Here is a 288,358-nt window from a genome sequence, read left to right as displayed (position 1 = left end):
CACCTCTCATATTATATCACTGATTACATGGTCCATGACATCACTGATGACATAATCCACAGAATCTCTGATGCACCCACTTGCACCCCATATAGCCTTTTATGCGCTCACTCCAACTTCCACACTACCTTTCCAAACCCATTCACACACCCATACCAGTACTTACAAAGCCACTTACTGATTTTTAGATCAGCACACACATCCACTCACTCACCCATACAGCCGCTCATACACCCACTCCCTCACTAATATAGCCATTGACATATCCACTCATACAACTGTACAGCCATTCACACACTGAGACAGTCATCCATAGGGCTTCTCACACACCTACTCACTCACCTCTACAGTCAATCACACAGCCACTGAGTTACCCATACTGTTACACACACGCTCACTCACTTACTGTTACAGATGATAACATGTACACACTCACCTATACAGTCACTGATACAAGTACACACTCACCTATACAGCACACTTTCACATTCACTCATGCACCCATACAGTCATTCACATGCCCATCACTCACCTATACCACTTTGCACATACCCAGTTACTCACCCAAATACTACTGACACATACACTCACTCACCGAGAAAGTCATATGCATACAAACTTACCCATACATCACCTCATACATGTACTTACTAACCCATACAGCCACTGATTCACCCACTCACGTATCCATGCAGGCAGTCGCACGCATCTGCACCCACCCACACAGATACTCAGACACCCATAGAGGTACTCAGACGACCAATCACTGACCAATACAGAAACTCACATACTCACTCACAGACTAATACAGACATTCACACAATCAGTCACTCACCCATACATTCACTGAGACACCTAATGCCTCACTTATACAGTTAGTCACACACCCACTAAATCATCCAAACAGGCACTCATACACCCACTGATTCATCAATGCACCTTGGTGTATATATATTTAATGCAATAATGGCAATGGCAGTTCGGTCCAGACTGTTCTCATGAGAAACAGGGTCAAGACTGATTTGCATATGGCTAGGTCCAAACTGGGGTGGCACAGTGAGCAAAAGAACAATGCATTAAACCCAGATCTGTGACTGGGGGGTGAGTGTTTGATAAGTTTCAGCACTCCGTGCATCATCTTGTTGTATTTGATAGATATATTGAATGTAAACCTTTTTAAAAACACTCACAGTCACTGGATGATGTCATCAGTGATGTCATTTGAGATGCCATCAGTAATGTCATCAGTGATGTCACTGACCATGTCATGAGTGATGTAATATGTGAGGTCATAAGCAGTGTATTGCGGGGCTTGAGTTATTGTTACCTCAGAAAACTATAACAGCTGAAATTCTCCGGTTTTATACGAGTGAAATGTCATACTAACTTTAAAGTCCCTCTAACCTTTGGTTTTCCGTGAATATAGATCTATACATATTTTTATATTACATTAATTATATACTTAAAGGGAAATTCTAGTTAGTCAGTTAAAACATACCATTTAAAATAAAGCAAAACCACTGACATTCACAACTTATCATCATCTCAAGTAACTATAACATGTGCACTAAAGCAATTACAACCCATGCCCCTGCCATTCATAGTGTTGTCATCAGTGAAGCCATTTCAGATCTTGCAGTGATGTTGTAAATCATGTTATTAAACATGTCATATGTTGTTTAATTAGTTGTGCATGTGCATGCTGAGGGCATGAGTTACAGTAACTTTAGGGCATGAGTTTTCAAATACTTGAGATAACTATAACTATTGAATTTCAGTGATTTTGTTAATTTAAAATGGTACGTTTAACAGACATTTTCAACTTAGTATATTTTTCATTTTGAGTGAATTTCTACGTTTTTTCTTTAGTGTAAAGTAATACTTTATAACAATTGCCTGGGTTGGGCGCAGTGCCTGGCCACTGTGCATGGCATGATGTTGACTATGTAATGTAACACTACAAAGGGTGCCATCTTCAGTAAGATGGGCCTAATTACTTGATCAAAGGGTCGTAACACCAAAAAATAAAAAGCAGCTGGACCTTATCAAAGTATCAGCACATCAACGTATATAAAGCAGACTTATTGGCTTTTTCAAAAAGTCACAAATAGCTATAATCAAATGTGTATTTTATAAACATGCATTGCAATGTTTAATATTAGGTATTGCCACAAAGTATTTTCAATAAAGTAGTTAGATAAAAAATGTGAGGCCTAAGTACTAGTTTGCGGTGCTGTGCCTGCTCTCCACAAACACGGCACCACCAAAGCCATGCAAGGACCACCAGCCTGATAACGAGTTTTTCTCGATCAGGCTGACGATCCTTTTGCCGTTCCCATGGCAGTGCCCCGAAAAAGGGTACCACAGTGGGAACAGCAAAAATGTTTTGTCCATGCCGTACTGGAACTCTGGTTAATACAGACAGACATAGAGAATGTATCCTCATGGCGAGGGAGGAATGGTGGGGCATATTATCAAGGGGGTTTATCTCCGCTTTTTTGGCTTTAAAAGCCAAGAAAGCGGAGATAAAATTATCTCCCTATTACCTAGCTGTCGCTAACACCAGTTAGCGACAGCTAGTAGGAGATAGCGAGCATCTTGGGCCCCACTTTGCATGTCAGTGATATTTAACACTAATGACATGCAAAGTGGGCGTGCCAAGATGTTAGCGACTGGAAACAGTCGCTAACATCGCTATCTCCTATTACCAACTTTTAGAGATATTCGCGCTAAGCGCGAATATCTCCAAAAGCTAACACCTGCCCTGAGCAGTTCTTAGCCATGTTATCCAATGGGAGGTGGATAACATACATGGCTAAGAGCATTCGCTCGGTAATGCATGAATATCGCTGACTTTTCAGCGATATTCATCAATTGCGGCCGATTTTTATCGCATTTGCGATAAACCTTGGTAATACCAAGGTTTATCTGCGATAAAATCGCCGCAGCTCTGCAGTAAATTTTTGTCTCTAACCAAGCAGTAGCGATAATTATCGCTATTGCTTGGTAATATGCCCCAATGTTCCTCCACCACCAGCCTTCTGATGGCTGGTGGTGGAGAAACTCGCAATATGCTGAGCAGGACTGTGCCAGTCCCTCTCAGCATATTGCATTGAGTCTCTGCTGCTCCATCGCCAGGAAACAACAGTTCCCTGGAGAAGCAGGTGGTCCTACCACTGCTACAACTACATGTAGTCATAATACGGCAGCCAGGCCATCGCGTGTGTGGTGGTTTTTCAGCCACCACACTCTTAAGTTCAGAATAAAATTTATTGAAAGTAAAGAGGTGTCAATACAATAAGACAAATGATACAAAAGAGGAGCAAAATAAGCTGCCACCACACTCCTAATCGGGCTCCTAATCTTTTTCAACTTATTTCAGGCCACAAAGTGCCACCAGAAAACCAACCAATGTAGTCTGGGTGTTATTTTTGTTACAATGGTGTAATCAGAGTAATTTGAGAAATTCAATTTTATCTTTTTTGCAAAATTGCCAATAATAACGTAATTACATCTGTTTGCATTATTAAGAGTATTTTGAGGAAAAAAATCCTACTGCAAGAGCACATTTGTTTTGCTATTTGTGCTTCATCTTGGACACGAGGGTGCATTTTCTGCTAAGAAAATAGCGCTAGATGCTGGAAGTAAGTTGAGGTGAAAATTCTACCCCAACAGCACATTTATGAGTGCACATGCCCATCTTGGATGTGAGGGGGATCATTTTACATTACAAAAATAGCACTAAATGATGGGAATAAGTTGGATGAAAAACATACCTGAAAAGCAGATCTTGCAATCATGTGCAGCTGCTTGTGGTCTGCTGTATATAGCATTATTTCTTAGTGAAAAATGCATTCTCGTGGCAATTTTGTACACAAGGAGGGCTTTTTGTGCTAAACAACTGCTCTAAACACAGAAATACTCTTCTTGCATAGTTAAGCGCAATCTTGTGGAATTTTCAGGTTATTCCACATGATTCTGCTACACTGAATTACATGGGCTACACCCACCACTAATACAAAGGTTCCATGTATTCCAGATGAAGAGCTGAGTGTCCTTTAAAAAGTATGGTAAGCTCTCCTGGGGTAATCTATAAAATGTGTTTTTTTTAATTTCCCTGCAGATCCTCACACAACTTAATAAGAAAATATTTATGGTGCCCCTGCACCTTCCAGAGGCACCACCAGCATATTTAGTTTTTTTTTAAGTCCTTGCAGGGCATTTTGGGAAGCTGGTTGCTTGGAGTAGTGAATAAAAAATGAAGTGGCTCCTTCTACTCAGTTATTGTTCTTTTTATTATTATTTTCCGATGCCCTATCACCTAGGACACCCAAACTTTATATTACCTTTAGGGCTGCAGGAGGAGCCCCAATGCCCCTTGGTCCCTGCTTCCTCCCCACCATCATGAATAGTGTGTGACGGCATTAGAGACCTACTATTTTAAAGTGGGTACACCGCTTCCCACCTATGGTATGCACAACATGGCCAATTGCTTTGGAGCTATGGGGAGACCCCTTGGCTCCTGTCGATTCCCTAGCTAGCACCCATCCTTAGTACCAGTGGGAGCCAAGTCCATTGTTTTTCTGCTGCCCAGGTGGAAGCAGCTTATTTGTCTACTCCTGTCCAGCAGGAGCAGAGTTGTTTTACCTGATTTAGGGAGTGCAGGCAGAGTATGCAATTTGTTTTCCACACTCTCCCAGGCAGGGAACACAAGTGTCCCCAGAGATGGGATCCCTGGGGCACTGCTTTTATCAGGCCCCAAGGGATGGGAACCTAGGCGCCCACCTATGGCTCGGGAGTGGGGCCTTATTCCCTCCTCCCCATAAACAAACTGTCTCCAGGAAACCTATCCACCAGGACACTGCTGTTCTCGAAGGCTCAGGATGCCGGCCACACTCCCCCTTCCTAATACAAATATTTTGTCCGCAGGTGTTGGAATCCCTGAGGCCTTTTGTAGGCATGGCAAGGAGGATCAATGATTTACAACCACAAATGGAGTCGCAAAGCATTGATGAGTTACCAGTCCCGATTTAGTTGTGGGAAGGTATTCCGTTAGGATTAATTTCCTTTGGGAATCCTGTTGCTGTTCTTGGGTGGGAAAGGCAGTGGTCTTTGGGACGTCTGACTGCTCTGAATAAAGTTTTGGAAAGCAGTCGCAGGTATGGTGGTGTTTTCTTACAAATCACAAAAAATACTCCAATTGACCGCGAGGTGGTGAGTTGTGTAAGCAAGTGTACTGTACCTGCGGCAGAGAATGGGGGAAAGAGACTCTCTAGTGTAAGGTTGTACCTAACCCAACCATGAATGTAGGGAAAACACAATTTTGTTTATATTACCCTCACACACCCTAGTGGTGTCATGCTTCATCATCGGGTCACCCTGACCCCTAAAAGTCAAGGTGGGCTCAACCACAGCATTGGGAGCTCTTTGGATCTACTGGAAGAGTGGGGGTTCTAAAGATAAAATACCTCAGGCAGATCCCGGTTTCCCTTTATTCTTGGGTCTGTCTGGGTAAATAAAAATCATTAAAAATGGGGTCTTGTTGGAATATTATGGTCCTAAGACCCTAGTGCCGACATGTTTCAGTCCAATGTGGCCATGAAGGTCCAGGACTTTTCTTCAGCAGGCCTCTGAGGGTTCGAGCAGAAGGGCTCTGAAAGCTCTTCCACAGGCCCTAAAAGAAAAACGTAAGAGTTACCCAGAGGGCCCTATTTTTGTACCTGGTGCTTTTTTTCTAGTTAGAAATTTCTAATGGTTTCTTTGTGAAGTGCATAGATTTTCCTGAATCCCCCACCCCTGGCTCAAAAATGGCTGCAGGAACAATGCAGTAGTGACAAGCCCTTCTTGTGAAGACAGAGCATGGCCTATTCAGTTGCGAGTGGGGCTGTGCCCAGCTCTGTCTCCATCCTGCAATAGATGACCCATTCTGGCACACCTAATTCCTCTATTGTGTGACTGTCGAAAAGGAATTTCCTAAGTCTGACTGACAGTTACAAACATTCATGTAAACCAGGGAGGCTGCAGCCACCAAGTGGCTAGGGGCAGAAGAATGCCAGCTTTGTAAAAGTGACATTTTCAAAATGGTAATTTAACATGCAATTTTATCATTAAAGATGATGTTTTAATTACATTTTTATAGATAACAAACACAAAATACCTATCTGTACCCAATCAAAAGATGGTACTTGTTAAATGTAAAAAGGCAACCAAATTGTGTTCTATGGGACAGATAGACCTCACAGTAGTGAAAAACAAATGTAAGAATTTTTCACTACCAGGACATGTACATCTTAAAAGCACTTGTCCAACTTCTTAAGTACAATTCCCCCTGCCCTTTGGGCTGCCTAGGACCTTCCTTGGGGTGACATATGCATTAAAAAAGATTTTAAGGATTGTCAAGCACGTGATAATACCAAGTTGAATTGGCAGTTTACAATTCCATTCTGGCAGGCCTGGGGCATTTTCATAGGGGCTACTTATATGGGTTGCACAATTTGTGCTTCAGGTCCACTATTAGCATTTCATTTACAGAATATACTACTCTACAAGGGACTTAACCATAAATTAAATATGCCAATCAAGTCTAAACCAAGTTAACTATGTTTAGGGGAGTGTGCTCAAACACTTTAGAACTGGTTAGCAGTGGTAAAGTGCACAGAGTCCTAATGCCAACAAAAATGAAATTCAGCAGAAAAATTGCGAGAAATAGGCAAAATGTTTGGTGAAGACCACACTAAGTTTGACAGGTCTGGTATGTGCCCTCCCGAGCTGAAAGTGAGGAGAATGACCCAAACTCCTGGTAGTTCTTATAACTAAGGTAGACTAACCTGGCTAGAACTTCTGTATTGGAGTGGTCTGACCCAGGACGGTGTTCCATTTTGAAGTCCAGTCCCTAAAGGGAGATAATCACCTCATCAATTTTGGATTCTCACCCTGTATCTGCAAGAGCCACTTGTAAGGCCTGTGGTCTGTCTGAACCTAGCAGTGAGTCTCAAACAAGTATGGTCTCAGCTTCCCCAGTACCACAATACAGCAAAGTCTAACTTCTCAGTAGCACTTCACGTCTGTTCCCTGGCAAGTAGAGTCCTAGAGATGAAAGGTGCAGGTTGGTCTAGGTCCTCCACATTTATCTGTGATAGGACTGCCCCATTCCATGCTCTGAGGCATTTCTTTGGAACAATGAATTCTTTGGCGAAGTCAGGGTCCTTAAACACAGCGGCTGTGCACATGGGCTGTTTCAGGTAATCAAAGGCTTTCTGACAGGCCTGTGTCCAGATCACATTCTTTGGCAGGTTATTTGAAGTCTGTACAGCCAAGGGGGCAACAATGGTGTCATATCCCTTTACAAACCTCCTATAGTAGCCAGTGAGGCCCAGAAGGCCTTCACTTCAAGCTGGATTTAGGGGGCTTCCAGGCCAAAATAGTTTCTGTCTTGGCATGGAAGGGCTACACCTTTCCCCCACCCACAAGTTGCCCAAGTAGACCACAGACCCCTATCCTAACTGGCACTTTCTGTCCTTGATAGTCAGGACTGGCCTATTGCACAGCCTGAAGCACTCCCTGCAGGTGAAACAGGTGGTCCTTCCAGCTGCTTCTGAAGACAGCTATGTCATCAATTTAAGTAGCATTGAAGGCTTCCATCCAGTTGTATGCTGTAACCACTACCTCCTAAATCAAGCATGCCTAAACCATGCATGCTAAACCATGACGAACCTAAACCTTGAGGTATAAAACCACGTCTTATGTCACAATTCAATTTAGTACATTTTCACGTAAAACAAAAGAACCATTAAAATTCAAACTCAGCATGCCTTAACATCAAAATTATGAACATAGGCACACATTTTAAGAAAAATAGAAATTTTGAAAAAAAAAATCCAATTCTCCTAGGCAGTATTTTATTTAACAAACTTAGAAAATTCACATCTAGTCAACATTAAAATTTATTATCTGCGCCCTATTAACAAGACACACTAAAAAAGAAGTCCTTCTACTAATTCTACAAATTTGACACACTAGAATGTTAACTAAAATGCTGCTGCATTGAACGGTACATCAATTTTACTGCACAATATAAACTGATTTAAAAAAGCTGGGGGCATATTATCAAGGGGGTTTATCTCCACTTTTTTGGCTTTAAAAGCCAAGAAAGCAGAGATAAAATTATCTCCCTATTACCTAGCTGTCGCTAACACCAGTTAGCAACAGCTAGTAGGAGATAGCAACCATCTTGAGCCCCACTTTGATGTCAGTGATATTTATCACTAATGACATGCAAAGTGGCCATGCCAAGATGTTAGAGACTGAAAACAGCCGCTAACATCCCTATCTCCTATTACCAACTTTTGGAGATATTCGCTAACACCTGCCCTGAGCAGTTCTTAGCCATGTTATCCAATGGGAGGTGGATAACATGGCTAAGAGCATTAGCTCGGTAATGCATGAATATCGCTGACTTTTCTGCGATATTCATGCATTGCGGCGATTTTTATCGCATTTGCGATAAACCTTGGTAATACCAAGGTTTATTTGCCGTAAAAATCGCCGCAGCTCAGCGATAAATTTTTGTCTCTAACCAAGCAATAGCGATAATTATCGCTATTGCTTGGTAATATGCCCCCTGGTTCTCACATAAAATACACTATAAATAAAACAGTTTCCAAAACATATTTTGTATTAAAAAAAACATAAACTCTGCAAAAACATATGAAATATAGCCATCCACCATTTTGTCATCAGTTCAACTGGCGATACCACAATGAACAGACTCATCAATCGCAGCTGAGCAATACACCAGTCATATACAATCCAGGAGTGCCATCTACTGGCCTCAGGAGGTACTTTTTTACTAAATTAATTATTACGAGTGTTCAATAGAAGAAGAAAAAGTAAAACGACAAAATATTTTTACCTTAATTTGCAGACTTTGAAATGGGCAATTCAGACAGCCTAATCTAACTCTTACTTCAAAATTAATTGATAACTGACATGTAAGTACATTGCTTATATCTCATTTTCATTAAAACAACAAATCTCTTCAAACAAACCCCCTAAAAAAAGCTATCAAGCAGACATCAAAATAAATTAACTTGTATATTGAATACCATATAGCAGTACTAATATCAACTAACCTCCTACCACATTTTGAACAGGGAGTCAAAGATAAAAAAAAACCTGAATGTAGTACAAATACTAATGTTTACTGCTCGCAAACTGCTCCATGTGCCCCCAAAAAATTATCCACCTGTTAATGATTTAAAAACCGTAAAAAACAAAAAACTAAAAAATCCTGAAACAACATCTTCAAAAGCATACTTCTACAATTTCTTTTTAAATGTCAGAAATCAATCCAACACACGTTTTTAATTTGTCCCTCTGTAACCAACATCAGTACATAGTAAGTTCTCCAAAAATTAACTACCATTAATAGCACATGTTCCAAAATAATATTCCAAAACCACTGGGTACTTAGCTCAAGGCAAGTGCTGGACAGTAACTGGGTTCAATTTTACATTCCAATTCCACTGGGTACTTATCTCAGAGCAGGTGCTGGACAGTGACTTGGGGTCCAATGTAATATTCCAGCTCCACCGGGTACTTACCTCATGGAAGGTGCTGGACAGTGACTAGGGGTCCAATTTTATATTCCAACTCCACCGGGTACTTACCTCAGGGCAGGTGCTGGACAGTGACTTAGGGACCACTTTTATATTTCAACTGCACAGGGTACTTACCTCAGGGCTGGTGCTGGACAGTGACTAGGGTACAATTATATATTCCAACTCCACCGGGTACTTACCTTGAAGCAGGTGCTGGACAGTGAAGTGGGGCCCAATTTACTTTTCCAACTCCACTGGGTACTTACCTCAGGGCAGGTGCTGGACAGTGACTTGGGGTTCAATTTTATATTCCAACACCATCTGGTACTTATCTCAGGGCAGGTACTTGACAGTGACTAGCTGCCCAATTTTATATTCCAACTCCACTGGGTACTTACCTCAGGACAGGTGCTAGACAGTGACTAGGGATCCAATTTAATATTCCAACAACACCAGGTACTTACCTCAGCACAGGTGCTGGAATAACCCTACCCAGACTATAACCATTGCATAAACAAAATAGTCAAAATCAAACACACTACATCCTAATATTTCTTAGTTTGTCAACAGATTATACAAGAATGGTATTAGCAGACAAGCTACATATGTAAAATCTAAGACTGGGAAAAATCTTTTAAAGTATGGTGGCCACCTCTAGTGCAAAGACAGATCTGTTGAACGAGGAGTCATCAGAGGTGTGTGTAATATTTCTCTTCCCATTGCACAGGCAGAGCAGTTACTCTGGAAGGTACCATTGTTAGGACAACGGACATAACCACTCTGCCTCTGCAATGGAAATTGAAGTATATGAACATGTACAACAAATTAAACTTCTGGCATACACCTCTAGTGAAAGCTGTGGAACCATTTTAAGAGAAGTAGTTCAAAACATCCAGTGCATGTTGCAGGTAGCTTGCCTTCCCTCTCCAACCTTAGACAGATGGTTCAGAGGCATAAACTGGCAAGAAATCCCCACCATGTAACACACCGCAGCTTTGAATCCATTACCATTCCTCCTCCTTTAACTCTATCTTTCTCAAATGAATCTTTTCTCCTATATGATATTGAAAACCCTCAAAAAAGAATGAGGCTGAGGTAGAAGGGGCAAGTGCTATAGAGAATGGTGATTCCCAAACAAACACTGTTAAAATGTTGTCCTGGAACATGGCTGGGCTTGCAAAAAAACTCCAGGAACCTGAGTGGCAGGATTACATAGATAAATATGATCTCTGCCTCTTTCAAGAGATCTGGCATTGGAACCACTATATAAGGTGGGCTATAGAACATTTAGCATAGAGGCCCAACAGCCCAAGAGTGGAAGACCCTAAGGTGGCCTCCAAATATGGATTAAAAATCATGTAAATGTTTCTATAGAAATTTTACCCACTGATATAGATGACATACTAGGATTAAGTTTAAAATTCCCCAATAAGTCCAGGTTGTATCTATTTGACATATATATAAGACCGAGAGAGCGCTCAAACCTCGAAGGAATTATTGACTCGATTGCACCTAATGGACCCATTATAATTGGTGGCGACTTCAATTGTTGCTACGAACCGCTAACGGGTCTGGAAACTATATTCGAAGAGGAAGATCTAGCCATGGGCATCCCAATACTTATAACAAAAAGGACCATGGGGTGTACCGTTTCTGCATTGCAGATACTTGATTTTACTATCTAGAAAGGATTATGGTCTTGTAATGGAAGATGCCCTTCTGACCTTTCATGTTACCTTCTCAAGGGGCCATTCGTCATCTCGCATTGATTATATTATGGTGAGCGGTGCATACTGGGCTTATGTGAATGATTTTAGAGTGGAAACTAGGAGAGACAGCGATCATTTCCCTTTATGTTTAGTTCTGGAAGGGAAATACTTCCTGATCCAATCTGGAATAGGTACAGAGGCTATACAGCCCATAATGAGCAATAATAGAAGGGCATTAAAATGGCCATCTATAGTGGGAAAACGTGAACCCCTTACTTTTATTTAAAACATTTTTAGTGACCTTTAATCTTTCTTTTTAAATAAGAACTCGGACGCCACACCAATCACCCAGATCCACCGAATGTTAGTAGAAAATATAAAACCCTATCTTAAAAAAGCTGGGAGAGGGAAAGTCGCTTATAATAATAACACGTTAATGTCTAATCCTTGGTTCACTGAAGATTGTACAGTCGCAAAAAACGCCTTATCAAGGCTATAAGATCGAAAGAGCCTGAGGTAATTAGGCAAGAAAGGAGACTGTACAATCACGTATTAAAAGTAGCTCACAGGAATTGGGAGGATTCAAGTTGGGAGGATCTGATAGTTGCTGCGAAGGCAGGTGATCAAACTTTATTTCAGCGGATAATTGCAAATGGTAGCAAGATAAGCAAGCCGGCCGAGGATTATAATCTAGATCCACATACATGGTACAGACACTTTGCTCAACTATATGCATGCCCGGGACCACCAGCTAGAGACCAGCTAGGTATCATTGAAGAGTTAATAATGTCAAGTGAGATTGAATCACTATATTTTAGTATAGCAGACACTGAGTTGGCTTTAGCTGCTGTTAAGCCATCCAAAGCCCCTGGCCCAGACAATATTCCTGGAGACCTTTTTAAACATGCCCCTGAGGTGTGGGCCTCCTATATCAACCTGGTATGCAAAGCAATTAGCAGAGGGCAGCCCATACCTCCATCATGGAAGGGTGCGGAGATCGTCCCGATATACAAGAAGGGCAGCAGGGACGATCCCGCTAATTACAGGACTATCAGCCTGATAGATATTATGCAAAAGGTTTATTCCAAACAGATACTAGACAAGTTAAATGTATGGTTGGCTGAAAATTAAGTACTGTCCCCCGTGCCAGGCAGGGTTCAGAAAGAGAACTAGCACTATAGACCAAGTGTTTATGCTAACTATTGCCTGGAAATATACTCGGCTAAGATCTGGTCTTTTGTATGTTGCCTTTATTCATTTAAAGGCCGCATTTAAGTCAATCCCCAGAGATCTGCTTCGGATAAATCTTTGCAACTTCGCAAAAGAGCGCTGTGGTAAAGGGGGGAGCTCACAGAAGAAATACCAGTGAAGAGAGGAGTACGCCAGGGGTGCGTCCTAGCGCTTACTTTGTTTCTCCTGTATTTTAATGACATGGTTGAGTTCCTACAAAAGTCAGACCATGACTCCCCAAAGTTAGGAGGTAACCATATCTGCGCATTGACATTTGCAGATGATACTATTTTGTATGTCGCAAATACCTAGGGGACTGTAAAATTTGTTGAACAAGCTTGACGAATACTGTAAATTAAAATGCATGGAAATAAACCCAGTACGACTTTCTTTGCTCGTCCCGATTTCTGCCATGCCACAGTGGAAAGGAGGTGGCGGATGAGAAAAATGATAACTCCTTTCCAAAATATGGTCTGTGAAGCATATTTAATGTTCCCATCTCGGCTTAAGGTAATAGATAAGGGACAGACTAAGATCTTTTTCTCCGAGATTAAAGCGCAGGAGTATCTTGAGGAGATCAAGCAAAGAAAAGGGGGCACAAAAACATGGTGGTTGCGCTAATCCAGACAAAAAAAGTTTAATAATAATCTGGATCATTTGATCATGTGAAAGGAAAAAGCAAGAACGTTTGTCTTAAATAAAATAGCAATGGTAGAATGGCATAAAGAAATAGATGGTAACTAGAGCAGGGGAGGAGGAGCGGGTGGCACCTGGGGCTACAGCTGTCACGCATAGGTCAGGACTGACCTATTTGGCTGTAAGGGGGGCAGGGGAGGGAGGAGGGTGGGGGGAGGGGTACAGGGCGCTTGGACGATTTTTGTTTAAATATTTATGTACAGGGAAGATTTCATGTAATATGTAAAATCCAATGGAGGGATAGTTTACTGCAAGGAGGAGATGATAGAACAATGTGTGTTGTTAATGGTAACTTGTTGGGACAGGTAACTGATGTACATTAATGGGTACGCGTATAATCACTGTAAATGTTTGCGGATTAAATGATCGATCCAAGAGGCAACGGGTGGCAACATGGCTAAGATCTCTAAATGTGGATTTGGTGTGCCTCCAGGAAACTCATATAGCGGGAGAGCAGGGTCATTTGTTAGATCAGTTGAGATATCAAGTACTAGCCTACACTAAGCAGGGTGCAAGGAGTAGAGGGGTGGCAATTCTGTCCAAACAAAGGGATCTCACAATAAGGAGAAAACTTGAAGATCGATGGGGGAGATGGGTCATTATAGAGTATAAAATGAATCAGGAGTGGTTTACTTTAGTGTGTGTATATGGCTCAACGGAAGATGATCCCGACATCTTCGATTTTTTGGACTTGGAATTGTCCACATGGTCACCAACTATAATTTTAGCTGGAGATTTTAATATTAATGGGGCAGGTGAGCTTGGACTGGCTTCTAATAGGGGGTATCAGGGTAGAAAAAAGATGGTAACTAGAGCAGGGGAGGAGGAGCGGGTGGCACCTAGGGCTACAGCTGTCACGCATAGGTCAGGACTGACCTATTTGGCTGTAAGGGGGGCAGGGGAGGGAGGAGGGTGGGGGGAGGGGTACAGGGCGCTTGGACGATTTTTGTTTAAATATTTATGTACAGGGAAGATTTCATGTAATATGTAAAATCCAATGGAGGGATAGTTTACTGCAAGGAGGAGATGATAGAACAATGTGTGTTGTTAATGGTAACTTGTTGGGACAGGTAACTGATGTACATTAATGGGTACGCGTATAATCACTGTAAATGTTTGCGGATTACATGATCGATCCAAGAGGCAACGGGTGGCAACATGGCTAAGATCTCTAAATGTGGATTTGGTGTGCCTCCAGGAAACTCATATAGCGGGAGAGCAGGGTCATTTGTTAGATCAGTTGAGATATCAAGTACTAGCCTACACTAAGCAGGGTGCAAGGAGTAGAGGGGTGGCAATTCTGTCCAAAAAAAGGGATCTCACAATAAGGAGAAAACTTGAAGATCGATGGGGGAGATGGGTCATTATAGAGTATAAAATGAATCAGGAGTGGTTTACTTTAGTGTGTGTATATGGCTCAACTGAAGATGATCCCGACATCTTCGATTTTTTGGACTTGGAATTGTCCACATGGTCACCAACTATAATTTTAGCTGGAGATTTTAATATTAATGGGGCAGGTGAGCTTGGACTGGCTTCTAATAGGGGGTATCAGGGTAGAAAAAGGAGAGTTTGGTGTTCATTAGGTAACCTTGTAAGGAATAATGCTCTGATGGATGTATGGGGGACAATTTATCCTGATAAACAGGGGTTCACTTATTATTCAGCACCTCATAGGGTATGTGCTAGGCTAGATTACTTTTTTGCTTCAAACTCTCTTCAATCAAAAGTAAAAATTGAAAAGCTACCACGTATAATCTCTGACCATAACCCTCTCGTTTTAACAGTAAGCCTTAGCAGTAAAAGACCGGATCGTATTTGGACATTTGAGAGGGGATTGTTAAAAGACGAGGCATATATTACCCATATGAAAGAGTGGATTACTGATTTTTTAAATATCAATAGAGGTAGCACGGAAGCTGGGAACGTTTGGGATGCATTTAAGGCAGCTATTCGAGGGGAGACAATAAGTTACAGTGTAGCGAGGCGGAGGAGGGAAAGGCAAAAAGATGAAGACCTTATCAAAGCAGTGATAGAAGCAGAGGACGAGTTAACTAGTAATGTTATAAAGGGAGCACCTCTAGATCAAGTATTAATAAAAATAGCTAAGGCAAAGATGGAGGCGCAGGAGAGCATAGCTAACAAAGCTGCTAAACATACTTAGCAAATAGAGAGAGATGCTACGAGTTTAATGAATCTGTGGGACATACTCTTGCTATACGTACCAGGCAGAATATTTCTACGGCTCAAGTGCGAGGGGTTCAGGACGAAGCAGGAATAATAGTCTCAGATACAGAGGGAGTAAGAGAAGTATTTAGAAAATTTTATACCTCATTATATAATCAAGAGAACCCAACTGACACCTCTAAGAAAGGAGATTACCTCCGAGATATCCCAGTAACAATGTTATTGGAGAACGAGGCAAAGGGACTAGAAGACCCTTTGAGTTCCGATGAGATTTTTACTGCCTTGACTAGTCTACCCTCTGGGAAGGCTGCAAGACCTGACCAGATCCCAGTAGAATTTTTTAAGATTTTTTGGGACACAATTAAACAGGATCTTACAACTACAATGCAGCAGGCGCAGGGAGGGACATCCATCCCGAAAAGCTGGGCAGGGGCAGATATTGTCATAATTTTGAAAAAAGCAAACCAACTGACCAACCTGGATCATACAAACCCATAACATTGATGAATGCGGACACAAAAATATACTCGAAGGCATTGGCTCTTAGAGTTGCCAAAGTAATCAATAGACTTGTGAGCATTAACCAACACTGGTTTATACCGGGGAGAGGCACCACCAATCATATACGAAAAATCATTACCCTTCTTGATGCTGCAGAGGTAACAGGAGACCCGATGGCGATTATGGTATTGGACGCAGAAAAAGCTTTCGATCGGGTCTCCTGGGACTTTCTATGGTATATATTGAGGAGATTGGGCTTTGGAGAGGGAATGGTGAGAGCGATGCAGGTATTATATGAGGCCCCAACCGCTCTCATTCGAGTAAATGCTGGATATACACTTCCATTTAAAATAAAAACGGGAACGCGACAGGGGTGCCCCTGCTGCCCACTCCTGTTCGCTCTCTATATGGATCCGTATATACGCCGCATAGAATTAAACAATAATATCTGCCCAGTAGACACTTATGGGACCCAATGCAAAATTCTGGCCTACGCCGACGACGTAGCGATTGTGACTCCTAAACCTATGGAAGCAATGGTAATGGTTGAGATGGAAGCCCAACAGTTTGGAGAAGTGTCAGGTTACACTCTTAACACCCCGAAAACACAGATTATTAAAAACTGTAAAGTACATTGCTTAGATAATCGGGTGGTGGAAAGCGGAGTATATTTAGTGGTAACAATTACAGCGGATCTAGATAAATTAGTGGAGGCAAATATAGCACCTATAATAAGTAAAGCCAAGAAGGAACTAGACAGGTTACACAACATACATTTTTCAATAGTAGAACGAATATAATCAAAATGATTTTTTTACCAGAATTGTTATACCTATTTAGGGCTATACCTTTATTATTTGAGGCGAAATGGTTCAAAACTTTGGAGCATATGATAAACCGGTTTGTCTGGTCGCATGGAAAGACCCGAAGGGCATTGAGATTTATGGCTCTACCTAGGGAGCTTGGGGGGATGGGCCTTGCCAGACTTAAAACTATATTACTGGGCGGCATCCCTTCAATACATGCCAGGGTTATTAGGAGGGGGAGAAAATGAAGGACAAGATCAGTTAGGAACCCTAGCAATCTACACATTGGTTTTAGGAGATCATGCTGAGAATCTTTTCTTGAAAATTACTGACCATAGTTACTTTAAGGGAACTAAATTTAAAACAATCAAAGCAGCACATAGGATTTGGACGTCATTTGCGAAAAAGTTCGGCCTTGGTAGATATAATGCTTACACTAGGTTTAAAAATAATCCTAATCTCCCTGATGATATATTCTCAGGAGTGGTTTTTAACAAGTGGGCGAGACTCAGGATTACGAAGGTGGGGGATATTATGGGAGCACAGGGGGTAATGCAATTTAGTGGTTTGCAGGCAATATATGGTTTAGATACGACTCATTTTTTTAAGTATCTGCAAATAAGGAGCTTTATGATGACAACAACTGGAGGGTTGGAGGGATTTAATTTGAATCCCATTCTGGACATTATAGAGAATGGCACAGAGGGTACAATAAGAAGATTTTATTCTGAGTTGATAGAGCATCAAGCTGATGATTTGGAAAAGTTTGAGAATAAGTGGATACAGAAACTGGGGGTTGAGAAGAAATGTTTTCATAGATCATTGGAATTGGGTCAGAAACTCCTGTGTTCAGCACCACTCCAGTCACAACATTATAAGACTCTTTACCTACTATATCACACACCCGCCAGGATAGCGCAATGGGGAGGTACAGCTGGAATTACATGTCCAAGATGTGATAGTGATGAAGCTGATCTTGTTCATATGCTCGCGACGTGTACCCATTTAAAAATCACCTTTGATGAAATCGAACTATTTCTTAAAAATTCATTAAGGATAGAAATCACACTTACTCCATCAGTGGTAATGTTTGGAATAAATACGAGTGCTACCCAGGTATCTTATGAATATTTCATATTCTTGGCTATGGCTGTTCTGAGACTATGTATTACCACAGCTTGGCTGGACCGTATACCACCCACATTCCATCAATGGTTAATGAAGTTACTGATTATCTATAATCTTGAAAAAGCAATTTATACTAGGAAAGGTGCAACTGGCAAGAAAATAGGTAAGGAAATATGGGAACCTATTCAAAGATGGAGAGACATAGATCCAGGATAGGAGCTATTAAAAGTAGTTTCTTAATGACTAAATTATTTTGTTGGATTTAAGATGTTATATGTTTTTGATTATATTTGAGGAAACTATATTAGGACTGTAGTGTTATTGTTTACGCCTCTTTATAATGTATAGCTTGAGATACACTGATGGATTATATGATTTGGATTAACCTGTCATGTTATATTATTTTATATGTTAATTTCTACTGTACAAATATAAAATGGGAAAAAAATCCAAATAAATACATTATAAAAAAAAAAAAAATATATATATATATATATATATATATGTGTCTATTAAGCCCCACAAACGTTTTAAGAGCAATAATATGCTGAACGGTGCAATTTTAAAGAGGGTCCACAGTTTTGTTTATCTAGGGGTAACAATTGATTCGAAACTTTAATGGTATCCGCATATAAAAAGATCTAGAACCATTTTATTGCAAAATTCAGCACCCATCCTGAAAAAACTCCATGCATCCGTGACAAAGGCATGGAAGTGTATAGGTCCAGGGCCCAAACTGCCGCTTTGTATGGCTCAGAGCTGTGGAGGGGCGGCAACTTTCTACCCTAATTGTGGGAGAAAATAGGGTTTTAAGAGGGATGATTCCCATCCCCCAAAATACACCAGTGATCCCCTTTATGTACGATCTGGGGATAAAACGTGTTGAGCACAGGGCAGTTTGGATAACGTTGTCATACTGGATCAGGATAAGGACTATTGATGAACTTCGCACTTACAGGCAGGCGCTGGGTGAATTACTTGTACTAGATATCCATGTCACTTTCCCCGGGCTGGCTAACATTCGTAAATGACTCTTGGAGCTGGGCCTAAGTAGATTCTGGGAACATCCTAATATGCTGCATCAAAAAGGGAAATTAAAAACATCTACTGGAATTTTATTATGCACAAAGCCACTTTAAATTGCGGATCAAGTTCACTTAGAACTCAGTTTTTATGTTTCAGGTAACTCCCCGCTTTGAATTATTTCTAGACGAAATTGAACCCCAACTTGTGAAGATACTATATCTGAAATTCAGATATGGTATTCTTCGAGTCAGAGCTTTTACATTTAAATGGGGACTGTCACAGAATGGGGGGAAAGATTGTAAGTGTACAATGTGCCACCTAGGAAGACAAGAGGATATTTTTCTGCCCCGCCTACATTAATGCTAGAAAAAAGTGGATAAAACCGTTGGGCAGGAATTTGGGCGTTAGGAAATTTATTGATATGTTGCATATACTAAAAACTGATAATACACAGCTCATTGTATTTGGCGTTAGTAGATTTTTATTGGCTATCAATTTTATGAGAATAAAGAAAGGGCTGAAGTTTTAACTGTTCACTTGTACTGATAGCACTAAAGCACTTTACTATTTGAATTGCGTACTGCAGGAAGGCTTTGTTGAACATGCTTTTTGCACTTTGCACTTGAAGCTTATTGTATTTGGTGACAGTAAATCCTTATCGGCCATTGATTTTATGACAGTGAAAAAAAGAGTTGAAGTTCTAACTGTACTAATGGCACGAAAGCACTTTATTAATTGAATTGTTTATTGTAGGATGACTTTGACAAAAATGTTCTATGTATATTGCACTTCATCAAATACAATTGCGTCAAATGTAAACATTAGAAAACCCATGTATTGTATTTTAATTTTCTACAGGACTAATGTATTATCCTGGTTTTATGTAACAAAAGCAATGTTTTACTGTTCTTTTATGATTCTATGAATCGAATAAAGATGTTTTTGACTTGACTTGACTTGAAAACCCTCAAAAAAGAATTTTAATGTTTAGCAATAACCATAACCTTGTAAACCTAAAGAATAGTCCAATTTCGATGATGGGTGGCACATTTAAATCAACACCCCATCCATTTCCACAAATGTATACTATTCATGCTGATAGGAATAACATAACAGTTCCTCATGTGTATGCTTTGCTGTCTGGCAACCATTCCTCAAGATACACTGAATTTTTCACAGAGATAAAAAAAAAATCCATCGATAAAATTCCTGAAAAAGTAATAATTGATTTTGAATTAGCAATGATTAACTCTTTAACAAAATGGTACCCTGATTCCCAAATCCAAGGATGTTTCTTTCACTTTTCACAGGCAAATTTGTGTCAAGCAGCAAATTAAAATTTGAATTCTGAAAACTAACTACTTTAAGTTTTGTACCACCAGAAAGTGTAGATGAATTCTACACTTCCATTACCAAATCTAACTATTTTACACAAACGACCAGATGGCTTCTTGGACACTTTGGTGCTGACCCAGAGGTCCACCTTCTTAGCAAACTTCATGGAGTCAGTAAGCTTACTGTCTTCTAGGCATTTGAATAGCTCTGTAAAACAAGTATTGAGCATGTGTTCTCTCAAAATTAAGTTGTACAGCCCAAAAAAATGATCAAATTTGCTATCCGTCACCCAGCTATTTAGTGCCATGCTGGAGTAATCTAAAAAATCCGCCCGAGACTTGTGTGGGATTTGTTGCTGTCCCTGAACCTCTGATAGTATTTCTCAGAGCTCAATCCAAATTTGGCAACAAGTATGACTTTCATTGGAGCATACTTTGTCTGACCCTCTGTATCAAATGTGAGAAGTGTGTCCCTCCCCACTGGAGGCATGTACTTCCTTAAGCTATCCCCCAGTAATCTTATGGAACTTTGTGTACTCTCATAGCTACCTCATAAGCAGAAAACCATAATTAATACCATCTTACACTAAATATTTGTGCCCCAGTTCTTGCGGTATGTGGTCCCTCACCTCTCCAGTGAACCCTGCAGAAATGCTGCCACAGTAGTTACTGCACTCTGGGATCTGTCTGGCTTTCAGAATCCGCTCCTTCAGTACCATCTCATGCGCCAGCAAACGTTTCTTCAGCCTCAGCATTCTCTCCAGGCAATGCTCTTTCTGCTTCAGTCCTTCTTTCCTCTGCTTTCAGCTTCATCTTGGGCAGCTGAAGTTTGAGCTCCATCTCCACCTTTCTGTCTTCCAGCTCCTCTGAGGACAGGCCTCTGGCATGAACACTGCTCCCTGCCCCATTCTGGGAATTTGTAGGGCTTGGATTGAGTTGGGTTCTCCTTGCTGCGCAGGACCCAGGGCTGGGTCCTCAGTCTCCTCATCCTCTGATAGAGCTCCTTCCTCCTTCCTCCTCATTATCAACATCATCACACTTCCTCCCAGGCTCCGAGGGCTACCAGGAGATCCAGTTTGGTAACTGCCTTGTCTGCCTTAAGTCCCTTCTGTTTGCAAAGCTTCTGCAGCTCAACCGTACTGAGGGTGTCAAGGTTGCACAGCTCCATCTCCATAATGAAAAGAAGAAAGGTAGGGCAGTCAAAATTAAAAAAAGAAGAAAAGAGGCAATAGAAAACTAAGAAGAATTTTAACGGGTCAACTCTGGTTTAAAATTATTTATCTGGTATTTTTGTGTAACACAAATCACTGCATAGTACTGCACAAGTCCTGATGAATACTGCTGTACATCAATGTGAAGGAAGTAACCCATTTAGGGCCACCCCCGTTACTAATGACTACCTCTCAGCTTTCCATACTAATGAGGAGTCGGTCAGACAGTAGACAATACAACCCAATAACAGTTTATTCTGATACACTCAGAGCAGAGCCCCATCTGCCCAGCCGCTGGGAGTGCTGCAGCAGAAACTGAAATCGTCAAGATTAAAGATACATTATGTATATTTCATAACTGGGCAAAAACACACCCACAGTGGAATTTTCCAAGCATGTGCAGCTAAACAGCAAAAAACTGTTTCAGTGCTCATATCTTATACTGATTGATTGAAGGCTTTATTTCGATTTAAAAGAATATCATAAAAGCATAATACAATGAAGAAAATCAATATTTACATGCACATTCAATTTACACAATAAAAACATTGTATAAGCAGTTAAGGCAAGTATTAAATTGACAGGGCAAGCCTTTTTGAACGAATTATCCAAGACCATTTCAGGAACTTGGATACACCGCAAACAAACAAAGTGCGTGTGTCGGACATTAAAATACGGAGGGCCACTTTGTGTTGCCGAGTGCCCAAATGGCTACATAGTGGTTTGAACCACCACCGTCGCCTAGGGGCTAGATAGGCCGGACATTCAAAAAAAAGATGGGCAACAGACTCGACACGCGTTGGACATGATGCACAAAAAGGAGATCGCTGGTAGGGAGTTTTCCACCCTGCTAACAATTCGTTTACAGGGAGCGTCCCTATTCTAAATTTAAAATACAGGGCTCGATCTAGGGGGTTTGATAGGATATCTAGATACAATTCATAAACCACCACATCCTTAATATTCATAAAATCTAAAGTCGATTTGCAATGTTTAGAGTCTGTAGAGTTTTTACAAGAGATCCAAGTCCAGTATAGTTTCTTTAGGACGGCTTGGGGGGGGGGGGGGGGGGGACCGGGACGCCCACGCCTCGTTGAGACAGATGACCCCAAGCAAGCGTTTCACGTCCCTCAGCCACTTGATCTTGGACCAGCCCTCCATTGCATCACCTCTAACAGAGCTTCTGCATATGAGGCCAACTCGGGCCCACGCCACAGGCGAGCCCAGAGTAGCAAGCGACGTAGTTGAGCTTGGTCCTTAATCGATTTACAGCCCAGATCCATTAAAAAGGGTATGGAAGGGGTGCTCTGGGGAAGGGCCATCAGTTCCTTCAGAAATTTACACTCTGATCTAGCTAGGGTTTCAAGGTTGCACGTACCGCATAGCTCCGCCCCATACAAAGCAGCACTAACCCCTCTTGCTTTATAGATCTCGACTACTGGGGCGATCGGCTTAGTTGAAGATGAGCGTTGCTCCTTTAGGAGAGCACCAACCACCCTTTTATGGCCAAGTATCATTTTTTGGATGTGCGAATTCCAGTGCATTGAATCAGTTTAGCAGATTCCTAGGTAGTCGAATTCGGCCACCCTCTCCAAAGGCATGGAATTCAGCACCGGGGGGCGACCAATTTTTTGAGGGGGGTTCAAAACTAAAAATTTGGTTTTATTGGTGTTGATAATCAAGCCCCTAAGTGTGCAGAACTCCTGGAAGCTGTTAAGGAGGCTCTGCAGGCCCAAAGGAGTCTTTGAAATAAGGAGGGTGTCGTCAGCAAAGAGTAGTGTGGGTATACGCTTGCCCGCCAAGGACGGTGCATCTGCAGAAGTTCTAAGCAGATGCTCGACCACTCCGTTCACATAAAGAGAGAACAGAGTGGGAGCTAGCACACATCCCTGACGAACACCTCTCCCCACAGGGATCCTGTCCGTTTTATCTCCATGCGTGCCCCACCGCACCTGAGCAAAGTTGTCAGCCCCATCTCCGACAAAACCCTCCATAGCCCCTCCCTTAGTACTAGGTCAAAGGCAGTCTTCAGGTCTATAAAGGCCAAGTAAAGACTGCCCTTGCCCAGCAACACCACCTTCCAGTACAGAAGAACCAATCTAAAAGCTTGTTCTATGGTCCCTGTTCCGGAGCGAAAGCCAGCTTGGTAGTCCGACAGAATGTTGTTGTTGTCTACCCACCGAAGGACCCTCCCCAAAATCACTTTGCCCGCCACCTTTTGGGTTGAATCAATAAGGCTTATAGGCCTGTAGTTTGCAGGGTCGTCCCGACACCCCTTTTTGAATATCGGGACGACCTCCGCCCCTTTCCACGATTCTGGGACAGGAGCGCCATTATTAATAGCGTTAAGCAAGGAAGATATACAAAGTATCATCGTCCCAGGTTGTCCCATCTGGGCCCGCACCAGAAAAGGGGGAAAGGGCCTGTATCTAGCGAGATAGCTGTCAACTGACATAAACAATGTGCTAATTACTGAAACAAGACTAACGTGGCAGAAACAAAACTCTAAGAGAAACATTTCTCAGAATTTAACTAAATCAGTTTCGAACAGCCTTAAATGGCATCCAAATAGACAATAGTGCAGCAAATGCTAACTTACATGATGTACTAGAAAAGCATAAACAATTTTCTATTCTAACAGACTCTCCTTTTAGCATTAGCTAAAATATTTTTCTAACGGCAATAAACTATGAACAGTAATACGATTTCATTAGTAAACAGGTAGGGGCACTTGATACCATCAACATTAGAAAATGAAACAGTGAGGAGGGAGTAATTCTCAAAAATGTCCTCATCGATGTTTATCATATCCTCAACATCCTTTTGGATACTTACGGCAGCATTGCTGTCATGAATTGATATCTTCTTTTTAGGTGGGAGAATAGCAGGGTAATAGGAGCAGCAAAAGGGAAGACACCGAATAAGGGCACAGCAGAGCACTAATATTGCAATAAGATAAATCACTTTTTCAAGAATCCAGCGCCAGCTGTCAAAAAGAGACCAACCTCAATTCCCATTTTCCATTCCTTTGACCTTTTCAAAGACATCTAAAATGTGCTTGGTAATATTCTTTTCAATATTTTTGATCCCAACCACACACATGATCGATCACTATCTTGCATACACCACTACTCTTAGCCAAAATAAAATCAACTGCATACCTGGTCTGTTTAGGATATATTAGCATACTCTCCAACTGAGTGGTTGTGTCATGCAAGGCTGCTACTGTGGTATTAGATAAAATTTGCAACTTGCATCCAAAATATTCTCTAGCTTTCTCACCCTTGCTTATAGAGGTACCACCCAACGTGTAAATGGAAGAAAGAATGTATCCAAATGCGATCCCATTACTATATCTATTGACCTCTATATCGGTCACTCCCTCACAGAACTCCTTCTTTAGAGTCCTTTTAACCAATTGTACATTAGGTTTAGCATTCTAAGAGCTACATCATCTATACCAATGTGGACATTGGAATATGTACCATTAGACAAGAAATAAAACACTGGGTGTGCATAAATCGTTACTTCGTAATCTACTGCTGCATATCTGAAGCTCATTCCAAAAGTACTCGGATCTTTATCATTCACCAAAGGGATTGTATTTTTGTACAGCACTATTCCTGAACAGTTGATATACAATGAAGTGCCAGTGCTATTCATGGTGGGGCAGCAAGTAAGATAATAACCATCCCCCTGGGTGACTATCAATTCTGTGTAATGCCAACCCACCATTGTGACATTCTGTTTTTCCATGTAGAAATTATCGCAATATGTATCGTTATCACAACCTGGATAACCCATTCCCAGTGGCTTTATATGATATACACATGGACCCGGGTAACCAAAACCAAATACTTCTTTCACTTCTGTGAACTGGGGTGGCCAAGTATAAGTATAATTAACAAGTGGCAATAGATATGCAGTCCACAGACTAGTAACAGATTGAGTGGAGCAACAAGCTGTCTCTTCTCCAAAGAATCTCTTCAGAAATATATTACTTGGGGCTGTTCTTTTGTTTCTTTTCGAGAAGATAACCTTACCCTTACTGCGAAAAGGTACCCCTTGATCATTTTCCAAAAACTATGATACCCTACAAAATCTTCATATCAACAAAACCAAGAAAACAACACATATCATTTTGTTCTTCCGTGTCCACATTGTATTATGCCCTATCACAAGAACCATTGGCTGCTCTTCATCAGCAAACCTGGATGCATAATGGATTGCAAAGAGGCAAAAGTGCAAAGATAATACACAAGTTCCCAGTGTCCGTCAGAGCCTCACTGGTACAGATTCCTATCTTCCATCAATAAGTTGGTGCTCTTGAGCACCGGTGGTAGGGCTTGCTCTGCCCTAAGCTCTTTAACAAATACCACATCGATAAAGGTGGTATGCCTTCTGGGTATTCCTCTGGTCTCCCTATCTAATGTTCAAACAAAAGCAAGGGCAAAGGTGAAGTAAGCACATAATTCTCCACTAATTTCAATTAATTTAGTTGGTACTGTGAATCAGCACTACCTATCTTGTGCAGTCCACCCCTAATTTTTCTTCTCCTATTACTCAGCCCCAGGCACTGTGTGATCAATAAACAAAGGCTCCTGAATAGCTTGAATCTCCGAGGAAACAGCCTCATTCAAAACATTCATTTTTCCCTTATCTGTCTGGGTCCAGATCAACTGGGCATGGCTGAAAAGAACAAACCTGGCCACCTGCTCGCACTCTGTGTCACTGACGCCTTCTTTCACCCACTGATCATAAAGTAGCGCCAAAGGAGTCCTCCGACAGTGGGTGGCATACACCTGAACACAACCTCATAAGAAGGCAATCCTGTCCTAGAATGAGCTGTTGTTCTTGCTCACAAAAGAGCTAAGGGTAAAGCATCTGACCATTGTAACCCTGTTGTCTCTTGGATTTTTGCCAATTTCAGTTTGAGAGTACCATTGCACTTCTCAACAAGGCCAGCTGACTGGGAGTGGTTGGCAGCATGGAATTTTTGCTTAATGTGCAACCCTTCGCAAATCAATGTATTACTTTACCATTAAAATGACTTCCGTTGTCACTCCTCATAACTCAGGGCAAGCCGAAACGAGGAAACGAGTACCTTCACAGTTGTAATGGCCGTATTATCTTTAGTGGGGTAGGCCTCAATCATTTTACTGAATGCACATACTACCATCAAAGCATACTTAAGATTTTTGAATCTGTCTAATTCGATATTGTCCATTTGAAGGACTTCAAAAGGAAAAGTGGGAGGTGCAAAATTACCAGGTGGAGTAGGGGTGCCCTTCCCTGGATTATGCATCATACAAACCATACAATATTTCACCAAAGTTGCAGCTGTCTTGGAGATGTTATCAATATGCGGCATGTGCCATAGTCAACACAGGAAAAATATATGCATCCGGCACCATCCATTTCTGTTTCCCCGATTTAACAATTCAACACCCTTCCTCATTGAACTTTGCTGTACTCTCTTGCCATTTAGCCAATTCCTCAGAAACCCTCCTAGCTGGACCTGCAATGAACATACATTTCATTTTACTTCAGGATGTTTCCTTAGATACCTGATCTGCTACAGCATTTCCTCTTCCCACATCTTCTGTAACCTTTCTATAGGCACTGCACTGAATTATTGTCAATTTCTTGGGGAGCGTTAAAGCAGACAAAAGTCACAAGATCAAGTGGCCATGCTGGATCTTCGTTCCATTAGATGTATGAAATCCTTTTCTGCTCAAAGCTGGACAAAATTATGGGGACCCCAAATGAGTACTGGCTGTCAATATAAATATTGACAACCAGTCCTTCACTCAATTCGCAAGCTCAAATAAGGTCAACAACCTCAGCAGCCTGTGCCGTCTGGTAGGGAACTCGTGATGTCTCTACCACCGTCTGTAATGTAGTAATAGCATAAGCTGCAGTAGTGGTGCCATCTGGTAATTTAAAACAAGAGGCATCGACATATAGTTCCCCTTAAGGGTCAGATAAGGGGACATGAGTCAGGTCTACCCATCCTTTTATTTCTTCCTCTATCTGGAAAATACTGTCATGTTTGTCGACTGCATCATTCTCAAAAGGGAGGGGTAGTAACGTGGTTGTATTCAAAGTAGTACATCGTTTGATCGTAATATATTTAGCCAACAATGTCATTTCATAGCCAGAAAGCTGTGCACTGGTGAGGTGCTGTGTCTTTGTCTTATTCAAAAGTGTATCCACAGCATGGAGTATCATAACTGTGAGGTCTGTATCAAGTATGAGTCCAGCCAATCGCTTGATCAAAGTGGCCACAGCCGAGACTGCTCTCAGACAACTCGAAGGGGCCCTAGCAACAGGTTCAAGCACAGCAGAAAAGTAAGCAGAATGCCTCTGCTTATTCCCAAACTTTTGTGTTAGGTCAGGAAGTACGCAGCCAGCCAGCAATCTTGTGGACATAGAGCACAAATGGTTTGTTATTAATTGGTGTGCCAAGTACCGGAGCCGAACAAAGCACAGTTTTTAATTGCTCAAAAGACTGCTGACATTCAGGTGTCTAAGGCAAAGGCTCATGCACTACTTTCGTTGTTAACCCCTTCGCTGCTAGGCCTTTTCCCCTCCTGTGCTAAGCCTTTTTTTGGCGATTTGGGGTAGTGCTCGCTTAGGCCCTGTAACTTTTTGACCACATAAGGTATCCACGCCAAATTTGCGTCCTTTTCTTCCAACATCATGTGGATTCTAAAGGTGCCCAGGGTTTGTGGATTCCCTTGGAAGGATCCCAGAAATTAAGCAACATACAGTGAAATGTTAGTTTTTTTCAGAAAAATGGGAAAAACGGGCTGCAAATGAAAGCCTCTGGATTTTTCCCTGCACATGTTATCAAAAAAGGGTTTGTGGGGCTGAAATCTTCATTTTCTCAGCTTTTAGGGAATGACAGTCTTTTGTCAGAGAACCAACATTTTTTACACAGTTTTGGCATTTTTCTGGGACATAGCCTATTTTTGCTATTTTTAGAGCTTTCAACCTCCTTCCAGTTAATGGTAGAAATGAGTTTGCAAGCAATAATGGATCCTGAAAAGCTATACATTTCCGAAAAGTAGACAAAATTCTGCATTCAGAAAGGGGTCATTTGTCAAAATCCATGAAGGTTTCTTTATAGAAACTAACAGTTAAATATTTGAATAATTGAAGATTTGTTGAAAAAAACAGCCTTTTGTCTCAACATTTTCACCTATAACTTCTTGTAATTTTGACAGCTCTTGGAAAGCAATATACCGTTACATTTGTAAGTCCTTCCTGGTTGTGGGAATATATAGGACTTGTAGTTTCACCAAGAACCCGACGAGCCCAGACCCAAAAACTGAGCAGCAACTTGCAATGGTATTTTATTATTTACTGGGTGTAGAGCACTTATTCTTGGAAAATGTATACATGGAAAAATCTGTAGGAAAGACACCTATGCATTTCTGAATTGGGTACAAATTATAGAGTTTAGAAACAGTATATATTTGCACATTTTCAAAATTGGGAATACTCATACTAGCATGAGAATTATTGGTCATTTTTCAAAAAGATTTTTTTTTTACACAATGTCTTTCATTGGGAAGGGAGAAATGCATGAAAACTCAATTGGTAATAACAGTTGATTTACAAATCGGAATTACCTTAACTCTCCCAATAAAAACGGTACCTCACTTGTGTGGGTCGGCCTTGTGCCTGGGACAGGAAACGGCGCAAAATGCAACGTGGTCACACCTCAATTTTGCAGTTCAAAATTGACCCTTTTATGGCAAAGTGCCTATCTGTAGTTTCTGCACCCTAGCTCTGCCGGCACCTAGGGAAACCAAGCAAACCTATACATTTTTTAAAAATAGATACCCAGGGGAATTCATGATGGGGTGACTCGACTGCCTACCACCAGGTTCCATTACACAGAATCCCTTGCAAAGCTAAGAAATTGACAAAAAAACGAATTTTCCTCACATTTCTGTGGTGGAAAGTTCTGGAATCTGCGTGGATGAACACATTTCTACCCACCCAGTGTTCCCCCGGGTTTACCAAAAAAAATGGTACCTCACTTGCCTGGGTCTGCCTAGTGCCTGCGACAGGAAACAGCGCAAAACGCAACGTGGTCGCACCGCAATTTTGCAGTGAAAACGTGCTCTTTTTTGGCAAAGAGCCTACCTTTTGTTTTTGAATCCTAGCTCTGCCGGCACCTAGGAAAACCTAACAAACCCACACATTTCTGAAAAGTAGACACTTGGGGGCTTCCAAGGAGGTATGGCTTGCGTGGATCCTCCAACGTTCCTTTACCCAGAATCCCTTGCAAACCTTGATTTTAGCTGAAAAAAATCAGATTTTTCACACATTTTTGTGTGGGAAAGTGTGGCATCACTGGGCTCACACAAATTTCCTCCCACCCAGCGTTCCCCCAGGTCTTCCGGTAAAAATGGTACCTCACTTGCGTGGGTGGCTCAAGGACCCTCGACAGGCAAGGGCCCCAAACCTAAGGAGGCGACATCCAAATAACCTATCACTAAACAACCGGGTTTTGCAAGGGGGTTCCCAATGAGTTTTTGGCCCGGGGCTCGACGGCCATCTGAGGGAACCTACCTAACCCACACATTTCACCCGGGGGAGTCCAGCGAGGTATGGCATGCGTGGGTCCTCCAAGGTTTACCTACCCAGAATTCCCTGCAAACCTTAACATTTTGTTAAAAAAACACTTTTTCATACATTTTTGGGTGGGATCTCTGTGCCGGCACAAATGTCCTACTGCCCAGCGTTTCCCTTGTTCTCCCGAGTGAAATGATACCTCATTTGTGTGGGTGGGCCAAAGGCCTGTGACTAAGGTGAGGTGCTTAATTTCTCAGTCCCAAACACTACAATTTTTTAAAATTCATTTTTAGCCTGTTCTGCTTTGGGGCACCCACACAAGTGAGGTATCATTTTACTCGGGAGAACAAGGGGAACACTGGACTGTAGGACATTTGTGCCGGCACGGAGATCCCACGCAAAAATGTATGAAAAAGTGTTTTTTTAACCTAATTTTAAAGTTTGCAGGGAATTCTGGGTAGGTAAACCTTGGAGGACCCACGCATGCCATACCTCGCTGGACTCCCCAGGGTGTCTAGTTTCCAGAAATGTGTGGGTTAGGTAGGTTTCCCTGGATGGCCGCCGAGCCCCGGGCCAAAAACTCATGGGAACCCCCTTGCAAAACTCGGTTGTTTAGTGATAGGTTATTTTGATGTCGCCTCCTTAGGTTTGGGGCCCTTGCCTGTCGCGGGTCCTTGAGCCACCCACGCAAGTGAGGTACCATTTTTATCGGGAGACCTGGGGGAATGCTGGGTGGGAGGAAATTTGTGTGAGCCCAGTGGTGCCACGCTTTCCCACACAAAAATGTGTGAAAAATCTGATTTTTTTTAGCTAAAATCAAGGTTTGCATGGGATTCTGGGTAAGAGAACTTTGGGGGATCCACACAAGCCATAGCTCCTTGAAAGCCCCCGGGTGTCTACGTGCTCAGGGGGCTGAGATAGCCCACTGAGCATGTAGAAAGTGAAACTGAAATGAGCCTAAAGGCTCATTTTAGTTTCGGTTTGTGTTCAATGACGACAGCGCGACGTGCGCGCTGATCGTCATTGAACAGAAACCAGGGAGGGGGCCTCGGGAGCTGGGGAAGCTCTTCCCCAGCTCCCAAGGTCAGAGGGGTGAAAAGGAAATCCCTCTGCTGTCTGCAGCAGAGGGATTTCGTGCCCCTGGCCTCATGACGGAAAGGTTCCGTCATCAGCACAGGAGCACCGATGCTCATGACGGAACCATTCCGTCATGAGCATGGAAGGGGTTAAAGTAAGCAAAGTTTTGATTAGTAGCGAGTAATTTGGTATCCACTGACGACAGTAGGAAGTAATACCTATAAAAGCACGTACGTCTTTCTGAATTAGTGGAATGGGCATTTTAACAAAGGTACTGATACACTCAGGGGTGAATCTCCGACACTGCTTTCGACAGTAAGTTTAATAGCCTTGAGGATCGCAACAGAATCTAAAGCTTCTGCTCGCCAGTGTAAAGCATTTTTCAAATCAATGATAGAAAAGAACTTAGCAGTAGATGTAATCATCAGTAAGAGTGTGGTGATATCAGGCACCACTGTAAACACCGGAACTACTATTTTATTAGCCTCTCACAAATCAATCACAAAGCAATAAACATCATCAATGCCATCAGGGGAGCCCAAAGGTGTCCTCTTAAGAACCGGAAGGATAGGGCTGTTACAAATATTGGCAGACATTTCCTCAACCACTCCCTTTCGTTTTAATTCCTGCATAATTTTAAGAAGGGCCTGTTCACCTGCCTGCTGTATCTTATATTGAGGAAAGGAAGGCAAAATAGCATTATCTTTAACCTGTATAGAAACTGGTGGTATCTGCAACAGACCCACATCTGTATCACCTGTAGCTCATAGCGGGGTCGGTACCTCAGCAAATTCAGCTGGAAGGGGTGCATCCTTAGACAAACACCGTCTAGCACTCACATACGGCCCCATAGTAATATAAACACCTGCAGGGGAGCAATAGATAGTAGCATGTACTTTCTTCAACAAGTCCAAACCCATCAAGTTTTCACCACAGTTGTAAGTTAACAAGAACGCAGATTCCACAGTTAGAGGACCAACAGTCAATTCAAGGGGTCAGGAAATGGGGCTTACAATCGGTACACCTGAAATATTTACTGAAACATTATTACGATCAGAAAGAGACACGTGTGGACCATATGTTGATAAACAGAACTCTTTGTTGCACCTATATCCACCAAAAATTCCTTAGTCGAGCCATGCAAATCTTCTGTGACATAAGGACCACACAGATCTACAGGTATCTGAACTGGTCCCTCACTCTGTCGCTGGCTGTCCTAACTGCAAGACATACCTGTCACATTATCCATGTCATAATCGTCATGATAATATTGTCCATCTCTGGGGACGTCAAAATTATTATTATCAGAATGGCCTGTAGAACTCCCAGCACTCTAACTTCTGTTGGTCCCACGACTTCTACCACCAGAACCTCACCCTCAAAGGGATGCAAACTTTTGTAGAAGCACAGGGCACTTGCTATGCCAATGTCCTACCTCTGTACAATACGCACACTGATTTGTGCTGAGAGGTGTCGCAAAGGGCTGCCTAGTTCATGGCAATTGTCTAGAAGGACCACCTCGTCCCCTGCTATTTCCCCTAAATGCTTGCTGGAACAACACCTTTGTCTTTAGATCCTTATGCTCCACCCCCGGCCAACATGGGTCTTACAGAATTGTACTCAACATTTGTTAAAAACTTCTCTGACAAAACTGCATGTTTACATTATCTGCTCAAGAAGGGTGTGAGTTTTGTTTGGAATGTATAACACCAAGAATGTTTCAATCACATCAAAAAGAGATTTGTGACACCAATGTCCTGGCTCCCTTTGATGTCAACAATACATCCATTCTCACCGTGGATGCCAGAGCCACTGGGTTGGAGGCAATGCTATGATAGTACAAATCTTGGTCCGAGAGGACTGTAGTTTTTGCCTACAGGACATTGACCGGTGGTGAAAATTACTATTCAGTAATCGAATGGGAGGCACTCACTGCATCATGGGCCGTGAAATACTTTTGAACCTATTTGTGGGGCATCAAATTCTTTCTCAAGACTGATCATAAGCCCCTGATCAAAGTCCTCTCCCCGGGGGTGCTGGAAAAGGCTCTGTGAGTCTCGCCAAATTAGCATCCAAACTCCAAGAATTCCAATACCAGGTGGAGTACATTCAAGGGTGGAGGAATTTCCAAGCTGACTGTCTGTCCAGAATGTCGGTTGATTGGCGCACTGTCACTGACCAAAATACCTCTGAGTTTGATGAGGATATTACTGTAGCCTCTGTAGACGATGCTGTCTTTGTAGGTGAAGGTGTGTGTGATGCTTGTGATTGGGAGAGTGAGATGGGGAATGATCACACCTTAGAAGAAGTAGTCAAGTTGTTAAAGTCTGGTCCCAGGAGGGAAAGTTGTCTCTCAGTCTCTGTCCTTCCCTTTGCTAAAATTATTAATGAATTATCACTAGGCAGTAGTAGCGTTTTAGTCAAGGGAGAGAAATGTGTTCCCCCATTTGGTGTCAGGAGGAAGCTCTTAGCCTTAGCTCATGAAGGTCATCTCAGCCAGACCATCACACTACGCCGCCTTAAAAGTCACTTCTGTTGGCCTGGCCTAGATGCTCAAGTTGTGGATTGGGTAGAAACCTGCTTGGTATGCAAGGAACATGAGAAGAGGCTAAAGGTGGGTTGCAGGTCCAACAGCACACACATTGAGAACCCCGGCTTGCCCTGGCACAGCATTTGCTTAGATGTCATTGCCCCCATGGGTGAGCTACATGGGAAAGACAGGTTTGGTATCGTAGTGGTGCATGTCTTTTCCAAGTGGCTGGTGGTCGAGTTTACTAGTGACGTCACTACAGAGAGTACCATCAAGTTTTTGGATAAATTGTTCAGGGACAAGGGCATTCCCTCTGTCCTCGTTACAGACAAAGGGACTCAATTAGTATCAAGAGAAATGCAGACTTTTTTGAGGGGGTGTGGAGTCTCCCACGACCGCCCCTCTCTCTATAATCTCCAAGGGAACGGCTTGTGTGAGAGAGCTAATAAGGTGAAGAACGAGTTCATCCGAATGGCCTCCACCAATGGTTCGGTTGTACGCAAGATGGTGAAGGAAATGATTGAGCATGAGAAAGTAAAATAAAGCGTTCTCATCTCAAAAAAACATGCATAGAATCCCTTACTTGTGCATGCAATCTGAACAGCAGATTAGAAGTACTAGTAGTAGTACGTGACCATGACCAATGGGTTCTCTGAGTCTTACAGTTGCACCACCAAGCAGTCAACAAAATATATAAGGAAAGAGGGAAAGCTGACTGAAAAACCAGATGAAAGGAAGCTACAGACAGACTAATTCAGAGAGAGACAGTTTGAGGTAAAATACAGACACTAGTAATATAGAAAATAAGTAAATGGGATAATGCAGGAATAACAAGAATTTAGAAATGGATAGATCGAAGAGGATTTAGGAAAAAAATAAAATTTGGAAATGGATAGAAATAAGTAATTTAAAATAAGGAGCTGTAAACGTTGGAGAAACATACATTAATGTTAACAACTGGAGGATTTACTGGGGCCAAAAGAACCATCGGCTGAGGAGCATCCTACGCACTGGGAGGCACCTCCAGCTCCCTCACCTGCCTCGGATGACCTCTTTCCCCTGGATTCTGATGTAAGACATAAAGAGACAAAAAATGATGGGTGGTAAATAAATAATCTCTCCAAAAAGATGTTTGACAGGAAACGACAACTGCAATAACATTGAACTTCCCTAAATAAGATTGACTAGAAGTAGAATAATATTGCAGACCGTCCTATCTATTTATTCCACATTTCCTAAACCTACCTAGCCTGCCTTTTCCAAAGACTTTGGAATTACTAGGAAATTGCAATGAAATATGTTTAGTTCTAGGTTCCAATCTCAGTCTGTTAGAATTGGGGATCTCTAGTTGGCACAGGTAGGTACTTGTGACAAATAGGGACCCTCTCTTCTAGTCAGAGTAAGGGGGATTACATTCCTAAAATAACCCCTGCTCACCCCCATGGTAGCTTTGCACGAGCAGCAAGGCTTTATTTCAGAGGGTAGTAAGTTAAGCATTTGTGACCACATACAGTAACCACACAAGGTTTTATATCAAAAATAGGTATATTTTATATAGAGTTACCACAAGACCAATAAACGACAAAAAGAATCCACAATACTATTAGATTTCAAGAATTCTGGTTAAAAGGCTTAATTCAAGGTTCTATGCGAGTCGGTAGCCCTATCCGGCTAAAGCGTTGTTGAAAATAACACAGAGTCTAGCAAATCCAGCAGACCACATTGGTATGGCCCCACTCAAATGTCGACAGACTCAGTCACAGTACCTTTTAATTGAGGCGGCCGTCACTAATGTGCGAGCTGGTTCCGGTGTTCGTCGCGGTGCAGAAAGGAAGCGTTGCAGGACGTGGTGGCCCTCGATGCGGTGCAGGCAGCGGCCCATTGAAAGAGTCGGTGGTTCCAAGGCTTGCGTTGCAGGGCGAGACGGTGCTTCCTTGCGGTGCTTGCGGTGCGGCGAACGAGAAGGAGTTTGAGAGCTAGCGTCGATCAGTCCGGACAGCGGTGCTAGTCAGGTGGTGCGACGCGAAGCGTGCTAGGTGGTGCCCAACTCCGGTGCGATCACAGGACTCGAAGTCAGCAGCAGTGACCAAGTCGGTCAGACCAGTTCGATTCGGTGTAGCGAGGCGTTGCACGTCGCAGTGTCCACCAGTTGCGGTGCAGGCTATGGCTCGGTGATGGTGTCAGAACGGAGTCGGTGAGCGCAGAGCTTGCATTGTTTGAGCCGGACGTTGCTTGATGCGGTGCCTACAGGACACCTGGCCGGTCGTGAGAGTCGGTCACAACTGCCTGCCTCTGTAGCCACTGAAATAGCGTTTCCAGCAGCAATCCACAAAGGCTTGTGAAGTCTACTGGTCCTGAGATGTCGGTCAGGGGGCAAGCTCTCTTTCAAGCCCTTGGAGATCTTTCACAAGTTGAAAATAAAGTACACAAAGTTCTTTCTCCTTCCTTTGGCAGTCAGGCAACCACTGCAGGCTAATGCCCCAAGCAGCACTTCAGCTTGGGAATAGTTTCTCCTCAGTTTCTTCAGGTTCCTCTCCTCAGCAAAGGTTTCTTCTTATACTCCAAAAGTGATCTAATTTCTTGGGATCAGGGTCCCAATATTTATACCCCAAAATCCTTTGTTCTCTGAGGGGAGAGGGGCCTGAGCCCAGTCCAAACCAGTTCTGAAGCACTCTGTTTACCAGACTTCTCCTTTCCTTTCACAGTGCAGGGCAGGAACATCAGACACCCCACAGGAGGTGGAGCCAGCCTTGTGGAAGGCAAGTAAGCCCTGGAGCACTTTGTTGACAGGCTTCCTTCTTATCTTTCAGTGTGCAGGGCAGAGACATCAGACACACCACAGGGGGTGGAGCCAGCACTGTGGGGGCCGGGCACAGCCTTATTCAGGTCCCAAGTGCAACACCTCCCTCCCATCTAGATGCAGATCTCTCTATTCACCACTGGGCTGACTCATTCTGTCTCCTGGACTCCCCTAACCCTGTCACTCAAACTCCAGACAAGGAATACACAAACTAGCAGAGGCAGGCTTAAATGGTTAGGCAAGCAAATACCTACTTTCTAAAAGTGGTATTTGCAAACACAGAATATTAAAATAAACGTCACTAAAAGATGTATTTTATTATTCTGAGTCCAGGCATACTAAACTCGAATTGCTACCATGTTCTCCGAGTCTGCTTGGATTATAAACATGTAAGAATCCAGCAGCACATTCTGGCCTATGGAGAAGAGGTAGGCTTGCAATAGTGAAAAATGGAAATGGCTGTAATTCATTATTAGGACATGGCACACACAAATCAGGGCTTATCCTACCTTGTACTTACAAAGCACCCTGCCCGTGGGCCTACCATAGGGGTGACTAATATGAAGTCAAGGGAGGTTTAGGGACTGGCAAGTGGGTGCACTTTCCCAGTCAGCATGACAGTACCAGACTACACGCAGGCTCTGCAATGGCAGACCTTAGACACATTTTTCACGACTGCTTCTGTGGGTGGCACAACCAGTGCTGCAAGCCCACTAGCAGCATTTGGTTTACAAGCCCTGGGCAGACGCAGTGCACTGTACTAGGGTCTGACAAGGAAACCAAATAGTCAACCATGGAATCACTAATTAATACATCACTTTACAGTAGGGAGAGCATATGCACTTTAGCACTGATCAGCAGTGGTAAAATGCCCAGTCATAAAATAGCCAACAACAGGTCAGAAAAAATATAGGAGGAAGACAAAAAGCTCAGGGATGACCCTGCAAAAAGGGCCAAGTCAAACACAGTCACAATCATTCTCAAGCCCCTTTGATGGGCCAATTCACAAAGTCTGCATTTTGTCTTTACATGTATAAATAAATGCATGGATACACCAATTTGGTTGGTTGCTTGTCACTGTACAAGCTACAACGACGGTTCTAAGAACTGAAGTGAGAGGACGCGTGCCTCTAAATTAGTAATACTAACTACAAGTATCTTAGTGATAGGACAAGAGTCTCTAGTCTGCATTACTTAAGTTCTTACATAATCAGCAAAAGCAAGCTCAAACAAGTATGATTAGGTAGCGCTGAGCACCTGTTTAGAAAAACAATCACATCATATAAGATTTGTAAACGTAACTTACCTGTATATGAGCAGCATGCTTGAAATTTGGGAAAAATATTAGCAATAACATAGAACACACAAGTAATATTAATGGTAATATTTAGCTACCCGCCAGATCCACACCCTCAACCCCAAGCAGGTCCAGCAGGTGCTGATCTCATACCAGTATGTCAGATCACTGGTGCGACAGTCGATTTTGGGTGTGCCAAACCCAAGAACAGCGATACACTGCCTGGCCTACTCTTCCCTAGCGCTGTTGACTCTCCCAGAGTCTGTACCCAGACCCAGGCCTGCCGCCTGCTGCCAGGCTCTGGACTCCTGGTAGCTGCCTTTTATGGAGAACTCTTCACTACCACGATATTGGGGGGTGGAAGAGCTCAAATGTAGAAAGTATAAAAAACCAGGAAGAAAAGGGAAGAAAGTATTAAACAAATTAGGAAGAAGTAAAGAGAAAAAAAAAAGTACTAAACTCAACAAAAACTCCTAGTTCATATACGGCATGATTACACAGCAGTGCATGGATATCTAAGGTGCCCAAGTGCTGCAATAGATGCACACTGTTCAGGGAGTTTGGCCTGCAAGTGTCCTGGTCCATGTAAGGAGTGAATACACTGCAGTGCACAGAAATTTCCAGGTGCTGCAATAGATGCAAGCGGTTCCTGGAGATGTGTCAAAGTCCCTATAAGGAGTGATTACACTGTAGTGCGCTGATGTTGAAGTGTTCAAGTGCTGCAATAGATGAAGTATGTTCCTGGAGCTTGGCCTGACAGTGTCCTAGTCCTCATATGGAGTAATCTCACTACATTTTTTGGATGCTGTGGTGTCCAGGCACTGCAGCAGATGCACCCTGTTCTGTGAACTTGGCCTGAAAGTGTCCTAGTCCACATAAGGGTGATTACACTGATGTGCATGCATGTTGAAGTGTCCAGGTACTGCAACAGATGCACTGTGTTTCATGAGCTTGTCCTGGACGTGTCCTAGTACGCATAAGGATTCTATACACTGATGTGCATGCATGTTGAAGTGTCCAGGTACTGCAACAGATGCACTGTGTTTCTTGAGCTTGTCCTGGAAGTGTCCTAGTTAAGGTTTCTATACATTGATGTGCATGCATGTTGAAGTGTCCAGGTACTGCAATGCATACACACTTTTGTGTGAGCTTGTCCTAGAAGTGTCCTAGACCATATAAGGCATGATTATATTGCAGTGCATAGAAAGTTTTCAGGTTCTGCAATAGATGCATGGGGTTCTGGTAGCTCGTCCTGGAAGTGTCCTAGTCCATATAAGGTGTGATTATATTGCTGTGTACTGATGTTGAAGTTTCCAGGTTCTGAAATAAAAGCACGCTGTTCTGGAAGCTTGGCCTGGAAGTGCTCTAACCCATTTAAGGAGTCATCACACTCTAGTGTGCATATGTTAAAGTGTCCAGATGATGCAACAGATGCACGCTGTTCCGTGAACATTTCCTTGAAATCTCCTACTCCGCATGTGGAGGAATTACACTGTAGTGCATGCATGATGAGGCTATTCTGGAAGGCTCGGCCTGGAAGTGTCCTAGTCCACATAAGGAGTGAATACACTGCAGTGCACTGATGTTTAGGTGTCCAGGTACAGCAACAGATACATGCTGTTCCATGAACTTATCCTTGAAATGTCCTACTCCGCATGTGGAGTGATTACACTGCAGTACATGGATGATGAACTGTGCAGGTACTGCAACAGATGCACACTGTTTCGTGAGCCTGTTCTGGAATTGTCCTGGTCCATCTAAGAAGCGATTACTGTGTAATGCACAGGTGTTGAAGTGTTCATTACTGCAATACATTTACCCTGTTGACAGAGCTCACTTTGTCTCACATGAAGGTTGAGTTTAGCAATGTGATTCTTTGCAAATAGACTGATTCCAGCAGTCTTCACTGTCTCCACTGCTTAGACTGCAATGATGTGTAAAGGTGAAGGTTCCAGATCACTTTCTGTCTTCCACACAGGTTCTTTGAACCATTCCATGTTGATCTGCACAGTAGCTGGTTCCAGAGCTGTTTCTGTTCTCTGGCAAAATGTCTATCTCTCGCAGGGACGACCGTTGGCTGTGCACTGCGCTTAGAAAGCTAGGCCCTTGAGACTTACCTAGAGCATGAAGATTGAACCTTTCACTTCATCTAATAGACAGACAAACCCCTAGAGGCACAAGGGCCGTTGGCAACCTGACCGCCCTGTTACTGTGGTGGCCAGTATATTCAATATTTTTCTTTAAACACAGTTGCAGAGTGACTTACTACTTTTTAGGTCCTGACCAATGCCGCTGGATCCCTTTGGGGGATCTACTTCAGGCAGAAACATGTTGACCTCTACCAGGGATATATTTGGTTGAATTCCTAGTCCTCGCTTTTAACCTTTGTCCCTTCGAACACCCAATTAAATTTTAGTGGATCCACTGTGACAATTTTAGCATCACTTTAACTATAATTTTTTGCACTCTGCCCCCCACTCACCTTTTCCTGTCGCTTATCTAAGGGAAAACACCTCAGCTCCTCCCCTCAGGGAGTTGTAGCCCGCACCTTGGTGTAAGGAGGGATTCCATTTGATGAAGCATGTCACCTAACGGTGAGTGAGGGTTCTCGTCCTGAAAGAATTTCTCCTTCCTGCTCTCTCTGACATTGCCCTCCTCCGTTTCTCTTCCTCTCTCCCCTAATCCTACACTCAGCCAGGCATACCTTATGTGTTACTAAAATGTCAGTCTCGTCGTGTGTGCTGGTCTGCATAGAGGCTGGTTCAAGCCCTCTCACAAAACATCAGTCTAGCTGTTTGTGATAGACTACAGATGGGATGTCTACTGCAGTCTCTGCCTGTCTCACAACAAATGTTTTAGTTTAACCATGTATGCTTGTCTGGAAAGAGGCTGGCTCCAGAGGTGTCTCAGCCTAGGGCACTGTTACAGTGAAAGCAGATAACAAGCTACCAGTGCTGAAAGTGTGCTCCTCTGGCAGCTGCTGTGGGAGTCACAGACCACACAGCATGGGGTCATGGTGTGCAATGACTTCATTGAAACACTCCTGTGAGGGAATGTCGTAGAACTGGAGTAATTTGTTTGTTTTTACCCATTTACATAACGTGAATTTGGCCCACTTTAGGTAAGCACCTGATTACATTAAACAAGATCGGATTCTTTTTTATCTTTAATGGAAGGGGAGATTAAGACATTATGGGGCATATTAGCAAGAAACTCGTTAAAATGATCACCATTTTAGCGGCAGGAAACTGCCTCTAAAACGGCGATAATGGGCTTGCTAATATGCGTTATAGAATTCCAATAGAAACCCAGTTTAGATGTCCTGCACATCTAACCTAGGCTTCTATTGGAACTCAATAACGCATGTTAGCAAGCCAATTATCGCTGTTTTAGCGGCAGTTTCCTGTAATACAGTAATACTTCATGATTTTGTCATTGTAACACTTGGTCATACACTGTTGCCATTGGTTGCATCTTATTACTACGAGTTTGACACCCAAATATAGCAATAAGTAACAGAAAGGGAACAGTAATCCTTTGCTAACGGCCTTCCACTGCGCAGCAAGATGGGTCGCTGCATTTTTAGTAACATTTGAACTGTTTGAGCTGGAAACATTATTTTGTTAAAATTGCAGATTAAGCAGCACATGAAGGATTAAGGTGAAAATGCTGCATAATTACGTGTACCGCACCCCCGAAGTTGTGCAAGCATTTCACAATCCCTCCTGCCATTCTTTTATTTCTCTTTAAACATGGATACCAAGACAGTTTTCAGTGTAGAAGGACCACAGTTTATTCACATCATAAGCTGGTACATAGGTTATCACAATGGCATTGGCAATTAACTGCTCAGCTCCTAGTTCAATGTCACGTATTATGTTAAAAACTGGGTATACAGTGTATGTTTATTGTAAATTAATAACCATAACCTTCATAATCCTGCCATGCATCCTCTTTAAAGTCATAATGTCTCTTTATTTCTATTTTTTTATTTTTTAAATACCCGGAGAAACATATTATAAGTCATACAAAATAAAAGCAGACATATACAAGTATCATGGATTAGACTATATGGTTATATATCATTCATAAATTAGCGATAACAAATTAGCAATAAGAACTTCATAATTAATACAGTTCATCCTTATTTATAATAAGTTATATACCAGTCGCTACCCATGAAAAGCTGAGGATAACTGCCAGAGGATATATCCTAAATTTAGCTAACAACCCTTCCGGTGTCTGCTGGCCATAATTTAAAACAGTATTCTAAATTGGTAAATTGGAGCTTAACTGATTATAGGTAGTCAGCAAACAAATTGATTATGTAGTCAGTGTTGTTCTTCCAATCCATAATAGGAGACCAACATTTTTTTTCCAGCTTCCTAACCTGTCTGCCCCTTCATTTATACAATGCCATCTCTTGATTATAGATACGCAACAGCCGGGCGAGCCAGGTCTGAAACGACAGGGGCTCCGGATCCTTCCATCTGGCAGCAATTAAAATCCTAGCAACAGCTACTGATACAAATATATAATACATCTGTTTGGTACCCATGTCACTGTTGCTATCATGTCCTAGAATCATCAAGGTTGGAGGAAGATTGATCCTACACCTCCATAATCCTTCCCTGAAGAGATCTCAAGATCATCCGGGAGACTGTCCAGCAGCATACTATAGATATTTTGTAGCTTACAAATGGCTTGGACAATTACCTTAACAAGTAGTATTCTATCTAGGGATATAGCCACCCTACAACTGTTGAGGAAGTAATGATTGTTAAGGATGTCAAACCCTTGCTACAAAAGGGCAAAAGGATGGACATATCTGGTCAAGGAGAAAGAAATCCCCTATTACTGCCAGTCCAAGCTGCTCCCACTGTCTTCCCATTACATTGAAAAATAGAGGTGGAAAAAGGGAGGGACACCATAGGGGTGTATATCTGCTATATTTCAGGATTTTCATAGATTTGCGTGCCTTGCTCCATACTTTCCAAGCATTAAGTACTACTTTGAACCAAACTTTTTTATAATAGCGAGGCTCCAGCTGTCGCTGCAGGAGTCCATCATCCTTTCTCCCTAGAGCTAACTCATAGATTGTAGGAAGGGCACTATTACTTCCTGATCTGTCCTTTCAACATTATCTATAGTAAACAACATTTGCATTTGCTGTGAGAAAACGTAATATTAGGGAACAACAGCCCACCCCATCCCTGTGAGAAAGACAGATACTTTAGTGATCGTCTCACCTTCCCATATTGCCAAATAAAATTTATAAAAATGGACTCAAGAATTTTCAATATTGTTTCATCTACAGCCACTGGCAGTGACCGAAAGAGATAAAGAATCTTAGGAAGCATTGTCATTTTCAGGACATTGCCCCTGTCAATGGTTGTTAAATGAAGCCAATTTATGTGTTTTAAATCTGTAGATATTTTTCTAGCCAAGGGATTAAAGTTGATCCTACCGTACATGTCTACCTTGGGACTAATGCAACATCATGATACATAGCTGTATCCACCCAACTTGGATTTTGAAAAGAAATATTGTCAGTACAGATAACTTTTGTTTTACCTTTATTCAAAGTGTAACCTGAGGTTTGGCCAAACTCTCCAGCCACAGATTCGATTTCCCTGACTGTTCCTTCAGGATCAGTGGTGGTGATAGCAATGTCATCGGTGTATGCAAGCACCTTAGTTTCGTATCCTCTGCAGATGATCGGTTTTATCCCCTGGTTATTCTTGATCTTTTCAATTAGTGGGTTTATATAAAGAGCAAACAAGATGGGAGAGCAAGGGCACCCCTGCCTGGTTCCCCTCAACACATTTATGGTTTCTGACTTTTACCCCAGATGTTGGAGTCATGCATATGGTTTGGAGTACATAGCTTTAATAGCAATGATCATTCAGGGGCCAAAACCCTTTAATTCAAGTATTCCCCACACGAACCCCATGCCACCCGATCAAAAGCCTTCTTGGCATCGAGGAGGACCATAGCAATCTGTCCCCATGTTTCGGCTGTAATATCAAATAAGATTATAGCACTCCTTACATGGTCTGTTGTTCCTCTGCCTGGCATGAAACCATGCTGCCAGGGTGACACCAGATGGGCCATGACCCTCCCCAGTTGGCACGCCAACATTTTAGAGTAGATCTAAGTGTGGGAATTTATCAGTGATATCGGCCTATACGAGGACGGCTAGTCCAGAAGTTTGGCCTTCTTGGGAAATATAATGCTATCAGTGCCTTCCCAGGACTTAGGTGGAAACCCATTGTGTTTTACCCCCTTGAACAAATCTAATAAAATAGGGGCTAGCTGAGGTTGGAGCATCTCATAGAATTCAAGAGGTATTTTATCAGGACAAGCAGCTTTCCCAGAGGTAGATAATGTAGGGCTACTAGAACCTCTTCAAGTGTCATATCCTCTTCCAGCTCATTCATGACGGTTTGCTCTACTATGGCACCAAGATCTGCCTCTGACACTACTTAAGAGATATCCAAGGGTGCCCAACATTTTCTTTGTATAATGCCTGATAACATTTCTGAAACACTCTGAGAATGTTACTAGTTTCTAAATAAGTTCTTCCATCCTTCCTGATAGAGGTTATCACACTTATAGCTGCTTTCTGTCGAGGGCGCAGCAAAAGCCTTCTCCCAACAGATTTTCCGTACTCATATGTCCAGTTCTTTTGAGTTTGGAACTCTGTGGCCGACCTTCAAGTTAGCTAGCTGCTGATCTCCACTTTTAAGGCGATATTTTTTAGATGGGTTTGTGCCACCCCTTGCTCCGTGCAATATGAATCATGTGTTCTTGCTCGGCCTTAGCCAATTCCCTCAGCAGCCTCTCATTCTCAGCATGGCACTGTCTTTTCTCATGGGCAACATAGCTAATAATCTCGCCCCTCAGAGCGGCCTTAAAAGCATCCAAAACTGTATGTTGTGATGCACTATATCTAATATTATCGCAAGACCCCTTCGTCCAGTTCCTAATATGCTCGACAAAGGATACATTTGCCAACAGTTTCCTATTGAATGTCCACCTATAGGGACGCTTAGTGGCCATTTGAACCTCAAACTCCAAAATCAGAGGACTTTGGTCAGAGAATACCTTTGGAAGCTTCCTAATATCAGTTTTACTTCCCAAGCCTGCTGTTAGTAAAAAATAATCAAGCCATACGGATTTCTTATGTTGGCAGGAGTGATAGGTATAGCCCACATCATTTGGATGCTTGATGTTCCATATGTCTACTAGACCATGACTATCTATAAGGGAAGACAAAGCTCTATATGCACAAGGTTTTTCCCAGAAATTGCTGGGGTCATCGATTCTCAACTGCTTGGTGTATGTTGAGGTTTCCACATATGATCAACAGGTACAGCCTGGAAGCTAGCTCGATCTCAAGATCCTCGAATATTGCCCGATCATCCTGATCCAACCCATATGTTACACAGACTGTAAGTCCTACCTTGAGCTCAACCAATGCTCACCTCCCCAGCGAGTCCGAGTGCTTATACCTAATTGGCCCTATTTGGGATTTGGCTAATATTACTAACCCCCCCCCCTAATATCTGACTTCCGAGGAACAAGACAACAAGTTATACTCCATTATTGCCATCAACTCCCTCTTGTCCCCTGGGATATGTGTCTGCTGCATACAAACAGTATCGGGGGCAATCAACCTCAGAAACATAGCCACCCTTGTCCACATTGCCTTATCATTCAGCTCTCCAACATTTACGGAGAAAATAGTTATTGTACCCATCCAGTAAATTCTAAAATAAAACTATACTAAGCATGGGCGAATTTTGCGAATTTGCAATTCGTGAATTTGCGGATTTGCGAATTCGCAATCTGCAAAATTCGCGAATTTGTGCGAAATTGCGGATTTTGCCACCTTCTCGTTTTTTATGCCCTTCTGCCCTCTGTACCACTTGTTTTTGTGCCTTTCTGCCCTCTGCCCCACTCATGTTTGTGCCCTTCTGCCCTCTGCCCCACTCGTTTCTGTGCCCTTCTACCCTCTGCCCCACTTGTTTGTCCCCTTCTGCCCTCTGTCCCACTTTGTGCCCTTCTGCCCTCAGCCCCACTTAGAATGGCGTCGGCAAGCTGTCAGCGCCATTCTAAAATAGCTACAAAGTCAGCTTCAACAGGAAGCACTAATAGATAAAGTAAAGCAGGTGCTCGAGTTGAAGCTCAAATTCAGTTACACAATCATTAATCACCCCAAGTTTGGGGTGATTAATGACTGTGTAACTGAATTTGAGCTTCAACTCGAGCACCTGCTTTACTTTATCTATTAGTGCTTCCTGTTGAAGCTGGCTTTTGTAACTATTTTAGAATGGCTCTGGCAGCTTGCTGGCAGCTTGCCGGCGCCATTCTAAAATAATTACAAAAGCCAGCTTCAACTTTTGACCCAATCCGTTCCGCTCGCGGATTTTGCGGGAAATTCGCGAATTTTGCGGATTGCGACTTTGCCGAAAATCCGCAAAATCCGCGAGCGGAACGGATTTTCCGCCCATGCTTAAACTATACCAAATACTAGATAGATTGTATTCACCTTAATTCCAACTCTGGATATTTTTTTAACTTTGCACCCCCCACACCTGTGCTCTGCCCCATGCCCCCGGCTGCCCTCCCCTCCCCCTTCAACCTCCCACCGAGGTCCACCACCCAGAAGCCCACTCCAAAAACAAAACATCACCACTGGAGTGCCTTGCTTCGGGCCTTGCTTTTCCAAAGATTGCTTGGTCTAGAAGCAAGATTCCAAAGTAGACGAGAATAGCCAATGGTTTAGAGCCCTCGCTAAGTGGTTGCCTCAACACAAATGGTACTCTAAGGGCCAGCTGACAATTTCCAGCCTGGGGAGGGCTGTACGTAATATTTCCACCACATATGGCTGAATGTCTCACCCCTCGACCCCCTCTGGGACTACTAACAAGCGAAGGTTGTTGCACCTCTGCCAGTTCTCCTGCTCTTCCATCTTCCATTATATGTCTACCAGCTGGGATTCATGCCCCTCCGATTTCAACCGAGTGGTGGCAAGATCTGTCTAAGTCTGGGTAATTCTAGTTTCTAAATCGGTCAGATGCAGTCCAGTGGCATGGCATGCCTTCGATAGTTTTCTGACCACCCCTTGCACTTTCCTTAATGCAAACTGAGCCTTGCGGCTATCCTGATGCATCTCAATGCGATGCAATAAAATCACCTGATAAATAGCGTCCAGTGTAGGAGGGTCGGAGCCGCCCATGCCTTGTGGAGTCCCTGAAGGGGAGCCGGTTAGGTTTTCTAGTAGGTGTATAATCCCAGGCTAGCTCCTTTCCCTTGGATACTTGCTGGCCAGCCTTCTTGCCTGTGTAAAGGGCTGTCATGGCTCACCCTCTTTGACCCTCCTCTGGGTCACTAACATACTCACTAAAATCAGATGAGGAATCAGACCCATCCGCTGACTACTCAGCCCCTTCAGACAACTAGAATAAGTGGGCACTGTGCTCCTTTTCCTGGTTACTTTTACCGGGATCTGTCGCTCCACTACTACTGCCATAACTGCACAGAACGTAATGCTTGAGCATTCATTGCATTACTTGAATGTTACTTGAAGCTATCATTTTGTACAGCCTGTGGGGGCAAACTCAGGTGCAAGGTTCATAGCTGCTCTTAGAAGCGATTCAGGTGCATCTTTGGCTGCCACTGGGCAATCCAGGCCCTCAATGGTTGCTAGGAGCCCACCCCCAGAATTGAGTGCATTCCTATCATCATTATTGACCATTAGAGAATCTGGAACAGTAGGACCCCCCTTCCATGTTCCCTTAGTAAGGGCTGTAGGCAAAACAAGAGAAGACGCAGGGGTATCTTCGTCTTGATGAAGAGTGAGGAGCCCTTTTGATTTTTGGCCATCCTGTATCTCAGGCTTGAGCACATCCTTCGGCATCTGTGGTACAATGGATACAGTATCTGGCCGATCCAATTCCCTTGATTCCGGCGTATCCCGCATTTGCTGGTCATGTCTCCCCGCAGCTCCCTTCAGGAGATCAACCACTGTGGGGCCAGCCTGACGTGAATTGTCAGCAGCCCCACTGCTCACCCTCCTCTCCTGCTCGACTTCCTGGGTCAGTGGGTTGCATCTTCGACCTGGCCGTAGGGTCGGCCCTCCTGTATTCTTGCTCCCTTGTGCTCCTGAACCTGACGCAGGCCGCCTGGGGGGGTGAGCGGTATTCCACTTCAGAGCTCCGCCAGTATCTTTCGTCCTCATCTCTGCTGTTGTGGCAGCAGTACAGCAACTAGGGTAGTCTGAGTTTCTCACAGCAGCTTCCACAAGACGTCTAAAGACGAAGAAGCTTCCCAGAATCAGAGCCGCTCGGGGAAGATTCCTGAAGGTTTTGGGCTCCCTGTGGTAAGTGTCAAGGGGCCAGATGTAGGTAACCAAATACCGGTCAGTAAGGGCCGAAAATCGGTATTTTCGGCCGTTACCGACCGGTATTTGGCATTTGAGATGTAGGGGACAGAAAATCGTCCGATTCGGTAAATATACCGAATCGGTAAATTTACCAATTCGGTAATCTTTCCGAATCGGTATATTTACCGAATCGCTAAATTACCGAATCGCAACGGTTTCCGATTCGGTGAAATTACCGAATCGGTAAATTTACTGAATCCGTAAATATACCGAATAGGTAAAATACCGAATCAGTAAATAAGAAGAGGCAAAAAAGAAAATCAAGATGAAGGTAAGCTCTGAAATACCGAATTTGCCTGAAGTTCGGTATTTAAGAGTCGGTATTTATCATGGATTCAAATCAGGTGGTAACCAGGTGCAGACTATAAAAAAGGACCCAAAATGCAATACTGTTTGCACAATGGCGGCATTCTATGTCATTGCGAGACGGCTACGGCTACAGGAGGAAGGAGAGAGGGAATGGCACAGACAGGAGCAGGTCTACAGGCAGAGGATCCCCTTGATCATGCTGACAGAGTGTCGCAGGGTTTCCGTTCTCTCACAGAACTGTGCACAGAGATCTAGAACCTGGGTGAGTTAGGGTGACCCACAACTCACCTTTGTTTCAGAAATCCCCTTACCAAGCTAGCTACAGTGTCACATCGGTAGTAAATACTTCCCAATGTCTTAGACAATCCAGAACATGAACTTAGAATACCTCAGGTATCGTGGAACACATGAACACTCTTTCGTTATATAATCATTACAAACCGAAACTGGGAGGCAGAGAACACACGTGCAAGTTTGAAATGTTTATTTTTCAATGCAACATTCTCAAACGCAGTATCTTATATAATATCAACATACATATTATAAAAATCAGAGTTAGCAGCATAGTCACTAATCCATAATAAGCAAAAGGTGATAGCATGTTATGATGCAGAGATCTATATAATTCTGTATCACCTATATTTCGCGCACCCTAATTAGCATATTATATTATATCTAAGAAGGTCTCATCTGGGTTCTTAGCAGGGCGGACCCATACCTCTAATTCTCAGTAGAAGGAGATCACATCAACCGCTACCAGCTCTCAGCATGTGAAGCATCAAGTGTGTTGATTCATTCCCTGTAACTGTATCTTAAACCCACGTAGAGCCAAATGTTGGCACAAACATTATTTGTGTTATGACTAACGTGGTGCGAGGATCAGGCCTACAGCAACCTTGTGTTAGGTTATTCTGAGAGTGTGCAGTTCTCAGTGTGCAGACAGTTGTACCAAGTGTACCAAGCACGACTGATATCAGTGCAATAACATATTATTCTCAAATAAATCACATCTTTCGTCTAGGTTAAAAGCTGCAATAACAATTAGGTGTCGTGTGCAAACTGAAGCAGAAAGAAAATATGGCGGCGACTTTCTTCATGGCAAACTGTGGTCTCTTGGGCGTAGAGCCTTCCTGCTGCTCTCCAACGTTTCGCGGGCGGGGCTGACCACGTCCTTGTTGGCCACCCCTGCCCCTGCCGCCCCCTCCACCACCGGTTGACGGAGCCGATGAGTCCTGAAAGGAACGAGGAGAGCGTTGGTCAGAAGCCTGAAACCTCTCAGGCGATTTAATCATCGCGCGGTCGCGCAAATCATAAACTCGATCCGACTGCGCAGGCAACGGAGACGCAGGAGCAGAAACCTGTGTTTGTTGTTGTTGTTGCTTACCCTGATTCTGCTTTTTAGGCCAATTTTGCTTTTTGGACTTTTGTTGACCACTAGCTTCCGATGTCTGACCCTGGGGCTGTTTCTTCTCCTTATCCGGAGAAGCTTTAACCCCCTTCGCATTGCGGCCAACCATTTTGTAAGCAGTCACAATAATCTTTGCCAACTGTCGGGGTCGGTCGGCCTCTTGAACCAACGCCAACGCGTTAGCCACCTGAAAGTTCACTGCATCCCCCTTGACATTCGCAAGGATCAGATCGCAAACTACTTCAAATGAGCCACACAGGCGCATGCCCAATTCAACAGCCGCCTCTGGTCCGTGTTCGTCTTGAACACGTTTAAGGACCCCACCTAGATTGGTCACAGACGGGGAGCCATAGCACCTCGAATAGACCGCTGCAAAAGTTTTTCCCCAGGTTTCACAGTCAGCAAGGTCAGGAGCCAGATCTTTCGGCAAACTTAGTGTAAGAATCCGGTGTTTATCACCCGGACTCGTATTGGGAAACACAGCTTCCAGTTGGCCGAACTTCTCCGCAAGCCAGAACGGAAAATCGTCCTTTTCCTGGGGTTTTTTACCCATCACGGAATTTACCATGACCGGATTGATTTTCAGACCAGCATGTTCTGCACGAAGCTGTGCGCCCCTAGGGGCCGCGTCCTGAACATTACGGCTAGTGTAATGAACAAGTGCTCTAATCACTTCCACCGCGACTTCATGAAGCCGCCGCAGATCTCCCACGTTACAAGTGGCACGTCTGGGGTGAGGAGTAAACCCAGCCAAAGCGGGCCACGGAGTGCCCGGAATGGACAATGGACCTAACCTCGGAGCGGTTAAAGCGTGCGGTAGGGCGCCACCAAACCAAACTCCATGCTGCCAAGCGTCAATAGGAACTTCCAGTGCTCTGTACGGAGCGTACGCAGCCGGTACATCTGAAGCAGTGTACGAGTGGAACACACCAGAATTAGCGTCCACCGGCGGAAATGTCACCCACGAATAAAACAGTTCGTACGGGTAAGCATGTTCCGCACTCACCACTAGAACCACAGCCAAGCCCTCTAGAGGAACATCATACATCCGCAAATGGTCACGCACCGCAATGCGACTATGCTGCGGGATGTCTACGGCTTGAGCCATGTCAGCACAGGAACTGGAAAAAAAACAAATAATACTTTGTAGCACAACTGGGTAGTAATCCAAAGAAACCGTTTTAGATAGATTCAAGCTTGAATAAGACCCATTTCAAAAATAGGTAGGTTTTTCCGACACTGCCGTTTTCCGGAAACGGGAATGTAGGCGTGTGTCATGATATAAGGCCAATCAACGTATGGGCGCCATGTCGCAGGGTTTCCGTTCTCTCACAGAACTGTGCACAGAGATCTAGAACCTGGGTGAGTTAGGGTGACCCACAACTCACCTTTGTTTCAGAAATCCCCTTACCAAGCTAGCTACAGTGTCACATCGGTAGTAAATACTTCCCAATGTCTTAGACAATCCAGAACATGAACTTAGAATACCTCAGGTATCGTGGAACACATGAACACTCTTTCGTTATATAATCATTACAAACCGAAACTGGGAGGCAGAGAATACACGTGCAAGTTTGAAATGTTTATTTTTCAATGCAACATTCTCAAACGCAGTATCTTATATAATATCAACATACATATTATAAAAATCAGAGTTAGCAGCATAGTCACTAATCCATAATAAGCAAAAGGTGATAGCATGTTATGATGCAGAGATCTATATAATTCTGTATCACCTATATTTCGCGCACCCTAATTAGCATATTATATTATATCTAAGAAGGTCTCATCTGGGTTCTTAGCAGGGCGGACCCATACCTCTAATTCTCAGTAGAAGGAGATCACATCAACCGCTACCAGCTCTCAGCATGTGAAGCATCAAGTGTGTTGATTCATTCCCTGTAACTGTATCTTAAACCCACGTAGAGCCAAATGTTGGCACAAACATTATTTGTGTTATGACTAACGTGGTGCGAGGATCAGGCCTACAGCAACCTTGTGTTAGGTTATTCTGAGAGTGTGCAGTTCTCAGTGTGCAGACAGTTGTACCAAGTGTACCAAGCACGACTGATATCAGTGCAATAACATATTATTCTCAAATAAATCACATCTTTCGTCTAGGTTAAAAGCTGCAATAACAATTAGGTGTCGTGTGCAAACTGAAGCAGAAAGAAAATATGGCGTTTAAACATTTAATAAGCACATGCTAACTTAACACAATATATAGAAACGTAGTAACCATATGACAAGAGGCAGAGATACTCCAGAGGTACAGGTTGGAGGAAGACACCATCTTGGACCTCATCAGGGACCTCCAACGACTGTTGGAGCACACTACCCCAAGGGCACATGCCATTCCACCCCACGTGCAGGTGCTGTGCAGCCTACACCTGCTTGCGTCAGGGAGCTACCAAAGTGTTGTTGCTGCGGTAGGTGGTGTGACCCAGAGCAGCCTGTCCCGCTTTTTCAAAAAATTCCTTGATGCCATGTTACAGAGGATGGACCATTATATATCTTTCCCTGCAACCCATGGCGAACTGCTCCAAACTAAAATTGACTTTTACCAGATGGCGCATTTCCCTAATATAATTGGCTGCATTGATGGCACCCACATTCCCATTTGTCCCCCTGCTGCCACTGAATACATATATCGGAATCGTAAGTCCACCCACACCATCAATGTGCAATGCCAAGTGCGTCATCACTGACCTGGTGGCCAAATTTCCTGGGAATACCCATGACTCCTACATATTCCAAAACAGCGGCATCTATGCACGGCTGACAGCAGGGGAATTAGGCGAAGGATACCTCCTAGGTAAGACACATTGTGCGACCACATTAACATAAATTGCAGTAAGAAGTACATGTATGCATGTGAGTAATGTATTCCCATTTCCTTGTAGGGGACAGTGCATATGCCCTACGCTCCTTCATCCTCACCCCCTACCTCAACCCCTCAACACCCAGCCAAAGGAGATATAACAGGGCCCACAAGAGCACAAGAAATGTTGTTGAGTGTACCTTTGGCATGTGGAAGAGCAGGTTCAGGTGCCTGCACAAGAGTGGAGGTGCCCTGCAGTATACCCCCCTGACCTGCTGCAAAATCATTGCTGCCTGTGCTATGTTGCACAACCTTGCTGTGAAGAAGGGCACAGAGGTGGAGTTGTCAGACTTTGAGGATCATGACGACGAGAATGCTGTGCCTGAAACACAACCTGCTGGAGTGTCAACACCAAGTGATGGCAGATACAGACGTGAGGAGATTACAAGCAACTATTTCTGAGTGAGTAATGAGACACAGACAGGTTGTGTATGGGAACAACATATTTTAATGTTGCATCAACGTTCAAGCACTGCAGTGCAACAAAATAAACATCATACCCGTGGGGACTGTTTGTCCCGGGTTACTTCACCCATGACCGGTAATGTTACTTGCAGCCGTGCTTCCCAGAGCCACTAGGGTGTTGGTCGCTTGGTTCAGTGTGCCCTGCAGCCTCAGCTTGGCGCCTGCTACTCCTCCGTGGCTCACCAACAGTGCTTGCCATGCTGCTCCGGCTACTAGTGTTCTCAGCCTCTCACACATCCAGGGCAGGCTTCTGTGCAGTTTGTGCAGTTTGTGAAATCAACAGTGCCTCTAGTGCACTTGTAATTCTGGCCATGCCCCTGGTGACCTCTGCTGTATTTTGTGTCAAGGCCTCCTGCATATTTATGCCCCTCCTGCATAGCAGGGATTTGGCAGTGGCCAATCGATTGATGGACGTATTGTGGACACGGGCATCCCTGCGCCTTGTGTGAGACTGACTTTCATGTTTTGAGCATAGCTGGTTAATAGAGTTGCTCATCTGCTGCATCCCTGCTGCAATGTCCGAATTTGTTTTAGCTATCTCTTTATTTGTGTCCACAATGTCTCTCATGCCCTTCCCCATGTCTCCTATAGGCTTGGATGGATTTGCCCTGCATCCGTTGTATGCGCACTATGCTCCCCTCCAGCCCACGGAACACAGTACCCTCACCACGCCCACCTGCACTGCTGGGTCTGCGTTGTCCTCTGCGACCAGTGACTGTCTCACTTGTGGACTGCAGTGCAGCTGACCTGACTTCTACGGTGACTTGATCCTCACCCTTACCCTCTGCTGCCCCCATTAATGGTAGTGGGGCCAGAACACGCCTCCTGGCTGGTGGGCTTGCAGGAGTGGACTGATGATGTGATGGTGAAGTTTCAGGAGAAAATACCAAGGGAGGGGATTGTGAAAGCTGTGGGGAGTGCAGAAACTCTGGGGTCTGTACAGTCTCATCTTCATGGGAGATGGCAGTCGTGTCTCCTTCCTCCTGCGAGGCTTGCACTTGGCTTGAACCTGCATCTTTACTCTCCTCCCTCGCTGGTGCAGTCCCTTCTGTCTCACTGGGTCAACTGCCTGATTTGGCCCCTAGGTATGAATAAGCATATATCAACTGAGTGCTACTGTGTCACAATCACTACAATAAATGCTTTACACATTTCACTGTCTTTTATCTGCATTCAGTTCACTCACTTGCTGATGTCTAAGCTGTTGCACATGGTCTTACATTTGCTGACTACATTTCCCATCATGCATTGTTACTGTATAGTGATAGCAGTACTCGAGTGGGGTTTGCTGGTACATAACAGGGTATTAGGAAGCAGGTTGGTATGGGGTGTTATGCAGCGCTTGCGTCTTACCTTTTTTTGCAGCAGCTCTGGCTGAGCTGTCCACATCTCCCAGTCCGCGGACGCTGTCTGCCTCAATGGTTGAGGCCACCAACTCCTCCAGGTCAGTCAGGGGGGGCGCTGTGTTCCTGCCTCCACCAGTTAGACCTGCCTGCTTATGGATATCTGATATTTTTTTCTTGGTGAGGCTCTTGAGGTCATAGAACCTTTTTTTCAGATCCTCTGTATTCCTGTGGGTGACTCCCACTGCATTCACTTTTTCTGCAATTTCGAGCCAGATTTTTCTTTTTGCAGACTCTGGAACAGTGAGGGAGTGTCTGCCAAAAAGTTTGTTGTGCACCCTCACAACCTCCTCCACAAGTACCTGCAGCTCTGTGCTGCTGAACTTCATTTTCCTCTTTCTTTCTGCCTTCTGGCTTTCACTGCTGCTTACCATGTTTGAGTTGAAAAGGTTTCAAAAACTCTCCCTGCTGCTCTGTGACTCTGCTCAGCTCTGACTGCCTCTCCTGAACCTTCTAATTAGTTGCAGCTGCCTGGGTAGCCACTTCCTGGTAGGCAGAGGGAGGGTGGTAGCACCTGATTGGCTGTTTTATTAGGTTTCACTTTTGCTTGCTTTCCGTTTCGGATTTTACCGAATCGGTATTTACCGATTCGGTATTTACCGAATCTGTATTTCCCATTCATTCTTATGGGCCTTTTGCCCATAGGAATGAATGGGAAATACCGATTCGGTAAATACCGAATCGGTAAATACCAATTCGGTATTTTCCGAAAGTCAGATTCCGATTTTTACCGATTCGGAAAAAAATACCGATTTTTTTATCTACATATCATTTACCGATTCGTGAATACCGAATCAGTAAAATTCGGTATTTAAGAATCTGTAAATTGGATTTACCTACATCTTGCCCAAGGTAATTTAGTTGGAAAACAACCAAGGGTCAGCATGCTGCTGTCAGTCACCTATGTGGCTGCCATCTTGCTTCCCCCCCATAAATGTCATCCACAATGTCTCTTTAATCAAACTGCAGTGATAGCTCTCTTTCTGTTGATTACTTGATGCAGCAGTTCGCAGCTTCAAGGCTTCCCTTGCTACTGAATGTCTGGAGTTTGTGGGCTCATGTCCATGCCTGGGTGTCAAGTGATGTGACTGCCAACCATTTCATATCCCTTTAGTTGGCCCTTAAGTGTCCCTGCCATGAGGCATACCAAGGACCTAGTTCAGGCCATTGTCCTTTTACGCCCTTTTGTGCATCTATTTATTGTTAAAACCTTATGCCTCCCTGCCTTGCTGGTGGGGGTTTACCGACCTCTGACAAGCACCCCAGAATCATAGAGAAACTCCCCAGTTTGAGTGCCCTACAATATTCAGGAGGAACCTGTCTACCCCTATGCTAGACAGGTGAATGTTGTTGTCTTTGTAATAGGCTATCATTCTCATGTAGATGAGGCCATTCCTCAGGAACTCCAACCCCATGCCTTTGCAAGACTTGCACATTGTTATGTTCAACTTTTACCTAGAACCCTCTACCTCTCCCTGGTCCAGTGCGCTATAATTCTGACCATATTATGTTGCGGGGCGCACCGGAAGTTATTAGGTTGTCAGATCTGCCTGGGTGACCTCAACAAGGTTTTTCACCCCATTGTACAAGCTCATTGCCCCAAGATAAATTACCACCACAGCAAGGTTCATGTGTGCCCGTTGCGCTTCCTGCACCACAGGAAGGCACTGGCTTCATTTCATGTCAGACTTGCCCAACCATATAACCTTGGTATTACACAGCCATACAGCATCCTGGTGCCAGCCCACCGCTGTTTCCTTGTGTAGTTTGAGTGACTCACTATCCATTCTGTTTGTTTTTCTGCTCTGGTGCTTGCAGTGAGAGAGTAGCCCTGCGTTAGTGCAAAGATGGCCTGATGAATGAATGGAAATGCTGAGGATTTTAACCAACCATGTGCCTGAACACTTTCTCTGCCATGCCAGCGCCATCACAGTCATGACTGCCCTGACATGGAATAAATGTGACCCAAGTGTGCAGGTGAATGGCCTGCCCTCGCCAGGGCTTGGAGCATCACTGCGATAAATTGAAATCTTTTCAGGAAGCTGCCATCCCAATGTATGAGTATGAATTGGGTGTGGCCACCTTCTATTTTGACATGCTTGTATCTGTGGGTCAGGCAAATTAAGCAGTGCTCACTTGCTGCAGGATACTCCAGCTGTGTGTGCTTCCTTTTCCCATTCCTGGTCATTTTTTTTGACCTCCTCAGGTACAGCATCAAATGTGTGTCCCACATGTGTATGTCCTCCACACGGAGTCAAGCCAAGCCCAGGTTTGCTCTTGACAGCGTTATCAGTTTGCTCACCCTGAATGTCCTAAAGAATGTTAGGGTGAATGCCACTCTAATGAAGTGTGTCTGATTCATAGGTCTCCATATTCCCAATAGGGCGTGCAGTATCGCCTTCAGTCTCTCAAAGTTATTTGGTAGCCTGGTGTCACAATTCTTCAATTGCATGCAACCCTAGCCCTTCATTGCCATGTGGCAGTAAAATGTATTTGTTGGGTCAACCCCCTGTACAGTTTCTAGTGGTACGCTATGGTACTCAGGTGTGATTACACCCAAGCTGTGGACTTGCCATGCCTGGAGGACCATTGTATAAACTCATCCAGCCTTCCACTGGTGTAGGTTCTCACGTACCCCCCTTGCCCCATCGAAACATTCCAGACAGTTATAATTGGTGGTCATGGTTTTTGGTAGGGGTGGGCGGTAAACTCTGCCCCAATGGCAGAGTTTGTGGAGTTGTTGTCACTCCATGCTCTGCTCAGAGGGCAGAGTTCGGAAAAACTCCACTCATAGTGGAGTTTAGCAGCACCCACCACTATGATATTAAATAGTGACTTAAAAAAGATCGACCTATGTGCATGGACATCTTTCAAGGATTGCACCACACATCAGATTATAAAGCGACTACAATGCCATCCAATCCACCCTTCAGGAGGTTTGTTTTGGGGCTGCTCACTCATGTTATAGTTGGCATTGGGCTCCTAATTTCAGTCTCACTTAATAATGTCCGTAAATTACAAGGCTGCCTCTGAAAAGATCCTGCTCAAGTGGCAATGTCAGATGGTGTTTACTGCCAAAGCATGTCACCAAACTTGGGGACGGAAATGAGTAGTGATGGGGGTCAGCATTGTATCTGCGCATGGCTATGCACTATGCTTAGAGGATCGCAACACCAATTCTGCAAGCATAGGTTTGTACCATACCCTTGAATTCTTAGCCAGCCCCTCTCTGTGCCCGCTTTCTCTCCATTTACTTTTCTGTTGTCCTTTACGCTGCCACCATTCTTTCCTTCTTTCCTGTCACTGCTGTCCCTTTCTCAGACCCACTGTGCCACTCAGTCCTCACCAATATGACGAATACTATTTGACAGTGACTTCTCAGTAACAACGCAATCAATCGACTGGGCAGGTTGTGGTGCATGCAGACGTTTGTTCTATTTTAGTATTTCTGACGTGAATGTAGTCAAATTATTCATGTGTGGGGTGTACGTCATTAGTTCCTATCCCAACTGTCTACAACAGGGGTACGCACGAGCAGCGGACAGATTTTAAGAATGCCCTGGAAAAATAATTTCTTACATTTTGAACAGGTGCGCTTACAAGATGCTGGTGCAGGATCGCAGCTGACGTGGTGACATATTGCAGGTTCTGAACGCTGCATGCCCCCAAACTTCAGATGTGCGCAAAGTAGAAGCGGGTGAGTGGAGCACCAACTCCACCCGCTTGTGGAACTCCAGGGATTTCCAATAAATTTTTTTGCAACTCCACGGAAATCTGCGTAGTGCAACTTTTTAAGCTCTGCCCACCCCTAGGTATTGGTGCCAGGGCCCTGTCAACGAGTATCACTAAATCAGCACCACAGCATCCCATACATCTGCTGGTAGTGTTGTCATCCGCTTGTTTACCCATTGCCCCAATTGGCAGAACCTGTCCTATTAAAATGGAGAGACCGAGTCAGCAATTGAGTTGTCACATCCCAACATGTGCCTAGCTTTAATAGTTATGTTGCTTTCCAGCTGGCAGCCCACTAGATGTTGAAACAGCCCTAGCACTCTCACTGAGGTTGCAGCCCCTAGATGTATTGCTTGTACCACTGCGTGGTTGTCTGACCAGAATGTCACCTGCCTGTTTACCAGGTGCTCACATCACATTGTAAATGCCACTACCATGGGGAATAACTTCAGCAGCATCAACTTTTCTGTTAATTCTGCCTTGTGCCAGTTTTTGGGCCACCTGGTGATGCACAATGTAGTGCTCAGGATAGCACTGAAGCCCTCGCTTTATGCCACATCAGTGTACATAGTCCACTGCTCTGCTGTCACCAAGGATGACCGCCATACCATGGTCCCATGAAACTTGCTCAGGACGTTCTGCCACTGCTGCAGGTACCTCCTGACCCCCTTGGTAAGCCAGACCCTGTGGTGCTTCCATATTATGCCCTTTGTCATCCAGGCCAAATAGCTCGCAAATGTGTGCCCCGTAGGGATAACCCTGTCTGCAATTTGAGCATCCCCAGCAAGTTTTGCAGATCTTTGAGCGTTGCTTTTTTCTTAGCATTGCCTCTCATCCTGCCTGTCACTTTTTGGTATGGATATCTGCTTACCCCCTCTCTTGAATCCAGCTCTATCCCAGAAATGTCAGATGTGTAGTGGGGCCTTACATCTTATCCTGAGATAGTGGGACCCTTACCTGTTCTTTCAATGCTATAAATTGTTCCACTATTTCGCTGCATTGTTCAGTGTCTTGTGTGTTCACAAATTGGGAGTCATCCAGATAATGCAGTTTTCCCCCTCTTGGCATCTGTCATACAATACCTATTCCAAGAATGTGCTAAATGCCTCAAAGTACACACATGAATTTGAACAGCCCACGGGCAGGCATTTATCATAGTAAAAGGCAATGCCCAATTGAAAGCCTGGGAGGAGCTGGAAGATGGACTCTATATCTGTTTTCACTGTCAGGCCTCCCCTACCCATCGCCTTAGCAGGTCAATTGCCTAGTCCAGCATGCATAATACCAGGCAACCACCCTGATATAACCCATCATTCACTGACCCTCCCTCCTTGATTGACATGTGGCTGATGAGTCAAAATTGGCCTTGCTCCTTTTTGGAGACTTCTCCCAGTGGAGATACTATGAAGTCCTGTAGCAGTGGCTACTCAAATGGGCTAGCCACGTGGCCCAGCTAAAGCTCCCTATCCATTTTACGTCTAGCCACCTTGGCATTGTCTACGACAGATTTTAGGTTGTTGCAGGGCCTCATTTCCACTAGCCCTATGTAGGGTCTGCTAAAGCAACTCTTTAAACCTTCGGCTAGCAACTGTGCAGTGTATTTTTTCTGGTAATGGTTGAGTAAAATGATAAGAGATCAAAAGATAATGGGGGAAACATGCTACTCCTAGTTCCCCTGTGTTCCTATTTTGTGCCTCACTGTTACTTTCTTTTCAGTTCAGAAAAGATTTTATTGAAAGAATAAGGGTGTCAGTATACAATATATACCATTCATCATTAATCATTACGTCACATATTTACTCCAACAAAAATACATCAATTGCATTGAGGAATGAAAATGATGAGAATAAAATGGGAAAGAAGGCATATGGATAATGTTGAAGTAAATCATAAATGAACCTCTGGAACGTTCATGGAGGTTTGAGTACTTCTTGTTGAGAAGGCTGAAGTGAGGTAAAGTGCTTAGCACTTGTGTCAAAAAACGAAGTATCAGTTGACCACAATAGATTGTGTTTCATAGCCATATATAAAGGATAAACAAAGGAAGTATCTAACCTATGATTATGGCAAATAGCATACCACCAAGCCTTATAAGAAATTTTTGTGAAGTCATTCCAATTCCTAGTAATTTGCTGAAAAGCAAACACTATTAAGAGATCAATAATTTTGACATTGAGTGTACGGTTGCTCCATATAGGCGAAAGACTACCCAAAAATATATGAGTGAATGAAAAAGAACATTTGATGTCAAATATTATGTTGATCTGAGACCATATGCGTTTCCAAAAACGATGCACATGTGAACATGAGAATAATATATGTAATAAATCAGCATTTGGGGACGAACATGTCCAACAAGTATCCGATGCAATGGAAAATCACTTACTTATATTACTCGGGGTTAATAAAAGCCTATTATATACAAAAAACAATGTTTGTGTTATGTTAGCTGGTCTCCAATACTTTCGTATCTTAGACCAGATCTTGTTACACAGAGAGATTGACCAACATGCATTAAAATCTTGCTTCCAAGCAGTCTCTGTTTTGTCTAACTTTGCCTGTGCATTGCAACAAGTAATAAATATTGGATGCTTTGGGAAAGGAATGTAGTAGGGTGAATAGGTGTGTAGATGAATCTGAAGTATAAGTATTGGTGGTTGTATTGGAGAATTGAGCATATGCATCTAGCACAGCCTTTTTAAGGAGAATTTATTTAGAGTGGAATGAAGCAGGTAAACCAAATAATTGCTTAAGTGTGGGGAAGGGTGTAAACTCTGTTTTTGAGAATAATTGATAAATCCAGAGTAAGTCTTTTTGTATCCACGTTTTCCAATAGAAGGGTTTATTACGTATTAACAGAGTTTTGTTGTGCCACATAGTTGAGCTAAGGAAAGAATCAAGATTCTCATGAATTGAAGGGGAAAGTGAGCTTAGAAGCTTAGAAGTAAGCTTTATTATAGGAATAGAAAGGGATTGAGGTTTACGAGAGAAGGAAAGGTATTCCTGAAAAGAAAAAGGGACTATAAAAGAATATTCAACTAATGTCCATAAAGGACACTCTTCTGTGGAATCAAGCAACCAATACGATGCCTGACGTAAAAGGAATGCTTTTTGGTATGCAGAAAAATGTGAAAAATTTACTCTCCACTCTATTTGAGAACGGATTAGTTTGGAAATGGATACACAAGATTTCTTATTACTCCATAAAAAGGAAGAGATGATGGAGTTGATTTTTTTAAACAATTTCATAGAGATAGGTACTGGGATGTTGGAAATGGTGAATAGTACTATAGGTGAAAGCATAATTTTTATAGTGTCTAAACAACCCCACCAAGATAAGTAAAGAGAGTGCCATTTAGTTGTGAGCTCTGACATTTTTTGAATGCATTTGTTCATGCATAAAGCCACTGTTCCTGGTATTGAGGGCGTGAAATGTAGCCCTAAATATTAAATATGATTGGGGCTCCATGTTAAAATAGAGGGGGCATAATCCGCTTTGAAAGTATATTTTTTAAGGGGCAGAATTTTGCACTTGTCACAATTCAATTTATAAACAGAGACTGAGGAAAAGGACTGTACCTCTGCCAACAGCACCAGAATCGACTCATTTGATCTTGAAATAAACAGCAGGATATCATCAGCATAAGCTACAAGTTTAATATGAGATGTTGGTGTGTCAAAGCCATGAATATGTGGATTTTGACTGATTTTTGAAAGAAAGGGTTCCAGAGCTAAATTAAAAAGAAAAGGGGACAAGGGGCATCTTGGCGTACTCCTCTGCCTAAATCAAAACATGGGAAGATTAGGCCATTAGTGCAAACAGCACTTCAAGGGTTAGATTAGAGAAGAGAAATTTGAGAAATTAATTTAGGGCCAAAACCAAACCATCTGAGGGTAAAAAATAAGTAGGACCATTCAACTGTATCAAACGCCTTCTCCACGTCCAATGCTATTGCTGCAAGGGGTTGCTTTAGATGTGAAGTTTTGGTGAGAATATTGAAAAAGAGTCTAGGATTGTCAGTGATAACTCGGCCCTTGACAAAGCCTGATTGCTCCTTACCTAATAAATGTGGCAAACAGAAATCTAAATGAAGAGCTAGTGCTTTGGAGAAAATGTTATAATCAATGTTGACAAGAGAGATAGGCCTGTAGTTTTTGCAATGCATTACATCTTTGCCCTTTTTAGGTATGAGGCATATGTGTGCTTCTGAAAAGGAACAAACTGAAATTTCCCTAGAGCAAAAGGAGTTATCAGGAAATGTAGTTTGGGTAGTAACAATTTGGAAAAGTGACGAAAAAAATCAACAGTGAAACCATCTGGTCCGGGTGTAAATGTAAAAATTGATACTTGTATAGCACACTACTCACCTGCAAGGGTCTCAAGGTGCTTGTATGAATACCGCTGTGGAACCCATATTGGCTTTCCCTGTGAGGCGTCCACTTCTGGGCACCCCAAGGTGGAGGCCAGGCATCCTTAGCGTTGTGGAGATTAAGCAAGCTATTGCCCAGAGTTGCAGAGTGGGACTCCATGATTGGAATAGGCACCAAGGCAAGAATTATCAGGTCCGTGGAATTTTTGAGCCCAAGACCTGCCGAGGCAGGGAATTGAACCTTGGTCCCGGGCTAGACCTCTGTATCAGGGTCTGCCGCTCTAACCATTGAGCCACACTTCTCCACTGCTTTTTCTCTTGTGAGATGTTGGAGAGCATCCAAGAGTTCCTGTTGCGTTAGGTCAGATTCTAAGGGAGATAAGTTGGGAGGAGCGTGTTGAGGTTTTTGTATGGTGGAGAAAAATTGTTATATTGAGAGGTCTGTGGTGGTTGTTTCCGAGGAATGCAATGATTTGTAAAACAAAAAAATTCATTCAAAATTTCTGCGCCCTTAAATTTTATGACAGTAGTTTCATCGTAGATAGACTCTATGTTTAGTTTGTTATTCCTAGTTTTCAAATAGTTAGCGAGATGTTTCCCTGCTTTATTTTTACCTCCATAGAATTTTGCACTAGATTTCAATAGGTATAGTGAGGCACTGTCTGTTGATTCTTTGTTAAACTGTAACTTTGCCTTTTGAGAGCATCTAGAACATCTTTTGAATGAGATGTATAGTAGGAGTGTTCCGGTCTCTTTATATCTTGAAAAAGAGTGTTAGTGTGATTACTTGAATTTTTGCGTTCCATGGCCACATAATTTATGATAAAGTCTCTTGCTGAAGCCAAAAAGGCAACCCAAATAGTCGAGAAGAATAAAGAGTTATTTTGGTTTAGTGAAAAATATTCATTTAAGAAAGTGGTGAAGGAAGAGGTGAATACTTGATCCAAAAGAAGAGTACTATTAAATCGCCATCTTCTGGGAGCATTAACCCTGGGTAGTATGTCCAGGCTAATTGAGATAGGGGCGTGATCCGATTACAATATTGGACCAATTTGTGCATTAATAATAAGCGCTTGTGATATGTTGTGGGAATCAAAAAAGTAATCAATTTGTGATTGAGTATGGTGGACGGGGGAATAACAAGTATATTCTCTAGTAACAGGGTTACATAATCTCCACGCATCTAGGAGTTTATGTTGGGTGATAGCATGAACAAAATATTTATGAGGTTTATTGGGTATGAATGAAACCTTGGAGTTTCGATCTATAAATGGGTCAAAAATCTGAATTCAGTCACCCGCAAAGAAAAATTGTCCTCTATTCAGAGGGTGATTCGCTGTGCTAATGAGGACCAAAAAGATGAATCACCACCTCTGGGAGTGTAAACATTAGGAAAAGAGACGGAAGCACCCCTCACTAATAGTTTAACACTTAGCCAGCATCCATCTGCATCAGACTCCTGTGATATGCATTTATTAGGAAGCGATTTACGACATAGTATCATGACTCCATTACGTTTACCATCACCTTGGGAGAAGATAACTTCCCCCACCCAACCCTTTTTTAGTTTCAGTGATTCAACATCTGTGAGATGAGTTTCTTGATAAAAAGCTATGTCAGCCTCTAACTTGTAGTGGGTTAAGACTCTCTGCCTTTTGATAGGAGAGTTTAAATCTCTAACGTTCCAGGAAACTAAGTTTAATGACATGACATGTCAAAATAGGGGATATATGAAGAAATAGAACAACAACAATCCAGTACAATGGAACAATAATAGAAAGCATAAAAAAGAGGAATCTCTTATAAATGATCATTCTAACTACAAGGTAAAAGGATAAAAATGAAAGTCAATATAAACAAACAATAAAATAGATATGAGAAAGCATTTGGGTGCATTTACACAAAAAATAAGTCATGAATGAGAAGAAAAATAAAAGAAGCAAAGCGAGCAATGACAAAGATATTTGAGGATATGAAAAGAAGGGAAAGGATGTCAATAAAAAAGACATCTGAAGGAGAAAAGGGATTGAAGTAAAGTAAGAAGCAGGAAGCAAGTATATACAAGAAAAAAGTAGGAAGACACGAAATAAGAATTTTAGTGACATTTGACAAGAAGATGAAGGGGAAATTGCAAGGGAAGCAGGAAGAAAACATAAGGATACCAAACAAAGGTAAATGGATATTATACCTACACAAAGAAGGTTCAGGATAACGTTAAGAAGTCAGGAGGGGTGGAGCCACATGGACCACGCAACACCTCTGGGTATGGCTATATGGTGGCTTAGGGGGTAATCACGTCATGGAAACAGGAAAAGCTGTAAATGTGAAGAATAACAGATATTAGAACAAGTTAGCAAAACCGATACTGAAAAAGAGATCAGTATAAACAAAAGAGATAACCAAACGTACACCAAGGTATACTGAACATTAAAAATTGTCTAAATCCAAAAAGCAGTTCTCATAGGATGAACATTACTGTACCGAAGGAACAAACATGAAGAACCTGTAAGAAAAAATACAATAAGTTAAATATTATGCAACGTTGAAGGTCTTGAGAAGTCCATAGTTTCCGTCGTGCAAGAGGTATGAAGCTTTGTAAGTGCAGCGAATCTTCATAAGTTGTTGTTTTATTTTTGTATGTAACCTTAAAAAGGCATGGATGTAAAAGGCCGTAACGGGCCCCCAACTATCGGAGATCAGATCTCATATTCAGGAAAGCCTTACGTATATTAGCAGTAACCTTAGCATAATCCTGGGCAAAAAATAAGGTCGAACCTGACCAAGTTGTGCGTTGAGCTGACTTAACCGCTGACAGAACTTTTAGCAGATCCATATACTCTAAGGAGTATAAAAGAACTCTTCTTGGGTTTTGCAAAGATGAAGCATTCAAAGGAACACGGCCCAATCTATGTGCACGTTGGATGTTGAGGACTGTACATTCTGGCATATGAAGCAACTTGGGAAGGAAAGTCTTGAAAATGGCAAGAGATTCCGTACCTTCCGTCCCCTCCGCCAAACCATAAATACGAAGATTATTCCTCCTATTGCGGTTTTCCATATCCTCCATCTGTCACTGGAGTGTAAAAACTTGAGATTTAAGCTGAAAAACATTTGCGTTGGTTTCTTCAAAAGGTGAATACGCTGTGTTCAACTGCGCTAAGTCTTATGTGAAGTTAGATCAGTTCTCATTGAGGATTTGTAACTTGTTATTAGTCTCCTCCATAAATGGGAGCAAAGCTCTGATCTCTTCCAGCAACAACTCCATAGATACAGGCGAAGCTGATTTAGGCAGAGAGGGGGGTTCTTTTTTTAAGCGCTTAGTATTTGTTTTCCCTGATTGAACAGGCTCCATGGTTGTTGTAGAGCTCTCCAGTAAGGATGAAAGAGGATCTTCTAACTTTGAGAATTTGGTGAAGACTTTTGAATTTTTAATAAAAATGTGCTTCGGCTTAGGATGCTTGGAGAGAATCCCCTTCAATCTGCCTATAAATCTCAGGAGAAGACCAATTGTCAAGAAAAATGATAAACGACAGACTGCCTTTTCAGACGTAAATAATGAGTCCCTCGGTTAAGGAAGCAGAACAGCAGAGTAACAACATTCTTTGATATAGCAAGTAGCAAAGTATAGGAATCCACAAAATGGCTGCCAGGAACATAATCTCCTCAGGTTGCTGACAACAATGTCATAAAACAGCAAAAAAGAGAGAATAGCTGTAGCAATATACAATTTGTAGGAGAGGCCAAGAAGGGAATCCATGTCAAAATGTGCACAATGAAAAATAACTGCTAATTAATAGTCCAATAGGCACGAAGCTCCGTGAGTCGGGAAAAGACTTAAAATGGCGGCCATGATAACGCGTACCGCTCGTAGGAATTCAAATGGTAAAAATAAGCTGCTCCAACATTATATTTAGGGGCAACAAAGCAAACCGGAAAATCAGGATATGTTCAGCGGCCTCTGGTGCACGACAGCTTTGCTTGAAATGCCGAATTAGCGTGAAACCTCCACGTCGCACCGGAGAGCCTCACCCGAGCGCCCCCATGCTCCTCGGGCACCAAACCAGGCCGCCCTCGCTGTTACTTTATTAAGACAACCTTTTTTTATTTGCTCTTTTTACCCTTCCTACGCTTGCTGGCCAGATGGCTCCCACCGCAGTTGCCGCAAGCGTGCTTGAATTTGCAGGCCGCACCCCATTTGCACTTGCCCTTTTCAAGCTTCCAACATGCAGAGGGCTGTGACAATGCCCGGTTGTCCTTTGCCTACTGTTTCCCTCTGTTGCTCTACTGGTACCACTCTGTCTTCCACTTTTGCCTGTATGGACGAAAGTGTGTCCCCACCCCCTCTAGCAAAGCAACCACATTTTAAATGAAACCTGCAATGTCCTAATGGTCCGAGTATATGATTGGACATGTCTGCATTTTTGCCCTAAAGCCCTTATCATTCTTTGACAGGGTCTTCCTCTTGCACTTCCGCTGCTCTGCATGCACTTTCTGTTCACACAAAAACAATGCAGCCGCGGCATGCATTTGGGAATATTTTGACAAACAGGCAAGCCAAAGTGCGAAATGCATGTAGCCAGTTCTCAGTTGACTTCTCTAACCTAGGCTTGTGCCCCTCTCGCATTTCCTCATCTTTTTTATCCTGCAGCCCCAGGTCCAGCCCTGTCTGTTTTACCTCAAGTAGTGAAAACATATTGATGAACTGCTTCCACCATATTCAATCCTTAACAGCCAAGGGAACCAAGCGTGCACACCCGTCTTGTGCACTATTATAGGTGGGTCACTCTGGGAAGGCCTAATATATTTGCTGGCTGGCTTGCTTTTTGCTCCTCCCAGTGCACACTGCCTCCCCAAGCAACTGTTGGGTCCGCCTCCCGCATGTAGTGCGTCCCCAGCCATTGGGTGTCCTGCTTTGCCTCTTCCTGTGCCTTGGCACCCTGGGTACCCTACTGATCTGTGTGGTTGCCGGCTGCGCTGTCTGCGCCTGACCTATTGCATGTAACATGGCACTTTTCTTTGCGGTCAGAAGCGCTGTGTCCAAGTCCTATCTTGCCTTGGCCAATAAAAATGGACCAGCCACGCAAATTGTGGAGGAGGTGATGGCCCTAGTCCTGCTCCATGTCATCACGACCAAGCTGAGGGACCAGTGGGAGGTGCACATACAGAACGTGCCCAGTGGGTTGCCCTGGTGATCTGCATCCCATAGTTAGCTATCCCATTTGCTTTCCCGTCAATCCTAGCTGTGGCCTGTCTCTGTGTCTGACTGTCTTACCCCCTGCCCCGCCCCCCCCCATTTGTGTGTCCTGAATGTATCAGTGGCAGAAAATGAGGGGAAAAAAGAATGTCCTTCAATTCAGCAATTCTGCCTTATTTCTTAAGGGGACAAGACCTCAAGCATGTACAGGTCAGGGATATTACCCTGGTGCCTGGTCAATCGGTATTAACAACAAATTCTTGTTGTTAAGAAACCCCTCACCCTCATGAAGCAGGTATTTCCACCTGGGCAACTTTCGCTCACCATAGGCACAATATTAGTGATTCTGATTACGATGATAAGAAATGCCTCACATTGCTGTGTTTCCTTTTCAGATACTTTACGAATAGGATCTGTGCGTATATTGATCCACTACATACACAACGCGCTTTAGGGTGCACGTTGATATTCCTACACACTACTGTGGCCACGTAAGCTTCCTGGCCCCGCACACTATTGGTCCTGAAGAAAGCCTCATGACTATCGTAGAAGGCTGAAACTAGTAGACCTACACCTTTTTGACTGCGATATAGAGGAACATTTCACCCTCAAATATATCATATCCATATTTTTACCCATGCCATAGGATCCTTCCATTAAAACTTTTAAAAGGGCATTTCCTATAGGCATTTTTAGCACATAACTCACTACACATAGCACTTTTCCCTTGCACACGAAATCCCGCTCTACTGTAGACAGGCGTTGCAGCACAGCTGGATCGCACTCGGTGATCCACCTGGGCCCCGATGATGAAGCTTGCCACTTACTAGGTAAGTGGGTGAGGGGTTTCTTAACAACAAGAATTTGTTGTTAATACCAATTGACCAGGCACCAGGGTAATATCCCTGACCTGTACCTGCTTGAGGTCTTGTTCTCGTTGTTCTAACATATACTTTTGGGGAAAAGGGCAAGCACCATTGTCTATTCCTCTCTCTCTTGTTGCTACTGATTATTTCTCAAGGGGACATGCACAAGACCTGAGCCCTTGATTCTTTTTCTGCTATTTATTGTGCGCACAAGCCCCTGTCATTCATATCAAGTAATCCCCATCAAAGCAAAAGCCATCATTATAGCTTATTAAAAACTATCATCACACTGCATGACCGGGCTACCTGCTGAAGGCCTCACACATGCCCTATGGAAAAGAGACAATGTGAGTGGAAGGTCCTTGCATGCAAGTCGGGCACTGTCTTCTCACAGAGGGCCTGACAGCAAAGGTGCAGTCTTCCATCTGTCATTGACACTGATGCAAGATGGTGGAACCAAAGGACCTTTGAGTGCACACAGCATTCCATTCAGTCTCTCATAGCACAAGGAAGTTGTTGTCATTCACATTTTCAATAAATACCCTCTCGCAAACGAGCTTGCTTTGGCGCCATTCATAGATCACTACGTGCGCTTCTGAGTGGGTGAAACAATAGCAAGGAGTGGGAATAGACGTGCCCTATAGTTAAGCATTCTAACTACATGCATGGTCTGTGGTTGAGGCGTATGTGTCTGTGTATACATTGTATACGTTGTGGACTTAGTGCTGACTGTTTGGTCGGTAGGAAGTCATAGGCACTCTTCTGTTTTCTCCATGTAGGCAGCATGCATGGAGAAATGGCATCCCCATAGATGCCTGTGGGGTCGGCGTCCCAGCCAATCTCAACACTGCCATTGCAGCATTGTGATTGGCTTAGGGGAGGAAAGGGAGGGTGCCTGCTTCCTGGGACTCAGAGCAGAGAGAGAAGGAGACGCGACACGGGACCGGAGGCGAAGGTAAGTTTTAATTTGTTTTTTAATTAATACCCCTCTCCGCACGACCCCCTCTCATGCGCGCCACCCCTTCCCCCCACCCACGAGTCATACCTGCCGCAACTGCCCATGAAGGTTTGCATCAAGCAGCAGCTGTCTTTATCTGTAAAGAAAGGAGATTCCAGAAAGGCAGGAATCTAAGGGAGTAACAGACCTAAAGTTAGGGATGTGGCACTACGGCCAGAGCTGCCGACCTTAGAACAGGGGAACTGGTTTCGAGGCTGTGTATCAGCTCAACATCCTGTGATTCTGCACATATCACTTACTCTCAGTGCCTACTTCTTTTGTTTTTGTTTAATTGAATGTGACCTTGTGTAATGTAACTGGTGCTCACATAAAATGCTTCACCACCTTCGGGTCAAGTTCACAGTGAATAAATGTGCAAAAAAACAACAAATAAAAAAAACGTATGAAGAGTGGGAACTCTAAGGGGATGGAACAAGGGTTCGAACAGAGTGCAAATGTGTGACATTTCTATATTTCACTGTGCGCCCATTTGTGATTTCTACATGTCTTCTGTGTAATACTTCATATGGAGTTAATATTAATGAGTAATGGTGCAAACATGAAACATGCACTAAGTCACTGAATGAAGGCTCAGACATAAACATGCTTAATTGTCACAAATGCTGACACATGGTGGGCATTCTTGGCACATTAGAGCCCAGCCCTGATGTAATGCTTATACTGGCATAAAATTGATAATTCCTGTCATTTTTATAACATTGCCACGAGTGCTAAAGTTATAGGTTTAAGATTTGTTTGATGTAGCTACCTCCATTCCTCTGCTCCCACATTCATTAATGCACTCACTCTGTTATCTATCCATGCATTCATTCAACAGTTCATCCATGCACATACTTAGTCACTAACCCCACCCACTAATTATCAATGCAGTTATTCATGTATCCATTCATTCACTCCATCCAATAGTTGATACATTATGATATTAAACTAGTCATCCATTTACAAAACCGCATCCACAAACTCGGTATTTATTGAAGAACATTCATTTATGCACTCAATCATGCATCCATTTGTTGAAACATTCTTGCATTTACCCACTCATGCATCAGGGTACCCATACATGCACACTCCCTAATCAGTAGAGAACACTCACTTATAAAATGGCCAGCCCTATTGCCTTTACCAACTAGTGTTTATGAGTAGATCAGCGATGTGCAGAGAAACATTTTAGAAAGTCATGATTTTTTTCTGATTACATGTCTACATTATACATGAGCATATTTCCTCATGCTTCACACTGTTTACTACTACTAACATTAATATTTTACCTTACAGTACACTGTGCCAGGTTTTATCATGCCCCAATAAAGTTATAGGCGTGGCTTGGCTGTGTGCTCATGAAACACACTCTTCAATAGAAACCATTCAAAGGTTAACTTGGACTGCCTGTGGTTTGGCAAACTCTGTGCAAGTTGGAAATCTCAAAGGGAAGGCGTGTACAAGTTTCAGCATCACATAACCTCTAAACTCGTGTGAGACGACTAGAGTTAGGAGCCGTGAAAAGAGCTGAACTGAACCGAGTGAAGAATCTACAATGGCATCGAAATTGTTTTATTTTGCAGTTGCGTCTGTTCTTGTGGGATATTATTTTTATATACCTCTTCCAGAGAACGTCGAGGAGAGATGGAAAATAATGTTTATAGATTCGACTATAAGAACAATTGTGCATTTGGTAAGTTCCCAATCGCATTTTTGAGACCTTGCTAGTTAACTTTAACCGTAATATTTAGACCTTGCAAAGTCATCTAAATAGAACGTGTTTTCAATGACAGGCAAGTGGACATTTGAAAGGGGACTGTTTGTTGGCACGATTTTTACAGAAATTAAAAATATACTTTCGATACTTTTCCTAGTAGTAAATAAAGTGGCAGCTATGGAGCTGTTTGTGAACTGTGTTACATAAAAAAATCCTCACGTGACTTTACTCCGTTTCCATGGCGCAGTTCCTTTTACTCATTTAAATGTATGATTATAAACAGATTCATTGAGTATTCGATTCGACAAATACAGGTCAATCATAGTTGAAATAACGCACATTCAGCTAGATTCATGAAAGGAAATTGCGCTCGCAAAGGGCCAGATTCTGAGAATCTGGCCCTTTGCGAGCGCAATTATTGCATTTGGGATTCATTATCCCAAATGTAAAAATCGCTATTTGCGAAATGGCATATTTGCGAGGAATTGCATTTAAGGAATCTCTATTAGAGATTCCTTAAATGCAATTCATTAACCAATTTTAAATTGCGAATTCGCAATATTTGGCCGCTATTTACCACGAAGTCTGACTTCGTGGTAAATAGCGAAAAAATAAAAAAATGCACTGTAGTGCATTTTTCTCTGTTGCATGTTACACACACACATGTCCTTTGGACATGTGTGTGCGCAACACCTGTGTAAATTTGCATTTCAGGGGTGCTACTGGGTGTCCTTTGGACACCCCTGGCACCCTTGAAATCGCTATCTTATTTGCGATTAGCAAATTGCTAATCGCAAATAAGGAATACTCCCCATTCATTCATATGGGCCTTTAGCCCATAGGAATGAATGGGGAGTTATTCCTTATTTGCGATTAGCAATTTGCTAATCGCAAATAAGGAATGTGTAGGAATCGCAATTTATTTAGCGATTCCTACATAAATCCCGTTTTGCAAGTCCTTAATAGCGATTCCTTAATAATCGCTATTAAGGACTCGCAAAACGGCTCTTTGATGAATCTAGCTGTAAAGCCGTACACACTCATGAGGGTACACTTAAAGCGCTGTGAGTATTCACAAATATGTTTTTTAAAACTGCTTTTTGGCACCATTTGCACATGTGGTTCTACCTAAATAGTGACTGAAGAAAATAGTACGTGAACACAATACTGTGTGATCAAAATATTGTGACCACAAAATATTGCCCAAATGAATGTAAAATATTTGGAAATATTAATATAGCAATAGTATAATTTAGATTTTAAATCGTAGGTTTTATTGCATGATTGTGCTTTTTTAAATTAAATGCTAGTTGATTTTAATTGAATATTTTGGGGGTTTTATTAGGAATTTTAATGGATATTGTCTTACTTTCAGTATGTAATTATTAATGTGCATTAATGACTTTATTTTTTGAATTATTATGTATTAGTTTGCACTTTTATTAAAGTGCGAATTACTGAATACATTTTAGCTTCGGGGTGAGGCATTTATTGGGTACGTAGTACTTAAATAAAAATAACTGCATATTGATAATAATGTATTAATGCATTATTGATTCGATTTTTTGGGGGATATCATTTTATATCTAATCATAATTGATTGATACTATAATATTTTATATATTATTTAGGGCCTGCATTATGTTTCACAGTATTTATTCGCTAAAACCTCAGCAGGAAGCCTGCAGCAGATCCCAATGGCCTTGGACCAACTGAATCCAATAGACCCTCGGCTGTTAGAGCACTTTCCCACACTTGCATTAGCAGAAGTTGAACTATTGATTCGCAAGATAAAATCTGGGTCCCCTTCTGACCCTATTCCAGCTAAAGTTATTCCGTCTTTAGCTAAACATCTGTCTCCCTCAATGCAATCGCTTATTAGTCTCTCCCTAACAGAAGGCCACATATCGCTGGAGTGGAAAGTTGCTCAGGTCAGACCAATCTGCAAGAACACTAAAGTCCCGTGGACGGATCTTTCCAACCTCTGCCCTATTTCACTCCTCCTGTCCTTGAGCAAACTTATGGAGGAACATGCCAATACTCACCTCTCCATTCATGTCGAACTGACAGGATGTTTAGAACCCTCCCAGTCCGGTTTTAGGCCCAAATACATCACCGAATCAGCATTACTAGCGGTCACAGATAACATCAGGATGACCCTAGATAAGGGTCATTCTATGATTCTGGTGCTGTTGGACCTATCCGTGGCTTTCAACACAGTTTCTCACAATATTTTGATCAAAAGACTGAAAGAGATCGGATTAAGAAAATCAGCCTTACAGTGGATGAGGAGCTTTCTATCAGATCGCTCCCAGATTGTCAATTCAGGCCCGTATCGTTCGGCCCCCAAGGAATTGTCCAAGGGAGTACCCCAGGGCTCATGTTTGCGCCCCACATTGTTCAACATCTATATTGCTTCCTTGGCCAATCTCCTGAGGACACATGGGTTTATTCCCATATCATATGCTGACGATAACCAGTTACTCTTTCCATTCGATAAATTCACCTCGTCGGTACAGCAGGCCTCTAATGGGATGAGAGCCATATCCCACTGAATGAAGAATAATTTCTTCCATTGTAATGTGGGAAAAACAGAGATTATGCTCTTCGGAGAGGCCCCCCTTCTATGGACACCAGCTTAGTGGCTGACCAACCTAGGCCCCCATCCCTCCCCCAAGTCAACAGTCAAAAACCTAGGTTTCCGTCTAGATCAAGCCCTTATTCTGAAGAAGCATGTTGCTTAGACAGCTGGTTCCTGTTTCCATGTTATAGGCCTGCTCCGTCGAGTCTTCCCTCTGCTTCCTGACTCTACCCGGAAAACTTTAGTCCAGGCGCTGGTATTAAGCGGTCTGAACTACTGCAACGGCCTGTTGATTTCCGCTAATGACGCCTCACACAGCAGACTGCACGTAGTCCAGAATACGGCAGCACAGTTGGTCCTTAATGCTCCCTTTAGGACCCCCTCTGGCCCTCTTCTTATGAAGCTGCACTGGCTCCCTATCCGCCAACGGGTCAGATTTAAAATCTGCTGCACTATTCATAAGTCACTGCTTAATCTGGGTCCCTCTTATCTCTCAGAGAAATTCATGCTATATGTACCGTCGAGATCCCTCCACTCGAGGGCCAAACACCTTTTTGTCGTGCCTCGAGTAAGAAAGGCAAGATTAGGAGGAAGAGTTCTCTCCCATCTTGGCCCTCAATACTGGAATGAGCTTCCCATGTCTTTGAGACAGTGCTTGGATCATCTACAATTCAGGAAGCTGCTTAAGACCACTCTTTTCTGTGCCTGATCTTGCTGGAGCTGCATCATACCCTCACGGTCCGCCCTAAGCGCAGAGATACCACTTCGGGGGTCGATTCTGGTGCTATACAAGAAATAAAAATAAAATAAAATAAACCACTACCTGTATAGTATGTTACATTCGTTATATTTGATAAGGTTTCCTATTTTTTGCATGTTTTGGTTCTTTATATGTTTATTTTTGTTTTTTCCATTGAAAGTATATTGGTGGAATGCAGGGTCAGTATGTTCTCAAATACAGTTAACTCATAATCAAAGAAAAATGTAAATATTTTTATCATAACAGATTTTATTACATTTACTTTATATTTGTAATCTTTGAGATGCTGTTTATTTTACATTTTATTTAATACATGTGCATTTCTTACATATTTGTTGATTTTGTAAAATATTTTTTTGATTTTTAAAAATGTTTAGTATATTTAAGGTTTCGATTTTTTTATTTAAATACATACAATAATGTTTATGCTCATTTATATAATTTGGCCGTGTTGTATCTGAGTACCCCAATGTATGAATTTCCGTGAGGTTAGTAGAGTGGGCATAGAATAGTAAAGCTGACCCCCTAGGTATGAAAGTGCCTCATTGTTAGACCTTAGTTAGAATATTAAATCTGTTCCACCTCCTCCCAATGTTGGAACTGTCCGCAATGTTTGTTTAACTGGAGGTAAAATATGAAATCTACCCCCTCCAAAATGAGTGCACTGACCCATTGTTTCACAGGAAGAACATAGAATAGATTTTTTCCTCAAATTATTGCACTTCCTCCAATATTTGTTAGACTGTAGTTAGGAACATAAATATGATACTTCCTAAGTATACACTTTCATCAATGTTTGTTAGGCTAGAATTAGAATGAAAAATCTGGCCCCTCCATTAATACACTCTTTCCAGCGTTTTATAGAGTGAAATAGGAATATTTATTCTGTTCCCCCCACCAATGTCTGCACTTTTTCCAAAGTTTGTTAAACTGTGCTTCAAATAATTCACCTGGCCCTGCCTGAGGTATCATTTCCCCCAGTGTTTGTTAGACTGAAGTTAGAATAGTGAATCTAAACCCCCCAAGCATATCAACTTTCTTTAATTTTAGTGTTTGATTTGTAAATGTATACTTTTCCCTACTTTTTACAGGAGTTTAATTAGAATAGTGAGTTTGAATAATTTTGTATTTCTTTATTTTTTAATAACTTTGGTTTGGAGTTAGGATAATGCATGTTACTTTATCCAGGAAAGTATTTTTATATTTTGAGTATATTACATTTAAAATGATATATTATTAAAACATTTAAAATTTATTTCTTTTAATTAATTATCTATTTGTATTTTTTAGAATATTTAATATTACTATTCATTATTTACTATACGATAATATTACTATTCATTATTTTTCAAAACACATCAATTACTTTACCTCACCTTAATAAAAGGATTAAAGAAGCAGACTATTGCTTCTAAGTCATTGTTATTCTCACTGGGAGGTTGTTGCACAGGTGTGGAGCGGGGTCCTGTGCCCACACGCAAAGCACCAATGCAGCTGGTAGATGCTGCCACTTATTTATTTATTTTTAATTTATTTTAAAAGTTTTATGTAGCGCTAGCTGGACCCAGAGGTATCAGAGCACTTTACATGATCAGGATAGTATAAGGCAAACATGGTATAAAAGCATAAAAACAGAAAAAGCAGTGTGAAATATCAAAGTAAAAAACAACATAATTACAAGTCAAGAAGGAATGAAGGAATAAAACCGGAGCTAGAGCAATACATTAACAAGTAATTTGGGTAAAGTGGAGTACAGGAAGAGGGATATATATTACTGAAACAAATATGGTATGGTGAAAAGAGATCAGGAGTCGGGCACATGTTAGGATCCCCGATAGTAGTTAAAGAGGTGGGTTTTGAGGTCTTTTTTTAAGCTGGCGTAGGAGGGGTTACAGCGCAGGTTTTTTGGGAAGGTATTCCAGATAGTAGGGGCATTGCCAGAGAAGGAGCGAGATTGTGTGTTTTTCTTTTTATGCAGAGGCGGGATTAGGAGGAGGGCGTTGGTGCTTCTCAGAGGACGAGTGGTACCAGCGATGAAGAGTGTCTTGGAGAGGTACTGCGGAGTGTTTTGTTGGAGGGCTTTATGAGTAATGCAGGCAGTTTTGTAAGCTGATCTCCCTTCGATAGGGAGCCATTTAAGAGATTTGAGAGCTGGGGAGATATGATCCAAGCATTTGTAGTCCGTGATGACCCTGTCTACAAGGTTGAGCACAGCTTTAATTGGAGCAAGGTGGACCTTGGGGATTCCGTTGAGGATGGCGTTGCCATAGTCAATACGTGAAAGAACAAGTGATTGTACTGCAAGTTTAAAATCATCGGTGGGTATGAATGATTTGATTTTCTTGAGGTGACAGGGAGTGAAGAGGGCTCCTTTGGCAGAGTTTTTGATGTGAACGTTAAGGGTGAGGGTGTTGTCAACAGTAATGCCAGGAGATTTGATGGAGTTTGACAGTGTGAGTGAGCAGTTGAATACGTTAAGGTCTGAAATCCATGATTGAACAAGGAGAGGGTTCTTTTTAGGGGGGAAAAGAATGATTTCAGTTTTATTAGGGTTTAGTTTGAGATGATTTGAATGGAACCAGGATTGTATCTTGTAAAGGGTGTTATTCAGGTGTAAGATGCCAGCATGAGTTTTAATCTTGTAATAGATTTGGTTGTCATCGGCGTATAGATGGTAGTTGATACCTGCTTGTTTAACCCTTTCGATGCTGATGACGAGCTCAGCTCGTCATCAGCCACGGGTGGCGTGTGCTGATGACGAGCTGAGCTCGTCATGTAGCGCGGCAATTACAAAAATGCAGCACACCGCAAAAATCGCCGCAGCAGCGATGCGGTTAAGAATGAGAGTGAGGGGTTCCATAAAGAGGTTAAAGAGGGAAGGAGAGAGAATAGATCCTTGGGGGACTCCAAGGGAGACTGGAGTGGGTTTAGAGAGACAATTTTAATTTTTATTTGCTGAGTTTGGTGTTGAAGGTAAGAGGTGAACCATTTGAAAGCGGTGTCATCAAGGCCGAAACGGGTCCTAAGAACATTAAGTAGGGCTGAATAATTGAATGTATCGAACTCTGCGGAGAGAACAAGGAGTTGAAGAAAGCAGGTATCGCCATTATCAAGTGATTGATGGATGTCATCTATGGCATTGCATTGCCGTTTCGGTGCTGCAGCCTTTCCTGAAGCTAGACCGAAGGGGGTCAAGTAGGTTGAAGTTTTCAATGTGTTTGTCAAGTTGTAGTAGGACACATTTTTCAAGAACCTATGCGAGAAGGGGGAGGTTGATGATACGGAGGAGATTGTTTAGGTCATTTGGGTCAGCATTAGGATTTTTAATTATGGGCGAGATTTGTCCAAGTTGAAGGGAGGTGGGGACACAGCCCGTGGAGAGAGAGGTGTTAATGATTTTGGTCCAGTAGGGGCGATGATGTGCTTAAGGGTAGGGACAAGGTTGGAGGGTACAGGGTCTTTTGTGTAGGAGGACGGTTTAAGATTGCCAATTATTTTGAGGACTTCTAGCTCAGTGATGGGGAGTAAATTGTTCTTTAGTTGTGATTTAGGGGAGTTGGTAGCCGGTGAAGTGGTAGCAGGGAAGCCAGTGGAGTGGTTGGGGGGGTAGAGAAGTGGGTGGGTGAGAAGGGTTGTTAGGGAGCGGATTGGAGGGTGGTTGTGTGGGAAGGAAGGATTGATCAATTTTGGCCATTTTTTCTGAGAAGAAATCGGCAATTCCGTCGTATCTGGCTGAGGAGGCTGTCATATTAGGAGATGCTGGGGAAGTTTGGTTACGAATGATATTGAAGAGTTCCCTGGGTCTGTTTTTGGCACGATCAAGTTGAGTGTGGAAGAAGGATGCCTTTTGCTTGAGGATGTGTTTTTTGTACGTGGATCTAGCACAATTGAGACGTGCAAGATAGGAGTGTAAGGGATGGTGTCTCCAGGTTCTTTCCGCTAGTCTGAGTGCCCGTCTTTCATTAATAATCTTGGTATTAAACCAAGAGTTTGAGGGGGTGTTTCTTTGGTTTTTGAGTTTAGGCGGGCCAGTTTGTCAAGAATACCAGTGACAGTATTATTGAAGAGGTCAGTGAGCTCATTTGCATTTTGTGAGTGGGGAATGAGGAGTTTAGTTTGGAGTTTAGATTGAAGAGCGCCTGGGGGATACATTTTAGGTTCCTTGTCAATTTCTTAGGTCTGTTAACTTTAGATGTGGGGAGGCTTGCTGAGGTATCGATGGTGAACAGTATAAGGTGATGGTCAGACCAGTCAATGGGGATGATATTGGTCACGGTGGTCAGATCTTCGTTAGACAGAATGACGTCAAGTATGGATCCTTTGGCCTGTGTTGGGGATAAGCAAAGTTGTTTGAGTTCACTGATCTCAAGGAGAGTAGTGAAGAGGGTGATAGTGGGGTCATTGGTATCGTTCCAATTGAGGTTAAGATCCCCAAGAAAGAGATTTTTGAGTTGGATAATGCAGATTTCGTCAGGAGCTCAGATAAGTCCTCAATGAAGGGCTGTGGTGGTCCCGGGGCGGATAGATGTTTATGTAGGCGAATTGGGAGGATGTTTTGAGTTGACAGTTCAGCTTCCAGGTATTCGCATGAGTAGCCTGGTTTAGTGACAAGAGATATCTGAAAATCATTTTTAAAGATAATGGCGAGACCACCCCCCACTCTGTCTGGTCTATCTTTTCTAAGAATAGAGTATCCAGGAGTGGAGAGTAGGTCAAGTATGCTCGTTGAGTGGTTATTTAGCCTGGTTTCTGTGAGGAATGCGATATCAATGGATTCACTCAGGATTGTTTCCGAAATTTCCGTGGCGTGTAAAACAGCGGATCGACAGTTGACGAGCATGCACTTCAGTGGTGTGGGGTTGTATATGGATGGTGGGCACGAGGGGATTGACGTGAGTTGGGGCGGTGGTCTGGGGTAAGCTGGGGAGGAAGGGGTTCTATTAGTACCTATGATAACAGGGATGGGGCGTGGTGGAGTGGAGGGTTTGTGGTTGGTACATTAGGAAGGTAGGAGTTGCATAGGTCGGCGAGGTCAGATGGGGATAGATGGTTAGAGGTGCGGTGAGGTCTGTGCATACCCCAGCAGAGAAGGAGCGATCTCCACCTGTTGTGTGTGGTGTGAGGGATTTTTGAAGGAGGGTGGGAGGGGATTTTATGGTGGGGGAGGGTTTTGGCGCTGAGGAGGACAAAATCTTTCCTGAGTCGTGCCAGTACAGTAGTTAAGCTAGAAAGGTCATGTTCAATGTTTTGTATGCTCTGGGCAAATAAGGCTAGGTGAGGTGTCGAGAGGGTACGGTCTGTGTTATTTGTGGAGGGTGGACTAGTGTGTGAGGGGGTGATGGGGAAGGAGATGTGTGGTGGAGGGCGATGGGGCTGGGAGTTGTAAGGGGTTCGATAGTCAATTTAGATCGGTCATATTTGGTGTTGTGTAGGTTCTGAGCCATCCGGTTACGGGGAGGGATAGAAGGGGCGTAGGAGAAAAGAGGAATATGGTCTGGGGAAAGGGAGTGGTCTTGATTAGTTGTGGAAGGTGGCCGGTTGTGTGGGTGGGGAGATTGGGTAGTAGGTGAGGAGTGAGGGGTGACAGAGCTGATAAGTGTCAGTGGAGGGGTTAGGTTGTTCAGGGGGCACAGAGTTTCTGATGAAGTGGGTGCTTGAGGGGAAAGGACGGTGGAGTATCTGAATGGTTGGGTCAGGGGGAGAGAGTTTGGGGGGTCAGGGGGAGGTGGGGTCATAGGAGGGGAGTGGTAAGTCAGTGATTGGGAGTGGGGGATATCATTATTCAAGGAGGGGTCTGAAGAGAGGGAGTTTATGGGGGTAGGGGGAGAGAGGGAGATAAGAGGGGGATGTGAAGTATGTGATTGGGGATGGGGGATGTCATTAGCAGTAGAGAGGTCCAAGGAGGAAGATAGTGAAGTCCATTGTTGGACGACGGAGTTAGTTGGGTGGTTGAGAGTGGAGGTAGAGCAGGGGGGAAGGTGTAGGTAGAGGTATGAGGGGTGCTATTCGTTTGGAGAGGTGGAGTGTTAGGCGATGAGTGTTCGAGGAGGAGGGACATAGTGCTGAAGTGGAGTTTGAAGATGGAACGTTGGGATGCCGTGGCTTATATGAGGATGTTACCTGTTTTGACGATGGAGATGTCAACATCACCATGAAAGGCTGGGGAGGGAGCGGTGGGTATTTTGAATCCATAAGGTATTTTGGTTGATTTCGAGATTGGTAGGTGTTGAAGGAAGAGGCTCTCCATTTGGAAGGGGGTTTGGAGTAAAAGATGTATTAGGTGATAATGGGGCAGGTGAAGCTGATGTAGTTGTCAACAATGAGTGTTTCCGGGTTACGGATGAGGAGTTTATGTTTGAAGTTTTTTGTAGCATGTTTCCAGAGACTGGGGGGGGGGGTAAAGAATGATCCAGGAGTTAGGGCCATGTTTGGCAAGAGTAGCGTCCTGGGGTTGATGGATGGTGCTGTGAGGAGGCATGTTAGGAGGACGAGGGAGGAGGACAGCGTGAAGACAGGGAAGTTAAGGGGATGGGAGTAAGTGAGGAGAGGAGGATTGGAAATCAAAAAAAGTGTGGGGGGGTTCTGGGAGAGAAAGGTAGGGCAGGATCAGGAAGTAGGGTAAGCAAGTGAGGAATTGGAAACCAAAAAAAGTAGGGGGGGGCTGGGAGAGAAAAATAGGGGCAGGATCGGGAAGTAATGTAAGCAAGCATGGAGTTAAAAACCAGGCGCAGATTAGAGAGCAAAAGAGATTACATCACTAAAATGAAGCAAATAAAATAGTAAAATAAACACGATAAATATGATGATATTAATAGTGGTAATATAAGAAGGTAGGTTAAACAAATGAGGAAATTGAAGTCAGAGGCAGATTAGACAGCAAAAACAGATTAAACATTGGTAATATGGAGTAAGTTAAATAGGTAACACAAACACAATAAGTATGATGATTAAAACAGGGGCAAGATAAGAAGGTTGGTTAAGCAAAGGAGGAATAAAAGTCAGGAGCAGATTAGATAATAAAACAGGTTAACATCACTATCATGGATCAAATTAGATAGGTAAAAAAGAAAATAAACATGTTGGGGGTAGATCAAAGTCCAGGTTAACATCGCTAGCATGGAGCAAATTAGATAGGTAAATAAGTAAATAAACACTTTGGGGGGTAGATCATAGTCCAGGTTAACATCCCTAGCATGGGGCAAAGATCAAAGTCCCTTTCCCTAGGTAAGGTGGGGTACTGGGTCCTATTCAGTCATGATTGCAAGAATGTAGAATGTAGTGACTGCGTAGTCCTATGTCACTTTCCATAAGATTGTATCCGGAGTGTTGATCTGTCCTCTGTTTCCATGAATGAGGTTAGAAGCCTGCCTTTTTGAGGATGGGGTCAGGGGATGTATCCCTACGGAGCCCAAAATGGGGTCCCAGTGCACATTAACCCTCAGGCATTGGGATTAGATTAGATAGGGATTAGATCATCTCAACCTGGCAGATTCGAGCCCACGATTGCGCCGCTAGATCAAGGGGCACCCTCCACCTCACCACTCCGAGGGCCGGTCATTCCTCACTGAGCTCCGCAAAGAGGCCGGACCCTCTAACCCTAAAAACTCAGTAGAAGTGTGCATTAGATGACCAAAGTTATAAAATAAAGAGACTCAGGCTTATTATATCGCCAGTAAACGTTGGGTTGGCGAGCTCACAGTACAGCATCTCAACTCCTAAACCTCCACAGTTACAGATGCTGTTGGCATTCTCAAACATGACCACTCCTATTTCGAAGGAATTCGTGGAACTGAATCTAACTCTTTCATTTATCACTTTTGCATGTCCAAGGTGTTACAAAAGGCAGAGACAATAACACATTTTCAAATGTCTATTGAAAAGATCTAATCTTTGAAAGTAACATATAAACAGCAATTATTAGACAAATGAGACACATCATTATAAGCATTACTTGCATGGCTAAAAACACTAACAATTTAACCTTGTTAATTGTTCCAAATAATACTCCTATTTATCACTAATACCCCTACTCTAGAGAGAGCATTATAGGAACACCCTTCTACCAGACTCAGTTGGAATGAACTAACCCCATACCTTGTTATAATGTCTCGGAAGGCCAGCCTCAATGCATCAAGGAAAGCACTCCCTCTCAGTGTGCAAACCTGCACACATCTCTGCTTGCACAGCTATCTTGCTTGTTAGGATGAATGTCAGGGCCTGCGGAGCTGCATCTCTGTCACAGCTCTCAGAAGCTTCCATGATAACTCCGGTGTGAAGTGCCTTTCACCGGATTCTAAACAAACGCTGTTAAAATAATGAAACACCAGCCTTATTGCATTCTGCTTAGTGATGCAGAATAACATCTTTACTAAGTCTGGGGGAAAAGAGTCATCTTCTACAAGCACATAATGAAGCAAGGACAGTGTGGTCTCTTATGTGTATCCTGGCAACTAACAGCGCAGACTACAGAAAACCAATCTTTACCCAAAAAGCATGCATGCTTGGCATTTTATTGTATTAGTGAAAAACATGTTCAAACCACCATCTTAAAAAGATGATAAGTTAAAAAGAAAAACTAAAATAGCAACTAAGTATAATGAAATACACAAGAAGTATCTAGGAGTCGAAGAAAAGAGCTCTAAACACAGAAAACCTTTTGACATAACAAAAACCAAGTATTGTGAACCAGATTGTTCAGTAACACCACGTGGTTCAATAAAACACAGTGCACGTGATTACTCTACTGGGAGACACATACCCGAGGGTAGGTGAGAATTTTCCCATCAGTTGTCGATCTGTTCCACCACTTTCACATCATATGGGTTCTCCTTATCCAGGAGTTAGTGCAATCACAGTCACAAGAGTATAAAAGGACTATGAGAGTAAGAAGACCCTTTCTTATTATCTAGTGGGTGGTGTCAGTGTAATATAACAACTGAAAAAAGCAGTGCAAATAAGTGATTAGTGATAGAATAAAATTGGGTGAGGCTGAGTAGAAGTGGAAATTGTAATGATTTCTCTCAGCTCCCCAAACATAAAAACAATGGTGAATAAACAGATATAACAAAATATCCGCTCAGCAAAAAGTGGTCAACATGTTTCTGCATAAATGGAAAGTGCCAATGCATTCATCAGGACCTAGATGTTGCTACTGCTGTTGAGTTTAGTGAAAAAGAAAAAATAGAATCATATCACTTGTTTTGCAGGTTCAAAGGACTCCGCCACAATCTAGAATATAGCAAAAAACACAGTTGATGGAAAGAATGTAGAACAATGTCATACATTCACCCCAGTACAAGGATCTGGGCCTAAATCCATCGTTTTTTTGCACTCCACACCACCCTGGGTTAGACACTGGCTATATGCAAATCAGCTCTGACCCTGTGCCTCATGGGAACAGTCCAGTCCGAACTACCAAGCCATGTCTTTCCCAGACCGGAATCAAGCATCCAAGGACCGGTTTCTGGCTATCAGCCTTCATCAGCCTGGATAGCTTGACTCCAGTGGTGTGGAGAGCCTGGAACTCACGTCTGAGCATACCCAGCACACTCGGGGTGAAAATTGCATAAAACACAGTTGATGGACAGAATGTAGAACAATGTCATACATTCACCCCAGTACAAGGATCTGGGCCTAAATCCATCGTTTTGTTGCACTCCACACCACCCTGGGTTAGACACTGGCTATATGCAAATCAGCTCTGACCCTGTGCCTCATGGGAACAGTCCAGTCCGAACTATCAAGCCATGTCTTTCCCAGACCGGAATCAAGCATCCAAGGACCGGTTTCTGGCTATCAGCCTTCATCAGCCTGGATAGCTTGACTCCAGTGGTGTGGAGAGCCTGGGACTCACGTCTGAGCATACCCAGCCCACTCGGGGTGAAAATTGCAAAAAACACAGTTGATGGACAGAATGTAGAACAATGTCATACATTCACCCCAGTACAAGGATCTGGGCCTAAATCCATCGTTTTTTTGCACTCCACACCACCCTGGGTTAGACACTGGCTATATGCAAATCAGCTCTGACCCTGTGCCTCATGGGAACAGTCCAGTCCGAACTACCAAGCCATGTCTTTCCCAGACCGGAATCAAGCATCCAAGGACCGGTTTCTGGCTATCAGCCTTCATCAGCCTGGATAGCTTGACTCCAGTGGTGTGGAGAGCCTGGGACTCACGTCTGAGCATACCCAGCACACTCGGGGTGAAAATTGCAAAAAACACAGTTGATGGACAGAATGTAGAACAATGTCATACATTCACCCCAGTACAAGGATCTGGGCCTAAATCCATCGTTTTTTTGCACTCCACACCACCCTGGGTTAGACACTGGCTATATGCAAATCAGCTCTGACCCTGTGCCTCATGGGAACAGTCCAGTCCGAACTACCAAGCCATGTCTTTCCCAGACCGTAATCAAGCATCCAAGGACCGGTTTCTGGCTATCAGCCTTCATCAGCCTGGATAGCTTGACTCCAGTGGTGTGGAGAGCCTGTGACTCACGTCTGAGCATACCCCGCACACTCGGGGTGAAAATTTCAAAAAACACAGTTGATGGACAGAATGTAGAACAATGTCATACATTCACCCCAGTACAAGGATCTGGGCCTAAATCCATCGTTTTTTTGCACTCCACACCACCCTGGGTTAGACACTGGCTATATGCAAATCAGCTCTGACCCTGTGCCTCATGGGAACAGTCCAGTCCGAACTACCAAGCCATGTCTTTCCCAGACCGGAATCAAGCATCCAAGGACCGGTTTCTGGCTAACAGCCTTCATCAGCCTGGATAGCTTGACTCCAGTGGTGTGGAGAACCTGGGACTCACGTCTAAGCATACCCAGCACACTCGGGGTGACAAATTGCAAAAAACACAGTTGATGGACAGAATGTAGAACAATGTCATACATTCACCCCAGTACAAGGATCTGGGCCTAAATCCATCGTTTTTTTGCACTCCACACCACCCTGGTTTAGACACTGGCTATATGCAAATCAGCTCTGACCCTGTGCCTCATGGGAACAGTCCAGTCCGAACTACCAAGCCATGTCTTTCCCAGACCGGAATCAAGCATCCAAGGGCCGGTTTCTGGCTATCAGCCTTCATCAGCCTGGATAGCTTGACTCCAGTGGTGTGGAGAGCCTGGGACTCACGTCTGAGCATACCCAGCACACTCGGGTGAAAATTGCAAAAAACACAGTTGATGGACAGAATGTATAACAATGTCATACATTCACCCCAGTACAAGGATCTGGGCCTAAATCCATCATTTTTATGCACTCCACACCACCCTGGGTTAGACACTGGCTATATGCAAATCAGCTCCAACCCTGTGCCTCATGGGAACAGTCCAGTCTGAACTACCAAGCCATGTCTTTCCCAGACCGGAATTAAGCATCCAAGGACCGGTTTCTGGCTATCAGCCTTCATCAGCCTGGATAGCTTGACTCCAGTGGTGCGGAGAGCCTGGGACTCACGTCTGAGCATACCCAGCACACTCGGGGTGAAAATTGCAAAAAACACAGTTGATGGACAGAATGTAGAACAATGTCATACATTCACCCCAGTACAAGGATCTGGGCCTAAATCCATCCTTTTTTTGCACTCCACACCACCCTGGGTTAGACACTGGCTATATGCAAATCAGCTCTGACCCTGTGCCTCATGGGAACAGTCCAGTCCGAACTACCAAGCCATGTCTTTCCCAGACCGGGATCAAGCATCCAAGGACTTGTTTCTGGCTATCAGCATTTATCAGCCTGGATAGCTTGACTCCAGTGGTGTGGAGAGCCTGGGACTCACGTCTGAGCATACCCAGCACACTCGGGGTGAAAATTGCAAAAAACACAGTTGATGGACAGAATGTAGAACAATGTCATACATTCACCCCAGTACAAGGATCTGGGCCTAAATCCATCGTTTTTTTGCACTCCACACCACCCTGGGTTAGACACTGGCTATATGCAAATCAGCTCTGACCCTGTGCCTCATGGGAACAGTCCAGTCCGAACTACCAAGCCATGTCTTTCCCAGACCGGAATCAAGCATCCAAGGACCGGTTTCTGGCTATCATCCTTCATCAGCCTGGATAGCTTGACTCCAGTGGTGTGGAGAGCCTGGGACTCACGTCTGAGCATACCCAGCACACTCGGGGTGAAAATTGCAAAAAAAACAGTTGATGGACAGAATATAGAATAATGTCATACATTCACCCCAGTACAAGGATCTGGGCCTAAATCCATCGTTTTTTTGCACTCCACACCACCATGGGTTAGACACTGGCTATATGCAAATCAGCTCTGACCCTGTGCCTCATGGGAACAGTCCAGTCCGAACTACCAAGCCATGTCTTTCCCAGACCGGAATCAAGCATCCAAGGACCGGTTTCTGGCTATCAGCCTTCATCAGCCTGGATAGCTTGACTCCAGTGGTGTGGAGAGCCTGGGACTCACGTCTGAGCATACCCAGCACACTCGGGGTGAAAATTGCAAAAAAAACAGTTGATGGACAGAATGTAGAATAATGTCATACATTCACCCCAGTACAAGGATCTGGGCCTAAATCCATCGTTTTTTTGCACTCCACACCACCATGGGTTAGACACTGGCTATATGCAAATCAGCTCTGACCCTGTGCCTCATGGGAACAGTCCAGTCCGAACTACCAAGCCATGTCTTTCCCAGACCGGAATCAAGCATCCAAGGACCGGTTTCTGGCTATCAGCCTTCATCAGCCTGGCTAGCTTGACTCCAGTGGTGTGGAGAGCCTGGGACTCACGTCTGAGCATACCCAGCACACTCGGGGTGAAAATTGCAAAAAACACAGTTGATGGACAGAATGTAGAACAATGTCATACATTCACCCCAGTACAAGGATCTGGGCCTAAATCCATCGTTTTTTTGCACTCCACACCACCCTGGGTTAGTCACTGGCTATATGCAAATCAGCTCTGACCCTGTGCCTCATGGGAACAGTCCAGTCCGAACTACCAAGCCATGTCTTTCCCAGACCGGAATCAAGCATCCAAGGACCGGTTTCTGGCTATCAGCTTTCATCAGCCTGGATAGCTTGACTCCAGTGGTGTGGAGACACTGGGACTCACGTCTGAGCATACCCAGCACACTCGGGGTAAAAATTGCAAAAAACACAGTTGATGGACAGAATGTAGAACAATGTCATACATTCACCCCAGTACAAGGATCTGGGCCTACATCCATCGTTTTTCTGCACTCCACACCATCCTGGGTTAGACACTGGCTATATGCAAATCAGCTCTGACCCTGTGCCTCATGGGAACAGTCCAGTCTGAACTACCAAGCCATGTCTTTCCCAGACCGCAATCAAGCATCCAAGGACCGGTTTCTGGCTGCCAGCCTTCATCAGCCTGGATAGCTTGACTCCAGTGGTGTGGAGAGCCTGGGACGCACGTCTGAGCATACCCAACACACTCGGGGTGAAAATTGCAAAAAACACAGTTGATGGACAGAATGTAGAACAATGTCATACATTCACCCCAGTACAAGGATCTGGGCCTAAATCCATCGTTTTTTTGCACTCCACACCACCCTGGTTTAGACACTGGCTATATGCAAATCAGCTCTGACCCTGTGCCTCATGGGAACAGTCCAGTCCGAACTACCAAGCCATGTCTTTCCCAGACCGGAATCAAGCATCCAAGGACCGGTTTCTGGCTATCAGCCTTCATCTGCCTGGATAGCTTGACTCCAGTGGTGTGGAGAGCCTGGGACTCACGTCTGAGCATACCCAGCACACTCAGGGTGAAAATTGCAAAAAACACAGTTGATGGAAAGAATGTAGAACAATGTCATACATTCACCCCAGTACAAGGATCTGGGCCTAAATCCATCGTATTTTTGCACTCCACACCACCCTGGGTTAGACATTGGCTATATGCAAATCAGCTCTGACCCTGTGCCTCATGGGAACAGTCCAGTCCGAACTACCAAGCCATGTCTTTCCCAGACCGGAATCAAGCATCCAAGGACCGGTTTCTGGCTATCAGCCTTCATCAGCCTGGATAGCTTGACTCCAGTGGTGTGGAGAGCCTGGGACTCACGTCTGAGCATACCCAGCACACTCGGGGTGAAAATTGCAAAAAAAACAGTTGATGGACAGAATGTAGAACAATGTCATACATTCACCCCAGTACAAGGATCTGGGCCTAAATCCATCGTTTTGTTGCACTCCACACCACCCTGGGTTAGACACTGGCTATATGCAAATCAGCTCTGACCCTGTGCCTCATGGGAACAGTCCAGTCCGAACTATCAAGCCATGTCTTTCCCAGACCGGAATCAAGCATCCAAGGACCGGTTTCTGGCTATCAGCCTTCATCAGCCTGGATAGCTTGACTCCAGTGGTGTGGAGAGCCTGGGACTCACGTCTGAGCATACCTAGCCCACTCGGGGTGAAAATTGCAAAAAACACAGTTGATGGACAGAATGTAGAACAATGTCATACATTCACCCCAGTACAAGGATCTGGGCCTAAATCCATCGTTTTTTTGCACTCCACACCACCCTGGGTTAGACACTGGCTATATGCAAATCAGCTCTGACCCTGTGCCTCATGGGAACAGTCCAGTCCGAACTACCAAGCCATGTCTTTCCCAGACCGGAATCAAGCATCCAAGGACCGGTTTCTGGCTATCAGCCTTCATCAGCCTGGATAGCTTGACTCCAGTGGTGTGGAGAGCCTGGGACTCACGTCTGAGCATACCCAGCACACTCGGGGTGAAAATTGCAAAAAACACAGTTGATGGACAGAATGTAGAACAATGTCATACATTCACCCCAGTACAAGGATCTGGGCCTAAATCCATCGTTTTTTTGCACTCCACACCACCCTGGGTTAGACACTGGCTATATGCAAATCAGCTCTGACCCTGTGCCTCATGGGAACAGTCCAGTCCGAACTACCAAGCCATGTCTTTCCCAGACCGTAATCAAGCATCCAAGGACCGGTTTCTGGCTATCAGCCTTCATCAGCCTGGATAGCTTGACTCCAGTGGTGTGGAGAGCCTGGGACTCACGTCTGAGCATACCCCGCACACTCGGGGTGAAAATTTCAAAAAACACAGTTGATGGACAGAATGTAGAACAATGTCATACATTCACCCCAGTACAAGGATCTGGGCCTAAATCCATCGTTTTTTTGCACTCCACACCACCCTGGGTTAGACACTGGCTATATGCAAATCAGCTCTGACCCTGTGCCTCATGGGAACAGTCCAGTCCGAACTACCAAGCCATGTCTTTCCCAGACCGGAATCAAGCATCCAAGGACCGGTTTCTGGCTAACAGCCTTCATCAGCCTGGATAGCTTGACTCCAGTGGTGTGGAGAACCTGGGACTCACGTCTAAGCATACCCAGCACACTCGGGGTGACAAATTGCAAAAAACACAGTTGATGGACAGAATGTAGAACAATGTCATACATTCACCCCAGTACAAGGATCTGGGCCTAAATCCATCGTTTTTTTGCACTCCACACCACCCTGGTTTAGACACTGGCTATATGCAAATCAGCTCTGACCCTGTGCCTCATGGGAACAGTCCAGTCCGAACTACCAAGCCATGTCTTTCCCAGACCGGAATCAAGCATCCAAGGACCGGTTTCTGGCTATCAGCCTTCATCAGCCTGGATAGCTTGACTCCAGTGGTGTGGAGAGCCTGGGACTCACGTCTGAGCATACCCAGCACACTCGGGTGAAAATTGCAAAAAACACAGTTGATGGACAGAATGTATAACAATGTCATACATTCACCCCAGTACAAGGATCTGGGCCTAAATCCATCATTTTTATGCACTCCACACCACCCTGGGTTAGACACTGGCTATATGCAAATCAGCTCCAACCCTGTGCCTCATGGGAACAGTCCAGTCTGAACTACCAAGCCATGTCTTTCCCAGACCGGAATTAAGCATCCAAGGACCGGTTTCTGGCTATCAGCCTTCATCAGCCTGGATAGCTTGACTCCAGTGGTGTGGAGAGCCTGGGACTCACGTCTGAGCATACCCAGCACACTCGGGGTGAAAATTGCAAAAAACACAGTTGATGGACAGAATGTAGAACAATGTCATACATTCACCCCAGTACAAGGATCTGGGCCTAAATCCATCCTTTTTTTGCACTCCACACCACCCTGGGTTAGACACTGGCTATATGCAAATCAGCTCTGACCCTGTGCCTCATGGGAACAGTCCAGTCCGAACTACCAAGCCATGTCTTTCCCAGACCGGGATCAAGCATCCAAGGACTTGTTTCTGGCTATCAGCATTTATCAGCCTGGATAGCTTGACTCCAGTGGTGTGGAGAGCCTGGGACTCACGTCTGAGCATACCCAGCACACTCGGGGTGAAAATTGCAAAAAACACAGTTGATGGACAGAATGTAGAACAATGTCATACATTCACCCCAGTACAAGGATCTGGGCCTAAATCCATCGTTTTTTTGCACTCCACACCACCCTGGGTTAGACACTGGCTATATGCAAATCAGCTCTGACCCTGTGCCTCATGGGAACAGTCCAGTCCGAACTACCAAGCCATGTCTTTCCCAGACCGGAATCAAGCATCCAAGGACCGGTTTCTGGCTATCAGCCTTCATCAGCCTGGATAGCTTGACTCCAGTGGTGTGGAGAGCCTGGGACTCACGTCTGAGCATACCCAGCACACTCGGGGTGAAAATTGCAAAAAAAACAGTTGATGGACAGAATGTAGAATAATGTCATACATTCACCCCAGTACAAGGATCTGGGCCTAAATCCATCGTTTTTTTGCACTCCACACCACCATGGGTTAGACACTGGCTATATGCAAATCAGCTCTGACCCTGTGCCTCATGGGAACAGTCCAGTCCGAACTACCAAGCCATGTCTTTCCCAGACCGGAATCAAGCATCCAAGGACCGGTTTCTGGCTATCAGCCTTCATCAGCCTGGATAGCTTGACTCCAGTGGTGTGGAGAGCCTGGGACTCACGTCTGAGCATACCCAGCACACTCGGGGTGAAAATTGCAAAAAAAACAGTTGATGGACAGAATGTAGAATAATGTCATACATTCACCCCAGTACAAGGATCTGGGCCTAAATCCATCGTTTTTTTGCACTCCACACCACCATGGGTTAGACACTGGCTATATGCAAATCAGCTCTGACCCTGTGCCTCATGGGAACAGTCCAGTCCGAACTACCAAGCCATGTCTTTCCCAGACCGGAATCAAGCATCCAAGGACCGTTTTCTGGCTATCAGCCTTCATCAGCCTGGCTAGCTTGACTCCAGTGGTGTGGAGAGCCTGGGACTCACGTCTGAGCATACCCAGCACACTCGGGGTGAAAATTGCAAAAAACACAGTTGATGGACAGAATGTAGAACAATGTCATACATTCACCCCAGTACAAGGATCTGGGCCTAAATCCATCGTTTTTTTGCACTCCACACCACCCTGGGTTAGTCACTGGCTATATGCAAATCAGCTCTGACCCTGTGCCTCATGGGAACAGTCCAGTCCGAACTACCAAGCCATGTCTTTCCCAGACCGGAATCAAGCATCCAAGGACCGGTTTCTGGCTATCAGCTTTCATCAGCCTGGATAGCTTGACTCCAGTGGTGTGGAGACACTGGGACTCACGTCTGAGCATACCCAGCACACTCGGGGTAAAAATTGCAAAAAACACAGTTGATGGACAGAATGTAGAACAATGTCATACATTCACCCCAGTACAAGGATCTGGGCCTACATCCATCGTTTTTCTGCACTCCACACCATCCTGGGTTAGACACTGGCTATATGCAAATCAGCTCTGACCCTGTGCCTCATGGGAACAGTCCAGTCTGAACTACCAAGCCATGTCTTTCCCAGACCGCAATCAAGCATCCAAGGACCGGTTTCTGGCTGCCAGCCTTCATCAGCCTGGATAGCTTGACTCCAGTGGTGTGGAGAGCCTGGGACGCACGTCTGAGCATACCCAACACACTCGGGGTGAAAATTGCAAAAAACACAGTTGATGGACAGAATGTAGAACAATGTCATACATTCACCCCAGTACAAGGATCTGGGCCTAAATCCATCGTTTTTTTGCACTCCACACCACCCTGGTTTAGACACTGGCTATATGCAAATCAGCTCTGACCCTGTGCCTCATGGGAACAGTCCAGTCTGAACTACCAAGCCATGTCTTTCCCAGACCGGAATCAAGCATCCAAGGACCGGTTTCTGGCTATCAGCCTTCATCAGCCTGGATAGCTTGACTCCAGTGGTGTGGAGAGCCTGGGACTCACGTCTGAGCATACCCAGCACACTCGGGTGAAAATTGCAAAAAACACAGTTGATGGACAGAATGTATAACAATGTCATACATTCACCCCAGTACAAGGATCTGGGCCTAAATCCATCATTTTTATGCACTCCACACCACCCTGGGTTAGACACTGGCTATATGCAAATCAGCTCCAACCCTGTGCCTCATGGGAACAGTCCAGTCTGAACTACCAAGCCATGTCTTTCCCAGACCGGAATTAAGCATCCAAGGACCGGTTTCTGGCTATCAGCCTTCATCAGCCTGGATAGCTTGACTCCAGTGGTGTGGAGAGCCTGGGACTCACGTCTGAGCATACCCAGCACACTCGGGGTGAAAATTGCAAAAAACACAGTTGATGGACAGAATGTAGAACAATGTCATACATTCACCCCAGTACAAGGATCTGGGCCTAAATCCATCGTTTTTTTGCACTCCACACCACCCTGGGTTAGTCACTGGCTATATGCAAATCAGCTCTGACCCTGTGCCTCATGGGAACAGTCCAGTCCGAACTACCAAGCCATGTCTTTCCCAGACCGGAATCAAGCATCCAAGGACCGGTTTCTGGCTATCAGCTTTCATCAGCCTGGATAGCTTGACTCCAGTGGTGTGGAGACACTGGGACTCACGTCTGAGCATACCCAGCAAACTCGGGGTAAAAATTGCAAAAAACACAGTTGATGGACAGAATGTAGAACAATGTCATACATTCACCCCAGTACAAGGATCTGGGCCTACATCCATCGTTTTTCTGCACTCCACACCATCCTGGGTTAGACACTGGCTATATGCAAATCAGCTCTGACCCTGTGCCTCATGGGAACAGTCCAGTCTGAACTACCAAGCCATGTCTTTCCCAGACCGCAATCAAGCATCCAAGGACCGGTTTCTGGCTGCCAGCCTTCATCAGCCTGGATAGCTTGACTCCAGTGGTGTGGAGAGCCTGGGACGCACGTCTGAGCATACCCAACACACTCGGGGTGAAAATTGCAAAAAACACAGTTGATGGACAGAATGTAGAACAATGTCATACATTCACCCCAGTACAAGGATCTGGGCCTAAATCCATCGTTTTTTTGCACTCCACACCACCCTGGTTTAGACACTGGCTATATGCAAATCAGCTCTGACCCTGTGCCTCATGGGAACAGTCCAGTCTGAACTACCAAGCCATGTCTTTCCCAGACCGGAATCAAGCATCCAAGGACCGGTTTCTGGCTATCAGCCTTCATCAGCCTGGATAGCTTGACTCCAGTGGTGTGGAGAGCCTGGGACTCACGTCTGAGCATACCCAGCACACTCGGGTGAAAATTGCAAAAAACACAGTTGATGGACAGAATGTATAACAATGTCATACATTCACCCCAGTACAAGGATCTGGGCCTAAATCCATCATTTTTATGCACTCCACACCACCCTGGGTTAGACACTGGCTATATGCAAATCAGCTCCAACCCTGTGCCTCATGGGAACAGTCCAGTCTGAACTACCAAGCCATGTCTTTCCCAGACCGGAATTAAGCATCCAAGGACCGGTTTCTGGCTATCAGCCTTCATCAGCCTGGATAGCTTGACTCCAGTGGTGTGGAGAGCCTGGGACTCACGTCTGAGCATACCCAGCACACTCGGGGTGAAAATTGCAAAAAACACAGTTGATGGACAGAATGTAGAACAATGTCATACATTCACCCCAGTACAAGGATCTGGGCCTAAATCCATCCTTTTTTTGCACTCCACACCACCCTGGGTTAGACACTGGCTATATGCAAATCAGCTCTGACCCTGTGCCTCATGGGAACAGTCCAGTCCGAACTACCAAGCCATGTCTTTCCCAGACCGGGATCAAGCATCCAAGGACTTGTTTCTGGCTATCAGCATTTATCAGCCTGGATAGCTTGACTCCAGTGGTGTGGAGAGCCTGGGACTCACGTCTGAGCATACCCAGCACACTCGGGGTGAAAATTGCAAAAAACACAGTTGATGGACAGAATGTAGAACAATGTCATACATTCACCCCAGTACAAGGATCTGGGCCTAAATCCATCGTTTTTTTGCACTCCACACCACCCTGGGTTAGACACTGGCTATATGCAAATCAGCTCTGACCCTGTGCCTCATGGGAACAGTCCAGTCCGAACTACCAAGCCATGTCTTTCCCAGACCGGAATCAAGCATCCAAGGACCGGTTTCTGGCTATCAGCCTTCATCAGCCTGGATAGCTTGACTCCAGTGGTGTGGAGAGCCTGGGACTCACGTCTGAGCATACCCAGCACACTCGGGGTGAAAATTGCAAAAAAAACAGTTGATGGACAGAATGTAGAATAATGTCATACATTCACCCCAGTACAAGGATCTGGGCCTAAATCCATCGTTTTTTTGCACTCCACACCACCATGGGTTAGACACTGGCTATATGCAAATCAGCTCTGACCCTGTGCCTCATGGGAACAGTCCAGTCCGAACTACCAAGCCATGTCTTTCCCAGACCGGAATCAAGCATCCAAGGACCGGTTTCTGGCTATCAGCCTTCATCAGCCTGGATAGCTTGACTCCAGTGGTGTGGAGAGCCTGGGACTCACGTCTGAGCATACCCAGCACACTCGGGGTGAAAATTGCAAAAAAAACAGTTGATGGACAGAATGTAGAATAATGTCATACATTCACCCCAGTACAAGGATCTGGGCCTAAATCCATCGTTTTTTTGCACTCCACACCACCATGGGTTAGACACTGGCTATATGCAAATCAGCTCTGACCCTGTGCCTCATGGGAACAGTCCAGTCCGAACTACCAAGCCATGTCTTTCCCAGACCGGAATCAAGCATCCAAGGACCGGTTTCTGGCTATCAGCCTTCATCAGCCTGGCTAGCTTGACTCCAGTGGTGTGGAGAGCCTGGGACTCACGTCTGAGCATACCCAGCACACTCGGGGTGAAAATTGCAAAAAACACAGTTGATGGACAGAATGTAGAACAATGTCATACATTCACCCCAGTACAAGGATCTGGGCCTAAATCCATCGTTTTTTTGCACTCCACACCACCCTGGGTTAGTCACTGGCTATATGCAAATCAGCTCTGACCCTGTGCCTCATGGGAACAGTCCAGTCCGAACTACCAAGCCATGTCTTTCCCAGACCGGAATCAAGCATCCAAGGACCGGTTTCTGGCTATCAGCTTTCATCAGCCTGGATAGCTTGACTCCAGTGGTGTGGAGACACTGGGACTCACGTCTGAGCATACCCAGCACACTCGGGGTAAAAATTGCAAAAAACACAGTTGATGGACAGAATGTAGAACAATGTCATACATTCACCCCAGTACAAGGATCTGGGCCTACATCCATCGTTTTTCTGCACTCCACACCATCCTGGGTTAGACACTGGCTATATGCAAATCAGCTCTGACCCTGTGCCTCATGGGAACAGTCCAGTCTGAACTACCAAGCCATGTCTTTCCCAGACCGCAATCAAGCATCCAAGGACCGGTTTCTGGCTGCCAGCCTTCATCAGCCTGGATAGCTTGACTCCAGTGGTGTGGAGAGCCTGGGACGCACGTCTGAGCATACCCAACACACTCGGGGTGAAAATTGCAAAAAACACAGTTGATGGACAGAATGTAGAACAAAGTCATACATTCAACCCCAGTACAAGGATCTGGGCCTAAATACATCGTTTTTTTTCACTCCACACCACCCTGGGTTAGACACTGGCTATATGCAAATCAGCTCTGACCCTGTGCCTCATGGGAACAGTCCAGTCCGAACTACCAAGCCATGTCTTTCCCAGACCGGAATCAAGCATCCAAGGACCGGTTTCTGGCTATCAGCCTTCATCATTCTGGATAGCTTGACTCCAGTGGTGTGGAGAGCCTGGGACTCACGTCTGAGCATACCCAGCACACTCGGGGTGAAAATTGCAAAAAACACATTTGATGGACAGAATGTAGAACAATGTCATACATTCACCCCAGTACAAGGATCTGGGCCTAAATCCATCGTTTTTTTGCACTCCACACCACCCTGGTTTAGACACTGGCTATATGCAAATCAGCTCTGACCCTGTGCCTCATGGGAACAGTCCAGTCCGAACTACCAAGCCATGTCTTTCCCAGACCGGAATCAAGCATCCAAGGACCGGTTTCTGGCTATCAGCCTTCATCAGCCTGGATAGCTTGACTCCAGTGGTGTGGAGAGCCTGGGACTCACGTCTGAGCATACCCAGCACACTCGGGTGAAAATTGCAAAAAACACAGTTGATGGACAGAATGTATAACAATGTCATACATTCACCCCAGTACAAGGATCTGGGCCTAAATCCATCGTTTTTATGCACTCCACACCACCCTGGGTTAGACACTGGCTATATGCAAATCAGCTCCAACCCTGTGCCTCATGGGAACAGTCCAGTCTGAACTACCAAGCCATGTCTTTCCCAGACCGGAATTAAGCATCCAAGGACCGGTTTCTGGCTATCAGCCTTCATCAGCCTGGATAGCTTGACTCCAGTGGTGTGGAGAGCCTGGGACTCACGTCTGAGCATACCCAGCACACTCGGGGTGAAAATTGCAAAAAAACACAGTTGATGGACAGAATGTAGAACAATGTCATACATTCACCCCAGTACAAGGATCTGGGCCTAAATCCATCCTTTTTTTGCACTCCACACCACCCTGGGTTAGACACTGGCTATATGCAAATCAGCTCTGACCCTGTGCCTCATGGGAACAGTCCAGTCCGAACTACCAAGCCATGTCTTTCCCAGACCGGGATCAAGCATCCAAGGACTTGTTTCTGGCTATCAGCCTTTATCAGCCTGGATAGCTTGACTCCAGTGGTGTGGAGAGCCTGGGACTCACGTCTGAGCATACCCAGCACACTCGGGGTGAAAATTGCAAAAAACACAGTTGATGGACAGAATGTAGAACAATGTCATACATTCACCCCAGTACAAGGATCTGGGCCTAAATCCATCGTTTTTTTGCACTCCACACCACCCTGGGTTAGACACTGGCTATATGCAAATCAGCTCTGACCCTGTGCCTCATGGGAACAGTCCAGTCCGAACTACCAAGCCATGTCTTTCCCAGACCGGAATCAAGCATCCAAGGACCGGTTTCTGGCTATCAGCCTTCATCTGCCTGGATAGCTTGACTCCAGTGGTGTGGAGAGCCTGGGACTCACGTCTGAGCATACCCAGCACACTCAGGGTGAAAATTGCAAAAAACACAGTTGATGGACAGAATGTAGAACAATGTCATACATTCACCCCAGTACAAGGATCTGGGCCTAAATCCATCGTATTTTTGCACTCCACACCACCCTGGGTTAGACACTGGCTATATGCAAATCAGCTCTGACCCTGTGCCTCATGGGAACAGTCCAGTCCGAACTACCAAGCCATGTCTTTCCCAGACCGGCATCAAGCATCCAAGGACCGGTTTCTGGCTATCAGCCTTCATCAGCCTGGATAGCTTGACTCCAGTGGTGTGGAGAGCCTGGGACTCACGTCTGAGCATACCCAGCACACTCGGGGTGAAAATTGCAAAAAACACAGTTGAAGGACAGAATGTAGAGCAATGTCATACATTCACCCCAGTACAAGGATCTGGGCCTAAATCCATTGTTTTTTTGCACTCCACACCACCCTGGGTTAGACACTGGCTATATGCAAATCAGCTCTGACCCTGTGCCTCATGGGAACAGTCTAGTCTGAACTACCAGAACCCGGTCCTTGAATGCTTGATTCCGGTCTGGGAAAGACATGACTTGGTAGTTCGGACTGGACTGTTCCCATGAGGCACAGGGTCAGAGCTGATTTGCATATAGCCAGGGTCTAACCCAGGGTGGTGTGGAGTGCAAAAAAACGATGGATTTAGGCCCAGATCCTTGTACTGGGGTGAATGTATGACATTGTTCTACATTCTGTCCATCAACTGTGTTTTTTGCAATTTTCACCCCGAGTGTGCTGGGTATACTCAGACGTGAGTCCCAGGCTCTCCACACAACTGGAGTCAAGCTATCCAGGCTGATGAAGGCTGATAGCCAGAAACCGGTCCTTGGATGCTTGATTCCGGTCTGGGAAAGACATGGCTTGGTAGTTCGGACTGGACTGTTCCCACGAGGCAGAGGGTCAGAGCTGATTTGCATATAGCCAGTGTCTAACCCAGGGTGGTGTGGAGTGAAAGAAAACGATGGATTTAGGCCCAGATCCTTGTACTGGGGTGAATGTATGTCATTGTTCTACATTCTGTCCATCAACTGTGTTTTTTGCAATTTTCACCCGAGTGTGCTGGGTATACTCAGACGTGAGTCCCAGGCTCTCCACACCACTGGAGTCAAGCTATCCAGGCTGATGAAGGCTGATAGCCAGAAACCGGTCCTTGGATGCTTGATTCCGGTCTGGGAAAGACATGGCTTGGTAGTTCGGACTGGACTGTTCCCATGAGGCACAGGGTCAGAGCTGATTTGCATATAGCCAGTGTCTAACCCAGGGTGGTGTGGAGTGCAAAAAAACGATAGATTTAGGCCCAGATCCTTGTACTGGGGTGAATGTATGACATTGTTCTACATTCTGTCCATCAACTGTGTTTTTTGCAATTTTCACCCCGAGTGTGCTGGGTATACTCAGACGTGAGTCCCAGGCTCTCCACACCACTGGAGTCAAGCTATCCAGGCTGATGAAGGCTGATAGCCAGAAACCGGTCCTTGGATGCTTGATTCCGGTCTGGGAAAGACATGGCTTGGTAGTTCGGACTGGACTGTTCCCATGAGGCACAGGGTCAGAGCTGATTTGCATATAGCCAGTGTCTAACCCAGGGTGGTGTGGAGTGCAAAAAAACGATGGATTTAGGCCCAGATCCTTGTACTGGGGTGAATGTATGACATTGTTCTACATTCTGTCCATCAACTGTGTTTTTTGCAATTTTCACCCCGAGTGTGCTGGGTATACTCAGACGTGAGTCCCAGGCTCTCCACACCACTGGAGTCAAGCTATCCAGGCTGATGAAGGCTGATAGCCAGAAACCGGTCCTTGGATGCTTGATTCCGGTCTGGGAAAGACATGGCCTAGTAGTTCGGACTGGACTGTTCCCATGAGGCACAGGGTCAGAGCTGATTTGCATATAGCCAGTGTCTAACCCAGTGTGGTGTGGAGTGCAAAAAAACGATGGATTTAGGCCCAGATCTTTGTACTGGGGTGAATGTATGACATTGTTCTACATTCTGTCCATCAACTGTTATTTTTGCAATTTTCACCCCGAGTGTGCTGGGTATACTCAGACGTGAGTCCCAGGCTCTCCACACCACTGGAGTCAAGCTATCCAGGCTGATGAAGGCTGATAGCCAGAAACCGGTCCTTGGATGCTTGATTCCGGTCTGGGAAAGAAATGGCTTGGTAGTTCGGACTGGACTGTTCCCATGAGGCACAGGGTCAGAGCTGATTTGCATATAGCCAGTGTCTAACCCAGGGTGGTGTGGAGTGCAAAAAAACGATGGATTTAAGCCCAGATCCTTGTACTGGGGTGAATGTATGACATTGTTCTACATTCTGTCCATCAACTGTGTTTTTTGCAACAATCTAGAATATAGTCACGTCAAAAGGGAAAGGTGTGAAAAGAGACACACATTTATATGAAAAATACACTCATCAGTAATTGTATTTTGTTTGCAGATCATAGTTAATCAGCTTATAATCATGTCGGTATATTTTTCAACATGTTGTCACTCACCCAATTAGTGTGGGGATTGCACCTCACCTCACCTGGCTGCAGCTCAGGTAGTGAGGAGCACCGCTCTGTTATGAAAAAACACATATGTACGTGAGCATTCAACTGTTTTTCCATATGGAAGTAAAATCAACCCCACTGATCAAATTCCAAAAGGCACTGACGATCATATACAGTGTCTTATTGTACATCATGATATCGACATTTCTCATAGATGGTTAGAGTCTCACCACTAACTGCCAGACAAATTAAGTTAAGCCCTGCTGCTTCCACTTCAATGATCAGATCAGGGAGAAGCAGGGAGAAGTAGAGGGGCAGAAGGTGGTTAAAGCGGTATTTCAAACAAATATTACTGCAACACAAATGCGTATCGTGTCATTGCAGAGCACCGCGACCCCATGTCCATGCAAAACATAGAGATTAATATCAAGCCAAGTAGTTGTTTGTTATATAAGTCACTACTCGGACGAGTGATTGTTTGTTATTTTCCGAAAGCACTTGTCTAGTTTGTATCGCTCGAGTCTAAAACTCAGTTTCCTGCTTTGCAACGCGTGTAAACGGCAAATATACCAAAAAAAAGGGCAAAACCGTTAGTCTTGCACACCTATCCGTTGGTGTCTCCTGGCGTTCCTCTGCGCTTGACTGGGGAGGCACCGAACGGATGAGGAGCGGCTTATTTTTTTGCTCACCTGATCACACAAAGAATGCTGGACTATGTGGATTAAAGGGATATAACATCAGCTCTCGAGAAATACTGTTGTTTCAATTCTGAATTAACAGTTAAGCGGATGCATTAATACAGGGATTAGATGGAATTAATTCACAATGCTGGATATGATCCACAATGTCGAATTTCGACCGATGCAAGCATTTTCGATTATTTTGAATGGGACACAAATCAATCTTTATCCCGGTTCTCACATGATCGTGTTTGGGGATGCTGGACTGTGTAGTCCAAATGGTGTAAAAAGGACTCTTAATAAAAACTGTTATAACGTTACAGGTTTGAATGTCAACTTGGAAAGATGTTATTACACTTACAGTTTGACTGTCAAACGAACCCATTTACCTTTCCTAGACCTTACCATTAGGTCCAGTGCAGAAGGCCTAACCTCTGAACTTTACAGGAACCCTATGTCAGGGAAAGGTTTTCTGTGTTTAGAGCTCTTTTCTTCGACTCCTAGATACTTCTTGTGTATTTCATGTCTTTGCTATTGTGATTTTGTATCCCCTTTTTGTCAGCATCTTCTCTGTGGGAAAAGCAACTTTACCTCCGATCCTATTTAAGAACACTGACAGCCAGGACAACCAACCACTGCACCTGGGCTCCAAGGGCCAGGTAAAATTGAACTGACTGTTCTGGCCTGGTCATGGGATCCTCACCCTCTCTACCCTGTGAGGGGGGAGAGCAAATCAACCTCTAAGTGACCGATTGTCACTAGTAGTTTTTGTTGCCATTGAATGCAATGTTAAATGACAGCTGTATTTAATGCACTTGTTTTCCATTGCTTTGGAAATTCATAACTCTGATTATGCTAAAAGCTTTATTTTGGTGTGTGTATTTATATATAATTATGGTCTATTTTTGTAATTGGTGTTGGATTTCTATTGATTCATCTCAATTACTTATGAGCCATAATGGTACTTTAAAAGGCTTACTACATGTCCCTCCAGTAAAGTCCAACTGCTCTTTGGCACACTACCTGGACTTCGCTAAGGATTTATTGTTTTGAATCCACAGATCATCTTTGAGGCATTATGATAATATTGCATGGTAAGACTACCTAACCATACCACATAATATTCCACTTTCGTACAATTATAATGACTGACTGTAAAGACCAATGCTTCTAGATGATGCAATATCTTCATTACAATAAACTACACCCCACCATTTCACCTATAGTGGTGAAATGAAATGAAATTAAATTAAATGAATTAGCATTTATAAAGCGCATGGTTACCCGAAGGCATCCCAGTGGTAAAGTTACAAACAGCTGTTAATGTATTGCTTTCAATAGTAATTGCATTACTGTCAGTGAGTAATAATTGCATTACTGGATAAATTCTGCCCAGAAAGGATTACATTTATAGTACGGATGTAGAGCCTTCCTATACTGTACTTTTTTTACTCTACTTTTACTCAGTGAGCCTTAAACATTCATATGGGGGTGATTTGCCCTCCAGGACCAATACCTCCGCTCCAGAAATGAAAATTAAATTTTTGTCAAAGCCATTTTTTGAATGCGTAATGATGTCAGCGGTGGCTCCTCTGCTAAGGCAGGGGAGTGTCCCCCCACAGGAAAAATAAAATGATAATAACACCATGTTATTATCATTATATTTTTCAGTACTGGCTCTATTGTGTTTCTTTTAGGTGCGGGCCGGTGGCCCACAGAGCAGGGGGAGGAGTGGAGGGCACTTTCTAAGTGCGCACGTTGGTTTTCCTGGCCGTCTTGGGCCGGCCAAACAGACAAGCGCACTTAGCATGTCCTCGACCCGGCTGTATTGGATAGCCAGGTGAAGAACATGCACAGGTTCCCACTACCTATCTGAGCACTGAACCAGGCCGCTCAGACCAATCACAATGCTGCTGTTGTGCTGATGACAGCAGCGCCAAGATTGGCTTAGGGGTGTCTGGGAGCCTCTGTGCTTCCTGCATCGACCAAATGACGTAGGAGAGGCAGCGGGGGGCAGGTAAGTAACATTTTCTTTTCTTTTTTTTAACCCCCCTACCATCCCCACCACTACTGCCCCTTAGCAGCCACTACTGGATGGTGTATGTAACACTGGGCAATATTTCTGCTGCAGTTGAATACATGGAAGTATGTGTTCCACGTGGTGTCTATGTTAATCCCTGGGGGGCACTCAAGATGTTTACCCATCACCAAAAGAATGGAATATTTCCCCTACTGTCTGCATTAATCCTTTCAAAAATGTGATTCCAAGTTATGCCGCGAATAGGATTTAGGGGAAAATATGTGTAGACGTTCTGGTCGGCTGGGATTACAATTTCTGTCTCAATCAATCATCAATCATGCCATTTATAAAGCACACTACATACCCGTGAGGGTCTCAAGGCGCTGGGGGGGAGTGTGCTGCTAGTGATCGAAGAGCCAGGTCTTGAGGAGTCTTCTGAAGGCCGGTAGGTCTTGGATCTGCCTTAGGTTGGTGGGGAGGGTATTCCAGGTCTTAGCGGCGAGGTGGGAAAAGGATCTGCCCCCAGCGGTCTTTCTTCGGATACAGGGAAGTGTGGTGAGGGAGAGGCTGGCAGAGCGGAGCAGGTGGGTGGGGTAGTAGAAGTTGACTCGTCTGTTGAGGTTTGCTGGGACGGTCTTGTGGAGAGCTTTGTGTGCGTGGATGAGGAGTTTGAAGGTTATCTTGTTGACGGGGAGCCAGTGCAGGTCTCTCAGGTGGGATGTGATGTGGCTGCGGTGGGGGATGTTGAGGATCAGACGTGCTGAGGCGTTCTGGATGCGTTGCAATCGTCTCAGGAGCTTGGCCGACGTTCCTGCGTAGAGGGTGTTTTCGTAGTCCAGACTGCTGGTGACAAAGGGCTGGGTGACTGTTCTTCTCGTCTCGGTGGGGATCCACTTGAAGATCCTGCGGAGCATTCAGAGAGTGTTGAAGCAGGATGAGGAGACAGCGTTGACCTGTTTAGTCATGGAGAGGGTGGAGTTGAAGATGATCCCCAGGTTGTGTGCGTGGTTGGTGGGTGTTGGGGCTGTTCCTAAGGTTGTCGGCCATCAGGAGTCGTCTCAGGCTGAGGGGGTGGAGCCGAGGATGAGGACTTCCGTTTTGTCCGAGTTCAGCTTCCGCCGGCTGTTCCTCATCCATTCGGCGATGGCCTTCATTCCTTCATGGAGGTTGGTTTTGGTGGTGTGAGGGTCTTTGGTGAGGGAGATGATCAGCTGGGTGTCGTCGGCGTAGGAGATGATGTGGTTGTGCTGTCTGGTGACATGCTCGAGCAGTGCCATGTAGATGTTGTACAGCATCGGGCTGAGGGAGGAGCCCTGGGGTACGCCGCAGATGATTTTGGTGGCAGTGGAGCGGAAAGGGGGGAGGCGGACACTCTGAGTTCTGCCGGAGAGGAAGGATGTGGACCAGTCCAGGGCCTTCTCTTGGATCCCGGTGTCGTGTAGGAGTGTTCATAGTGTGCAGTGGCAGATCGTGTCGAAGGCGACTGAGAGGTCCAGGAGGATGAGGGCAGGTATTTCTCCGTTGTCAAGCAGGGTCCTGATGTCATCGGTGGCGGCGAGGAGGGCGGTTTCAGTGCTGTGGTTGCTGCGGAACCCGGACTGGGACGGGTCCAGGATGCTGTTTACCTCGAGGAAGAGGGTCAGCTGTTTGTTGACGATTTTCTCAGGGACCTTTGCTGGGAACGGGAGCAGGGAGCAGGGAGATGGGTCGGAAGTTCTTAAGGTCTTTCAGGTCCGCCTTGGGTTTCTTGAGTAAGGCTTTGATCTTGGCATGCTTCCAGCTTTCTGGGAAGGTTACTGTCTTGAAGGAGATGTTGATTACCGGAGATGGGGTGCGATAGCTGTGCTGGCCTTGTTGAAGATGTGGTGAGGGCATGGGTCTAGCTGTGATCCGGAATGGATGGTGTTCATGATCTCGCTGGTGTCCTCATCGTTTATTCTGGTCCATGAGAGCAGGTGGTGGTCGTGGGGGCGATGGTTGTTGAGGCGGTCGTGGCGTTGAAGCTGTCATGGATGTCGGCGATCTTTCAGTAGAAGAAGGTGGTCAGCGCGTCGCACAGGTCTTGCGAAGGCGGAATGTTGTTGGTGTTGGAGCTGGGGTTGGAGAGTTCCTTCACGATGTTGTGTGGACGAATTTGTCCCTGCACTTTCCAAACCTTTGGATGTGTGATGGGATAAAGCGTATGAATGGGATGTTGACTCTCTAGCCTAATTCATATATATTTTTTGTTTTCAATTGCAGTAACTTTACCTCGTGCGAGGGGAATTACCTCCACACGGACGAATATCTATATGTTTTGATCCCCGTGAATTGACCAATGTAAGGTAATAGGGGGTGTTTCGACTGGGACTGATAGAAGTCCTAAGGAAGACTGGTTTGACCCTGTATTTGGGGGCATGTTGGTACGGTCGAAACATGTTGACAATCACAGCAGTTTAAGGAGGGGTGTTAAGAGTACCTAGTTAGCTCTAGACACGACCATCCTTCACGATTTTAACCCTGGCAGGGGGACCCTCAAATAAAGTTGGAATATAGGATACCCACGAGTCAGTTTTAGTCACTTTTTCACTGCACCTTGTCTATCACTGTTCCCAGTCACTTGATTAGCACCTATTAGGACTATTTTTAAGTTGTTTTTCTTCCCATTACCTATGCTCCATCATGTGCTTGGCTACAGCAGAGTGTATTGTAAGCAGACCCGATGATGAAGCATGTCACACACATTTGTGTGTGAGTGAGATCAGTTTTTTACAACATTACAATTTCTAGCCAGTATTTCTACACAAATGTACCTCTATTAAAAGCTAAACACAACCGCATGGAGAATAACTGTACAGATCAGGTTGTATTCCTCATAATATACCCTTTTCCATGGGGCTTAATGCACAAGTGTATCACCTGCTCTGAACAGGGCGGCTAGTATAAGGTGGTAGGAGAGGAGGGAGGAGGAGGTATGGGGAAAACCGTGTCTAGTATGGTGAGGCATTACTTGCTCTAACTGTGTCTTTCCTGAGGATCAGGCGGGGTGTAGGGATTAGGAATGATCTGCAAGGTTATTCTACCTGCTGAATTCTCGGGCTAGTTAAATTGAGTAGTTGTTTCTGCACCTGCTAAATGCAGGTGCATGAGCAACAGTTGACTCATGATGAGCCTCAGTGCTAAGCTTCTCTGCCAAAGGTTTCTTCCAGTATAACCCCTTCTACTAGCATAATTCTCTGTGGGAAACCATACACATCTCTGACTGAAGGTGTTCAAGACACACGCCATCATTGTGGTCTATATGATGCACATTTTTTACTGCACAGCAAGAAAACCTAAGCAAAGTTAATGAAAAAGGAAATCTTTGTTTTGTGTATTCGTGAACATGTAAGAGAAACATAAAGATGAATATTAAATTACATTGATGTTATAGTGTTCATTTTAAACACCATGCTCCTTTTTTATATGTTAGCACCTGTAAAATATTTTATAAAAGCAGTTGTTAACTGGTGGTCCGGGGACCCCCAGGGGTCCACGACGCCTTCTTAGAGGGTCCGTGACTATGTTGAAAATTAAATATTATTTGTCGGTTCATACATTATGTATAAATAGAGAAGCAAAATTAAATGTAAAGGAATTTGAAATTGGAGGCTAAAAATGAAGTTGATATCATTAGTTTTATGGAAGCAGTGTAAGTACAACAAACCAAGGGGCATATGTACAAGGGGATATTGCCACCAGAACATCACTTTTAGCAACGTTCTGATGGCGATATGCCATTCTCCATATTTACAAAGCAGTGTTGAGCCACTTTTTGTGGCTTAACGCCGCCTTGTAAATATGCCCTCTTTTCACGCACCACTTAAGCGTGAAAGGGATGTGCAATGCGCATTGCTGAGGGCATTCCACAGCAACACCCATTGCTTGTTGACGCTACCCCAGATTGACACAACTGGGGTAGCGCTAAAAACTAAGGCCACGTTATACCTGGTCTTTGAATGGCGATACGAGGAGACATCACAGTACGAGGAAAAATTATTAACTTCTTCTTGTTTTTTGCTCTTTCTACGTGTGCTGTTTTCTGCAGCACCAAATTGTCATTATTTATTGTTTATGTGCAGGAAGGTGTCCCTTCCTGCATATAAATAATCACATAAACAATCGCCTCCGCAGTGCCGGCACCCTAGCTAGCACTAGGCAGCCGTTTTAATTCCAGTGCTAGGGGAAACACATGGGTGGCACTATATTTTGTAATTACAGCGCATCCCTTTGTTTTGAAAGTGGCGGGGAGCGGCAATTCCAGACTTGACATAACACCACGTGCCGGTATTTACTTGCATATATACCCTCGAATTTAATAAGGTTGTTGTATGGCCTCAATGAAAGTATTGACCAAAAGAGAGCATACATTAGGAGCCAAAGAGACCACGTGATGCAACAGTCTAGAATAAAAAACCTAATTTAGAAAAGCTCCAATCTTCCCATTAGAACTAAAATTTCGATTTTTCCATTTGTGTTTCTATGTTTGTTTTTAAATTAAATTCAATCAAATAGTAGAAATTGGTTAGGGCATTTCTCACTTCCAGTAATGACTCTGTGGGGTCCCTGGATTTCAGGAAGGATTCAGTGAAGTCACAGAAGTCAAAAGGTTAAGACCCACTGTTTTGGAATAAAATCAATCAATAAACAAACACAGAGGCTAAGGTATATCTATTGCTGGCAGATTTGTATGTGAATGATGATAAAACTCTATAAATTCATGTGTCGAACTGAAAAATAGTAACATTGTTATTTTATTGGGAAAATCCTGATACACCACCATAAATCTTGAATCGCAGATATGTTTACCTATTACAAATCACGTTATTGTATTTGTCGCCTAATAATGATCTACTTCAAGATTACAATTATTTTACCCCTAGGTCGAATTTTTTGAGATGACTGGGATATCACATTACGTGGACATTATGGCTATTCTCATGTCTTCTGGAAAGGTTCATCCAAAGTCAGATGAAAATCTTACAGTGACTGTGGAAACATTTAATAAGGTTCCGGTTTGGTTATATGTTCCAAAAAAGTCATCGAATACAAGAAGGAGAGCAGTGATTTATGTCCATGGAGGTGGTTGGTGCTCGGGAAATCCACGTAAGTATTAAAATTCAAACAAAAAATGACAATACCTAAGGAAAATAGTGTAATATTGTGTTGCTAATTTAAAATCTATTAAAGTGAAGCACAAATATTCCCTAATAATTTAATAACATGTATTATTTCCAATGTAATGCACTCCTGACAGGAGTATAAATGCTCAATGATTCGTTTTAAGCAACCCCGTGCATGTCAGTATTGTGGACAGGTGTGCTTGCACATGGACTTCATGACGTGCACACCAGGGCTGGGCACCCCATTCATTAAATATTAAACATTCACTCGTGCAGCTGATAGCTGTTGCCAATTCTCTACCAGATAGCCCCAAGTGATTCCGTGGCTCAATGAGTGTGTGCCAAAGGCCTGCTGGTCTAGCACAGGCACTCAGGGGGCTTTTAGGGCCAGATACAGAAGTACAAAAAAGAAAAAAATACAACACAAGAGACCTTCTCCATCTTTGTGCCCAGGATATGGAACAACCAACCCATCTTCACGATGATTGCCCCAGCCCTTCTCCCATTAAGGAAGGAGATTAAGACATAGTAGGCCCCCTGCATATCGAAACTAGAATATCGAGGTATACAAATATCGAATCCAAAATATCAAAAGGTAAGTTTATATCTTCAACGCCTAACCACCATGACGTACCAACGTACCATGACAATATACAGATTTGCGGAGTTAGGAATAGTAAATCTACACGCACTTACCTTGCGATATTCTGGTCTTTGATATTTTGTCTGCAATATTCTTGTATCTCAATATCCTTAGCATCGATATTCAGTAATACAATTGAAGACACATACCTTTAAAGAATACTGCTTTATGATGCAGTGGCAGTCCACTGCAGCAGGTGCTACCACTCCAATCACACAATCACTATGTATTTGCCTTGGTCCCTGTACAGTGCTTTCCTGCCTTTCAGCTAGGTTAGTGCCATGAAAGTATCACATACATACAAGCATGCATTCAAAGTAACACGTAAGCTATGGTTTTAATTGAAAGCCTCAGATCTTTTGAGTTTATTTAAGGAATCAATTCCCCCATTCATATATCCATACAGTGGATCTATTTTTTTTTTGTCCCCACCAACATTTTTATGATGCACGGAACTTAAGTGAGATTCTATAAATTTCGCATGGCTGCCATTTCACACAATTCTTGAGTGTGAACTGGAAAGGGGAATGAATTGGGGAGAAAATCTTGCTGCAAACATTTTCTCCCAAAATCGTTCCCCTTTCCAGTTTCTCACAATACTTTTTAATGAATGCTCTTGTGATCACATTTTCGAGTGAGATACTTTGAAGACAATTATATGACAATCTAGGTAATTTCATGCACTTGCCTTAAAAATGTATACAATTTTGCAAAAATATGTAGACATCCATACTTATAGTCCTTTCCGTCTCTGAAAAATGTAACCTGGGCATAGATTGCTCCTTATTCAAACTCGAAATAACTCCTGCCCACGTGCCCTCAAATACCTCTCCCGTCCCTAAAGTTCCATTCAGCTCACAAAAAAGCCACTTTAACCATCTTTCAGGAAACTAAATTGCACACCTGAATTTGTGTGCAACTGCTCTCGATCTAGAACAGATATTACTTAAAATTAAACTGTATTGTCATTGATATAGTATCCTTCTTCACCTCACAAGACCCAACATTGTGTGGACTGACACATTCCTCCTAAGCAAGATGCTAGAGGAATTCAGGCTCTCAAACAACTACAGAAGTCAGGTATTTAGTGTGGGAAAGTTGGTTTCTGTTGCAGTACCCCCTACTTTTAGCCGGATGCACTTTTCCTTGGTGTGCCCCGAGTCCATGCCAATCAGGTTCCCAGGGCCTGTGTTCTTTCCCCAAAAACCAACCCAATTGGTATCTCTGGCCACAGGTCAGCCCCTGGTAAATGGTACCAAAGGTACCCAGGGCACTGTGACCTGAGAAGACCCCTAAGGGCTGCAGCACTTATTGTGCCAACCTTAGAGGCCCTGTACCCTGACACACACACACTGCCTTTGCAGGCTGAGTGTCTTGGTGCAGAACAAAACAGAGAGTCGACATGGCACACATCCCTGTGTCTATAATAGTGTTGATAACCTGCACACCTTATTCAATTCTGAATCAAATTCTAATACATTTTTTAATCAAAAAAGATTTTTAACATTTTTCAATGGTGCAGCCCATATAAACCTGACTAGCCCCCGCCAGGTCTGAACAATACTATGAAATTCAAACAGAACCTGCTTGATCATAAGGACGCACTTTTCACATACCCAATAAGGTGCTATGTAAGTTTCAAAAAGTAATACATTCAATCTCTATTGCTCAAAATGCATAAATATCCTTCCATGGATCATTCTTGTCAATGTCCTCAATTGAACACAAAATTCATAACCCAAGATTTTTTACAGTAAACACTGGTCCACAAGAAATTAGTGAGTACAAAAATAACAAAAATGTAACAATCAAATAATGATCATCGTTTTTCTTGTTTATTCTTTCTTTTATTTTTTCATTCTTTCATTTCTTGTTGGTTCAAGATATCGTGTTTACACTTCCCAATGCATTTCAGTGCGAACACCTTCATCAGGGGAGATACTGCAAATAATACAATATGATGGGCCCGATTCACAGAATGAACTTAAGACTCAATCCTAAACTTACTACTGTTTTGGTATTCACAGATTGCACTTACTACTTTTGGGATTCACAGAATGAACTTACTAGTTTTGGCATTCACAGAATGCACTTACTACTTTTGGTATTCACGGAATGAACGTACTCATTTCGGTATTCACAGAAGTTAGGACTCCTAACTTTAGGACTCCTAAATGCCTTCTGTGAATACCGAAAGTCTTAAAATTAGGATTTTTCTCAATTTAGTAGTAGTAAAGTTAGGACTCCTAACTTTAGGACTCCTAAATGCCTTCTGTGAATACCGAAAGTCCTAAAATTACGATTTTTCTCAATTTAGTAGTAGTAAAGTTAGGACTACTAACTTTAGGACTCCTAAATGCCTTCTGTGAATACCGAAAGTCTTAAAATTAGGATTTTTCTCAATTTAGTAGTAGTAAAGATAGGACTACTCGAGAATTTCCAGACAAGACGAGCGACAACAGCCACGTTAAGCTACCAAACCAACAAGCACCACTACACCCAACCAACCCATTACATCCAGCACCACTCCGTTTTCCTTTTTCGAATCAGGCACCGCCGCAACCGGCGATCCAGGCGGACCCAGTTCAATAGACTCACAACACTCAATAGCGAAGTCTACAGGGAGTCACAGAACCTAGTAATTAACATTTCCCAAACTCACATCTCAACTCCACAGATGCAAGTTTTACAAAAGGGAATTTCTTTCGTCCCTACATATACCACCAATGACTTAGAAACCCAAGTGAGCTTTTACAAATTCATGCGTGTCCTCAGACTCAAACACTTTTTCTCTAAAATTTGTGAATCCCAACCCACGGAAGACAACAACACTCTTATGGATTTACGACCCAAAAGCTCTTTCCTAGCTCCAGTGAGCCATAAGACTTTAGACTTGTTCGAAGCACTTGTGCAAAAAGATCTACAAGGGATCAACATGAATACCAAACAAGTCAAACTAAATTTGACCAAAAGTGACAAACAAGCCTTATCCCAGTTGGCTAATGTTAGACCTGACATCATTGGCTTGAGTCTCTCCTCCATTTTTTCTGTTTGCCTCTACTGTGTTACGATGTTTTGCTGGTATATGCTTTGGGCGCCGTGTCACTGCTGATCAGTGCCATAGCGCAAGTGCTCCCTATGTTAAAATGATGTATCTATTGTATCCATGTTTGGCTTGTTTTGGTTTACTGTCAGTCCCTAGTCTAGTGCACCAGGAGTGCCGGGGCTTGTAAATTCAAATGCCGCTCGTGGGCTTGCAGCACGTGTTGTGCCCCCCACAGGAGCGGCCTTGTAAAAGAATGTCTACGGGTCGGTCATTGCGAGACCCGCGTGCAGTCTTGCACTGTCACGTCGGCTGCGCAGGTATACCTACCTGCCAGCCCCTCCAACCTTCCCTTAACTTCATGTTAGTCACCCCTATGGTAGGCCCATGGGCAGGGTGCATTGTAAGTGTAAGGTAGGACAGGCCTGACCAAGTTGGCATGTCCTGATAGTGAAGCGCCGCCATCTTAGGGCTTCACTATTGCGAGGTAGCCTGCTCTCCGTTGGATAGAATGGGCCGCCGGGATTGTTAACGCGATAATCCTAGCTGGCTCGGGGAGCATGGTGCAATGTCGAGTTTGGTATCCCTGAACTCGGGGTTTAATTACGCATCCGTTGGTGTGGATGGTTTTTGGACTCTGGGTTCGAAAATAGCACTTTTAGAAAGTGTCTATTTTCTTGTCTAACCATATCTGGTCTCTGCTGGTCTTGCGTGTATGTGACAGGAGCTGGGTGGCTCCAAGAGGTCTGGATGAGTCAGTGTGGGATGAGTGGGACATTACGTTGAGAGTAGGGGGAGAGTAGTTGTTGATAGCCTGCCTTGCCTGATACAATGCTGGCTCCACCTCCTGCCGTGCGACTGATGGCTCTGTACCTGCCATGGACGATCCTGGCCCCACCTCCTGCCAGGAGGGCGATAGCTCTGCTCCTGCCAGTGTCAATGCTGGCTCCACCTCCTGCGGGGCGTCTGAGCACCCGGCCCGGCTCAATGAATAGGCCAGGTGTTACTGCCTAGCTCCACCCACCACAGACCCAGGGTGTTGGGAAACCCCCGGCATAGACAAAGGGATCAAAGACGAAAAGGGGTATAAGAGAAGGACCCCTGAACCAAGAATTTAGATCACTTCTGACAAGGAACCCTGTAACCAAGGACAAGAAGCCTGCTGATCTAAAGGACTGCTTACCCCTTCTGCCAGTGTGCTGTTGTTGGGGGAATCCTGCAGTGCTTCTTTATTTTTGCCAAGGAACCAGGAGAGAGGAACTGTGTGTGTACTCTCACGCTTGCTAAGAAAATCTCCAAGGACTGGAAGAGTGCCAGTCTCCTGCCGAAGTCACAGGGCTAAAGGACTTCACCTGCTAAAAAGTGCTATCCGCTGGAAGTGTGAATCCAGCACCTCTGAAAGAGTCAGCAACCACGACGATCGGACGCTGGGCCCGACCGACGCCAGCAGCAACGCCAGTGAGTAGGAGTACGGCTCTAACTCCAGAGGACCTCGGGTCTGCCCCGCTGCTGATCGCATCAACCGTGTGCCCCTCGACGCCGGGAGCGCTGCTCACTCTGTGCAACTGCATCATCGACAACGCCTGCTGAGGCCTGATCGACACCGAAGACGCGACGCCGGATTGCTCGACGCCGCTGATCATCGTGTGCTTCATTTTCCTAAGGTACTGTGTTGTTGGGGGTCCGTGTGACTCCAGGCCCGACGCAGCGCTCCTCGCGGTCGACGCCGAACCTGTGGATTATCTCTGCCCAGCGTTGTGTAGCTCCCGTGTGAGTTACCCTGTTGCTAAAGAACTGTGTTTCCAAGAAGAAGATTTGCTTGATATAAAAGACTCTTGTGCTAAAGAAGAACTACCTTTGAACTATCCTTTTTCCTTCCTAAACGTATTTATTCCGATTGTGTACAGTTTTGCCGTTATTTTGGTCTTGTGCTAAGCCTTATATAAAAATACTTATTTTTATAATACTACGGTGTCGTGTCCATATGTAGTGTATTCACTGTATTACTGTATGTGGTCGTAATTGCTTAACACACAGCCTCTGAGATAAGCCTGTTCTGCTCTGCCAAGCTACCAAGGGGGTGAGCAGGGGTTATCGAAGGGTGTGATCCCCTTGCCCTGACTAGAAAAGGAGTGTCCCTATTTGTCAGAAGTGTATACCTCTGCCAACTAGAGACAGCCGGTTCTAACATTGGATGCAGCGGTGAGGATTTGGACCTTGCATTTATGACCCATATACAGTGATTAGTGTGCGCTACGTAGTGAAAGCAGACCATAACGCAGTCACAATCTGATTCGGAAGGATCCTATTTTTGTTCTCCGCTTTCCTGAAACTTGATTTTCTGAACACTGCCAGTTTCATCATGAGTGACAACGGAGTCACTGCCCCTGCTATCGTTGTTGTTGAAGAGTTCGAGAGGAGTAAGCTAAAAAGATACAAGAAAGATGAGCTGAAACACTTTTGCAACCAGTTTGAAGTTCCTACCACCGGCCTCTCGAGAAAAGATGATTTTTATAAAGCATTACAGGCCTGGTGGGAATCCAGAAATCCCTCTGATGTGGTGGTGGTACCCACAGAGGAAGGGGATGAGGAGGTGCCAGTGAATGGACCTGTGCCCTCTCCCGGAAGCAGTGTTTCCTCCAAAGGTCTTTCCCCCGAAGAAAGAGAAGAAAGGGCGAAAGAGCGAGCTTACAACATGGAGATGGCAAGGCTAAAGATAAATGGGCAGTTGGAGTTAGAAAATGCAAGAGGTAGAAGGGAAGCTGATTTAGAGATCAAAAAGTTGGAGTTTGAACGAGAGAAGTTAGCTTTGGAGCGTGAAGCCAGGTTGAGGGAACTGGATATCCAAGCTAAAAAGTTAGAGTTGAATCCCTCTGGTGGCAGCATTCCATCCGAGCCTGCAGAAAGTAAGTTTTACTTCCCGAAAGATGTGATCAAGGATTACAATAAGAATGAAGATATTGGTCAATGGTTTAAAGCATATGAGTTAGCATTGTTGGCCCACCAGGTCCCTGAGAAGAATTGGGGAGCGGGGTTGTGGGGTCGCTTTGTGAATGAGGGAAGAGATACCCTGTTAGACATGCCTGTTGCGGATAGGATGTCGTATGCTCATATGAAAGATGCTTTAATGTTGCGATATGGTTTAACCCCCGAGCAGTACAGACAAGCTTTTAGAGAATGTAAGAAGTTGCCTGGTACGACGTGGGTTGAATATGTGTCTTATTTTTGCAGAGCCATGGATGGTTGGGTAAAGGGCAGCAAAGTGGAAAGTTATGAAGCTCTCTATGATTTGTTTGCGTGGGAGCACTTGTCTAATAACTGTTTTCCAGAGCTGCGCCAGCACCTGATTGATAGCAAGATATCTAACCCTAGAAAACTTGCTGAGGAGGCGGACCGCTGGGTCAGTACCAGGGTCCACAAGGGTCCAGTGGGAGACTCAGCCAAAGGTGGGCAGGGTCCCCAGCAGAAGAGTGGGGGGGACAAGGGTAAACAGAAGGAGTCTCAGAAAGGGCCCCAAAGTAATCCCCAAGGGAACCAAGGGAAGGGTTCCCAGCCTCCCCCTGAGAAGAAGTCAGGGGCCCCGACGGGTAAACCTGTTCATAGGGGCCCCCTAACCTGCTACGGTTGTGGGCAGGTGGGACACCGGTTTTATGACCCCCAGTGTCCCAAGAAGGATTCGAATGCACCGCCGCGTGCACCCCCTCGTCAGTTGGCAAGTGTAGCCTTGGGAGGGGAGGAGATGGTTGTCCATGGTGGGAGGGGTCCCGCAGAAATGTCCCTGGTCTCACTAGGAGACATGCAAATGGTCCCTCCACCCCCTCTGCCTAGTAACACTAGTAAATATAGGCAGTGGGTGACCATTAATGGCCATAGAGTGGAAGCTCTCAGAGACACCGGAGCGAGTGTGACAGCTGTCAAGTGTCACTTGGTGTCCCAAGAGCAGGTGGTTCCCCACGCATTCTACCCCGTGATAGCTGCCGATAACTCCCAGAAAGAGTGTGAGGTGGCTCAAGTTTCCTTTGAATGGGGGGGAGTTTCAGGTACTCTTCAGGTTGCTGTGAGGCCCGCCATGCCTGTCGACTGTCTCCTGGGCAATGATTTGGAAGACTCCCCTTGGGCTAAGGTGGAGAGAGCGGCGCACTTGAAAATGTTGGGTGTGCCAGAGTGGGTGTGTGCAACCACTCGATCCATGACAGCGAGTAAGGGTGTTGATGGGGTCCCGGAGCCTGGAAGTACGGCCCAGGACCCAGCTGTGAAGAGAAGAGGCAGGAGGCGCGGGAAACCGGCCCCCGTTGTTCCTGTGGTCCAGAAGGAGGTAGACCCTGAGGGGGATGCCCTGGAGCCCACCGGGGAACAAATTGCCGAACTGGGAGATCTGCCCGAGCTGACCCATTGGCAGCAGGATGGTGGTCCCTCCAGGGAGGAATTCTGTGCGGAACAGAAAGAGTGCCCTTCTCTTGTGGGCATGAGGCAGCAGGCCTCAGCCCAATCCTCAGGTGATCAGTCAGGGTCACATTTTGTGTACTGGGAGAACGACCTCCTGTATAGCGAGCCTAAGGCTGCTGAGCCTGGGTCAGCCCGTGTGCTGGTGGTACCCCAGCGCTTCAGAGCCTTCCTACTGGGTTTGGCTCATGACGTACCGTTAGCTGGACATCTGGGGCAGGACAAGACCTATGACAGGCTTGTCACCCATTTCTATTGGCCTCAGATGCGTAGGGATGTAGACATCCATTGCAAGACTTGTCGCCCTTGCCAGGCAAGTGGGAAAAGCGGAAGGAAGCAGAAGGCTCCCCTCCAACCTTTTCCGGTGGTCAGCACCCCCTTTGACCAGGTGGGTATTGACATTGTTGGGCCCCTGGACCCCAAGACAGCCCTAGGCAACAGGTTCATCCTGGTCTTGGTGGACCATGCCACAAGGTACCCGGAAGCCATCCCTCTCAGGACAGTGACGGCCCCCGTGGTGGGACGGGCACTGATGGGTGTTTTCTCCCGGATGGGGTTCCCCAGAGAGGTGGTGTCCGACCGAGGCACCAACTTCATTTCGAACTATATGAAGTCTCTGTGGAAGGAGTGTGGGGTAACCTACAAGTTCACCACTCCTTACCACCCTCAAGGAAACGGGCTGGTTGAGAGATTCAACCGGACCCTGAAAGGCATGATTATGGGTCTTGAAGAACCAATGAGGCGGAAATGGGACGTCCTCTTGCCATGCCTGTTGTTTGCTTACCGTGAGGTGCCGCAGAAGGCTCTAGGGTTCAGCCCCTTTGAGCTCTTATACGGTCACCCGGTAAGAGGACCTTTGAGTCTGGTCAAGGAAGGCTGGGAGCAATCTCCCAGGAAACCTCCCCAGGATGTATACAGCTACATGCTGGCCTTTCGGAACCAGACTCGGCGCTTCAGAGAACTTGCTCAGGCAAATCTGGAGGCCAGCCAGGAGGAGATGAAGCGATGGTACGACCAGAATGCCACTCTGGTAGAGCTTCAGCCTGGTCAGGAAGTGTGGGTCATGTCCCCTGTGGAACCTTGTGCGCTCAAGGACAGGTGGACTGGACCGTTTAAGGTTGTGGAGAAGAAGAGCGATATCACCTACTTGGTGGACTTGAAATCTCCCAGGAACCCCTTGCGGGTCCTGCATGTCAACCGTTTGAAGCCCCACTTAGAAAGGTCCGAAGTGGGCATGCTCTTAGCGACAGATGATGGAACGGAGGAGGAGAGTGAGCCTCTTCCTGACCTCCTGTATGCTAAAGAGCAAGACGGGTCAGCGGATGGTGTGGTCCTCTCTGACACACTGACCCTTGAGCAGAAACAGGATTGTCGCCACCTATTGGGACAATTCCCGGATCTGTTTTCCTTGGTTCCGGGTGTCACGCATTGGTGTGTCCATGACGTTGACACCGGAGACAGCCCTCCTGTGAAGCACAAGGCTTACAGGGTGACTGACAAGGTCAGAGCGTACATCAAGGAGGAGGTCTCCAAAATGTTCGCGTTGGGGGTGATTGAGTCCTCTAGCAGTCCTTGGGCCAGCCCAGTGGTCTTGGTCCCGAAGGCTGCAGCGCCTGGTGCTTCACCAGAACTCCGGTTCTGCGTGGACTACCGAGGGCTCAATTCAGTCACGAAGACTGACGCGCACCCCATCCCCAGAGCTGATGAGCTCATCGATCGGTTGGGGGCTGCCCGGTACCTTAGTACGTTTGACTTAACGTCTGGGTACTGGCAGATCGCCTTGACTGATGGGGCCAAAGAGAGGTCAGCATTCGCCACACCAGATGGGCTATACCAGTTCCGAGTGATGCCCTTTGGGATGAAGAATGCCCCCGCCACCTTCCAGAGGTTGGTCAACCAGGTCTTGGCTGGACTGGAGGAATTCAGCGCCGCCTACCTGGACGACATCGCAGTGTTCAGCGCCAGCTGGGAGGAACACGTGCGTCACCTCCAGGAAGTGTTGTTGGCTCTGCGCGGAGCAGGCCTCACAATCAAGGCCAGTAAGTGCCAGATTGGGCAGGGTTCTGTGGTGTACTTGGGGCACCAAGTAGGGAGCGGTAAGGTGGCCCCCCTGCAACCCAAGATTGATACCATCCTGGCTTGGGCACCGCCCAAAACCCAAACACAGGTGAGAGCCTTCTTAGGACTCACGGGTTATTACAGGAGGTTTGTCAAGGATTACGGTAACATTGTGCACCCCTTGACTTCGCTGACTTCCAGGAAGCAGCCACGAAACGTGATCTGGACTGATGCCTGTCAAACGGCCTTTGACACCCTGAAAACTGCAATGTGCACAGCACCTATACTCCAAGCACCCGACTTTTCGAAAGAATTCATTGTTCAGACGGACGCTTCAGAGCATGGCGTGGGGGCTGTTCTAGCTCAGGTGAATGAAGAGGGCCGAGACTTGCCTGTAGCCTTCATCAGTAGGAGGTTACTTTCCAGGGAAACGAGGTGGAGTGCGATAGAGAGAGAAGCATTTGCTGTGGTCTGGGCGCTGAAGAAGCTAAGACCCTACCTGTTTGGGACTCACTTCCGGGTTCAGACAGACCACAGGCCCCTCAGATGGTTGATGCAAATGAGGGGTGAGAATCCAAAACTGTTGAGGTGGTCCATTGCTCTACAGGGGATGGACTTTACGGTGGAACACCGCCCTGGTACAGATCACGCCAATGCTGATGGTCTGTCCAGATTTTTCCGCCTTAGTGATGAGGACTCCCTAGGTTAAGGGTAGTTCTCCCCACATTTCAGCTGGAGGGGACACTTGTTAGACCTGACATCATTGGCTTGAGTCTCTCCTCCATTTTTTCTGTTTGCCTCTACTGTGTTACGATGTTTTGCTGGTATATGCTTTGAGCGCCGTGTCACTGCTGATCAGTGCCATAGCGCAAGTGCTCCCTATGTTAAAATGATGTATCTATTGTATCCATGTTTGGCTTGTTTTGGTTTACTGTCAGTCCCTAGTCTAGTGCACCAGGAGTGCCGGGGCTTGTAAATTCAAATGCCGCTCGTGGGCTTGCAGCACGTGTTGTGCCCCCCACAGGAGCGGCCTTGTAAAAGAATGTCTACGGGTCGGTCATTGCGAGACCCGCGTGCAGTCTTGCACTGTCACGTCGGCTGCGCAGGTATACCTACCTGCCAGCCCCTCCAACCTTCCCTTAACTTCATGTTAGTCACCCCTATGGTAGGCCCATGGGCAGGGTGCATTGTAAGTGTAAGGTAGGACAGGCCTGACCAAGTTGGCATGTCCTGATAGTGAAGCGCCGCCATCTTAGGGCTTCACTATTGCGAGGTAGCCTGCTCTCCGTTGGATAGAATGGGCCGCCGGGATTGTTAACGCGATAATCCTAGCTGGCTCGGGGAGCATGGTGCAATGTCGAGTTTGGTATCCCTGAACTCGGGGTTTAATTACGCATCCGTTGGTGTGGATGGTTTTTGGACTCTGGGTTCGAAAATAGCACTTTTAGAAAGTGTCTATTTTCTTGTCTAACCATATCTGGTCTCTGCTGGTCTTGCGTGTATGTGACAGGAGCTGGGTGGCTCCAAGAGGTCTGGATGAGTCAGTGTGGGATGAGTGGGACATTACGTTGAGAGTAGGGGGAGAGTAGTTGTTGATAGCCTGCCTTGCCTGATACAATGCTGGCTCCACCTCCTGCCGAGCGACTGATGGCTCTGTACCTGCCATGGACGATCCTGGCCCCACCTCCTGCCAGGAGGGCGATAGCTCTGCTCCTGCCAGTGTCAATGCTGGCTCCACCTCCTGCGGGGCGTCTGAGCACCCGGCCCGGCTCAATGAATAGGCCAGGTGTTACTGCCTAGCTCCACCCAACACAGACCCAGGGTGTTGGGAAACCCCCGGCATAGACAAAGGGATCAAAGACGAAAAGGGGTATAAGAGAAGGACCCCTGAACCAAGAATTTAGATCACTTCTGACAAGGAACCCTGTAACCAAGGACAAGAAGCCTGCTGATCTAAAGGACTGCTTACCCCTTCTGCCAGTGTGCTGTTGTTGGGGGAATCCTGCAGTGCTTCTTTATTTTTGCCAAGGAACCAGGAGAGAGGAACTGTGTGTGTACTCTCACGCTTGCTAAGAAAATCTCCAAGGACTGGAAGAGTGCCAGTCTCCTGCCGAAGTCACAGGGCTAAAGGACTTCACCTGCTAAAAAGTGCTATCCGCTGGAAGTGTGAATCCAGCACCTCTGAAAGAGTCAGCAACCACGACGATCGGACGCTGGGCCCGACCGACGCCAGCAGCAACGCCAGTGAGTAGGAGTACGGCTCTAACTCCAGAGGACCTCGGGTCTGCCCCGCTGCTGATCGCATCAACCGTGTGCCCCTCGACGCCGGGAGCGCTGCTCACTCTGTGCAACTGCATCATCGACAACGCCTGCTGAGGCCTGATCGACACCGAAGACGCGACGCCGGATTGCTCGACGCCGCTGATCATCGTGTGCTTCATTTTCCTAAGGTACTGTGTTGTTGGGGGTCAGTGTGACTCCAGGCCCGACGCAGCGCTCCTCGCGGTCGACGCCGAACCTGTGGATTATCTCTGCCCAGCGTTGTGTAGCTCCCGTGTGAGTTACCCTGTTGCTAAAGAACTGTGTTTCCAAGAAGAAGATTTGCTTGATATAAAAGACTCTTGTGCTAAAGAAGAACTACCTTTGAACTATCCTTTTTCCTTCCTAAACGTATTTATTCCGATTGTGTACAGTTTTGCCGTTATTTTGGTCTTGTGCTAAGCCTTATATAAAAATACTTATTTTTATAATACTACGGTGTCGTGTCCATTTGTAGTGTATTCACTGTATTACTGTATGTGGTCGTAATTGCTTAACACACAGCCTCTGAGATAAGCCTGTTCTGCTCTGCCAAGCTACCAAGGGGGTGAGCAGGGGTTATCGAAGGGTGTGATCCCCTTGCCCTGACTAGAAAAGGAGTGTCCCTATTTGTCAGAAGTGTATACCTCTGCCAACTAGAGACAGCCGGTTCTAACAGCTAACAATCCTGACACCACGATTTGCAAAGCAGATAAGGGTGGCGCCCTAGTGATACTTGACAATCATATCTACCAAGGCAGTGTTAACACACATCTTCAAGACACCAACACATACTTACAAATAGATGCGGACCCTACCTCGGAATACACCACTACCCTCCAATCTCTCATTGACAAAGCTGTTGCCTTTGGAACCATCACAGATAAAGACAGAAGGTACCTACTAAAGGTACCTACTAAAAACGCATCCCCAAATTCCGTACCTATACATGGTTCCCAAAATCCATAAGCATCCTCAAAAACTCCATTCAGACCAATTGTCAGTACCCGAAATTCCATCCATGAGCCCATCGGCACCTATCTTGATAAACACCTACAGGCCTCCGTAAAGCAAATGCCTAGTTATCTCCAAGACACCACCGACTTTTTGACAAAAATAAAGGACATTATCATTTATCAAACTACACCCATATTCCTATGCACGATTGATGTTAATTCCTTGTATACATCAATTCCCCACAATTTGGGGCTTCAAGCTATTGAAACAGCATTACTGCACTCTGCCAAACCACCTGATCTACAACCTTTTCTCATGGAATTGATGCAATTCACTTTATTTCACAGTTACTTCAAGTATGAAGACAAATTTTTCATCCAACTGTCAGGAGTAGCCATGGGCAATTGTGCTGCCCTTACATATGCTAATCTGTTTATGCACGACTACGAGACTGCACATATACTGACGTTTCCACATTGGCAAAACTATCTCAAACTCTACTACAGATACATCGACGATATTTTTCTTATATGGACAGGCACTCAATTCTACCAAGACAATGTTAACACACATCTTCAAGACACCAATACATTATTACAAATAGACGCGGACCCTACCTCGGAATACACCACTACCCTCCAATCTCTCATTGACAAAGCTGTTGCCTTTGGAACCATCACAGATAAAGACAGAAGGTACCTACTAAAACACATCCCCAAATTCTGTACCTATACATGGTACCCAAAATCCATAAGCATCCTCAAAAACCTCCATTCAGACCAATTGTCAGTACCCGAAAATCCATCCATGAGCCCATCAGCACCTATCTTGATAAACACCTACAGGCCTCTGTAAAGCAAATGCCTAGTTATCTCCAAGACACCACCGACTTTTTGATAAAAATGAAGGACATTACCATTGATCAAACTACACCCATATTCCTATGCCCGATTGATGTTAATTCCTTGTATACATCAATTCCAAACAATTTGGGGCTTAAAGCTATTGAAACAGCATTACTGCACTCTGCCAAACCACCTGATCTACAACTTTTTCTCATGCAATTGATGCAATTCACTTTATTTCACTTACTTCAAGTATGAAGACAAATTTTTCATCCAACTGTCAGGAGTAGCCATGGGCAATTGTGCTGCCCCTTCATATGCTAATTTGTTTATGCACGACTACGAGACTGCACATATACTGACGCTTCCACATTGGCAAAACCATCTCAAACTCTACTACAGATACATCAACGATATTTTTCTTATATGAACAGGCACTGAGGAGCAACTGGTTTCAGCTATATACCAACTCAATACAGTCAACAACAGGATTGAGTTCACTCACACCATCAACCCATCAAGAATATCCTTCCTAGATGTGGATATCAAAATTGACGGCACCAACCTAGAAACATCCATCTTCACCAAACCCACAGACCGTAATACCTTTCTACACCACTCAAGTTTTCACCAAACCAGTCTGAAGAGTCATCTACCTTACTCGCAATTGCTTCGAGCAAAAAGAATATCCTTTACTGGTGACAATTACCAGCACGAAAGCAAGATCATTATGGATACATTTCTGAAAAGAGGCTATCCAGACCATATTGTGAAAGCAGCAAGTGACAGAGTAACAGGTATTGAACGCACTACCTTATTAACATCCAAAGCAACCAAAAGCTCACCTGAAACACGCAGCATGTTTGTATCTAAATTTTCAACAAATAGCAAAGCTATTAAACAAACTATTAAACGCCATTGGCAAGTTCTCCAACTAGAATCTTTTTTCCCCACTTGCCCGAATCATCGTGATAACTATTCACACAATTTGGTAATATGTTGTTGTGGTTCCCACGCCGCATTATTTAGTCACGTTTTCTCCCGTAATCGCGCCAGTTTTTAATTTGTCCACTTCACAGGGCTAATGAATATTGCACCACAGAGCTCGTCGCTCGATAAGTGCTCACCGTTCGCACATCGTTCGCACTTCGCCACAGCTTGTACGTAACACCCTGAGCACTCTATCTCCACACCAATTGACCTCCCTAGCCACGCATGATTCATTAACTCGCATTCTCGAGCGCTTTAGTTCAAGTACACCGTGTACCGTTTCTTTACCAGGTCACCCCTTTAGTTTTTTAACAAACAGCATGTTTGGCACATCCTTCACCTCTCAACTTTACCAATACCTCGGGCCCCTGTTACAAGTTTGTTTCCGTTTGTGTTTCTTTTAGACCTTAGACCCCCTGAAGAAGAACCAAAGTTAGGCTTGAAATGCATCAGGGTTAATGATCACTGGATCCAACGTTGATGTCGATATTTTGCATATTTTCCCTTGTGAAATTCATTGTTCCCAAGATTTACATTGAAATATTACATTCTCCTTATCCATTGAAAATTTACATTTGGATGACCACAAAGTGAACAAAACTTTGGTTGCTTTACCTTAATTACCTTTTTGGAGAATTTTTTTTTGTTGCAAAGACTCTAATTTGCATATAGGTGTGCTTAAGAGCCCCACCTTACACCCGTAAGGTTTTGCTTTCTGTATGTTCTCAGCGCCTCTAGGACAGGAGGTGAACATCTTAAACACCCTTACCTTGTTTACAAGGATTTAACCCTCTTTGTTTAGCACAAATTACTCATGGAGTGCAGCTGTCTCTCTTTTGATTTGTTTTCTAGGTTTAGCCTGCCTGACCAGTATTTGCTGGGCTGAAGTGCGTTCAGGCCCAGGGAGCAATCAATAAATGTGTTCTTCATGTTTTGTGTAGAATGTTAATTAAGGAGCATCTGATTCACAATTGCTTTATTAACCTTCCTACTATCTGAAATTTGCTTGAAAATGCACCATTTGCGCGCACCATAGGTGGTTTGTGCTCACTCGCTACGCTCGCTCGCAACATTGTAATACAGCAATTGTTTTACGCCTTACCACTGTAGAATATCACCAGCCGCCACTGATATACAGAGCCACTTTCTTACACGTATAATCCCAAAATCTTCCTTACACAAATCTCATGCTTGTAAATGTTCCTCTACAAATAGGTTTGCTAAACTTCACCCATATGTCCTGAAAATATCCAAGACCTCTTCTTCTCTCCGAGGCACTTTTTGTTCTCCCTCCTCCAGGAACTGGTCATTGTCGTTGAAAGGTAGTGTTGTGGAGTTCCTGATCCAATGGTGGGATCGCTGCTCCCAATACCTACCATTTCTTTGAGATGAACGATGTTGGTGTTAAATGCCCGCCCATGAATTATAATGGTTTTCTTATGATGCACACTGAAATTAAAAACACTGTGATGACAGGGCATTCACCAGTGGTTGAGTAAGTTGTGTTTCAATGTGTCTTGAATATAAGCTGCAATGCTCTGTTAAGAGAGATGCTTTCTGCTTCTGCTTGTTGGGGGGTCTTCCTAATTATGGATATGAATCATTTGACCAACCGGTTTGCCAGTGGCAGGAGTGGTGCCCCATTATGATGTTGAACAGCAAAGGTTGTTTAGAAACTCATGACATTCACTGCTTGTTAAAGTTGGGCTATTGATTGGTTTCTCAATCAGTATCAACAAGTCCTAGGACAGGTAAAAAGTGACCTAGCACACCAATAGTTTTCAGTGGGCTGGCAGAGAATAAGATCTTTTACTAGCAGGCAGCATGAGTACCCAACCATGACTGTGGGGATGTATTTGCTGTAGATCATGTGGCCAAAGAGATTAATGGCCACTAAGTCCCACACTTTGTCAGGCAACATGGACATCAGTAGAGGTGCAGGTTTGATTGAAATATTGGTGCACTGACACAGATAAGACTCTTTGGGGATGGTCTTAACCTCCTTTGCTCGAATTAGGAAACATATTTTATCTCAGAATATTTATTTAGTGAATATTCCTATGTGACCTTTATATTTTAGATCTACATTCCATTTCTGTGGGCTCCTGGAAATGACAATCTGTGATTGGACATGAGAGCAAATTCTCTGCTGCTACAGACAGTTATTTGTGGAGATCATTGAAAGCAACAATCTATTCAGTTTCTGTGTATCACGATCCTGTCATTTGTGACTGCTATGTCTTAGACATTGTGATGCCATCAATTGTTTGACTACAGATAGACTGCAGTGACCAGACATGTTGAAAGAGCTAGTGGTATTAATTCCTGAACTATGAAATGTAAGTATTTTTTTAGCTAGAGATGGCACTAATTTTGTGGATTTCAAATGGTATCTGGATAAGCAAACAACAGAGTCTGGGTATTTGCCTGATTTATGAATGCAGTTGTAGCTATATTCCTGCAACGGTATCTCCCCAAACTCATTTCTAGGTAATGTCTTGCCATGGGATTACCAAAAATGACCACCAAGGTTTGACCTTCAGTGATGATGATGACTATTATGCCATAGACGAAGATGTGGTTGAGCTCACACATCCCCTCTACAGCTAGCATTTCTGTTTCTGGCAATGAGAAAGCCATTTCTACTTCAAAGAGAGACTTCAGTGTGCATATGACATTACTTTTTGATGTAAGTGTACTTCTTCCTCATATTGCTACAGGATTTTCAAAAAACATACTTGACTAGTGCCATTTGTCACTTCCATATTTATTTTGGTGTTAAAAAAACTCCTGGTTTGTGCTAGCATTCACTACATCTTTAATGCACTATTATGCGACGCCGCAACCCTCACTGCCCTCAACCCCGGCCGTCCACCAAACTGCCACCAAGCCGCACCGGGACACACCCATGGACCCTTCACATGCCACTCCTGCAAGTTTGACTGCACCAAGACCCACACCAAATCCACAGACACCAAACAGACATCCGACACTAACCACCTAAAATGCATCCTGCTCAGCACCCGCTCGATCCACAGACACGCCATTGACCTTTGGAATCTACTAGACACCATTTCGCCGGACGTCGCCTTCCTAACAGAAACATGGATGAACGCCTCATCAGCTCCAGACATCACCATAGCCATCCCGGACGGCTACAAGATCATCCGAAAAGACCGCACCATCCAAACAGGAGGAGGCATCGCCATCGTCCATAAGAACTCCATCCGCGTCTCAACCAGTTCCGACGTCAACTTCACTATCGCCGAACATCTTCACTTCCAGATCCACACCGACCCCAAGACCACACTCAGAGGCACCCTCCTCTACAGGCCACCAGGACCCCGTACACAATTCAGTGAAGACATCACTGACTTCATCACCCCACACGCCCTCCCCTCCGAGGACTACATTCTACTGGGAGACCTCAATTTTCATGTGGAAAAGAGCAACAACAGCAACACCACCACCCTTCTGGACAATCTAGCCAACCTCGGACTCAAACAACTAGTAAACACCCCCACCCACTACGAAGGACACACACTCGACCCTATCTTCACCTCCAGCAAGCACATCTCCTTCAATCACACCACAGCTCTCCATTGGACGGACCACAGCTGCGTTCACTTTAACTACAAAAAGACCACAATCCACAACCACCCTCAACCTACTCTGCGAAGAAACTGGAACAAAATCACCATCGACCAGATCTCCACATCGCTTCTCCAAAACCCCCCTGCCTATTCGCCGAACCCTAACCAAGCAGCCATTAACCTCACACAATGGCTAACCCACAGCGCCGACAACCTAGCACCCTTGAAAAAACGTCAAATCAAGCTAGGCAGCAAAAACGCCCCCTGGTTCAACGATGACCTTAAGAGATCCAAGAAACTCTGTCGCTCCCTTGAGAAAGCCTGGAAAAAAGAACCAAACACTAGCACCAGAGACGCCTTCAAAAACGCCACCCGTAAACACCACCAACTGATCCGGACAGCCAAGAAATCCGCATTCAAAGACCGACTAGACAACAACGCCCACAACAGCAAGGAACTATTCAACATCGTCAAAGAGTTTACCAACCTCACTGCCAACTCCAACGACATCACTCCCTCTCAAATCCTTTGCGGCTCCCTAGCTTCATTCTTCCACGACAAAATCGCCGACATCCATAACAGCTTCAACAACCAACCCGGAGACCAACCCACCCAACCTACCTCTGAACCTAAACCCCCCTTGAACACCCTTTACGACTGGAACCCAATCTCCAGTGAGGACACCATTCGCCTGATGAACTCCATCCACTCCGGATCCCCCACAGATCCATGTCCCCACCACATCTTCAACAAAGCAGACTCCATCATCGCACCCCACCTCCGAGACGTCATCAACTGCTCCCTCAACTCCGCCACCTTCCCGGAAAGCTGGAAACACGCCAAACTCAGCGCCCTTCTGAAAAAACCCACAGCAGACCCCACCGAACTCAAAAACTACCGCCCCATCTCACTCCTACCATTCCCGGCCAAAGTCATCGAGAAAGCCGTCAACAACCAGCTCGCCGCCTTCCTCGAAACCAACAAATCCCTCGACTCCTAACAGTCCGGCTTCCGAGCCAAACACAGCACCGAAACCGCCCTCATCGCAGCAACAGACGACATTCGAACACTACTGGACAACGGAGACACAGTCGCCCTCATCCTCCTTGACCTCTCCGCAGCCTTCGACACAGTCTGTCACAACACCCTTATACAACGCCTCAACAACATCGGAATTCAAGGAAAAGCACTGGATTGGATCACCTCGTTCCTTGCGGAAGAACTCAGAGAGTCCGCCTCCCACCGTTTAAGTCAGAAGCCACCGAAGTCATCTGCGGCGTGCCACAAGGATCTTCATTCAGCCCCACCCTCTTCAACGTATACATGAATCCCCTCGCGACCATCGCATGCCAACACAACCTCAACATCATCTCCTACGCTGATGACACTCATCTGATCCTCTCACTCACCAAAGACCCTAACACCGCCAAAACCAACCTACATGAAGGGATGAAAGAAGTAGCCGAGTGGATGAAGCACAGCCGTCTTAAACTGAACTCAGACAAAACAGAAGTCCTCATCTTAGGTACTTCCCCTTCCGCCTGGACGACTCTTGGAGGCCAGCGGCCCTAGGAAAAGCACTCATCCCAACGGACCACGCACGGAACCTGGGCGTCATCCTGGACTCCTCACTCTCGATGACCAGACAAGTCAACGCCGTTTCATCTTCTTGTGTCAACATTCTTCGCATGCTCAAAAAAACATTTCGCTGGATCCCCACCGAAACTAGAAAAATGGTCACCCACGCACTGGTTACTAGCCGCCTAGACTACGGAAACACCCTGTACGCCGGTACCACCGCAAAACTTCAGAAAAAACTCCAACGCATCCAAAACGCTTCAGCCAGACTCATACTAGATATCCCGCGTAAAGACCACATTTCCGGTCACCTGAAAGACCTCCACTTGCTCCCTGTCAATAAGAGGATAACGTTCCGCCTCCTCACCCACGTACACAAAGCACTCTACGAACTTGGACCCAAGTGCCTCAACACGCGACTATCCTTCTACACCCCCTCCCGCCAGTTACGTTCTTCCAACCAAGCCCTTGCTGCTGTTCCACGCATCAACAAAACCACCATGGGAGGAAGATCCTTCTCCTACTTAGCGGCTAAAACCTGGAACTCCCTTCCCACTCACCTCCGCCTTACTCAAAACCACCTAGCCTTCAGAAAGCAGCTTAAAACCTGGATATTCGACAAGTAATTCCCCACCCTTTCTCAAGCGCCTTGAGACCCTCTGGGTATGTAGTGTGCTATATAAATTACTTGACTTGACTTGACTTGACATTTTGCCACTGCTAACCAGTGCTAAAGGAATACTGTGCTAAAGTGCTTGTGCTCATTCCCTAAAACATGGTTAAAGTGCCTTAAACCTTATTAGCATACTTAGTTTACATATAAGGTCCCTAGTAAAGTGGTGAACCAAGTGCCCAGGGCCTGTAAATTAATTGTTACTAGTGGCCTGCAGCACTCATTGTGCCCCCCCCCCCACTTAAGTTACCCCTTTAAACATCTCTCAGGCCTGCCACTGCATCCTGTATGCACTTTTAAACTGCCAATTCGACTTGGCAATACAATCCAATTGCCAATCCTTAACCCTCCCCTTTTATTACTTTTGTCACCTCTAAGGTAAGCCCTACATGGCCCATGGGGCTGGCTGCATTCTAATTAAAAGACTGGATATTCATTTTTAAGTTTTACATGTCCTGGTAGTGCACATTTCCTAAAGGTTTGTTTTACTACTGTGCTGCCTACCTGTCCCATGTTATAACATTTGGTTGCTTCACTACATTTCATAAGTATTAATTTTGATTGTGTAAAGATGAATATTTCGTGTTTGCTGTCTGAGGAATTGTAATTAAAAATCCTCCTTAATGGCAAGGTTGTTTTTGAAATTACAGTTTTAAAAAACGCCACTTTTAGAAAGTTGGCCTTTTCCTACCCTAACTTTTTGTTAAACAAGAAAGGAAAGCAGCCAGGGAGTTGAAGCTGCACTGCCCGATGTAGTCACTGCAGTAAATATAAGAACAGTTGTTGCCCACCTCTATGGCCAGCTGCCGGTTTACCATACATTAAACACTTTTTAGTACAGAAAATAGAGAAGCAACATGATAACTGGTCAAAAATCACTTACAAGACATTTGACACAGAATAGATACTCATAGATCTTATTTGTAGATATAGTTCTTCATGTTTTATTGCATTTTCAAAGGAGCACAGCCAACGAGTTGCACCTTACAAAGGCTTCATCAGGGCAAAAGAATTGTACCATTGGGACACAAGAGATTCTTCTTGGTATATAGTCGACAGTATTGTCATGATTCACAACATGTGTTATCATGATATCACATTGCCTCTCTATTTTCTGCCCTAACTATTTGTTACCTGCAGCCTGCTGCTGACTCACATGACTGGGTGTAGTTGGCAGTTGAACCTTTTATAATCCTGCCATACAGTCACACAATAGAGGGCTTAGGTGTGCCCAGATGGGCCGTTAACTGACAGGATGAGTTGGTAAAGCTGGGCACAGCCACAATTGCAACTAAATAAGCTGTGCCCTGCCTTCACACTAATGACTTGTCTCTCCTGCATTGTTCATGCAGCCAGCTTGGAGCCTGGGCATGGAAGACAGGAAACTTTAAACACTTCAATGCGAAATCGCTAGAAACCAGCAGCAATAGTGGCCGCATTAACCCTGTGTCCACTGGAGGATAGAGAGCCCACAACCCAAAGGTTCTAGTGCTTAACATTTTTGTGGGGGCTGACATGGACAACTGATTGAGACCTATGAGTTTGCCCTAGATATGCATAGGGTCTCTGAGGATGATTGGGGTGCAATCCTCTGGAGGCACATTCCTAATGAAGGGAGCTATGTCCTGTTAGCCCTAGGGAAAGTGAATAGGATGAAGTATCCCCTCATGAAGTTGACCATGACCAGGATATATGGGCTCACCCAAGAGAGACATAGGCACAATTCAGGAACAGCCAGAAGATGCACAGTAATTCTGGGTGGATTGCATAGACCATTTTTACAAGAAACTGGATGGTTAGGTAAAGGGCAGTGAAGTGAGTGATTTCAAAGAGCTATGAAATGTGATTGCTAGAGTGTATATGTTCAGTCTTTGTTTTAGAGATTGCAATCAACACCTTGTGAATCATAAGCTCTGTGACCCCAGAGAGTTAGCTAAGGAGGCGGACTGCTGGATTAGAACCAGGGTCCACAGGAAGGTACCTGGGAGTGACCCCCAAGAAGGGTAGGTCAGGTCCCCCACAGCAAACTGAGGGTAGGTCAAGGAAGATGCAGACACATCTCAGATCCAGGTAGGGGGAAAGGGTTCCCAAGCCCCTTCTGAGAAACAGGGGGGCAGTTTCTAGTGGGAAGTGGCAAGGGTGCCCCATTTCCAACCCCACTACTTTGGTTGTTCTCAGCTAGCACACACGCTGGGGCACTCTTTCCAAAGAAACCGCCAACTGGTGGGACCACTACAGGGATGGCCAATATTGCCTTAGGGGTAAAAAGTCTGCAGATGTAGGAAGCGGACCATAGCCTAACCTCCCTTAGTTGGGAGGTGAATTCCGATGGTAGACTTGTGATTCCTGAGGGTGGGAGTCATCACTTCCACCAGGTGACCACCCTCTTTTGTACCGCTTTTGGCCACCATAAGTGTGGCAGGGTATGCTCAGACGTGAGTCCCTTGCTCACTTTGCCACTGGATTCAAGCAAGCCGGGCTGAAGACGGCTGTAATGCCAGAAACCGGTCCTCAGAAGCTTGTTTCCGGTCCAGGGAAGACATGGCTTGGCAGTTCGGGCTGGACTGTTCCCATGAGGCGCAGGGTCAGACTGATTTGCATATAGCCATGTCTGAACTGGAATGACAGAGTGGGCAAAGAACGGAGATGGATTAAACCCAGATCTTTTGACTGGGTGTGAGTGTTTGATTGATTCAGATGCTCCGTCCATCACCACCCCCTTTTGTACCGCTTTTGGCCGCCATAAGTGTGGCTGGGTATGCTCAGACGTGAGTCCCTTGCTCACTTTGCCACTGGATTCAAGCAAGCCGGGCTGAAGACGGCTGGAATGCCAGAAACCGGTCCTTGGAACGTTGTTTCCGGTCCAGGGAAGACATGGCTTGGCAGTTCGGGCTGGACTGTTCCCATGAGGCACATGATCAGACTGATTTGCATGTAGCCATGTCTGAACTGGGGTGGCAGAGTCGGCTAAAGAACGGTGATGGATTAAACCCAGATCTTTTGACTGGGTGTGAGTGTTTGATTGATTCAAATGCTCTGTCCATCACCACCCCCTTTTGTACCGCTTTTTGCCGCCATAAGTGTGGCAGGGTATTCTCAGACGTGAGTCCCTTGCTCACTTTGCCACTGGATTCAAGCAAGCCGGGCTGAAGACGGCTGGAATGCCAGAAACCGGTCCTCGGAAGCTTGTTTCCGGTCCAGGGAAGACATGGCTTGGCAGTTCGGGCTGGACTGTTCCCATGAGGCACAGGGTCAAACTGATTTGCATATAGCCATGTCTGAACTGGGGTGGCAGAGTTGGCTAAAGAACGGTGATGGATGAAACCCAGATCTTTTGACTGGGTGTTAGTGTTTGATTGATTCAGATGCTCCGTCCATCACCAACCCTTTTTGTACCGCTTTTGGCCGCCATAAGTGTGGCAAGGTATGCTCAGACGTGAGTCCCTTGCTCACTTTGCCACTGGATTCAAGCAAGCCGGGCTGAAGACGGCTGGAATGCCAGAAACCAGTCCTCGGAAGCTTGTTTCCGGTCCAGGGAAGACATGGCTTGGCAGTTCGGGCTAGACTGTTTCCATGAGGCACAGGGTCAGACTGATTTGCATATAGCCATGTCTGAACTGGGGTGGCAGAGTGGGCTAAAGAACGGTGATGGATTAAAGCCAGATCTTTTGACTGGGTGTGAGTGTTTGATTGATTCAGATGCTCCGTCCATCACCACCCCCTTTTGTACCGAAGTTGAATGGAATCCCTGTCATTGCTTTGAGGGACACTATGGCTAGTCAGACCATGGTAGTAAAAAGGCTGGTTTCTCTAGAGCAGTACACCAGCCAGGTGTGTATAGTAACTCAGGGTCAGGGACAGGACTTGTTCCACCCCATGCCCCTGGTGTCACTCGAGTGGGGTGGTGTGGTGACCCAGAGGAGGGTAATAGTTAGTCTCCCAGATGCTCATAAACTGCATTCTGGGGAATGAGTTGCCCCCAGTGTCAAGCTAGCTGGGAGGGTCCGCTGCCCAGGACTCCCTGACAGTTCAATTTTCTGGGAGTACCACTCCCAAGTGGATAGTACAGGAGCCCAAATGGAGGGGAGGTAAGGGAGGATTCACCCCTGACCTCTTTCCAGTCTTAGGGTACAGATTCTGGACTAACAAACTGGTCTCAGGATACCCCCTATGGACAGGTGGGGTAGAGTGAAAGTAAAGTGCTTAACTCCAAGGGCTGTTCAATCCTATTACAAAAAACCTCAGAGGTCAGAAAACCCAAGACGGCCGGAGGCCTGGCTCTTGACACTGACAGCTCTCAGTGGCCTCTGTTGTTTGCTGTCCTTATGGGCAGAATTTTTCTTTGTTTGGGGACAGAAGTCTTATCTAAGGAATGGAATGGGTCACATCACGTTGTTGATCACAGTGGTACTATCTGCCTAGTGGGATGCATTTGTGAGCAAGTTAAGGTCAGGTGCTGTACAGGTGGGGTCCCCAGGTTATGGGAAGAGTTCCCCATGGGTCAGTTCAGTGACTCTGTATAGTATACACAGAGGGAGCCAACTGAATTCACAGGGGCATAGAATTGGCAAAGGCCTCAGCAGTAGAGGGTCATTTTCCTTTTTCTAAGCAAGAAAGCTCATCAAGGTATTGATTAGTCCCCCCTGGCTTTTGGCTTGAGGGGGGAATGTTGGACCTGGCCATCTCTGTAGGGCCACCCTAAAAGTTTTGTCTTCAGCCCTCCTATTTCTAACCAGTGTGAAAGTGCTGGTGTTGTTCACCCTCTAAAACATGGTAAAAGTGAGTTACACCTGATTGGTATATTTAGTTTAATTATATGTCCCTAATAAAGTGGTTAACCATATACCCATGGCCTGGAAAGTGAATGCTACTAGAGGGCCTGCAGCACATATTGTGTCTCCCACTTAAGTAGACCCTTACAACATGTCCCAGGGATGCCATTGCAGTCTTTATGCAATTTTAAACTGCCAATTTGAGTTGACAATATAACCTCCTTTCCGAGCAGTAAACCCTCCTTCTAGTGCCTAAAGGTCACCTCTAAGGGAAGCCCTAGGGCAGGGTGCATTACAGTTAAAAGGCTTGACATGTACTGTTAAGCTTTCCATCTCCTAGTAGTGAAAAACTCCTACATTTGTTTTTCTCTACTGTGAACCATTCTATCCAATAGAATAACATTGGTTTGCTCATTACATTTAATAAGCAATAACGTTTAATTGCTAACAGGTACATTTTTTATGTTTGCTAGCTGAGAAATTGCAATTAAACATTCTCTTTAATAGTAAAGTCTGATTTTAAGTGACAATCCTAATCAGGCTACTTTTAGAAAGTTGTTGTGAAAACAAATGATTGATGGAATGCTGAACAAATCAAACATACACCCCCAGTCACAGATCTAGGTTAAATCCGTAGCTCTTTTGCTTAACATGCCACCCCAGTTTGGAACCAGCCATATGCAAATTAGTTTTGACCGTGCACCCCATGAGAACAGTCTAGCCCAACAGCCAAGCCATGTCCTCCCTGAACCGGAAATAGGCCTCCTTGGATTGGTTTCGGGGTACCTCCACTCATCAGCCACGCTAGCTTGAATTCAGTAGCACAGCAAGCAAGGGACCCACATCTTGGCTCAACCATCCAACTTAGGGTGAAAAATGCTGCACAAACAAATGATAGACGGGATGCTGAATAAATTCAACATTCAACCCTAGTCTTAGATCTGGGTAAAATCCATTGTTCCTTTGCTCACCCTGCAACACCAGTTTGGACCCAGCCATATGTAAAGCAGTCTTGACCCAGCTCAGAGTGGGAACAGCCCAGCCGGAACTGCCAAGCCAGGTTCTCCCTGGACTGAAAACAAGCAACCTGTGACCGGCTTTGGGGTCTCAACCCTCATCAGCCAGGTTAGCTTGAATCCAGTGGCACAGCGAGAAAGTGACTCATGTCTGGGCATACCATTCCACTTAGGGTATATGCTGTGCAAACAAATGATGGAAGGAATTCTGAACAAATCAAACAATTACCCCCAGTCAAAGAATGTGTGAAATCCATCCTTCTTTTGCTTGCTCTGCCAACCCAGTTTGGACCCAGGCATATGCAAGTCAGTTGTGATCCAGCTCCTCATAAGAACAGCCCAGCCTGTGGTTACAAGCCAGGTCCTCCCTGATTTGCACATGGCTGGATCCAAACTAGGCTGACAAGGTGAGCAACAAAACAATAAAGTTAATGCAGCTCTATGACTTGGGGTGGGTCTTTCACAATGGTCAGCATTCCTTCCATCATCTTTTTGTGTTGATATACATCGCCCTTAGTGGAAAGGGTATGCCCAGATGTGGGTACAGTGCTCGCCACGCCACTGGATTCAAGCTAGCCTGGCTGATGAAGTGTGACATCATGAAACCGGTTCAGGATGCTTGTTTTCTGGTCCAGGGGGGACCTGGCTTGCGTGCTAGGGCTGGACTGTTTCCGTGTGGAGCAGAGGCAAGACTGATTTGCATATGGCTGGATCCAAACTGGGGTGGCATGATGCACAAAAAACAATGGATTTAACTCAGATCTCTGACAGGGAGTGGATGTTTGACAATGTTCAGCATTCTGTCCATTATCTTTTTGTGTTGCTATAAGCCACTTTTATAAAATTGACATTTTCCTGTGCACTATCTGGTACCTGCAATGTTTTCCTGGGTCACATGACTGAGTGTATTTGGCAGTTGGATTTTGTTTATTTCTCCCAGGTAGCCACTCAATAGAGGAATTAGGTGTGCCTGAATGGAACATCAACTGGCAGGATGGGAGGAGCTGGGCACAGCCCCACTTGCAACTGAATAGGCAGTGCCCTGCCCTCACACCAAGGACTTGTCACTCCTACATTGTTCATGCAGCCATCTTTGAGCCAGGGCAGGGAAGAGAGGAAACCTTAAATATTTCAAGGGGATTCTCTAGAAATGTCTCCTATTTCAAAGAAGGAACCAGGTATAAAAATTAGAACCTTAGGCCCACTCTTCAGTGCACTTTCATGACCTGCTGAAAGACTCTTTTAGGACTTCTTGCTGCTGTGCCCTGCTGTGTACTTCACAAGACTGCTTTGCTGCACCTGGAAAAAATGCTTTGCTGCCAGGAGCCTACCTTTAACCTTCTGAGACCTGCTGTGCTGCTTGACCCTGTTTCACTTCTTGAACCTAGGACTATCAGGAAGACTCAAACTGGCTGGACTCCTGATTAGAACTGCAGGGACAGAAAAGGATGCAACTATATTGAACCTGCATCTGGTCCCAGCTTGAGTGAGTCCTGGTGCTGGTGTTAAAGTTTCCCAGATATCTCAAATTCAAAACTTGGAGCTTCGAAAATGTTTGGCTAAAAACTGTTCTGAGAATCGAGAGGATACCGAGATTAACCTGCTCATCTATGTCTCCAGGGTCCATCGTTAGTCAGCCTGACTTCGCTGCATCTCCTGTTATGTCCTTCTCTGTAGTCGCAAATCCTTTTCAGTGATTCTTTGACACAGGGGAATCCGACCGTATGAAACTCTTCTACAGCCTCCAACCTTCTCCCGCTAGAGGTTTTTGACTTCCAAAAAGTGACGGAGTCCTAAGGAATAAATCTTTGCCCTAACTTCATCCAGCGGTACCTTGATGATGACCCTCCCTTCTTGGACATGAACGAACAAAAATTAAATTGACAACTCTACAGACCAGGTGAAGGACTGACCTTGAGTGTTCACTTTACAGAAAAAACTGGGTGCAGATACTAGAACATTCAGCCCAGGTGTCCTGTAATGCAAGGATCTGGCTGATCCAGTGCAAGATTTTGCATACAGTATTGTTGAATCCCTATAGAGTGCACATGATGCATCCACAAGTATGTGATAAGTGTCCTAGATGTGGTTTTGAGGGTGTAGATGGATACATATGTTTTAGAGTCATGATGAGCTGAGATTAAAGTGTAGTGAGGTCACAAGAGCAGTACCTAAACTTTTGTAAGCTAAGAGGTGCAGTTTGGGGCTGGGACAAAGACCTAAAAGTGAGAAAGCTGAATTTAAATTTGTATTATGTCAGATTACTATGGTCTCGATATCAGCATATCCTACTTGTTTGAAGGACCGGCAAATTAGTGATATTGAAACCAAGAGCAGACCTCTGTTGTCTAGAAGGGTGTATTAAGTGTTACATCCTTTGCGTGTGACTACTGTTGGCATGCTGAATTAGTTAAGACTGGCAGTCGTCGCACCACAAAATCATTAGGAGAAGTACAGGTCTTTCTATCTGTGGCTGCTAATGGCTTCACGATGGTACTCTTTTGCTCAGCCTCATTTGACTGGGTCCTTCAATACAGTCTTTATTTGGGTGTGTGCAATTGCTGCTCATGTGTGAGGCAGCATAAGCTAGAAGTGTTTGTGTCCTTTGTGACTGTGGGTCCAGTGGAATCCATCTTAGCAGGCCCCCTTCACTATGTTATATAATATAAAGTTGAAAGTTGCCTGCAAGATAAGCAGTGCATTTCATTTACCCTGAAAAGTTTGTGTTGAAGAATAGTGACATTTTGCTCATTAGAAATGAAAGTATTGCCCCAGACATGTCCTACCTTTCGTCTTTCCATACTGACACCACCCTTTAGCAAAAGCAACAGCTGTGGTGATCCAGACTCAATAGTCTCTTTAGAAATTAGATGCAAGCCCTGTATGATGGTTTGTCCTTGTGTCTTTCTCTCATTGTCATTCACAATAGGTGGATAGCTAGGTATGAGTTTGTTGTTCCCTTCTGTTTGATCATGTTCTGAATGTCCAGAATTTGATGTCTCAGAGGTTCTGGCTCTCATCACCAGAGGGCAAATAGAGTGCCTGGCTTAAGCATGCACTGACCACTTAACCAAGATCTGAGCAGATCTGCTTGCAAAGGGAAGAAGAGGAATTCACAATCCCCATCTCGAAAAATGGTAAATGATAATGACAAAAGCATGCAGTCAGTGTACCAGAACTCCTTGTCTGCCAGTAGACGTAACAGATAGCAGGGTGGTGGAGAAATTTTTGTGGATTAGGGCTGATGTTGCTGACACCTAGTTCATCAGTCAGGAAGGGGCACAGTGTTTAGATCGCATGCAATACATTGCGTGCCATTACAGTGTGGTCATTACAACAACCTTGTTGTTCCATCATGAACCATTACATCACAAGTTGTTACAACGACTTGCTGTATGGGTCAGAAGGTGTTGAATTTACAACCCAACACCTTCATTGCTGTTGCACAAACTGGAGCAGGGATGGTACATTATACTATTACTAAGTCCAGCGCGCCCTCTACAGCAAGGCGTTGTAAAAATTTGCGATGTAATGGTTCGAGATGTAACAATGTGGTTGTTGTAATGACCGAGTTTTAATGGCATGCGATGTATCGCAAGCGTATTAAAGAGCTATATTCGTCAGGAAGTGCGCCTGTCCTGTAATGTCTGCAGTATGCTTCTGGAGAAACTGTTGTCCTATCTCACATGATGAGCCACCCTGATGGCTGACGGAGAACCCTTGTACATTCCCCTGTCAAAGAGGGCTACCCAGCGCAGAGTCCAGAGGCACTGCACAGAAGGAAATAGATCAAATAAGCTTCCCAGTGATGCCTTCACTGTGGTGTTTTGGGGGAAGAAGAGCTACTGCAGCCCATGTTGAGCCACAAACTCCCATCTACGTGTGTGTACTCTCATTTGCCACCACTGGGTCCTTAGTTGATCATTGGCCCTCTCCCTATCCTGGAAGTCATCAACAGGACTGCAGTTGTAAGCAATGAGGGGTCTTGATTATGTTAGTCGCTAAACCCCTGTTTTGAGTGCACCTTAAGTAGACAGTATCACGTGTTCCAGCTTTACTCTGACACAAACCTATGCCCATGGCTTGCAAGTATACCTGTAACCTATAAGCCCCACTGTTCTGGTTGCACTGGTACTCCCCAAAGCAACTCCAGGAGGAGACAGGGTTGCAGAGCAATAGTCCAATGGCTGCTCCAGGTGGTGGCAGCTCCTGACTGAAGATGCTACACAAGTTGAAGGTAACCCAGCACCTGTAAAGGCAGTAATTGCAAAATTATTATTGAAAGAGTACCTTTTCAGAGAACAATCGCATCCTGAAGTTGTACTCAGAGACTTTACTGGGCCTAGAGCTTGTAAGTGATCATTAAAAGGCACAATTTTCTTGATAGACCATTACAACACATACAAGCCGCTCAATCCACCAAATGACTCTGCACCTGTCTAGAGCACTGCTATGAAGAAAATGAAATTGGGATCCACGAGAGCTCTGCTTATTCTGTCCTCCCAGGATGAACCTCTCCCACCTACTTCTAGGTTCCATTGTTCACTGCTTGTGATCTATACACACTTAGGGCAAGAAAGCAAAAGACACACAAATGATAGACGGAATGTGAAACAACTCAAACATTCACCCTCAGTCAAGCAAAAGAACAATGGATTTAACTCAGATCTGTTGACTGGGGGTGAATGTTTGATTAACTCAGCATTCCATTCATCATTGGTTCTGTAGCACTTTTTGCCTTAAGTAGGATGGTTATTCCTGCACATGGAGCCCTTGCTTGCTGTGCCACTGGATTCAAGCTAGCCTGTCTGATGAAGGGTGAAACCCAAAAACCCGTCCCAGGATGCTTGTTTCAGGTTCAGTGAGGACCAGTCTGGGCAGTTCGGGCTGAACTGTTCTCATGAGGAGCAGTGTCAAGACTGATTGCACATGGCTGGGTTCAAACTGGGGTGGTGTAGTGAGCAAAAGAACTCAGATCTCTTGGCTGGGGGTGAATGTTTGATTTACTCAACATTACGTCCATCAGTTGTTGCTGTAGCACATCTCCTAGGCAAGTCATGTATCTTGCAACTAAATTATACAGCTGCCTACAGCACTCTCACATCGTTTCAACAAGCTCACGTACATTAAGCATGGGCGGAATTCACAAATTCGCGATACGCGAATTTACGCGAATTCGTAATCGTGATTCGCAAAAATCTGCCAAATTACGCGAGCTTGCAAATTTTTTTTTTGCGAGTTTGCGAGATTTTTTTACCAGTTCAGGAACGAGAACTTGCGCATGCGGTCGCAACGGTCGCGAACATGTTGTTTCCACTTAACCAGCCTGCTCGCGATGCCTTTTTCCTGTTTCGGGTCGCAATGACGTGTTCGCATTCGCAATTTCCTGTTTTGGATCGCAATGACGTGTTCGCGTTCACAATTTCCTGTTTCGGGTCGCAATTACGTGTTCGCGATAGCGGCGTCACTCGGCCAGCTACCAAAATCTCTCAGCCCATGCAAACAGGGAGGAAAACTCATCAGTGAACGCAGAATCATGGTAAGTCAATGCCGCTCGTGCAAGATTGTATTTTTGAAGCGCGAACAAGAAAAAAAAATCCGCCAACTCTCGAATTGCGGATTTTTGGGCAATTTCGCAAAAATTGCCAAAAATTCGCACAATCCAGGAGCGGAGCGAATTTTCCGCCCATTCTTAACGTACACGCTGCAGGACAGTAAAAACATGAATCCCCAAAAATATCTAATGCAGTCATATACCTGAAAACCTGGAGTCAGATATTAATATGGTGTATTTTCTGCCATACACTGTCATCGGAGAAGATTATTATTATAAAACAATCTTTATTTGGCAAAGAAGACAGCCATAAAAGATACAACACATTAAAACTGTATAAAATGTATTAAAAGAAAGTATATTTCATTATAGTAAGCATCTCTGAATTGACATCGGATGATATACACTCATCCTCAAAAAAACTCTGACGTGTATATGACTATAATTGCTTGCCAATTCCCTACATACTATATCAACATAGAACCGTTCACAAATATCCCTCTCTGACTCAATCATATCTGGATTTCCTAGATCTTATCATTGCTCTTAAAAAGTGCATAACAACAAATAAAGTGCATTCATTCTGCAGAAGTTGAATGTGCAAAAGTGCAATTTGAGCCTGTCTAAATCCCATTTCTTTAAAATAGGGTTTAAGATACAGTCACATGGGGAAAGTAAAATATTTGCATAAAAAGACAAAGTGTAAAATATCCTGTGGAGAACTATTGTCGCAGCCACAGGGCCCTCCATCCGCCGCTCGAGCAACAAAGCCAGGTGAAGAGGCCACTAAGTGATGAAACAGATTAAATGTAAAATGAGTAATTAAAAGATGATTGTGGGCGCTAGGTAAAATGGGGAGGTAAAACTCTATTCCCAACACTGATTTGACTAAAGCATGTGCTCTAACCATCAACTTAATCACTTCTTTACCTTCTCACTCAGCACCAGTTATTTTTAGGGAACAGTTCATTAATTAATGTTTTATTCTCTCTCTTCACTGCTTTATAATTCATAACAATATCTGATCTTCCTAGGGCACAGAATGTTTCCTTGATATATCTTAACCAGCGAAATTTAAAAGCATGATCCAATGAAAGGCAATTCATAATTACAGCTTGGTTAAAGGAGGCCTCCTCGTTGGACCAAATATTAACCCAGCCAAGCAGGGGCTTGACTGCAACTAAATAAATTATATACCTTACCCTGAGTTCCTCATGAACAGAGTATGCGGGGATTCCCTGAGGGACTTCTAATAACTGTCTCAAAATTGTAGTTTACGTAGTCTTTAATTCAACTGCCTTGTAACCCCAGATCTGGCTCCCATACAAGGCCTTAGAGATAAGGAATGACTGATATAATTTTAAAATAACCCCAGGCGACCATGTGCCTAACCTCTGTGCATAATTTACAACAGCTCCAAGGGCATTTTTCATATCCATTACCTTCTCTACCTTCAGGTTTTTCCAATTTAATTTAGCGTCAAATAAAACACAGAGGTATGTAAAGCCTGAGGCTTTGGCTAAACTAAAAGAGCCTGCCTTTTAGAATTTTGTGCTATTCCCTCCACAACCTACTTCCATCAGAAACGATTTGGTAAAGTTGAGGGACAAATCCAGCGGTTCATGAAGGAGATAAACCCATCAATTAAGACTTACAATGCTCTTGGGGTACGTGCTATAAGTACAGCATTGTCTGCATACAACAGAACTGTTACTGGTTTACTGCCTATTCTTGGGGTATTGGCCTTCAGTGATATCAGGGCAGGTTCTAACACATTGATATACAGCGTAAATAAAAAAAGGGCAAGAATACAGCCTTGGTGGACACCGCTTGATCATTTAACATTTTCATTGAGGACCCCCTCTTGTGTGAATTGGACTGCAGCCGACCCCTACACCGCCGCCCGCAACCTCACACAATGGATCAACGACTGCACCAACACCTTCGCCCCGCTCAAGAAGCCCGTCAACACCCACACCAGCAAGTGATCCAGCTGGTTCACTTTATACCTCCAGGCCTCCAAGCGAGCCTGCCGTAAACTAGAGAAAAACTGGACCCACGAAAAAACAGCGGAAAGCTACACAGCCCACAGGAACGCCACCTGTAAGCATGGGGAGATCTCAAATCTGGCATGGATTTGTTGTTTTAAATAACTCACTGTGTCAATCTGAGATGTTTTTAAGCCATAGATTCATTGCTTTGTTCTTTCATCTGTAGCAAACCCTTGAAGAAGGGCTATACAAAGCCCGAAATGCATTGGGTAATCCACGAGTTGCATCTGGGAATGTTTTGCGTTTATCCACGTGCCCAGGAAAAGGCTCGGATGGGCATACCTGTGGCATATGAAGCCGCAAGAACTGTATCGTCTCATGTGTGTGAATTCAAAAACGAAGAAAAATAAACGAAGATGAAATACACTTTGGAGTAGACTTCACAAGCTTGTTTGAAATTTGAAAACTGACGGTTAAGAAGTAGTAAAATCTTAAATGTAAAGCTGTGCACTTGGCGTGAAACGTTGCTCCGTTTGTTGTTTGATAGTATTCCAGCGTGAAAAGGCCAGATCACGCTTGCAAGGTTGCACGCAAACTGGAAACAAAAGGATACAGTTTACGACTCAAGATTACGATGAAAAAAAGAGGTGTGCACTGTTATTCCTTCTGTGTTCATTACAAATGATATCTGCTCTTTTGTTGTTAGACAGGCAGCAGAAACGATAGCATTATGCCTAACTAACATTTTCAACTCCATGCTTACATCAGAAAATGTTCTACAAACTTGAGAACAGCCTCAATATTGCCTCTGCTGAAAAAGAAAAAACTGGATCATTATGATCCACACAACTAGAGGCCCATCTTCTGCCTGCCACTCCCTGTGAAGGTCTCAGAAAGGGCTTTAATTTAGCAAATTACCCAATTTCTGACTGACCACTCTTTGTTTGATACTACCCAGTTTGGGTTCAGAAGCAGTCACAGTAAGTGGCGGCTCTTAGAGGGAGTGCTGCAGGGCGGAGGGGCAGGGGAGGTGCAGGGTGGGAGGTTAGTGGACTCGGACATATGACAGAAGGGAGTAAAGTAAGTAAATAAATAAATAAAATATGTACCTTGCGCGCACTACATCACAGAGTTGGCGATGCAGCACGTGCAAGGTAAATTGTTTTATTTATTTATTTACTTACTTTACTCCGTTCTAAACATCAGGCTGTCATGATCGACAGGCTAGCCCTCAAGCTGTTGGAAACACAGGAGTTGCTTTGGACCTGTTTGTGCCTAATCATTCATCCAGCTATGTGGTGTTCCACAGTGCTCGGCTATTAGTCTAACACTCTTTAACATTTATGTTAATCCGTTGGCATCCCTTATCAGATCTTTTGTGCTTGATCGTACACCCTACGCAGATGATACTCAAATTGTGGTGGCACTGTCCTTCTCAAACAGCAGAGAGGCCTTAAATTTCTGCAAATGCATGACAGCCATAGGAAACTGGATGAATATGAACTAAAGGAGGTTGAACCCAGCCATAACAGAGGTCATCATGTTTGGAAATACTCCTTCCATGTAGTCATCACTTTGCTGGACTACAGAACTTGGCTGTTTTCCAATTCAAGTATGTAAAGCCACAAATTTCGGTGTTGTCATGGATAACAGACTTCTATCGTACCTCGTACCTCAGGTCAATGCGATTACTTCCTCCACTTTTCATGCTTTTAGGATGATACATCATATGCTCCCCTACATCTCAGTCTTGGTTAAAAAAATTGTTACCACTGCACTTATTCTTTTTAAGTTCACAGGGTCCCTGCCAACCAGGTCTCCTGTGCCAGAGCTCCTTCCCTAAACGGTACCCTTTGTTTCCCAATTGGCACCACTTCAATAGCCCTTGTAATTCCCTAGTAAATAGTACCCCTAGTACCTAGGGCATTGTCACTGAAAAGGACCCCAAGGGTAGCAGCAAGAATTGTCCCACCCTAGGGTCCCCACCAAGGCTCTGTGCAGACAAAACTGAAGAGTCAACATGGCACAATCCTTGTGTGCCATGCCCACAAACACTGCATGGGGTGTAGGTAAGACACCAGTCTAGCAGGCCTTAGCCCTAAGACAGGGTGCACTATATCCCCCGTGAAGACATATCTGCATGAGCAGATAAGCCACCTGCAATATCCATGTGAATTCTTGGATATTGTAAGTAAACAGGGAAGCCATAGAGTGTACATGGGCTGGACACTTGTCATTAAGAGTTTCCCAGCTCCATGATGGCTTCACTGTATTATGGGATTCCACTGTCAGAATTAATAATAATTGCAACCAGAGGACCCTTTGTAAGGGTCCCCCGAAACCTACTGATTCCTAGTGTGTTCCTGACTGGTCTCCACCAGCCTGCCACTACTAGTCATGTTTCTGGACCCATGAGGAGAGAACTCTCTCTCTAAGGGTCCAGAAATAATCCCTGCCCTCGGCAGAGGTGCTTCACGCCTCTTAAAGGCAGGAACAGCTTTCATGTAATGGAAGCTTCAAAGGCAATACTGCCTTTGAACTCTGACCCATGCCTCACCTGCGAGCAGCAGGTGGCAAACCCCTTGTCCTAACCCCATCACCATAAAGGTAGGTAGCCCATTGGCCATTCTCTTGCACTCCCTTTAATGCCTTTAAATGTAGTATTTAGGTGGCAACAATATGCCTTGAATTTCAGATTTAAAAGACACAGGAAAACGTAGGACAAAGAAGAGCGGCTGAGGCCGAGAACCAAGAGCCTGGACTGGATTTAGGAAACCCTGCCTGCAGCACAAAGACTCAACAATTGCAAAACACTCTCTCATCCTGCCACTTAGAGGCCTCTGCAAACCCCAGCGGCCCTCCAGTCAAATTGCCTAAGAACTCCCTTTGAGTAGAGGAGCAACTCCCCTGCATCACAAGCATCAAAAAAGCTGAGTCTAAACTATGAGCTCTCTGGCCATGTTGATGCCACAACTGCCCAACAGAAGGTACAGCAGCTCTAAAGGATCAACTCTGCCTCCTCACCAAGTTTGGATGCACCAGGATATATACCGGAGCCGAGCAGCACCAACCCTGAGGTACTGGACCCCCAGCAACTCAAGACTGACTACAAGAGTTCAAGCCAGACTTCAACTGCCTGAGGATCAAGCAACCGTCAAGTGACGTCAGCAGCCCTGTGTCACACTAACTGAGTGCCCTAGCCATCCTGCACCAGTCCCTCTGAGGTGTTTGCCCCTTACCACACCTCCAGCTGGGAAAACTCCAATACCTTTGTGCTTCTGTGGTCCCCAGGCCCTTCTGATCTCTACAATACTTTGAGTGACCTCGGACATGACTAATGACAGTGCTTGCCCTAGAGGAAAGTGAATTTAAAATTCTATTCAAAATATATCCAACTGGGGACTGCGGTCCAATGTCTACATTTGTAGTAGTTTAGCTGCTGGGTCAAGGTTGTCAGATTTCTTCAAAAGGTACCCCCTTTGTTAAGCAAGTGGCAGACAGTGGATCAACTGGGAAGAACTGAGAATGCCAAATTGGAAGAGGTGACAGTTTTTCAACTTTGAAAGGAAGAGTTCAGCACGATCAACATGTCCCAGGATGATAAGTTTTACATTTCAAAAGTACATTTCAATATATCCATTGTTCCCCTGAGAGAATTAGTCAGTAGAAGACAGCGTAGCAATGTACACTCATCAGACTATGTCAGAATGCTTAATGGGGTGTCCTGCAAATAGGACATGTTGAGAGTGCTTTTAAACATGAAAGATACTGTAGTATACTTTGAAAGATTGAGAAGCCAGTTCAAGTGGACAGATCATTTTAATACATTGTGGTTTTAATTACAAGCATTATCACAATTAACCCCTTTGATGCGGCGCAAATATCCCTCCCCAGTGCTGCGCTGTCCATTGGAACGAGTGCTGAATGGACGTCCAATGGTCGTGCGCAGCACTGGGGAGGTAGTGCACGCGACGACCGTTGGACGTTCGCAGCACTGAAGGGGTTAATAGCTATTGCCTGCGACATGGCTTAGGCCTATTTGTTTGCCATTTTCTTATCCCAGATGAATACTAAGCATGTGCAAGTGTGGCGCAATGGATGTGCTTTTGTTTTAGGAGACATTTCAAGATGGGTGCTGCGCGTGAGCATTGGCGGTGTCCATCTTGGAATGTGTTTTTTAATTAGAAGCTAAAGTTTGACCAACTGGGAGGGGAGCAGGAGGGAAGGTAGCGATGGGTCTCTGTGTGGTGGACAAGGATGAGGTTGTTATAGTTCCTGTAGGGTCCAACACAACCAGGAGCTGGTCACTTGTGGAGGCTTCCGAAGATTATGACAATTTGGTGGCCTCTGCTCCAGCTTCATCCTCCAAGCCACTGTATCCATAGGTATCAGATGTTTCAGCATTCAAAACACAGTGGCCAGCTGGTTCCCTGCCTTGCTCATTTTCCCTTTTGCCTGCTCTTGAAGATGCTGTGAAGACATATACAATAATTTATTCTATCTATGTAAATATAATTAATCATGAACTTTTTTTCTCCACACATTTTCCACATTTTCATATTTTACCTGCTTCAAGGCTTTTAAAGTTAGGTTTATTTTGATCATTATGTCATGCATGTTTGGAACATCTTCAGAAACCATTTAGTCACAGCTTTGTTATTTCCCATTTATGCTCCCATATTAATTATTATAATTTCTCTTAACCGTTTTCAGTTCTCTACAGGAACTGTTTAACCCCTCAGAATTGTTCTTATTAGCTGTTTTGAATAGTGAACATTCATCACAAATATTAATATAAAGCATAAACACCTTTGTACATAATGTGTGCAAGGCGAGAAAATATTAATTTATTTGTATTAAAAAAAAAATTGAACCAATGTGTGTTATCCTTTAATGTTATACCAATATTTATATAAACTCCAAGCCTGTTTCTTTTGTTTGGGCCGGTTACAATGGTAACAGTTACTTTAGTATGTAACAAATGTTAAATATAATTTTATGAAATCAGTACTTAAGTTGCTCATTAATGTATCATGCCTTATGTATTTATTCCCTTTGACTATTTACTTATGCTGTTCAATTATTTTTGGGGTATTTTAAAATTATGTATGCAGCATAAGTAAACTCAGAGGGCTTGATTCATTTTTATGCACTTTAGTACATAGCTAAAACAAGTTCAATTCACTCCAAAATATATCAAGTCATTTTTAATTTGTTTACCTAATGTGAACAAAATACAAAAATAATCTGACTTTCATTTTAGGCACACATGGGTACAACATTACAGTAAAGACTGATTCATATATAAAAAAAATGCAATTCTTAATATTAAAAAGATTACACCTTGATTCATTTACTTTATTTTGATCAAAGACCATAAAAGTGGCAAAAACCAACAATACAACAGTCTGAAATAGCATGATTCACAACATCTTTATAAATTCCAGACCTTAAGCAAAAATTGGTGCTGTATTTAAAAAGAAGAATATGAAGTACGATCCAGTCATTTGTAAAATATTACTCCCATAACTTTTTTTAAGTTTACGTATAAAAGTACTTAGAGCAATTGTTTAAAAAAATCAGCCATTTATCTAACATGAGTAGTTCTATGTAAGCAGAGAGCCATTAAGAATGCAAAGGTTCATTGTAAGATGGCACTGCTGAATAAACTGTATGATCCAACAGAATCAATCAAATACTTTTATCCCGATAGTTAATTAGATCTCATTCACAGGAGAAGCAACTGATGCCTGTTTTACAAGTTTGGAGCAAATCGTTCTAGCCATTTCTCAGAATTTGGCAACAGATAATGCATGGCCCGATATCTGACCTACAGATCCTCAGAGCCAGCTTGTAGTGGCGTATTCCCAAATGTCTGCACAGGGTCACACTCCAATGACTTTGTTGTCTCTCATATGATGGACAGATAAAGAAAATGGTTGTCCATTTCATCAACTTACCTACAGGCAGGGCAGAGTGTACTGCCCTCTTGATGACAATTGCTGTAGAGTACCCAGCCATAATCTTATGTACAGCGACCTAGTAAGCAGAGGGTCAATCTCATTGAGAAATGTTCGAAACTTTAGTTCGTACTCGTCGTTTAAAAGGAGCTCAGCCAACCTGCCATGGCTTGTGGATGGGATACGTTTCGATCATTAGCTATCACAGAACACTAGTTTTAATAAATAATAGACTCAGTGTTATGCCAGAGATCAGGAAATCCCAATGCATAGAGGGACTCTTTTACATATTTTTACATACTTCAGCAATGGCAATACAGTAGTACTCCTAAGTAAGCCAATGATTTCTTTCAGCCCAGTTCCAAAGGGATCCAAATCAGGGATCACCCAGAGTATGAGCCAATGCAAGATTAGTTTCAGAGTGAGATGGACAGTAATTGGTTGAATATCCAGGTCCACTATAAAGAAGACCAGCGACGTACTTGGGGAAGTATTAACACAGCCCTCAAAAACTTATTTTCAGACACCCCTGGAGCATCTGCGTTGCTATAACCCCAGGGCTCAGATCTAAAGGTGGCACCAGACATTGCTTTGGCTCTCCAAATTTCCAATAGCGGAGAGAATGGGCAGAACATGGTATTTTTTGCAAAGTTCATAATAGCGGCTGCTCTATGATTCAAAAGAAGCACACTCTTGGTTAACTGGCTACTACTTGATCTACAACCATATAGACGAGCACACAAGTAGTCGAAGTTTGTAACTCTTTCCAAATTTTCTCCCCCCAACGTCGTAATCCCACAAAATTTACGATGAGAATGTATTGCCATAAATTTAGTTTTGTGGGTGTTGGTGGCTGAACTATTTTTAGTGCAGAAAAGTTTAAATCTATCAAGAAGGGCTTCCGGACCCTTGGAGGATTTGTGACACCAGAAGGGTGTTGTCTGAGAACAACAGTGTGGGGATCTTTTACCACCCAGGACCAGGGAATTATTTTCACAGTCCCTCAGGAACTCTTAAATTGTTTATGAATAGTAGAAAAAGAGTTGGGGCTAAGACGCATCCATGCCTGACATCTGTGTCAACAGGTATGCGATCCATTGTTCCTCAAATAGGGCCCCATCTAATTAGGGTGTAATTCCTGGTGTATAGGCACACTATAACTTTGAGTAATCTAGGGGGAAGGCCCAGGTCCCACAGAACTATCCAAAGTCTGTTTCTGGGGACCAGGTCAATTGCCACCTAAAGGTCCACAATGGCTACAAAAAGTCTGCCTCTGTTAATCTCCACAGTTTTCCATCTAAGAGTTACGAATCAGAAGACTTGGCCTACTGTATCTATTTGTGGGTGAAAACACACTTGAAATTCAGGTAAGCCAGAATCTGTTTGCTAGCAATGTTTTAGGTCGTATCATTCAACCTTATCGGCCGGTAATTGGCTGGGTCGGATTTCAAGCCTTTCTTTTGGACTGGGACAATCTGCACCCCTCCATGAGTGGGGAATTGTTGTATGAGCCAAGATGGCAACAAAACTGTGCTTAGATATGGTGTCCAGATATTTGGCTCAGAATTTTACAAGTTGACAGGAATCTTATCCGGGCCTGGGGCCTTGCCAGCTTTCATCTTGCAGATAGCTCACCATGTTTTATCAAGTTTGAAGGACAATATGGGGTTGCGTGGTCTGCCAAGCTGCAAAATGGCCGCTAGCTGATCGAGCTCCGCCGGCCAAGAACTGATACTACATTAATCTGCATGCTCGGAGAGCTGTTGCTGTGCTGAAAGTATTCCCAGGAGTTGCCTGTAAAGCAGGGAATCGAGTGAGCTCATCTCCGATCCTGCAGCCCGTTCCGGTGTTGTGCTGTGAGCCCCGGTGGCGGAGAGCCCAATATCGCACATCGAACCGCTAATGTGAGCGCCGTCTCCACCGGTAATTTAACCTGCGGAGCTCCATGCAGTGAAGGCCATAGCCTGCGCATGGGACAACTGACTGGTGCAGCGCCCAAGGGTCGGGAACACAGAAGGTGAAGTGCTGGCCCGCTAACCAGCATTTGGCTAAGCTGCGTTGAGTTTGGCTGGGAAGCGCAAGCTCAAGAAGTTGGAGATATGATGCAAATGGGATCAACGCTGACCCCACCGCTGACCCAGAGCCTGCGTGGGTGTCCTGCTAGGTTCCCACGGTGCAGTTGGGGCTCGGAGGGAGCCGTGCGGTGGCCGCAGGTCATTTGAGGTGTAGGTGGCGCTCTTGCGGGTCGAGGATGGGCGCTAAGACCGAGCGCCATTTTGTGCACCAGCAGGGGAACACCTGTTCAGCGTGCGCACCGGACATGACACTGAAACTGCATGGTATGCCCCCAGGCGACGAGTAGCTTTGATAACCCTTCAAGCCGCTAGGCCTGGGTGTCTAAAGTGTGGTTAGGATCAGTTATGTGCTCAAAATCTGGATAACCATCAACTATTCTAAGTGATCAGTTTTATCAGTTGGTCAACCAGCTTGGGGGCATGGTGAGCCGCTTGATCATAGAGGACACCATGCCTGTCTGCACAAAAGTAAAGACCCAACCAAATAATCACTAAGAAAGATCCAACGTACGATTGGTTTTCATTTACCCATTGGAGCAGTAGGAAAAAACAAGCAGTGCAATAAAAGAGGAGAGGTGAGTTAGAATAAGATGCTGTGTCCTACTGATGACCAATTTTATTCAAGACAAGGACACAACGCTTCATTAAAAACAGAACAGCGCAAGATGCAGCTTAAACAAATAACTGCCATAAAGGGGCCAACATGTTTCAGCCAAACGGGCTTTACTTCCCTCAGGCTTTCTTCAGGGCCTCTGTTCTTATAATTGCTACTGCATTAATTCATATGATGAATAAAAATAGACAAAATGAACTAAATAGTGAAAAGTACTTGCTGTGGTGTAGTAAGAGAGTATGTGCCTCCACATCAATGGGTACAAGTTACCTCTATTGAGAAATCAGAACATACCAATTGTGAAAACATCTCTATATGAACAGCGGGATCGGATGCTTGAGCATAAAAGCTCATTCCGGTGTAAGAAAACTATTACAAAATTGACCAAACATTTTGTTGAGAGCAATCATGGGGCAGAAGTTTTCCATTGGACAGTTTTGGAGAAACCAGTAATCCCCACTCACATCAGTGACGTGACTACATTTATATTTCTCAAGGAGCAGAGATGGAGGAAGCCCTGGACCGTTTGCAGGCCCAGGAACGGCGGGTCGAGGATGCTGAAGGCCAAAATGGTAGGAACAACATAAGGGTGGTGGGGCTGCCAGAAGGAGTGGAAGGGACCAACATGATGGACTATCTTGAGCATTGGTTGAGAGCTGAAGTGGCCCCTGAGGGCCTATCTATGTTCTTCACTTTGGAGAGAGCTCATAGAGTGCCAGCACGCCCACTGGCCCCCGAGAGACCCCCTAGACCAGTGGTAGCACACCTCCTTCATTATAAGGACAGGGACCTGTTGTTGAAAAGGGCCCCTACGAGGTAGATAATGGCAATGTGGCACTGTTCTATGATTATACGTTTGCAATACAAAGACGCCGTGCTTCATTCCTAGCAGTCAAGAAGGCCCTGGGGGACGGGGGACTGCAATACTTGCTGATGTTTCTTGCTCACTTGAGGATCATTTTGGACGGGGAAGCACACTTTAGTAACAATCCGGAGGAAGCTTGGGCATGGTTGGAGTCTTACCAAGCGGGCACGGGAGAAGCTATGAAACCCCTGGGGGCAGAACAGTGCCCTCGCAGATCACAACGAGTCAGGAGGCGCCGTGTAGCCTCACCAGGACCCACGGTGTCCCAAACAGAGATGGAGAGGCTAGCAGTGCTGAAGGCAGTGACTGAAATCTCCAAGGACAGTGGCGGACACGGAATTGGAGAAGGGCTCAGGAAGGACAGATATGGTGCGCGCAACACCTGGGGGAGCGGGATTACTTCTATTTTTTGGCGATGCATGAGTTGCATGTGTGGCTGGATGCGATTTTGTGCACCTCCGATATATATGCTAAGGTGGGTTCTAGTGAATATATGACAAAACTCTCTCGGATCATATTCCGTTATTGCTGAAAGTCCACTGGGCGCAGGAATGGCCTGCGATTCCGACATGGAGGTTACAACCAGAGGCACTGGTGGACCCTGTTTTCAGAGCTGAGGTTGGGACTGGAATTGCAAAATATTTTCTTGAGAATGAGGGTACAGCATCAACATCGGCAATTGAGTGGGATACTTTTAAAGTGGTGGTACGGGGCTTATGTATATCTAAAATGGTGGGTGTGCGGAAGATGCTGTTGCGGGATACAGACGTAGCAGAGCAGGGATTGCGGAAGGCTGAGAGGGCTCGTCCTCAGAACCCGGTGGAACAAGAAGGGGTTGTGAGTGCTAGAGAGGCAATGGCTGTAGCAATAGAAAGGTTGGGAAGTTTTGACCACCAGACCTATCTGATGCGGGCACACGCAGAACTTGATAAAGCAAGCACGCTGCTTGCCTGGTTGGCTAACCCGCACCCCAGAGGAACTCCCATACTAAATTTGCCTCCCCGACATGGACGATGGTGTGCACCCAACTAGGGATTAAAGGATTGTTTGTGGATTATTATAAGGAGTTGTAAGGAGTTGTACGGAAGCAAATTACAGGTCAGTGGGGCGAGCATAGGGGAATTCTTGGCGGATATTGAGTTACCACAGCTAGGGGAAACACAGGCGAAATTGCTTGGACTAGAGATTACAATTGGGGAGATTTAGGAGCTCGGTCAAGCACATGGCATGTAATAAAACACCAGGCACGGATGGGCTACCCATAGAGTTTTACTCTGCTTATATAGATTTCCTGGCACCTAGGCTGTTGGCGGTCTTCAAGGAGGCATGGGAGATTGGACTTTTGCCGGCCTCCACTTGAGAGGCGATGATAATCCCATTGCTCAAACCTGGGAAGGACCCTACTGATAAAACTGCTTATCGTCCCTTATCTATGCTAATGTCCGATTATAAAATTCTGAGTCGTATACTTGTGACTCGGCTACTACCCTATACGGTGCAATTGGTCCATCGAGATCAAGCGGGATTTATCCCAAACCGGAATATGGCCAACAGTGTGCGACGTTTGCTTCGTATATCAGGGGAGGACTATGGTGGGGATACTTCTGCGGCCGTTCTCTCAGTAGATATTGAAAAGACATTCGATAGCCTCAAATGGCCTTATTAATTTCATGTTATGAGGGCCTTTGGAATGGGGGAGGCGTTTGAGGGATAGATTGAAATTCTTTATCGCTCAGCGACGGCCCGGGTACAAACAAACAGGGACTGTAATTTCCTCCTCGAGCACCGTGGGGTGAGGCACCCGACAGGGATGCCTGCTGTCTCCTTTATTGTTCGGACTGGCCATTGAACCATTGGCAGCACGCGCCAGGTTGTGTAGGGCCTATCTCGGCTTAAACCTACGTGGAACCGTGCAGTACATTTCACTATATGCTGATGATCTGCTTATGTTTCTGGCTAATACGGGAGACGCTGTAAATGGAGCAAAGTTGTCGCTCAGAGAATTTGGTATGGTGTCAGGACTTGGGGTGAACTGGGTGAAGACATGCCTGTTCCCGACGCCCCAGTCGAGAGTTGACCACTCCCACGTGCAGGGAATCTGGTGGGAACCCAGATGTTTGCCTTACCTAGGTACAAACATCTACCACGCGCAGGGCAACCTGCTGGAGGAAAACATAAGCAGATAAATAGGAGGGCTTGGAGGTAGCATAACCTTTTGGAGCACCTTGCCACTCTCGGTAGCCGGTCGGGTAGCCCTATTAAAGATGGTGGTGCTCCCCGGTTGTTGTATTATTTTAGGACACTGACGATTGCGGTGCCGGACTTTGAGGTGTATTATTTAGCAGCAAATTGCAATGGCTTACCCAGGCGGTGGCGTTGGAGTTCAGGGGTCCTGAGGTCTCAGAGGGACAATGGATCCCATGCCATGTGTTATCCTTCATAGTGCTTCAGCAGAGGCTGCAAATGGGGACGCTGATCAATGAGGAAAGGACACTGAGCTGTGTTGGAACCGGAGCCAAAGAAGAGCGGGGATCGCTTGTCCCTATGCGCTGGATAGACCGTTGGGTATCTGCAAAGCTCTTCCGCATGGGAGGACTGGTCGGCATTGGCGGAGTGGGAGGCTTTTGGACTGCAGGTACTAGGAGACTTGTACGAGGATGGCGCTCTGCTAACCTACCAGCCCCTACAAGATAGATTTGGTCTCCCCGTGGGGGTTATTTATTGCATTCTGCCCTGGTTACGGGATACAGCGACATTGGAGGGAGGGTCTCTCCGAACCACGGATGACCATGGCATGTCAGTATGTTGTGATGGTGGCAGGGACCTTCAAGGCTGTTACATGCTTGTGCAAGCGCATACTGGGAGAGGGAATGGAGGCTATTGCAGCATAAATGGGAGATGGATCTAGACAAGGAGATCCCAGAGAAAGCAGGGACCCAAATAGTCAGGAGGGCTTGGAAGAGCACAAGGAATGCCAGATTCCAACTGGTTCACTTTTTTATATTATACAGAGCAAAATGATATAATCTGTGTTTTGTTATGTTGGTAAAAGTCAATAAAGAAAACTTAAAAAAAAAAAGTTAGATGCGCTAACTACCCAACTAGAAGCTGTAAAAAAAAGGTGGGATCAGACAAGACCCATCTTGATGTACTGGAAAATCAGGCTCGGACTTCCATGAGTTTCAAGTTGAGACCAAGGAACAGTTACTACGTATGGATAGAGTGTTGGGCATCATTTGTGCAAAGAACAAGGACTTGGAAGCTAGGTCCCGTCGTAATAGCCTGCGAATTACTGGAATACCGGAGACGACGGCCATTTCCAAGATGGAGACCCACATCGCAGATTTGCTTCACGAGCTCTTTGACCCCAATGTATCTGCAGTATTTGCAGTAGAGCAAGCTCATTGCGCCTTGGGGCCCAAACCCCCAGTTGGAGCTCCACCAAGACCCATCCTGGCCAGGATTCTAAATTACCAAGACTGCAATCTTATCCTGTGCCTGGCCCGAGAGAAGGGAACTATCACACAAAGGCAATAACATTTTATTCTATCCAGACATCACGCCCGCTGTGCAGGCAGCAAGGGGTGAGTTTCTCCCTGCCAAACGAATCCTGCTTGAAGCTCAGATTCCCTATTCGCTACTATACCCCGCCAAGCTTAAAGTAACGCACGATGGAACTGCACATTTCTTCATGGGCGCAATGTCTGCCTTAAAGTTGCTAAGCACATTGGCGGAAAAAAGTCTAAACAGGGTCCTAATTCTGCGCGCTCGCCTGAGGCTAAATTTGTGACAATGATTGATGTGGTTCTAGTTTTGTTACGTCAATTGCCTGATATACTATATACTAAGTTGGGTTGGGGCCCAAAAGACTCTTATTGTTTTGGAAATCTCAGCCAATTTGCGTTCCAGATTTGCCTGGTACGGCGTCTTGTTATCATTTAAAAAAAATGTGGATGCCATGCGCTGCTTGATATGCTATGCTCGGAGTTGGGCTGGGCCCACAGGTCTCTTATTGTTTTGGGCTACACAGCTGATCTGTGTTTTAGATGTGCTTGTTACGGTATATTAGTATCACCTAAATGTTTGTCAGGCAAGCACTACTCTCTGCAGTTCTCTTGGCCACCCAGTTCCAGCAGGGGTGTCTGCTTGCGTTACTGCACCCCCAGGGAGAGCTCCCTACAGGTGTTTTTTTTTGCATTAGGATGTTGAGGATGGGTCTTCTGCAACCTGATTGGGGAGTTGGAGTGGGAGGTGGGTAAGGGGGTCGTTTGCTTTTATGTTTCTAGCCAGTATATTGCTATATAGTTTAAAATAACGCAATTGGGTACTATTGTCCACGACACTACTGTAATTTTGCACTATAATCAGGTGGCCACCATATGATCAGCTTACATTTTTTAACATGGAATAGCCATGGGTTTAATGACTGCAGGAAATCAAGACTTGCCCATTTATATCTACTAAGAAATCACATAGATATATGTGTGTTACAAGAGACACACCTAAATGTTACACCCTCTGCCAGGCCAAAGCACAGTAGATTAAGCCAAATATGCTCATTCATTTACACAAACTACTGTAGGGTGGTGGTCATGTTGGTCAGACGGGGTCTAGACTGGAAGGAAGGCGAAATACCAGTTGACTCAGAGGGGAGATTCATCATAATACTGGGTGCTTTAGGTGGGATTTCGGTTGTGATAGCCACAGTATATGGTCCTAATGTTGACTCTCCTGTCTTTTGTCAAGATATATGGGCCAAAGTGAAGGCAACGAATTGCGAGACCATTATCTGGGGAGAGGATTTTAATGCAGTAATAAATGACGATCTGGATAGGAAAGAGCTATCTAGGTCACTACACCCCTCAGCTAGTGCTGCATTGAACGCAATTATTTTAGACGGTGACCTGGTTGATATTTGGAGGCGGAGTCACCCACTTAGCAAAGGAAGGGATGTGTATTTCTGAACACCGTCGGGCGTGGTCCAGATTAGACTTCTGGCTGGTGTCCCAGGATGTTGATACGTGGACCAGTGAGATCTCTCATCTTCCTAGATCCCTGTCGGACAATGCATCTTGTCTATTGCGATTAATGCTCCCAAACTCAATTGCACGCATGTTTACTTGTTGGCTGCCACCGGATGCCCTCTTAGACAATACTTTTAAGGAAAAAATTAGAGGAGATATCACTGACTTTTTCACCCTTAAAACTGCCTCGGTTGACACCAAGGCCTCTTTATGGAAGGCTTTTAAGACAGCAATTAGGGGTATTTGCACAGCCCGTCAGGCTGGAGTGTTGAAGGCTAATCGGGGTAGGCTTGAAACTTTATAAAATCAGATTAAGGAGCTGGAAACACAGTTCTATTCCTCTAGTGATCCCACGAAGATGGCCCTTTTGAAAGAGAAAGTGTTGGATTTTGAGGAAGAGGCACAGCGAGAAGTGACATTTTTAGGGAATCATGCCCAGGCCAGAAGATTCGGGGAGGGGGACAGGCCAGGGAAAACTCTGGCTACGATGCTTCGTGCCCCAAGGTCCTCTGCTTACATAACTGAACTGAAAGTCAGTCTGTGATTAGAGACCCGAAAGATATTTTAGACAAGTTTTCCCATTTCTACTCTGACCTGTGCACTTCTACCCAGTCTTCTATTCAGGAGGGCCTATTACCCTTTCTTGACTCGTTAGAACTACTTTGGTTGGGTCGGAGGCAAAGGGAATATCTGGACGTCCCCTTCACGGTGGAGGATGTCACCCAAGTCATTAAAAGCTTACCACTGGAAAAGGCCCCCGGTTGGCCGGTTTAACCACTGCATTCTATAAAACTTATGTAGAGGAGTTGGCACCTCACCTCGTAGCATTATATGAGGAGAACCAGACCTCGGTCATTTTACCGCCCACAATGCGCTAGGCAATCATAATTAAACTGTTGAAACCTGGGAAGCCCGAGAATGAATTGGACTCATATAGGCCGTTGTCACTAATAAATGTGGATGTGAAGATATTGCCAAAGCTGGTCGCAAATCAGTTACAGACCCTCCTTCCATGTGAGAACCGGGGGGGGCAAGATGGCCGCTGAGGGCTTCAGCGAGTAAGTCGCACATCACACTTCTCCATGCCACTGGAAGGATGGATGCCTGATCAATGGTGGGGCCTGGCGTGGAAGAGAATACTCTTTGGTTCCCCATACAGCTTCAACGCGACAGAATCCACAGGAAAAGCGGATTTACATTTAAGGAGTTAAGTGCAACTAAACGAGTTGCTTTGAGTCTCTGGAGGAATTTTACGGCAAACACCAGGCTGATTTTGAGATCCTGGTTCAGAATGCCGCCTAGGCTACAGCGGGTAAATGAAGCCAAGGATGTCAAGGACGGCAAAGAAAGCAAAAATGGGAAGTTTGGTGAAACAGACAGTAACAAAGGTCAAGTCCTCAAAGAGAAAGCTAAGGCCGATACAAAATCGGAAACAAAAACGGATACAAAAGTATCTCTGAATGTGGCTCAGAAAAGCGGAGCTATTTCCAAAAAATCAACCCTGAAAAAGCCTGGCGGTGATAATCCAGTTTCAGCAAAGGAGACGGGAAACAATAAGAAAACAAAAGAGAGCGCGATGCGTCAGCCCTCAGTTACGGAGAGCTTTTCAAATGTACCTTCGAATCCGGGTGGAAGCAGCAGTGGCGGCGGCAAGTTTGGAAATAAGTCGGATGTCCTCCCGGTGTCTGCTGCTGTGACAATCGCTGGCGGGAAAATAGGGCTTGTCAGTGAAGTCTTTGGATCGGCTCCGGTATCGAGAGAGAAGGCTGTAACGGGCGCCAGCGCTGAGACGGTGGTTGCTAAGCAACAGAGTGGAAGACCCGATCTGGGGAAGCCAGCTGTGGTGATGCCTGCTACTACGGCTAGCGCTGCAGAAAAGACGAGTGAAGGGGCTGTAGCAGGTGAGGACAGAGCGGAGGTTGCCTCTGACCCTATACAATCTCTGAATACTATGCAGCCAGGAAAGCATATTGCGCTGCACGAGGCCTGTAGTGGTTTGAATGATACTAGAGCTTTAGTTACGAATTTGCCGGATGAGGATAACTGCATGATACAAACTAATGATTTAAATACAGGATTACTGAGGGGATTGGCAACAGACTTTGATACACAGGTATTGCCTCAAGATACTCTATTATGGGCGAATGAAGTGGATTCAAATATGGAAAGAGAAGGAGTCAAATCAGGTGGTGAATCTTCGGCTTCTGCTTCCAACTCCACTGAGTTGCATATTAGGTCTGAGGCGGCCTCAGCAGAGAGGTTTTACTCGGTAGAAGAGGATTCCCAGTCACAATCTCTACCCACAGGAGAGAGCTCCGATGAATCATCTGGGGGTGACACAGGTAGTAGCTCTCCGGTCCAGAAATTCACTCAAAAAAAACGTTTAGCCAAAAGAAAACCCTCTTCAGCAAGTAGCACCACTGACCCTACCAAGAAGTTAGCCTGGGATTATTCTACTACCACATTTTCCTTTGTAGAGCAGGATAGCCCAGCTACAATGATTGGAGAACAGGCATCTTCGCAGTCTACACAACCTCCGGTTACTTTGGATTTACTATTTAATACTCTGAAATTGATGCAATCCGAGGCTAGAGGGGAAAGTAGGAGAGCTAGACATGAATCTAGAAAGGTCCAGAATAAACTGAGGAAAATAAGTCAAAGACAGGACGAGATGGTTGAAAGGGTGGCCCACGTGGAGGAAAGAACTGGGAAAGTGGAGGATGATTTGCGAGAGATTAAATCATATAAGGAAGAGCATCAGAAGGTCGCTGAAGACGTAAATTGGAAACTGGAGGATTTTGAGAATAGACAGCGTCGAAACAACATCAGACTGCTAGGAGTAGAAGAAGGACTGGAAGGGGGGGACACTAGAATGTTTGGTGTGAATCTGTTAAAAGGTGCTTTCCCAGAACTAACAACATGGCAATGGGAATATGAAAACCAAAGAGCTCATCGCTTTCCGTTTTTCAAAAGAGGACAGGAAGGAGCCCAAGGGGGGAAACCAAGGGCAATTTTGATTTTTGTTGGGAATTTTCTTTTGAGGCAGCTGATCCTGGATAAGGCCAAACCTGAGTCAAGAAAGACATTTAATAATGTATCGTTCTTTGCAAGGCCTGATTTTTGCCATGCTACAGTAGAGCGTAGATGGAGATTGAGGCAATTGATACCGATTATACAGTCCCTGGGCTCAGAAGCTTACCTACTGTATCCTGCTAAGTTGAAAATTGTAACTAAAAGTCAGGTTAAGTTATTTTTTTCTGAAATCAAAGCAAAGGCCTTCATGATTGAAGTTTTGGGGCACAAGGAGGGATAATTAGAATTATGAATACGGATATTTAATATAGAGGTGTTTTGAAGGTGGTTTGAAGGTGGGGAGGAGTCGCGACTGCTGATTCCCTGGCGATCACATATAGGTCATGTGTGACCTATTTGCCTGTAGGGGAGGGAGGGGGAGGGGTAGCTCGGGGAGGGGAGGGGGGGGAGAAAAGGGAGAGGGGGAAAAATGGCACACATCATGCGTAGCAGCATACACACAGAGGTCTAGCAAGAGATTGGTACTGCTTTTAAGTATAAGGTGGAACAAGGAAATAAGGGGGATAAAAAAAGGAAACTGGGGGAGTAAGATGGTTCTAATTTTTGATATTTTTTAATGGCTTGCCGAATTATTTCAATGAATGTGTGTGGTCTTAATGACCTCCAGAAGAGATTACGGGTCTCTGCTTTTTGTAAGGCATTAAATCCAGATTTGATCTGTCTCCAGGAGACTCACGTTGAGGGAGGTAAAGGATTTTTGCTAGGGCAGTTGGGGTTTGAAGTATTAGCGTATACTAAACAAGCTTCAAAAACACGAGGGGTGGCAATTTTGGGAAGAGGGAGAGAGTGTACGGTGATTAGGAATAAGGTAGACATGTGGGGAAGATGGGCCATTGTGGAAGTAGTGTTTAGAGGAGCTAGATTTACTTTGGTATCAGTCTATGGTTCAACATGTGATGAACCAGACATATTCGAATTTTTGGATCAGGAATTGACAACCTGGGTGGAACCTATTGTTTGCTGCGGGGATTTTAATATTAATCGTCCTGCTAGTGTAGAGCTACAAAGGGAATACGGATATACTGGGCGCAAGAAGAGGGTATACAAGGCAATAGTAGATTTGGCTGCACATAATGCTTTATCAGATGTATGGGCGAATTTAAATCCAACGAGTGACGGGGATACTTTTTTTTCAGCACCTCACAGAATTACTGTAAGATTAGACTATTTTCTAATTTCTAATGTTTTGTTATCTAATGTAAGTATTAGAAAGCTACCACGTCTGATGTCAGATCATAATCCATTGTTACTGACATTGAATCTCAATGGTATTATCAGAAAAGCTTATAAATGGACATTTGAAAGGGCGTTGTTAAAAGATGAGAGTTATTGTAAACATATGGAGAGGTGGATAACGGAATTCTGGATCAATAACAAGGGTAGCTCAAGTAGTGGTCACATCTGGGATGCCTTTAAAGCAGGGATAAGAGGTGAGACAATTAGTTTTACAACATTTAGACAGAAGAGTGAAAGAGAGAAGACAGAACAGCAATTGAACTCACTTCTGGCTGCAGAGGCAGAACTTAGTAGACTTATTATGTCTGGGAGCTCACTGGATCAAAAAATATTAGAAATAATGGTCTTAAAGAGTGATATTGCTGAAATTGTTACGAATAAAACGGCTGTAAATTATTTCGCAAAAAAGGAACAGGTGTTTGAGTACAGTGAGAGGGTGGGTCATATTCTTGCTGTCAGAACTAGGCAGAAAACCAACGCTGGGGATATTAAAAACATGGTAGATAGTTTAGGGAATGTGATATTAGATTCTAACGGTATAAGGAATGAATTCTGGAAATATTATACGAAGTTATATGATGTTGACAACAGGTTGGGTATTGACGAAATAAGAGATGAAATAAGAGACTATGTGGGGAATATCCAGCTGGATATGTTGGAAATGGAAGACCAGATCAAGTTGGATTCTGATATAACGTTAGAGGAAGTAACATTAGCATTATTAGAACTCCCATCCTCTAAAGCTGCAGGACCAGATCTCATTCCAATTGAGTTTTATAAAACATTTTTCTCTTCTATAAGAGCGGAGCTACTAGAAACTCTCCTACAAGCACAGCAGGAAGTGTCAGTCCCGGATTCTTGGGGGGGCACTGAGATTATTGTTATATTAAAAAAGGGTAAGCCACCCACAGTCCCAGGGTCATATAGACCAATCGCCCTTATGAACGCGGACGTGAAATTATATTCCAAAATTTTGGCAACAAGACTCTCCACCGTAATAGAAAAACTAGTTACATCAGATCAACACGGATTTATTCCAGGGAAAGGCACCACTACACATGTCAGAACAGTGATTACTTGTTTTGATGCCATGGAAGAGGCTGGTGGTCCTTTGGCAGCCTTATTCTTAGACGCCGAGAAGGCTTTTGATAGGGTCGCATGGATATATCTGTGGGAAATAATGAAAGTATATGGTTTTGGCAGTAAATTTATAAAGGCAATTCAGGTTTTATATAAGGCACCTACAGCCAGTATTAAAATAAACCGAGACATAACCGCACCGGTACAAATTAAAAGAGGCACTAGGCAAGGTTGTCCCAGCTCACCCCTCCTTTTTGCATTATATATGGATTCGTATTTGCGTCATCTAAAATCTAATCCGAATATTCCTCCTCTTATATCAAATGGTGTAGAGGTTAATGTATTAGCGTATGCAGATGACGTTGCTATAATCACTCCAGACCCATCTAAAGCAATGGAGGAGGTTGAGATGGAGGCTAGTAAATTTGGCAGAATATCTGGGTACAAATTAAACAGTGCAAAAACACAAATTATTAAAAATACAATGGTTCAATATAATGATACACGGGTGGTTCCAGCAGCAATGTATTTAGGAGTTGAGATATCATCTAATTTGGATACAGTGGTACGACGGAATATTTCCCCTTTAATTAAGGACGTAAGCACTGAATTGGCCAGAATAGATAAGCTTAGGCTTACGTTAGTGGGACGTACAAATGTGATAAAAATGATTATTCTCCCCAAATTCCTTTATTTCTTTCGCGCTATTCCCCTTTTGTTTGAATCAATTTGGTTTAATAAGATTGAATCAATATTAAATAAATTTATATGGTCATATGGGAAGACTAGAAGGGCCTACAAGTTTATGACATTGCCAAGGGCTAGTGGAGGGTGGGGGGTTCCGGACTTCAGGTTATACTATTGGGCATCCGTACTACAATTCACTCAAGGTTTGCTGGGAGCAGGTAATTTAGATTCGAATGTGAGATCCTTTTCGACAATGGTATATTCTATCATAATGGGAGCAGATGCCGCAAACGCTTTTTTAAACCATGCCGACTTTCTTTACTATAAACATACACGGTTTAAAACAGTTAAAGCTGCATATAGCATCTGGATAGCAGTAGCAAAGAAATGTGGACTAGGAAGATACAATAGATATACCAGAATTTATAGGAATAGGACACTACCCCCCTTGATCTTTTCTGATTCTATAATGGCAGATTGGGATATGAAAGGTATTAAAAAAATAGGGGATTTGATGGGGTTGGATGGGAATATCTTGCAATTTTCAGATTTGATGGGAAAATATGATATTACAAGAAATAGTTTTTTTAAGTATTTGCAAATCAGGAGTTTTTTGGGTAAGAAAAAAGGTGGAGAATGTGGATTTCGGAAGAGTAATCTTATGGAATCCCTAGCTCAGGGGGGAGAGTGTTCTATACAATTCTTTTATGCTAGCTTAGCAGAATTAAAAAAAGATGATACTGAGAAATTTGGAGACAAATGGGCAGGGAAATTAGGGGTACAAAATCAATGTTTTTTGGATTCATTGGAGTTAGGATGTTCGGTTTTGTGTTCTGCTCCTCTTCAATCGCAGCATTTTAAAACTTTATATCTACTTTATCACACCCCGGACCGCATTGCACAGTGGGGGGGCGACTACAGGGACTACTTGTTTTCGTTGTAATGCTCCGGCAGCAGACAGTATTCACATCTTCGCACTTTGCCCCCAATTAGATAACCTACGAAAGGGGATTGAAGAATTTATGAGGCATACTCTGGGTTTAAATGAGATTCTAACACCAACTGTTATTATGCTAGGGGTCAGGGGTATAGGGGCGACAATGCTGAATTTGTATTTCTAGCGATGGCAGTGTATAGATTATTAATTGCTAGAGCATGGCGGGACCCTATTCCTCCCACTACACAACAATGGATTGCTTTGCTATTGGGGATATTCAACCTTGAAAAAGGTATATATGCTAGGAAGGGTAAAAGAGCAAGGAAATTGGGATTGAAAATATGGAAACCTGTATACCGCTGGAAAGAGAGAGTAAGCGTAAGCCTTGGTTAATAATTATTTGTAGGGTTTGTTTATTTTTCTCCACCTGTATATGTGTTTTGTTCATAGTAGTTCATACAGTAATTATTTTTGTTTTATTTTGTATTGTGATCTCTGTTTATACAAATGACAATTGTTGTATGGTGTGTGCCAATAAAAATTTTAAATAAAAATAAAAAATAAAAAAATAAATGTGGATGTGAAGATATTGCCAAAGCTGGTCGCAAATCAGTTACAGACCCTCCTTCCATTAATCGCCCGCCCAGACCAATTGGGCTTTATTCCCGAGAGATCTACATCACATAACCTCATGTCCTCTTTTGCAGTACTGCACTATTTACACCCTGACTTGCAAGCTGCCTCAGTTTTACTTGATACGCTTGAATGGCCGTATCTATTTGCAATTCTGAGTGGTATGGGATTCAGTCCTTTGTTTATTAGCCTAATCCGCCTGCTAAATACAAAGCCGTCTGCTAGGATCTGAGTGAACGGTTTGCTTTGGCACCCGTTTGACATCTCGCGGGGTATGAGGCCGGGATGTCCATTGTCCCCTCTGCTCTTCGCAATAGCGATGGAGCTGTTAGCAGCGCCTATTAGACAGCACCACACTGCTAGGGGGATTGGGTTCTGCACAAGAAGTCTTCCTATTTCACTATATGCCGACGACGTTACACTGTATGTAACCGATCCGGCAACAAACCTTGCTCCACTTCTTTGGGAATTTATTACATTTGGGGGCGTTTCTGGCATCTCCATTAATTGGGCCAAATCAGTTATCTTTCCCCTCACAGACACCACTGCCCTGGCTCCCACTGAATTTCCTCTTAAGTGGGCAGACGAACCTGTGAAACATTTGGGCATATGGCTCAGTAGGAATATGCAGGATATATGGGACATGAACTATGGGCGCGCCATAACATGGCTGGCAAGGAAAATGTACTGTATATGCTAGGCTCCTGCCTTCCTTGGCTGGGAAAAAAGCTTTGGTCAAGATGGTAGTACTGCCGAAACTACTTTATTTATTCGTAAACATTCCTAATCCCCTAACGCAAGCCTTTTTTTTTTTCTCTTAGGGCCATATGAATCATGCTCCCCTTTTGCGATTCTCAATTTGCGATTTTTCATGAATCAAAATTTGAGAATCGCAAAACGGTATGTATGTAAAAAATCGCAAAAAATAGCGATTCTGTAAAAATCGCTATTTTAATTGCGACTCCCCAAATAGCGATTCCTTAATGGAAAAAAACGCAATTTTGCGAATTTCGCAAATCTGAGAATCGGAAACTCAGGTGCAGCTTGATGACATCACAACCAGGAAGTGTGACTACCCATGCTGCACCTGAGTTTCTGAAGCACAGTCAGAGAGAAGGAGTGGTGGAGAGGGAACTCTGCAGTGATGAAAACAATGGAAGACACTGGAGACATGGGCAGCCAGGACACACAGCAGCAGCAGTAGGGGGAAACCCAGAGGAAAAGGAAACAAACATTCTCTGAAGCTGAGTTGGAGGTCCTCATACAAGAAATGGTGATAAGCCATGAGCACCTATTTGGGAAGAAATGACTCTGGGTATCTGAGACACGCAAGCGGCGTATATGGTTAGAAAGCCAGCGCAAAGTGAATACTGTTGGTGTCACACATAGGAGTGTGGAAGATTTAAGAAAGCGCTGGTATGATATGCGCCAGCACTCCAAGGAGAAGGTGGCTGCCATGTTGGAGCAGGCCATGAAGACTGGTGGAGGGACCTCCACTGCCACTGACTCCACACCTCTAGAGGGACTGTTGAAGGGGACCCTGCTTCCGGAAAGTGTAATGGGCATGACCGACCTTGACAGCTCCGACCCCCCAGTACCAGGACAAGGAAAGAAGCATGCCATCACACCCCTGACACCCCCAACTACCCCCACACACCCAGCAGCGACCCAGGGGCCGGTACAAAACTAGAAGTCCAGTGCAGGTACACAAGCACACACAGTAATTAATTATGGGAGATGTAGTCACATGCACATTATAGTGGTGCATTTAAACCCATCCAGTCCCCAATAGCATCTGCACAGCAGGAAAGGCAAATACAAGACACATGTAATCCCAAACAGTGATATTTAATAATTGACAAGTGCAAGTCAGAACAGTAGATAAATGTGTGCTTTGACGTCCACAGTACCATCTGGAACACAGGCAACAGGCAGTGGAAGACAGGACGATTCCCCTAACAGACAAGCAGCAGGGCAAGAGGAGGAAACAGAGGAGGAGGACAGCCCAGTAAACCCTCCAAAGCGCCGCAGGAGAAATGTAGTGCCACCACTGCCCCCATTGGGGGACGAGGGCCAGGACACCGATGGAGATGTCCAACCTGTCCCTACACAGCCAGAGCCTCAACACTGTGCATGTGCTGATGAGATCCCAACACTTCCAACCAGGCGCAGGTCTCATCCATCCAGCAGTGCTACAGACCCAGGAGATGACACAGTGTTTGGCGGACTGGAGATGCACATTTTGCAAGTACAGTGCCTGCAGGCCAAAAATATAAATCATTACAGAGGGAAGTCTGGGTAGGCTTCAGGGGCATGACGGGTGCCCTGGAGGCACTCTGTGCGGAACTTTAGGCTGACCGTGCTGCTAGGCACAGGGAGATGCAGCCCCTAGATCTGTACACATGGGTGGTGAACCGCCTATCCTCTGCTACCAATGTACTATCAAGGCGCAGCATCTAAAGCAGCGCGAGGTGGCACACAACAGCCAGGACAATGCAAGGGCCATGGTCCAAATAACATCTGCTGTAGATGAGCTGCGGGCAGTTCGCTCTACTGGGCCAGGAGTCCTAACTCTCACAGATGAGGACGCACAATAAGGAAGGACCAGCATCACCCCCGCCCACCATGGATAGGCGCCGTAGTGGTCGTACCAGTAGACGTAGTGGGCCAAGTGAGGAGGGCACTGTGCAACCAAAACAGGGGCTTCCTCCAGACAGCGCCGAATTCAAGGTGCACTAAATGGGACCACTGGATGGGTGCAGCTACCCAATTTACATGGACACTTGCTCCTGATTGAACAATTGCACTGTATGTTCAGGGAATGGTAGGATTTGCGATTCCTGAACATGTACTCATTGTGGGAGGGGTGGATATTGCAACATGTGTGCCATCTATGCATCCAATGGCGTGGGGAAATTGGGCTATTTGATAGAAGTCCTTCTTGTTCTGGTCTAGTGCCTGTGGAGTGCTTGGGAAGTGAATGTGGTGATACAGCCTCTGTACCATGGCATCAAAGAACACTTGGAAAAAGCACGGAAGTGCACTCTGTGACACCCCTCCTACTGAGGCTATCACCCCCTGGAAGCTACCTGTTGCCAAGAGGTGCAGTGAGCACAGGACCTGGATGTGGGTGGGGATTGAGTGTGTCCTGCGTGAGGGGTGTTCAAGAAAGGGTTTGAGTTCCTCAATGAAATCAAGGATGCTCTCTTCATCCAGCCTGTAGTGTGTATGGATGTCCTCCTCAGTCCGCTGGAACATGGTAATGCGCGCACGGAATATCCTCTCCTGGCGTCTTCTCTTCTGTGCAGCAGCTCTGAGTTGCAACCTCCCGGCTATCACATACAGCCCAGCCATTGTGGAAAAAGTCTGTTGCATTGTGGGACTCCCTAAATAGTTTGCACCTTGTTACCACCTGCTCCTACTTGGTGTTAATTGCGATTCTCTAAATTGCAAATTTCGTGAATTCGCTTTTTGCGATTTTTTTATACATTGCATAGCGATTTCTTATTTCGCAAACTGAGAAAATCGCAAAATAAGAAATAGCTAGGGAATGTGCAGAATTCTGGTTCTCGCAACGTAAGGAATCGCTATTTTTGCGATTTCTCCTTTTGCGATGCGATTGTGAATCACACATAGATAATAGCGAATTTTTTATCGTGTACGCTGTTTTTTGCGATTCGCAGCGTTTCCGACTACAAATTAGCTTGATACATATGGTTCTTAGATCCCTACTTGTCTCACTGGTCTGGGAGGGTGCATAGGTACGCATCTCTTGGGACCTGTTGACCCTTCCCATATGCCAAGGAAGTCTGGGAGCCCTGTACATGTAATTGTATGCATGGAGTACTCAGGCTCAGTTTCTTCATCATTGGGTGTACCCGACTCTTTTTACACCACAAGCAACTGTGGAGGCGGATGTTGCGGCGCCTGCCCCCCTGTGGGTAGCAATATATCACATCTACAAATGACCCCTAGACGGCATTGACACAGTAGAAACCCTGCGGTGGGCATGAGATGAGTTAAGGAAAATAGCCAACATTCCTATCCTATATGCCCCATCAATACCTCTGGCACATAACCCAGAGGAGACAATTAGGTCCCCACCGGTTTCCACAGAAGGGCAAGAGGTACCGTTTTCCGAATTTTTCGTGTATTGCAAACGCTGAACTACATGTCGGGCTTTACCTGACACCTTGCCAAGCTCCCCGCCAACCCTGCCTGCATTGGAAAATGTGCTTGAGTCAGACTCGCCGTGCAGACTAATTACACGAATCTGCAATCTCATGCAAAACTCGGCCCCCTTGACGCAGCCAGGCATGGAATGAGGAACTGCAAATACCACTCACTGAGGAACAATGGGCTTACTATTGCAGCCAACTCAGGGCTCTGTCACTTAATTACAAACTTCGCTAAATACACTTTAAATACCTCCACAGATTCTATAGGACTCCTCACAACTTACATCGCATGAGACTGAAAGATGATGAAAGTTGTTGGAGATGTGGCTTTGCTCCGGCTACATTTTTTCACATGGTATGGAGCTGTCCACGGCTGTCGTTATTTTGGTCCAACACAGGGCTCAAGTTGGGGGTACCACGCGGGTGGACTGCATCCCCCCACCTATTTTAGCAGGGGGGGTGCCGTCCCCCCTCCAAACAGCTGGGCTTCACTCTTTGGCCTCTCTGGGACGAAGAGCTCAGCACCTTTCGTGATGTCACTTCCTGTTGTGACGTCACTTCCGGTGACCGCGTTTCCCCCAACTTCTTTTTTTTTTACAACTTGTGCCCGGGTCCAACGTATTTACTACGATCCACCAGATAATAGGTACACTTGACAACCCCAACCCCCTAGCCTGCTGGGATATGTGAAGGATACACTAGTTAAAGTTCGTAAATTACTCACTTTAATACTTTTATTTGCTAAAAGCCAAGTGGCCATGCACTGGGGGAGAAAGGGGGCTCCTTCTATGAAAGAATGGATCTGAGATGTCACATTTGTGCATTCGCAATTGACTACATTGTGGGAGCTGATGCTGTCGGGATCATGGCCTAGAGATATATGGGAGCCTTTTGTAGTATAGGCCTGTGAGCGTCAGGAGGCAGATGAACGCCCGCTGGAGGCACACGCAGCTCTGAAAACAAGCACAGAAAAGACTGGGGGTGGTTGGTGCACTGTGGTAGTAGATTACTGCATAACGGTCACAGTTTTTATGTTGCTGAGATTAACTATTTGTACAAAGCCTAGAGGGGGGAAGGAGTGGATATTAAATTGTCATTTGGATACTGGCCGATGTTTCCTGTAGTGGGATGGCTCTAAATCCTTACATGTACTATGCAGAGGAACGTGCACACTTGAACCAACATTTGTAATTATAGTGGTATGTGGATGTATAGAAAATAATGTATCGATCATTGTTGTTTGTAATGTTTGTAGCATTGTTTAGAAATGCCAAAAATTAAATAAGAAATAAATAAATAACTAAAAAAAGGTTGAAGGACAGTATGGAATTACACAAAGTCCCTGTAAGATCAGCTGATTGAGAGCTTAGGTCTATAGTCAGCTTCTCCCATTCACTTGAAACAGGGCCAGTGTTATTGACACTGGCCGTACCATATAGAGATTGAAAGTGAACACCTCAATCCTTGGTTAGGATATTAGATTCTAGACACATCAAAATAGTTTTACTCCATGGCTAAGTATATGTCGTAAAGATACCTGGTTTTTATTCTGGATAGCGTTTAGTAAGATCCCCACATAGAAGAATCCCAGGAAATCTTTGCCTGTTTTATAGTTTCTTTGTATCTAGCCCTAACTGGATATGGGATTGAGAACTATTTTTGTGTGTTTTATCAAAGAAGATTTCCTGCTCTGCTCTGCATTGCCTGTCATACCAAGAAGGATTGTCTCTTGGTTCAGAATTTCCATTTGGGGATAGATTTAGAAAACTAATTTCCCATAAGTGTCTCAAAACATTTAATCAATCAATCAGTCAATCAATCAATCAATCAGTACATTTGCAGAGCGCACAACTTACCCGTTAATGTCTCAAGGCGCTGGGGGTGGGTGGATGTGCTGCTACTGCTCGAACAGCCAGGTCTTGAGGAGTCTCCTGAAGGCCAGCAAGTCCTGGGTCTGTATTTAGCAGATGGGGATGGTGTTCCAGGTTTTTGTGGTGAGATGGGAGAACGATCGGCCACCGGCAGTCGCTCAATGGATGCAGGGGACGGTGACAAGGGCGAGGTCAGCGGAGCAATGCTGGCGGTTAAGGTGTAGAAGGTGAGTCGTTCGTTGAGGTACGCTTGTCCGGTGTTGTGGAGAGCTTTGTGGGCGTGGGTGAGAAGCTTGAAGGTGATCCTCTTCTTGACGGGGAGTCAGTGAAGGTCTTTCAGGTGACCTGTGATGTGGCTGTGGCGGGGTTTGTCGAGGATGAGGCGTGCAGAGGCGTTCTGTATGCATTGTAGTCGTTTCTGGAGTTTGGCTGATGTTCCTGGGTAGAGAGTGTTGCCGTAGTCCAGTCTGCTGGTGACAAGGGCCTAGGTGACTGTCCTTCTGGTGCCGGTGGGGATCTATCTGTAGATCTTGCGGAGCATGCGGAGGGTGTTGAAGCAGGAGGAGACAGCGTTTACTTGCTGGGCCATAGACAGAGCAGAGTCCAGGATGACTCCCAGGTTGCGTGCGTGGTTAGTGGGTGTCAGTGCAGCTCCCAGTGTGGCCGGCCACCATGAGTCGTCCCAGGCGGAGGGGCTGGATCCGATGAGGAGGCCCTCCATTTTTTCTGAGTTCAGTTTCAGGCGGCTGATCATCATCCGTTTGAAGAGTGTTGGGCTGAGGGACGATCCTTGGGGTACGCCGCAGATGATCTTGGAGTCTTTAGAGCAGAATGGGGGGAGGCGGACACTCTGCGTTCTGCCGGTGAGGAAGGAGGCGGTCCAGTCCAGTGCTTTGTCACAGATCCCTGTGTTGTGTTGGTGTGTGCGGAGGGTGTGGTGGCAGACGGTGTCGAAGGTGGCTGAGAGGTCCAGGAGGAGGAGGGCCGCAGTTTCTCTGTTGTCCATCATGGCCCTGATGTCGTCGGTTGCAGTGATGAGGGCTGTTTTGGTGCTGTGGTTGCTGCAGAAGCCGGATTGGGATGGGTCCAGGATGTTGTTCTTTTCGAGGAAGGAGGTCAGTTGTATATTGACGATCTTATCGATGACTTTTATCGGGAAAGGGAGGAGGGAGATGGGACGGAAGTTCTTGAGGTCCTTGGGGTCAGTTTTGGGTTTCTTGAGTAGAGCGTTGATCTCTGCGTGCTTCCAGCTCTTCTGGATGGTGGTCGTCTCGAAGGAGCTGTTGATGAATTTGCGGAGATGGGGTGCGATGGTGGAGCTTGCTTTGTTAAAGATGTGGTGCGGGCAGGGGTCGAATGGTGAACCGGAGTGGATGGTGTTCATGGATTTGATGGTGTCTTCGTCGTTGACGTGGGTCCAGGAAAGCAGAGGGTTGATGATGAGGTGGCTGGGGGCAGTCGGTCTGAGGTGTCTGTGTCAGTCGGGGAGGCATGTTTGCTGAAACTGTCGTGGATGTCTGTGATCTTGCTGTGGAAGAAGGTGGCTAGGGAGTCGCAGAGGTCCTCTGATAGCGGGATGTTGTTGGAGTTGGAGCTGGTATTGGAGAGTTCCTTTAATATGCTGAAGAGCTCTTTGCTGTTGTGTGCATTGTTGTCCATGCGCTCTTTGAAGGATGTCCTTTTGGTTGTACGGATGAGTTGGTGGTGTCTGAGGATGGCGTTCTTGTAGGCTTTGTTGCTGTCTGGTGTCTATTCATGGTGCCACTTCTTCTCTAGCCTACTGCAGGCCTGCTTTAATGCCTGGAGGTCGGAGGTGAACCAGATGGATTTCCTGTCAGCACATCTGTTTGAGGGTTTCTTGATCAGGCAAGAGTGTTGGTGCAGTCGTTGATCAATTGCCTGAGGTTTAGGGCAGCAGAGTCGGTGTCTGTAGTGTCCGTTGGTGGGTTTTGGGCGAGGGTGGTGGCTAGCTGGTCTTCGGTGACTTTGCTCCAGCTGTGGTGTGGAGCCCGTTGTGTGCTGTACTGTGTTGTCAGCATCTCGAAGGTGAAGTGGACGCAACGGGGGTCAGTCCAGTGGAATTCGGTGGTGTGGCTGAAGGTGAAGTGGTTGCTGGCTGAGAAGATGGGGTCGAGTGTGTGTCCGGCAGAGTAGGTGGGGGTCGTGACGAGCTGTTTGAGTCCGAGGTTGGCAAGATGGTCGAGCAGGTTGGTGGAGTTGCTGTCGTTGGTGTTCTCGAGGTGGCAGTTCAGGTCTCCAACGAGGATGTAGTCCGTGGACGCAAGGGCGTGCTTGCTGATTAAGTCGGCGATGGAGTCGCAGAACTGTGGCCGGGGACCAGTTGGTCTGTAGATGAGGGTTCCTCTGAGGGTGCTGTTGGGGTTGGTTTGGATCTGGAAGTGCAGGTGCGGAGCGGGTGTTGAGTTTATGGCATCGGAGGCTGTTGCAAGGCTTGGAGGTGGTTTGGAGGCTGATGTAGTGGCAGTTCCGTCAGGCGAAGGGTCCATGGGTCCGCCTCGGGTTGGCCTGTAAGCAGGTGTGGAATTGGCTGGCGTTGATTGTATGGAGGTGGCTGTCATCGTAGCAGCGTTAGGTGTCGCAACGAATACAGGGGCCAGGGGGTCTGGCGCTGGGCACGGTCCGGGCACGGACGGGTACAGACGGGCTTGCCTAAGGAGCAGCTGGGAGGTGGTAGCGGGAGGGCGAATTGGCAAGCAGGGGGCGGGCAGCAGGGGACGTAGCTGCGTGAAAAAAATGGGTGAAAAGCGGCCAAAATAACGGGGGTACAAAGAGAAGTGCACCAGCGGGGGCCAGGTGAGGGGCACAGAAGGCAAGGCAAGGGGACAGAGAGGCAAAAGGGAACACCAGAAAACACCAAAACAACAAGACAATTTACAGTTAATGCAATGCAGGTCGAGGAACCAAGGCTACAGCGGTGACAGAGCGCAGAGGGACACGGTCACACAGGTGGTGCTGTGCGGCGTGGGGGTGCAACCTACCCGAATCAGTGTCAAGGGTCGCTAGCTGTTATGAGATTATCATGTAATCTCATAACAGCTAGCGAAGGGAGATCAGGTTCACTTTTTGCACCTAAAACAGGGCCTAAACTATGGTATAAATGGCCAAGAGTGGCATTTTTAGTAAAAGTGGTAGCTCATTTTACATTCCTCCTATTATTGTTCCTGTTATTGTTGGTGATCAGTTCCTCATGAGTAATTTTTTGTGCCTGATTTTGAGTTTTCCAGGTGGGATAATCCAACATATATGTGACAGGAGATTCCATCAGCAAAAGTCCTTTAAAGTAATCTTTTTTTTGCTCATTATTGATTTACCATCTGAACATAATGAAAACCATAAAAATAGTGTTTTGGGGTACCTGTTACTCGGTTACCAATGTGTTCCCATTCGTGTCTGTGTTTTTTTTTAAACTGTATGCATATCTAATTCATTTTCAAAAAATAAACTGGTTATCATGCAAATGTGTGTGTGAGTAAGATATCATGCAAATCTGTCACTTTTGGCATAAAGCAAATTGCACTTTTGATTAAAAGCATATTCATAATATGTCTCTAAATTCAAATATAGCCATTTATTCTTATGATTCTAGCCATTTTGACTCACTATTGTTTGTTTATAATACTCACAAATGTGGCGTTTGAAATATCCGCTGTATCATCTGCCCACACTCAGATTTTCGAGAGATGCGCTGATGCACATGAAACAAGATGTAACAACTCCCTGCTTACACTCTGTGCCAGGGGACAGTCCCTCTAACCACTGCCTTCATTGCCCATACAAGCTTAAGCTTGTATGGGCAATGAAGGTGGAGGTCAGTGGAGAAGTGTGGCTCAGGGGTTAGAGGCGGCAGACCTGGAGCTTGAGTTCGGCCCGGGACCAGGGTTCAATTCCCCACCTCGGCGGGTCTTGGGCTCAAAATTCCACGGACTCGATAATTCTCGCTCCGGTGCCTTCTCGACTCACGGGTTCACACTCTGCGACTCTGGGCAATAGCTTGCTTAATCTCCACAACGGCCCCTCGCGGTGGGATGCCTGGCTTTCACCTTGTGGATACCCTGCCAGGGTTATCTCACAGGGGAATACCAGGACGGGTTCCCTAAGCAAGCGCGGAGATGCCCCAGGGTAAGTCGTGCGCTATATAAGTTTCATTCATTTCATTTCAAGCTGAATGAGCCTTCACAAACCATTCCCATCTCAATGCGTATGGCCCTAGTCAACTGTAGATCGCTCCCGAAACATTCAGTAGAAATTTATCATACCGTAGAAAATCTCCAGCTGGATATCCTTTTCCTGACAGAAACATGTTTAGGACCTGACTCAGACCCTGACATCATTAAGTCCCTTCCACCTGGCTTTCTTATCCAGCATGTAGACCGATCAAAAGGGAAGGGAGGGGGAATTGCCATAATTTATAGGGGCCATCTTTCCTGCCGTCTCCAAGGTAGCCCCCTTTCTGACTGTGAAAATGTCCTATTTATGATTCAAATCTCCCCATGTAGATCTCTTTCAGGACTTCTTATCTACCGCCCGCCAGGCCCAATAGGACAGTTCTGTAACTCACTCAAGGAACACTCAGGCATACTGGCTGCCGATCACTCTACCTTTATGATCCTAGGGGATCTTAATATCCATTTTGACAAGGGTGAAGACAAACTAGCTTCTGATTTAATATCAGACCTGGAAACCCTCCAGCTTAGGCTGGAAAGTCGGCATCCCACCCACACATTGGGTCACCTCTTGGACCCCATTTTCTCCTACATCCCTGATCTCACAATTTTAGGCCCCACCCCGTTACCATGGTCAGATCACTTCCTAATATCGCTGAATTGGCAGATCTCCACCATTGCGTGCCCCAAACCTCCAGCAAGCAAATGTACACGCCCCTGGGCCAAATTAGACCCAGAAAAATGGAAGCACAACTTAGAGCGGTCTCCCCCACTACTAGTCTCGGATCCCGCCTTAGCCGACTCCGAATTCTCTAAATGGATCGGAGAGACATTGGATAAGACTCTGCCGAAAAAATCTACCTGCAAACCTCGGGGTAAAATTACCTCGCCTTGGTTCACCAAGGAAATACGCCTCTTAAAAAAGATCTGCAAAAAAACTGAAAGAGAGTGGAGAAAAAACTTCGACCCCATCAAAAAGCTAGAATATAAACACATGAATCTTAATTATAAAAAGTCCCTCAAAATTGCTCAGTCTAATTTTTTTGAAGAAAAAATTAGGTTATCCGCTAACTCATCTAGGGAGACCTTCCAAATTGCTAAAAAACTTCTCAAAACCCCGGATCCCCCCCCCCCCCCGTGGAACCCTCGGACAACCGGTGCAACGAATTAGCCACATTTTTTGACTCCAAGATCAAGAACATTCTTAACTCCCTCCCCTTACAAACACTAGACAAAACTTCCCTCCTTAACTTGCCCAGACCCACTCCCGAGACAGCAGAACCGCAGCTGACTCGGTTCGCCCCCATGACAGTAGGTACACTCTCTCCAGTACTACAATCAATCAAAAGTGGATCTCCATTGGACCCTGCACCTTTTAACATTTTAAAATCAGTTGCCCCCACCATTCTTCCCCACATGACAACCTTGATCAATATCTCGCTCTTCCATGGTACTGTCCCGCCTAGCTGGAAAAAAACAATTATTAAAGCCCTAATTAAGAAACCGCATTTAGATCCCCTAGAGCTAAGCAATTTTCGGCCGATCTCCCTACTTCCTGGCATGCGGACAAATGTGTCAATCGTCAACTCTCCAATTATCTCGAAATCAACGGCCTCCTCAAACCCTCACAGACGGGCTTTGGGCCTGGCCAGAGTACGGAGACTGCGATGTTGGCGGTTGTCGAAGAGGCGAGAAAGATCATTGACTCAGGAGGATCAGTGGCAGTGATCCTCCTGGACCTAAGCGCGGCCTTCGACACCGTCAACCACTCGATACTGGTCCATAGGCTTAGGGACCTGGGTATCACAGGGCCGGCCTTGTCCTGGCTGGAATCCTTCTTGAATGACCGGTCCTTCCAGGTAGCAGATGGGAATTTTACCTCCAAGCCAACAGCTATACACTGTGGGGTCCCTCAGGGCTCATCCCTGAGCCCGACCCTTTTTAATGTGTACATGTCCCCCTTGAAAAGATCGTCACCCCATTTGGGATTAAGCTGTTAACCTATGCGGATGACACCCAGTTGGTGGTCTCCCTTAGTCAGCATGGCCAATCCCACACCAATCTCCACACATGTCTTGGTGACATAACCAAATGGATGGACAGGTCCCACCTTTAACTCAATAGCGAAAAAACGGAGGTCATGGTCCTGGGCAATCAATCACACTTCCGCCCTGAGTCCCTGTGGCTCACCTGTATGGCACAACCCCTAACCCTAAACATGAAATCAAGAGCTTAGGTATATGGCTGGACGAGGGTCTTAACTTCTCCACCCAAGCAAGGAAAACGGCTGGAGTTTGCTATGGTATTCTACGGACCGCCAGAAAAATCCTCCCTCTACTCACTGCACAATCCCAAAAACTACTGATTCAGGGCCTTGTGGTGTCCCGTTTGGACTATGGCAATGCCCTGTATTTAGGGGCCCCCAATAAGGTGTTGGCAAAACTCCAGACAGTACAAAACACTGCCGCCCGCCTTCTCACGGGGACACATCGCCGCTGCTCAGCCAAACCAGCCCTCAAATCCCTGCTGCACTGGCTGCCCATCCAGGAAAGAGTACATTTTAAAGTTCTTTGCACCACCCATAAAATCTTGCTCGGAAAGGCCCCACCCATCCTAAAGGACCTTATCGCCCCTCACATAACTAACAGAACCCTCCGTTCCTCACATTCCAACCTGGCATCCGTACCTAGGATCAGGAAGGCCCGCTCTGGAGGCCGACTATTTGCATACAATGCTTCTAAGTTGTGGAATACACTGCCCCCGGACATTCGGGCCCAGCCCAATCTTCTTCCATTCCGTAAAGCACTTAAGACCTGGCTGTTCCCATAATACTCCTCTTCCTCAAATCTCTTCTGATCTATCACTAGCGCTGGGACGCTCACGGGCAGCCATGCGCTTTACAAATCTGTAAAATAAATAAATAATAAATAAGTGCATTTTATGCTATGTCACCTGTATTAGGGCTAATGTAACATCCTTCACAATTGTGACCGAACATCACATGTGCCCCTTGTATCCTCAGCTCCCATCTCATGCCCCCTTTCTTCCCTATATCATGCCCCATATACCTTCTATTTCCTGTCTCACGTCCCTTGTACCTTGTCTTCTCATCTCATGCCCCTTAGATCCTTAGCTCTCCATTTCATGTATCTTGTACCCTCCCTTCTCCATTTATGACCTTTGCATTCACTCTCCCTCATCTCATTGCCCTTGTACCTTCTGTTCTTCATCTCATGCCCCTTGTACCCTCTCTTCCCCATCTCATGTCTCCTGCACCCTCTCTTCCCCATCTCATGTCTCTTGCACCCTCTATCCTCGTCGCATGTCTATTGTACACTCTTCCCATCGCATGACCCTTGTACCCTCAGCTCCCCATCTCATGCCACTTGTACCTTCTGTTCCCCATCTTATGCCCTGTGTATCATCTCTTTCCCATCCTATGGCCCTTGCATTCTCCTGTACCCTCTCCATTGCATAATTCTCGAGTCATCTCAGCCCCTCCTCATGTCCCTTATACCTTCTGTTCCCCATCTCATGGACCTGTAACTTTTCTTCCCTATCTTATGCCCCTTTTACCTTCTGTTACCCATCTCATGCCCCTTGTACCTTCTGTTTCCCATCTCATGTCCCTTATAACCTCTCCACTGCATGCCTCTTGAGTCCTCTCAGCCCCTTCGATGGCCCCTGGGGAAAGCCTTATGTGTGTGCCTCCTCCTTTACTGATGTGTGCTCCTGTCCTGGAGAAGATTACCAGGGGCACAGGCAGGTGGGTTGGAGTGCAGAACCTTCACCACAGTAAGTGACCCCCTCCCACTTCCACCATCTCATCTCTTGAATTCAAGCTATAAATGATCTGTTGGAGCTTTCAACAAGGTCGGGTCGGAAGTTAATGTTGTGGACATTACCAGCATAAAACAAAACATGCTACAGGAAGAGGTGTGGCTATTTGACTGCTGTTTTATTTACAAACTTGCTTAGAAGCCATCAATACTTCAGAGACACATCAAGTAAGTTAACCTCTTCCTACCCTAAGGCTGCACATGCGTGCCCAAAGGGGGGGCAAAATGGAGTAAATAGTGCCCTGTCCACTCTGTCCTTTCAGAGATTCCAATGGAGCCCATCATTGAGAGAGCCTAGCTGCAGACCTGAGTTGGAATAGGCGGGTTTGGAAATGTGCATGCTGGGGGAGAGGGGTTAGGTGGATGACATGTCCCTATGTGTTTCCCTCTCCATTTGGTTGTTACTGTCATGTCTTACTAGAATGTAGCAATGGAACCCCCAAACCCTCTGCAATCCACCTGCCCCTTTTACCCCTTTAAAGAATATGGGGCAGATTTACTTAGAATTCATGCCACTTAGTGCAGCAAGGCAAGCAAAATAAAAAAAACATACCTGTAGACAGCTGCGTCACGCTCTTCTGCTCCTCTTCTTGAAGGCATAGTCTCTCAGACTCCACTGCGGCCAATCCTGATGCTGCACTTATGTTATGAGAGCAGCACGAAGATTGGCCCGAGCGCTGAGAATTTATGCGCCCTGGGAGACTGGGAGCCTGTGCCTGCTCTCTCCAATCCAGCAACGCAGAATAGTTTAGTCGGCTAGAGACAGCCAGCCGAACCGTCATGCGCACCAAAGGTAGTACACTAACACTCCTCCTGGGCCTATCGTCCCCCATGGCCTGTCCCCATAGACTCGGCAGGAAAGGAAAAATAAAATGATAATAAAACATTTTTATTATAGTTCTATTTTTCCTTTCCTGCAGTTTAAAAAAAGTAAAAAATGTTGTCCTCATTTGTAATTAGCCAGTATAAGTTGGAGATACAAAACAAAAAGGAGGAGAGAACAACAAAAGAGGAAGGTTTCAAACTTCTAGTTCTTGATTTCGCCAAAAGTGAGGGGATCTGATCATTCCTTTTACAGAGGGGATGTACTAGACATCTCGGAGCCTCGATCGGCCAAACCCTATACCTCTTTCTTGTCTCCCCCCTTCCAATCCTCCTTCTCCATTATAACAGGTCCTGCAGAAAATCCGCTCCAGGGCAATCAGTCCAAACCATTTGAACTTTCCTGGCCTGCATGGCTACCACATAATCATAGGAGTAAATTAACCACCATAACAATTACCGGAGAAGGAGACGTCCTTAACTGAGAAAATACATAAAAAGAAAAAAAAGAGACACAAAGAAAAAAATAGCTACCACAGAGGATTAAATAAAAAAACATTACTTTAGGCGTTTGTTTTTTCTTTTTTACATTTACCTATTTCTACACCAATCATCCCAAATATTACAGAATTAAGTTTTTTTTCTTACATGCATTGCCCTATCCAGTTTTGCAACCCTATGTATCGAGTTCATAATACTGGAGATCGTCTCACCTACTTATCCCCAAAAATTTGGGATTGAAGGACACCGCCAAAACATATGTGCTTCGTCTGCATCAACTTCCCCGCACTTTAGGCACTTCGCTCCTTTGGAACCGATTTTGGATAACCTTCTCAAGGTCCAATACGCTTTATAAATAGTAAATAAATGATTTTTTCTTAGAGGTGCAGACTTAACACTTTGCCATAAAACAGACAGAGATACTTGCCGTAAGGTATCAAGATCGTACCTCTGCAGCTCCTTCTTTCAAATTGATTTAAACCACAGCTGAAAGTCCTCATGAGGTTAAACTAGCATCCAATACCATTCAGCAATTTCTTTCCGCCCCAAAGAAGTAGTAACTACTTTGTGTTCAAAATGTTCATTACTGTTCCTGACTCTTCTCAGTGATTTGGCCCAGCTTGATAATTGATAGAATTTGAATTTGGAGACATCCCTCTTTGTAATGTTCTGTAGTTTTTGCCATGAAATTAGTTCCTTTCCTGTAGTTTTGAGGCAGCTAGTGGAGGGGATGTTCTTTTGCCGTAGCAGAGGAGCCACTGCTGAATGCAACCCTCATGCCTCAGTTACAGCTCGATTCGCAGATCATGTGCTCGCACCCTGATGATTCGCTGATCTGACATCGCTTTGACTCAGACATTCACGCCCCACACTTAATGCAGCTACAGCCAATTGCAAATGCCAAAGTCTGCCTCAGCAAGAGACGCCAAAACAATTATCCTGTATGCCGAGTTAACCTTCTGCCCCTCTCTGCGTAAATTGTATTCTGCTATCAGTCTAACCATATTCTGCTGAAGACTTGGTCTCAAGCTCCACCCTGTGAGCTTTGGATGCTGAACACCGATCGCCAAATGTCAGACGTCAGATGAGGGAGGGCTGACCGGAGGCACAGCACAGCGTGGCTTGGAGTGCTTCTGTCTGAAATTCAGGTCCTCAGATTCTGCCCCCCTCTGAAACCCTCCGCACCCACCACAACCCATGCCCACAACTGCTGCAACTGCAGCCACACACTCTGACCCAAGACCCGGGGTTGTGACCTGAGCTCAGTGGGTTAGCGGGTCTGTGGGTCTATGGAAAACTGAGGGAAAGACAGAGGGAAGACCAAGGGAAGACCACAAGAAGACGAATTTACTGGCCGACTGCAGCCAGGCTCCAGAGGTGGCTGCAGGAGTAACAAGGTACTGACGTGGCCACAGGACAACAGGGAAGCTTAGAAGGGAAGGTGAGTGGGTGAATGAGCATGGAGTCAGAGAGTTTTTAGAGTGGTAAATATCTGATGCTCCCTGGTGTTCTGCCTAGCCCTGCCTTGCTTGGTTTTGCTTTCACTCAATGCAGTTGGGGGAAGGGCCCATATTCAGAAGAGTGTCCCATAATGGCGGAAGAGGAAGAACTCCCTCAGCCAGCAGTCAGTGGGCAAAAGGCCCTGAAGGAGTTTGGTGACAAATTGAGATATTGGCAGCAAGATCTGGGTACAAGTGTGACTGTAGTAGCTACCGTCCGCCAAGAGCAAGCCCAGGCCCCAGTGGAAGCAGCCCAGCTTGGTCTGGGTACAGATTACGGGTGGCCTGGTGTGCTCCCACTCAGCCCCATCCCCCAAATCTCATCCATCACATATCACAGGTGGCCTGGTCTGCTCCAAAATGCTTCCAAAAAAAGCTGAACTCTCCCTGCACCACAAAAGACAAACAAATGATAAATCTAATTAATTGGAAGGTGTGGAGACCAGAGCAAGTGATTCCCACACAGACGTATCTTCCACCATCCTCTCTGCAAAACAATGAACCACAGCCAACTCACAGGAAGGTGTGGAATGCCCAAACCTCAAGGGATGATCCAGAAAGGCAGGTGTGTATGCACATAGACGACCGAACAAAAAACAAGAAGACTGTCATCATAAACATCTGTGTGGGCATACCAGCATAAGATATACTGATATAAGACAAAACCTGTATCAATAGACAACAGAAGTGCAAGTTGAAGGGGAGCCTATGGGTTTTTGATTCCAATAAATTGACAACTTTTTTTATTCTTTTTTTTTAATTGGGATTTGTATTTTCCATGGTACATCGTATTACATTGGTAACATACATAATATCATGTGAACTCAGGCAGCGTAGACATTAAAAAGAAACATACATTATGGAGCATCAATCTCGTCGCATATCCCATAGGTCAAATTAGAAACATTAAAATTGTACATGGATCCCACTTCAGTGGTCTGATGTAATCTTTGGTATGTCGAGTAATTCCATGTACCTGTATGTGAGGGTTTCCGCAAGGGTGTGGGTTGATAAAAAGTCCCCTACTCTATCCCTGTCTATCACTTTGGTTGATGGCCATGCTTATGTTCACAATGTATAGAAGCCAACTTTGTGGTGTCATAGAAAGAACATGAAACAATGAACTGTGGGGGGTAGGAGGACCGGGGGGGCTTGGGCAGTCCACAATTAATAGACCTTGTAGTCTGTCGCGTGTTTGGTTTCAGTTCGCCTACAAGATGTCTGTAGTTTCGGAATCGGAATTGGGGAACTGAGGATGTCTAAGGTAGGTTATGTATCCTGCCATAGGTCGGGGTGTTAGTGTAGCGGGCCCTACTTCTGGGTCAGACCTCCATCTGATATGGTTACTGGGGGAACATATTTGCTCTCACTATCGGGACAGGGGCGGAGTCTGGGATTGGGATGGCGTAGCGCCGTGTGAGTCATCTTGTGTTGTCTCTCGCCTGAACTGAAACAGAATTTGTGCCCATTCCATTGAGATGAGGTGTTTGCGAATCCCTTTCACCTCCTCCTCCCGCAACAGAATAAATTGACAACTTTATACACCGTAATAAGAGGAAGGGGTCCCAGTAATCAAAGAACAGTTTACAAAGCAAATAAAAATAAATCAATCAAGAGACAAATCTGTCCACATTGTTTTAATCACAATGTGAATGTATATACCAAATATATAGTTTATCTCAAAACGTAAACATAGTTTTCGTAGTGCCCCAAGTATAGTAGAGAGACAAGGAAGGGGGGAGTGAGCCTGTGAGGAAGAGGTGGAGGGAAGGAGGAAAATATTCTCGAGTGACAATTAAATCAGTAAATATACATTATTTGTCCATACTACACAGTGTGTGTAGAGATGGGGACCACAAGGTTCAAATTATTATTTCTAAACAACAGCATACTCCACAAAGTTCAAATAATGAAAGCATTAGGGCGTGGAGTTGGTAATACGAATAGTTGTCGACGTTTCGACCCTCTAGTATGCAGGTAGAGTTGCTATCCTTGCTGTGGGGTCTTCATCAGGACAGGGGCGGGGACACACCTATTTAATATAAATATATAAATTAATATCGGAAAATGAATCCCTATATTATTTCAAAGGAAAAGCACATCAGTACTGGCATGAAGTGGTAGGGGACAGAGTCATTACTGTGCCACATAATTAGAGCGAGTGTATTAATACGCCACACAATTAGTATGCGTGTGGTCGATCGACTCAAATGATCATAAGCGCATCTTGGATGAAGGACAAATAAAATAGCGCTAAGTGAGTGTTGGACAGGCCACATGACGGGCCGCTCTCCCCCGGCTCGACCAGGCCCGAGCCCAGTCACGCAAGCACCACACACCACCATTGCACGCCCTACGTCCCCTCAGGGACCCCTGCCCTCGAACATGATAACCTCGTGGGTCCGATCCACTGCCGGCCCATGCACCCAGCCCGGGCCGCCATCTTGGACGCCTCGCCACGAGGCCGCCTGGCCCCCGATCGACCTCAACCCTGGGCCTAGCCCAGCCTCAGACAATCCGGCACCACCCTCCACCCAGGAGGTGAGCGGGCTACTTGGCAAGTCAATGGGAGAGAGAGGTGCCGATGGCTCTCCCCCCGCCCAGTGCCGCTCGCCCATCGCCTCCCCGGGCGCTGGCTCCACCCCCCTGCTGGGTGTCTGGACTCCCTCATCCCGGACCTCCCGACCTCCAAGTGCGAGGGTCCGGACATCAAAGCACGCCAGCCCTATAACTGGGACAGCTCCAGAGCAGGAAGTCAGTTGTATCTTGGAGTCGAGAGACGTAAGAGGAACTCATCCTGGACGGACTACTGGCGCTGCCGTAGCTCTGTCCTGTGCACCATCGTCCTGCCTGTTGGCGCTGCCACAGCCGTCGTAACCTTCATTCTTCACCGTCGTCCGGATCTGCTGGCGAGGCCGCGGACCGTTGTAACCATCATCTTCATCGGGACCTGCTTGGCTTCTCCACGGCCCGTCGACCATCCTTCATCCATCTCGGGACCTGCTTGGCTCCTCCACGGCCCGATCAGCAACCACGCCGAGCTCGAGGATTGAGAGCTATTTAACTCATTGGTAACTAAGACTGTCCCGCTACCCTTTCTCCTCAACCAGAGATCAGAACCGAGGGGACCCCTGAGTCCAGACCTCCTTGTATCATCGCGACGTAACCTAAGAATTGCATATAAAGTCTCGTTAACCTTCAATCTTGTGTGGTGTCCGTCTGTGGGGGGGAAGTTACTTACCTGTACAGTCGTTGGAGACGGCTCTCCCTGGAGACCTCTCCCCGTAATCTCGGCCGACCCTCCCGGTCCGTCTAACATTGGTGGCCAGCGGCGCGATCCGAATCACCGCATAACGTACAGAGAGTAGCTCACCCCACAACGAACAACAATGTCGACTAAAGAGAGCGGATCAACTGAGAAGTTCCAAATGGAAAAACTAGAGGAATACAGCCATCGTGAACTAAAGCAGTTCTGCATCGAACTAGGTATCGCTACCACCGGACTAAGTACCAAGGACGATTTTAAGCATGCCCTAGAATCTTGGGCAGAGACCGGGGATGTCGAAACCCCTGAGCAAAGCACCGCGAAAAATACCAACACGGCCCCTGAGGGGCAAAGAACCAGTCTCTCGCAAGACGAGATCCAAGAAAGAGAAAAAGCCCGACTACACGAACTCGAAATGGCCCGACTCAAGATGGACATAGAACTCAAATTGGCCGAGCAAAAAATAAACTTAGAGCACCTTCGCCTCCGAGAAGAAAGAGAGGAGAAACAGAGGCAAAGGGAGCTCGAGGAAAAAAGACTAACGTACGAGCACGAACGGAACCTAGCCGAGATCAACCTGCGCAAACAAAATAAAGAGTTAGGGGTGCCCGACAGACCGTCCACCCCAGGGACCGCGGAGAAAAAAGTGCACATCCCCAAGGATGTGGTCCGAGAATATTTTCGAGAAGACGACATCCAGCAATGGTTTAAGGCCTATGAAATCGCGATGACTGCGCACCGGATCGATAGAACCGACTGGGGAGCCGGCCTATGGGGCAAATTCCTCAATGAGGGCCGCGATACTCTGTTACAGCTCCCAGACCACCAGATGACCTCCTACGACCATATGAAAGCGGCCCTCCTCACCCGCTATGGCCTCACGCCCGAGATGTACCGTCAGAGGTTCCGAGACTGCACACGCATTCCAGGTACAACTTGGGTGGACTATGTAACGTACTTTAGCCGAGCCTTCGAAGGCTGGATCAGAGGGAACAACGTCACGACCTACGAGCAGCTGTTCAATCTGATGGTATGGGAGCATCTGTCCAACAATTGCTTCATTGAACTACGCCAACACCTCCTCGACAGCAAGTTAACCGATCCCCGGCAGCTCGCAGCCGAAGCTGACCGGTGGGAGATCACCAGAGTGGGCCGGAATGGGTCCTACGAGCAGAACAGGAACAACAATGGTCACTACCGACCCCGAGGAGGAGGAGGGGGCCAAGGACGAGGAAGAGACAATACTCCGGCCGCCCCCGCTACCAGCACCACCCCCCCGGCCAACCGGGGCAGCACCCCGGCGCGACCGGGATACAGAGCCAATGTTACATGTCACCGATGCCAACGAGTCGGCCACTATGCAAACGACCCAAGCTGCCCGCAGTATCAGAGTCCAAGACCCCGCCAGGTGGCCGCCGCGGCACTAGGGGAAGAACAGATCTCCGAGGAACAAGAAACAGGCGAGCAAGAGTATCAAGAGTGGGAGCCAGCCGCCATGACTCTCGCGTGCTTAGGGGGAAGAGACATGGTCCCGCGGGTCCCCCTACCCGCTAACACCCAGAAGTACAGCCAATGGGTGAGCATCAATGGACAACGGGCCGAAGCCCTTCGAGACACCGGGGCCAGTGTGACAGCCGTCCGCTGTCATCTGGTGACCCCAGAACAATATCTACCGAACGTTCTCTGCCCTGTGCGATCAGCCGACAACTCGGAAAGTCTGTGTCGGATGGCCTGCGTCCCCTTTGAGTGGGGAGGGGTCTCCGGCATGTTGAAGGTAACGGTCCGAGACGACGCCCCCGTGGAATGCCTCCTCGGAAATGACCTGGAAAGCTCCCCGTGGGCAGCCGTGGAGCGAAAAGAACACTTGGGGATGTTGGGCGTCCCAGACTGGGCGTGCGTCACCACCCGGTCCATGGCCGCCCGTGCCAACCATCACCCGGAAGAACCAGAATGGCCGGCGCCACCGCCTCCGGTCGCCCCCGCCGAGACCCCCGACCATGGCATCCCCCTCGAACTTGCTCAACCTTCCGACCTCGCTAATCTTGATCAGTGGGCTCAAGAAGGGGGACCCACACAAGAACAATTTCGTCAGGAACAGAAGACCTGTCCCTCCCTTGAGGGACTCCGACAACAAGCGCTCGCCCAAAGCGCCGGGGATACCTCCGGAACTCATTGGGTCTACTGGGACAATGATCTATTGTACAGCGAGCAACGAATCGCCGAGCTGGGGGCCAACCGAGTACTAGTGGTGCCCCTCCGCTTTAGAGACTTCCTGCTAAACCTGGCCCACGATGCCCCCCTGGCAGGGCACCTGGGACAGGATAAAACCTACAGCCGCCTAGTGACCCACTTCTTCTGGCCCAAAATGAGAAACGATGTGCACCAGCATTGCCGATCTTGCCCCACGTGCCAAGCCAGTGGGAAGAGCGGCCGCAAATTAAAGGCTCCCCTGCAACCCTTTCCAGTAGTCACAACCCCATTTGAGAGGGTCGGGATAGACATTGTGGGACCCCTGGACCCGCGTACAAGACAAGGCCATCGCTTCATCCTGGTACTAGTGGACCACGCCACCCGCTACCCTGAGGCTATTCCTCTCCGGACCGTGACAGCCCCAGTGGTCGGCCGGGCCCTGATGGGGATCTTCTCCCGTGTGGGGTTCCCCCGAGAAGTCGTCAGTGACAGAGGCACGAACTTCATTTCTAAATATATGAAGTCCCTCTGGCAACAGTGTGGGGTCACCTACCGCTTCACGACCCCCTATCACCCCCAAGGAAACGGACTTGTTGAGCGGTTCAATCGCACGCTAAAAGGGATGATCGGGGGATTGGAAGAGCCCCTCCGTCGCCAGTGGGACGTGCTGCTGCCGTGCCTCCTCTTCGCCTACCGGGAGGTCCCACAGAAGTCCCTAGGCTTCAGCCCCTTCGAGCTGCTCTATGGGCACCCAGTACGGGGGCCACTCAGCCTGATCAAAGAAGGCTGGGAGATGCCTCCGGCCAAGAGTCCTCCAGATGTCTTCCGGTACCTCCTCACCCTCCGCAACCAGTCCCGGCGGTTCAGAGACCTAGCAAAAGCCAACCTAGAGGCCAGTCAAGAGGACATGAAGAAATGGTATGACCAGAACGCCTCATCCATTGAATTCGAGCCGGGGCAACAGGTCTGGGTAATGTCCCCCACCGAACCGTGCGCTCTCCAAGACAAATGGACGGGACCCTTCAAGGTAATCGAGCGCAAGGGTCCTGCCACCTATCTGATCGATATGGAGTCCGCCCGGAATCCGCTCCGAGTCCTCCACACCAACAGACTGAAACCCCACTTTGCACGAACAGAACTCAGCCTCTTGATGGCCACAGACAATGGGGTTGAAGACGACTCCGAGCCTCTCCCTGACCTCTTGCGGACCCAGGAGCAAGACGGCTCCGTGGATGGGGTCCGACTCTCGGAGACCCTCACCAGAGAACAACGGCAAGAGTGCCAAGCCCTCCTATCACGGTTCGCCAGTCTGTTCTCCCTCACCCCGGGTGTCACTTCCTGGTGTGTGCACGATGTGGACACCGGAGACAGCCCTCCTATCCGCCACCGGGCCTACCGCGTACCTGATCGGGTACGGGCCTGCATCCAGGCGGAAGTAGCTAAGATGCTCACGCTCGGGGTCATCGAGCCCTCAGACAGTCCATGGGCCAGCCCGGTCGTACTGGTCCCCAAAGCAGCCGCCCCCGGGACCACACCAGAACTCCGGTTCTGTGTCGACTACCGGGGTCTGAATGAAGTCACCAGAACGGACGCACACCCCATCCCCCGGGCAGATGAACTGGTCGACCGAATGGGCGCTGCCCGCTACCTCAGCATCTTCGACCTGACGGCAGGTTATTGGCAGATCGGCCTCACACCCCGAGCACAAGAACGCTCTGCCTTCTCCACCCCCGATGGCCACTATCACTTTACGGTCATGCCCTTCGGCATGAAGAACGCCCCAGCGACGTTCCAACGGCTCGTCAATCAGGTCCTGGCGGGGCTCGAAGAGTTCAGCGCCGCCTACCTGGACGACATCGCTGTGTACAGCCACCATTGGACCGAGCACCTCCACCACCTCCAAGCAGTGCTGCAAGCCCTTCAGCGAGCTGGCCTCACGATCAAGGCCAGCAAATGCCAAATTGGACAAGGGTCGGTGACCTACCTCGGACACCAGGTGGGAAGCGGCCTAGTGGCCCCCCTACAGCTGAAAATTGCCGCCATCCAGAACTGGCGACCCCCTATCACTCAAACTGAGGTGCGAGCCTTCCTGGGCCTCACGGGCTACTACCGAAGGTTCGTGAAAGATTATGGTACCATCGTGGGGCCTCTCACCGAACTCACGTCAAAAAATCAGCCCAAGAAGGTGAACTGGACCCCAGAGTGTCAAGCGGCATTCGAACAGTTAAAGGCCGCCATGTGTTCCGCTCCTGTGCTCCAGGCCCCAGACTACAGCCGGGAGTTCGTCGTCCAGACGGACGCCTCCGACCAGGGCATTGGGGCGGTCCTGTCCCAAGTGAACACCGAAGGCCTCGATCAACCGGTGGCCTTCATCAGCCGGAGACTCCTACCCCGGGAACAACGCTGGAGCACCATAGAGAGGGAAGCCTTCGCTGTGGTATGGGCCCTCAAGAAGCTCCGGCCCTACCTTTTTGGCACCCACTTTCGGGTGCAGACTGACCACCGACCCCTGCAGTGGTTGATGCATATGCGGGGGGAAAACCCAAAATTGCTACGCTGGTCCATCTCCTTACAAGGTCTGGACTTCACAGTCGAACACCGGCCTGGGTCCGACCACGCCAACGCCGATGGCCTGTCCCGGTTTTTCCGCCTCGACGAAGAGAGTCCCCAAGAGGATGGGTAACTCTCCCCGCCTTCAGCTGGGGGGGACGCATGTTGGACAGGCCACATGACGGGCCGCTCTCCCCCGGCTCGACCAGGCCCGAGCCCAGTCACGCAAGCACCACACACCACCATTGCACGCCCTACGTCCCCTCAGGGACCCCTGCCCTCGAACATGATAACCTCGTGGGTCCGATCCACTGCCGGCCCATGCACCCAGCCCGGGCCGCCATCTTGGACGCCTCGCCACGAGGCCGCCTGGCCCCCGATCGACCTCAACCCTGGGCCTAGCCCAGCCTCAGACAATCCGGCACCACCCTCCACCCAGGAGGTGAGCGGGCTACTTGGCAAGTCAATGGGAGAGAGAGGTGCCGATGGCTCTCCCCCCGCCCAGTGCCGCTCGCCCATCGCCTCCCCGGGCGCTGGCTCCACCCCCCTGCTGGGTGTCTGGACTCCCTCATCCCGGACCTCCCGACCTCCAAGTGCGAGGGTCCGGACATCAAAGCACGCCAGCCCTATAACTGGGACAGCTCCAGAGCAGGAAGTCAGTTGTATCTTGGAGTCGAGAGACGTAAGAGGAACTCATCCTGGACGGACTACTGGCGCTGCCGTAGCTCTGTCCTGTGCACCATCGTCCTGCCTGTTGGCGCTGCCACAGCCGTCGTAACCTTCATTCTTCACCGTCGTCCGGATCTGCTGGCGAGGCCGCGGACCGTTGTAACCATCATCTTCATCGGGACCTGCTTGGCTTCTCCACGGCCCGTCGACCATCCTTCATCCATCTCGGGACCTGCTTGGCTCCTCCACGGCCCGATCAGCAACCACGCCGAGCTCGAGGATTGAGAGCTATTTAACTCATTGGTAACTAAGACTGTCCCGCTACCCTTTCTCCTCAACCAGAGATCAGAACCGAGGGGACCCCTGAGTCCAGACCTCCTTGTATCATCGCGACGTAACCTAAGAATTGCATATAAAGTCTCGTTAACCTTCAATCTTGTGTGGTGTCCGTCTGTGGGGGGGAAGTTACTTACCTGTACAGTCGTTGGAGACGGCTCTCCCTGGAGACCTCTCCCCGTAATCTCGGCCGACCCTCCCGGTCCGTCTAACAGTGAGCAGATTAAATCAAGTGATTTTTAAGAAAGAGTTGGAGTGCAGCCAGTCCGGGGTAGACGGCAGTGAACGGACATCTCAGTATCAGATGACATCAAGCAATCTAACCCGCCTCTACATGCATTAAAAAAAGCACGTAGTGTTAAAGATCATGTAGTTCGCTCCTTTTTGAAGACTAGAGATGACCCCACGGTCGCAACCCTTTGGAACCTGCCTGCTATCGTGGGCCATTTCAGATGCGGTCAGTGCAAGGCATGCGACAGTGTCATTCAAACCAAGGAATTCATCTATCGTGATCATAAAATCCCGCTGAGAACACACACCAACTGCAATTCATCAAACATTATATACGCCATCCTTTGCCCATGTTCAATGATATATGTTGGTCAGACACAGCAGAAAGCAAAGGCCAGGATCCTTCAGCACATGAGTAGGATCAGGTGCCTAGCACCAGGTGCACCTTTGGTTGAACATTTCTCCACAGCCGGTCACTCACCGGACAGTTTGAAATGGGTAATCCTTGAAAAAGCAACCTTAGGACCCCGGGGTGGTAACATCGCGAGCATTTTGAACACTCGAGAGCTTAAATGGATGTTAAGGTTTGATTCCATTGAGAATGGGCTCAATGAGCAAGATAGCTCTTTCTCCCAATTGGCAACCTTATCGTCTACCTGAATCTAATGGTATGCAGTTTTGTAAGATATATATAAATCATATGTGGTCCTTATCCTGTGTTCAGAAATACGCCACTACTCTGTGTTTGTGTGATTACCAACTCGGATTGAGATTCTGGATGGCCTTTACCCTCATGTGAGAGGTACGCCATGCAACCTACTACTTAATCTACCTGTAGGGTGGGCACTATTATATATGTCTGATATAACTTCTCAAGGATCCAAATGATCTGTGGCCTTTACCCTCATGTGAGAGGTACGCTACTCCTTGGTGTGACGCTGTTACTCTCTAACCTAACTACATCCACTGTCGTACCATCTACTTAATAGTGCTATATGATGTTTTTCTGTCAATGTAATTTCTTGAATGACCAGATTGTTATGCGACTCTAGTACGTTATAGGCACACCATTCCTGCTCGAATAATAAGAGTTTAGTGAGTCCCTGTACTGGCGGATAGCAATTAGATAATATATACACTTAAGTATTATCGAAAACGCTGCGTTTTCCTTGACTCTGTAAAATCATGTGTCCAAATGCTAATCCATCATGGTTATTATGGACGTATTTTATTAATATTCTGTCTTAGTATCAGACCTTTTATTAATGGATTGACTGATATGTATTTTTCGCTTAATAATGTTACCGCACTTTGGTCTTAACGGGAGTCTTTCTACTATGCTTACACGGGTGCTTCGCACCACGTAATCTCATTGCCATGGAGATATCTCCAAACCCGGAACTGAGCATCGCCATTGCGAATTCTGCTCGTTGCGGGACGTGATTCATTCTTAGACCGGTAAGCGCCTTTCCTAGCGTGTTAATGCCTGATGTAATGATTACCCCTCGATGGGCGTCACTCAACAGTTTCTCCCGCCTTTACCTTTAGAATTTCTACGAAGCACCCGTCTGACTTGACCAGACCCCCACACGATCGTATTTTGATCGCGTCTTTTTGGTGAGTGCAACCCTCAACTAACTTTGACTGGTGTGATTTATGTAATGATTACCCCTCGATGGGCGTCACTCAACAGTTTCTCCCGCCTTTACCCTTAGAATAACTACGAAGCACCCGTCTGACTTGACCAGACCCCTACACGATCGTATTTTGATCGCGTCTCTTTGGTGAGTGTATCCCTCAACTAACTTTGACTGGTGTGATTTAGCTAGCCGCTCCTGTGCTAAACTCTGGTCCTCTGTATTTACACTCCCCAGCTCCGCTAGAATTGATAGGACCTCGGACCATGTTACTAAATTGATTTGGGGTCGTCCCGATACCACACTGTGGTAAGTTCCCCTTTCTTATTTTAGATCTTTCCACTATTTAGTGTATACTCAACCTTGTTTAATTGTCCGCCCTTATTGCATATTAACAGCTTTGCCATCATTGACGATTCATTTGGACCCCGCCGTTAGACTGTACCACGGCCCTTTGTATACCACTTCGTGGTAAGTTTACTTTTAATTGCTAATACCGAGCAAGCGCTCGGTCTTGCCAATACTTTGAGCCAACCCTATCCCACAGCCAGTGGGTACTGAGATGTCCGTTCGCTGCCGTCTACCCCGGACTGGCTGCACTCCAACTCTTTTTTAAAAATCACTTGATTTAATCTGCTCACTTAGCGCTATTTTATTTGTCCTTCATCCAAGATGCGCTTATGATCATTTGAGTCGATCGACCACACGCATACTAATTGTGTGGCGTATTAATACACTCGCTCTAATTATGTGGCACAGTAATGGCTCTGTCCCCTACCACTTCATGCCAGTACTGATGTGCTTTTCCTTTGAAATAATATAGGGATTCATTTCCCAATATTAATTTATATATTTATATTAAATAGGTGTGTCCCCACCCCTGTCCTGATGAAGACCCCACAGCAAGGATAGCAACTCTACCTGCATACTAGAGGGTCGAAACATCGACAACTATTCGTATTACCAACTCCACGCCCTAATGCTTTCATTATTTGAACTCTGTGGAGTATGCTGTTGTTTAGAAATAATAATTTGAACCTTGTGGTCCCCATCTCTACACACACTGTGTAGTATGGACAAATAATGTATATTTACTGATTTAATTGTCACTCGAGAATATTGTCCTCCTTCCCTCCACCTCTTCCTCACAGGCTCACTCCCCCCTTCCTTGTCTCTCTACTATACTTGGGGCACTACGAAAACTATGTTTACGTTTTGAGATAAACTATATATTTGGTATATACATTCACATTGTGATTAAAACAATGTGGACAGATTTGTCTCTTGATTGATTTATTTTTATTTGCTTTGTAAACTGTTCTTTGATTACTGGGACCCCTTCCTCTTATTACATTGATAACCCAGGTCCCAGTGACGCTAGCTGGGTACAACCCCTTATCTATACCCAACTTTATACACCGTCAGGAAAAAGAGAACTGGTAAGATCATAAAACAAGCAAAAGAAATAACTTCAAATCAAAAGAAAGTGATAAAAAGCACCAAAACCCCCAGGAAAACATGACAAAACCAATTCAGACCTCTGGTGCGACATTCATTTGACAATACAATCAATATTTGGGTCAATGAACCCAAGCAGAAAATTTACCTTCTCAAAGGGTCCAACAGCGGTCATTTATGCTACAACAGACAAAATCAAGGGTCTCAGGAAACCACTAATGCCGCAAAAGCTTGCCACCTCATCATAAGAGGACTTAGGGGCCTCTTAGGATGGCGGGCAGACCTGAGTCCACCCACCATCCTAGCGGGAACAGGACCGCCTGCCTGCCATGCGGCGGTCCTTCACCCCTCATTATTATGTGACCGCCATCGAGGCAGTCACATCTGGCATTTTAATATTGCGGCGGGTGCTGCTGGCTGCAGGACCCGCCGCAATGGTAAAATGCCATGTTGTGCATTTCCATGCACAACGTGGCAGGCACTGTGCGGTCCCAGCTCCGTCCAGCTGGCAATCCTAACGATTGGCCCACTGGCGGCAACGCGGCAGACAGACTTTCCGTCTACCGCGATACCCACCGCCATCGTAATATTGCGGTGGATAATTCACGTTACGATGGCATGACGGTGTTGGCGATCGTTACACCATCGTAATCAGCCCCTTAATCTTTAGTGCAGAGCAAAGTCCCCAAATCACACCACAAATTAGAGTGCAACAGTCAGCCAGAAGGAGGAATTAAAAACAAATAACATCAGTGTATTAATAACATTTATCCAACACCTTTCAGCTCTTCCAGCTGAGGTTTTGTGAAGAAATATTTTTACAAAAGTTAATTCTCAATACTTTCTGTTTTTAATATATGAACAAAGAGGGCCTGATTCACAAAGATACACTTACATAAAGAACACCACTCATAAAAAGATGGGATGTGTCTTTACTTTTATGTGCAAAGTTGTCCGCCCCCAACTGCGGAGACTCCATTGCCGTAAAGTTACTTTTAAATCTCAGGTTTGTGAAAATTGAAAAAGAGTAAACTCAAACAAACTTGAAAGTTTTACCTTTGTGAATCAGGACCAGAAAGATTACATTACAATGAAGGTGTGGTCGCAAAGATAGACTGATATCAGAAATATAATTTAGTCACAGGAACAAAAGGTTTGGCGAATGGCCAGGCCAGATGACCAACACCCTATGTGTAAGGACGAAGGCTGTGTGAAGCAGGTGCTGGCCATCCATTTCAGGTGGGTTTGCACCCTAGCCAGATACCATGGTCTGCAGCAAACTCATGCTGTGCATGGCCAACAACAATAAATAATGGGGATTGGACACACACAGAATTTTGTGCACATCACATGGGCTCCAGTGAACCCCCAGTTATGCACAACTGGTATTGACATCCATGGAAGTGCACAGATCTTATGGCTGTAGTGTTTGATTAAAAGATAACTGGAAAAGCTAGAGGCAAAGCTTACAGTTGGCATTGATATGTGTAGAAACATTCCGCTAATCAAATGCAGCTGAAGTACATTTATGTTTTTGAGTTAAGACTAAAAACCATTGAAATTCTCAAGTTATGGTTAGGACTACAATCCATAATTCGCATGCCAGCCATGAACACCATAACTCACACACAAGTGCAATGCCATGACCTCAAAAGATTATATATACACCAGGATGTAACATCCCCCAAAAGGAAAATGTAATTAGATACCAACATGTAGGAGTGATGTGAGGTGTATTTAATATATAAGAATATTTATACATCCCTCCCATTAAGGTATAAGGATTAGAATTGCAATTGTTGTGTGAGTTATGGTTTGCATGGCTTTTATGTAAACCATGGATTGTGGTCCTAATCATACCTTGTGAAAATCAGTGCTTTTTTAGTTTCAATTATAAACCATAACAACAATGTGACTTTGTTTTTTTGTGAAAAAATATATACATATAGAGGCTGATTACAATGGCGGACGGTCTGGAGTCGGTCCGCCATCATGGTGGTGATCAGGACCGTCGCAATGCATGCAGCGGTTCAGCACTACAAATTAGGATGCGGCCGCTAGCATGTCGGTCGCATCTTGAATTTTAACATTGCAGCAGGTGCTGCTGACAGCAGCAACTGCCGCAATGTTGGAAATGCATTTTGTGCATTTCACTGCACTACATGGCAGGCACGGCACAGTGTCTTCCATTTAGTGCACTGATATCCCCCCCAGTGCACAAACACCTCCCAACAACCCATTGGGGGCCCGCAACGGACCCCCGAAACCAATCCCCACCAGCCTTTCCATGATGGTTTTGCCGTCATGGAAAGGCTGGATCAAGCCTGCATCGTAATTTGGTGGACGGCGCCTGCTAGGCACCACCACTATTTTATGGATGCAGACCACTCCGCCAGGCAATCAATATGATTGCCTGTTGCGGTTCTGTGGTAGACGGTCTTTGCGTCCGCCACGGTCACAGTCTGGATCGCCCGCCATCCTAATCTGGTGGATGGTAAATCCTTATCCGATGGCAGATGGATCGCCACCACACGGCTGGCGGTGGCAGTCCTTCCGCTATCATAATGACCCACATAGTTCCCAACTTTTAGGTGGAGAGCAGCTGCTTTATATGTAATACTATATCATTGAGACCTGCTCTTCGCGGTACATCAACAACCAGCAATTTGAAAGCCACACTTCAAGCTATAGCAACAACAGCCTGTGGTGACTGCCAAGGCGAAGCAACAGCAATGACCACCCATGGCGCCCAGCCTGCTGTTAGCACTAGAAAGACAACCATCCACACTGCTCTACCTATTCCTCACACCCTTCTCCACCACAAACAGAACTCTGCACACAGTTCTTAGACTCTTCCCCGGGACTAATGAAGTTCCTGTATCAGATCCATGCTCCGTTGTGGTAGGCCTGAACTTGTGACTGTCCCACAAAGAAGCATGACCAGAAGACAGTGCGTGGTGCTTTGTGTTTAAAGGCGCTATTGTCACTTAAAAATGGAAACTGAATATCTCCAGTACTACTACTGATGGTATGTTTGGTGTTCTGGTAGCATTTATTCATTAAAAGGTACTCTATTTTTTTAGTTGACTTGGTGGTTTCTTGTGTTGTGTTTTCACTTTATTGTTGTTTGAGTGCAACATAAATACTTTACATATAGCCCCTAAGTTAACCCTGAACGATTTGGTGTCAACCTGCGGGGAGGGTTAAGCTCAGGTGAATTTAGTGAAGCTCAGGTTAACTTAGTTTTTGCTGTTCATCCGGACCAGCATTGTCATCGTTGCCTCAATGGGACTTCCACCCCTTTAACCAATAACCTAAATTCTTACACATATTTTCATATTCAAACATTTGTTTATGTTTTACCCCAATGAATCGTTGCACTACAGTTTCACTGTTAATCAGTATATGAATGTGCATTTTACTAGTGATTTCTTTTTACTTATTTGCAGATTCATACGACTTTCTGACAAGATTGATGGCAGACAGATTAAATGCAATTGTTGTGTCAGTTGAGTAAGTCATTTACTGTTTCTATATTTGCAAAATGTATACTTATATTCTGTTTACCTATTATTAATGTATACCAACTACCTATTTAACCAAACGTGTCCTGTGCTTTGATCAGACTTGGATTGTAACCACTAACTGTCATGGTCAGTAACTGACACCATCATTAAAAAAAATCTGCTTCTGGCATGGTAATGGGGAAAAAACTGCTGGAACTAAGTTTATGTCGAGGTACTATTTAACACAATTTTTTCTTTTCAAAGACATATCCACAATAGTTTAATTTCTTTGAGCATCATTATGGCCCACTCATACATTATGAAGTGAATTCGAAACTCTGTACAATTTAAGCACATTTTTAGGTCTGGCTTAACAAAGCAGTTGCCTGACATATTGTTATCAGTTATGTCAACTATACAAAGAGTTGTTTTGGGCTTTGTCCAGAAAAATATTTCAGTTTTACCTAATACAGTTGGCACTCTGATTCTAATTCAAGCGTCAAAATTAGCCAACACATATATGTGACATCATCAGCAATGCATTGCGGGCGCGTGAGTTATAGTTAGCTCAACGAACTATAACAGGCAAAATTCTCTGGTTTTATATGGGTCAAATATCCAACTAACTATAATGTCCCTGAAACCTATGGTTTTTCAGTGAATTTCTAAGGTTTTTTAAATGCTAATTCCTAACTATAACATCTGTAAAACCTATGTTTCTTTCAGTGAATTTCAAAGGTTTTTTAAATGCTAATTTCTAAGTATAACGTTCCTGAAACCTATGGTTTTATGAATTTCAAAGGTTTTTTAGATATCGAACTACTATTGTGTATTTGTTATTAGTACTGTTCTTTCTAACTTTTCAACTACATAAAATAAACTGCAAAAGTGCACTGTAACATAATACATTTCACAAATTACAATGAGTTTTCAAATAATACAAAACAAGTTCAGATAACAATTTTTCTCCCTTTTTTGCTGTCATCAGCTACTACTTAACTTTACTATTCACAGTGATTTCAGTGTAGTTTCATCATAAACAGCAGGGAAAAAAACAATCAATTAGATTGTTAAAAAAAAAACGAATTCTCTCAAATATAATACAAAATCAACACAAATAACACATCCAATAGTACTTCAAATGTTCAAATCTTACCTTTACTTCATACTTTGACTCCACATTTTCCCAGTACATCAGATAATGTATCAAAAATTTAGCTTTGAAAGCATCCAGTATCAATTCCTTAAAGATCTTACTTAGTTTCTCTGCACATTTTCACAATACACCAGATAATGTTTAAAAATGTTTGCTTTGAAAGCATCCAGTATGAATTCCTTAAAGATCTTATGTAGTTTCTCTGCAAATTTTCCCAATACGAGAGATAATGTATCAAAAATTTCACTTTGAAAGCATCCAGTATGAATTCCTTAAAGATCTATACACCTTCCCATGAAGCCGAATGGTGTATATAAAATCTTTGTTTCAGAAAAATCAAGTATAAGTTGGGTAATTCATGAGGCAATCTCGGTTTCATTTCCAAGTGTGTATCGTTACAGTGACTCCAACCATTATCACACTTTAAATAAACTGTATAATGTCCACTTGTAGTTGTACTTCCAGCATGGAAAATAATAGCAACTGTTGGAAAAGTTCTTCCAGAAATAGATACTTGATTAGCAACAACATTTTTAAATTTGGTTTCCACTTTTCTTCCATTTGGTTGACAGCGTTGCAGCATTATAATCAAATATTTTCCATATCTTTGTAGGCATAATGTAGATAGCATTCTTGATTTACAACGAGAACACATCATCTCATGATCAGCTTCTTATACTAATTTGGAAAATGGTACAGATTTGCAGTCAGGTATTGTAAAATATAAAAATAGTTCTCTGTCAATTATAGTCCTTGAAGATAATATACACTCTTCACATTTATGTTCACATTTGTAACTGAGTCCAAATAAACTCTCAATCTGAATTCCTTAATCTTCTAGTACTCCAAGCATAACCATCAGAAATTCTTGTGCATCTTGCTGTATATTAGCACTGAACCTTAAAGATACAGTACATGTATCCAACAGTTGGCGAATACCCCAGAAGCAGAATGGATCTTACTTCCATCAGTTCTCAATTCATGAAATAAAGTGTAAAGTGCTGAACATAAAGTTTTTTCCTGACTTTCGATAATTTCACCACAAACATCTTCAAGATAAAATATAACATTTAGAATAACATTACCATAGCAGTTGACACAGAAGCATTTTCTAATTGGTATCCAACAATATCATTACTTGTTTGTATTTTCTGCTTCTTTACATATTTTCTTTTCTGTTGATTTTGTTTTTGCTTTACAACCACAGTTAACTCTTCAACATGTTTGCATTTTAAAAACACAACACGTTTCTCATGAATAGGATATTCACCTAAATGGGTAGCATAAAGCCTTCTCAAATGATTATATTTTCTTACACAATTAACATCAGCACTAACCTTGTTCTCATCAAAATCAATTAAATACAAACCAGACAACGTACTAACTCAAAATAATGGAACATATACCATTCCCTCTTTAAACACAGTTTTTCCAACATTTACCAAAGCATTATCTACACTTAAACCTTGTGATTTGTGAATAGTTATTGCATATGCTAAACAGAAGGGAAACTGTTGTCTACGAACATAAAAGTTTTTTACAAGCAAAAAACGTGCGGCAGAACGTGCAATCAGTCTTACCACTACAATCTGATCAAATTTAACTTTCAAAAATTCAATTCTATTTCTTTTTAGATTTTCACAAAATCAACAACTTTCCTCATTGCTCCATTCACTAAACCTTCTTCAACATTCAAATTACGCTTCAAAGTTACCCGACAGTTTAAACATACATCTACATTTTTTTCTAAGCAAGCAGTTTTTGATACAGACTTTTCCAAAGAATCCAACTTAGTTTGTAGTTTTTCTGAAAGAACAATTGTTATTCCTTGATGCTCAATTTTATCAATAGCTTCAATGTGAACTTTTTCTTGTTTTTCCAATTCCATAAGCTCTCTAATAAATGTATAACACTCTTCCACCGTAGGCATTAAACAAACTATAGACTTTTTTCCTTTCATTTTCTTGCACATTACTTCTGCTGGTGTGTTTTCATTTGTAAACAAGTTCTTTAGTAGACGACTTTGAAAAGTGTGTTTACCATGTTTGCTTAGAACACCAATTCTTACATCTTGAAGAATATTTGCATAATCTTCATCTCTTGCTTGTCGCATATTTTGAGTAAGTTCTTTATATTCAAAATGTAACCACAGATTCACATTTCCAATACTTCCCAAAGAATTCTTAGTGTCTTCATGTAGAAGAGTTTTAAACACTGATTCTCTTTTAAAGGGGTTAGTTGTAGCAGATCTCCAAATACAATTACATTTTTTCCCCCAAAGAGAACTTCGTAATCTGTTTTTAATACCTGTTGCATTCTTAAGTGTACAAAAACAAGCATTAAGTTTGGGACCATGCTCACCTCATCAATAATTAAAAGTTTCATTTTCTTCAGCACGCTTGCCACTTCATAAGAAGCTTCTCCAGACAACTTCTGATATTCTAATTTATTATCATGCTCCACTGGTAACATCAATAATCTATGCAAAGTAACTCCTTTAACATTGTGTGCAGCTAATCCAGTTGGAGCTGTTACTACACAACATGAATGTGAACCAGTAGTTTATTGAAGATAACTGGTAAAACATTTAATAAAAAACTTTTACCTGTCCCAGCTTGACCACCGATGTACATCAGAAGAGGTTTAAAAGATGAACACAGACATTCGTTTTTTCATGCAAGAAACCATGTTGTGTCCGTTCTCTCACTTGCACATATATTTCTTTCTGTTCAACATTTACTTGTTCTTCTAACTTTTCCAATGTTATATTCTCTTTGTGTGCTTGTTTCATTGCATTTTCGACTTCATGCATAGCAATCGCTGCTTCGTTTTCCAGCATTGGTTGTCCAAGAGGATCTTGACTACATGGACCACTACTTTGACTATCTTGAGAACTTTTATGAGCTTTTTCAGCTATATTAGGCTTTTCCTGTTCAACATCATCATTCAACATATTTAAATATGTAGGTAAAATTTGACATTCAATGCTATCTTTACAAGCATTAAAAGAATCTTTGTAGCAGTCAAACTCTCCAAGTAATTCACTTACACTACGCCATGGTTTAAACAGCTGCAGAAGTGCTAAATAGTAAAATTCTCGCTTATCTGGAGTTTCACAACTAAGTTTCTTGTGGTTTATCAGATTACCCTTTGCATGTTTTACTAAACAACCATGATATCCAACTACTGCAAACTTTCCTTCTTTTAAATTCTGTTTAACATTTCTTTTGAAGCTGTAATGTTGAACTACTTCATACAGACATACTGTTCCAGATGTTGACTCCTTTTTGGATAGTATGTGTCCAACATATTAGTTTTAAGAATGTCTGTACTGTCTGGCTCATTTGCTTCTAATTGTTCAATTTCTTCCAATGATTTCAACACTCTATTTCATTTGCAAGCCAGACCTAAACTTACCCAAATGATCCTCGTGACTTTGAATATAAACTTGAAGAACACAAGCGGTCTGAACATTCATACGAACCAATTTCTCTGTGGGAAAGCTTTTTTAAACTAAAGCTGTACAATTTTTTGCTAAGTCTAGTCTCTTGTGCAATTTCTTCCCACATTTGTTTCATCTCTATTCTTTCAGATTATGTTATGTTCGATGTAACATAACGTGCAACAGCAATTAAGTTATCCGCAACATACTGGATGACCATGTTCGCATTCCACATTTTTTAAATGACTGGATTGTAGTCATTGATATGCTTTCACACTTCTGTTTTTTTTAAGTTGTAGGTATTCTTTGGAGATTTCCGAGTTATTGTGTGCCTTACAGAAGAAAAAAGAGAATTTACTCTTCTTTTTAGAAATGACTGGACGGGGAAACCCACACTGACATTTGGTGTAAAAATTTTCCTTTACACTTGTATTTTGTTCTGCAATACTTTCTACAACAATGACTTTGTAAATGTAAAACTTGCTGTCTCAAGCTTCTATCTCCTCCTTCTCTTGGAATCTCACTTGTCACATACTGTTCGATGAAAGGCAATACTGTTTCATCAGATCATTTCCAAATTTAGGTGCATCCTTGATCCATAGTAGCATATGTATATGAGGTGCACCTCTTGCTTGATCGTCCTTTCTCCAGAAGAAATTGGTAACTTCTCCAAGAGGTGGATTCTTTTTATTACAGATAAAAGACATCATAGCTTGAAACTTATGATTAAAATATCTGCACACATTTACAGGATCCAATAAACACAGTTCACCAGGAGTCTTTATTTAAAAAAAATTTATATTGGAATTCGCTTCTTTTAGAAACTCAAGCAAATCTTCCAAATGCATACTCTGCACAGCTAGGTGTGACAAACCATGTTGGTGTACCTCTTCACATACACTAGAGTTCTCCATGACGACGATACCAATACTCATTTGTTCCATGGTGACATGCCATCAAATTGATTAACTGTGCTTCTAAATTTTCATCTATTTCTTGAACTTTCTCCACAAAATCTTTCACAGAAAGAAGTGATAGATGAACTCCAGTTTTTAGTATATGATTCACTGCATACGAGAGAGAAGACGGATCACTTTCAAACAAAAGGTGAAATATGTATGGAATGCACTGTCGAAATCTAGTATCTTCAGAATATAATCTTGTTGACCGATATTCTGAAGCTGGAATCCGTACAGTTCAATTATCATAACGTCCACCTTCTCAAGTAGGAAACAATTGTGGAAAACAACGAACTTCCAAGCTTTTTTCCTATACACTCATTGGAGTTCCCTGTGCTTTTTTTTATTTGAAATAACTCAATGCTACTTCTTATCACTTCTTTCGAATGCAAAGGACATATTGTGTAATGTTCATAAATCTCTTCAGTCCTTGACTTGTCCACTTTCTCTATTTGACCACTTGAAATTTCAGAATAATCTTCTCAACGTATTACCTGTTCATCCACATTTACATTTTTGTAATAAATATTGTTCTCTATAAGATATAAGGTAGCCTTTTCAACTTTATTAACATCGACAAATTCTTGCCATATTTTCCGACTCTTTGTTGGTACACTATTTACTAAAATAACTACTGCCTCATCTTCCTCTTTCTCTCCAGCAATAGTTTCAATGTTTTTCTTAAAATCCAAAGGTAAGTACACCACTCTTCCTTTCAGCCCTCTTTGCAAGTCTGTTGGTGGCAGTTTACCTGTTTTAGGCTACATCCGAATTATAGTTTGAAAAGGATGAACAGATTGAATTAGAACTGACTCGTATGTATTCAATTTGGCCAGCTCCTGCGGAATAGTTACTAACTCCAACGTACTATGCACTGCTCTAGCAGGCATTTTGTTCTCTTCTAATTTGTTGTAACAATATTTACATATACGTTGGTCACTATCTAACTCAAATCGACCTTCAACAAACAAGTAAGTTGCAAATTCTTCCCACTTCTCCTTTTCACTTTTCTTTTTTTTTTTTTTTTTTTTATTATCCTCATTTTGCTAATGAATGTATAAGGATTACAACAGAGAACTTTAGGACTTCCACTTTTATTCCTTCACTCTTTTCTTATATTTTCCGGCCACATAGAGTACCCCTTTGGTGGAACTGTAATGTTATATCCTTTACCATATTCAATAATTCATGGCGGCATGGAGGGAGAGCTAGCCTTTTTGACTACTCGATGGGAAATTATTCTCCTTTTCACTTTTCAAATACAAATCAACATTCCTACTTTGACTTTTATAATGAGTACGTCGACAACAAACAAAAATATAGTTTGGTATTTCAGAGCACACTACAATAAACTTTCAGATTTCTTCTTCAAACTGAGCAGTGCTAATCACTTTCTCATCTCCTCCAATCTGTAATTGTCAAACTTTCACTTTCTATGAACTGCTCTTCGGAACCAAAATATCGCATTTCAATATCATCACACTTTTTTTGAACATATGATAAAGAACCATATAAAAGACTTTCATTCAGTTCACTTAAACCTAATGCATGACTTTTTACATAGTACAGTTTCTTTACAAAGTTTTGCATTTCTGAATGGTGTACTGCTAACATCCTCAAATGATGAAAAAGACTTTTACAAACTTTTCTTGAAAGACAAGCCAGAGAATGCCCATACTTTTCAGTATATTTTCTAACATTACATGGATCTAGTCCTTGTAACAACGTAATCTTCTAATTTATACTTTTCTGAGTATAATCTCAGTAAAAAATCTGAGTAAAATTTGGCATTATATTAATGGATTCCTGTTGAATACTACAAATAGTACTACAACTCCACTTATACACAGGAGCTTGTGAACGTTCCCCTTGCACTTCTTCAGCTCTTAACTCTTCTGCACTTTTACCAACCATTTCCTCCTTCGGAAGAGGAACACCATCCTGAACTTCGTAGCAACGACCTCCAGTGTCAACTGCAAATGATAAACTATTTTCCTGGAAGTAAATTTACTCATTAAAAAAAGGCGCAGTACTAGAAGTATGTCTCTAATGTCCACTAAAGATTTTACAAATGTTGGTTCTGTTCACAATTCTTTTTTTCTACTTTTGTCTTTCAATACTTTGACTATTTTATCCAAAATTTGTATTCTCTTTAAAATCAAAATGAATACCTGCTGTTTTAAATTAAAAGCAGTATCCACTATACTTTCAATATGCTTTTCAATACATTCTGAATCACTCTAGATCGAAAAAGTCTCTGACGAATTTCTTGAAATTGTTTTTGCCTCCGAGTAGCAGATACTATTTCTTTATCCTGTTTCCTTTTCCTCGTATTTGAAATTGAACTCTGCTACACCTTATTTGAACAATTCTTCTTTTTGCTTTGCGTGAAGTTTTTCTCATTAAATGTTCGTACTGTTTTTTCAAAAATTGTCCTTTGCTTTTAGTCGAACAAACAGTTTCTGTACTACTCGCATTTTTTTCTACTTCAAGATCTTTCTTTTTCTTCAAATATATATTTTTCTTCTCTTTTCTCTTTTTTCACTTCTTCTAGGCATTTTCAAATTTTAATGCAAACAAAATAATTTTCTGAAAAACAAAAAATAGATTCAATTATTTTTCATATTTGTTCACTATGTTAAAATAATAACATACAATTACAAAACTTCCACTAACGACTTCTAGACCCAGTGCTGCAATGTGATGGAGCACGACAGACGAGCATTAGGATGACAAGTGGTGCCATAGAGCATACAGCAAGTATTTATTTAAATTTCTATCTCTGCAACCCACCACAAACAGCTTTATAAATAGTATTTTTAAATATTTTCATTTAGGTTCTTAGGATGATATTATCATCCAAACAGCACACACAAAAATTTCCATTATTACCTAACAATTTTATCTACAACTTCACAAACATAACACTGCACCCAGGGCTTTAAGTGGAGGAGGTGTCTGTGGGGATGTGACCACCAGCACTTTATTTTTGGGGGCCTCGAAACAGGTCTTTATAGGGCTCTATTTTTGGGCCTCACAAACGTAATCTGTTTTTTCTTTATTACACTGCAGTGACACTGTGAGACCATGCACATTCCTCACTACTTAGAAGTGCAGACATCATGCCAAGTGACTCGCATTGTAGGTGAAGGGAAATCCTTTAAAGAGAGCCATTTTCTCTCAAGATTTCCCTTCTCTTTTTTCAACGCAGGAGCAACATCATCTTGGGGTGATTAGCAGACAGACCACCAGGCGTGCAACGCCCATTGCCCTGGACTCTCTGGGACAGCTTCCCCGGTGCACACACAGAGATGCACCTGAGTACTTCACCAGTCTTCAAAACATCATTTTTTTGTAAAGGTGACTCTGTTCTTTTTCACCCCGTTTTACAGCCCCCACATGCCCACTCTGCCTATTGCTGAAAGAATTAGGCTCCCCCGAAATTTTGCTCTGGTTGCGCCTCTGCAACCAACCACAAGCAGACAACTCCAGCACAAACCTGCTCTCACTTTACAGCTATCAATGTACTTTTGAAATGGTTTTAATTAACCTAAAAACAATAAAAATACTTACTTACTTACTTTACACACAGTCTTGTTTTAATGCTACGAAAACACACTCTTTGCCTGCCACACTTAGTTCTCACACCCCCTATTTAATATGAACATAAAAGCTTTCCAATTACTTTTATATTCCTACGCTGTAATTCACATGGAAATATAGAACTCAAGGTTCTCACCACCCCAAATTAGCTCTCTGGTATACTTTCTCAAATATAAGAAGTACAGGTATTCAGTATCTGTTAGTCACGGCCACTCTAAAACAGTGTACCTATAAACAACTCGACAAAACGTAATGTTTCTAAATGAACGTCTTACACTTAAAAGCTCCTTTACATTTCTTTCACTAGATATACCTTTGTTTAAAACACCACCAGGGAAGGGTGGTGAAGTATGCTCCTCAAAGAGCAACTCAAAGCTTTGTTATTCTTTATAAAAAAATCTGCCTGTCAATGCTTTTCGCAAGCCTTATTGACGCCTTAAGAGGGTGGGTGGATGAGTATAATACACCGTATTTACAAACGGGGGCGGACGATGCACAGAAATAAGAATGTATCGTTGAATAAAGGGCGACAGGATGCATTGCCAGATGCATCAATGCATTGATACATAGAGGGATGTATCAATGTATGGATGGATGGACGGATGAATGAATGCAGGGACCAATATAGACGGGTGGGATGATAGATGCTTAGGATTGGTTCTGGGACAGATGTATCTATATATATATACGCGTATGGCTACATGAAGGCACAGTGCTTACTATAGACGAGTGCGCTCATAGATGCTTAAGATAAGTGGACAAACAGATGTATGTACGTATATAAATAGGAATATATGCATCAATTAAAAGATGGTTGAATGGTGCAGTGCTTAGGATGGATGGATACTGCGCTTCAATTTGGCCGGGTCTGAGGACCAGAACTTATTTTCAGGGAGCCTCCAAATGACTCTCTATCAGGCCATATTTTTGGCCTTTTCAAAGATAGTCAATATTTTTTTTTCTATTATTACACTGCAGTGACAGCACACACATAGATTTATGCATGTTTATTTTGCTCACTACTGAGAACTGGAGACATCACGCTAGGTTACCCACGTAGTAGAAGAAATGGAAATCCTTTAAAGAATGTTTTTTACCAGGCATAGGATAATTGGAGAGGAATTTCTAAAGCACAAAATGATACTTATCTTGATTTAGACCACGCCCCCAACTTGCATAGCCCACGCCCCTTTAAGAGCTTTGCCCCCCTTTAGAACACCCCCACTTTTCTTTCTCCTACTTAGAACCCTAACTACACCATAGTAACAAACAAACAGTGTAAGCTTCCATTGAAATCTACAATGGCACGAAGTTTCATCATTTTCCATCAATGCAGTAAAAGAGTGTCTATTAGCACAAATATTTCTTATCCGCAGAAATGTTGTGTAATTTGTGTACCTGTCTGCTAGAACACTCATCGCCGAAAGGTATTAAAACAGGAATTTGCCAGCAAAACATATACCATACCATAAAGCGATTCATAAATGGGCAAACTGCCACTACACCGCCCTCTTTCCCATCTTTCTTAACTTTACAAAATTAAAGAAAGAGCCACACCAAACATAGTAGACACGCTATAGCAATACAGGAACTTAATTTTGACAAATATCTACCGGAACGCTCATGGGCAAAGACTATAAAAACATCCAAATCTGCGGGTAAAACATATACCATGCCACAGGGCCCTTTATAAGGGCTCCCAGTGGTACTACATCGCCTTCAGTAGCTCGACATATGCATGTTACTAAATTCTGTGTTTTAATCACCAACACACCCCCTTCCCCACACCCGCCCGCCCTTCCTTAACCTTACAAAATCAAACTGAAACCCCCACTATTCCTATTAGCGCCACTATACCCGTACACAGCCTTAATTTTAACTACTGTGTGCCGGAACACTTATCAACAAAAAGTATTCAAACATGCAAATTGAAGGGAAAAACATAAACCATTCCATAGCACGGTTAATAAATGGTCCCAGTGATCCTACATTACCTTTTTTAACTACAAATGCCCACGTTACAAATGTCTGCCTTATATTCAGCAAAATACGCCCCTCCCCCACCCCCCACCCATAACCATACTTAACCTTACAAAATCAAACACGAGCCCCAGCACTCCAGTTACCGCCACTATAGCCATACATAGGCTTAATGTCAACTGGTGTTGGCCAGGACGCTCATCAGCAAAACCTATTCAAACCTGCAATTTAGCAATTCAAACATACACCATACCATGAGACGCTTTATAAATACTCACAGTACCACTACACCACCTCAACACCTGCCCTTGCTTAACTTTACACAATAAAAGAAAGAGCCCAAGCAAACGTAGAAGTGCCACTATAGCCATAGAGAGGCTTGATTTCAACAGATGACTTCCGAAAAGATCATCAGCAAAATGTATTAAAACATGCAAATTTACGGGTAAAACATATGGCATGCCATAGGACGCTTTATAACTGCTCCCAGTGGTACTACATCACCTTTAGTAACTCCACATCTCCGCATTACTATAGTCTGTAATTCATACAGCAACATAACTACCTCCCCCACACCCACCCTTGGTTAACCGTACGAAATCAAACAGAAACCCTCACCATTCCTAGTGTCGCCACTATGCCCATACACAGCCTTAATTTTAAGAGGTGTCTACAGGAACACTTGTCAGCAAAAACTATTCAAACATGCAAATTGGCAAGTAAAACGTAAACCATCCCATAGCATGGTTTATAAATGGGCCCAGTGAGACTACATTACCTTTAATAACTACACATTCCCACATTACAAATGTTCGTCTCATAATCAGCAACATACACACCTCTCCCACCCCCACCCATACCCTTGCCTAACCTTACGAAATCAAACAACGAGCCCCAGCACTCCCGTTACCACCACTATAGCCATACATAGACTTAATATCAACCGGTGTCTGCAGGAACGCTCATCAACAAAAGCTATTAAAACCTGATATATTACAACTCAAAAATACACCATACCATAAGACAGTTTATAAATAGTCATAGTACCACTACACCACCTCAACACCCACATAAACCATCCCATAGCACAGTTTATAAATGGACCCAGTCGAACTACACCGCCTTTACTAGCTAGACATCTATATGTTACAAAATCGTTTAAACACTCTGTAGAGTGTATAGCAGGGAATGGGGAGAGAAAACACAGTTCTAATTCCCAAACTTTTGATATACCGTCCTTTTACTATATCTATATTAAAGTTATTAAATGAAATGAATAAATTGACGAGTGTCTCAAAATGGATAGTAAACCTCAGCATCAGTAAAACACAGACCACTTCAACACCTACATATATCCATATGGGTAAGGTGGTGCATGCACCCCTTACTAAGATATAGGTTACCTATATCTACCTTTAATCACTGGCACACATAAACCTATAAGTCACACCTATGGCAGACCTTATCAATCCTGAATAGAAATTACTGGGCCTACAATTGTCATTACTGCTTGTATATTCAGCAGATTTCAAATACAATACATTCAGTTATTGTACCTCACTTTAACATATGTGTATATTGCAATTTCCTTTCTGCAACAGTTATACATTTTAAGTGCATTCAAAGATACTCATCTAATTTTTTAGAACAATTTGTGCAAACAATAATGAAAAAAACGTTAAAACATATCAATATGGTAAAGCATACCATTGCATAGATTATTTTATAGATTCTGCAATACTTACTCCAGTCCAGTATAACGTCTGCCTGCATGTGCTAAGGTTATTCACACTTTATTCTTTTGTAAAGTACACAAACAGACTCGCTGCCGGGAATTAGATATTCTTTGGATTCTCTCTCTGGGTGTATTTTTATGTTATTGAACCCTCACAAGAGTCCCACTTAATAAGGTTCCCTCGTAGGCGAAAAAGGAAAAAGGCTGACGCGTTTCCAATCCCCTTCTGAAGTCAGGGATTTTCGTCAGGGCTGAACCACGTTGTATTCTGTATATTTTAAATACAAAAATAGGAACGGTAAGGAGAACCAACCCCATAGATTAGAACTCTGTTTCTACCTTTCTCTTCTATATGTGATGAATATGTTTTAAAACAAAGGGCATAAATGTACCTGATATTCGTTACTTTAACTCACTCTAGCGGTGCACAATCTTTTTGTTGCTTGCGTGAACCTAAACATATTAAAATAAATAATGTAAGCGAATGAGTGAGTCTGGGATAACATGTGATTATTGTCGTGGCGGAAATGTTAGAAACTTACTAAATATTTTCATCTGTGTTTCATTCCATATTTCCCATGGATTTTTCTTGTTCATTTTAAAAAAAAGTGTTACACTCCGCCCTGCAAAATATTTTATTGAAGCGCTTTCACTGTCCAGTATGATTAATGCAGTTTATTTAGCACTTTGCACTTACATTTTCAATTTGTGGGGCTTCATATCAACCGTTCATCAATAATGAATCTTTTTTTGAAATAGTGCCATGAACAAAATGGCCATTTCAGGGGCAAAAGAATACCCCATGGCTGAGCCTTTGACCTGCATGTAGAATGTGTTTTCAAATCTGAAGTAGTTCCGTTTGAGTGCAATGCAAGCCAGATCGAATACAAACTCTGTTGGTACTCTTTGGGGTCTTGTTCGTGTCTCTAAATAGAATGCATTGATTCCAACGCTTGATCCTGCTGGATTTGGGTGTATAAAGATGTTACATCAAATGAGACCAACCATTGTGTTTTTGCATCAAATGTCTGTCCTTTTATTTTATTTAAAAAATCAGTGGATTCTCGAAGGTAAGATGGTAGTTGGCTGACAAACGGTTTTAGGAAAATGTCAACGTACTTTGCGATCGGCTCCAACACGGATTCACACCCCGAGACGATTGGTCACCCTGGTGGTTCTGTCAAATTCTTATGAATCTTCGTGAGATTATTGTCGTGGCGGAAATGTTTGAAATTTACTAAATATTTTCATCTGTGTTTCATTCCATATTTCCGACGGATTTTTCTTGTTCGTTTTAAATAAAGGCTTGCACTCCGCCCTGCAAAATATTTGTTATAGTTCATTGCCTCATCTGTTCTTCAAACAATATTGTAATCAAATCCTTAGCCTCCCCTCTTACATAAAAGTGGCTTCTTCTTTTTTCCACTCTGTCAATTTCACGTTGTCAAAAAGTTCATTTTCGGTGCAGATGAGCGTTAAACCAATATTACCTGCCAAAAGAAATCCAATGATCATAAGTGTGCTTGATTCGTAGCCATTCAACCATTTTGTAAGTGCATTTTGGTTATTAAGGGATAGTGACCCTGTTCGCTCCATTAATCCATTAGTGATGCCTGCTTAGTTTATTTCAGACGCGTTCCCCTTTGGCAGCACCGTCATTGTTTCAGAGGCATTTTCTTAGATACAGTATGTCTCTATTGGTAATCTGGCACTCGGCGACTATGCGCTCCTAAATAGCTGAGTTCCATGGCACTGTGGCACAGTTCTTTTATCGAAGCGCTTTCACTGTCAATTATGATATGGCCGGGATGCCCGCCACCCCCTCCCAACACAATCCCCAAGGATGGGAGAAGTCGGACTCAGGTTTGAACTTTTGGAAGGTGGGAGGGAGTCACCCTCCCGGCCGTATTTATTAAAATATGAAACAAAATTTAAAATTAAATAAAAGTTTCATAATTATGTACAATTTTACATTTATTACATTTCGATGAAGGCATGTTCTTTGGCTAACCTTAACAGATCTCTAATACAAAGGTTTCCTAGCCGAGTCTAACATCCTGCAAATGCATCCATTCTAAATTAAAATTGTACATCCAAGCATTACGGGCCAACGGCAAGGTCTTAACCGGTGTCAGATCCCTACTACCAAAACTCTCGCCCTCACGGTGTGAGTGGCGCATGCGCAGAGGACTCTACCCTCGTTGCCAACTGTAACTTCCCTTGTCGTGGTGGGGGCCCCCTTTCCACTCGACGCCATCTTAAAGGTCATCCGAGTTCCCGTGTGAGGTAACTGTAGGAAGGACAGCGTGGACTCCCCCCCATCCCCACACTCTCTATCTGCCGTTGCGGATATCAGGCCCCCGGGAAATTAGTAGGAGGGGCATCTAGCCGCCTCCCCCCTGGGAGGGGCCTATGGCCGTCTCCCCCTAGGCGACCCATCCTTAGTGGGTGCCGCCTCCCCGTGGGAGGGGCCAATGGCCGCCTCCCCCCGGGCGCTCCCATCCATTCTGGGTGGCGCCCCCCTCTAGGGACCTTGAAATTACTGCTCACCGATCATGACCTTACCGCCCGACCAAAATAAATACGACAGTTGTTTACCTACTAAAGAAGGAAAACATTCTGACATTTCCTCGATGTGTCATCGACTGCTCACTCCTACCAAGAAAACATTATCCTACAGGCAGAAGTCACATCCTTATCTTAAACATTCCTTTACTTTTCTACAAAGGAAAAAAGGCCTATCTCAGCAAAACTTTATTTAAAACAAACATTGCCATCAGGGGCTGGTGGGTGGGTCAAAATTGCTGCTTGTTCCGTCGAGGGCTCACGAGCAACGAGTGGGTGCAGCCTTCAGAGCACAGGAACAAGAGGACGCTTCTTCGGATTCCCGCTCTATTTATTCTTCTGCGGGAGGGCGTGTACCCTCCTCCGGTACGCCTACTGGGCGTGGTCTTCGGTGTAAGTGTCTAGGACAACCCCTCTTGGGCGGGAAAAGGCGCGCCCCGGCTACGCCGCTTCGGGCATACCAGCCGAGCCACGCCCCCGCCCAAAATGGTTTCCCGGGGGGATCGGGGCACCCAACCATACGTTCGGGGGGACCGAGTGGTCGCCCCTTTCCATATGGCCGGGATGCCCGCCACCCCCTCCCAACACAATCACCAAGGATGGGAGAAGTCGGACTCAGGTTTGAACTTTTGGAAGGCGGGAGGGAGTCACCCTCCCGGCCGTATTTATTAAAATATGAAACAAAATTTAAAATTAAATAAAAGTTTCATAATTATGTACAATTTTACATTTATTACATTTCGATGAAGGCATGTTCTTTGGCTAACCTTAACAGATCTCTAATACAAAGGTTTCCTAGCCGAGTCTAACATCCTGCAAATGCATCCATTCTAAATTAAAATTGTACATCCTAGCATTACGGGCCAACGGCAAGGTCTTAACCGGTGTCAGATCCCTACTACCAAAACTCTTGCCCTCACGGTGTGAGTGGCGCATGCGCAGAGGACTCTACCCTCGTTGCCAACTGTAACTTCCCTTGTCGTGGTGGGGGCCCCCTTTCCACTCGACGCCATCTTAAAGGTCGTCCGAGTTCCCGTGTGAGGTATCTGTAGGAAGGACAGCGTGGACTCCCCCCCATCCCCACACTCTCTATCCGCCGTCGCGGATATCCGGCCCCCGGGAAATTAGTAGGATGGGCATCTCGCCGCCTCCCCCCTGGGAGGGGCGTATGGCCGTCTCCCCCTAGGCGACCCATCCTTAGTGGGTGCCGCCTCCCCGTGGGAGGGGCCAATGGCCGCCTCCCCCCGGGCGCTGCCATCCATTCTGGGTGGCGCCCCCCTCTAGGGACCTTGAAATTACTGCTCACCGATCATGACCTTACCGCCACAGGCCGGATAGTTGATCGACTATCCGGCCCCCCCTACTCCTCCTAAAGGTCATGCTTCCTCAAACCCCTTAGCCATGCTATGAAGTCACCTATGAGTAAATCATTCCCCTCCCTGGACAAGTGAACCCCATCATTTAGATACATGAGATCACCCCGAATACACCCGTGAGGAATGCTATGCAACTGCGAAGAGCGAAACAATTTACCAATTTTATTGTTAACCCTTTTCACCGAATGGTTCAGTGCTGACACCGAAAGGCCCCCCCGCCACACCTTCCTGGGAATCATTTGGGACCAGGCAATCGCGCACCCCGGGATTCTTTTAGCCAACCAGCTAACAGCAGACAAAATTTGTTCAAACAACACTCGTCTACCCAGTGTCACCAAGTCATTGCCCCCCAGGTGTACTATGACTACAGATGGCGGTGACCTTTGCCGCCCTAAGAGACCCTCGAGAAATGATTCAAATTGGTCAAAACAGAGCCCGCCCTTCCCATGGAAGGCCACTCTGTACCCGTATTCCCCAGCTGCGTGAGTCGCGTCACCTGCTTTGAATACGTCCCCGGCGCGCCTCACATATGAGTGGCCCACGACCCATACCACTCTCCCTCCAGACGGTGATCCTTGACCGCTGGTCTCCTGGTGCTGGGTCGACTGCAAATTCCACCCGCGTGACATGCTCGCGAAACTGCAATTCAAACAAAAGACAAGAAGCGTGAGTGCATGTCAATTGATCTTTACAACATGTGCAATCGCACATACCTTTTGAAGCAATTCGAGGACCATCGTCCCAACTGTTTCACTTCCTCCGCACTCTGACCCCTGGCTGTAGCCTCAGTAGCAGCCCCTATCCTGAAGGAGTGGGTCCCAAAATCGCACGGGTCCCTGCCCGCAGCATCGATTGTCAGTGCTAGCACCCTCTGGAACTGAAGCCTCGTCAGTGGGGTGCCATCCTTGTGCCTTAGCAAACTCCCCCCCCCCCATGTAGCCGCCCTTAGTGCCAAGTATTCCTCTATACACATTATCGGGCACGTGGGGGACCCTCGCGCGCGCTGCACGACAACACTATTTCCCATAGCCCCCTGGTCGGTCTTGGATCTGGCTATCGAGACCACCATCGAATCACCCCTAATTTGGACGTGATCCCTGCACAAGCCTCCCTCAACGTCTTTCTTATTCCTTGCGACCAGTTCGCTCACCCGCATAGCCCCATGGAATGCTAATGCGAAAGCTGCCCGGAACAGAACTGCTTCGAAATGGGAGGCGCACGTCTCGTCTAGCTTCGCTACCAGTAGAGACAACCTGTCCAAGCCAATCGGGCGCCTCGCATCTTGTTTGTGACCCTCAAGGCGCTGCCAGCCGCGAAGGGCCTTCTTAACCAAAAAGGAACCCGTTGGGTCTTTTATGCCATGCACCTGCGCCATCAATGAAATGGCCGCCCTATGCCTACTGTTCGTCGCTGCTGATCGGCCTTCTCTGTGCAGCGCTACCAGGAACCCCAGGAAGGATTCCTCCTGACCCCAGCTCTGACTCCCTGTTGGACCCAAAAATGTGCAATAGGAACAAAACGCTCCTTCGTATGCCTTCCTTGTCCTGGGGGCTAAGCTTGCTGCCACGAGGTCTTGTATTCCGGGCACCGATTAGCCATAGTGCTTCGGGGAATGGTGCCGCCACTAGGTCCGCTGTAGGAAGATAACCCCTGAACGCCTGCATATGTGAACGAGAGAGTGCATCAGCTGCATGATTCAGTACGCCTGGCACATGTTTCGCCCTGAACTGTACATTCAGTCTCATGCAAAGCAGCACAACTTCTTTCAACAATCTCAAGATCCATTTGCAGCGTGCTGCCTGTTGGTTAATGCATTCAACAACAGTCATATTATCAGACCAAAACACCACTGAGCGGTCCCTGAAGTCGTCAGGCCATGCCATCAGAGCAACCCAAATGGGGAACAACTCCAAGAACCCAATGTTACCTGTGAGACCGCTGGAGTGCCACCACGCCGGCCATGTTTGCGCCGACCATCGATTACCTAAGATGGCGCCAAAACCCACGCTCCCCGCTGAGTCAGTCCACAGACCTAGTTCATCTGAAGACGCTGGCGGCTTGTTCCACACGACTCGACCGTTGAAGTCCGCCAGAAATGCCAACCAAATGCGCATATCCTGGCGGACCTCTGCCGACAGTCTCGTACGGTGGTGCCCTTCTTTGAGACCAACCATAGCTTGCGCAATAGAGTATGAGAAGGGGCGGGCCATTGGTAACACCCTCAAAGCAAAGTTAAGCTGACCCACTGTTTTTTGTAACTGGTGCAGGGTCACTTTCTCCCTGCCCAGGCATTGCGTCAAGGAAGCCCTGAACTTGGCCACCTTCTCCATCGGTAAACGGAAACATCCCTCCACAGAATCGAGCTCAATTCCCAGACACTCTAGTGAAGTAGATGGTCCAACCGTCTTACCTGGTGCCAATGGGACTCCAAACTCCCTCATGAGGATGCAGAAGTCGTGCAGCGCCTGCGCACATTTCGTATCGCCGGCTGCTCCCAAGAACAGGAAGTCATCAAGATAGTGCATAACATGCCTATGCCCTGTGGCCTCGGTGAATGCCCACTCTAAAAAACAACTGAACATTTCAAAATAGGCAGAAGAAATTGAGCAACCCATAGGCATGCATTTATCCATATAATAACTCCCTTGAAATGCAAAGCCCAGCAAGCGCTGATCCTGTGGGTGTACCGGGAGCAACCGGAACGCCGATTCGATATCTGATTTCGCCATCAGCGCCCCCGGGCCCAGGCGATTTAAAATGGCTACGGCATCATCGAACGATGCGTACCGCACTGAACAAACTTCTGGGTCAATGGCCTCGTTCACCGAGGAACCCCTTGAAGCAGACAGGTTATGAATAAGTCTAAACTCCCCTGGGTCTTTCTTCGGAACAACCCCTAACGGGGAACAGATGAACTCCGCCACCGGCGGGCGATGAAAAGGCCCTGCCACTCGCCCTAAGCTGACTTCTTTTGCAATTTTCTTCTCTGCCACGCTTGAGTTGTGCTGTATCGATAACTGTTTTTTACAAAAGGAGTCCCCCCGAAAATCCCCCGCCGGGATGTGGAAGCCATGTAAGAATCCCTTCCTCAACACCCCAGCGGATACATGATCAGGGTATTTGTTCAACCAAGGAGTCATAGCCATGATATCAACGGGTGTAGGCAATCGGCCACAACGTTCTACCTCACTCCTGCTTAGACCCTCCTTTTCCTCCCGTCCCGCTATTTTTAGATCTACATGTACTCTCCGGGTGTGAGGAGTTCCCACAGCCCGCACACACATGCTTGAACCTACATGTTCCCTGTCGTCTGTTACAGTTGCCTCGATTGAAGCCCCAACAAACCCCACGCTTGCCGCCATTCCCGCCGGTCTTAGGCTGGTAACCCCCACCGGCGCCCGCTCGAAAGGGCACCGCGGGCTTTTGGCGGACGACCCCTGACCCACTCCCGCCTGGCGAGGACGTACCTGCCGCCCCTGGCAGGAGCTGTTTGTGCCATGACACCGAGTCCAGGCAATCCCAAGTCAAAGTAGCATCGTATTCTTTCGCTTTCCGGAATTTCATGTCATAACCTTTCCATTCCTCCCCCTCATACATTGAATAAAAATCCATAATACGATTTTGATAACAAGTCAACTCAGTCATCAGCTCGGGTTTGCGTTCCCCCATAACTGCAGTAAATATAGAAAAGGCCTTAACCCAGTTCGTTACTGTCTCATCCACCCTGAATTCCGCCATCTTGGCGCGCCAGACGCTCGGGTGCCACAAGTCCTTCTGGGTTTTAGCATATACCTCCGCGTGATGGTAATTTCACACCTGATAGGACTGTCCACTCAAACTCCCGTTCGGAGTGGTTCTGCCCCACGAAGTGTTGTACCATCGGTGCTCTTAGTACTCTGTTTTAATACGTGAGCGATGTTGTACGATTCGCTGGCTGGCTTGCTGTGTGGTTTTTCCAATATATATTTTGGAACATGGACATTTAATTGCATAAACAATATTTTTCGTTTTGCATTTGGTGAATTCTGCATAGGTCCACTTGATGGAATTATGTACAAACTAGTGGCCTTCAATAGTCATGCTGCATGCTGAACAATTACCGCACTTGCGGTGACCTTGGATAGGTGGTAGTTTCCATTGCGCTCTTAGATCCATTGTTTTTGTTCATGTTGGGCCTATATCCGCCCAAATAATTTTTTGTCCAATGCTCTTAATTTTTGTGCATCGCAAATAAGGGTTTTTCCATAGGGCCCTCCAATTCACTCAGGAGATGCCAATGTGTTAGGATTATTTTCTTGTACTTGTTAGTATGAGGTTCAAAAGTGGACACACGCAAAGAGTTTGTTCAAGGGTGCTTTTTCTTTTTTGGTCAGTAATGTTTCGCGTGGTGTGTACCACGCCCTCTTGACTGCATGCTTGAGCAATTTCCGCGGGTATCCCCTATCTTTTAGTTGGTCACAAAAGATAGTCGCATTTATCGTGAAGTCTTCTTTCCGTAAACAATTCCGTCCGATTCTCAACAACTGCCCATAGGGCAAGTTGTTTTTTAGGCTGCTGGGGTGGAAACTTTGATAATGTAGTATGGTATTTCTGTCCGTTGGTTTCCGGTGTAGGGTTGTTGTGAGTTTGTCATCCTCCCCAAATACTTCTACATCCAGGAATGTGAGCTCTGACCTGCTCTTAGTCATTGTGAACTTAATATCTGGATGCCTTGTGTTCAGCCATTCGTGGAACTGTTCAAGTTAGCCTTCTGTTCCATTCCATACACACCAGATATCATTGATAAATCTGTACCATTGTACAATAGATTCACTGAAGGGATTGTCATCAATAATTAATCTTTTTTCAAATAGTGCCATGAACAAAATGGCCATTTCAGGGGCAAAAGGACACCCCATGGCTGAGCCTTTGACCTGCATATAGAATGTGCTTTCAAATCTGAAGCAGTTCCGTTTGAGTGTAATGCGAGCCAGATCCAATACAAACTCTGTTGGTACTCTTTGGGGTCTTGTTCGTGTCTCTAAATAGAATTCCATTGATTCCAATGCTTCATCTTGTGGGATTTGGGTGTATAAAGATGTTACATCAAATGGGATCACCATTGTGTGTTTGCATCAAATGTCTGTCCTTCTATTTTATTCAAAAAATTGGTGGTATCTCTAAGGTAAGATGGTACTTTGTTGACAAATGGTTTTAGGAAAATGTCAACGTATTTTGCGATCGGCTCCAACAGGGATTCACACCCGAGATGATTAGTCTCCCCGGTGGTTCTGTCAAATTCTTATGAATCTTCGGGAGAAAATAAATTACTGGGGTCCTGGGGTTAGGTTTAATTAGGAAATCAAATTCTTTTGGACCAAGGATCCCTTCTTCTAGCCCCCACTTGAGCTTGTCATTTATTTCTCCTTCTATTTGACGTGTGGGATCTTCATTCAGGTGACAATATCATTCTTCACTTAGGATTTGTTTTTTAGCTTCAGATACATACAGGTCCTTTGCCAACACCACCAGGGCACCACCCTTATCAGACGGTTTTATGATGACTGAATCTTCCTTTTGTAGATTTCTGATGGCTTCCTGTTTTTGTTTTGTAATATTCATTTTAGAGAACTGTTTTTGTTTTTCAAGTTGGCCAATTGAAGACAAAACTGCTTGTTCAAAAGCAATAACCTGTGTTGGCATCATATGCGACGATGGAATGAAGGTGGACTTTTTGGATAAACCAAATGGTTCAGTGGTTCCTTGATATTCTTTTCTAAAAAAGAAGACTTGTAATCTAACCTTGCGAAAAAACTCCAATGTCTCTATTTTTAAGTTAGCAAAGTCGGTGCCTGTTGATGGAACAAATTTAATGCCCAATTCAAGGGCAGATTTTTCTGTTCTGTCACTTCTCTTGAAGACAAATTTACTATGGTTGTTGTTTTCAACTCTTGTAATAGTTCTTGCGGGTTCTCATTTCCCATTGAGGTTTCGGCGGTTTCAACCGTACCCCGTTTCGAGGGTCGCCTTGTTCTAAAAAGGGCCCTGTCTTTTAGATGGACCTTCTCGGGGTTTGTATCTCCAGATGAATCCGAGGAGGATGGTTCAGAGAAGGCTGTGACTCAATTCTTTGATCTGCCTTGATACTGTGTAAGCTCTCTACATGACTCCATTTGTGAGTAATAATCTTCCTTGAGGTAAGGGTATACGGTTTCAATGTTGAAATTCTTTGTATCCTTTTCAAATTTGCTTGTTTTAAAATTGTTTGTGCTATCCTTAAATGTTTGTATTTCCTTTTTGATTGTCTCCAGCAGTGCTTTAGCGTCAGAGTCGTTGTGGTTGCTCTTAATTGCTTGTGTTAAGCTTTCAAGTTCATCAAGTTCCTTTTGGCAGATGCGTGCAGCTGTCTCTATAGTGTGGACCATCAAATCGCAACTGCATTTCGTGCTTATGAAGCTGATTCCGTTTTTATATTCGGGATCTTCAGTGAAGACTACAGGGACATTCTTGACCTGTAGCCCAAGGGGATGGTACCCGCTTTCAGGTGTCGAAGAAGGAAGTGGCCATGAAGTTCTGTTCTAATGTGTTTTTTGTTGAGGGGAATTAGTTTCTCAGATTTATTCGGCTGTTTTGCTGTTGGGCTTAGGGTTATAGAATAGAATGGGGAAGGGTTGGACATTAGACTCCGTATATGTGCTTGCGAGAAAGAAAGAGTATCCTTTTCTGCCATATTATTTCTTAGGCTCGACACTGGGTCGGTGTAACTAAAATGAATTTCTTCTACGTTGTAGGAGAGTAGGGTCTGCTATCCTATGGTCACCCCAAATTTTTGCTTTTTGCTTCACTGGTTTCTGACTTAATGTGGCTGTGGGCCTGCTAATCAGACCCACAGCCTGCTGTGCTCTCTCTAAATTACTGCCAATGCACTTTAGGTGCATTACGAATTGGAACTGGTTCACCTTATTAGCCCCTGTAGTAGTGTACCCTAGGTACCCAGGGCATAGGTGTTTCCAAGGCCTACCAGGGGCTGCAGCATGTATTGTGCCACCCCTGGCCTGGCCTCCATATTTGACACAACTGGCTGATGTTGGTGTAATCACCTCTTACTTAGGTACAGTATGCCTGTGCCTAACCCTAAACTGGACACATATGTTCCTATCAGCCACTCCTATGGAAGGCCTCATCAATCCTGGAGGCAGAGTGCTTGGAAATATGTGAGATGGTGCTCTAGCATGAGCTGAGCCTGTCTGCAGCTGTCGGGAACCACTCCCTAAGCTCTTCCGGGATATTGCCATACCATATACTCTTAAGTGCATTATAATCCTCGCGGTTAAATGCTATCTTTGGTTTGGCTTTATCAAAACATGTCGAGTAAGGTGTCATACGAATTGGAATACTATCCCCTCGACAGTTCTGTCGACGGGGATAGCATTCCACCCTTCTAGAGGGACACGACATGTGCCTAGCCTTAACCCCGGTTAAAGTTAACCAGAGCCTCAGCATCACAAAATGGATGCTGCCACCACAGACACGAGTCTGGCCTCCTGGTGCTGACCGAAACTCGGCAGATGGTGGCCTGGACAAAGGGTTTCCTGCCTTGGGAGGTGCGAGCACCACCCCAGACAGGGTTTTGTGTATTGGGTAGGACAGGGCTGAATAGAATCAGACATGCCCGGGGCACACAAGGTGTCCCCGTGCATAGGCCAGTCCAAACCGGTCCTGGGACTTTCCAGACCCAGGCTTGGCGCGGAACTGGACAAAGGAAAGGGGGTGTAACCGCCCCCCTTCCTGGTTCCTCCCAGAGGAGGGACCTAGTAGGTGATCCACCCCTCAGATTGTGAATAAGAGTGGGAGCAGTGCCATTGCACAGCAGATCATCCTGAATCAACTTGAAACTAAGAAGACGACTGGACTTCGACATTCTGCTGCTCAGAAGACTGAAGAGAATCTCCCTTGTGGCCTAGGAGTGGCCACCCTGTGAACACAGGTACCAACCAGCAACTCGACGTCTGCTTTGCCGCCGCCTCCCGCCGGAGCCCGAGCCCAGAGCCCGACAAGAACCAGACTCCCAGACCTTTCAGAGCCCGATCCACAGTCCCTGCAAAGAAGGGACCCGTGGAGGCACCGAGTGACGTGGGACCGGACCTCTTGGAAGACACTCAAAAAGCTGACTGCGCAGCTTCTGAGGTATTCTCGACGTTGTGCTTTGGGGACTGAGAACCCCCACCACCAAGCAGCCCTTGCACCGAAGATCAGCCCTCCAGCATCTCCACGATCTGCGTGGGGCCCTTTTGCATTGTGCCACTTGACGCGCCATCCCGGCCACTAGCCACGTGGTCAGCGGCCATCTTGGCGACGAAAACGACGATTTACACAACAGGTCTGGTTGCTCCAGACCTACCCAAGCTCCTGTCAAAAGGAGCACTCGCTCTGACCTTGCTGGTCCAGGTGTTAAGCATCTTTCAACTCCTGTGTGGCTTGCATTAGCCAAGGCCTGTTTGCTCCGATCAAGTTGCGGACACCGCCAACAGCGAGAAGCCTGCGTGGGACAGCTCGTGACCGACTCCCGGACGTCCTCGACCCCCGGTGTCCACGTGGCTGCAGAGAGAAGCTACTTGACAACGCCTGTTTGCACCCAACATCGCCTGGTTGCAATCTGGTTCCACGGTAGTCACTGGCTAGTGACTTTGAACATTGTCCCCTCTGCTTTCAGGTCTTCACATCTTCAGATCCACCCTTGGATTCACCGGAACTCTTCACATCGAGCCGCCTGCAGCATCTTCAGCTCCAAGCACCATCGACCAGCGTGACGAAACCCGACACTACTCCGACCCTGTGCACCCGCTTCCTGTGGGTGAGGTAACTCAGCTCCGCCGGTGTTCCTACACTGGTGCACATCTCAAGGGCCTGTGTCTTAAGTTTCAGCGTTCTAGGTCACTCAGAAGGTTCCTAACTCTTTAACTTTGTACTTCTTACGCACCATAGACTTTGCATTGGAAAGTGCGTGCACTTTGAACACTGCACCCGAGTCCCGCGGGCCTTTCCCGACCTAGTCTCAAATAGCTCCAGTGATTCCCAAGGCCCTAGGCCTGTTCCCTTTCCTATTGGTATCTCTTAAACCACTTTCTTAGTATATGGTTTAGGTGGCCCCTAGGGCTCATCCATATTGTGCAACTTTTGTGTATTTTAAACTGTCTTGTGATTTAAACACTTGTGCTTCTGTGCTCATAAAGAGTCCAGGGGATTTTATAGTTAATAAATCAATATATATTTTCAATATATATCTGTGTGGTGTCCCTTTCATTTGGTATTCAAGGGGGTTGTGTGTGGTAATACAGCTGGCTTCACATGCCTTTCAGAGTTTAGCCTAAGACTGCTTTGTCCACGTTACCACTAGGATAACTGGTCTACAAGGTTGAATTACAACCATCATAATAAGGGTTGCTTGGCATGGTACAAAGTGATCACTAAGAATTAGTGAGCATTATATACCAGGCCAACTTCTCACATACGTTAGAGCCTACTCTCTGCTGCTACTCACGCGGGAGTGTCCCGCTCTTATCGTTTTAAATCTTAGGGGTCACGTCCTTTACGGGGGTCTGGTAGGACGTACTAAACATTTATCAAATAGAAATTACCTGGCCTCCAATTCTCATTACTGCTTGCTTATTCAGCAGATTTCAAATACAATACATTCAGTTATTGTACCTCACTTTAACATTTGTGTATATTACAATTTCCTTTCTGAAACAGTTATACATGTTAAGTGCATTCAAAGATACTCATCTCATTTTTCAGAACAATTTGTGCAAACAATATCAATACGGTAAAGCATACCATTGCATAGATTCTTTTATAGATTCCACAATAGTTACACCAGTTAATATTGTATAACGTCTGCCTGCCTGTGCTAAGGTTATTCACACGTTATTCTTTTGTATAGCACACAAACAGACTCGCTGCGGGGAATTAGATATTCTTTGGATTCTCTCTAGGGGTGTATTTTTATGTTATTGTACCCTCACAAGAGTCCCACTTAATAAGGTTCCCTCGTAGGCGAAAAAGGAAAAAGCCTGACGCGTTTCCAATCCTCTTCTGAAGTCAGGGATTTTCGTTAGGGCTGAACCACGGTGTAATCTGTATATTTTAAATACAAAAATGAGAAGGGTAAAGAGAACCAATACCATAGATAAGAACTCTGTTTCTGCCTCTCTCTTCTATATGTGACGAATATGTTTTTAAAAAAAGGGTATAAATGTACCTGATATTCGTTAACCTAACTCACTCTTGCGGTGCACAATCTTTTTGTTGCTTGCGTGAACCTAAACATATTAAAATAAATCATGTAAGCGAATGAGTGAATCTGGGATAACGTGTGATTATTGTCGTGGCGGAAATGTTTGAAACTTGCTAAATATTTTCATCTGTGTTTCATTCCATATTTCCCATGGATTTTTCTTGTTCATTTTAAAAAAAAGGGTTACACTCCGCCCTGCAAAATATTTGTTATAGTTCATTGCCTCACCTGTTCTTCAAACAATATTGTAATCTGATAAGATAAGATGTATTCCTCAGCTGAGGCCCGATCTCCGCGCCAAACCACAAAGAGGTCAACTATATACCACGTCCATAAAAGAATTTTCTCAGTCCAGTGGTCGATGGCCTCACCCCATGCTTCGTGCCTCTTCCACCAGCCCACGAACAAGTTTGCGTAGCTGGGGGAGAAGCACGAGCCCATCGAGGTGCCCCTCGTCTGTTTGTATAGTTGCCCTGAGAAAAGAAAGATATTATGGTACAAACAAAATTTCATCATCCCCAGCACCATAGAGTTATGTTGACAATACTTTTCTGTTTTTTTATCTAGAAACCACTTTACTGCTGCTAGGCCATTCTCATGGGCAATACAAGTGTAAAGATTTACAACGTCCAGTGTGATCATGAGCATGTTGAGTTCCCAGTTGATATTATCCATTTGTCTTAGGAAGTCCTGTGTGTCTCTCACATAGGAAGGTAAGTCTTTCACAATTGGTGCAAGAAAGTGATCAATGAAGCGTGACGTGTTTTCTAGCAAACTCCCGATAGACGACACTATTGGCCGCCCTGGTGGTCGTTTGGCGTTTTTATGGACTTTTGCTAGGTGATAAAACGTTGGCAGGACTGGTGCCTCACACTGCAAGAATAGGAATTCATCCATATTGAGCATCCCTACTTGTTTCCATTCTTCCAGCATTCGTTGGAAGTCCATAGTGCTTTTCACATATTCTGTTCTTTTGATAATCATATAGCAGTCTGGGTCCCTCAGTTGTCTTAGGGCTTCCTGTTCATAGTATTCTTTTGAAAAGATCACAATGTTACCTCCTTTGTCGGATGGTTTTATTTCTATGGAGGTATCATTCCTGAGGGATTTGATGGCTTCCCATTCTTTTCTAGTAATGTTGGAGTCTCTCATGTCCATTTTTTCTTTCGCTAGTTTTTCTAAGTCCATCTGAATAGCCTCATTAAAAACATCAATTGCGTAGCTTGGAGCATTGGGTAATTTCCTTGATTTGTTTTTCATATTGCTCGGATCACGAGCCTGTGTGATGATGACATTCTCGACTTGTGACTCATTTGTGCTCCACCCCAAATTATCTTGCACTAGGGCTCCAATGTTGGGGGGGTGTGTCCGGAAACTCTTCCATTGTTTCTGCTGCGTTCTCCGCCGTATTGGTCACATTTTCACAGCTTAGCAGATTTTTGGACTGTTGTGCAAAGATTTTTTGAAACTTTAGTTTTTGAATATATCTGAATAAATCAATTCTTGTATTCACAAGATCAAAGTCACTTGATGAACAGAAGCTCAATCCTTTCTTTAAAAAAAAAAATATATATATATCCGCTTCCAAATGCACCAACTCTGCTCACTCGTGAACAGGTTCTTGCTGCTTGAGGTGCACCCGCATATATGAACGCTACACACCTTGTACCTTTTTGTACAAAACCAAGCACTCACAGGGGATGTGTCAAGTTTCAGTTTATTTTCTGACTCAAAACACCACACGCGTTTCGGCAGTCGCCTTTCTCGATGGTGAAGGGGGCGCCAGAAGTGGCCATTTTTATTCATTTACAACAGGAGTCACATCCCGTTCTGGGTACTGACACAAAGGGAGGACTAATGCCATACTGGAAAGGTAGCTTCATTTTGTAACATATTATAACACACCATTTGAAGTACAAAATTCATCAATGTATTGTGTACCATTACATTTCTTTTCTGGTTTTGTCAACATTTTATAAACACAATTTGTTGCACAATTTTTTTACAATAAAACGGTATATATTAATTCTTGATTGTCACAAACACGCCCTGTATGGGCTACTGACTTTATACCACTATTTACAATTATGTAACGGCAATACAGTAATCACACTTTGGAGTCCCAATGTCAAGCTTTGGATGGGCATTATTACTCCCAATCACTGACCAAGTACTTTTAAAGCTGTACACATGTTATCTTCAATACACTTTACATTAGTCTACCTCTTTATACATAATATCTGTGTAAGTTATCCTCATGTTGTCAAGAAACAAAGGTAATAATAATTAGCACTGCATATTCCAATTCATTTTCCTTCTAACCTCAAGAGAAAATCAATAACTCAATGTCACATGGTATCCATTATTTAATCTGTCATTAACCCAGAGTTAAAAGAACATTTTTCAAGATGATAAGAGTTCCCTTAATTAAAGACTCATTCTGATCAAAACATTCTAAGAGTTTACCCCCCCAAATGTACTGACAATTCTTCATTGGTATTAAAGCCATTGGGGGTCTTTGTGCATCGATCGATAACATATCTAGACTCTGATCTCCTCAGCCTTGTTATTCTATCCCCCCCTTGGATGTAATGGCACATGATCCAAAGCAAAGTATGTAATAAGGTTACTGTTACCCTTGTGTTCTGCCAAGAAGTGCCTCTCCACCGGATATGTAGCATCATAGTTTTTCATTGCCCTTGTGTGTTCCAAGATACACATCTTGGTTTGGTTGATGGTACTCACAATATATCTTAAACCACAAGGGCAAGTCAAACAATATACTGTGTATGGTGTGCTACACGTGATGAACTTCCTGATCCATCTAGTTTGTCAAAACCCGGTACCAAATATGATAGAACCCTTTTGCTATTGGCACAGGCTTTGCATCTTCCACATGGGAAGAACCCTTGTAAACCTGTGCCAAAGGGTTTAGGTACTGGTTTATTGAAGTGGCTGCTGGTAAGGGAGTCTCTAAGAGCTCTGGCTTTTTTAAAAGTTAGCAGGGGGTGCACTGGAATATAATTTCCAATAATTGGATCTGCTTTCAATAAATTCCAATTTCTCCTTAATAAGGGTCTTAACTCATCAGCCCCATTGGAAAAAAGTTGTGACCATTCTAAATGTGTTATCTTTCTTTGGTTTACATACTTTCTCTTTCAACAGTTCCTGTCTAGACAATAGATTCACTCTCTCAAGTGCCTCTCTTACAGTTTGTTCTTTATAACCACGAGCCCGAAATCTTACCAGGCATTGTTCTGCAAATCTTTAAGAATCTATCTCCCTAGTGTTGTTCCTTTTGATTCTAAGAAGCTCTCCATAGGGGATGCTGCTTATCAATTTGGGGGGGTGGCCACTTGAAGCATAGAGTACTGAGTTTTCTGCGGTGGGTTTGCGGTATAGCCGAGTACATAATGTTTGGTTCAGTGCAAACACCTCTAAATCCAAGAAATGGACCACAGTGATGCTGATATCTGCACTGAACCTCAAATTGTTATCGTTGTGGTTCAGAACATCTACAAATGCTAGTGCTTTCTCTTTAGACCCCCTCCATACCAGAAAGAGGTCATCTATATACCTGTACCAGGCTGCTACTGTCTCCTTCCATATATCATTTGTATGCGACCAGGACACCTGCTCCTCCCACCAGCCAACTAACAGGTTTGTATAGCTGGGGGCGAAGCAGATGCTCATCGCCGTACCAGATATTTGTTTGTAGTATTGATCCTGGTACAGAAAGATATTGTTTGTAAGACGGAAATGTAAAAGTTCAAACAACATATTGCTATGCTCCGTTAGTTTCACTGCAGATTATTCAGAAAAAATTGAGTTGCATTAACACCATCTTTGTGTGATATACATGTGTACAAACTAGCTATATACATGACTATCATACAGTCTCCATCCTGCCAATGCACTTTTTCAACATGTGTTAGGAAATCCTTTGTATCCTTAATGTATGACTTAAGAGACAGTACAAAATCAGATAAAACGCAATCTATATACACAGAGAGATGTTCCAGTAAACTACCTTGTGAAAAGACTATTAGTCTACCAGGAGGTAAAGTGCTGTCCTTATGTACTTTTGGCTAGTGATAACAACTAGGAGTCACAGGATTCAAACGACGAAGATAAAAATATTTGTCAGACTAACATTCCTTTTTCATACCACTTTCGCAATAAAGTATAACAATCAGTAATACTTGCAATGTAATCAATTTTACTCACTGTTAGATAGCAGAATGTATCAGACAATTGGCGCATTACTTCATTATTATAGGCCTTGTATGTTTGGAGCACCACATTTCCCCCTTGTCGGAGGGTTTCACCACAATACTATGATCTTTACAAATTCTATCTATTGCCTTGTACTGTTCTTGTGTAATATTCTTTATATTCTTGTTTGTATATGATTTCCTTCCTAGTTGTGCCAATTCCTTAGTCACTGCTTCTGAAAAAGTGTTGATGTTGTTATTCGGCATTTGTGGCAAAAAACTATGCTGGTTTAAATGGACACTCACAGCTCAGTTGTATTTCCCGCATTGCTATTTGTTCTTGATTTCCTTGTGAGTCATCAGTCTCTTTGCCAAGGTCTCGCAATGCCTGTAAAGCTATATATCAAAACAAACCCCTTGTAGGTATAGAGTGATGCATACATTATGCACTAAAGAAGCAGAGAACTCTGGGTGGTTCTCAAGTTTAGGTGAACAGCAGCTCCTGTATAGAGAAGCCTCAACACCAGCGACACTCTAAATTTGCTCACCTCAAATGTCTGCTTTTCTATCAAAGTCTTTAAGCATAGGATTAGCACAGTGCCATCCATGCCGAGATAGAAAGGGGTAAAATATTTTGCCATTTCTACAGCAAAGTCTTTAGGCATAGGATTAGCAAAGTGCTACACAAGCTGAGCTGAACAAAATTAGAGTGTCGCTGGTGTTGATGGTTCTCTATACAGGAGCTGCTTTTGACCTACACTTGAGAACTATCCTAAGGTCTCTACTATATATACATTACCTACTGACAGTCACCAGTCAAAACATTTGCTCTATTCAGTTCAGCTGCTGTGTTGACCATTTCTGGGCGATCCATCAATTGGGGGCTGAGAAAAATGAGGGTGCATTTTCACACAGGGATTTGAACAGAACTACAGCCCGAATTGCTGAACGGAATGACACCAACTTTGGCAGAAAACTAGAAGTTAGTACAGAAAGCATGCATTTTATGATTTGTTGTAAATCCATTCAGTAGTCATAGAGATTTTTACGGCTAAATAATATAGATATCTGGGGACATGGATCCTTTCAGCGGACTTGGGGATCCTACTGAAATTTGATTAGCTGCCAGCACTTCAACCAGGAAGTGTTTGCTGGCATCTTGGGACATGGCTTCGATCCAAGTCCAACAAAAGTTTTAAAAAATACCGAAAAAGGTGCAGCGTAGGAATTCGATGACGCCTCTAATATGGTGGATCTTAGAATCTTCTTCAAAATTGAAAAAAATATTTCATTACTGCACAACACAGCACACATGGAAACAGCAAAAACAAGGAGACATTAAACATTTCTCCTCATTTTGCCAGGGTAAGACCAGGTTTTCCCTGGTCTTAATGTTGTTACTGGCCCATATTTATATCACCCTTCTAAATATGGGGCAGCATCAAAATCAATGGGTGTTGTGGCAGAACACTTACAGCAACACCCATCGCACTCCCCTTTCAGGCTAAATATAACGTGAAAGGGTGCCTTATTTACAAGGCAGTGTTAAGCTACGTTAAGTGGCTTAACTCTCCCTTGTAAATAAGAGGAAGCCCCTATTGCCACCAGAATGTACTGAAAAGTGACGTTGTGGTGGTAGTCGGGGTTTGTAAATATGCCCCTCAGTTTCAAGGCATTTAAGGCATTTTAGTGAATGTCATTAGCACTTCTGTAATACATTTGATTTTATACGTTTTTGTATACATAATTGCCAGAAAACTGCAGCAACACTAATCATTTTACAAATTGATTTTTTTAATATGTAAGTTTTTGCTCCTCTAGCTATAGATTAGCTCCTGTGTATCCATTTCCAGCAGCGTTTGAAGATGCATATGCTGCAGCAAAGTTTTTCCTACGGAAAGAAGTTGTTGATCAGTACAATGTTGACCCAGGTAGAATATGTGTGTCTGGGGACAGTGCTGGAGGAAACCTGGCAGCAGCTGTGACACAACAGGTACAGTATTCTTGTTAGGATTATAAATATATTTTTATGTAATAATAATTTTAAAAATATTAGAAATGTGCTTTACTTAATATGTCAAGGGTGTGCAAAAAAAACGAAATGTAAAATAACTAAAATGTTTTTCAGTATGCCTAGGTTCTCACTTTTATTAAGGTTGTGTGTGTTAATTTATTGGGGACAGTGTCTTAATGGAGACGGTCATTTGCATTGTTTTCTCTTTCTAAATATTTATACATTTTTTTAACCTCATTACAGTGAGTACGATATTTTGTTAGTAGAGACCATGAACAGTGGTCTAAAATATTTCCTCCCCAAAAATATTTTGCTCGAGAAAAAGATGGCTTCTCTCGCAATTTTATTATTTTGGACAGCATGGTATCAATTTAGCTATAATCTTCACCTTCATCCTAATCTCCCACCACAAACACATCAATGACCTACAAACGTGATGTCACAATGATAATGAGGCTTTTAGAAAGATAGAAATTGTTAGGACTACAGGGCCTGCTGTTGAGAAGAAACCAACAGCTGTATGGGGTATGCCTTCTAGAAATAAACAGCACACATAGGGGCTTATTTATGAGAGATATGCGCTGCCAGAGCGTCACTTTTTTTGACGCTCAGGTGGTGCAAGCCTCTCAATCATATCTATGAGGCAACACAAAGCTACTCTGCGTGGCTTTGCATGGCCTTGTAGATATAGAGGAAGACAAAGCAGCGCAAGTCATTGCCTTGCCTTACTCAGTGTCAAGGAGGCGTTCCATGGGCATTGCAATTGGTTTCCCCATGCAGGACCATATGGATGTTGATGCTGTCCCGGATTTCCTTATTCACATATATATGTGGGGCAGTGCCAAAACCTTACCCCTCCACAGAGCAGGTGTAACAGGGAGAAATATTTGAATGTCTCCTATTGTTTTCCACTGTCCATGTGTGCTGCATTCTGCAGCTCACATGGAAACTGCAAAACGCCTCTCTGCATTGTTTTTGTGCAGGAAGGTGCACAAAACCAATCCTGCCTGCAACGGAGGCACCAGAGGCACCCTTGCACCACGTATGTTGGAGCTAGGACGCTAATTGTGCACCAGAGCAGGGTGAAAGGTCAGGAATACACAATATTTCATAAATAAAGTGCATTACTGCTCTTTTACATTGGAGTATCAAGACGACTTGCAGAGCTGCCTTACACAATTCTTCATGAATTGGGCTGTTAATCCTCACAAAATGTATTGACAGCAAAGAATAGGCAATTTAGTGTAATATCGGGCACATGCAGATGGGGGAACCTAAAATAAAAGCTCCCTAGATTTAACCAAAATTTGAGACAGGTCCTTGCCCCTGGTTCAGAATCTTCCCTGATCCCTGTTTGTAAGATAATCTGCAACAATTAGGTTTTGCATACCTAAGAATGGTTACCAAACACACAAAAATTCATTCAAACAATATGAATCTGTTACCTTTTCATTTACCTATATGAATTGCCTGTTCATTTTTATAACATTTATAATTGAACCTTTCCCTAATCGTATACAATGTTTTTTTGGGGGAAATCTGTTTATTATTATCAATAACACATATTTACAATAATCATGTACAAAAGAAAATAAAAAGAGAACAACAATAACAGCTTGTCAGAAACATATTTCAATTACAAAGAAGAGATGATACAGATCGCAGCATGGTGAAGAAGCAAGCTAATGCAGTAGGAAGGGAACAGGCTTGAAAGCACAGAGGGTGCATCCGATAGTACCTAAGAGGAATACAAACTTAATAAAAAATTAGTGAAGCTAGTCATGCAAAATACCATATGCAGCTGACAGGATGGCCAGACAAACACAGCAATAATCAAGTGACATGACTAAGATCCTGCAGCAGCATCTATGGACAGCAGATAAATCCTCAGGGGGTCCCATATATCCTTAGGGTCTGATGCGAGGGGGTTGCAGCGCCACATAAACTTCACTAGTAGAGTCATAATAAATCATGTCACACAGCCAGTCTGTATCTTTCAGAGGAAAGCTACCTCCCCAGTCAATCTTTATACATTGCTTAGCAGAAACATTGTCATGGCTGTCAACCACCGGATGTTTGGTGAAAAATCTTTGACATACCTCAAGAGAGCCAAGAGATGACTTAGGGGAAGAACTCTCTCAGTCGTGGCTATTATGACTGTCAAGACTTTAGTCCAGTATGCTTGGATCGCAGGGCATGTCCAGGCAAGGTGTATAAAGTTAGCGAGTTCAGCCTGATATTTAGGAAGCAGTGGGACTCAGGCAGGATCAATCTTGGCCTATCTCTCTGGTGCGCATATGCTTGGTGCAAAAACGTATAGTTTAGTAATTTGTGGTGATGATTAGAGGAAACATGTTTTGCTTGCCTACAGCAGTACTGCTGCGCTGCCTCAGGTATTGGATGCCCCATGTCTCTCTACCAGGCAACCCTGCCCTCACCCCCAGTGCTTGGCCTCAATAACAATGGAGTGGCTAGCCTTGTGGCATCAGGGGAGGTGATAACAACGGTCGCCTGGCTCCACTGGGAAGGAGAGGAGTTTATTGTGCACAGTATAATGTAGTCAGGAGAGTAGGAAACCGTCCAACGGAATTGTGTCATGGAGATTGGCAATATCTGCTTGCGTAAGGAAAATCCTTGTGGGATCAGGTTGCCCATAGTATGGAGACGGTGATGAAGCAGGGTATGGTGTACCAACCTCTCCATCATGAGTGGGAGCCAAGGATTGAACGTCCGAGGAATGGATGGAGAGTAAAGCAGTTTCCCACCCTGCTTGCGCCTTAGCTTTCTCTAACTCCCACAGGTAAGAGAGAGGGTCTGGATATCAGCGGGATTGCAATGTGGTCACACGGGAAGGATGGAGGGCAACAGGATGTCACCAGCCTTCTCTCTCTCCGACCTGAGATACGGAAGATAAGTATTTTCATAGTACCAATGTCGTGCAAATTGGCATTGCGCGACCAAGAAATACAGCTTTCAATCTGGACATCCCAAATCTCCTCTATCATAAGGCAAAGTCAATACCATGATCCAGGGCCTACTACCAGCCCAGATCATGTATATCAAAAGGCACTTAAGCATGGCAAAAATCAGTCAGTCAATGGAATTGGAATGTTGGTGAACAAGTACAGAAATTTACTCAGCACTATCATCTTAATGATAGGAGTGCGGCCACCCATAGATAATGGTAACTAAATCCAATTTCCCACTTGCATGGCAAGTTTATCAATAACTTGACTGTAATTTAGTAGGATGATAGTTTTTTATGTCTGGGGAGTACAATACCCAGGTAGTTAGTGGAGTCAGTACACCAAGCAAGGGGGTAGTCCAACATGCATGGACCTGTCACATCAGTGAGGGGAAACGGGCCAGACATCACCCAGTCGATAAGCAGACCAGAGAAGTCGCCAAATTAGACCATTACCTGTAGAAGCAGGGAAAGATTCTCATCAATTATTGCACAAAAAGTAGAATATCATCAGCATATAAAGAAATTAATAAGGGCCCAACCAGAGCATCATCTCATGGTGAAGATGTTTCACCTGCAAATGCTAGACCAGCGGTCCATAACTATAATAAAAAGCATTGGCATAGCCAATAGGTCTCGCCTTTGGAACCTTATAAGTATTTAGTTATGCAGTACTTATAAGGTCCCAAAGGCAAGACCTATTGCCGATGCCAATGTGTGTTAAATATGCTGCATAACATCTCCGATACAGTGCAACATGCCTACATAAAAAATAATGTGCAAGCAGGAAACTTAGGATGAAATCACAGCTTCCCCACTGCAGAAAATAGTTTGATCATAGGCAAGTCAGTCACTTTTTCCTTCAACTCGTCTCATTTTGATTCATTGTTGCGTATGAGAGCACCTTAACGCCTTAACCGCAGTGTTTTTTCCATCACGGTGTGGGCGTTCTAAAAGGTGGGCAGGGCTTCGTACTTGACACACTGGCACCTCTGGAGTTACTCATGACAGTGACTTAAGGTTCTTACTGGGAGGGCAAAGTACAACTTTAAATACGTAATTTCAGCAAATGCCAATGCAGTGATATAGTCTAATCTAATGAACGAAGTTGAACCAATTTGAAAAGGTCCATCATCTTTTTACATGATTTTTGACAAGCAATCTTTTGATGTCTCTTCTCTCCCTATGAAGATGCTGACTTGCCTTCCTCTACTCTTCATAACCTGTAGTAAGGAATAGTTGATTATCCACTGCTTAGCAGTTATGATAGTTCGATCTGTGTTGTTATGGGTAGGAGGATGACCAGGAAGAAGACAACAGACCACTGACAAGAAGTTACTCTGGGCAACGGGGACGTTGTCCGTGGTAAAAGAATATTGTTTACGGATGCAGAGTCGCTGCTGACTCTTTTGGGGCGTGGTCTGAGTTAAGGGTAGGAAAAGTAACATGACAGCACTCCTTTGCTAAGCTCCTGCTGTGTCTTAAGGGACTTTGGTCACAATATTGAAGAGGTGCCTGCATCGGGATTACCTGTAATAAGATAGCAGCCCGTTGCTGAGCACGAACCAGCGCTGCTGATATCCCTTGATATAGTTAGTCCACTTGAAGAGCCATCCCTCCCTGGCAGATCCCCCAGTTCCTCCGGGCACCGGAGCCGCTGCAGCGCCGGGAGGTGTTGGCGCTGGGGGAAGTGTTGGGATGCTGCCCGCAGAACCCGCGTTCCCGGGCCGCTGGTCCGTCATCACTGCACACAGTCAATCACCAGTCACACACCTAGCGGCGGACGGAGTGACACCCAGAACCGGAAGTACACCTGTCAAATGGGCACGTGAAGTCACACCCCCTTCGACACGCACGTGACTGCCGCGTCTCATCAGGCAACCACAAAACGAGGACTGTGAGGTGAGTAGAGGATTAATCGGGAAATGAAGTGACAGAGAGAAAGGACTCGTTTGAGATACCAGCTAGATAAACAAGCATTGGCCACGCGGCTTTACTGCCACGCGGCAGTGAAAGTGGCAGCAGGGGGAGGGGGCATCGGCGATTTCCATTCGGGAGCGTGGGCCATATGGCGCCACCATATGGCGCTGCACGCTCCCGAAAGGAAATCGCCAATATGTGCACGCGTTGCATTGCAAGCAATGCAACGCGCGCACTTCTTTGCTGAAAAAGCTCTGCCGATGGCATTAGGTCCCCTCCTATGCAATGCATGCACGTTGCGTAGGACGAGACCTAAAAAGCAACAGAGATACAAGGCAGCCCTAGAAAGTACCCCGAGTCACAGGGAACAGATCTGAAAGAGTACCATTGATGTGGATATGCACCACAAGATCTGCGTAGAGCACTACAATGAGATTTAGAAACCCACAAGGGATACTGAGCTTATGCAAAGTCATGATGAGTAACGTCCACTTCAGTGATTTGAAAGTCTTCTCTGCATCAAGAAGCCTAACCACCACAGGGAGGCCAGGGAATATTCAATTTGATAAAGTGAAACTGGTGCGCAAGTTAATGGCAGTGGTATGTGTGGGGCAAAAACAGATGACACTGGGGATATTATGTGTTCCATAAGAAGAGCCAAATGGGTATCAATAACTTTAACAAGTATTTTGTTGTTGTGGTTAAGAAGGAAGAGGGGCATGTATGAGGAACATAGGGTTGGTGTCCGACCGAGTTTCAGGAGCAGCATGATCACCACCTCTTGGAGTGTGGGTGGAATAGATCCTGCCTCCAGCACCTCTGCTTACACTACCAGCAAGAGAGGGGAAGCAAATGTTCATAGGCTTTTACAAAGTTACCGGTGAGGCCATGAAGACCAGGGGACCCACTGCCATCAAAGGCATCAATGGCCTCTATTATCCCCTCGCTAGAGATGGGATTTCTCAAGAACTGTTACAGTCCATCAGTAAGCCAAATCATCACCACTTCAGCAAGGCAGTCTGTAAGAGCCTGGGCATACTCCATGGTACAAGTAGGTTTTAGGGCCTCTGCTCAAGATAAGTTGTTCTTGGAATGTGTAGCTTGTTTCAAGTGGGGAGGCAAGGCTTGGCTGCTGTATACAGATACAGTGAAGCCAGGAGAAGGATACATAGCAGGGTATCCAACAACGGACACGGTGATGCCCTGGGGAAATCCCTAATCTGCCAGCGAACTGAGCAGGAAAAAGGATATCAAACTTTCTTTAGTTACACAACTTACTGACAGAGATGATTAAGCTCGATGAAGTTCCTACTGTTTATGGAACGAAACGCTTAGGCTGGACAGTATATGTAAATAAGGAATAAAAAGCGATGAAAAAAGTGAAAATAAAGGTTTCGATAAAATAAACTTGACTGGACTTCCCTACCTGGCTCACCTCCATTTGCGCGGACTGAGGTGAGGGAGAGGAAACAAACTAGGGTAAGGTTTATTTAGTTATTCATTTTAAGAGTTTTATATTGTTGTTGTTGTAAGCTTTTATTCGGCAATTTGCCATGAAGCCAAACTATGTTTTAAAACCATACTTTTTCCTTATCAAGCAGATACTGAAAAGAAATCGACTGACTCCAAAAGTTATCAGGCTAATGGTCGAGGATCTAAGTAATCTTTCCGCCTCTTTGTATGAACGTATACCCACATTTTTACAAAGGGGTTTAATCCATTTTGTACGTTGAGCTTTATACAGTGGGCAAAAAAAGAGGATATGTGCCTCATCTTCCCTTTGCTTCAAGTCACACAGTTTACAAAGTGTATCATTTCTGTTAGGATTAGGATTCCCCCACCGGGAAGTATTGGCATTTATTTGGAGAACCCCGTACCTAAATTGGAGATACAAGGTTTTAGCCAGGGGTGGTTCCACTACATCCATAAATTGCTCAAATATGGGGATGTCCTTAAATTGCAGAAACTTAATTGATAATGAACCTGTGGCATGATCATATATATTAGTGTTCGTATAATACCAGAAGGCAGATTTTACCTGATCTTTGCAATTAGGTTGCATGGATGTTGGGTTTTTCCAAAAGTGTGAGAGACCCAATTTAATGAGCCATGCAGATATATGTCTCAGCCACTGAATTGAATTGTAAGTGTCCAATTCCATGATTTCTAGCCGTCCCGCTCTATAGTCTGCGAGTTCCGGGGTGGTCCATATTCTTACCCAGTAAATCAGTGGCCTCAACCAGCATAGATAATCTGTACGTTTAAAGTTTATATCTAGAAAAACAGGTACTAAAGGTTTTCGTGTTGGTAGCCTTAACAACCTCCTGCAGAACGTATTCTCCACAGTGTGGAATGTTTGTTTAGCATACGGCCCCCAGATCTCGGCACCATATAGGGCCGCAGATTGTGCTTTAGCTTTGAACACTTCAATCGCAGGTGTTATAGCTTTTGAAGTACTCCTTCCATGGATTTTCAAAATGGGAATGGAGTTCTGTTTTAGTATCAATCTACTTTTTTCTAGCTGATTTGACCAGGACATTTTACTATCAAACCTGATGCCCAGGTAATCGAATGATTCCACATATTCAAGTTTTGTGTTATTTAGGGCCAGATTTTTCTTAAAAGATTTTGGAGGGTTAATGGCCATGTATTTAGTTTTGCTTGAATTGATTTCTAACCCCTTCTTTTCACAATAACTATCAAATTGATTTATTAAGTTTTGTAAACCTTTGGGAGTTTGGGATATTAAAATAGTGTCGTCTGCAAAAAGCAGCGCTGTTATTGCCTCATTGCATAATTTGGGGGAATCGTGGTTAAACTGTGCCAAAAAAGGGGGTATATCATTTACAAATAAAGAAAAAAGGGCCGGGGCCAACACACACCCTTGTCGTACCCCCCGTCTAACTGGAATAGCTTGGGTGAGTTCACCATTTCTTCCCCATCTTATTTTTGCAAAATTGTCTGTGTGGAGTTTTATGAGGTTAGACAGCAATTCTTCAGGGACACCCATTTGTCCTAAGGTATTCCATAACAGTGAGCGGGGGACTAGATCAAACGCTGAGCGTAGATCCATAAATGCTACATATTTACTGCACTTCTTTATTTGGACATACTTCCAACAAATACACATGAACCTATGTACCTGATCTACAGTACTTGTCCTGATTCTAAAACCTGCTTGATATTTTGAGAGGATTTTAGTTTCCTCAATCCAATCTAAAAGGCGATTTAAAATGTGTCTGGCAAAATTTTTTTGTAATATATCTATTAAACTTATAGGTCTGTAATTGCCAGGGTTGTAACGGTCTCCCTTTTCATAAATGGTTACTATTTCCGCCCCCTTCCATGATTCGGGGATCGGAGTACCTAGCAAAATAGAATTGCACAAAAAGTTTATGTAGGGGCACCAGACTTCTATGTTATGAATAAATAGGTCGCCTGGTAATTTGTCCGGTCCCGGCGCCTTGCCTGCCTTAACTGCCTTTATAGCACGCAATGTCTCTTCTGTGGTAAATTTTTCCAGATTGGAGTGGGAAGAGCGGGATCCGATGCAGGAGTTTTATATAGCGCTGGCTAGACCCGGAGGTATCAGAGCGCTTTGCATGAGGTTCCACAAAATTACAAGATTACATCAGTTCCAATTTACATCAGTTGCTAGACAAACAATTACAAGAGCATAGAAGACGAGATAAGTGAAGTGTAGAGGGGAAGGGGGTAAGGTAAAGGGGTAGGAGGGAGATACGGCAGAAAGACAAAGGAAAGTTTGCCCAAAGCCCGGCCTGGTAGGTGATGGTCGAGCGGGAAATCCCAAAACCCATCTCCTCTACAGCTATCAGGTAGCTCCACCGGGCATTGGTCAAATAGCTAGGTCTCAATGGGAAAACATTTAAAGAGCATGGAGGGCAAAATAAATGGAGCGTAGAGGGTAGGGGGCAGGGAAGGTGAGAGAGGGAAGATAGGGGAAGAGACAACAAGGAGAGACTAAATGAGGTCTGTCTAAAGGCCGACTGGGTAGGTGACGCCAAGGAGGGAGTCCACGGTCCATCTCCCCTATAGCTAAACCAGGTAGCTTCATCGGGCATCAGACAAAATAGTTCAGTCTCAGTACATTGAGAGAGGAGAGAAGGAGAGACATAAATAGAGGGAGGATGCGGGAAGAGACGACAGGAGAGACGAAAGGAAGTCTGGCTAAAGACCGACTGGGTAGGTGACATCCAAGGAGGGAATTCCCGACCTGTCTTCCCTATAGCTAAACCAGGTAGGCTTTAGTCAAAATAGCTAGATCTCAAATGACGAGGGAAAATTCACAGATAAACAGGGTGGGGATTAAGGGCCATGACAGGTAACAAACGTGTGTTACTAGAGCATAGAACGACAACGACACATAACAAAAAGAAAAATATATATATATTACACGGTCACATGCGTAAATAGAGCATAGAATAACAAAGACGCAAGTCCTATGAGGCGGAAAAAGGTAAGAGGGGAAAGAAAAGGGATAAGGAATGCAGAACGAGTTAGGCTGCCCAGCAGGGGAAAATAACTTCAGGGGGACTAAAACAGTCAAAGTATAAGACAAACAAATCAGGAGACAGAGCGGAGAGAAGAGGAGAACAGTGACAAATGTCCGGCTGGGTAGGTGACCGCCTAAGGGGTAAACCGGAGCCGATCTCCTCTTTAGCTGTCAAGGCAGCTCCACCGGACATCAGCCAAAAATGCTCGGTCTTAGCGGTCAGGATAGTAATCACAGGTCCTCTAAGGATTTCAAGATTAAACGCAGGAGTTGGTGAGATTAGAACCGCAGTCTAAATCTAACCCCAGGTGTACATAAGCCTCCAAGAAGGGGGCAGATTGTTCTCCGGCTTGGTGCCATAAGGAAGGGTGGAAATGAAGCTGTGCAACTCAGCAGCCAGGGATGGTTATATTGCTGATTGATTTGCCGATAGCTACATCATAGGTGCCATCTTAGGGCCAGACCCCGGTCTGGAGACGATCGTCGGGCTGGTGGAATCAGATTTGTGCAAAAAAGTGTTCCTTCACTTATGTTGCTAAATAAGATTAGGCGCTCACATATCACAAAACTCTTGCCTGCAGCTGCAAGTTCAGTTTAGCCAGGCACCACAGATAGACTTGCATAAGCTCGAAGTCAGGCATGGCGTGCGTCATAGGCAATCATCAGCACCAGTTGAACACTATGTTGTCACAATTGGTCACTGCTGCATTAGAGTAAATTAGCCACTACTGCATTAGGGTAAAATAAATGTTCTTCATTTCCTTCGCTTCAGTTAGACTACAAACCAGCCTTAATTCATCCCAGATACCATGGCTACAACAGATTATCACAGCTACTGGTGAATATTAGCAGTCAGACCTACTATTGGTGTTTGCTCCGTGTTGGTTGTATTGTTATGCTAGAACTATTCAGTTTGCGCTAAAGATCACAGAATGCGCCATCTAGAGGTCAAACACCTTTGGATTACAAATGATTATGTCCGGGGTCTCGTAGCTGGTGTTGCATCCGTCCTTCAGTCGCACTGTTATGCATTCAGGTCTGCGCATTAGCATCGTACATATATTCACTTTCGTTAGCTGTGTTGTGCATTTTAAGCCATTCACACGCTACGCCACAAACAGAGTTGCGACATCTTGAAGTCAGGCGCACCATGCGATTGTGCTTAAACATTTAGCCATCAGTTCTTAGATTGTTCTATGGCGATTTCTGGCAGTTCTTTTGTTTACCCGGTGTGTGTGTGCGAAATCTTCTCAATGGGCAAGTGTCTCAAGGAGCAGTTATAATTTTAGTCTCCTTCGTGCGCAGAGGACCGTCTCTCGTAAATTGTTGCGTCGTTCGAATCACAGGTCTCACAGCACCTTGAAACGGTGTACATGATGGGGCAAGGACTCGGTCGGGTACTGGATGATAGTTTAAGGAACACCTTTTATCCTTTTAGTGGTCTTGCTCCTTTCACAGTGCAGCTCTGTCTGGCAGCTGCTGCTGTCCCCATTGCTGCTGCTGACCTGGAGGTCAGGAGTTCAAGGCCCTCCTCCACCTGCAGGTTCCTGTCTGCACTTCCTCCATAGTGGTCTAGTGACAGAGCATCACTACTCGGGCTGTCCTTCTGTCCATCTTTCTGCTTTTTCTGTCCATCTTTCTGCTTTTTCTGTCTCTCTTTCTGCTTTTTCTGTCTCTCTTTCTGCTTTTCTCTTCTCTTATTGCAATCCTGCCTCTGCCTTTTCGATTTGCCATTCTTTCGTTTTTTCAGTTTTTCACCTGTTTTCCCCTTCGTCGCCCCAGCCGCTGCGATCTCCCACTCCCCCTCCAGTTTCCCTTCCCACTTCCACGTTTTCCCACCTCCCAGCTGTTCAGCCCCCGCTGGCCTACTTAATGGTGGCCACTGAACGGCCACACAGCGGATGCACTGTTGGTGTGCGGCGGGCACACCAAAGGCAAGCCTGTCTGCACCTGTCCGCACCTGGACTGCTCCCAGTACCAGCGATTCTTGTTCTTGGGCGTTCCCGCGCTATGACCCCCGCACCCTCCTCACCCTCAACGCTGAACATGACACTGCTTGCCACCTAACATTACCGAAGAAAACCCATGAACCCTTCACCTGCAACCGCGCCTTCTACCATGCCAATACGCCAGTTCCTCCTGCCGACCAACAGCACACCCAACCAGCTCAACAGCATCCTCCTCAACGTGCAATCCTCCACACACACGCCACAGAAATCTGGTACCTCCTTGACGCCACCTATCCCAACATCGCTTTCCTCATGGGAACCTGGACCAACCCCTGCTCCAGACCAGACATCGTCATCACTATTCCTGACGGCTAAAATATCACCTGTGGGTTGCTTCAGATAGAAAACAACTTGCTTCTCTTTGCAGGAGTAGTTTTGGCCTCAGATATTCCATGTCATTAATGCCAGCTATATGGAGTGTACCTGTCGAGGTGATCCCTCCATTACACAAAGTCCTGATCAAAATGACACTGTAATGTGCATGCATACAATTCACTAATGTGGTCTGACAAAGGAAGTCAGTGTAACAATAACCAAACATTGAGTGAATCCCACCCATTCCATCCATGCTGAACTGCAAAATATTCAGTGAATCCCCATACAAAACACGAACTGTCTAAATAGGTAGAAAGGCAATGTCAACTATTGGAGGTGGCGACAAAATATTGCTTAACAGTGTAATGGGTATGTCAACAGGTTCCAAGAGCAGTGAGTGATAGGGAGCATATAGCTAAAACTCAGTGCAGCCGGCCATCAAGGTGTGGTGTTTCGGTAGCCACCACCACAAGGCCTGGGGGAAGTGTTTTAATACACCAGCAAGTCACTGAGCAGGATGGTAGACATCAGTGATTCCAGCAGTCGGGGATGGGTAGGGGAGTCTCAACTTGAACATCTATGCCCCTATCATGTTGCCAGCAAAGGTTGACTGCTTCTGCTGGGGAGGAAAAAATGTGCATCGTACCATTGACCTCGGTCCGCAGTTGTGTGGGTAAAGCATCCTGTATTTGAGCCCCTGCTTACGAAGGGTGCTCTTGACATCAGCTTACTTCCACCATGCCTCCTGCATCGCTAATGTAAAATCTGGGTAAACGGAATAGTGGAGCCTTGGAATGTGAGAGGAGCGTGCTCTTTATCCAGGCATAGAACAGTATCCCGGTTTTGGTGGTTGAGAAGGCGTGCTATCAATGGCCACAAGAGGTGCTCCGTATGGAGTTTGAGCACCCTGGGAGCTGTGAGCCCGGTCTACGACACAAATGCTTGTAAAGCTGTTTTTGTCAAAGAGGTCAAGCAGTAGTTGTTCAACTAACGTGTCCGAAAGGCCAATGTCTGTAGATTGCCACTCCCATTTTTCAGATGTTATTACAGCTAGACCAGCCCTCCAGGTCTTCCTTCTTGACCACAGCAGTCTTGAGCAACCTCTCCACCTTTTCCAGTTGTTTAGTGAATGAAGAGGAGTTTTTTTCTAGCTTGAAGAACCATTTTTTTGCGCCGCCCAGTCAGAGGTTCTGCAATCTCCAGTAGGTAGTTATAGTTAGGATGTAGTTTCTATAGGAAGAACATTCTTTCATTTGCCAATAACTTTGGTGTAATTTGACAAATCCTGGAGACATTTTTTAAATTAGATTGCTACTCACTCCAGCTGCTGTCTTGGATGTTTTGGGGTGATCCCTCAGGCATGGCCAAGAAAAAGGGGGGTCTCACATTATGATTCCTCATGTTAGTTTCCATAATAACTTTAGACACAGCTACAGCCCACACTACTGAATGGAATAACACCAAATTGGCAGAAAGGTAGCTCTTGGTCCAGAAAGTGCCCTTTTTGTAATTTGGTGTAAATCTGATCAGTAGTTTCGGAGTAATTTAAAGAAATTTCCAATTGTATATATAGGGACCATGAGGATCTGCAATCCCTCACAATCTCTTGCTGAGATCTGATTGGCTGCCAACACTTCAAACCAGGAAGTGTTGGCAGACATCTTGGGACCTGCAGAAAAAAATAAAAAAAGGGAAGGGGGCAAGTTAGAAATACCCTGTCCCCCTAGGACTTTTGACAGGGGGTTACATAGGCGCCCAGCAGGACAATAAATGTATTTTTAAAACACTTTTGGAGGCTTCGTGGATCCCTCTGAATTCTTTAAAAAAAACAAAGCACAGGCTCCCGTTCTTTGTTAATTATTGCCCATGAATGGGTAAGGTCTTGGGGGCACCCTTTTAATAAGGTAGGTAGGGAACTCAGACCCCTCTCCTGGTGCTTAATATTGCTCAGGGGACCACCACCTCCCCGGGGACGGCTCCTGTTATATCCCAGGGTGCCCACCCCTGGGACACAGCTGTTTGCTATGGCTCGGCAGGAGCTTTACAGTGCCATTGAAGCAATAGCAAACTGTGCTCCAATTCCAGCAAGCCAGAGCATTCTTAATGCTCTGGCTTTCTGTTAGTGGAGCAAAATATGTTTTACACAGGGGGAGCAATATGTTCAGCAGCTCCCTATGTGTAAATGCATTGCCAGCTCTCTCAGAAGGAATGGGCAGGCAGGGTCCATGAGGGCCTTTAGGCACATCCTGTGGACTGCATTAGTGGTGAAAGGGTGCCCTGGGTGAGATGAGGGCATCCGCAGTAGAGGCTGGGCCCTGGGGGATGTAGTCCTTAGGGATGAACTCAGCCCAGGAGGTGGCGGCGCTCGGTCCTCCTCGATTTAAGTTTAAAAAATATTTTTTTTAATGGCTGGGCCCCAAAGAAAGGGGTCCCCGTGCCAAAACTGGCTCAGGAAAGAATGGCCATGCGGCCCCCCTCCACTAATAAATAAAACATATTTTTTAAACGCTGGTAAGTCACCGGAGGCCATGCCCTCTTTTACCACCACTCTCCAAACACACCTCCTGGTGAATAACTGGTTGGGGGATGAAGTCCCCTTGGCTGCAGAGGGTACTTGTGTGCCAAAAAGCCCTCCTGTTACCTCCAGTATGTCCTAAACTGTGGGATTGCTGATAGGACTTCGGAGGCCTAGCCTCCTTTCTCCACCACACTGCAAAAGCATTTTCTGGTGCACTGCTGGTTGGGGGAAGTGGTGTCTTGAGCCAAACTGGGCCCTGGAGGGGGACTGCTCGGCCCTTCCTCCCTTTAAGCTTTTTTCTTTTTAAAAAAGGCTGGTCCCCAGGGTATGGGGTCCACAGGGCCAAAATTGGCCCAGGGAAAGGGGAGTCATGAGGCTCCATCCACTAATAAATACATTTTTAAAAAATTAAACTCTAGCGAGTTGCTGGAGGGTCTGGCCACATTGACCTCCACTCTGTAAACATGCCTTCTGGTGCACAACTGGTTGGGGAATAAAGTCCCTGTGGCTGCAGAGGGTCCTTGGGGCCAACAAACCCTCCTGTTACCTCCAGTGAGTCCCACACAGTGGGATTGCTGAGAGGACTTCAGAGGTCACACACCTTTTCTCCACCACTCTGCAAATGTGCCTCCTGATGCACTGTTGGTTGGGGGATGAAATCCTTTTGGACGCTAAGGGTTCCTGGGGGCCTCCTGTTACCTCCAGTAAGTCTGACACAGCAGGATTTCCAAGAACTGGTCAGAGGCCCTGCCCCCTTTCTCTACTACTCTGCAAACCTGACTACTAGTTAAAAAAAACATAGAAATTCACTTAAAAAAACAAAGGTTACAGGGGCATTATAGTTAGAAAGAAGCAAGAGAAATACAGAAAGAGGCAAGTGAGGTGCAGAAAGAGGCAAGAGAGGTGCATAAAATGGCAAGAGAACTGCAGAAAGAGGCTAGAGGGATGCTAAAAATGAAAGAAGGGTGCAGTTAGAAGCAAGAGAGGTACAGAAAGAAGCAATAGAAGTGCATAAAGAAACAAGAGAGGTGCAGATAGAGGGATGACGAGTGCAGAAAGAGACAACATAGGTGTAGAAAGAAGCAAGAGAGGTACAGAAACAGGCAGGAAAGGTGCTGAAAGAGAGAAGAGGGTGATGAAAGAGACAAGAGAGGTGCAGCAATAGTCAAGAGAAGTACAGAAAGAGGCAAGAGAATTGCTGAAAGAAGCAACAGAGTTGTAGAAAGACGCAAGAGAAGTAAAGAAAGAGGCAAGAGAATTGCTGAAAGAAGCAACAGATGTGTGGAAAGAAGCAAAAGAAATACAGAAAGAGGTAAGAGAACAGCAGAAAAAGGCAAGAGAGGTAGAGAAAGAGTCAGGAGAGGTGCACAAAGAGGCAAAAGGGGTACATAAAGAGGCAAGAGGGAGCAGCAAGAAGCAAGAGAATTACAGAAAGAAGCACTAGAGGTGCAGAAGGAGGCAAGAGAAGTGCAGAAAGAAGCAACAGGGGTGCCGAAAGAGACAAGAGAGGTGCAGAAACAGGCAAGAAAGGTATAGAAATAGGGAAGTGGAGTGCAGAAAGAGGCAATAGGGATGCAGACATTTGCAAAAGAGGTGCAGAACGAAGTAAGAGCAGTGCAAAAAGAACCAACAGAGGTGCAAAAAGAAGCAAGAGGGGTCCAGAAAGAGACAAGAGAGGTGCAAAAAGGGGCAAGAGGGGTACCGAAAGAGGCAGGATGGGTACAGAATGAAAGAAGAGTACAGAAAGAAGCAACAGAGGTGCCGAAAGAGGCGCAAAGTGTGCAGAAAGAGGCAAGAGAAGTGCAGAAAGAAGCAGCAGAGGTAAAGAAAGAGGCAAGAGAGGGGCAGAAAGAAGCAGGAAAGGTACAGAAAGGGGGAACAGTGGTGCAGAAAGAGGCAAGAGAGGTGCAGAAATAGGGAAGAAGGGTGCAGAAAGAGGCAAGAGGGGTGCGGAAAGATGCAACTGATGTGCAGAAAGAGACAACAGAGGTTTAGAAAGACGCAAGAAAGGTGCAGAAACAAGCAAGAGAAGTGTAGAAAGGCAAGAGATTTGCTGAAAGAAGCAACAGAGGGTAGAAAGAAGCAAGAGAATTGCATAAAGAGGCAAGTGAGGTGCAGAAAGACAATAGAGGTACAGAAAGAGGCAATAGGGATGCAAAAGAGGGAAGAAGGGTGCAGAAAAAAGATTGAGAGGTACAGAAAGAAGCAAGAGAAATGCAGAAAGAAGCAAGATAGTTACAGAGTGAGGGAAGACGAGTGCAGACAGAGACAACAGGGGTGCAGAACAAAGCAAGAGAGGTACAGAAAGAGGCAAAAGAAGTACAGAAAGAAGCAACTGAGGTGCAGAAGGAGGCAAGAGAACCTAAAGAGGAGGCAAAAAAGTTGCAGAAAGAGGCAAAAGTGGTGCAGAAATTGGCTAGAGAGGTACAAAAAGAGGCAAGAGAATTGCTGAAAGAATCAACAGATGTATAGAAAGAAGCTAGAGAAGTGCAGAAAGAGACAAATGAGGTACAGAAAAGGGCAAGAGAGGTGCAGAAAATGGCAAGAGAACTACTGAAAGAGGCGTGAGGGATGTAAAAAGGGAAGATGGTTGCAGAAAGAAGCAAGAGAGGTACAGAAAGAAGCAAGAGAGGTGTGGAAAGAGGGAGTATGAGTGCAGAAAGACAACAGGGGTAGAGTAAGAAGCAAGAAAGGTGTAGAAAGAGGTCAAAGATGTGCAGAAAGAAGCAACTGATGTGCAGAAGAAGGCAAGAGAACTGCAGGAAGAGGCAAGAAAGTTGAAGAAACAGGCAAAAGAGGTGCAGAAAGAGGGAAGAGGGGTGCAGAAATTTGCAAGAAAGGTGCAGAAAGAAGCAAGAGCAATGCAAAAGAACCAACCGCAAGCAGGAACAGGCAAAAGGGGTACGGAAAGAGGCAAGAGAAGTGAAGAAAGAAGGAACAGAGGTATAGAAAGAGGCAAGAGAGGTGCAGAAAGCAGGAAGAGAGGTGTAGAAAGAGGCAAAAGAGTTGCACAAAGATGGAAGAAGGATACAGAAAGAGGCAAAAGGAGTGTAGAAAGAAGCAAGAGAGGTGCACAAGGAAGCAAGAAAAGTACAGAATGAAGCAACACAGGTACAGAAAGAGGAAATAGAAGTTCAGAAAGAAGCAACAGAGGTACAGAAAGAGGCAAGGGAAGTGCAGAAAGAGGCAAGAGAGGTGCAAAAACGGGTAGAAGGGGTACAGAAAGAGGGAACAGAGGTTCAGAAAGAGGCATTCGAGGTGCAGAAAGAGACAAGAGAAGTGCAGAAAGAAGCAAGTAAGGTGCAGAAGGAGGCAACAGAGGTGCTGAAAAAAGCAAGAGAGGTGAAGAAAGTGGAAGAGATGAGCAGACAGAGGCAAAAGAAGTGCAGAATAAGAAGGAAAGGTGCAGGAAGAAGCAACAAATGCAGAAAGGAGCAAGAGAGGCACAGAAATAAGCAAGAGTGATTTGCACACCATTAGTACCAACGTAATACCCACATTTAGCAGTAAGTAACAGGTGACCATTCTAAGTTTGCAAAGGGCCTTCCACCATGCTTTAACACTTGGCTGAATTTCTGGTAACGTTTGAGCTGTTTGAGCTAGGAACAAGGTTTTTTTTATTCAAATCTGAAGAATAAGCAGCCGATTATGGATTATGTGGCAAATGCAAAAAACTGTATAATTGTGCAAAGGTCAGTGCAGCCAAACAGTCACATAATTCCAGTGGCCCTGATCATACCTCTCACTAGGTCCAGAAGTGCTCTTCAGTAGTTCCTTTTTTTGTCTCATTGAGTCTATAGTTTAGCTTCTATGGAAATGAGGAAGACTAAGCATGAGGTTACCTCTTCACAACAAAGACTATCATGCCACACAATTACTCTCCGTAACACATAATCCCACTCAACATAATTCCTATACACTAAATACCATATACCTTCTATCAATATAATTTTACTGCACAACATACCACATAATTCCACTACACACAACCTACATCCACTCCACTCCAAGAAACATTAATAAAACACTTTTATATTTACAACACCAATAGCTCTAACTCTCGCAAATGCGAAATATATTACTTGGAAATGCTTCTTTAACTAGTAGTCACATTTACAGGGAAGTGGAGAAAGGGGACTGGGCCTCTGACCACCACTCAGGAATTCAGCTGCATAGGACTTACAGGAAGTACCAGGAGGGCTTTGTGGTCCCCAAGTCCATCAGGAGAAATGTGGGCTTCATCCCGTAGTCTGCCAGGAGGCGTGTTTGCAGAGTGGTGGAGAAAGGGGGCATTGCCTCCGAAGACATCCTTGGGGGCCAACTACCCCTCCTATAACATCCTGTAAGTCCCACAGAGCAGCATTGATAAGTTTTCATAGCAGGCCACATCCCCTTTGCCCACCAGTCTGCAAACGTGCTCCCTGGCATGCTCTTCTATGGGGATTAAACTCCCCTTCGCTGCTGGGAGTGGTTATGGGTAACCCTGAGCGTAGTTTGTGTAGTAGCGCTATGCTTAGCTACGCGAAGTGCACTTTGCACTATGCGAGCTACGCGTAGCTATGCAAACTCCGTAGTGCACTGTGCAAAATGCTGTTCACACTGATTGGACAATGCCGGATGCTTGTCCGCACTGTGCAATCAGTGCAAACCGCATCTTGCATAGTGTAAGCGGTCTTTTTCTGCCGCTCAAGTAGATTTCTATTATCACGGCAGCTTTCTCAACGCGGACTGGTAGTTTCTCATCACCAGCAGTCGCGAACATACACGACCACTTGCAATGAGAAACCTGACCTCCCCGCATTGAGAATCTTGCTGGGAGGTTTATTTTCCACATTCACGATCAGCAACTTGATGTTGCTGATCGCGAATGAGGAAAAAGTCTCACCAGGATGTCAAGTCAAGTCAAGTCAATGCAACCTTTATTCGATTATTAAAACCATAAAAGCAGTTCCATCACATATAAAATCAACAGTTCATGTATTAAAAACATTTCAGAAAAACAATTCATATTTTTACATTGGTTAGAGCATTTCATATTTATACTAACAAATGGTAGTTATTAGCACATATCCGGGACTGTTCAACTTCAGTTTTCTAGATTTAATACGCATAGCAGCAACCAAAAAGCTTGCGACCCCAAATATTACTCTGATGCTACTCAGAAGTTGTAGGTAGCGGAGAGCGGGACGGACTTGTGTAAACCCCGCTTCTCTCAAAATAGGTATTAAAAACAGTTTCCTACATTCATCATAATGGCCGCAAAACATAATAAAGTGCATCAGTGTCTGTTCAGAGAAATTGTCACAGCTACAGGGGGTAGATGTATCAGATTTTCCCCATACTGGGTAATTCCCCAAGGAATACTGGATGATGTTAAGTCTGAATCTCACAAGGAGGTTACGATGGTAGGGCCGAGTCACAATAGTCAAATAGGGTTCCAATTTAGGGGTGGTCTGAAGTATGTAATTAGCCCTAACACTCGGTTTTTGGACCTCTATTTCCTCCCGTTCCATCACCACACGTTCCAGAAAATTGTTGTTGATCCATAGTACATCACCCTTCGTGATGGTGCTCGGGGCAAGGTATAGTTCTGGCCTCCCCAGTTTAAAAAAGATGTTTTTGATATAGGCCAACCATGGGATTTTGTTGACTTTATCCAGTGCCATACAGTCTTTGAGGATAGAATGATTTAGACTAATGTCGGGATTCAGCCAGGTCTTGGCCCAGCAGGTCAGAGGTGCCAGCTGTAATTGATCACTGATGTAGCCAAGACCCACCTCGGTATGGATTAATAGTACTGGGGTTGATTGAGGGACTACTAGAAGGGATCTAAGAAACTTATTTTCCGCCACCTGGAGTTTATCTTGTGGCAGATAGCCCCATATGGAGGAACCATACCTTGCTATTGAGAGGCTTTTTGATTTGTAAACTGCCAGCAGTGCTTCTACTGGGCGTGATCCCAAGCCTTTAGCAAAGCTCAGTAGAGCGGAAGTTGTTCTGGTGACAGCTAGGCCTTTAGCATTTAGTTGTGGCCTCCAAGTGCCCCTTTCGTCAAATAGGACGCCCAGGTAGGTGAAAACCGGGACCCTGTAAATTTCTTCACCGTTGCATAGAAAATGTCCAAGCTTTACAGTTTTAGAACGTTTCCCTGCAACCATGACATGCGATTTTTTGTTATTTATCTGTAGATCCAGGGAGGACATAAATACCCCAAAATCGTCCAAGAGTCTCTGCAGCCCTACCCCGGTGCGGGCGAGCAGTACCGTGTCATCAGCGTAGAGGAGTACCGGCACCATGTACTCCCCCACATGTGGGACGTCAGAAGTGGACCCTTTCAAGGTTGATTCGAGGGAATTTATATATAGGGTGAATAGGAGGGGTGCCAAGATGCACCCCTGCCTTACTCCTCGTTTTGATCTAAAAAAAACTAGTGGTTCTACCCTCACTGTTGGTTCTAATAGTGGCCCGCAGATCTTGATGCAGAGCCGCTAGGTAGTTTACCAAAGGGGGGTCAATCCCTATGTTGATTAGAATTGCCCAGAGTTTGGCGCGATTGACTAGATCAAAGGCCGATGATAGGTCCATGAAGGCCATATATAATAGACCCTCCTTAGCCAAGGTGTCTTTGCTAATTAACCTGTGGAGGTTAAGGCATTGATCGAGAGTACCCCTTTTGGCCCTGAACCCATATTGTAATTCAGAAAGGACCCTCCTCTCTTCCAGATGTTTGCCTAATCTCTGCAGAATGACTCTGCCCAGGATTTTGACGGCAGAGTCAATCAGCGAGATCGGCCTGTAACAGGCAGGGTCAGATCTTAGGCCTTTTTTAAAGAAGGGTATTATAGATGATGTTGCCCAAGATGAGGGGAACCCCAGGATGTCATTTTGCTAGCTCGCGGTCGCCAAATTGACATTGAGGACCGCAAGCAAGCAAAAATTGACCACTACACTACGTGTGTTTGCACTGTGCTACGTGCAATTCGCATAGTGCGAAGTAGCGCAAACTTCGCAAATTACGCGAGCGTAGCGTAGTACTTCTCCCAGGGTTACTTAGGGGCCAACTAGCCTAGCTGTTACCTCCAGTAAGCTCCACACAGTGGTATTGCCCAGAGGTGGACACAGACCATGCCCCTTTGTCCACCACTCTGCAAATGCGCCTTCTGGTGTGCTCTTGGTTGGGGGATGAAGTCCCCTTGCCTCCTGATGGGACCTGTGGGCCAACTAGCCCTTCTGTTACCTTCAGTAAGCCCACACAGCTGGTTGCAGAGTGGCCTGAGGCCATGCTACGGTGGGCAGAATTTAAGTAGTTGCGCTATGCAATATTCTGTGAAACGGTAATAAATCTCCGCGAACACGTAGAAATTCCACGAACACGCGGAATTGCTTGTTTTTCCTGTTCGCGATCGCTGTTTGCGTGCTCAGGGGAAATATCTCGCGAACACGCATTTTGAGAACGCGAACAAGCAAAAAATTCTGCGAAGCCACGGAACGTAGAATTTTGGGCAATTTTGCGTTCTTCGCGGAACAGGAAATTACCCAAATTCTGCAAGTTCCGCAAGCGGAACGGTATTTACCACCCAGTCCTACTTTTTACACCACTCTGCAAACGTGCCACCTGGTGCACTGCTGCCCGGGGGATGAAGTCCACTTCAGTCCTGAGTCCTTAGGACACAAGAGGACCTCATCGCCCCACCAACAGTGCGCCAAGAGGTGCGTTTACAGAGTGGTATCAAAAGGGGCGTGGCCTCGGACCACCTCTCAGCAATCCCAGTGTGTGGTGCTTACTGAACTGCCTGGTGGGCTAGTTGGCCTCTAAGGACCCTTAGGACTCAAGGGGACTTAATCCCCAATCCAGAACATGCCAGGAGGAGTGTTTACATAGTGGTTTTATCAGAAGGGGGCTGTGTGGCTCGCCTTCTCTTGGGAACTTCATCCTCCAGGCCCAGACACATAATTTAAAAAAAAAGGAAGGGGGCCGCGCAGCTCCCCTCCTGAGGCCTTTTTCACTCCAGGGACCCCATCCCCGTCCCCCATCCCCGGGCTGTGCCTCATTTTTTAAAATTATATTTTTTGACAGGAGGGGGTCATGTGGCCCCCTTTCCATGGCCACTTTTGGTTTCGGGGACCCCATTCCCTAAAGCCTGGCCTGCTTTTAAAAAAAAATAGATTTTGAGGGGAGCTGCGTGGCCCCCCTCCTGAGACCAATTATTATCCCTGAGACCCCATCCCCCATGGCCTGGCCTTACGCTGGGGACTGTGGGCGAACCCCAATGCCCCCGCGGTCCCGGCCTGCTCCCCACCTGCTACGGGAGTCGACATTGCTTTTGGACAAGGGGAGCTGCTAACATGCAGGTCCCCTTGTCCAAAAGCAATTCTAATTTGCTTCATGAAAGCGAGAGCAGGTTTCATGCTCTCGCTTCCATGAAGCAAAGCAGAGTTTGCAATTGCAGGAAGGGAGCAACGCTCCTGCCCTGCCATTACATACTGCAATGTCACAGCGGTAACCATCCTGGGACATTGCTGGAGCCGGCCCTGGGGGGTGGCGGTCCGCAGGGCCATAGAGAGCCATAGAGAGCTCTAGGAAGTTTAAAGCCCCGGGGAGGTGGTGGTCCTGAGAGCCGGGGGTCTGCAACAGACCCCCCATTTCAATAATTAGTTCCCACCGTGGAGGTGGTGGTCCCTGGGACAGTGTGGGGGGCTTGAGTTCCCCCACACTTACTTTTTGTTATATCCCCGTGGAGGTGGTAGTCCCATGGCTTTGGAGGGCTACAAGGCCCCCAACACATAAATAAGCAAAGGCCCGGTGAGGTGGTGGTCCCCAGGACTTATATAACTAAGTAAAGCCCTGAGGAGGTGGCAGTCCCCCACAATATCTGAATGCCCCGGGGAGGTGGCAGTCCCTGGGGCAGCATGGGGGCCCACAAATTTTATTAAAAGCACAAGGTAGGTGATGGTCCCCAGGGCTGCGGGGGCCCACACGGCCCCTGCAGATACCTAGCATATTGCCCTCGGGACCCAACCCACCCGGGGGCTCATTAAAACAAAGTGAGGGAGCCCGCGCTTCTGTTTTTTTTATTTACTCTGCGGGATTCGCGCACCCAGTGCGATTTCTGTCAATTTGCATTATTTTGTAAATGCTTTTTTTGGGCCTGGGTGTCCCTGTAGGGGGTCAGGGTGTTTATACCCTGCTCCCTTTTATTTTTTCACCGCAGCCATAGATATCGATTTTATTATTTTTTGATTTTCACAGCAATTACTGAACGAATTTGCACCATTTTACAAAGGGTCGCTTTCTGAACCAAGAACTACATTTTTGCCAAATTTGGGGTAGTTCCGTTCATTAGTTTTGGCTGTAACCTTGCCCAAAATTTCCTATGAGAAATTGATTTTTTTGACTCTTTTTTAATTTCTCAGCAAGTACTGAACAGATTTACACCATTTTACAAAAGGTTGCTTTCTGAACAACGCTCTACCTTCTTGCCAAGTTTGGGGTAATTCCGTTAAGCAGTTCGGGCTGTAGCCCGTTTCAATATTTCCTATGGAATTTAACATAGGGAAAACTCGTTTTGGGAACTCGCTTTTTTCTCAGCCCCTGCTTGACGAGTCATACCCCAACTTTCAGGATAGGAGCTGACCTGTATAGAATTTTGCTTTCGAGAATTTCGTGAAGATTCATCAAACGACGCCAAAGTTATTAGCAAATCAAAAAATGCTTTTCCTATGGAAACTAGGTTCTAACTATAACCACCTACTGTTGACCGCCAGTAGGTAAAAAAAAAATATATATATATATATTACCTACTGGCGGTCGCCAGTAGGTAGTTATAGTTAGGATTTTTTTCAATGTTAAATCTCAAAATTCTATTTGGAATAACTTTGGCACCGGTTGACGAATCTGCCTGAAAATTTCCTGAAAATGGCCTCGTCGAGCTCCGGTCCTTCCTTGAAAGTTTGGGGGGGATACGTCAAGCGGGGGGCGAGATAAAAGGGGGGTCCCAAAACGCGTTTTCCCCATGTTAATTTCCATAGGGCAGTCGATTTCACTTTTAACCCGAACGGCTGAATGGATTTCCACCAAATTTGGCAAAATTGTAGGGATTGGTAGCCTGATGTGCCTTTGCTATGTCTCAAGATATGTGCTGCAGTGGATTTTGAGTAATTTAGGTTACAAAAAATATATATATCTATAGCAGCGCACCGGTGCGCGCACCAGGGAGCGCTCCGGGCGCGTGACGCGAGGTGCGCATGGAAAGCTGATTGGCTCTCGGGTGTCTGTAAACATTCGAAACAGTCCAGAGCGGCCGCCATCTTGTGTCTCGGTAAAATCGAGACATAAGAGGTGGCTAAAACAAAGGGGGAACTGACCATAAGGTGTCAGGGATAGACCCCTTTGACCCCCTAGGTTTGATGTGGGGGCTATAAAAGGGCCCCGCGGGGCATTTAAAATATTTTTTTTTTTTTCGTTTTGCGCGGGGGAAGCGCCCGGTACGCGCACCAGGTAGCGCACCGGGGAGCGTAAAATGAGGGAAAAAGATGACAGAGTTTTTAAAAAATGAAGTTTTGATTTAGAAATTGGAGGTAGTTCTAAAAAGAACTTTTTTTTTTCTTCTTTTTGTTGTTTTATATTTTTTTTGTGTTTTTTGAACTTTTGGAACTTTTTTTGGCTTTTCAAAACAGTTTTATATTTTTTTTGTATTTTTTTAGGGGGAGAAACAAAAAAGGGGAATTGAAACTGGCTCAACTGGAGCAAAAAAACAAAAAACCCAAAAAATTACTTCTTTTTGGGGCACTTGTGATTATCACCTGCAAGGACGATGAGCTTAACGCTTTTTTCGCCATAGGCGATAAGCTTGCCACATGCAGAACAAGTGATTTTAAAATCAGCAAATCTCGGCTGAATGCAAGGCATCACCTCGGATGTTTCTGGTTCTGATGAGGTGGGTTGGTTTCTTTGGGAGGGGGTCCTTGATGACTGGGGGAGGTTACTGGCCAGTTCCCTGAACTCTGCACGAGAGTAGTTGTTTGGGTGCTTTCTGGTCATGTGCCGAATCATGGTATAGTTACCAAAAGAATATTTTTTGTTTGGGTTGCCCCGTGAAAGTTCATCATTGCAGATGAGGCAAGTCACCTTGGGCGCATTCACCTTTTTTTTCCCCTCTGGGATTGAAAAAAACTGCCATACAATGTGTGGTTTGGGTTTGTAAGGTGTATTTTCTTCTGGCAGCCATCTTCTTCTCCCCTCCTCCTCTTCCTCTTCCTCCTCCTCCTGTTCTTGACCACCAATATAATTTGGAGCTGGTCCTCTTGGTGGTTGTGGTGGTGGTGGTGGGGCAGATGCACCAGCTGATGCTACTACTGAAGCCATTATTTGGAGCAAAAAAGTAGAGAGAGCAACAAACAGGTCTTCCTCAGTCAAAGGACAAAGTCAGAATAAGGAAAAAAGGTGGGGTCTTTCATCATTTAGAAAAAAAAACTGTCCTGAACCAATGAGAAGTGTTATTTTCAGGTCACAAGACCAGGGGCTTCATCATTATGAAACTAAAACTGTTATGAACCAATGAAAAGTGTTATTTTCTGCTCACATGACCCGACGCGCTTACGCTACGCGCCCGGGGCGCGCCCGGGGGCGCGCAGCGTAAGCGCGTCGGAAGTTTACGTTGTGCGATCGTATTCGCTCGAGTACTTCCGGGTGCGCTTACGCCGTGCGTATCACGCGGTCGCGGCTACGCGATACGTCACGATCATGTTTTCGTTTGCGATATTGGCGCTCACGGGACGCTCCCCGGAGCGCGCAAGGGGGCGCTTTTCAGAAATACGCTTTTCGGGGCGCACTCCGGGGCGCGCTCCGGGAGCGCTCCCCCCAAAAATTTAAAAAAAAAAAATGGGATAATTGTAGGGACAGGTAGCCCTATTCTGAAGTGGTTTGTAAAAAAATTAACTTTATAAAAATATGTATTGTGCTACATTGGGCTTAATATATGTTAGAGCCAAAATGTAGCCCAAATGTAGCCCAAAGTAGCCCAATGTAGCCCAAAGATGGCCACCAGAGACCAAAAATTGTAAATGTAGCCCAAATTTCAACTAGATGTAGCCCAACTGTAGCCCAATGACAGAATGTACCAGAGTGTTAAAAAGAACAACTAGAGTGCTAACAGTCTTATTTATAAAGTGAAACTTATAGTTAGGAATTAGCATTAACAAAACCTATGAAATTCACTGAAAAAACCATAGGTTTCACACCAGTTATAGTTAGGAATTAGCATTTAAAAAACCTATGAAATTCACTGAAAAAACCATAGGTTTCACACCGGTTATAGTTAGGAATTAGCATTTAAAAAACCTATTAAATTCACTGAAAAAACCATAGGTTTCACACCAGTTATAGTTAGCTGGAAATTTTACTGATATAAAACCATTGAAATTCCCACGTTATAGTTAGTCGGACTCACTATAACTTGCGTGTGCAATGCACTGCTGATGACATCACATATTACATCACTCATGACATGGTGAGTGACATCACTCATGACATCACTGATGACACCATCCTTGTGACACAGTTACAGACCTCCTCTCAGTGTAAAGTAACCCTTGAGACACATATTCAAAAATAGAAACTGAAATTTTTAAAAAATGGACATACCTATATCAGTTACAACAAGCAATTCTGTACTTCCACTATCTATATACACATCCACTCATTCACCAACAGTTCTATATAGTCACTCATACATATACTCACTCATCATATGAAGAGATACACCTATACATCCTGTTACACACCGACATTCATCCAAAAGTTACTCACACACATATTCACACGTGCAAATAAACTATTGAACAACCATTTATTTGAATATAGAGTTATACACACACTTCCACCTTACTTCTATTGAAAATTACACATATTTATTCTCTTAAACAATCACTTATAGAAACACATACTTATTTAAACAGGAACTCTTACAATCTCTTACTCTCACATATACTCACTTATATACATCAATATTCATATATACTAGATTAAAACATATGTAGTTACTGATAAAGACACTAGGACAGTCATTCACTCACTAACAAACACATATAGACACTCATCCACCCATACAGTCCTGTACATATGCTGTCTTGAAAACACATACAAACAAAGAGTCAGTCACTCATGCATCTATGTGCTAAGTAATACCCCCACCAAACCATATAGACACTCAAACGGATACTAATAAAAATATCAAATAACCCATATACATACGCATGTAGCTACTTATCAACACATGTAGCCACTTATACACAAAGTGAAACACTAATATATGTATTTAAATATTTAAACATAACTCACTAATATTTATTTTTCAGAAAGACACATATTCACTGGATGGTGTCATCAGTGATGTCATGAGTGATGTCACTCACCATGTCATGAGTGATGTAATATGTGATGTCATCAGCAGTGCATTGCACGCGCAAGTTATAGTGAGTCCGACTAACTATAACGTGGGAATTTCAATGGTTTTATATCAGTAAAATTTCCAGCTAACTATAACTGGTGTGAAACCTATGGTTTTTTCAGTGAATTTAATAGGTTTTTTAAATGCTAATTCCTAACTATAACCGGTGTGAAACCTATGGTTTTTTCAGTGAAAATATATATATATATATATATCATCACACAATTCCAGCGATAATTACCAGAAAAAACAGCCAGCACATAGATGATGTGATCTGCTTCTTTATTTCGTTTCCGAACCCCCCTACACCCCCGACAAACAAAAAAAAAAAAAAAAAAAAAAAAGAATATATATATATATATATATATTACCTACTGGCGGTCACCAGTAGGTAGTTATAGTTATCACCTAGTTGCCATAGGAAATCTGCAACATTCTATTGGGAATAACTTTGGCGGCGGTTTATGAATCTTCGCGAATTTCTCAAACAAGATGGCCCGCTCCTTCCCTGAAAGTTTTGGGGGGATTCGTCAAGTGGGGGCTGAGAAAAAAGGGGGGTCCCAAAACGTGTTTTCCCCATGTTATTTTCCATAGGACGATTAGACACGGCTACACCCCGAACGGCTGAACGGAATTACAGGAAATTTGGCAAAATGGTAGAGTCTGATTCGCAGATCACGCTTTTGCTCAAATGGTGTAAATCCCTCCAGTAGTCCCTGAGAAAATCAAAAGAAAATATATATATATATCTAGACGCGCGTACCATACAGATATGCTTAAGGAATGGGGTCTAACTAATTTGGACTCTTCGAGTAAATTGATGAAAATATTAATCAAGTATGCGGAAATCGATCGTCTGCAACTTTTGAAAGACATGGAAGAAATAAATGAAGAACTGATAAAGTTTGAGCCCAATGAGGTAATACCAAAAATGAAAAAGGAAATTCAAGAGCGCCTACAGATACATGAGGAAAAAATAAAAGCGCGGAAAGCGTGGTAGTTTGCACGCGATAAAGATGACTTTGAAAACGGTAAAATCTATACATTCGTGCGCAAATTTAAAAATGCCAAACGCCTGAAAATCAACCAAAAGTCAACCCAGGCCGTCACCATGACAACATCAAGGGCAGGAGTGAGTAGTAAAATATTGGAAACAGAACCAGAGGCCAGTGAGACAGAGTCAAACAGCCGTAATACTAGCAGTCTTTACTCTGATGAGGACCCCATTGGGGGAGCAGGCATGGCAGAACCCCAACGCGTACTCAACTTAGGAGAAGAGGTTGATTTTTTAGTCAGCGCCCGCCTTCAAACTCTACGCCCTCGCAATCGGCAGGCGCAATTTCAAAAAGGACAAGAATCAACAGAAGCCGCAAACAACGCCGGAAAAAGCACAAAACAAATCAGCAACAAAAAGAAAAAGCAGTTCTGGCGCAACAATAAATAAAAAGGGCAAAGAACAATACAATTGTCAACTTATCAGCGGCAGTATTAACATCAGCGGAGGAGCAGTTGCTGAGCCTTGGTCTCACCTTTTGCCCCATATCAGACTTCAGTTACACTTCAACTAGAATTGATGTCTTTCGATATATCCGTAAATTAAAGCTGCAGAAATCTTTCAACATTAAAGAAGGTCTAAGTGAAATTGAAAGCAATGCAATAACAGCACCCAGGACAGTGTTAGAGGCACAAGACGTTAGAGGCCTTCTCACACTGCAACAACTGGGGGATTCCACTAGCAATATTGACACTAACACCGCTCTGACTACTCAACAAGAACTGAGGGAAGCGGAGATACATCAAATTGGAGCAGGAGCAAGCCCATTCAAGCCAGTTTCCAGTTTCATTCCTACCATGCCAAGAGACGCCATCGATTCTTTTCATGAGGTGGTCACGGCAGACCTCAAAAAACTGTATCACCAGGTGAAACATCGCAAGAGAATCAGAACATCCAGGGAAAGACAATACTGGGCTTTAGTCAACAAACTTAGAAATGACCATCAAATTATTGTTTGCAGTTCGGATAAGGGAGGCAATATTGTCATCTGGCCCCAAATTCAATACATCGAAGAAGCGAACAGGCAACTATCAGAAGCGGTTTGTTATGAAAAAACAAGTGCAAAACAATATGATTTGGCCAGAGAACAATTGAAAAAACTCCTTTTCAAATATAAGAGAGAAGGATTGATCTCTAGCGAGGAATTTAAATTTCTTCATGTTGAACAGCCGGTCATGCCCAGATTTTGTCTGATTCCCAAAGTACACAAAGGCAAGTCTCCGGTTCCAGGGAGGCCAATTATTTCAGCCATAGATAGCATAGCGGAACACCTAGCACAGTATACTGATTTTTTCTTGCAATCCCTAGTTATGAGTCTTCCAACATATATAAGGGATACAGGCCACTTTTTGCAAAAATTGAATAACATTGCGTGGACAGATGATTGTTTACTTGTCACGTTAGACATCGAAGCCCTTTATACTAGCATAGACCATCAAACAGGGCTCAAAGCACTAGAATATTTTTGGAGTACAAGACCAGTGCACCGTTACAACCACAATAAGATGCTAGTGGAGTTTGTGAGTTGGAGTTTATACCATAATTACTTCATGTTTGGTAATGATGTCTACGTGTAAAAAAGAGGTGTTGCTAAGGGGGCCTGCTTTTCTCCCAGCTACGCGTGTTTACAAATGGGCTGGTGGGAGAAGCCGGTCCTCATGGGCAAACACCACGCAGTGTTCACAAAGCATGTAGAAATTTGGGTTTGTTTTATTGATGATGTGTTTTTAATTTGGAGGGGCGATGAGAAAAGTGTGAAAGAATTCATTACGATGCTAAATAATAATGAGGAAAATCTTAAGTTCACATATCACATGAGTAAAACAGCAGTGGACTTTTTAGACGTCAAGGTCTTTCACAAAGCAGGCAAACTGTCTACCACCCTTCATAGAAAAGACACATCGGGCAACACAACCCTTCATGCCACAAGTGCCCATCCCCGTCATGTCATAGACAATATCCCCTACGGGGAGCTACTCCGCCTGAAAAGAATTTGTAGTAGTGATGAGGACTTGGTAGCTTGCACCACAGAAGCACTAGACAGGTTCAGAGAGCGAGGATATAAGGAGAATATATTGAGAAGAGCAGTCACTAAAATAAAACTAAGACCTAGAGAAACACTGTTCAAATCAGTGATCCCAACTACAGGGACCATGGAAGATTCGGCTGAATCTACCATCAGGTTCATCACTGCATATAGTTGCCAGGACAGAAAGATTTGGTCCATTTTAACTAAAAGTTGGCCTATATTAAAGACAGATGCAGTGTTATCATGTCATCTGCCAAACTCACCCAATATTACGTTTCGGAGGGGACCCTCCTTACGTACACATATTTCCAACCCATTCCCTGAACTGTCTAAAAAGAAGTCTTGGTTCCCACCCCGGCTGGGGTTTTATAAATGTACCAGTTGCAGGGCATGCAAATTTGGGGTGAATACCCAATTTCATACCACTCCATTTTGCCCTACACCATTGCCAATCAAAGGAAACTACGGTTGCCAAACAGAGTATGCTGTTTATGTCCTGGCATGCACCTGTGACCTGAGATACGTAGGTAGTACCAGGCTTCCGGTGCATGCCAGGATATTGCAGCACATTCGGGCAATCGTCAATAATGACAGCTCCTACCCCGTGGCTAGACACTTTAAAAGTGTACATGGGAATGAACTACAGTGTCTCAGCTACTTTGTCCTTTCCTCAATTCCAAAACCTAGAAGGGGAGGGGACAGGGATAAGATGCTCCGGCAATTGGAATCAAAAATGATTTTAGAACTAGATTCCAAGGTACCAAATGGGCTGAACACTACGGAAGACCTGTATCATTTTCTGTAAGAACTAATTTCATTCAGTATTGGTACTTAGTTAGATTAAAGCCAAGTTACCCAAGATCATTGGCAGAACTTGGAGAGTGCTCCTAATTAAGCCATCCTGTGATATAATCCATTCATGTTCAGTTTCTGTTTTACACCCATTATATATTTAATTCATTTTCCTTTGCTTAACTTTTTGCAGTGATAGATCTATGATTCTCCTGCATCACATAGGTTGCACTTTTAATACAGGGGGAGAGGAATCTTTTCCTCCCACAAGTAGGACATACAAATTTATTGCAAAAGGGGTTGCCATCAGAGTTTGATGTCCCCAATGTTGGTCAATTTGTAAATATATTAGATGGGATTCGTTTTTTATATACTGGGTTCTAAGCAGCACTTTAATCCTATGCGGAAAGTTGCACATTTGTTAGGGAAGTTTACATTGCTATTATATTGCACATCCCATTGGGACCACTGTAATGATGAAATGTATAGGAATCTTTTTAAGCATGGTTTTAAGTATGTACATTATTAATTTTTAACTATGAAATGATTTTTATATATATATATTTTTTTGTTATCATATACTTATCTATTTTTATATGCATATTTATAGTGTTATATTTACAACTGCGATGTATTTATATACCTTTTTGCACATGTGTAACTGCACGATTGAAATGCACTTTAAAGATTTTGCGTTTATAAAACCATATAACAGTCTGTTCCATCAAGCATTTATGCATGTATTGAAATTCTGTGATGTCATTACGAATCCCTTCATACTTACAAATGTGTAATGACTACAAAAACCCCCGGTTTTTGCATTCCGATTTTGCCTACCAGTATTTTGTTTATTTTCATTTGTCACATGGTATGCACACGTCTAGTTAAAAAGAGGGCATTGTGGGAAAAATTTCTGATGTGGTCAAGGGCAACTGCCCGAAACGCAGCATCTGCCACGCTGCTGAACTCTCAGGAATAAAAATATCCTTTGCCATCATCTGGGATTCGTTGGTCTTTTGTATTTGATCGCCGAGGTACTGGTGATTTTCAAGCTGACCCTTTTGAGCTGATATATATATATATATGTGTATATATATATATATATATATATATATATATATATATATATATATATATATATATATATATATATATATATATATATATATATATATATATATATATATATATATATATATATATATATATATATATATTTTTCTTTTCTCCAGGGTCTCTCCTCACGGAAAGAAGTTGAGGCGCACACACTGCAGGTAAAGGAAACATCCTTTTATTTAAAAAAACACTCCGCTATTCTCTTCACTGTCCTTATGCATTTCGGCCGCATCGGCCTTCTTCCGAGGGGGGAGGGAGGGGGAGTTCGACATCCAATGGCCTTCTGGACACACCCCAGCCCGCTGAAACTAGCGTCCAATAATTACCCTCAGGTGGGCGTCCTGGCTAGGGCTCAAGGCATTCTGGTTTTTGTAGTGCGTCCTTGGCCTTGTAATTTTACCCCTCCAGTGGGTGATGTCGTCGTTGGTATTATGCCTGTGTCCCCTTGAATCCTATTTTAAAGTCTTCTGGGGCCCATTCCAAGGTCCGGTCCCTGGTGGCGCCGCTGCCCCGCTTTGGCTTTCACCGTTTTTTCATGTTGGTCCCGTTTGTGGGCAGAGTCCGGCGTGCTTTGTTGGGGGTGCGTCACTCTCGGCCAGGACCCAGGCCGTTTTTGAATTCTCCAGGGTCTCTCCTCACGGAAAGAAGTTGAGGCGCACACACTGCAGGTAAAGGAAACATCCTTTTATTTAAAAAAACACTCCGCTATTCTCTCCACTGTCCTTATGCATTTCGGCCGCATCGGCCTTTTTCCGAGGGGGGAGGGAGGGGGAGTTCGACATCCAATGGCCTTCTGGACACACCCCAGCCCGCTGAAACTAGCGTCAATAATTACCCTCAGGTGGGCGTCCTGGCTAGGGCTCAAGGCATTCTGGTTTTTGTAGTGCGTCCTTGGCCCTGTAATTTTACCCCTCCAGTGGGTGATGTTGTCGTTGGTATTATGCCTGTGTCCCCTTGAGTCCTATTTTAAAGTCTTCTGGGGCCCATTCCAAGGTCCGGTCCCTGGTGGCGCCGCTGCCCCGCTTTGGCTTTCACCGTTTTTTCATGTTGGTCCAGTTTGTGGGCAGAGTCCGGCGCGCTTTGTTGGGGGTGCGTCACTCTCGGCCAGGACCCAGGCCGTTTTTGAATTCTCCAGAGTCTCTCCTCACGGAAAGAAGTTGAGGCGCACACACTGCAGGTAAAGGAAGCATCCTTTTATTTAAAAAAACACTCCGCTATTCTCTCCACTGTCCTTATGCATTTCGGCCGCATCGGCCTTCTTCCGAGGGGGGAGGGAGGGGGAGTTCGACATCCAATGGCCTTCTGGACACACCCCAGCCCGCTGAAACTAGCGTCCAATAATTACCCTCAGGTGGGCATCCTGGCTAGGGCTCAAGGCATTCTGGTTTTTGTAGTGCGTCCTTGGCCTTGTAATTTTACCCCTCCAGTGGGTGATGTCGTCGTTGGAATTATGCCTGTGTCCCCTTGAATCCTATTTTAAAGTCTTCTGGGGCCCATTCCAAGGTCCGGTCCCTGGTGGCGGTCACGTCACCAGTAGGTAGTTATAGTTATCACCTAGTTTCCATAGGAAATCCGCAACATTCTATTAAGAATAACTTTGGCGCCGGTTGATGAATCTTCGCGAATTTCTCAAAGAAGATGGCCTGCTCCTTCCCTGAAAGTTTTGGGGGGATTCGTCAAGTGGGGGCTGAGAAAAAAGAGGGGTCCCAAAACGTGTTTTCCCCATGTTATTTTCCATAGGACGATTAGACATGGCTACAGCCTGAACGGCTGAACGGAACTACAAGAAATTTGGCAAAATGGTAGAGTCTGATTCGCAGATCACGCTGTTGCTCAAATGGTGTAAATCCCTCCAGTAGTCCCTGAGAAAATCAAAAGAAAAAAATATATATATATCTAGACGCGCGTAACATACGGGTACCGTATGCGTACGGTACGCGTACAGTGCGCGTACCTTCCCGTGCACGATCTGCATGCTGACTGGCTGTCAACTGTCTGTCAACACTCCTAACCAGAAATTGTTGGCAGCCATCTTGTGCCTCGGTAGACAAGAAAGCAGAAAAACAAATGTTTAGAACTCAAAAAGGGGGCAGGGTAGAAGCACCCTGACCCCCTAGGCCTGCTCAGGGGGTCCCACAAGGACCCCCAAGGCCCAAAAAATATATACTTTTTTTGCTAAAAATTGCGGGGAACGTGTACGGTACGCGTACGGTATACGTACCTGTAGGGTATTTTTGTAAAAAAATAATAATAATTTGGGGGCCTTGGAGGTCCTTGTGGGACCCACTGAGCAGGCCTAGGGGGTCAGGGTGCTTATAACCTGCCCTCTTTTTTGAGTTCTAAACCTTTAAAAGCACAAGCTGCATGCTCATTGGCTTTCAACACTCCGAACCAGGAAGTGTTGGCAGCCATCTTGTGCTCGGTAGACCAAGGCACAAGAAGCAGAAAAACAAATGTGTAGAACGCAAAAAGGGGGCCTGCTCAGGTGGTCCCACACGTCCCCCAAGTACCCAATAAATTTTTCAAAAAACCCAGTCTGCTTTTTTTCAAATTACTCCTCGGGGGGACCAAATCCAGGGGCATAGTGAAAAAGAAGTGTGGGGGGCCCCAACCCCCCCCCCACACTGCCCCGGGGACCGCCACCCCCCGGGGAAAAGCAACACAGCCCCCTGGGGCATACTGGAGGTTCCAAGGGGAAATTGGTTCCCCCTCTGCAAACGCACCAGGGGGCTGCGTTGCAGAGAGGTGTAAAAAGGGGCATGGCCTCATTACACCTCTCTGCAATGCAGTCCCCTGAAGGTTCCTGGTGGGCTAGTTGGCCCCCATGGACCCCCAGTATGCAAGGGGAATTAGATCCCCCTCTGCAAATGCGCCCGGGGGCTGCATTGCAGAGAGGTGTAAGAAGGGGTGTGGCCTCATTACACGACTCTGCAACACAGCTGCCTGGCACGTACTGGAGGTACCTGGTGGGCTAGTTGGCTCACAGGAGACCTCAGATTTGAAGAGGAATTAATTACCCAATCTAGCTCACTACTATTCCTGAAAATTAACTGTACTTACCAGTAACTTGAATTTCCTTCCATAGAATATCATTGCCTGCTATATAAAATATATATTAATTAAAAAAATATTACATTTAAAAATATATATTACAATTTAAATATTTTTAAAACATTTTTTTTTCAATTTATATTAAAAATATGTAATGTAATTTAAAAAAAATATCTAAAAATAAATAGTTAAAAATAATGTAGTAAATCGGTATAAAAAAATAACAATTAATACATTTAATAACTATCATTTACAAAACCTTTGAAATTCACTGAAAAAACCATAGGTTTCACACATGTTATAGTTAGGAATTAGTATTTAAAAAACCTTGCAAATTCACTGAAAATACCATAGGTTTCACACACGTTATAGTTAGGAATTAGCATTTAAAAAACCTTGCAAATTCATTGAAAAAACCATAGGTTTCACACATGATATATTTAGCTGGACATTTCACTCATACAAAACCTTTGAAATTCCCCCGTTATAGTTAGTTCAGCTAACTATAACTCTCGCGCCCGGAATGCACTGCTGATGACATCACATATTACATCACTCATGACATGGTCAGTGACATCACTCATGACATCACTGATGACATCTCAAATGACATCACTGATGGCATCACTGATGACATCATCCTTGTGAAAGAGTGGCAGACCTCCTCTCAGCGTAATATAAACTTTGATACACACATTCAAAAATAGAAACTAAAATGTTCAAAAAAATGGAGATACCAATACCAGTTACAACAACCTATACAGTAATTCCACCATCTATATACACATTGACTCATTCACTAACAGTTCTATATAGTCACTCATACATGTACTCACTCATCATATGTCCGGATACACCTATACATCCTGTTACACACGGACAGTCATCCATAGAGTTACTCACACACATACTCACACATGCAAATAAACTATCATACATCCATTTATTTGCATATACAGCTATACACACACTACCACACTTACTTCTACGGAAACTTACACATACTTACTCTCTTAAACAATCACTTATAGTAACACATACTTATTTAAATAGGAACTCTTCCAATCTCTCACATATTCTCACTTATATACATCAATACTCACATATACTAGATTAAAACATATGTAGTTACTCATAAAGATACTATTGAGACAGTCATTCACTCAGTAACACACCCATACACACACTCATCCACCCATACAGTCCTGCACACATGCTGTCTTCAAAACAGTGAGTCAGTCATTCATGCATCTATGCGCTAAGTAATACCCCCACCAAACTATACAGACACTCATACTGATACTCAAAAAAACAACTAATAACCCATAAACACACTCATGTAGCTACTCACCAACCCATGCAGCCACTTATACACAAAGTGTGACACTGATACATATATTTAAATATTTAATCATTACTCGCTAATATATGTATTCACTAAGATACACCTAATAAGTCAGTTAACCAATCAATTTTACAAAAAAACATCCATTTAGACACTTATTTACCCATTTATTCTTCCATCGACCTTCAGATATACATATATAAAAAATATTTATTTTTCAGAAAGACACACATTCACTGGATAATGTCATCAGTGATGTCATCCGTGATGTCATTTGAGATGTCATCAGTGATGTCATGAGTGATGTCACTGACCATGTCATGAGTGATGTATTATGTGACGTCATCAGCAGTGCATTGCGGGCGCGCGCGTCATAGTAAGCTGAACTAACTCTAACGGGGGAATTTCAAAGGTTTTGGATGAGTGAAATGTCTAGCTAACTATAACATGTGTGAAACCTATGGTTTTTTCAATGGATATATATATATCACTGAAAAAACATAGGTTTCAGGGATGTTAAAGCTAGAAATTAGCATTTAAAAAACCATAGAAATTCATTCACTACATCTTGGTATATATATATATATATATATATATATATATATATATATATATATATATATATATATATATTCACTGAAAGAACCATAGGTTTCACACCAGTTATAGTTAGCTGTAAATTTTACTGACATAAAACCATTGAAATTCCCACGTTATAGTTAGTTGGACTCACTATAACTTGCGCGCCTGCAATGCACTGCTGATGACGTCACATATTACATCACTCATGACATGGTCAGTGACATCACTCATGACATCACTGAAATATTTTTTTTTTTGCCCCGCGGGGCCCTTTTATGACCCCCACATCAAACCTAGGGGGTCAGGGAAGGTCTACTCTGCCCCCTTTTGGTCATTTCCCCCTTTGTTTTTGCCACCTCTTGTGTCTCGATCCTACCGAGAAACAAGATGGCGGCCGCTCCGGACTGTTTGAAATGTTGACAGACACCCGAGAGCCAATCAGCTTTCCGCACGCGAACTCGCGTAGCGCGCTGGAGCCCGCCCCGGTGCGCGTACCGGGGCACACTTATAGATGTATATATTTTTTTAACCTAAATTACTCAAAATCCACTGAAGCACATATCTTGAGACATAGCAAAGGCACATCGGGCTACCAGTCCCTACAATTTTGCAAGTTTGGTGGAAATCCAATCAGCCGTTTGGGCTAAAAGTGAGTTCGACCGCCCTATGGAAATTAACATGGGGAAAACACGTTATGGGACCCCCTTTTATCTCGGCCCCCGCTTGACGAATCCCCCCCCAACCTTTCAAGTAAGGAGCGGAGCTTCGCGAGGCAAATTTGAGGAAAATTTCAGGCAGATTCCTCAACCGGCGCCAAAGTTATTCCCAATAGAATGTTGCGAATTCCCTATACAAAATAATCCAAACTATAACTACCCAATAACACAGAGGCCTTGGTCATATATATATAGGGTGGGGAACCAACAGAAAATAAAATAAGCATTGAGTAATCGAAGTGGTGTGCAGCGTCTTCCTTTTTGGGAAGGTCTTTGCTGGAAAATATATATATATATATATATATATATATATATATATATATATATATATATATATATATATACGCTCAAAGGTCCCCTTACTCGAAAGGAACAACAGCACTCTGGAGGTGGTAGATTTCACAGCGGTCTCAGTTTAATTTGAAAAAGTCAACAAACAAACGCGTTTCGTCGCCAGCCTTCGTCAGTGTCAATGACACTAAGCACATGATATCATTTTAAACCCTCCTAGTGGTAGCAGACATAGGTGAAGGACAAACCCTAGATCGAATACGGGCGCCATCTTGTAGTGGATAAGATGTAAATATCAACACAACAATTACCCTTCCAGAATCATCAAACCGTATATCGGTTGGAAAAACAAGAGGTAAATGCCAAAATTAATAATTATACATGTTATACAATGTATCAGTATCTAGCCGTGGATCGGCATGAGTCCTTACATTATTAGTCTGCTATAATAAGGATAAGGTTTATATCGGCATGAAAATCAAAGCGAAAATACATTCATAACCATATATACATATATATACACACATATACATTGCACCTGAAAAATATTACAGGAAAAAATATATATACAGAAAATACATATGAAGATTATCCTAACTTCATATTCCTTCAAAGTTTCAGAAAGTATGTACATATATATATACAGGTTAATGAATAGGCTGTACAAGTTCATAGTAAAAAGTCAGCAAAAAACTTTTCTTGCTCCAGTTTACTATACTCATTTACTGGAATCATGAAACTCAAACACTTCTACTCCGAGGCCATCCTCAGGACTTTTATCTTATCTTATCTAACAATGACTACAAAGCAGGATGTCAACAGAAGGCTCAAAACCAATATAGGAAATTCATTTGCCTAGATGGATGGCCATCTCCTCCCCGCTGTTAAGGCCCCCCGGATGTTTCGTAGCTAAATCGATAATATATCTCGATTCCAGTCTTCTGAGTCGTCTTAATCTATCTCCACCCCTGATGTTATTAGGTACGTGATCCAACCCAAAGTATGTTAATTTGGTACGATCCTTATTATGAAACTCAGAAAAGTGAGGTGCTACTGGGTAGGAAGGGTCAACTTTGTCGATGGCTCTGAGGTGCTCAAGCACCCTCAATTTCAATTGGTTAATGGTACTCCTGATGTAGCGAAGGCCACACGGGAATACCAGGCAATAGACTGCATAGACAGTAGTGCATGTCAAAAATGTCTTTATAGCCATAGATCTACCTGTCATCTGGTTTTCATATCGGAGAACTCTTTTGCTTGCGGCACACGCTTTACAGCGGCCACAAGGGTAGAACCCACTCATGTCCTTCAGTGTGTTCGGTTTGTTGGTGGGTTTGCTGAAATGGCTATGTGTCAACATATCCCCCAACGACCTGCACTTGCTGAAGGTAACTAGAGGATAGAGAGGCAGATCTTCCCTCAGTATACTGTCTGTACGCAGGATATGCCAGTTCTTTCTCATCATGGCCTTGAGATGAGTAGCTCCAGAGGAATAAGGTGTTATCATCCTGAATTTATTAACCTCTGTGCTGGTGGTCCCAGTCTGCAGATCGTCCTCTGTTGGTTTCTTTTTCTTTTTTAGCAGTTCTATCCTAGGGATTTTCCTGACTCTCTTTAGTGTACTCTGTAATAGGGAATCATCATAGCCCCTTAGTCTGAAACGTTCCAGACATTCGTGGGCCGCCTTCTCAAACTCATATTCTTGTGTGCTGTTTCTACGGAGTCTGAGGAGTTCCCCGTAGGGGATGCTTTTAATAAGCTTAGGCGGGTGGCTGCTTTTGGCAAATAGAATGGAATTCCCTGCCGTTTCTTTCCTGTACAGGGAAGTATGTACCCGGCCCTCATCAATGTACACCCTCAGGTCCAAGTAGTCTACTGCCACTCGACTAATTGTTCCCGAAAGGTGCAGATTGTAGCAGTTATTATTCAGATCTTTGATGTACATTTCAGGGCTGGCAGTGGTACCCTGCCACACGATAAAGAGATCGTCTATGTACCGGTACCAATGTACCACCCTGCCATGATCTTGTCCCCTCTTCCAGCTCCTGGGCACCTGCTCCTCCCACCAGCCAACTAACAAGTTTGCATAGCTGGGGGCAAAGCAGGTGCCCATCGCTGTACCAGAGATTTGCCTGTACAATTGCTCACCAAATAAAAATATGTTGTTATTCAAGCAAAACTGTACAAATTCGAGAATCATAAGATTGTGCTGTGTAAAGCGCAATTGGCGCATTTCCAAAAAATGTCTGACAGCATTCAGGCCTTGCTGGTGGTCAATGTTAGTATAGAGACTGGTGATATCCATCACCATAAGTAAATAGTTGGGTTGCCAGCTCATACCTTCGATAATGTTCAAAAAGTCTTTCGTATCCTGAATATAAGAATCCAGGCCAGTAACAAGGGGGAAAAGAACAGAATCCACGAACGTGGACATATTATCCATTAGTCCATAAATAGACGCAACAATAGGGCGTCCAGGCAGTGATATAACGCTTTTATGGAGCTTGGGAAGATGGTAGAACGTTGGAAGCATAGGGCTATTGCTCCATAGGAATAGATGCTCATCCTTTCCCAGCATTTGTAAGTTATACCACTTTCGATTCAAGTCATCATAGTTGGCAATACTCTCCTCATAGATCTTGTTGGTAGTTGGAGAGTAATATTTGCGGTCTGATAACTGTCTCATGGCCTCCTGTTGGTAATATTCGCTAGTTAGCAGTATAACGTTGCCCCCCTTATCAGAGGGCTTGATCACGATCTTATTATCCCCCATAAGATCTTGCAGGGCTTTCTTTTGTGATTCCGTGATGTTATGGCTGCTGGGAGTAATTTTCTTCCTATAATCAATCAGATCCATGGTCATAGCCTCCAAAAAAGCGTCGATCACATCCCATGGCGATTGAGGTACGAAGGTAGACTTAGGTTTGAATTGGGTTTCTTCCCTTTCTTGTTCAATGCCTTGTAACAAGGCTCGTTGTACCACGTCCTCATTAGTGATGGTTTGAGGATTTCCTTCTTGCTCCATTCTAAGAGAGTTCATGGCTTCAAGACCTGTATATATATATATATTCAGACAAACTCGAACCAAAACTCCAGCGGTCCCACAGTCTTCAGGATATCACCGGGGAAAGAAACGAGAGCCGACCCAGCTTGCAGGTGAAAGGATTATTTATTAAATTTAACCGCCATCAGCATAGCGTTTCGGCCTGCCCAGAGGCCTTTTTCACACAACGCTATTAAGGGAACTGAGGACTTTTTAAGTGCTAGTGCTCAAAAACAAGCTACATGATTGGTTGCAACACCGAGTCCGCCCTAATCGACATAGAAAACTTAATGTCTTCCCATCTGATGTAAAAAGCATAAATATTACACTAAGAGGATAACTAACCATGTTAGAAGTGTTAATCAATATATAAATACATTGTTTGCAATGAAAAAGCTTACATAATACACAAAGCATAAGTTCAGCAGTATAACACTAAAAAAATTACTGCTACTCGGTCGGAGACGTCAAGTGCATCACATTATCATAATGTACACATGGTAAAACATCCTCCTTTGATATAACCCAAGTGGGTAAATTCATAATAGTAATGCTAAATTGGAAGGTGAGTTTATTTACAAACATTATACGGGCATCACGGTGTAAGCAAAACGTAACATAGTGCAAAAATACTGTGCAAATTGTGCGCTCGGTATAAAAGAATCAATTCCTTTATAAAAACAATTAAAACCAGATTAAAAGGAAGAACCCCAGTACTGTGCTAAAGGAGAAGAGGCCAGAGCCTCCAAACTTCCCATGAGTTAAAGTTGATTATACAGTAAAAGGGGAAGTAAGTAATGGAGCCTACAGAACAGATTTGAGAGTGATGAACAGGACAAATAAGGAAACTATAAACAGGTGTAAAAATCCTCACTGGCGTTGAGGCCAGAGGGAGTTTTGCTGTCGAGTTCTACAATATACCTTGTCTCAAGGACTCGTAAAATATCCTTGCGATTTCCCCCCTCCTAAACGGTGGAACCGCGTCAATGACAAAGTATTTCAGCAGTTGACTGTGACTTTCATGAAGATCTTTAAAATGGTGTGCAACCGGGTAAGCAGCATCACCGGTGTTAATGGCCCTTATGTGCTAGAGTATCCGTTTGTGAATCTGCAACTTGGTTCTCCCCACATATTGCAGGCCACATGGACACTCCAGCACATAAACAGCGAGCTCTGTCTTGCATGGCAACTGTTTGTGGATAACACGGGGTGTATCTGAAAAAGGTGTAATAAATTGCGTCTTGTTCACCCCGTGTTTGCAGGCCTTGCAGACAGCACATTTTCTGAAGCCTTTGCTGGCTTTGAGCCATGAGATGTTAGTTAACACCTTCGGACTAGATTTCACCAAGGCATCGCTCAAAGAGCGTGCTTTTCTGAATCAAATCTCAGGTTTAGCTGACATAAATTTGCCAATCACTGGATCACTTGATATCAGATTCCTGACATTTTCACAAGCGCTGCTTTGAATAAAAGAATTAATCCTCATGTCGAGTGCGGGCTTCTTCTGGTAATGAAGTGCAGTGTTTATATATATATATATATATATATGTCACTGAAAAAAAAACACAGGTTTCAGGGATGTTAAAGCTAGAAATTAGCATTTAAAAAACCATAGAAATTCATTCACTACATCTTGGTATATATATATCTATCTATATATATCTATATATCTATATCTATATATATATATATATATATATATATATATATATATATATATATATATATATCTTCAATTCCTTCCGCCTCCTCTCCTTCCAGCAAGAAAGTCACGGCACCGCAGTAGATAAGTTTAATTTAATTTTATTTTACAACACCATGTGCAAAAAGTGCAAATTACAGGACGGCCTACGCGTTTCGGCTACACCTAGCCTTCAATATATATATATATATATATATATATATATATATATATATATATATATCATATTCAAATTTTACAGAAACACACAGTCACTGGATAATGTCATTGGTGATGTCACTGACCATGTCATGAATGATGTAATATGTGACGTCATCAGCAGTGCATTGCAGGGCCCGAGTTATAGTTAGGTCAACTAACTATAAAGGCAGAATTTTCCAGGTTGTGTACGAGTGAAATGTCCAACGACCTATAACGTCACTGAAACCTTTGGTTTTTTCAGTGAATATATATATATATATATATATATATATATATATATATATATATATATATATATATATATATATTTATATATATATATATATATATATATATATATTTATATACAAGTATATATAAATATCTTCATGGTACATAGATGTGAAGTTAGGAATAGTAAGGGCCTCATTTATGAGAAGTGAAACATCGCTGCATGAAAGCAGCGATGCGTCACTTCTCAGTGCGCCCTCCATGTGACATGATTGATGCGCCATATTTACTGTATGACGCATCATGTCTCAAGGAGTTACAGATACGGCAGTATTTCTGACGTATCTGTATGGCGCAAAAGTGACGCATTGCTGGAGTGTGTCACAAAAGTGACTCAACTGCAGCAATGTGTCCTTTCACATGGGGCAAGCCCCATGTGAAAGGGCCTGCGCCAGTCTTATGCGTGCTGTGAGGCAGGCGTAAGATATTGACACATTTGCATCCTAGAAGTGGCGCAGTCAAATTTTATAGATTTCACTGCGTCACTATTCTGACCCTTTCTTGCATCAGAATGCCCTCCCTGCATACATTATAGCTGGCGCAGGTATAATGTGGCACAAGGGTTTACAAAGTGACGCATCTACCTAGATGTGTCACTTTGTAAATATGGTGCAACAAGGCACATTTTTTACGCCGCTGGTGTGTCACAAAAAGTGACACACCTGCGGCGTAAAAGTGACGCGCAGCCTCATAAATAAGGCCCTAAGTCTTTACTTTCCTGTATGCATGCAACTTTCAGGAATTTGTCTCTCAATATTCTGCCCATGATATTCTTATAAGTTGATATTATGACGGTCTTATTTAGTAGTAGAACCTCAGAGAGTGGTGTAGCAGCATACTTGTAGTAGGACAACAACTTGCAGGTGAAATGGTACATAGTTCCTTGGAATTGATCTATACTGCAGTTGCTCGCACACGTTTGCTTCGCTGGTGCAAAATTCCTTGTTGTTTCTACAGACTGATGCTCAACACAACAAGGATCAGATATGGAGAATAACCCAAGGCACAAGGAAATATCGAAACACAGAGGTAGTATACAATGGTTGAAGGCGACAATCCTTTCCATGGTGCTATGCTCCCATTCCAGATATGTAATATTTAAACCAAAAGAAAAGCGGAACATATTTTACATTATTTTTATTTTGTAAAAAGATTCAATATAAAATAGACCATTTGTTAGACGTGTGAGCCTTAGCGTGGGCTTCCAAAATACTTTTTTTACTTGCCTCCCCTTTTTTTGCTGATCTATTTTTTGCTGGTCTTAAGACTCTGCACACTTCACCACTACTATCCAGTGCTAACGTGCATGTGCTCACTTCTTAAAGCATGATAACCTTGGTTTATAATAAATGGAAATATTTATTTTACTTGTAAATTCATAGTAAAGTGGCACTACATGTGCTTAGGGCCTGTAAATTAAATGCTACTGACGGGCCTAGAGCACTGATTGTACCACCTAATCGAGTAGCTCTTTAAATATGTTTCAGGCCTGTCATTGCAGCCTGTGTGTGCAGTTTTTAACTGCCATCTCGACCTGGCAAAATAATCCTTTTGCCAACCCCAAACCTTCCTTTTTAATAGGATGCAGTGTTTTAAAAAAAATAGGACATGTAGTTTTAAGTTTTATATGTCCTGGTAGTGACAACGATCCTAAATTTGTTTTCACTTCAGTAAAGCCTACCTCTCCCACAGACTAGGATTGGGGTTCGTTTATTACATTTAATAGTCTGTAATTTCCAAATGAGAGTAGGTAACCAGTTAATGTTTGGCGTCTTTGGAATTGCGAAATACGAACTTCTAAGAAAGTCAGATTTTAATTTTAAATTTTGAAAATGCTGCCTTTATAAAGTTGGTATTTTCCTGCTTTAGTTATTTAGTGTCCGTAGCCTGCCTCTTGTCATATGAATGGGTGTAGCTGACATTTGGGATCTGTGTATTCCCGCTAGACAGCCACATACAATAGAGAACTAAGGTGTGTCCAGATGGGCCACCACTGGCACTATGGGAGGGCGAAGATGGACCCTGCCCTACTTACACTTGAATGGGCTGTATCTTGCCTCCACATACCCCTGTAGTTACTCTGGAGCCAGGGCATAAAGACATGCTGCCCGGTAACTTCAACAGGAAACTTCTAGAAGCTACTCCCCGACTTCAATATCTTAACTGGGTATAAATACTGGACCTCAGACATCAATGCTTCAGTACACATCTGGACCTGTAGATACTCTGACAGGAAGAAGGAATGTTGTGCTGCTAAAGGAGTGCCAATCTGCTTAACTGCTACCCTGATGCTGCCTTGTGGTGCTGACCTGGTACCTGCTGCTCTTTTACCCTGGTGAGAAGGACTAGAGCTGCATATCATGAACCCAGAAACCCAGAGTGACTCATGGTCTAGTTGATTGGCCTCCTGAGTTGAGCCTCAGGTACAGACGGCTCCAGGAACCTTGACCCAGCCCCTGGACTCTGTAATCTGTGAGTTCACACTGACAAGTGTGCCACCCCAGTCAAGGGCCCTTGGAAGTTGGCCTATGGTGCTCTGCCAGCCTCTGTGGATCCACCAAAACCAATTCACCCCCTCTGCTTTGTGAAACAACACTGAGTAGAACTATCACTTCACCACAAAGACCTGCATTGCAGCCTAGACTTTGCATAGCAAGCTATGGCCAATGGCTCCCATGAGGACGACATAGAGCCTCGCATGACAACCCCACTGCATCTCGGAATTGATACATTGCTTAAGCTGCATGATGCACACATCTGCGACACGGATCCTCACAATGCTCTGCAAACCAGGATTTGAGGTACTGATTTTAGCATTCCTAACTTGGTCCCTGCAGCTGGCTTGTGTTCCATCATGGTCGGTAGGAACTTGTGACTTTTTGTCGGTCTGATGCGACCATATATCAATGGTTGTTGCTTTATGGCTTTTGGTGCTACTTTCACTAAAATGTTTATAATTGAATATCTCCAGTTCTGCTAATTGGATTTTTGGGTTGTTTTGGTCTTGTTTTATTTATAAAAAATGACTCCATCTCTTCTAACTCTGTTGTGGGCTGCCTTTGTGGTGTGCTTTCACTGTGGTACTGTTTGAAGTGTTGTATGAATACCTTAAACATAGCCTCTGAGTTAAGTCTGACTGATCTGTGCCGAGCTACTCGTGGATTAAGCACAGGTTAATTTAGGGTTTACTTGTGACGGTCCCCTGAGAATAACTGTGGATAATGCTTGAGTAGGCATTCACTCCCCTGACCCAATTTCCTTTTTTATATTATACATGTATTTATTGTTAAAACATTCAATTTAAAAAAAGGTTAGCCAAAATAAATTGTAAGGCATCTAATAGAGTATAGAGTTTGTCTAATTTTCCAATGTTTTCATATTCTGTACCAACATCTACTTGTAGTGCTTTACTCTTTAAAGTCAAAATTCTAATATCTGTGCCAAATTGCTACAAATGTCTGGTTGCTACATGCTTAATTTTTCATTTAGATAATTGAAAAATTATTTTGGGCTGGAAAATGTAAATAGTTATTTCAGAGAACATATGCCAAGGACTGAAAAAGCGTCAAATGCTTGTTCTTTACAATCTCATTTCACGTTACCCGTGGTGCACGCTTTGTGGCGGCCTGGAGTATCAAAGTTCAAAATTATATAAATAGAAGATGGATATGAATAACAAACTTAAAGTAGCTGTATGTACTATTTGATGGAAATGTCCGAAGTGAGTACCTTGATTAAGATAACTCAGTATGGGGGCTGCGGTGTTTTGCTTTGTTTACAGTTTTATATGGAGCAAATGTGACTCAAGGACATTAGAATGCTGTTCACAAGCACCATATTACATTATGTAAGGTTAGATTTGTTTTGTTTTAGGCATGTCAACATTAAGTAACTTGCCCAGAATCACTGGATGTGATACCAATGCTGAGACTCCTACTTGGTTCTCCAGTTCCAAAGTCAACTGCTCAAAGTTCCTACAAACTCTGCAGACCTTTCACTCATCTTGTGTCCCTCAGAGAGTTTGGTTCCTTAAATGAGGACTTATTAGTGGGATTGAATTTAGACTCATGAATTCTGCAGAAATAACAACCAAAATTCTCCAACATATACTGAGGTTCTTGTTGTGGTGTTTACAAGTGTTTTTCCAGAGAACCACAAAAGTTGAATTTGTAGGCTCCATTTGTGGCCAGTTACAAAAATGATGTAGAACTAATATCATGGAAGATATAAAGAATTTTCAGGTGCATTTCTGGGACATTGCTTGTTCTCCTTTGGAGTTAATTTCAAATATGGAGAGGGGGAGTTTTGTATCATTCACTAAGTACTTCACATAGTTAAGTGGGCTAAAAACCAATATCATCTGAACATGTTACGAATTATGCTTCGTGTCTCTGCCTTGAGTGGCAAAATGGACAGAAAAACAGTCTAGTCTGGACCAGAGAATTAACAAGAAGTTGGAATTAATTCAAGAATTCCACCGATTACTTTTTTTGCTTTTTATACTTGATATTGGAAAACTTCACAGTTATTACTTAAGAAAATTATTATAAGATGCATTTTTTTATTTGAGCGGTGCAGGATTTTCTAAGAGATGCTATTTAGGGTGTCATGATTTTTAATCTGTGTTATTAAAAATCAGATTTCTAAACTTTTATTGCCTATTACATAACAATGAAATTGTTTACATCATTGCAAGTTGTTTTATTATCACTGTGCTCAAGGTGTGAAAATAAGCTCGAAGATTTACTGAATTTCAAAATGTCCCCATTTTTACAGCTGCAAGAGGACATTGAAGTCAAATTGAAACCTAAGATGCAAGCGTTGGTCTATCCAGCACTGCAGACCATTGATTTTGACACACCATCCTATCGTGACAACAGTAACTTGGCTTTTCTTCGACGATGGGACATGATCAAAATGTGGAGTAACTACTTTGTCACTGACAAATCTTTAAGAGAAGCTATGGAATCCAACACACATATCACTTTGGAATCTAACAATATTCTTAAATTTGCAAATTGGAGTAATCTCTTGACAGATGATCTAAAAAAAGATCATGTTTATAACAGCCCTCCAAAGGGAAAATCTGAATTTCTAAAGAGGTATTCTGTAATTACAGATCCAAGAGCAGCACCTCTGTTGGTTGATGATGACAGACTGAATAAATTGCCACTAACCTATGTACTTACTTGTATGTATGATGTCTTAAGAGATGATGGTTTTATGTATGTTGCGAGACTCAAGCAGGCAGGTGTGCAAGTTGTGCATGACCACTATGATAATGCATTTCATGGAATGCTATCCTTGGGTATATGGCTAGATCTATCTATGACACAAATAATGGTGAATAACTATATTAACTGGCTGAATAAAAACCTGTAGAAAAAATGTAAGCAATATATAACAACATGCAGAAGTGTATAACCAGTGCTAGTACTATTTGAAGAGTTAAATATTTAGAATTTTAAGCAGAAACATCATGTTTAATGACAAGTAGTAAATGATGGAGTAAATTAGCTAAATATGTGTATAATATTCTGAAGAGAAGACATCAAATAACGGATTAATTGGAACTTTTTAAATAAACTGAATAACGATTTCAAATGAAACATAACAGAAATGTTTTATTAAATGCATTTATTTTGTAAACTGTCAAACCAGAAGCAACATTTAAAAAATATAATCTGTGTTTAAAGAACCTAGATTTAGGCACTTCCTTTTCTGACAGTAAGAATTCCTAGTGTCCCTATAAAATGCAGTTGTTTTAAATGTGTTGAATATGACTTTTTTTTATCAGAAAATTATAACTTACAAAATTAGTTTACATGTAGTGCCAGCAATCCGAAATAATCAGTTTTTATTTCACACATGTTATCTTTTAATTGTCACATTTCAAAATTAGCACAAACATGTATATGCTCAATTTGTTTACAAACATATAAATACAAAATTAAAAAAATAGAAAAAGAGCAGGAAGAGTGAAAATAATAAGCCAGCCTAAGCAAAAATGTTAAGAGTAATTTTTAAAACCTCTAGCAGTTAAACAATGAACTCAGACGTTAATGATCTGGCTAGATCATGTTAAAAACAACCTGCCACCTTAAACTTAACCTCTTTATATTGGAATACATTTTTCGTCTCATATGCCTTCCCTGTCTGTTTTCCTCCTTCCTTTTTCCCCTCTACCCCAAAATGACTTAACTATAAAAATGTGTTAATTGAATTATTCTTTCTGTTGCCCAGTTACATGTATGCTTGAGACTTATGCAAACAATAGGAGATGATGGACGAAGCACTGAAACTTTTCAGACACTCACCCTCAGTCACAGGTCTGGGTTGAATAAATCATCGTTCTTTAGCTCACTTCGTCACCCCAGCTCAGACACAGCTATACCCAAATCAGTCTTGACCCTGTCCCTCATGGGAACACTCCAGCCCAAACTGCCGAGCCAGGTATTCCCTGGACCGGAAACAACAGGGGGTTTTATAGTACCATTGGTTGGCCATGTGTATTGCTGGACATACTACAAAAGTTTAAAGTACTACAAAAGTGTAAGTTACTATAAAAGTGCAAATTGTGCATACCAAAAAGTATTAAGCTTACTCAAAAAGGTAAAGTTACTGAAAAGGGTAAGTCTCCTTTGTGAATTAGGTCCAAAGTTATTTAGATACCCTCTTCAGGATAAACATGTTCCACACTTACAGATCACAATACCGTTTAGCTTTCCAGATAGTTATGAGGATGAGGACAAAGCCATCAAGGGCTCTCCATTTTCCATTACAATACAATCTCTATAACATGAGAAAAACATTCCTGAACTTTTACAAAGATATCTTCTACAATTAAGTAATTCTCAGAGCTTTGGTGGTCAGATTATCACCAAGTGACTTAAAATTCATTAGCCTTGTATGAGTGCTTTTTTTTGGTCCACAAACGTAAGTCACTCTTCAGAGGGTTTAGTCTCAAGAGTTTTTATCATCCTCGAAAATATTAGCTATCTTGTATTCCCATGCCCGCGTCACTTTTCTATGTTTTTATTTTGCACCTAATGGAATATATTCATTTTATTGTAGTTCTAAAACGGATTCTATTGTAAAAAATTGATACATTCTGTAAAATAGAACTGTATCATTGATGCAAGTACAGTATTCCTCGCATTCATTTTATTATATTAGTGTTTTATAAGTCAAGCCATTGATCTGTTCATTATGTTTATTAACATGATAATGTAAACTGAATATAGGGCCTATAGAGCAGCAGTTTACCCACAATCAATAAATGATAGGTGTTTTTGCTTTAAAAAGAAATAGGATCAGCACTTTGTTTAAACTTGAGACCACTAGTTTCTTTTTTTGTTTAAAATGGTTTTATTTTGTCCAGTAACCATTCATTTTTTAAACATTACAATTGAAACGAGAGGCAATGGTTACATATAATCAATTTCAAGAAATTCTTCAGTTGAAAGTTCAACCATCAATGTACTAAGACCTTCCCAGGCTGTGTCATTTAAAAGGGTTCTTTATCCATTATTTCTTCATATTAAAACAGCCAAAACAGCCAACATGTTTTGCTCATACAATAGCTTCATCAGGGGTTGTAATTAGGCCTGGGAGGTAAATTCCTTTCCAGTCGCGGAATGTGCGGAATTTTGCGTTCCGTGGAGAACGCGGAAGTGCCAAAACTTCTGCAATCCATGGCTTCACGAATTGTTAGCTTGTTTGCGCTTTCAAAATACGTTTTTCGCGAGATATTTCTCCCAAGCACGCAAACAGCGTTCGCGAACAGGAAAAAAGCATTGCGAACGAGCGGAACAAGCAGTTCTCCGTGTTCGCAGAACTTTTGTGAGCTTGCAGAGATTTTTCACCATTTCGCCGGTTTGCGTAGCGCAACTACGCACATTTTGCCCACCCCTAGCTTGTATTGTAGAAAAATGCAATATATGAAAACCTCTAATTATACATTAAAAACATCACCTACAGTACTAAATACAATGTACTGAAAAAGATAGTAAACACTAATATGTCATCAGATGCAATGTCCATAGAGAAAGTACCATAATCAAGAAAAATATTTGCTTTCATATGTGCAAAAAGTATATCAGAAAATGTATTCGAAATAGTAGTACACCCAACATCAAACTGAAAAACAAGACTGTAACTCAAATGAGTCATTTTAGGCAACAACATGCAAAGTATTAAAGAAAGTGATATATAGTAATGTCATGAAGTATCCCACACCCAAAAAAGTTTAATTACAAATCATCACAAGGCACTACAAAGCACCACATAGCCTCACGTCAGTACCTCATCCAAAATCTCCCATCAAACTAAACTTTTTCAATTAATAGCACCGGTAATTGAACTCATGTTTACCTTATATTATATGCAGGTTACATTATGACAAAACGACTTTTGTTCCTCCAGTTTCTTGGAAAGATATTTGGACGTGTACTCTTAATTAGATGTTGTCAGTATATAGAAATGCTGAAATCCTAAACTTACATATATAGTCAAAATGTAAAGAGAGCAAATATGTAATCTTTTAGTTAGAAAAACACTGGCTGCAACATCCATTGTACTGACTAAAATATTCTTACATCTACTGGGTTTATGATGTCATAGACTATTTAAAAAACAAGAGCCTTTAAATGCAAATCCAAACAGAAAATTAGAAAGAAAGCTCATAAATAGTCCAAATGACCAAAGTAAAATTGAAATGACTATCATTCATTACACCGTCTAAGAAAGTTCTTATATTGCTAAAATCATAACTACTAAATTTTTCTAATATCTAGTAGCAGTTCGGAGACAGCAATTTTTTTAAATCATAGATGACTCTACCATGCACTGTGTTCTACTCCCCTGCACATCACTAAAAGAGGAAGCTCAAATAAAAGTGTGAGACACAAATAGTAGTTAAAAGAAAAAGGAAGGAGAGCCAAGTACCTCCTGCACTATAAGTCCTACAAGGAAAAGAAGTGGGTTTATGTTTAAAAACATGGGGACCAGCCATCTTTACACCCAAGAGTGTTACAAGGAAAAGAAATTGATTAAAATGCTAACACACACCAGACCGAGTAGTGAGTCCCACTTAGACGGGAGTGGGATCACAAAAACCAGAAAGTTATCTCTCCCCAGAGGTTGGGTCAAAGTTATATGTGATGTAATTAGCAGCGCATGGTGAGAGCATGAGTTAAAGGTACTTTAGGAAAAGAGTTTTGGTTAATTTAGATAACTACAGCTTGTGAATTTCAATGGTTTTGTTAATTTTAAGGGTATGTCTATCAGACATTTTCACCTTATTAAAAAGGCCCTCTAACCTTCTTTTTGTTTTAGTGAATTTCTAAGTTTTTTCTTTAATGTTAAGCTATATTATAACACTTCCTAACAATAGCATCAATTTAACCATTGTTTTTTTCAGTGACTGTCTATTTTTTTAACATAATGTAATATGTATGCAGCTTGGGGTTGGGCGTGATGTTGACTATGTCATGTAACAAATTGAAGAGTGCCATTTCAAGTAAGACAGGCCTAATGGCTTTGTCAAATGTTGTCTAAAAATATAAAAAGCAGCGAGACTTTGTCAAGGTGTCAGCATATCAACATATATAAAGCAGACTTATTGACTCTGTTAAAAAGTCTCCAATAGCAATATTTAAATGTTTTTTTATAAGTTCACACATTATAATGTGTATCAGGGATTATCAGAAAGTAGTTTCAATAAGGCAGTTAAATAAAAATATTTTGTTATTTTTTTACCATTTACAGGGCTCAAAGTGCCACAATAAAACTAACCACAAGTAGGCTCATATGTCATTTTAGTTACAAGGGGTAATCAGATTGATTTCAGTAATTTCCTTTGACTTTTTATCAAGAAATGACCAATAATAACAGATTTACACCTACTTGCAATATTAAGAGTAATTTCAGGGAAAACAATCCTACTGTGAGAGAACATTTCTCTCACTATTTGTGTTCTCCATTTTGGATGCAAGAATGCATTTTGTGCTAAAAAAAAATAACGCTAGATGCTGGGAGTAAATTAGGTAGGACATTCTACCTCAACAGCACATTCAGCGCTATTTATCAGCGCAAAATGCCTTCTCACACCCATTTTCGATTTGAGGGGAACATTTTGCGATACAAAAATAGCACTAAATGCTGGGGGTAAGTTGGGTGAAAACCCTGCCCCAAGAGCAGATTTAGCAAGTTTGATCAGCTGCTTGTGTTCTGTTACATTTAGCATTATTTGGACACAAGGAGGCATTTTCTGGCTAAATATTGGGCTAAACGTAGAATTACTCTTGCAGAATTAAGCATAATCTTGTGGAATTCTTGAGTTATTCCACAAGATTACGTTACACTGAATTTCATAGGTTACGTCTACCACTAACCACAAGGGTTCCCTGTGCTCCAGATGAAGAGCAGATGGGTCCAGCTCAGAGTCCTTTAAAACAATAAGGTAAGATCTCCTGGGGTCATGGATAGGACGTGTGTTTTTTATATTTCCCTGCAGACCCTCACATCTTTTTAAAAGAAAAAATGTTTTGTGCCCCCGCACCTTTTAGGGCCACCAGCAATACAAATGAGTGTTTCCTTCTACTCAGTTTTTGTTCTTTTTTTTTTGGTGTCCTGTCACCCAGAACACCCAAACGTTATATTACTTTTAGTGCTATGTGTGAAAGCCCAAGGCATCTTGGTCCCTGCTGGCTCCCTACCTCCATCCATAGTGTGTGTCGGCAGGAGACGCCTATTGTTCTGAAGTGGGTGCCCTGGGCCCCACCCTGGGCATACACAACACAGCCAATCACTGAGGTCTGTATGGGGAGCCATAAGGCCCCCCGTGGCCCTTGCAGGTTCTGCAGTTAGCACCCATCCTGGGTACCAGTGGGATCTGAGTCTATTGCTTTTCTCCTACCTTGGTGAAATCAGCTTATTTCTCTGCTCCTACCAGGCAAGAGCAAAGTTGTGTTTCCTGACTTGGAGAGTGCAAGCAGATAATTCAATTTGTATTCCGCATTCTCCCAGGCAGGAAACAGCAGTGTCCTGAGACATGGAATCCCTGGTACACCGCTTTCATCAGGCACCGGGGGATGGGGACCTCGGAGCCCGTCCATGGCTCTGGAGTGGGGCCTAATTCCCTCCTTACCATAAACAAACTGGTTCCAGGATGCCTATCACCCAGGACAATACTGGTCTCTGAGGCTCAGGGATGGGGGCCACATTCCTTCCCCAAAAATGAATATTTCGGCCCCCGGTGTTGGAATCCCTGGGGTCTTGCAAAGGCTCGGGAGGGGATCAATGGTTCACAACCACAAATTAGGTCACAAAGCAATGATGAGTTACAAATCCAGATTGGGGGTGGGAATGGGCCCCCTTAGTATTATTTTCCCTTTTGGAATCCTGTTGCTTGCCTCCGGTGGGGCAGGCTCTGACTGAAATTTTGCAAAACATAGCATCTTTTTTTTTTAAAGCAGCCAAAATACCTGTAAGGAAGTCTGGCTGCATTAAAAAGATGTATTTTCTGTTTTGGAAGCAATCACAGGACTGGCGGTGTTTTGTCTATTACAGCTCACCAGTGCCTTGATTGTAGCCAATCAAAGGGGATTGAAAATTGAGACCTATCTAATTATAAATAATGTGACAAATCATTCTGTAACCCCCATGTTATTTGGTATTTTGTGAACTGACCTATTTATATCTTAATCGGTTCGTATTATAAGATTGAATTTACAAGAGGTCAGAGCACAAATTGTGACCAAATTATGGAAATGTAATCATTGTACCTCAGGTCTCCGTAACTCCCACCTGAACTCAGTATGGACTGGAACAAAATAGCCTAACTTATGATCACACAAGAGAACTAACTCTGATCCTTGGAAACAGGTCGAAAGCAGCCAGGCTTTTTATTCTTCAATGTTTTATTTATTAGATTTTTCACAGAAAACACATAGAAACAAGAAGCGGAAACCCATTGCAAGAGTTATCACAGGCTAGCTAATTCATATGGTAAGGATTATAGCATTGCTCAAGCATAGAAACCATAGAGTGAAATAATGCCCTTGACATTATAATAACCTGATTGAAGAGAGGGGAAGGTAGATGAAAATTTCAAGCGTGGAGGGAAATGAAAGTTAAGCATTGTTAGCATACATGATATAATATGATAAAGCATGGAGAGTTGATCAGCTAAGAGGTGTACACTGATATGCAGGTTGTGATATGTTGCCCAAGTAGCGGGGCTACTAATCAGAATGACGTCTCAAATGATAGTAGGTAAGTGCGTGGAGGCTGCCAGATGTCCCTGGGTCTAGGTGTTAGTAACCCTGGGCGAAGCACTACGCTACGCTCGCGGAGTTTGCGAAGTTTGCGCAACTTCGCACTACGCGAGCTGCACATAGCACAGTGCGAACACGCGTAGTGCAGCGTAGCGTAGTGCAGCGCTCATTTTTTGCTTGTTCGCGGTGCTGAACGTCATGTTCGTGACCGCGAGCAAGCAAAATGACATACCGGTGAGATTCTCAACGCGGGGAGGTAAGGTTTCTCATTGTGAGTGGTAGCGCATGCTCGCGACCGCTCTCAATGAGAAACTACCAGTTCACGTTGAGAAAGCTGCAGCTCGAGTAATAATCTACTCGAGCAGCAGAAAACTACAGCTCGCACTGTGCAAGATGCCGTTTTCAATGATTGCACAGTGCCAGATGCTTGTCCGCACTGTGCAATCATTGAAAACGCATCTTGCACAGTGCGAACATGCTACTACGCAGCTCGCGTAGTGCTACGTGAAGTTCGCGTAGTGCGAAGTGCACTTCGCGTAGCTTCGCGTAGCGCTACTTCGCGAACTACGCCCACCCTTAGGTGTTAGGGATTTTAATTTTGCATAGTCATTGGCGAGTGTATCGCAACAGGAGAATGTTTTGAGGCGAACTTTCTAGTAGGGGATCACCTGTCCCCAATATATGGCAATTTCCCCTTTAGCCAGCAGACGCGCTATGGAAATAAATCTGCGAGATAATTTAGAAAGAT

General features: G+C 44.3%; 1 protein-coding gene across 1 annotated transcript; it reads left to right on the top strand.

The window, feature by feature from the left end:
* Positions 1 to 71,149: 71,149 nt before the first annotated feature.
* On the top strand, positions 71,150 to 280,941 carry LOC147683763 (arylacetamide deacetylase-like). Its single transcript, XM_086944132.1, has 5 exons — positions 71,150 to 71,488; positions 108,500 to 108,722; positions 198,076 to 198,139; positions 231,260 to 231,431; positions 280,109 to 280,941. Exons 1-5 carry the CDS (start codon positions 71,351 to 71,353, stop codon positions 280,712 to 280,714), a joined length of 1,203 nt encoding a protein of 400 aa, XP_086800258.1. The 5' UTR covers positions 71,150 to 71,350; the 3' UTR covers positions 280,715 to 280,941.
* The last annotated feature ends 7,417 nt before the right edge of the window (positions 280,942 to 288,358 follow it).

Source organism: Lissotriton vulgaris, chromosome 11 (assembly GCF_964263255.1).
Source record: "Lissotriton vulgaris chromosome 11, aLisVul1.2, whole genome shotgun sequence".
Lineage (NCBI taxonomy): Eukaryota > Metazoa > Chordata > Amphibia > Caudata > Salamandridae > Lissotriton > Lissotriton vulgaris.
Note: the sequence above shows the minus strand (reverse complement) of the source record. Positions and strands in the feature narration are given on the sequence as shown.

Excerpts from the sequence above, each read along its gene's own strand:
- LOC147683763 (XM_086944132.1), top strand. The coding sequence starts at position 71,351 with ATGGCATCGAAATTGTTTTATTTTGCAGTTGCGTCTGTTCTTGTGGGA. Across the intron at positions 108,723-198,075 it reads TTGGTGCTCGGGAAATCCAC|ATTCATACGACTTTCTGACA; the intron begins GTAAGTATTAAA and ends ACTTATTTGCAG. Across the intron at positions 231,432-280,108 it reads CAGCAGCTGTGACACAACAG|CTGCAAGAGGACATTGAAGT; the intron begins GTACAGTATTCT and ends CCATTTTTACAG.